This window comes from Clavelina lepadiformis, chromosome 5, assembly GCF_947623445.1.
Source record: "Clavelina lepadiformis chromosome 5, kaClaLepa1.1, whole genome shotgun sequence".
In the NCBI taxonomy this organism is placed as follows: Eukaryota; Metazoa; Chordata; class Ascidiacea; order Aplousobranchia; family Clavelinidae; genus Clavelina; species Clavelina lepadiformis.
Genome location: NC_135244.1, coordinates 12,993,151 through 13,225,471, shown reverse-complemented (window position 1 = coordinate 13,225,471; position 232,321 = coordinate 12,993,151). Strand labels below are relative to the sequence as shown.

The 232,321-nt window shown below is 36.0% G+C and overlaps 16 protein-coding genes and 1 long non-coding RNA gene across 32 annotated transcripts; 4 read left to right on the top strand and 13 right to left on the bottom strand.

Moving 5' to 3' along the window:
• Positions 1–15,063: 15,063 nt before the first annotated feature.
• LOC143459938 (uncharacterized) lies at positions 15,064–16,875 on the bottom strand. The gene is made up of 4 exons (XM_076957260.1): positions 16,781–16,875; positions 16,540–16,665; positions 16,283–16,369; positions 15,064–16,189 (listed from the first exon to the last, which is right to left on the bottom strand). The coding sequence occupies exons 1-4, from the start codon at positions 16,839–16,841 to the stop codon at positions 15,300–15,302; spliced, it is 1,164 nt and encodes a 387-aa protein (XP_076813375.1). The 5' UTR covers positions 16,842–16,875; the 3' UTR covers positions 15,064–15,299.
• Positions 16,876–16,882: 7 nt separating this feature from the next.
• LOC143459561 (SCAN domain-containing protein 3-like) lies at positions 16,883–17,333 on the bottom strand. The gene is made up of 2 exons (XM_076956773.1): positions 17,015–17,333; positions 16,883–16,965 (listed from the first exon to the last, which is right to left on the bottom strand). The coding sequence occupies exons 1-2, from the start codon at positions 17,331–17,333 to the stop codon at positions 16,883–16,885; spliced, it is 402 nt and encodes a 133-aa protein (XP_076812888.1).
• Positions 17,334–17,610: 277 nt separating this feature from the next.
• On the bottom strand, positions 17,611–18,837 carry LOC143459560 (SCAN domain-containing protein 3-like). Its single transcript, XM_076956771.1, has one exon. It carries the CDS (start codon positions 18,835–18,837, stop codon positions 17,611–17,613), a length of 1,227 nt encoding a protein of 408 aa, XP_076812886.1.
• A 3,381-nt stretch (positions 18,838–22,218) lies between these two features.
• LOC143459243 (Fanconi anemia group I protein-like) lies at positions 22,219–44,477 on the bottom strand. 3 transcript variants are annotated; one of them, XM_076956295.1, is made up of 29 exons: positions 44,206–44,345; positions 42,774–44,081; positions 42,538–42,662; positions 40,967–41,074; positions 40,671–40,822; positions 37,714–37,922; positions 37,489–37,631; positions 31,387–31,511; positions 29,256–29,349; positions 28,986–29,076; positions 28,495–28,683; positions 28,306–28,364; positions 27,925–28,067; positions 27,670–27,802; positions 27,384–27,586; positions 26,991–27,126; positions 26,750–26,881; positions 25,870–25,991; positions 25,630–25,787; positions 25,426–25,560; positions 25,149–25,296; positions 24,935–25,033; positions 24,658–24,848; positions 24,382–24,578; positions 24,117–24,261; positions 23,797–23,939; positions 23,490–23,705; positions 23,206–23,400; positions 22,219–22,759 (listed from the first exon to the last, which is right to left on the bottom strand). In XM_076956295.1, the coding sequence occupies exons 2-29, from the start codon at positions 42,784–42,786 to the stop codon at positions 22,673–22,675; spliced, it is 3,891 nt and encodes a 1,296-aa protein (XP_076812410.1). In that variant the 5' UTR covers positions 42,787–44,081; positions 44,206–44,345; the 3' UTR covers positions 22,219–22,672. The 3 variants fall into 3 exon arrangements, with proteins under 3 accessions (XP_076812410.1, XP_076812409.1, XP_076812411.1); XM_076956294.1 differs by lacking the exon at positions 42,774–44,081 and having other exon boundaries at positions 44,206–44,477; XM_076956296.1 differs by lacking the exons at positions 42,538–42,662; positions 42,774–44,081 and having other exon boundaries at positions 44,206–44,343.
• Positions 44,478–48,197: 3,720 nt separating this feature from the next.
• On the bottom strand, positions 48,198–63,663 carry LOC143459080 (alpha-adducin-like). 3 transcript variants are annotated; one of them, XM_076956044.1, is made up of 17 exons: positions 63,505–63,663; positions 61,492–61,629; positions 59,488–59,611; positions 57,254–57,280; positions 56,072–56,223; positions 55,659–55,745; positions 55,272–55,415; positions 55,040–55,183; positions 54,536–54,634; positions 54,200–54,376; positions 53,150–53,276; positions 52,394–52,542; positions 52,182–52,298; positions 51,892–51,969; positions 49,952–50,093; positions 49,699–49,827; positions 48,198–49,606 (listed from the first exon to the last, which is right to left on the bottom strand). In XM_076956044.1, the coding sequence occupies exons 1-17, from the start codon at positions 63,547–63,549 to the stop codon at positions 49,326–49,328; spliced, it is 2,160 nt and encodes a 719-aa protein (XP_076812159.1). In that variant the 5' UTR covers positions 63,550–63,663; the 3' UTR covers positions 48,198–49,325. The 3 variants fall into 3 exon arrangements, with proteins under 3 accessions (XP_076812159.1, XP_076812161.1, XP_076812160.1); XM_076956046.1 differs by having other exon boundaries at positions 48,198–49,576; XM_076956045.1 differs by lacking the exon at positions 57,254–57,280.
• A 4,457-nt stretch (positions 63,664–68,120) lies between these two features.
• Positions 68,121–74,961, bottom strand: LOC143460441 (cystinosin-like). Its single transcript, XM_076957938.1, has 9 exons — positions 73,336–74,961; positions 73,049–73,215; positions 70,899–70,993; positions 70,519–70,674; positions 70,325–70,424; positions 70,095–70,214; positions 69,824–69,994; positions 69,016–69,133; positions 68,121–68,730 (listed from the first exon to the last, which is right to left on the bottom strand). Exons 1-9 carry the CDS (start codon positions 73,415–73,417, stop codon positions 68,567–68,569), a joined length of 1,173 nt encoding a protein of 390 aa, XP_076814053.1. The 5' UTR covers positions 73,418–74,961; the 3' UTR covers positions 68,121–68,566.
• A 14,219-nt stretch (positions 74,962–89,180) lies between these two features.
• LOC143459410 (adhesion G protein-coupled receptor L3-like) lies at positions 89,181–103,460 on the top strand. The gene is made up of 22 exons (XM_076956559.1): positions 89,181–89,445; positions 90,851–90,960; positions 91,259–91,371; positions 92,420–92,529; positions 92,631–92,779; positions 92,889–93,005; positions 93,092–93,313; positions 93,394–93,796; positions 93,997–94,215; positions 94,890–95,012; positions 95,126–95,310; positions 96,459–96,636; positions 96,836–97,006; positions 97,395–97,579; positions 98,433–98,479; positions 98,590–98,820; positions 98,975–99,228; positions 99,325–99,547; positions 99,626–99,794; positions 100,965–101,129; positions 101,428–101,524; positions 101,705–103,460. The coding sequence occupies exons 1-22, from the start codon at positions 89,364–89,366 to the stop codon at positions 103,156–103,158; spliced, it is 5,007 nt and encodes a 1,668-aa protein (XP_076812674.1). The 5' UTR covers positions 89,181–89,363; the 3' UTR covers positions 103,159–103,460.
• Positions 103,461–103,507: 47 nt separating this feature from the next.
• On the bottom strand, positions 103,508–105,853 carry LOC143459413 (dynein light chain Tctex-type 5-B-like). Of its 4 annotated transcripts, none has more exons than XM_076956565.1 (4): positions 105,697–105,853; positions 104,412–104,633; positions 104,118–104,305; positions 103,508–103,980 (listed from the first exon to the last, which is right to left on the bottom strand). In XM_076956565.1, the coding sequence occupies exons 2-4, from the start codon at positions 104,616–104,618 to the stop codon at positions 103,761–103,763; spliced, it is 615 nt and encodes a 204-aa protein (XP_076812680.1). In that variant the 5' UTR covers positions 104,619–104,633; positions 105,697–105,853; the 3' UTR covers positions 103,508–103,760. The 4 variants fall into 4 exon arrangements, with proteins under 4 accessions (XP_076812680.1, XP_076812679.1, XP_076812677.1 ...); XM_076956564.1 differs by lacking the exon at positions 105,697–105,853 and adding an exon at positions 105,364–105,643; XM_076956562.1 differs by lacking the exon at positions 105,697–105,853 and adding an exon at positions 105,150–105,337.
• Positions 105,854–106,251: 398 nt separating this feature from the next.
• Positions 106,252–122,971, bottom strand: LOC143459411 (major vault protein-like). The gene is made up of 18 exons (XM_076956560.1): positions 122,829–122,971; positions 121,221–121,353; positions 119,414–119,609; positions 119,116–119,236; positions 118,856–118,987; positions 118,028–118,122; positions 116,475–116,600; positions 114,947–115,111; positions 112,611–112,708; positions 112,365–112,488; positions 112,112–112,247; positions 108,993–109,089; positions 108,495–108,692; positions 108,215–108,362; positions 107,819–108,030; positions 107,435–107,678; positions 107,122–107,310; positions 106,252–107,043 (listed from the first exon to the last, which is right to left on the bottom strand). Exons 1-18 carry the CDS (start codon positions 122,845–122,847, stop codon positions 106,864–106,866), a joined length of 2,613 nt encoding a protein of 870 aa, XP_076812675.1. The 5' UTR covers positions 122,848–122,971; the 3' UTR covers positions 106,252–106,863.
• On the bottom strand, positions 122,905–126,294 carry LOC143459412 (18S rRNA (guanine-N(7))-methyltransferase-like). Its single transcript, XM_076956561.1, has 2 exons — positions 123,972–126,294; positions 122,905–123,680 (listed from the first exon to the last, which is right to left on the bottom strand). The coding sequence occupies exons 1-2, from the start codon at positions 124,452–124,454 to the stop codon at positions 123,327–123,329; spliced, it is 837 nt and encodes a 278-aa protein (XP_076812676.1). The 5' UTR covers positions 124,455–126,294; the 3' UTR covers positions 122,905–123,326.
• Positions 126,295–133,593: 7,299 nt separating this feature from the next.
• On the bottom strand, positions 133,594–137,923 carry LOC143459742 (insulin-like growth factor-binding protein 5). Its single transcript, XM_076957000.1, has 6 exons — positions 136,201–137,923; positions 135,987–136,121; positions 135,710–135,834; positions 135,462–135,583; positions 135,162–135,269; positions 133,594–135,072 (listed from the first exon to the last, which is right to left on the bottom strand). The coding sequence occupies exons 1-6, from the start codon at positions 136,269–136,271 to the stop codon at positions 134,962–134,964; spliced, it is 672 nt and encodes a 223-aa protein (XP_076813115.1). The 5' UTR covers positions 136,272–137,923; the 3' UTR covers positions 133,594–134,961.
• A 6,281-nt stretch (positions 137,924–144,204) lies between these two features.
• LOC143460630 (triacylglycerol hydrolase DDHD2-like) lies at positions 144,205–156,441 on the top strand. Of its 2 annotated transcripts, none has more exons than XM_076958219.1 (18): positions 144,205–144,396; positions 144,488–144,607; positions 145,036–145,614; positions 145,703–145,890; positions 148,175–148,282; positions 148,414–148,522; positions 149,103–149,192; positions 151,570–151,711; positions 151,777–151,985; positions 152,083–152,342; positions 152,788–152,973; positions 153,160–153,310; positions 154,228–154,316; positions 154,526–154,628; positions 154,841–154,971; positions 155,081–155,159; positions 155,499–155,643; positions 156,018–156,441. In XM_076958219.1, exons 1-18 carry the CDS (start codon positions 144,279–144,281, stop codon positions 156,157–156,159), a joined length of 2,949 nt encoding a protein of 982 aa, XP_076814334.1. In that variant the 5' UTR covers positions 144,205–144,278; the 3' UTR covers positions 156,160–156,441. The 2 variants fall into 2 exon arrangements, with proteins under 2 accessions (XP_076814334.1, XP_076814333.1); XM_076958218.1 differs by having other exon boundaries at positions 148,402–148,522.
• Positions 156,442–156,551: 110 nt separating this feature from the next.
• Positions 156,552–162,238, bottom strand: LOC143460632 (serine/arginine-rich splicing factor 11-like). The gene is made up of 9 exons (XM_076958221.1): positions 162,083–162,238; positions 161,067–161,197; positions 159,727–159,788; positions 158,809–158,880; positions 158,185–158,363; positions 157,784–157,926; positions 157,542–157,677; positions 157,352–157,453; positions 156,552–157,193 (listed from the first exon to the last, which is right to left on the bottom strand). The coding sequence occupies exons 1-9, from the start codon at positions 162,199–162,201 to the stop codon at positions 157,034–157,036; spliced, it is 1,104 nt and encodes a 367-aa protein (XP_076814336.1). The 5' UTR covers positions 162,202–162,238; the 3' UTR covers positions 156,552–157,033.
• LOC143460631 (protein Red-like) lies at positions 162,232–166,346 on the bottom strand. The gene is made up of 2 exons (XM_076958220.1): positions 166,177–166,346; positions 162,232–166,108 (listed from the first exon to the last, which is right to left on the bottom strand). Exon 2 carries the CDS (start codon positions 164,243–164,245, stop codon positions 162,653–162,655), a length of 1,593 nt encoding a protein of 530 aa, XP_076814335.1. The 5' UTR covers positions 164,246–166,108; positions 166,177–166,346; the 3' UTR covers positions 162,232–162,652.
• Positions 166,347–177,213: 10,867 nt separating this feature from the next.
• On the top strand, positions 177,214–194,985 carry LOC143458647 (calcyphosin-like protein). 8 transcript variants are annotated; one of them, XM_076955486.1, is made up of 6 exons: positions 178,750–181,800; positions 182,864–182,987; positions 183,217–183,425; positions 186,394–186,571; positions 186,762–186,971; positions 193,114–194,985. In XM_076955486.1, exons 3-6 carry the CDS (start codon positions 183,289–183,291, stop codon positions 193,213–193,215), a joined length of 627 nt encoding a protein of 208 aa, XP_076811601.1. In that variant the 5' UTR covers positions 178,750–181,800; positions 182,864–182,987; positions 183,217–183,288; the 3' UTR covers positions 193,216–194,985. The 8 variants fall into 8 exon arrangements, with proteins under 8 accessions (XP_076811599.1, XP_076811600.1, XP_076811603.1 ...); XM_076955484.1 differs by lacking the exon at positions 178,750–181,800 and adding an exon at positions 177,214–177,652 and having other exon boundaries at positions 182,864–183,425; XM_076955485.1 differs by lacking the exon at positions 178,750–181,800 and adding an exon at positions 178,656–178,670 and having other exon boundaries at positions 182,864–183,425.
• A 5,727-nt stretch (positions 194,986–200,712) lies between these two features.
• LOC143459127 (cytosolic carboxypeptidase 6-like) lies at positions 200,713–215,239 on the bottom strand. Its single transcript, XM_076956110.1, has 12 exons — positions 214,614–215,239; positions 212,434–212,556; positions 207,809–207,933; positions 205,054–205,148; positions 204,748–204,970; positions 204,227–204,356; positions 203,617–203,731; positions 203,287–203,398; positions 202,951–203,153; positions 202,561–202,673; positions 202,378–202,477; positions 200,713–200,991 (listed from the first exon to the last, which is right to left on the bottom strand). Exons 1-12 carry the CDS (start codon positions 214,639–214,641, stop codon positions 200,856–200,858), a joined length of 1,503 nt encoding a protein of 500 aa, XP_076812225.1. The 5' UTR covers positions 214,642–215,239; the 3' UTR covers positions 200,713–200,855.
• Positions 215,240–222,286: 7,047 nt separating this feature from the next.
• On the top strand, positions 222,287–224,508 carry LOC143460435 (uncharacterized). Its single transcript, XR_013117880.1, has 5 exons — positions 222,287–222,497; positions 222,613–222,682; positions 223,691–224,090; positions 224,213–224,304; positions 224,393–224,508. It is a non-coding gene; the product is annotated as an uncharacterized LOC143460435 (long non-coding RNA).
• The last annotated feature ends 7,813 nt before the right edge of the window (positions 224,509–232,321 follow it).

The following is a 232,321-nucleotide window of genomic DNA, read 5'->3' as shown; positions in this document are numbered from 1 at the left end:
GTATTACATATGTCTATAACTTCGCGTCTGTGACTGAGGTTCTGAGGCTCTGAGGGAGTCTCACACAAAAGTTCAAGCTTATAAAACGTGCTGCGATGTGGCGGAAATATATGACAAAAAAGGCATGAACATTTCAAAGCGTGTGAACGTGAAAATCGGTGTGTTTGCAATGCAAATTAAATTTGGTTAAGTTGGAAACAGTTACTTGGAAGCGACCTGGTAACGTACTAAATAAGGAGCTTTCACACGAAGTTATTCGTAGCAAGTTTTCAAATATACCAACGGTAGTTTGCAGTGTTCTGAAAAGGCAAGTTTTAAACTCCATTTACTAGCTGGAAAACTCTTTCATAAGAATGATGTGGCGGGACTGAAAGTTTAAAAACTCCAATTGTTCTGGAAAACACATTTCTACGAAAGACGTAAGGATTTTACAAAAGCGAGCCAAGCCGCCACAGACCGACGGTTCCCCAAATGGCCCAATGATTCTGAAGTAGCATCAAAGTGCTCGGAGATATTTGCTACTCTTATTTTGTCACTCGAGGAATTTGAAAAGTAGCCTTCATGAATAGGACGCAAAGTAGGATTGTAGGCCTGAGTCTTACTTTGCCTAACATATGCTGCTGTAACTGGTGAGTACGAAGAAGTAAGGAAGCTGTTGATACTGTGGCGTTTAGTGCCACACAGTCATGCCACATGGCATTACCCCTTTAACTTTTAGCACTTTTCGGCGCATTCATCGCATATAACCATGATTGGGCCTGCTATAAATGCTTATGCTGGCAGGATGTCATAGAAGGCATTATGTTTGAAGAGTTGGAATAAACGTTTTAACTTGAGTTTTATGCTATTGTTTTTCTGCAAGTTGTGTTGGCAGAAAAAGACACGTTGCCTTCATGGAAGTCAGGTGAAGCGGAGTTTTTTGACGTAGACACGTAATATACTAATAATTTAATAAGAGCTTGCTGCAAAACAAACCTTTGGGAGCAACCACAAAATGGCAGAGGCCCGGATTAAATCTATTAAAGGTCCTTCATTAAATCAGCATGACACCGGTGCTCTAGTTAAATTCTGCTTAAATAATGCATGTTTTCTCTGTCCTCATTGGATATCTTTACAAGATAGACAACATGGACGTTATAAAGAAAATCATGAGAAGACTTCTGCACTCGTGGATATTGCAGTGGAGACAACAAGTCGAAATCTTAAATGAAATTTGTGAAGTTATCAGCTAAAAGTATTTGTCAGACTATGTGCGGAGAAGGACTAGAAAATTTACCAATTTCGAATATGAAGGATCAGAGTAGAGACCTCAAACTATCCCAGACGGTGACCACGGCATTGTACTGTGCTAACTAAGCTTATTGTTGGGGTTGTGAACTGTTGTTAGTTATTATATTGCTTGATTGATTATTATATTATATATAATTATTGCTTGATCGATTATCAAATTATATATAATTATTGCTTGATCGATTGTTTGCTAATCTGACTCCATTGATAGTACGTTCATTAACCCCTGGTAGCCAGTTAAGCATCACAGTGCCAAAACCAAACTGTCAATGTCTTAATTATTTATTATTGGTTGTCAACGAAACGGTTAATGTTTCCAGAGCACAGAATAAAGCTGCATTCAAGTACATACAAACAGATACAAAGCTGCATTGCAAGTTGAAATATATTTCTGTTTCAACCGTGATTTATTACAGGTGGAATTATTTCAGGCAAATTATTCTAGTCAGGTCAAATAATTGGAAAATACAACTTGAGTTATCATAACACTTGCGTTACTCTGTTACCTTTTAGGACGATAACACTGATGTTTAAGACTCGAACCTAAGTTTCTAATTGACTGGTTATCACATTGTGATAGCCAAAGCTCATACACAACAGACTCAGTATTACAAATCTAATTGTTTACTTGTAAGGATTGTAAAACTTTTTAGCTTAGCCACCAAGCTACATCAACATTTGTAGCAAAAAAACACGAGCGCTACATGCAAGGCTACCTCGCCCATTCACCATATTTGTTCTTATTAAGGTCGTTCTAGATATTGGTGTGTGGATGAACAGTGAAATTCGACTTGTTCTTAGTTTTAACCTCTTTATTTTACAGGTGCAATCCGTTTATATATCTGTATTGAGTGGTCGACTTAGGTCTCTGGCAACCCATCAACTACCAGAAGAACCAGCTCACAATTAAGACGAAACAGTTACACATTTATTAAGTAATTATCAAAGTCAATATAAGATATGACTTTATCACTTTCCAGAGAAATATATAATTCTGCAAAAATCTTACTGATTGATCCGAAATTTAATAACACTTAATGCTGAAGTTAATGGATTCATAAATAATATTGTAGTCTGATTCGTCAAACAAAAAGATTCTTATACAATTTTCTGATTTAAAGCATGTCTGCTTATACATATGAACAGCATCCATTCTTTTTCATGGATTTGAAATAGCTTACTTATATGTTCGCTAGCAAGCGAATTTTAAAAGCTATTATATCATAAGCTGGTTCCGAGCCCGGGTGTGTAAACGCACATACTGCATATGGAGAAAACATGACGTCATAAAAAACTGCAAAGAAACACCGAATTGGAATGACTAAAATGAGCGACCTATAACCTAGCACATGTAACGCACAATTTACAGTTCCAAAACATATTTCTCCAACACCGGGAACGGTACATGCTCAAGGTTTCCATTGTTATTGATACAAAGTGATATCGGTACACTTGTGAACCTTGGTATCTTTGCAAAATTTCTATTTTTCTCTCTCTATTAGCCCACCCCCTTTAGGTCTCGTTTATCTTCGTTTTTTCTCTTTTCTTTTCACGAGTTGTTTACGTTTCTTGACGGTCAACAACGATTCTCGCTCCAACATTAAACAATACAATCGTAAGACAATAGACTCATGCCTAGATTTGTTATCTCGAAAGTACGGCTGTAGATAACTTGTGACCTGTCCTTCTAAAAGAAAAAAATAAACGCTGCAAAACACAGCTGATATACATTAGTTTCTTACGTTTGGCTATAGTCTATTCTTGCGTCAAGGTCTATATGTGTAGAGGTGAGGTGTTATGGTGTAGAAAATCTTGCCATAATTCCATTTTTGACACAATTTACATTTAGCAATAGACTATTATTGCGTCAAGGCCTATGTATGTAGAAGTGAAGTGTTATGGTGTAGAAAATCTTGCCAAAAGGCCATTTTTGACACAATTTACATTTAGCGAAGTTCCCGCATAATGTGAATGTACGAAATGATTTCATGACTGAGCGAGTAGAAAAAACCCTAGTCGAAAAGTCCGATATTTTTGGGTAATTGTGACAGTTTGGAATAAAACTTTGAATAAAATGCAAGAAATTACTAAAATAATATGACTTTGATTTTTATCGTGTTAGTTTGATTTTAGTTAGTGGCTTCAACAAGATAATTTACTGAATAATTCAGCTGCTAAAGGGACGCAATCTGGTATTGCGGATTACTTTCAACCGGTAAAAAATTACTGTTTTTCCGCCGTTTGTCTCCTTGATCAACAGGCGCTGTATCAGTTTTCTTCTGTGCACTGGACGGTTTTGCATTTCTGATTTTGCATCCGTTGATTTGAAATCCTTTGGCAAATGGATTATTATCTACCTTGGGCTTTGTTATCTGCAAAATAAGTAATATTTAAATACGTTGTGTTAAAGATAGGCTTAAATGTAAAGAAGAAAATACATTTACCACTTTTGCATCAAAAAATGTATTGTGCCAGTATTTACCAGATAATGACTAGTTTTATAGTACCTCTTTATTCTGATAAACGGTCTAGGACAAACTCGGTCTGTGGATAATTGAAAATTGCCTTATAGGTTGAAGGTGGATAGTGCTGACGTCATAACTACGCACCACATTAACGCGAGGCTTGTAGCGATTCATGGAGTTCAGGAAAAATTAAAATGTGTCAAACTATCCGGTTAAATTAATTGAATAAACTTGCTTACCGAGACAACTATATAGTTCAGATTGAATCATGTCATTCGACAAGACCAAGAAAGTATTTCTTTGTACCTATCCATCGGCTGAATTTTGTACGAATTCGTAAGTTTTACTTTGTGAAATGAAACAATTTCGTTCATCCAGTGTTGGCAGGCAAGGAAGGACGCAAATAAAATCTTTGTGGAATTTTAGGTTCACCTCGACCTGCTACTTCCCCAGACTCCATTCTAAAAAACATAAAAACACTCAGGTGAAGAAGTTTGTCTAGAATTTGAGGTTTAAGCCTTTGTAGAAGAAATATAATTATAAGCAAGAAATTTAGGTCCAAATCTCACCTGAAACTTTTATCTGTTATGGTCAACCCTGACGACGTCCATGAGGATACAATACTTTGCGTTTGAATCCATTCCAGAAAATTTTACTCGATAGCCCGGAAATATGCGTCTAGAAAATAAATCGATAACATATAATTTTATTATTAGTAACTATCGCAACATTAGCAGAAAAACTACTCCAGATATTAAATCATCATGAAATAAAGTAACTAAAAAGACAAATAATTTGCTCTTGCCTTTTGATCGAAACTTACCTGCAATGTTTTGATACAATCATTTCAGTTAGCGCCGCTAAAAATTTTTTCCATAGTGGTAAGTGGTGAAGTTTGGGTCCAAGGGTCAAGAGGTGTCACATTAGCCTGTGCATTTAGTGATGAGTAAGAGATGCCTTGAGCGGAAGATGACGCTGCAACTACGAAACAAAATTCCTAGTCAAAAACTTTTAAACAATCCCTTATACGGTACTAGCTGTTTGTTTTGATTTGAATCTTAGTTGTAATATTTCGCTCACCTTCACAACCCTGACGTGCGTTTTGTTTATTCCAAGAACATGCGGGCGCTTGTTGTTGACAAAACTCCGGTCCAACGTGACCCGAATCACTGCCCATAGGGTTATGTCAATCTTGGTCGTACAAGATGGACAAGAATGACTTTAAACTGCTGGTCATTGGTAATACGTTCGACATTTTCTCACTCAGAAATGATTTCGAAAGTTACAGGAATTCTCTGACTACACTCAATCATGAACAAACCTGAATTTTGGTTTAAGGTTGCACGTCAATTTTTTTATATGCGGTTTTCGTGTTCAGCTGCCAACTGTGAAGTTATAATGATTCATAATGTGGCAATTGTTTCTTGATAAGAAAACGGTGCCCTACCAAGATCGGTCACTTTACATCTCGAAACCAAAGGATTCGATCGTTACCTTGTATCACGCTAAGCATAGTTAAACGCAGATAAAGGGTCACTCAAACAAAGGTTGGACCATATCAAAAACTTTTTGATAAAAACTTAAAAGCGGTTTTTACATTTGTTCTTTTATAAAGCATGTGTACGTTACAATTTTTTTTATAAAGAAGAATGACCGCAGTAGAAGTATCTTAGAACCTTTTCCTTTGTAGTCGTTTTGATTTACAACAGCCGATAGCATCGAAAACATTATCAAAAGAAATTTTAGCTTTGTAGAAACTGACCAAAGATTTAAAATAAACTTGGGTCAAACAATGTCATCTTCATACTCTCCATAATTTGGTAAGTTTGAAAGCAATATGCTGTAGTAGAAAATGCTTTTATTTCGAAGTACACAAAATGGATCACTCTCTTTATCTCAAAGTCGGAATAATCTAAACTAACATAATAACAATCGAAGTCAAATATTTCTAGTATTTCTTAAATTTTATGTAACGTTTTTTTCCAAGCTTTCAAAATTACCCTAAAATATCGGACTTTTTGAAGTGAGGTTTTGGTACATACAGTCATGAGATCACTCCGTAGGCTACATTCACATTATGCGGGAACTTTGCTTATATTGTAAAATGTGTAAAGGCAAGATTTTTTACACCATAACACATAACCTCTACATACGTAGGTCTTGAGGCAAGATTAGACTAGGGACGGACTGATAGGGGGTGCAAAATAGATGAAGTCCTTTGTGCATATACTATTCCCGGCGTTAGAGAAATATTTTTTGGAAATGTAAATTTTTGTTACATGTGCTAAGCTATAGTTAATTCTCCTCATAGTTGACAGGTTACAAGAAATACGAGTGGACCACTCAGCACAGGATTAAAAACGGATTGCATTTCAAAATTGAAGAGCTTAAAATAAGAGCAAATCAAGTTTCACTGTTATGGCTGGCATATTTTATGGTTAGTAGAATTGTTTAAACTAGACCCTTGCCATCATAGATTTAGTCGCTGTTTGTTACAGATCAAGGCTAACCAAAACGACATTTACCTTATCCAATTGCCATTTGAAGGAACTTTAAGTTCAAACGCAAACTACAGTTGGTTCAGTTAACTTGACCATTAAAGCAACCTTTCATTTTCGGTAGACTTTGTTAAATCATTGGATTGAGACCTTCCAAGCTGAAAACGCTATCTGAACTTATCATAGTTGTTTGGTCGCTACTTGCTCAATCATACTACAAAGAAGTCGTAAAAGTGTGAACTGTATAAATAGGTAACTTGGCGACAAAGTCGAGTCATTCCAACTTGTAAGTCGTCACACTTGTACGGTGGTTATTGTTAAGAAATTCTTGTTGCGAAATATCAAGTAATCGAATATCATCTTTCTTCTACAAGAACTTCGGTCATCAAGTACATGGCTCATCCATCGAAGTTTAACGATCTTCGAATTTACTGGGATCAAGTCCTACAACACCCAAGTTTCGCGTCTAATGCATTTCACCAGGATTCATCAGGATGGTTCACCCAGGCGAATCCTGAAGCGGATCTATACGGAAGAGTAGTCAGAAAAGCATCTGAAAACGTCATCCCTCCAGCTGATGGTAATATAAAAGTTGATCTTCATGACTGGGAGCTGTGGAATAAATTTTCAGCTGCAGGAACAGAAATGATCGTCTCAAAAGGAGGAAGGTAAGCTGATAATTTAACACGATTTCACATTTAGAACATTAAAAGCGATAAAATGCATAAACGTAAGTTGAGTTTGGTTATTAATATCATGAGCGTTAAACGTGAAGAGAAATTTTACAGTTACAAGATACTAATTGTTCTTTATCTTTTCAACAGGAGAATGTTCCCTGGGTTTCGCGTTCGGGTTTCTGGAATGGACCCAAACGCACAATACTGTGTTTTAATGGAAATGTCCAGACTTGATGAGCACAGATACAAATTTCAGGTACGAAACGTTTTTGTCTGTCCGTTTCCAGTTTCGTATTATATTTCGATATTAATTATAACGTTTTCTGTAGAATGGCCAATGGAGCACTGCCGGTCAGGGCGAACCACATGTTCCTGAAAAATGTTTTCTGCATCTAAACTCACCAGCAAGTGGACAGTTTTGGATGAATGAAATTGTCTCTTTTCATAAAGTGAAGCTGTCAAACTACTGCGGAAATCCAGATAAGGGAAAGGTAAGGTCGAATACCCAACGTAGATGATCGTGAGTTGTGCTGCAGCAACAAGCCTGACTGCATTCTATTTCATACATATCAGTTTTAAACCTCCTTATCTGGTCCACAATTAATATTGAAAACAATATCTTTTTTTCGGTGACCAACCTCATTCTTTTCTTATTTGCAGTTTTTTGTGAATTCCCTTCATCGTTATCAGCCACGTATTCACATTGTACGGACTGATGACGTCAGCAATGTTCACCTTCAACCGAAGATCAGTTTCAGTTTTCAGCAAACTGAGTTCAAAACTGTAACAGTTTATCAAAATCAAGAAGTAAGTTTTTCTACAATCATTAATCTGTAACAAATATATAAAATTGTTTAAGGTGAATTGTAGTGTTAGTTATGTCTATTGATGGAAAATTATTGTAGTCAATACACGACTCATGTTCTATTTATTTACTATTAGGTAACAAAGCTTAAGGTGCAGAATAATCCATTTGCAAGAGGATTTCGTCCTGACGGTGGAAAAACAAAAAATGCAATAAGCGCTTCCAGCACATCATTACATGAGGCCAAAAGACAGAAACAGTCCACACAACAGCGAAAAGAAGAAACGGTTGAAAGTCACCAAATTCCGCGAAAAGATCCTCGTATTACTAGCTCTGCTCTGCCAAAAAATTTTGAACCACAATACCAAGCGTTCCATGCAGCGCCTCCAACTCCAATAAATAGGTTTAACTTTTCACAATTAAAATCCTCGACTGCAACATCTATGGAATTGAATCAACCAACACCTTGCTATAACTCACGACGGGAAACATTGAGTTTAGCTGCCCTTCAAACAAACAATTTCAGTGCACCGGTCGCCTCACTTGAAGGATGCAATTTAGCGGCTCCATCGCAAGATGATTCCACTCAAGCAGCAAATGAGAACAGTACATATCAGTCTAACGGCACCTCTTTTGTTGATTCATCAAATTACGTAGCACCTGCTCATGGCCCTGTGATCCAAACTGACTTTGTGCAAGCTAACGATGGCTGCACTGACTTTGTGCAAGCTAAAATGGATTACCCACCATTTACAGCACCGGCACAGTTTCCATGCTACAATCCTTCATTGCCTTATCATGACGAAGGTTGCTATTTAGCACCAACTCGAGGTAAGTTCAGAAATGCACAAGACTGTGCTTTTGATGCTGGATATTTCAAGCAAAATTATGACGAAGCAAACGATGACTGTTCCAACGTAAATTACCTTTCCTTTGCCTGAGATTTGCTGATTATATTATATGTATGGTTCAATGCTCGTATTGTAACCTACATTATCTTTATGATAAAGATTTTTGCTTGTTATTATTATTTATTATATAAACTTATATCAAAAAATCTGGGAACGCTGCTACCGCACTGTGCAACAAGCAGTGATTGAAATCATCATGAAATATTCTAGAATCTAGAGTGAATTTAGAGAGAATGAATTTAATTTTACAAGCTCACATATTTTCGTGATAAATTTCTATGTTCAAATTAGTAAATCTGTTATCGTTCGTTTTCTTTCGAAACTCCACTGTCTTCTTATTCTAACGTGCTAATTTGCTGTTAATTTTTTGAAGTGCAATTTGTAAAAGTATAAGGTATTATGTTGAATATATTAAATTGTGCAGACATTTTTGTTATTGTGTGTTATTTCTTATTTGCCATTGATTACGAGCTCAATTATAGACACAGACATCGTGGCACATTTGCTAACTATTTTGGAAGCGTTATTTCATGACGTAAACGCCAAACAAATTGCCAAATATTGTTTCTCATTATTGTATTATCCATTAATTACGACATAAAATGAATAATTGTATGGTTTGAGTGGTTCCTGAAAAGTATTTCCAAAACGACCTTCCGATTTCATTTATTGTTCAATAGGCCTATTATCAAATAGTGGAACTGAAATTTGAAACCTTGCAGAAGACTTCAAAAACAAGAACGTTTAGCAAGGGAACAATCCAGAACTAAATTTTGGTTTCGTGAACACGTCTCTAAACTTCGTAAAAGACAGTGAAAGGCATTGTGTACGACAATAACATTCTTAGAAATTTATGCAAAGCTTTTTTCACATACATAATGCACTGAAGGAATGGTTTTTCCCCACATTCATAAAAAATCTTATTAACGGTCTATAGTCTATACTCTATACCAGGGACGGGCAACTTCTTCGGTCGGCGGGCCTGATATGAGAAAATGAAGTACTTGGCGGGCCGGATTCCTGAATAGATTGAAACCCAGCTTTATCTTATTAATGTTCATGGTCGAAAATGTTTGCTCATAAATGTATGTAGACCCGAACAGAACAAGTACATTTATGGCCATCTTTCTCAGGTTGGCAAACTTGGACTTATTCAGTGACGCAATACAGGGATTGCGGCAGAATGTGGCCGCAGGCCACATTATCATGTAAGACCGGAAACTGTCTGCGGGCCGCTCAAAATCCCGTCGCGGGCCGGATCCGGCCCGCGGGCCGTATGTTGCCCACCCCTGCTCTATACGAAGCGTTGACAGTAAATCTGGGACATGTTGAATCATAATAATTGCACTAAACAATGGAGTATAGGGTACTTTATATAATAAATTACTGAACACTTCTCACGATAATTGTTTATTAAATCGCTTGCGTATAAGACAAGGTTCATTGATCACTATCGGCCATCAAATGAGAAATTAGAATCTGAGATTTTGGCCGTCAGCAAGATACGCAACATATGCGTAAACTTAAACATAAACTTGTGGCTTAGATGTGCCACAAGTGTGACTCAAAATTTTTTTCCGCCAGTGAGCATTGAACCATACACAAACTGGAGAATTTAAAAAACGGAACGTAGTTTACATTGAAAAGATCATCGTTTGTTTCTTTATAACTTTGTTGTAAAAATCCAGCCGTTTCGAATTTATTCCTGAGTTGGTGTCAGACTTTGGCGCTGAATTTACCCATCGGCGTTAGAAGGCAACGAAGCAGTGTAGCTTATAGCCTGTCCTGGTGCTGAAAATGGTGTCTAAGTGAACCCATCGTTGGCTTGCACAAAGTCAGTTTGGATCACAGACCCACTAGCAGGTGCTTGGTGATCAATGAAGCAACAAAAGAGTTACCAGAGTTACCATTACACTGATCTGCGCTGCACTCAGATGCTGCTTCGGTAGAATCATGTTTTGGTGGTATCACTAAATTCCGTACTTTAAAGTTAGGCGACTTGTGCACTGAAATTGTTTGAAGATGAGTGTGCTTCAGGAAGGTAACTGCTCGGGGCAGTTAAACTCAATGCTTCGGCTTGCAGTGGCTTAGTTTGCTTTTTCTGATAACATTGTGCAAACTGGGCACATTATTTCTTGCAATGCTTTTCCAGCTGTTTGACATTTAGGAATAGGCTTTTTTGGAAAATGCTTATTTCAGATCCCTCACGTAACTGCCGTATGCATCTGACCTCGGTTGTTAACCACGTCGCAGATTTCAACTCCCTATCTACATACTATAAAAGCTCGCGCTTTTATCAGGGATCTGATACAAAAAGATAGGCAGAGATCGCTGACCGAATCTTTATCGGATTTGGTGAAAATGAACTCTTGTAAAACTTGCAGAACGTCAGTTTACAAGATGTGACTTGCTTAATGGTCTTCCCTTAAAACGTGTTCATTATTTAAATGAAACGCCTTCACTTGTAAGTATATTCATTGCAACCTGTTGCTAACTGACAGCCACAGTGTTAGAGTATTCTAATCGCACGCAACAATAGAGTCAGATAATTCAACAGGTAAATTGAGTAAAGATACCCGAATAAGACAATAGGTAGGGTTGCCAACTTGCCATACGTCAGGATTTTTCCTGACGTGTCAGGGAATTTAGTGTTCAAATCTGCGTCAGGGAGAAATCCTAAAATGTGCTTAAAAGTCCGAAATTTTTTGAAATTGTCTTTTAGTCCAATTTTTACCAGGTTGCCACCTTTTTTCAAACTTTTTCTAGGTCGCGAACATTCTCAGCTTGTCAAAACTGTCTGCTTTAAATCTGTCTGCAACTCGTTTATGACGTAAGTTGTTTACTACCTTTTAAGATGAACAGCATTAGGGTTTGGCTTATTCTAGTCGTTGAAGTCGTTTATGGAATGTCGTATCAGTGACGAAGAATTTACTGCACTGCCGGCACATAAGAAATGGTGCAGATATTTTCAAAAGTCTAAAAACGCTGAATGTCACTCAGAGTTACTCAGGGTTTCCCAGTTTTTCTTTGCTGTGGCGCCATACAACGCAAATGTTGAGCGAGTGTTTTCACTGATGCAGAGTCAGTGGACAAAAGAAAGAAATAAGATGACCATTGAAACAATGAAAGGAATTTTAACACTTCAGTACAACTTCAAAAGCATGTCTTGTGGGGAGTTTTATGTGTTTTTGGGTGGTCGGACGATTCAACCTAAGGACGATTCAACCCACGGACCATTCAACCTAGGACGATTCAATCCGCAGACGATTCAACCCAGGACCATTCAACCCACCGACCTTTCACGTACTTATGGCTTAGGTTATCACCAAGTTACTTTGCAGCAAATTTTAAGCTTAATATTGGACAGTCTAGAGCAGGGGTTCTTAAACTTTTAGAGACGCGCCACACTTAGACGATGCCAAAAAAATCGCGCCCCACCATATTGCAAAATCAAAAAATATTACACAGGACAACAATTTATTTGCATATAGTCATTAAACTTTCATCAATGGGAGGGATGTATTGCTTTATGGAAACCAAACATTTGACAACCGACAGCAATTGACTTTGCAGCTTGGTTGTAAAAACACGTTTCGTCATAACTTACAGAAAGTTTGTTATTTCTTGGGCCTCCTTATGAAGCTGAGTTTTGTGAATGAAATTTGAGCTTCGATTTCAGACACGTGCTTCATAAAAAATTGCGTAACAGCTTATGTAGTGACTAGACTAGACCAAGACACATATCGTAAAGCAATTGTATTCTAACTGTAGTACATTCACGTAGGCTCACATCACGATTTACAAAATAATTATTGTTAGTTTCTTTTTTAAGTTTTAAGCGGAAACGTGCTCTTTTCGTTATGTTTCAAAACAAGTCTACACAAAACATATAAATAATGTGATTACGATATTGGGACGATCAACTTTGAAAACATTAAAGAAAAATTGTATTGAGGGGAAAATTTTATAAGGTATTTAAGACAATTGCTGCCATGAAAGTGGAATCACCAGCATACAGAAGTCTCCCAAAAATCGCTCCTAAAAATTACAATGATTTTGCGGCTGTTGGTGATATTTTCGGTCGATATACCATTCCGGTAGCGCAGTCACGACTGATTAACACGAATTGAATTGATGGATCTCCTTTAATCATTTTGGTTACGATAGTTTGTTGTTAACCTAGTCGCGAAGTTCAGGGAAGGTGTGATCAAAAAATTCAAAGCCTTTTTCCGTTTTCATGTGGTGGAATCCTGGTCGCAGTCAACCGATCTCCATGACACAACTCGAAAAGTTTTGTTCAACTTTTGAATTACCAACCTCTTTAGCCATTTACTACAACCAATTGTATTAAATAAAACGAAAGGCATAAAGAATGCCATATATAAAGGATATGGTAAATGTAAGACTCCAGTTCAAATCACATGATGTACTGCAGTGGTCGGCAACCACCGGGCCCCGGCCCGGTAGCGGTCCATTATAGAAGATCGTTACCGGGCCACATTACTTTTTCATGTCTGTAGTGCAATAAGGTTGTCGCATTTTGTCACCAAAAATGTATTGGAAATCCGCGATTATAGGACTATCCGACTATAGGACATCATAATGATCGTATTTGGTGCATCATAATGTGTAACGGCTGCCACAATAGTTTGAGGTTCGAAGAGGTTGCGTGTATTCAGAGTTGTGTTTTTTTGAAGACCATTCCCTGAAAAAATGTCAAATTTTAACAGGTCCGCTGTGCACAAAAGGTTGCCGACCCCTGAATTTTATTGAATCCGTATCGAGACACTGGGCGTCCTTGCAAACTTAACGGCGAATGGCTTGTTATACGCAACCGCCAAAATATTGATCGATCACAATTGTGCATTCTAGCCCAAAGCCAGGAATGTAATCTTTTCACTCTCGTCTGACATACACCGTACATAAAATTGCTTCCATATGTAACAGAAACAGTCTTGTTCGTTCTATTTCAAGTATGCGTAAAAAGCGATTTCAAAAGCATTTTGCTCAAAATAATTGCATCTAAACTTGATATACAAGGGTGAATTGTGAATGAGATCGAGCCAGAGAAAGCATGAATGTGAAAAAAGCTTGTTCAATCTATTGGATTTTTGTTGAAAATTCGAGGTTTTCCAAATTAGTAAGAAATGAAAGATTTCCTTTCAACTCGGTTTCAACAAAAATACATCGATTGCATAGATGTCTTTGTGTTATTTTGGGCGCGAACTCGAGTCGTACAATCCAAATGTGAGAGTCTTAAGGAGGCGTCAAACCCCTAAAATTAAAATCGTTATCAATTTGTTGTACACCTACGTAATGCTTTAAAAAACCTATTTAGACCAAAAAAAGGCAGCACGTTGGTGTTGTTTTCTAGCCTGGGGAATTACCCTAGCAGTTGGCGCGCATCAATGTTCCAGGTCGCATGCAGAATTAGGCTAAAAATTAGCATGAAAGTAGCTGAAATTGGGTTTTTAGACCAAAAATTATAGTGTTTCTTTTGCGCTTCTGTAAAAAAAAGTTTGAATCATGTTTTTTGATGGCATTTTATGGAATGGTAGTTCAAAGCATAATAAATTGACATGCAAATTTCAGAGAACCCCATGGAGAATTTTTCAAGTAATCAGTCCTTTAGTAAATTCACTGTATAATAAACAAACAAAGATTTTATGGCATTTTTTGGTGTTTGACGCCTCCTTAAGAGAAGTCGATGAAGAATACGTTGACCCAAACGTGTTAGGTTACAATACTCTGACGTTGCATTGAAAAAATTATTATCAAAGAAAACATTATTAAAGCAACGGAGATTTATCAAACCAAACAGATGATTTGTTTCAAAATCGGTTTTTCAAGCCATTACAAGATAGACTGACCAGTTTTTTGTTGAATTCAAAAAATTCTTGGTAGAAACAAAATAAAATTTTCTGAAAGATTTAACGATCAGATTTTAACATAAGAAAGGTGCCGGTAATGAGTAAATGACACTACCAATCTTACCAGATATAAAGCTGCAACGTGTGCGAGTATTACGTCGAGAAATGCAACCCTTCTTGCCTGAAACAAGCCTGATCACAATTTCGATGTAAGGTCTTGAGTTTAGTTAAAAACTCCTGACTGATTTAGCTACATTTGCGATTGATTCAAGCTATGACGTTGTAGGTCTGTGTGTTATCAACTATGTTTAATGTCAAACATAAAATAATTCGCAAGCAATAATGGGATAAATAGAGTGACCTTGTTTGGGTTCGGCAACCCATCTAAAGTATTTACCAACTGATGTGATGTCAAAGAATTTTTTTTATTGTTTTAAAGAAAAACTTTATAAATATATCAAGCAAATGGTAATCCAGCTTGACTATTGGGAACCGATGCAACACAATTGCCCGCTTGCAAGGCCTAAAGATGCTGAGCAGTATTCAAGGACAAATAGTACAGCAGGTATGAACGAATATGCTGAGTCACTAATTGTAGTAAAAGCCGCTTACTTTCATCATTTCAAAGGGAATCAGATTTACTCCCAGGGCCCATCTAATTATAAACTATATAGGCTATAGTTTGAAACAGCACATGATAATTCAGCATAAAAAGTTTAATCACGAAAGACGATGAAACAACGTAGAGTGCAATCATAAACTAAGTTTGGTGATAGACTTGCTTCACATGTCCGCGATCGGATGAACTTTGCCTCTATTTTTAAGAAGTGTCATCCTTAAACGATCAAATATAGATTTCGTTTTTCTTTTCTTAGTTTCTATGTCTTCCATATTAATGGAAACAGATTTGGGACCATCCCCATGTATGTGCTGGCTTAATTCATTTGTCCCATGGTTGGGCGAGACCGGTTTAAGACTGGTCACTGGAAGACGGATCAGGTCCTTCACCTGGGTGTAGCCAGTCACCTCGGTCAGTGGCGAATTGGTGGATCCGCCAGCAATATCCAAGAGCGTCGAGTCACTCTCTTGCCGATGTGCGTTGGGAGTGTCCACACCACTCATTGTCTCGGTACGTTCTTCCTCCCAAACGTCAACGTATACAGCGGTGCTTGCTTGCAGTGGTTGCAAACAACCGCCACTTATATAGGCAATATCCGTAAGGGATTTAGAACGCGACGAGGAATGAGCGAACTCTCCCAACAAAGATTGCCGAGAAAGATCGTCGACACTTTTTGCCAATCTTAGATTGACGTTTGGGATGAAAGGGCCGAAATCTGCAGGCTCTGAACCCTTTACCCCAATCGGATGCTCAGCAACCGACGGCGAGACATGTAGCGAACTTATCGACGGAGCTACTGTCGGCAAAAGGTCAGAAGCCGCAACAGACATTGCGTCCTCCACCAAGTCAGAAACGGAGGCATTATCATCGTACAAATAATTAGAAAAGCTAGATAATGCCTCCGTAATTGCCACGTTCGACAACTGATGCGAGGCCACTGCTACACCCTTGTCTGCCGGAGGTGAACTAGTGTCCAGTCGCCCAGAAGCGATGGAAGGGCTTCTGGGAGGTGGAGAAGCAGTTTGTGTCTCCTCCACCAGCTGGACATCTGGACCTGAAATCAACACATTTGCAAATGGTAGATTTTATGTGAAATTACGCTCAAACATTTTATATTTGAATAGTTTCAATTCAATATGTAGCCTACCCGATGTTTCGAGGGATTGAATAGATGTGGTTTCATCCCTCACCCGCTTCCAAATCATGTACTCGTATGAGGACATGCCGATGCAGTCTAAAATATAACACAACTTGCCATCTACTAACGTACAGCACAAATTTTAAAAAGTCTATTTCAGATGTGAGGTACTATTTGGTTGCAATTGTAGCTACTAAATGTATCATTTAGTTCGCGACTGTCACATCTACTACACGTAATAAAAAAACTTCATTTAAAACACTTACACAGGTGTATGTGACTACATAGCAAGTGTCCCCATAGGAGCAGGCCGACCAACATGAGGACCAGCTTTATTCCTAACACGACTTCAAACACCAACCATGGGACTGCCGAGTTTTTCCACCAAACATCTACAGAAAAGGGAAAATGTTGGAAAACATTTCTCTATTCCTGGGTGAATGTGCTGATGAACTATCCAGATTACATGCGTTGCATGAATAAAAATGAAACTGTTTTAACACCTACTCTGATTCAGGTGTTCGAAGCTGATGGCGTTCACAAACACAAAACTTGAGAAAACGCCCATCGCACTAAGGCCGCACAGCGCACAAACGAATTGCCAAAATTTTACGCTACCTGAATGTTGTCCCTGGATGATGTCTTTTGAGGATTTATCTCAGGAATAAAATTAAAACTTACAAAAGAACGCTCTTAAAAAATAACCAAACAAATCGTTGTTCATTGTTAGTGAGAATTAACCGTGAGCCTCATGTTGAGAAGTTAATAAAGAAAATCGAGGATAAAAGCGTGTGAGTTTTGCTCGAAGGTCTCCGCGCTTACAAATGTCGAGTGTTCCTCTTTTTTTCATCAGAATGTCTGTAACGACACTAAAAGCACATTCAACTAAATACGTAGTTGGAAATGGCAGAAGTGTTTGCTCTGCCACCATAGCTAATTTGGCATACTTTGTACAGACTTGCGAATCCAACCACATCAGCTTGTTTTTGGATGCATAGATTGGTTTTATGCTGTCATCGTTTTGCAGGTGTAGTAGCTCGTCAGCCAGATCGCAGTCCATTGCCAAACCTTCCTCACTTGCACAGTTAAAGAGAAAGGAATGAGTAATCCATGAAGGAAACTTCATCAGTTTTAGATCTGAAAATCTGGAGTTCAACTCAACAACCAGATTTGAAAGATGTTCCAAAATTATTCGAAGGGTAGTATCCGTTGATAACACAGCTGCCAAGATGTGTGAATCCAGAAAAGTTTTTTATTGAAATTTGGGCAATAAAATATTTCAGCTTGTCAATGAAACCAAAAATTATGGTTTTGCAGTCAATGAGTGTCTTTTCTTTTCACTGTAGCTCCTTGTTCAAAGCATTCAGTTTTCCAAAAATATCTGCTAGATATGAGATCAAGGTTTTGGATTCACTTGATTTTAAAAATTGAAATTCTTCTCGGCCACCAACAAATTCCAATACCGTGTCATACAGGTTTAGAAACCGCTCCAAACAGTGCCCTTTTGATAACCATCGTACGCGAGTGTGGAGAAGTAGCCTAATGTGGTCTTCCTCCATGTCCACACACAGCTGTTTGAACAGTCTTTCATTTGTAGGACGGGATTTAATCCAGTTGATTACACTAATAACTTTTTTCAGTAGTTGGTCCAGTTCACAACTGATGGCTGCAGCTGCCAAATTCTCTCTATGAATAATACAGTGCACTGCCATCATGCTTGGATTGTCGTCTTTCAAAAGCTTGAGTACTCCTTGATGTCTTCCCATCATTGCTGGAGCACCATCAGCAGCAGTGGAAATAAGATTTTTAATCGGAATACCATTTTCAGTAAAATACTCTTGGACTACAGCATAAATATCTCGCGCTGTGGTAGTTGTTTTCAAAGACTTGCAAAAAAGCATTTCTTCGGCAAAATTTGAACCATGTTTGAACCTGGTATAACCCAGAAGTAAGGCTTCACTATCTCGAACGGTCGATTCATCGAGAGCCAACGAAAATTTTGTATTGCGAAGAATATCATTTAATTGCGACTGAACATCAATCGCAATTTTGTCAATGCGGCGGCGAACAGTGTCGTTACTTAATGGCAAAGCGGCAAGTTGAGAGCCTGGTGTTCCACTGTCAAGCATTGTTCGGTGGTATATTTCACAGGCTGGTTTGAGCAACTCTTCGCCATCGATGTGCGGTCGAGATTTCTTTGTCAGAAGAAAACTAAGTTCGTAGCTAGCCTGCACCCCACACATATTTAAGTTAGTTTGCACCTTAAACATGGATGTAAGTGACATTTGCCTATTCTTCTGCCTATGTTCGTTAAGACGTTGGAAATATTCAAGAGGTTTCCCTGCATGCTCTGAGTGAACATTTTTGAGATGATCTTTCAGTTTTTGGTTTCTCATCGAATCATTACAAAGAGATTTACAGCACAACAAGCAGTACGGTTTTGTTTCGTCAGTAGAATCTGGAACAAATCCTAGCTTTAGATAGCTTCCAGAGTATACACGAGTCCTCTTTCTCTCGCTGTTATTCGATGAAAACACGTTATCTGAAATTATCTTTCTTGGCATTTCGAGCTTAAAATACTCTACAGTCTACGTATATATTTGAGTATTGCTTTCGCACTACTGAAAAGTAAAAGTGAAGTATCTGTAATAACTAAGTACTTAACATTAGGACAGCAATTATTACTCGTTACTGTTGAGTTTTGTTAAAAATTACTGTCCATTAGAAAAAATTAGCTAGCAGTCTATTTCTTCCCCTTTTTGAATGCTGCAGCCATTAGCTAAGCAATTTAATATGTAACTAATCTAATAAACCTCCTAATCTAATCTATCTAATCTACTGTATCTTACTTACTAGCTAGTTCTAAACTAAGAAAGCTAAGCAATTTAATATGTAACTAATCTAATAAACCTCCTAATCCTAATCTAATCTATCTAATCTACTGTACCTTACTTACTAGCTAGTTCTATACGTACCTTACTAACAATAAAGAGAAAACAATAGCCATTATGAACCAAACAGACACGTTTATAACGTCAGTCACTGCAGGTAAGGAGCTTGTCCTCACGCACTATTGCAGACATCTATCTAAACAACCTCTTCGAGCGGATTTTTCTGTTACAAATAAAATTAAAAAATTAAGTTTTTTTTCATCTTCAGTTTTTCCTCCCCAATTCCCCCCTCGTGCAAATTTCCTCCCTGGAACTCAAAATTCCTCCTTTAGTGAGCCAAGTGGCCCGGTTTGAGAAGCACTGGTCTAGAGTCTAAAGTTAGGCCATCCTGAATAGGCCTGTACGTCGTGGTTAACGGTTATGATATCATTGCAATCGTACCGTATTTTGTTCAGGTACAAACTTCAAACTAATCACAACGAAATAAGCAGAATTATAGCACACAGAATCCCTCTCTCTGCTATAGGAAAGGCTATTCGTTTATTTTCAAAATAATAAATTGACTGGAGACAAGCAACTTATACTACTGTACTTTCAAAATGTTCGCGATCTCCCGATTCAAACTTTTTTGCGGGAAATCTTCATTCCCATCAACAAACAGTTCTTTCTAAGGTTTGACTTTTAATCGACGTGTAGGCTTTATTTATTTTTCGCTAAACAGGCCAACTGGTTACAACACGATACATAAACTTGTTTTTATTTCAACACAAGATGTGTATTGGTATAGTAGTAAAAACGGCATCCGTGCCTGATAACGAACTGCGTAGCTCGTAGTAGTAAATCCTCCGGTGGTTGAATCGTCCGTGGGTTGAATCGTCCGTGGATTGAATGGTCCTTGGTTGAATCGTCCTAGGTTGAATGGTGCTTGGTTGAATCGTCCTAGGTTGAATGGTCCTTGGTTGAATCGTCCGTGGGTTGAATCGACCTAGAACCGTGTTTTTGAAGTCCAACAAGAGCTTGTTGAAAAAAAGAAAATCTACGGAAAAGAACGATTGGTATGAGGGAGAGTAGAGTATTGTTTTTAAACTGCTATACGTTCATTTCTTGTAATTACTTTGGAGCGTATTTTGTAAAATTCTGTGCTAATTTTCGTTTTCATAAATGTTACTGTTTAAAAGAAAACTTGCATTCGTGTATTGCAGTGCAACATTTCTTTGCTGTTTTTGTATTGTTTCGTGTTTATCACAAAAAAGCAATTGCGGCAATGTACTTTGGTAATATTCTAAAGTTAGTCAATGCAACTGAGGTAAATTTGTCAGGGATTGCACATTATCAAATATGGTAACCCTACAATAGAAGCACTTCAAACTCTTGAGTGATAGCAAGTTGTTGAGAGATGGTAGTTGAAATATTTTATTTCCATGCTGGATGGTTTAGTCATGGATTTGCATGTTGAAAAACTTAACCCATTTATGGCAGCTTGAAGCACTGCATAGGACGCTTGGTATTTTGATTCAGCATTTTTAGCAAAGCAACACCATCGATACGAGAACCTTTTGGTTTGCCTTTCTTTCAACCTGCTCTTCTGGTATGGACTGGGCAGATATCTTGGCTCCGTGTAATAATGTGCTCAAAGATTTGTTTCATTATTGCTTCTTCCACCGTCGGAACGAAATCGTCTTGGGAATTGATTGTTGTCAAACTTAAGCTTTCTTACCCTCAAGACAAAGATTTAAGCACGTTGTGTTAAAGGTAGGCTTATATGCATAAAGAATAGGCCTAATACATATATTCATCATTTTCTCATCACACAAAGTCATTGTGTCAATATATAGAACCAGGTTATGGTTAGTACCTCCGTATTCTGGTAAACAGTCACTGTGATAAAGACGGTCTGCGGAAAACCGAAAGTTGACATGGATTGTAGATGGAGAGTGTTGACGTCATTACTACGCACCACATGGAATGCGAGGCTGATAGTAGCGCAAGAAATGGGAAACTAAAATAGGCTATGTCAAACTATCCGGTCAAATTTTTTGGAAAAGTCTGGTTATCGATATAGGGTTCAGGTTAAATAATTTCATTCGGCACATAGCTAGAAAGTATTTCGTTAAATCTTTCCTTCGGTGGAATTTATGCATGAATTGGTCAGTTTCACTTTGTAAAAAGAAAGAATTCCCTATATCCAGTTTTGGCCACTACCAGGCGATGTAGCCTAAAATGCAAATAAAATCTTTGACGAATTTGCGGTTAACTTTGACCCGCAATTTCCAAGACTCCGTTCTAGTGTAATTGGTTGGCTTTTATTGAGATCATTGCACAAACAATACAACACACGGAACATATAAAACAAGGTTCATGAACTAACATAAATGTTGCAAACGCATAGCATGCTGCAACTAAAACATAACCATGATTAGCTTTGGTAGACAAACACATAGGCCTACTTCATACAACAGCAAGTAAGATAAAGTCTCCAAATGCAGAAGCAGCATTGGCAACAACATTAGCCTGATGGTTCCCGAATGTCCCCATGCTGCTGAAGTAGCATCAAAGTGCTCGGAGATATTTTCTACTCTTATTTCGTCACTCGAAGAATTTGAAAAGTAGCCTTCATGACTACGACGCAAAGTAGGATTGTAGGCCTGAGTCGTACTTTGCCTTTCATATGTTGCTACAACGTTGAAATAAAACTGCATGCTTGAGATGAAAATGTAGTAGTAATTTTATCTTCCAAAAGTGAATGTACGACTTAGTGAGTGAATGTATATTATTTCATTAGTTCTCAGCAAAAAAACAAGCATTTTAACGATTTATCATTCACTCTGTATCTCTCTCCCGTTGCAACTTCACAGTCTTTTTTACGCTATACTGGCATCGTATTCAACATTAACGATGGGATTTTATTGAAATTCTCCGTAGTTACAGTAGCTTCATTTCCTTATATGAAAACGAGTGATTCTGTTTTTTTTTTTCAAAAAGCAAAACTACTGTTTGATACTTCAGACATTTCTGAACAATACTTCACTTTTTATTGTGCCCAAACCTCAGAAATTACGGTATACTCTTATTTACTAGAGCCGTACAAAACAAAATAAGCAAAACCATGAGTAATATAAGTTTCGAATTTCGAGCGATGACATTCATTGGAAACGCACATGTTAGACTAGCAACATCAGGGACCGGTTTGCTTGCTTTGAGGAACGCTCACGGTGAATTTATCATAGTTGGTGTTTGTTGGACGATTCCAATGCTCTCAGTAACGAGGAACCCAACTATACCATAGTAGCCTAGTACGTTGCCAACATAATTTCAGTCGACTTAAACAATGCCAATGTGCCTCCGATTTAAAAAAAATTATGATTGACTACAAACGATAACAGTTATATATCACCACCGCTCTTTGCTGACTAAAATAATTAACAACACTAAAAATACTGTATATTGGCAAGAAGAAAATTTAAACATTAATAAAACGATACAAAAGATACAAATTTGAACATGAATATCAAGTCTGTAAACGTGGCCTTTTATTTGGTTGTTCATTTTCCTGATTATCTTCCTCCTCATCACTTCGATTATCTCCGTCTTTATCCTGCATGCGTAACAACATACTGCATCATACCAATTTTGGTCATAAATCTAACATGAATAGCACTAATAAAGCCCTTTCCAAAATAATCGACATCATTCAAAGTGAAGGCGTAGTTTTGAATGCTAATTCCAAACAGCACCATGTAAGAAGTGGACGATACAAACGCTTATTACAACTATGTGAACAGGTAGCTAGTGGTACCCACAGAGCATTCAAACACAATGAGAACTTCAGCCGAATAAAGTTGGTCAATCAGCAGGATCAATAGAAAGTTAATGAAAAGTACCCATAAAAATGAAAAAATTATTAATAAGCATAGTTTGCATCTTTACATAACTGTAGCAGAAGAAGTGATACAGTTTCTAAAGAGCTACTATGCTGAACGTCATCACCAAAGCAAGATTATTATAAACTTAAACACAAGGTTGAATAGCATGTCATGGTACCTTTGAGGCTTCTTGTTCTAACAAATTGACTCGCAGCACGTCGCTGCGTATTCTGAAATCGCGTGATGTAGGCAAGTGATGTGACTTCATGAAATCAAGTTTCGACTTTCTCCCCAGGAGTATCAGGTTGTGCTCATGTTGCTCTATGGTGTACACAAGCCGAGCGATGCCCTTGCTCTCACGCAAAACCTTAGCCTGATGACGAATTGACATATCAATATTAAATAAACACCGAACTCAACCCAACCAGCAATTTCAATTTGGATTAGAAGTTTGCGTAATACCTTTCCAGCATTAGACATATTTTTAACAACTTCTTTTGTTGCTTTTTTCGTACGAGCAGCTTGTGCTTTTGGGGCTTGCAAACGTTCAGTTTGTACGTTTTCAGCATGCATTATAAAGCCGTATATTGGACGCATTAATTCCGAGCCAATGAAATGATTTAACTTTTCAAACTTGGACGGAATGTGTCCAATTCCTTGTCCATACAACCACAGGTACTAAACCAACAGTTAATGCACCACATGAGGAAGAAACTTGTTTACCAAGGTAATACAATAGTTTGTCAACAAAGTTTAAATAAAACCTTACATATTTTGAGAAATTTGTCAACAAAGCAAAGAACGAAGTACATCCTCGTATGATATTTTCGATGCTTGTGGTATTGCCTGCAGCAGTGAGAGCTAGTTCAATTAAACCTGATGCAAGTTCGCTCAATCGACTGCAAATTGCACCTGTGCATGAAAATACCAATGACAATTTAACCACAAGCGAAAGATTAAGTAGAGTTTATCATAATAACAAACAAAAAAACTTTTGTAAACAATTATAGTGAGCAAATAATATTTTAAAGTCGAAGCGTACAGTTGTGTTTTAAGGAGAAATGGCTTTTTTTGTAATTTCTTACTCACCTTCCGATTTTCTCCGCTTTTCATAAATAACATCAGATTCCTCATTCTGGTTGGCTCTCTTTGAAAACATCATTGTTCCTTTCAAGTGTTGCACCAGCCATTCACAATCAGTAACTATATTTTCCATATGCTTTACAACAATGGGCTACAACAAACAAGGTTAAATATAAATAAAGCATTTTAATTGATTTTGTTGACACTATTCTATAGTATTAAATATTACAGAGTTGTATATTACAAAAGCGCTTGGCATAAGATGCCTTACTATCAAATGTTGTGCACTTTCGTTGGATACAATACGGTAGGAGGCCGATGGATGGGTTTCTTCAAAATTTTCAATAGATCCCACTGTCAATCGGATGTCTGTAGAAAAGTCCTGGAAAGGCTCTTCAGAGTGTGAGGATATAACGCATGAAGTATGGAGGTAGGACTGGACCAGATGCTTTGTGGATAAAGTGTCCTCTAGAAAATATCAGGATCTTGACAACCATGATGTAGCAAAAATGTTTTGTATTTCTAAATTTTTAACAAAAGAAATTACCAAGTTTGTGTTCCATACAAAATTTGGACCACCATTCAGTGCACTGCTTGACAGCATCAGAGTCAGATAGAAGTATAGCAGACTCAACCAACGTCTCCAAGGTAGAAATAAGTTGTGATAAAACTTTTTTCTCTACAGCTGTTAATGAAGAATCACTCTTTGTGATAAATGAAATGATCACACGCTGTAATCTGCAAAAATGGGAAATATGATTAATGATTTTCATATCTTTAAATGTAGAGCAACACAATAAATTAAACAATTGTATTTAACGTACTGTTTAAGAACTTTGGAAACACATTCCTTTTGTGTTGAACTTTCATCTGTTTCTTCTCCAGACATAGTAGCGATGAATTTCCTGAGGCTTTTGCTAGACCTACAGAAAATAGGGAAATTGTTTCCTGACAACATATCCTCTAACTCTAAACTAAATAAAACACTCCTAAAACATCAAACATAGTTATTTTATAATTGCGGCTAGATTATTTTACCATTGATTGTGGTATTTTACTCCAAGATGAACACATTCCAAACAGGATAAAGTGATAGGCGATCTGTCAGGGTTATTTTTTTCCAGCATAAATTTGTGGAGACAAGCATGTAATGCTCGCTCTATATGCAGTGTCCTATCATTTTCATCTACGGAATAAAAAGTATTGCCTTATATTACCTATGTTGGTTATTAAGAAAATTATTCTGTTATGTTAATATGTTTATGTGTTATAATTATGTTGGTTATTGTGAACAACTAAACTGCCACATACAAACCTGAAAACCCCGGAAAGAAGCCATGATTATTAGCAAATGATAGAACGGAATGAAGCAAAAACATGACATGCTTCATAAAGTTATCATTTGACAGCAAAACGTTCCGTGCTGGATCATCATTTTCACAAAACAATGCTGAAATATCAAAACGCTCGAAATTAATTATAAAAATTTTCTGGTAACTAACAACTAACCTGTACTTACCATGAACCAAATTTGCTAAAAACATGAGCGAAGTTGTGTTAAGCATCATCTCTAACAAAGATTTTTCATTGCTTGAAGTTAACTTATTGCCCTGGAGTAAATCTTGAACCTTTTTATAAGATTGGAAAAGGCACAATATCTGCTGAGCATTCTCATCCCTAAAATAATGATATAAAGAGCTTCTTAAAACAAGGAATAACCTTTAACAAAAGATGTCAAACATGTTGATAAAATACCCACGATAAATTGTTATGCAAGAATTGATATTCTATTAGAACTTCATATAAAGCCATTACAACTCCGATTGTGAGAGGATTTCTTGTAACGGACCTTGAAGATGATAAGGGAGTTGAACTTTGATCCTACATTTTACAAAAAAGTTATCTACAGTAGTGTGATTAATTATTTTAACAAACATGAAATGTGAGATACTAAAAGCCTGTAGACCGATAATTACCAAGTTCTCAGTGCTTGTCAACCTTGGTTGAAATAGTGCAACATTTTGAATTTGCTCAAAAAGCATTTATACCCCTATCTTTTCTCACCTTAAATACTAACCATGTAAATGTTGCTTACCCAATTTCATGGTATAGCAGTGTTTCTAAACGGGATAGATAGATGTTATTCTGATGATGACATGGTTTTGCCTAAAACTATCATACTTTGTGCCATATACCGCTCATTCTGCTGCAGCAGACAAGCATGGTGTAAACAAATTCTATTTGACAAAGATGTACCATATCAGAATAAAATATTTTCTCTTAATGACGATAAAACAGACCATCGCCCAGGAAAAAGTTGGAAAGCACTGAATAATGACATAAACGCAAGTTCAGTAATTTTACAGGACTCATGTGGCCAAAAGCGATTAGTAGATTCTCTCGTATTTCAAAACCTTTGTCAAAACTGTTTTTTTATTGAGAAATTGGTGGGTATGCAAATTTTGTGAGCTAACTTAATAAATAATTAATCATTATACAAATTATATGAACGGTGAAACTGTCAAAAAGTGGCATGTGATGAATACCGTACACCTGTAACGTACAACCCATAATGTTTATGCAACCCCTAAAAACGCTGGTGCACCAATCCAGCTACTGTAAGTGCTAGGCTAACTTACAAATTGAAAGTCCTGCAAATCACATTTGCACATCCGTGCAGTGAGTGACTTAAAAATCTTGTGAATGTGGTTAATAACAAAAGTCTCAAGAATTTCATCACCGTTGCCATCAAGAGTAGTATTGTGAGTAACCTTAGAAAAACAAAAAAATATCAATATGACAAGAGAGCCCAGTATGATGCTTTATACTCGGTACAAAGAACATTAATAGTACAAACCAAAAGTCTATCAATTAACTTACATAATGCAAACAATACTGTAGGGATGCAAGCATAATAGGTAGAGGATCTTGTATGGAAAGATTTTCAGCATTTCCGACAAAACAACTGGTTAAGTCTAATGGGGGAATAATATCAGAGTCTTCTTGATAGCACTTTCTGCAAAAAAGTGTTTCAAAGCAACTTTATTAAAATCCAGTAGGTATTTAGAACTTCTGTGAAAAACCATCAAGCACCAAATCATACTAATTATAACATATAATGTTTATTCCAAAACTGCTCTAGCTAAGATCTGTTTACATGAAACCAGCAGGCTTCATCACCGGATCTAAGGTTTCACAACAATCCAATAACTAACAATTTGAAAAGATTTTGATGATACAAAGTAGTGTATAAGTTTGTGCAACAAAGTTCACTTTAAATGGGCAAGCATCCCCTCTATGATCATGTTTGCAAGTCGTGGATTTTTACAGATTACTTCGTATGTTCCAAGATACAATTCACTTCTGACAGAAGACTGCTGTGAGAGACACCTTCTAAGTGCTTGCAATATCTCAGTACACAACATTTCGTTGTTATTCCCTGCACATGATGGTCTGTGTACATCAGCTTCAACATGCTGCAGCCAAACAAAAGCAGAGTTATTTTATTACTATAATAGGGTAATTATATAGTTTGAATGTTTCATGCAACAGTACTTGCCAGACTTGCAGTAGAAAATATTGATTGTGAAGACTGACTGGAAACTTGGCTAAGGGTTGTTGAAGTTGATAAAGGGAAATGTTTCAACATCAAAAGAAAGCCATAAAGTGCAGACAATCGTGAATTAAGATGTCTACAAATATGATTAAAAGTTTATATTTAAAAATTTAACAAATAAACTTCAACTGTGATGTCATACATCACTACCAAGCACAGAAACGAAGGCAATGTTGTTATAAATTATAAAACAATTACCTTGAGGACAACGACTTTCGAAGCACTAAAATGAGGCTATTTCTCAAAGCAGGATTTATTTTCAAAATTGGAGGAAGAGCAGACAAAAGTTTTTGAACATTGTAGGGATGTAGCATGGCAAGATCTTCGAACAAATATTTTACCTGAATGCAAATCAAAAGTATTTTAGCAACAGTCGTTCTTGCAGTTATTTAATAACCACTTCATATGTTTGATTCTAGAAGAAACAATCATCACAGAAAAACAAAGTTAAGTTATCAGTGAGATAATTCTTTTATTTGCTTCATAAAGTTCATGTTTTAAACACAAAACAAAATAGGTAGTTATGTAAGCTTTGCCATAAAAACTCTATTTCAGTGAGTTACATTCCTTCATTTTTACCTGGCTTATACACTGTAGCACAGCTTGTGGAAAACACTTAACAATGGCTTTCAACAAACCTAAAGACCAAACTGAAACTTCAGGATAACCGAAAGAATTTGGTGAAAACTTAAAGTCATGGTAAACAAATAAACCTTAATCTATTAACTTAACATTAACAGACAAAGAAGCATGAATACACAAACATACGAATATAATGATAAGAAGGAACATTCAGATTGATTTGAATTCTGTTGAGCAATTGAGATATGATTTCATTGCGAGATACTTCATTTTTTTTAAATGTCACAGAAAGTATTGTTATCCCAGCATTGCAAGCATCTTGGTTGGGACAGTCAATTTTCTTCATCATCCTCTTAATTGTTTTCACTCCAGGTGCTATTTGAAAAAAAAAATTAGTTTAGACAGAGCATGTAAATACATTACTCAGGAGAAACGAATGGCCTCTTTACATGCGAACAAGAAAGGAATAACTGCAAAGCAAAAGTTCTTGTCCATTTTTAACCTTGGCCAGTGACATTCAGGTTTATTATAGTAATATTTCTATTAACATCTTTTTTAATATTTCTTTTTATTTTACATATGTCTTTTGTATACTTTTATCTTTGCATACGAAAAAGCACAATACAACTAATGCAAAATTTTATTTTTGGTTAATGAAAAATTCCTAGTTTCCTTACCTTGCTTAGGACCAAAGTGTTCCATTAGATTAAAACATAGGTTCACTAGGCCCTGTAAAATGTGATCCCAGCACTGTTGACAATTTTTTACCTGTTTTGTTTTTACAAAATAAATAAACTTCAGACAATCGATGCGCTGCACACATCGAATAAAAGTGCATGGTACACTGGGCAACCACCACATTTTATTAGACTACAATGTAATAAATTATTTGCGTACTAAAAATTTTCGTCAAACAAATGCAAGCATTACTAAGAACATTTACTTACAACAGTCTGCAGAATCTGGTTGATGTCTGGTGGGTTACATGAATGGTCTTTCAAAAACTTGCAGCCCTTGATTTTATGCGAATCTTGAAAACATCTAAGAAGAATTCCGAACAAACACAATCAGTTTAAAATGTCATGAAAATGCAAACAATTTAAAACAGGTATAAAGATTGCAGTCTTGAAATTTCTATTTTTGTTTTTCTTCATAAATAAAAAAATTCCTATGCCAGTATTTTTGGTTACTTGCTACAGTAGATGCTGCTAAAAATTTTCCTTGGTGCCAGCCAATTTTGCATTTAATAGGCGGCATAGCATTTTCAACCAGCCCACCTAAACCAGCAGTAAAATAACGAGGAAGGTAAAAATTCCATAATTTATCATTATTCAAGACAGAAAGATTGCAGCAACATAATTGGTTAACGGGGAAATGCCTTTCTTAGATGATCATCTATTTTGGTTTTCACGGCCACAATCCACGTAATACCCACCACTGCGGCAATGACTAAATTTTTGACCCAAAAACCAACATTTTATAGCTAAGCGATAAAACAAGATAAAGCTGAGCAAAAACGTGATATTTTGATAGTTAGTTACTTGAGAATAAGCCTTTTTTATAGTATATTTTAGTACACAAAAATTTAAAATGGAATTACAAAGTGGAGACTGGTATTTTATAACATAATTTAAATCGAAAAATTTCGTACCAAGATAAAATGGATTTAGAAGTTTCCTCAGTTTCCATGTACATACAAATAAGCAAACGAGAAAGTGAGTAACTAAATAGACGATTTTTTAAAAACTCGTGTCATTTAATTAAACACGCAACTTAAACACGCATGGTAGTCCATTCCAAACAAAAGGGCCTGGATAAGTAAAGAATGCTTATGTAAAACAAAAGTCTCAACTGTCATTAAAGTGCTTTGAAGCTTGAACCATTTTTTGGAGATGCAAAAAGTGCCGCAAGCAGGTCAGCCACTTTTTCATGCTGAAGTGTGAAGTGACAACAAAAGATTTTGTTAGGAAACACAAACTATTAATAGTGCTTTTGGGATGAAAAACAATACATATATGGTAAAATGATTTTTATGCATACTAATAAAGGCCTAAATCAATACCTAAAATGTATGGATATTTTAGGTGTCGCTTTGACTACAAATTATTGTTCCGCCATATTGGCTCAGCCTTACTCTACAAATTGCAGTAACCTTTTGCACTTTTTCTACATTTAATATTATGTTTTAAGACATGCTTCATATCACAATCACCTAAATAACTATTGTCAAATATGCACCCAACTACTCTTGGCATGAGAAAAAGTAGGCCAGTATCTGGCCGAATACTTGGCCTCAGATCTTGTAATACTTGTCCCCGTGACGCGACAGTTAATCTAAAGACAATTAATCGAACGACAGTTTATCGAACGACAATTAATCGAACGACAGCTGATCGAACCGACAGTTGATCAAACCGACAGTTGATCGAATCGACTGTTAAAAGAACGACAATTTATTAAGGGGTCACTTCCCAATAGAAAGACAATTTTGAGCCGGCAACCCAGTGATTGTTGCGTGTTCGCACTCAATGCGTCATATTAAAAAAAGTAAGAAATTTTCCGGTCCAATGCGCATGTGACGTCGATGCGGAGTAATTTGTTGTTGTTTTGGCGACAGCTGGTTCCAGGTCTAGGCTAAGTTGTAAGTTTTGTGTGGGTTTGAATTTTTGGTATTTTGGAGTTTTTGTCCAAAAATTTTAAGCTAAAAACTTGTTGTAAAGTTTAGGCAGTTGTTATAGAAAACTGAGTACATGGATTTTGTCCAAATTAGGACTGTAGGCAGTCATAACCTAGATCTTGATGCAAGCCAAAATTCAGGTAGTAGATGTAGTTTTGCGTTGGTAGCTTCTTAATATCTCTGTATAGGCTATATACGTTTGCATACATGTTTGCAAAAATTTAATGTAACTAATACACCAAGATTAAGAATTGCAAACTAGCTTCTACTGTCAGAATATCTATCAGTGAGACAATAAAATATACTAAACTACAGTAATAAAATAAAGAAAAAACACCACAGCACAAATTCTTGAACAAATAAACAGCACCTTCAAAGTGGGGAATGAAATATTCTACTACCTGTAAATCAAAAGACGAAGAATGCTATGTGCTTCTTCACTAAACCTGTTATCTTGAGCAACCACCAAGCCAAGTGCAACAAAAAATGGTGTTATGACTTTGGGCGAAAGACTTTGCTTGGCATCCTACAAAGTAAAAATTACGGAAAGCTTTCAATGTCAAATGGTCACAAAAAGAGATAAATAACAACATAGATATTGACGTTGGAAAATCCATTTCACAAAACATTCAATTATTAGCAGGGTTAAATGTAAAATGAAGTACAGTAACGTCTCATATTGACTTACTACAGTGTCTAAAGTTATCTGAAGTTTGTTAAATTGGTGGAAAAAATGATGAAAATATGACTGTACATAATAATACATATAATAATAAGTACATTTTTCCTTCTAAGATATACGCTTTTCATAAAAAGATTAAAATTTGTTTGATCTAAAAGCAAGATTACAGTGAGATAATGGCATTAAATGTAACTCTGGTAATCTTGAAATGGTATAGCCATCTAAACCAGGTACCGGTATCCTAGAACTCACTTAGGCCAGCATACTAGAATCATAAAATACTGAAACACTTCTGAAATAATCTTACTAGTCAAATTGCTTTTACCTCACAAAGTTTAGTAATAATGTATTCTTGATTCTAATGTTAATTAAGTCTCTGCAATCTTTTAACTAAATATGCGGGACAATCTCAACACGGCTTCTTAAGGAGGCGTATGGGTTCTAGATGTGATTACTTAGTATAATGTATTTGATGAAAATTCTGTATTTTTGTTTAGTTTAGCTTCATCTAGGATCCAATAGTCTGCTTGGATGCCAGGATGAACTGTTGTAAAAGATAACCCAGACTGGAAAGTTTGTTGTTTTGGTGAGAAATGAACTGTGTAAAAATGATACACTAGCAATTATACGTGCAAATAACTTTAAGCCCCCAAGCACTTAGCAAACTTTCCAATCGGGCAGATAGATAGACCAATAATACTGTAGCACAATGAGAGCAGATCAATTTTCATTGTACACAGTGGTACACGTTGTAAAAATCATAGTTACAACGACTGTTGCAGTACTGCAACATAGAATAATGGGTAAGTGTAAGACAGTTGATTATTTTCTGTGTGACAGGGAGGAATGGGTAGGGTGCTTTGAGAGTACACAAAAAAGTTCTCGGCGTTCATGTTGTATCATACATGGTGTTTGTGCAAGAAAGTTTGGTGAGGTCAGAATTCGAATAATAAGATACTCACCACAAAAGTTGTGTGTCGAACCTTCTCACTTGAGCCAAGATCAGTCAAGCAAGAGAGTAGAAGTTGTAATGGGCAGAACTCGTACAGTAATTGTGTTTGTTAGCCATACAGATTTAAAACTTCAGTACATTAGTCAAAAATATCACTGCTTAATACACCAGCATCTTCATACCTTTATAGTTCTTGATGTTCGAGTTGCTGGCATAAATTTCTGGCTGGTTTTCCTTCGTATACGACAACAGCCGTTTTCTTGCTGATCTATGTTGCCTTATATGATATGAACTCCATCGCTTATGTTCACTGCTCTATCTTTTGCCAGATTCTGTAGTGTTCTTACCCATTGTCATGGCTCGGCTCAGGAAATTCTGATACTGCCATAAATGCAAACACAAGACCTTCATTCCTTTAAAATATGGCTCTAGACGCTCTGCCCGTTGCAGAACTTCAGTAATTTTTTCCTTTAGGTATCACCTGTCTCAAGAAAAAATTTAGCAATTCGACTTTATTGGTGGTTTTATTATGTACCATTGTAACAATGTTGTTCTTGGAGATAAATTGTTAATGATAGCTTTCCACAACTGTTTATCATTGCTGTTTAGACGCAACAAAGTTGAAGGCTGAAAGCATGCCGGCTTGTATGTCACCTTTGGACTGTTACAGACCAAACTCAAGTGGCTTTGGGTGTGATCACCATGCAAGCACAAGAGACAGGTTTCAGTAACAACGTTCATTTGTCAGAATAAGTTTTCTGCAATGTTTGGATATTTTTTGAGTGCAGCACAAAACTCTTTTTGGAGTATAAGATTTGATTCACGTGCAAGAGAAGTCGCATTTCTATCTCATTGCTTAGAGCTGGTTTCATGGCAGAACCTTTTGACACTTAGTGCAAGTTTCTTCATGGCTTTGGAAAGTACTTTGAACCGGTGAGTTGTGCAGTCATCTTTTTTTAATGGATGAGTTTGACCACTCCCTTCCTTGCCAATGTCTTCTTTATTTCCAATAGGCGCAAGTTCTGGGATGTACACTTTACTGGGATGCTCATGGTGTTTGCAATATTTCCACTCCTTTGTTTGATTTGCCACAAAGGATGCCCTTCGGCAAGGAGTCATATTCCCAGCCACTGCACCGGTTAATTGAGATGCAAGTTGTCCAGGTTTGTTGATGATCGATGCTGAGGTGTTGTATTGACTTTCTGCTTGCAGTGAATTAAGTACAGAAGGCTTTTCTCCCACATGCTTTTTTCGGCTTTGTAGCCCTTCCTCTATTCCAGACATTGACATTTCATTGTAGTATTCGTAAACGCTCACTGTTTCTTTGGAGAGATTTGTTAAAGATAATGTGCATGGGCTGGGCAAATCCATAAAATTGAGAATCACCTGCATGATTCTTACACTATTACCCAGCACAGCCGTCGTAACCTAAAGGTTTAGTGCTTTTCTCCTTGGGTTTGTTGTGTTTTGCTTGTAGAGCTTGTATGATGACGATACGTATGATTCCTGCTTGAAAGCAGACATCACTGGTGAGACGCAGCAACTGACTCACGGTGATGCCTCAATTTCCTTGAAAACCATTATCGCATCCGATGCAGGCCATTTTGGAATCAGTGGCACTAATTCTGTGCGTTGGATGCAGAAGTTAAATTTTTTCAATTCCACCACTAGTCAGGTCAGTCATTTCTTTCATTTCAACATCTATTGGTTTGAAAATACCATTTAATAAATCAACTCAGTAAGTTTGATTTATTTCAAATTCAAACTATTGAAAGCTTATGGAAAATATTTGCAGATATTTTACTTTTATTATCCATACTTCATCTATGCTAAACTTTGCAAGAGGTGGAGTAAACAACTGAGCCACAATAAACATAACTACTGTCCTATTAAACCCAGAAATATTGCATGCAAGGATGGTTCTAGTCTTAAAATATGTATACTGTAGAGCGGGGTTGTTCAAATGGCGGATCGCGATCCGGATCCGGATCTTTTCAACTTTTTGTGTGGATCTTCAAATGTAGCCTTGAAAAAAAAACTTTTTACAGTATTTTCATGTGGATACTAATTGTCAGTGTTGAAATTAATTTTTTGAATTTATTATAGCATAATTTTGCTCCCTCTCAGCATTGAAGCGTATTGTTTTCGTTTACTCATTTACGCACCACTAACTCGACTAACTAACTATTCTCTTGTCTTCTCTTCGCGCGGTCAGCTGGTTTTCTGCACAGCGGGGGGCCGCGGCGAAACAAGAAAAACTTCTAGAAATGTATCACTTGTAGAAATACTTAATTTACACTAAATGTTCTTTCTTTAATTTTACAATTATGATATATACAGGAAGCCAGATGTTTTTGCGACTAACATGTAAAAATCCGATCAGTTTACGACGTATAGTTTTCAAGTAATTAACGATTGAAAATGTGTGTGCAGGGTCGGCCACAACCTAGTTAAAATAGTAAAGTCGCGAGCCCGGTTAGGATAGGGTTAACACGTGGCTGTCAATACGCAGACATTGTTTGTTGGTCGATACGCAGACATTTGTTCAATTAGAAACACAAAGGCAAGAAAGCATTGAATATTGAACAGAAAAAAAAGTTTGAGGCTGCCATTCTGTTCCCTTTCTCGCATCATTAGAGGTATTATTAACATGGCCAGTAAGAAGCGCAGAATTGATTCAGAAAACAGACAATTCAATAGTGAATGGACTGAAGAGTACTTGTTTGTGCTCAACCCAGGCAATAAACCCAAATGTTTGTTGTGTGACTGCACTCTAAGCATGATAAAGAGTCAAAACATCAAACGACATTTCTTTACTCATCATAAACATTTTAATAAGAAATACAAGCCTGGCTCATGGGCCAGAAAACAGAAAGTTGCTTGTTTAGATGAGTCTGCCAGCTCACAGAGACAATGTCTCTCAACATTTGTGTCTGAGCAATCAAAAGCCACAGAAGCAACACTCAGCATCAATCACATTCTGGGCAAGCGGATGATGACATACAGTCATGCTGAAGTCGTTAAAGAATGCATTGTTGAAGCAGTAAAAATCATGCATCCAAGTAAGAAAGAAGTGATCACTAGCATGACAACTCTTCCGCTCTCCAGATTGACATGTACACGGAGATGCACTGATATCGCTGAGGATTTGCATGACCAGGTGTTGATTGAAGTCAAGGAGACTTTTGACTTTTACAAAGTTATTATTATGTTGTAGGGTACATTTTCATGAATAAAGCACCATAAAAATTAAAGCATGTCCAATATATTTACTATTCGTATTTAGTGGATCATCATGTTGTCAGGTTTGGTTGTGGTGGATCATGGCAGAAATCATTTGAACACCCCTGCTGTAGAGTTTGGAGTATTTTGGTTGTTGTAATCTGTGTTTGCACAGAGGTCTGAGGTTTGCACTGCTTGATTGGTTTCGTGGTGCTTCCATGCAAAACCTGTTCAAGTCAGGTGTTTTCATGTTATTATTAATAGAACTTGTGGATTGAATGAATGGATGGCTTGAACATAGCATTCACTTTCATCCAAAGGTCAACTTCTTTGGTGTTCCGGCCATACCTAGCTCATATAGCTGAGTGCAAACTATTTCTGGTGTTGCACATCAAATGATAAGGATAAATTTAATAAATGTAGGTTGCAGAACATGGGCAATTTTTTATTTGTTTTTATCTGCTGATTGTTATGTAGCAAAATGCTTTGTATTAGGGCATGTTAGTTAGTTTATCTATTAATTCATTCATTCATTCATTCATTTATTATTTGTGTGCAGGACAAGGAATCGTGAGCATAACTGAAACCAACCAAGGTTCATCTAACAACTACCAAGTCTCAATATCAGCAAAGCAAAATAAACCATAGTCAACATGGGGCTAGTTGTAAAGGCTTCCTCAATTGTTTTCACTCACGAATCACGTTTTTCAGTAATCAATTTTTGCTTTGGTACTGCAATAAATGCATTTGATGACAGAACTATGATTTCTATCTGCTGGTAAATGGGTTAAATCGGAAATTTTTGGCATGCTACATTAGAGTATTGCAAGAGATAATTTCATTGTGATGTAAAAATGTCTGTCGCTTTGGAATTTTTGGCTTTTTACTCATGTGGTAGGTCAAATTAATGAGTTATGTTTTTGAAAAAAGCATTGCCAGGGTGCTATTAGGTTTCTATATAAGATTTCTCTGATTCTGTTAAGCTCTCAGCATGGTTGGTGTTGTTTTTTAGCCTGGAAATTCCCCTAGCAGTTGGCGTGTTTCAAAGTTCCAGGTCAAATGCATAAGTTAGTTAAAAAAGGGCATGAAAAAGAGGAAAATGTGTGTTCTTAGACTAATAAATACACTTTTGGCTTTGGGCCTACATAACGTAAACTAGAGATAGTGATTTTCGTCATATTTTAGTAGAAGTTGGTATCAGGCAAGCCTAGTTGACACGCAAACATTCAGGATCCCCATGGTGCAGTTTTCAAGTAATTGCATTTTACTACATAAAAAATAAACAAAGAAATTTACCCTTTTTTGAAATTCATACACCTCCTTAAATGTTAAACGCTCGAGTCCAGTGGAGAGTTTTAAGGTCAAGAGGCATTAAAGTACATAACACAGAACAACCTTTTTAATGTTTTTAGTCTATAAGAATCCATCAATGAAATTAATTCAGTGCTTGTGTTTACAGTGAAAGATTTTTCAATTAATTTTGAAATAACCATACAGACACTTGGAGTTCAAGTTATTGGTAAGTGTTTACAAATTACATGCATTGTAATAGATTTCTTGCAACTGGTTAAATCACTTTTGAATTATTCAAAATTCTAACTATGCAAATCAGGTTAACAAGCTTTACTGTATTTGAATTTTACTAACTTTCATAATCTTCAAAAACCCTTTTCCAATTAACTGATTCTGTCGAATAGCATTTCCAAAATAAATGAGAACAGTGCCTTCCATGCTTTTTAATTCAAGATGGTTAATAACCTTGTTGAGTCCAGAGTCCATTTCAATTGGGTCTTTAAAAAGTATTTATGTTGTTTTATTGCTGAAAAGTTTAAACAAAGGATGAGATTACAATCACTTGAACTGCTTTGATACCTGTGTGTGATCCTGTATTTGCTTGTAATTCTAAAGCATTAAAGTGGCTTAAAATTCCCCAAAGTACTGTTTGAAATTTGTTGTAAGCGCTAGCAAAACCTACAAGCTGAAATATAAAAGGAGGAATATCCTGGGCGTTGATGCCGTTAAGTTCTTCGAGCAATTTTGCAGTGACTATATCTGCCTCAGATGGATTAAGATAAATTTCCCTGCAAAATAATATCAAATACAAAAAACAGTAGGTAGTAAGAGGTAGTAACAGTTAGTAGTAAGAGGTTGGGATAACCAAGAATTTGATGGGGTTCATTCTAGGGATGGGCCTGAACTTGAAAAAATACAATCTGGCAAGATTTTGAACTCTTTTTGGAGTCTGGTTTGTACTAAATTATGAAATAAAGTCTGCAAAATCTGGCAATATTTCTTGATCTTTCACAGAATTAAGAAGATGATTTTGAGGTTAAACAATTTTTTCTTTCTTGGATAAAATCATTCATCTTAATTATAAGGCAGCGTACCAATTGTTTGCTACGCTTTTTTCACGCGTCGCGTGTACCAGATCGGACAGATTTTTTTGGCCATTAGATTAATTATTTGCAAATAGGAGATGAATTTTGTACAGATATTGTAAAACTTAGACATTTGTCACGCTGAAACAAAGCTTGTAACAGGAAGCACGAAGGAATTATCTGAAGAAATCTTCTTCTTTGCCCCCTCAATTACTTATGTGTAGAGAGGGCAAGTTCCAAGTTGGTAAAATTGATGATGAAAGCAACTGTAATGTTCTATTTTTTTAGTTGACAAACAACTTGTTTGCTTACACAAGACCTTCTCTTGCCTGTTCTGAGTTACGACACTTTTAATCGGACTAACGACCTCCTCCTAAATAGGATCACTATTTTTTACATCAATTCCTCGATGAGAAGGTGGTTAATGTTTTCAGTATGAAGCATCAATTTATTCAATGTAGGCAAAAAACAGTATGGCATCACTCGGCAGAAGAAAAAACTTGGTTGAAATGGACAATGACACAGTAATTGCCTACACTAGCTTCATGGTCAAGCTCATACAACAAGTTTTCCAGGAAACAAACGTTTAACACTTTTCTAACGCCACAAACCAAACAAAGACCTACACCCATTTCACACATACATGCATAAAATGCATTACCGAAATCTAATTGTCTTGCAAGATTGACTCCACACATGACTGACAGTGACAAGTGACAGTTACTACATTAAAACAAATTACTTTAAAAGGTTACCACTTGGTGTAATACAATATTCCCAATCAGCCACATGTTTTATGTGCAATGTAAACAGCTGATGGTAATTTCATCTTAAAAAAACTGCTAAACTCGCCGAATTTTCTAAAAAAATTCTAGATATGGCCGACAAGCAACTGGCCCATCCCTTGTTTCTTCTAAATGAAATATTATTAAACCTGTATCTACAGGTGGGCACTTTTTTGCGTGAATGTCAAATGGTGTACCGACACTTAATCACGCGACGCATAATCACTAGGACATTTAATCACGCGACACATAATCACTAGGACATTTAATCACGCGACTTGGATACTTATACACGCGACATTTAATCACGCGACACATAATCACTTGGATGCGACAGCACTTGGACAGCGCCTTTGTCTATAGCAGGGTTCGGCAACGTTTTGCTAGTCACAGGCCAAATGTCGACTGTACAACTCTTTGGCGGGCCGGAATTTTCATTAATACTATAATTCACACTCACTTCAGTATATTACGCTACATTGCTGCAATCTCAATCATACCAATCACAAAAAGAACAAAATATATGTATTCACACTTGAATAAGGTCCATTTGAAATTTTTCGGGAATGGTATTGGCATCCACATCAAACAGAGTACTGAATAGCCTGAATTTATTTTGTAGAGAACGAATGTCGGAAAAGCGTGAGGAAAATTCAGTAATTCAAGCTCGGAATGCGTTTTGCTCGATTTTGAGACTGCCGCAGTAAGTGCTTTCCGCACTGCATTTCCTACAGCAAATGTTAGGAGTTGTTATTTTCACCTAACGCAAAGCGTCCTGCGCAAAGTTAATGAAATTGGCATGAAATGTGACTACGAGTCTAATGACGAATTAAGAACAGCTGTTCGGTGTTTACCAGCCTTAGCCATGGTCCCTTCCTCTGACGTAGTCGAGTCATTTCTGATCTTAGCTGATAGCATGCCCGATCACGAGAAGATGCCTGAGCTGCTTTCGTATTTCGAACACACATATATCAGAGGCAGACGACGTCCGGGACGTGGTGAAAATTACGGCTCAGCCATCTTTCCAATCGAAAGTTGGAATCATTACGAAGCCGGGGCAGGTTGCATTGCAAGAACCACAAATGCAGTCGAAGGTTGGCATTTTGGTCCCCAAGTGCTTTTTCAATGCCACCACCCGACATTGTGGACTTTCATACAGGGAATTGAAAAAGACATTCAAATGCAACGTGCAACGTTTCTGCAAAGGAATTCCTGGTACTCAACCTTCTATTCCAATGCGGTACAAGGCACTGAAACTGCGCGTGCAAAACACAGTTGACCGTTATCTGTCAAGCGAGATTTTAGTTTATCTTCGTGCAGTTGCTTACATTTCCTATGCATGACATTGTTACCTAGTGTGTACGGTAGCCTTATCTGCGCAAGCAATGTTTAATCATTTTAACAATTTCTTTTCAGGTTTATATTTGTTTTTTCGTGTGTAGACATGCAATTTTCGATACTGTAAATGTGTGATTAAATGTCGCGTGATTAAATGTCCTAGTGATTATGTGTCGCGTGATTAAGTGTCGCGTGATTAAATGTCCTAGTGATTATGTGTCGGTGATTAAGCGTCGCGTGATTAAGTGTCGCGTGATTAAGTGTCACCAAACCTGTCAAATACCTTGACATATGTCAAAAAGCAACATATTCACATTTAAGAACAAACCTGAACATGCTTGTCAAGTGGATGACAGAACCACAAGGCCAGCGAAATGAACACAAGTCTTTTGTAAGTTGTTGTTTGAATTCAGCTCCACTCATGCTGCCATCAAACTTGTAGTGCTTGACACTTCCACATTGTTGCACAGTAACCAGTATCTAATAATAAAAACATTTAGTTACAAACGCACATATAAAGTCAGATTGTGTGGTACAAATTGCACAACACAAACATAATTGATTACTTATGTTTAGTATAAATGTAGTGTACCATTTTGGAGTATCATAAATAAGTCATCGAACCTTTTGAAATACAGCAAGTAGTTTTCCATCACCAATATCATCATTTTGAACCATATTTATAACAATGAAACATAACTCAACCAGATCAATCAAAGAAATGTCATTGATCTAGAAAAGATTATTATTTTAAGTAAAATAATAATACCTATATTAAGGGTGTCTAACTCAAAGGAAGTTTTCCTTAACGCCAAATTAAGGTTTAAGTTTGTGTGAAAAGTTTTCCACATGCAGTACAGTAATCTAGCCCAGGGTTTCTCAAACTGTGCCGGCAGAGGGTCTCCGATGTGCCGCATCATATTACCATTTGCCATAACTTACTCGTGTGAATCGGCATTTTCTTCACTGACGCTGATCAAGAACAAACAAAGACCAGAACTTAATGCTCTCGAACAAGAACTAACTTTTATTAGAGGATAGGTAGGAAAATGGGTAAAATGGCAACAGTTCAAAAAACAGAAAAAAATGTGCAACAGCAGCACTGACATAACCACCAACAAAAACTGCTGCAATTTCTCAATTAATGAACTAACATTTTATTGATTGCGGCGGTTAAAACACTTTTAACACTGCAAAACAGTTCCCTTTCAATTTTTAGAAATCGGTTTGATGTTTACTGTAATGATAAGTGTAATATTTATTAGCCAAACTCTTGTCTATTAACAAGGACACATTGTCATGCCATGTTGCCATTAAAATGTAACAATCCGACTGCTGACAAAATAATAACTACATTTATAATAATCAATGAAATTCTTGCTTTTGGGATCGTCACTAAGCCCTTTTGATACCTGTATTAGATCCGCACGTTAGTTTGGCCGTATGTAATTTCATGGTTATTGTTTGCGTACACATCTGGTATTTATATTGAATTACGAGTAAAATTTATGCGTGCAATTTGATTTAATTAGATTTACTAAAACTGAAGAAAGTCTTTACATGACTTTAGTATTGCCCTGTCACACCACATCATACAGTTTTTACTACGTTCTCGAAACAACCAATAAAACAATTTGAGATCTGGGTAAAAGATCAGAAATGCATGAAAATGTCTTGATAATGACTATGGTATATATCAATTTCCAACAGCAATAGTTCATTCTGTTTCATTTTTCATCAACTCTCTGTCAAATTGCAAGACAAGGTTTTGAAAATTTGGGTCGACTTAATTTTTTTAGCAACATTCCTGATCTATCTTGCCAAAAAAAAAAAAAAAAAACAATTATAAATTACAGATATATATATATTGAATAAATTAAATATATATCACTAATGATTATAATTAAATAAAAAACAAGACATAGTCTGGCACTCTAAAGGTTAACTTCATTTATATTTTTCTACACGAACTTTCGAACATCAACTAATTATTATAAAATTGATTTATTATTATTATATTTATTTATATATTATTGTGCTAGTTGTCAGAAATAGCCCTTATTCCTACGGAATCCTCGTGCAGATCTGATGATATTATAACGTTATCAGTGCTTTATTTCCTGTTTTTAACAATAATAATTATAAGCAAAACCTATAAAACTACCAACAATGCATTGAATTTCTAAAATGTATACCTCATTGTTTAATATGCAAATAACTTCAGTAATAAAACTTTTGTTGAAACCCAGGATTTGCAAGAGAAGAAAGCACTCTTTATACACATCTACCACATTAATCGTGTCAGGAAGTCCTTTTTGACCTAAATAAAATATTTGCACAAAAATACAATATAGCCTATATGACATCAGTACAATGTTATAAAATTGCCAACATATAATATGTAACACAAAAGAAAACTACAACAACAGACCAGAAGGGATCATGAGTTCATACACAGCTTTTCAGAGTGACAACGGACAAGGTCACTTTGTTATGTCAGTCTAGGGATAGCAAAAGTAGAATCCTAATGGTTTCTAGAGTAGAGATAGCAAATGTAGAATTTCGAATCTAAAGATTTCATATCTAGTGAGTTGCAACAATATCAACAAAACGCAATTCAATGTAACTATAACAATCCTAAGTCCTAAATAACCCAGCATTCAGCAGCAGATTTGTTTAACTTCGTTCTTTGAAAAACCCAAAAGTACTGTAGACCTATAAGCCCACTAAAGCAACAGTCAGCTTATATGCTGTACCAATTTCTATCGTGCAAAATTGTTACATACTACCGTACTTGGAATGAATGAATATAAGTCTGGCGATTTGCGCAAGAAATTTAGCGACGGTCTGCGTAATTAAAGTTTACACATTTTTGACATCAACTCTGTTATTAGAATGGTAGCCGAGGCTCGAGCGATGAGAATCATCACCGAGTTTAATTTGTGGAAAGATTTCCTCAGTCTGAGAATAAAGTTTGTGATATCATATCATACTACTCTGTCGGGCAACTTTTTAATGTCATTCACTTATCCGTAGTTAGGCTTAGCCTAGTTAAAGGCTTCTTTGTCGATTTCATGGGTTTGTGCAATGCTCCCTATACAAGCGAATGGAGTATTACATAGCTAATATAGTTAAAAATACCAAACATTTTTTTTTCAATCTTATCCACCTCGCAACGGTGCGACTAAGCATATGTAGGCTATAGCCTACAGGTTACTCCAGATCAAACAATTCCATGCGCCAGTAACATTGCTCTCTAAGATTTCATTAGTGATGTGAGTACAAAAAAGAAACATCGATAGCTGGAACTTGGCAGTAAAGTTAAACATAGGCCTATACATTTAAAAATATGGAAGAAACAACTTAAAGTAAATTTTTTTCAAGACAGTACAAAGTTAATGGTCGAATCGTGCAAAACCAATGAAAAAATACTTTAACAAATTTTATTACACTCAATTCACCCACTCATAACATCCACTTGATAGCGGATACAAGAAAAGCGCACATTCTTGCTTCCACAATTGCACCAAACTACTCTTCAATAAAATATAAAGCAATGAGATAAGCCATTACCTAGTTATGTAATATCAACATGCCCCGTTACTACGCTATGGCAACATTTTGTCACACCCTTTTTAATTACACGGGAAATTTACAAAGCTCAGTAACCAATATGATCTCATGGAAGAGAAAATTGAAAACACCAAAAAGAAACCATGCCACCACCAATTTGTCCAACCTGTGGAAAGTTGCGGTTAAAGTAAAAACATATACGATAATTTAACAAATTTTGTAATTATACTACAATATAAAATATCATACCATGCCATACCAACTGCCAATTAACCAAAAAAGGTACTGACCTAAAAACAAAGCTTTCAACAGGTTTATCCCATCTTCATTTACATTGGCAGGAACCCATGTACTTAAAAGCTGTTTAAGGGATTCTTTAGATAACTTTGACATTGCTTTTTCCAAACTTTCATTATCCTTGCTTTGATAAAAACGCAGTAAATCACTTGGATTTGTTTGCATGTTTCTACCAGCAGTAAACCAACCTATATAATTAATCCACTATTTTAAAGTAGTTAGGCAAGCCTAAATATCTGAATATCCGATAGGTTAATATGGAAGCAATTAAGCTACTAGTGTAAATCCGTATAAGGCTATTGGCTACATGATAACAGTAAATAGTATATACTGCCATGGCCCATGGCCATATAGGCCATGCACCGATAAGTTTAAAATGTAAAAACAGATTGACTATTTCATGTTAAGTAGGTCGCGCAGCCTATATAGAAAGGGAATTTTATTTCGTAGTTATTTCATAGTTACACCAGGTAAGCCATAGGCGGCTAGGTTGGGAGAATAAGCTAGGTAGGCAAAAGGTCGATTTAAACTGTTTACTGCTTAATTTCAGTTAGATTTAGAATACAGGGGAGATTGAGGTTAGCTTTAGGTTACTAGGCTTTTACAATAGGTAAAAAACACATGAAAGCAGAAATTGCAAAATGTTTGATAATTTAGGCTTATACTTTTGCAACAAGCGAACTTGAGAAGTTGATGCTCTGAATCCATGTTGCAATGTTACAGTTTTGTGAAACATTAAAGTACCAGTTATTGCAGGCGATTCAGTGATAAACTTATGCCAAGTTAAAGCACAATGGAAGACAACATTCAATTATTCCAACACAATCAGACCAAAACGACGTTGTCAGCGGAGCAACGTGCACTTGACAAATAGACTGAGTAGATCGTACTCCAACCCTAAAAGATGCAAGTGCGACACGCGTTCGGTTGGTGTTGGTTGATTAAATTTCGCACTTTAGCGAATGAGGCTTCTAGTGGATTTGGGAAAAGATGACATAATTATTTGGATACAACTGTCTCGCATGTCTGTATCTAGACTAGAAAATTAATGTATTCGTTCATGAATGATGATCTGTTCCTTTTGTTGAATTGGACATTGGCTTCACAATTTCATATGGAGGCAACTTGCTTTATGACGTAATCATTATCATGTAGAACTTTTACCGTGATGTGGTTATGACGTCATCGTATGATATACAACGCAAAATACAGTACGATTGTGACGATTACGTCACGAGTCACGAGTTGTTTTTGAGATGTTTGGAATTTAATTTGGGATCTTGGAATTCAGTGTTTACCAGACTTGAGTTTTCCTTAATGACGTCAGATAATTTCCTCGCTTGAACTGGTGTGTCACATATAAATACTGATGTAATGTTTTCAATCTTTCCTTTTCGTGTGATCGATTTCACTGGTTACTACAGCGCTATGTAACATTCAGTAAGCTTTGCCCGAAGGCAAAAGCCTTTGTGTTATAATAAATAAAAATGGGAACTTTATAAGTTAGTAATTTGTATAGACAGAATCAAGCAACTAACAGCATAGTCACGCAAATTTGAGAAATGAGAACTCATCCATCGAAGCAGAAGTAAAACAAGTTATCAACCATCTATCGTCCTCGCTCATATTCAAACAAATACCGCCAGCATATGCGGTCTTTATGACAGATATGTTCGTTGTGTAATACTTCACACGAGTAGTGCACAAGCGAATTATTAAATGTCATACGATGAAGATCACAATCGTTGTCTCGACGCCAAAACTATGCAAAGATATCAGATATCAACTATCAAGTGTACAGTATTTGATAACATTTATTCACCCCAAAGAAGACATGTGCAGGAACAGAAATATGAATCAAATGTTGCTGGAAAAATGTTCAAAAAAACCTTAAAAAATATTTAAGCTAAGTAGGCCTATCTGCCGCTAATACCTTAACTGCAATCTAAAGTATCTGACTGCAGCGAGTCTGCGTCTCAAGAGTGGGTCCGCAAATAGTGGGTCGCGACCCAACGCGAGACCTTCCAGTCTGGGTCGCGAAATACTTTAACTTATTTAGTATTTATTGTTTTCAACACAAAGCCCATAGTTCTCATTAGGTAGAATAAATGCATTCATTTATTTACTGTTTTATGTGCTAAGTTTCACACAATTCTGTGCAAGAAAATAACTACTGTCAATAGTAGTCTTAACATCGATATTTAATTACATAGTGTTTTCCACAAAATTATATGCTCACAAAATGCTTAGGTAGCGAGAATTAAGAACTATTTTTTAAGGGTTACGCCAAAAAGTATTTTCGGACTCCCACTTTCCCCTTAGCTTTTAGAAACACAGTTAAAGTTGATTTGTGACCAACGCAGGTAGATTAGTCGGCTAGAACTTTTATCTTGCTCCTCCTCTCGATAATTTCAGATAAAAGTTTTTCCCTCATCTGTGAAGATACATGACCATTTATTTCAAGGGCAATAGTTTTACTGTGTAATACACGTCCCATGTCTATGGAAATAGCTTGCTGAAGGTCAATCAAACTTTCAAAGTCTGTGAAAGGTTTGTTATTTTTTGACACATAATACCCTATTCTGAAAACTTGAGCAGTGGATTGAAAGGCAGTTTGTTCAGTTTGTGCATTCAAATTAATCAATACGCCTTTCTTCGCCGTTAAGTAGAGTGATAGCTTATTTATGTGCTTGGGAGTTTTTGTGTTCGTAGATCTTTTTGAGCAGTGATGAGAGCTGAATCTCTCTTGTGCTACCATAAGAAGTGACACTGCCCATTGAGTAGAAATATTGACACCACGGGTTGTTCATACTCCCAAATTATTTACTTCACGACACGGAGTACATCCTATTTTTCCATTTATAGCGTACATCCAACTGTTTTTGCGTGTAAATTCCTCGTATTGTTGATCGTTCCATATTAATGGATAAACAGTTAAACTAGTTTTTTGAACTAAAATGGAATCACCTTGATCTTGATACGTTGATTGGTGGTCACTGATTGTGCTATTTTTTGGCGCTAACATCGCTCACCTCACCGTTTTTTGAACTTGCTTTATCTGCTCTTAGACTCAATGTTTCTTTGTTGTTCTCTTTTCCTTTCCGATACTAATTCATTTTTCTTAGCGTTTTATTAACCTTTTCTTATTTATAATCTTAAAGATTAAGTTTTTTATCTTTGATTTAGTCAAACCTAAAAATAAATATTATTTTTCTACCGATACGCCGTATCGGCTTACTTTCACCACTGAGCCTAAGTGGACTTCGTTGTACTCGCTTTGTTGCAGGCCTGTCCTCTATGTTTTTTTATACTCCAGTTTAGCGTGCATGCAATTTATGAACATGTTGTTATGAGCTTTTCCGCCAGCCAAAATACCATACTTACGCTAAATTGTGCATGCGTTCGCAATTCGCGTATACGCTAAATAAAGCGCATTCTGACACATATGGCTAACCATAGTCTTCTGAATGTTCGACATCATTATTAACGTAGATATAGTCTGCAGGCTTTTAAGCGGCCTATTTAAAACATGTTTAAGATAAGAAGTAAATAGGACTATATTAAGAGATTTTACCGACAAACAATAACGCTGGTCCACAGCATTAAAAGGGATTTGAGGTTTAAAGTTCACCAGGGTAGCAAATGGTTGGCGAAATTAACTCACACTATGGTTATTTTTTAATCAAACATAAAGGAACCCTATTTGTTAAAGTCATTGTGCTACTGTTTTTGCGGCATAAGTATGGACTACGTATAATAAACTGCGTTGTGTTTCTTTAGATTGCTTTTTACAGTAATGATGATTAACTAGTTTTCACACAAAATTATTTTTTTAAATTGTGAAAACGCCCACAGGGTTGTGCTTGTGCTCAGGTTAAGAAACACCAGTGGGCACCATCGACCCGATAAATTTTTTCTCAAAAATAGAAACTTTAACCTTACCAATTTCAGCTATTTCATACCGACCATTATAAAGAAACATACCTTTCAACAAGAAGCAGCTTTATTATAGGATGCAAAACTACATAGGCAGGCTTTGGTACAACTACAAAAATACTCCACCAATTCGTCGAAAAATATCGGTGAGCCAAGGCTTTCAGAATTAATTTTCAGTGAAAAATTAGAAAACAGATATAACAAATATTACGATTAGTACGTGTGCTGCGTGATAATAGTGCAGACGATTTTCAGGTGCGCCAGGTAAGATAGTAAGGTGTAGGTTCGTGTTTGACAAACATGTCTAGCATACTTGAAATAAAATGAAGACACTGTACAGTTGAGATAAAAATTATCGCTTGAAGAGAGCGCAGCTTAACACCAGCAAAAGAACGGGTACAAAAACTTAAATCTATCAACCAAACATAATAGTGACTAAATGCATCACAATTAGTACTTCTGAATTACGAAATAACAATGAAGTAATTACAAGGATGAGTTACACAAAAGTAAATTTCGACACACGCGTCTAAATACAATGAAGCTAACGACAACGCAGTCTGAACTATGATTACATATTCAGGAGCAGCTGGCCACAATGGAAAATCGGGTAAAAACTCAGTAACAATTGCATTGCAGTGAATTCAGTTCAAACCGTTTTGCAGAGAATAAGAGTAACACCAGGCATAATCACAAGTTATTTTTTTAAAACTGAAACTATGAACATACACAATAATATCCCGTTAAAATCAACATGACCTGTATCACTGTCATTAAAAATAACACGTTAACCACATATAGTGGAGCAAAAATATCACATTATTGTTTCAGCAACAGTGTCATACACTAAGTGAAGGTACGGCCAAATGTACATAACTTTCTAGGCAAAACGAAACTCTAAAATGAAATTACAGGATTTGTAATTTCACATTCGACTATCTGCCTTCAATTACTAAGAAATTAAGTTCATTGCTTTGTTAGCATCGAAACTGCCTTCAAACTACGTTATAATGCAAAAATTAGCATGTTTTCAAATGAAACAGTTATATTTGCAAGAAACTACCATTACCGTCAATACAAATAAAACTTAGCTGCATGTATCAATGAAATCACAGAATCCATAAGCACAAGTGAAGCAGTGTAAATGTAGTGCATAAGTAACTACTATGGCTCGCAGTTAATTTTTCTTCTTTTTCAGAAAGCTCAGTGGACGCCTCTTTTTCTTCTCAGATTTCTTTCCTCCAGGAGAATCTGTCTCCCGTCTCCTAACTTCTTCTTCGTCAGGGCTTTGGTGAGCATCATCACTGCTCCTTGCGTTGTTGCTTGAGTTGAAATTTGCTGACTTTTCCGGGATAACAATATTCTGAGTTTCGTCACTGTCCAACTTCGGTTTTTGAGTTGTAACGTTCTTTGCTTCTGCCGTAGCACCTTTTGTGTTTTTGTCAGCGTGATGTGCGTCTACAAGAGTCATGATATAATAACATGCAACTACACAATCTAAATTGAACAGCTTGTAACGCAATGCAGAAAACTTTAGAAAAGTAACAAACCTTCTACTTTCAGGATTGCTGCAAGAGCAGGTTCAGAAGCATTGAGTTTTGTGGTTGATTCAACCTGCGCACACTTTTCTTCTGTCACTTCAGCATCACCCTGGCTGTGATCCTTCTTGACATGACTTTCTATGGTATGAGGCGAAACAACAAATGAATCAAATATACCGCAACAAAAAAAATAATCACAAAATAACAGAATTCGCACAAACAAACATAAATTGTAATTATGTATATTAAAAATTCATGATACCTCCACACACTTCCTTTTCATATTTTTTTAGGCCATTGCTTGACATTTCATTAAATGGATTGGGTGGGCCCATTGGGGACACAATTTCCACTTCCTGGCCTTTCTGAATAATGGCTTTGCTTGATGAAACAACTTGATTACTCTGTGAAGACAAAGAGGTTGATAATTATGAATAACTGAACTTAAAGCTTAACAAAAGCAAGCAATGGTATTTAACCCAATCAAATGAGTAACAATCACTATGCAGCCATAAATATAAGAGCTCATCAATGCTTAAGTTGACTTGCTCATTGTAGCCCTCAATTACATGCATGAAAAGAAAAATAAATCTCAAATAAGTGCTAGAACTTAAAAAAAAACATTATGTTAAAGCAGGAGTGGCCAACATTTCTTTGATTTGGATCGACTAGAAAATTTCCTGATAACTTGCGATCGACCACTGACACCAGCCGGCACTGAAGTCAAAGAACAAAAGTCATAATGCAAATTTTTGTGACTGTTTTAGTGCAGATGGATTTATATTTACAACAAATTACCATAGTAAGCGGTATTTTGATATTTCAGAGTTAATTTTGTACTTGAAAATAAAACACAATGTCAGCAATATACTCTTTTCTCAAGTATGTACACTACAGACACAGACAAGCAGTTTTAGTGTGGTCCACTCACTATGAAACAATGTAGGCTACTGTATTTTGACTCCACTGACCTATTTACCTACCCGTTGTGTCCGTTAAATCAACATTTTTACCAACATTAAACTATTCAGCATTGCATCACAACTATTAACCTTTTAACTTAAGTAAGCCTTTAACAAAACACGGTAAAAACAGTAAGCTAATAACTTTACTCCAAAATAGCACCATAATCAACTAATCTTTGCTGTGAATTTACAGCCACATTATCTTTTACCATGCAGCTGTAAAACTCTGGATAAAATGTATATGATGCAATAGTTCTTTCTAATAGACTGAATTATTGCATCATACACATTTTATTCTATCATCAAAGAACTTGAAAAGAAGAAAAAAGGAACATTGGAAGTATACAACACAACTCATTTTTGACCTTTGAGATCCAGGTTTGCATCGCCTCGATGCGACCCATTTTTTGACCTATTGCGACTCATGCTTTGGGAATCACTGCCATAGGCCTACAAGAATAACTTTTTGACGGAAAAAATTTTTTAGAAATATTTTTAAGTCAACACAAAATCAAATGCCATCAACTTGTTGGCCATCCCTGTGTTACACACATTTATATATACCACACATTTATATGTTGTAAGGTGTGTTTTCTTGGGCACAAACTAAAATCTAAGTTGTACGTGTGGTGAAACCTCTAAAAAAATGAACCTCCGTATGAAAACCGTTTGGTAAAGTGTTCTGTCAAAAGCTTCCAAACCCCCGACGGCACGACAACCTTATCCTGACATGCCACATTTAACATAGTAATAAGGGGTTCAGTGCTAATGAGCTTATTACAAGCTGATCAAGTAGAAAGATACATGCGATAGAAACCATGCAATCAACTATAATACCATTCTAGCCAACAAGCCGCTTTGCATTTACAGTATTGATAGCATATGAATAAAATGTGCCTGTGAACCTAAAACCTGAATTTCATGTTAACAAAGATTTTGGTTTTCTACAAGCCACACAAAACTTTTTGGATAGCAATGGAATCAAAGAAATGAAAAATGAGGATCACATCAAATTATAAGAAACAATGTCCACTTCTATGCAATTTTCTTTACCATGAAAAATATCACAAGTGGAACGAACAACTTCTAAACTGCAATGGTTGAATATACCTGAAAGAATTTTATCAGTAACAGCTAACAAACAAAAACACACGTAACTTAGTTCACAAGTGGTTAAGAACCATTTTAACCCAAAACCACTGGCCTGGCATAACAAAGATTAACTCTAAAAACTTACAGATTGACTTCTGTCTGGTGAAACATTGTAAAGCAATTGTGACTGCGGCCCAGCTCTGTTCTTGCCTTGGCCACGAATCTAAATAAAACAATCCGTAACTCGTCCATGATAAGAGTAAGTGCACATAAAGACATACAACAACATACAGATATACAACATAGATACAGTAGTAATTAAAAATTTATACTTGTATATACTTAATAATAAGCACTATGATGTTCTGTCAAGAGTAACAGTAATAAAATAATCACTAATCAATTGTCACAATAATAAGTAGGATTGATGCTTACACTTCGTCTTAATGCTAGAACTTCCCGTGGGTCAGTGTTAGTAGGAACAAATTGGTTAGGGCCCGCAATACGAACTGAAGTGGTTTGGGGTGCACCGGGGTCTTCACTTTTCTTCCACTGAAACACATTTGTGTTAATATCTCATCCTACTTTAACCTATAAAAACCAGTGAAATCTTAGCTTATTAGTGAACCAAGAAAATTCCATTTTACCTTTGCTTTCACTCGTGGGCTAGCATCACCATTCTGCGATGAAGCTCCTGAAACTGGTTCCTCATCAACAGCTTGAACAACACGAGTGTATTGGTTAGGTGAGTTCACCCAGTGCGCCTTTGTCGTGGGTTTAAGAGAATCATGGGCATCTGGAATAAATCAGTTTGAGTTGAACGTATCTTCAAACTTATCTATAAAAAAGGTACTTGAAAGTACAGTTTGTGTGTAATATAGTGTAGCATTAGCATAGCAAATTGTGTGCAATCAGTCAAAGAAAGATAGAGTATCAGTTTTATTGGCAAACAAACTATTCAAGTGTATGGTTGAAGCTACACCCATTATGGTGATATTATGAAGTGCATGGCCATTGGACATATGCGATTATGTCTATAAGATAAAGAAATTTTGAAAATAAAAGGGTGCATTTTTCTAGGAGAACCTATCCTTTCATAATATAGTTTGAGGTATTAATTAAATTTGTGATCATGAGCACATTTATTTGAAGTCTGTTCCACAAAGAATCTCTTTTGTAATGACAGGAGATGCTAAAAAGTGACAAGTGACCTATACTAACATAAAAACCACAATGAAGCAAGTGTGCCACAAAATTTAGAGAAAATTTAATTTGTGTCATAACTTCAAAATTATGTAGATTCATTTTCTTTAGTACATTGAATATTAACTAATCATGATAAAATAGCTGTGGACATACAGAGAATGGTGATGCAAGTAAGTCAGCTATAGTTATGAACAAACCTTCCAGGTCTTCAGGTAGTACAGCTGTATGGCCCACAGCAGTTGCAGGTACTTCAACACCACTCTTAGGCTTTGGCTTCTGCTTCATTAGAATGGGATTGCGATACACATACCCAGAGCGATAACCCTTATTGCACAAAATAATACGTGATAAAAAAGTATATATCAAGCAAAAGGAGAATGATAAATAAAACATTCCAAAAAATCTGCATGTACTAGTAAGTAAGCAAAAATAAGGTAATATTGCACTTCATTTAAGCTGTTTCTTGCTAACTCATAGCTTAAGGTAAGTATATTTGATTACAGTTGTCTGTCAAACTTATCCACGATGATGAAAATTGTTTTTCATATTTTACTGTAGCCCAAAAAAACTATAAACACTATTTATAATATACAATGTTATACATATACATGAATGAGATGATACACAACAATTGTTTTAAATAAATTTCTAAACCTTTCAATCAAACATTTCTTGGAGAAATATACCTGTATAATGAAACGTTTTACACAAAGTGTTACACTGCAGTTAACATAACAAGTTTACAACCTTCATTAGAAACCACAAATAGCCTCCAACAGACTTTGGTAGACAAAAGTAATATGGTTCAAAATTCAATTTAATGCTGCCTGGCACCAACATTTTCATTCCATAGTTTTTTTAATAGTTAAAGAAATGGTTTACATACAACATATTGACCATGCCCCCCAACTTTATGAGCACTCCGCAAATAACGGACCCCATGCTCAAATACCTGTTCTTACAAAAATACTCTACATCAATTAGTTTTGGCAAAATATTTTTTCTTGAGCCAGTTTACAATTTTACAACAGTTATTACATCTAAAACTGCCATATTATTTTTGACAGACTATAAAAGTTTGCTTCAATCATAAATAATTTAGTTAAATATCTATATTTTATACCTTTCTGATTGAGGGAAAAAAACTGAAAAAACTAAGATATGACTGAGAACAAAATGCTGCACGGTGAACATGACAAGCTCCACAAACGCAAAAGTAAATTACAAATGATATATGACAATCATACCATGTCATCTAACATGCGAACTAAAGCTTCAAACATCATTTCACCAGGACCCCATTTAATTGAACTTTCAACGCCAGCAGTAACATCTTTTCTGCCAACCTCCTCTGTGCGAGACTTAAGCAAAGATCGATTCAAATGGATTAGCTTGTCAGGTTTCACACAAGACATTGCTTTCATCTTTAAATAAAAGTATAGCAATGTAAAAAAACATAAGCAACAACCATTTCCACTAAATGTACAGATTAAACGTTAGCAATAAAATAAAAAGCAACAACAACCATTATCCATTAAATGTAAAAATTAACTATTCAGCAATAAAACAAAAAGCAAATTTACCTGAATACTGCATGCCATCATGGTAAAATAGAGGTAGTGGAATGCTTCTTCTACGGTTTCTCCACAAGCAACCAGTCCATGGTTTTGAAGAATCATTACCTATAACATATGATAAACGGCCTCCTTAGTCCTTAATAATTTACAACCAATGCCTATGTACTTTGAAGAAAATTACCAATTAATGTGTACTTAAGCTGCATTATTACTTTTATTTACCAAATGATTGTACACCAAATTGACATTGAGAAAGCATTTTTAACAACAAATCAAACTCATAGATACATTGCAAAGACCATAATTTAACACACTATGGTAATATAACAATGCAATAAATATGAAGTAGATAAGTAACCATTCCATTAAGTGTGATCTATTGCAAGATCTTGTGGTTGTTGAAGAAACATTTTTATTCAGGCAAAATCAATTAAATAATCAAGGGATGAAGTATCTAAAATGAGCAAAAGGGAAGTGGAAGCCTAATCAGGCAAGGCAATTCATTAGAACCTTGTTGGTAGGCCCAAGATGTTTCTGAATAGCTTTCTTCTCCTTCTGGTCAACAAGGATACCATGGTAATTATGATACGAAACATCTCCAACAATAAGCGCTTCTTGTGATATTGGCAACAGGCCACCTTCCATGCAAGATATCTGTTTGACAAGAATACGATAAAGTGTTACATGTTTTCTGAAAAATGCATGTCCCAAACTTTTTTCCAAAATTTCAAATTTTACGTACAGCTATAGCATCAGTTGTATGCACATGAATAACACAATGCACATCAGGTCGAGCAGCATGAATAGCAGAGTGAAGAGTATAACCTGACAAGTTAAAGCCAAGAGTTGTTGAACCAGAGTCTACAACCTCTCCCTGCATGTTGACCTATGTGAAAGGAAATAGTTATTTCCTATTTCAAGGAATATTGTTTTATTTTCATCCCTATACATTGACTTTCAATAATAGTAAAAATGTTTGCTGGTTTGCAACTTTAGGAAAATGATAAGCATAAAGATTATATATTGAATATATGTGAAAAGCATGACCAAATACTTAAAATGCATAGGGAATTTAATGATTTTACTTGGAAAGTCATTAAAAATCATATTACATTAAGCACATTCTCACTTTCAACAATTTTGACGCTGACACCTCATGGTAAAGTAAACCAAAGGGGTGGATGAGGAAATGTTCTTGTTCTTGATTCACTCGGACCTATTTACAAAGTTAATGATTGATTTAGAGCAGATAGGTAACAGCATAAATTAAGGGTAAACACATTAGTTTTAAGTGGATTTCAATCGGGCAGTTAACAATTTAACTGTATAATATTACACTTACACACATATTACATGTTATAGCTCCGTAAACTAAATTTGATAAAATAAGCATCATTGATATAATTTATGTCAAACCAAAGTAACTTCTTTTAATATGCTTTTAGAAAAAAGAATTTCTTCACCACTAAAGCTAAATGGTTGGTAAAGTACAAAGTTTGCTATCAAGATAAATTCAGTCAGTTGTCGTAGCATAAATCATACAGTAATGTGGTTGTATATAGTGGATGACCAGCCAAAAAGGTCAACAATGCGATAGAGGGCAGCTAGTTTGCAACGAAGCAACTTCTCTCCTTTAGAGCACATGGATGTGTCTGCACCAGTAAGATCATTGATAGGTGATACACAGCCTATGCCTGTAAAAGCAAAATATGCTTTATTGTATTGCACAAACAAATTTCTCACCAATGCAAGTGACCTATGTTGACGCCAACTGTAGCTATGCCCAAATATGTATACGTATCCAGTACATGAATTATATATGTATATGTGATATGTCACATTCAAATACTATGCATACTGCAAGCATATACTCAAGAATTATGTTATAATAATACCGTATCTGTGAAATTATATCATATTAATCAAATTGAAATACAGAACTTTTAAAAACAAAATCTAATTTGGATTTAATTTTGAAGTTACATAACAAATTTCTACCCTCCAAGTTGTAAAGATAATTCATGTGTTAGGCTATGATTTACTGTCCAAACAAATTACTTCATGTAACTTGATAGTGTAAAAGAATAAAATTACAGCTCTAACATAATAAATTTCCATAAACATGAAACAATTTCCTATATGAAACACGCATTGTGCAAACCTTTGCAAAAATTCATACCGCATATATATCAAAGTTTACTGCCAGTTCAATCAGCCATTTACTAATAGCAATAAGACTGTTCATGTTTATATTGCAAACAACCATCTTTAAAGTTGATTAAGAAATTTATCTATATTATATATGTGCAGATTTTAAATAAATAAAAGTAATTCAATACTAATTCAAAACAAAGCTTTCATTGCAATTAATAAGGCTCATATACTTATAATAATGCAGACAGAAAACATACAAACTAAAGGTGCATTTTAAGACTTGAAATTCTCATAGCAACTGAGTGAATATCAAGCCTATGACTATTTTAGCACAAGTCAATGTTTATGGATGATGGGGCAGATGGGCATACATGCATCCACACACCATGAAAAAACTGCAATCAAAATGCCGTTTACCAACATGATCAAGCAAGTTTGTGATGTTTTATTAGTGTGTACTTTGCAGAAACCTACATTGAGATGATACCAAAATCAAAATTATAACGTTAATTACAACATGCATGGCAACAAATTTATGATAATAATTTGTGCCAGAGTTATAGATATCACCTGTTTTCATGGGATGTAAAGCATTTCCTGGTAACATATCATACTACTATTAAAATCAAAAACAAAATACTAGTGTAACCAGCATTAAATTCAATAAAAACAACATAACTATTTATAATATATTATAAAATAATGAATGTATATAATATATACAGTAAGTAAAACAAAGCTCCATCAGGCAAGACCAGAAGGGAAAAATTTCACAAAATATCAACTAGGAAATAAGTCAAGAATTTAAATTTAAATTAAATTTATGTTGCACCAATGGACTAAACATAAGCTAAAGTACAGAATTCTTGAAACATTTTGACTAATTATATTATTAGACTGCTTTTCAATAAACCCAAAAATTAAAAAATTTTAATAAAATTTTTTATTGTATTTTCATATCGTATTTTCCTTTAAGGCAGTGGTTCCCAAACTTTTTCAGCTTGTGGCACACTAGAAAAATTAGAAAACGCTCGCGGCACACTTACAAGAGAAGAAATGTTGCTTTAAAAAATTACCCTACTCTATCGACAATGCCATAATTGGTTTCATCGTCACATGTGCTTATTTCTCAGCTATTGAAGCAGCTAGAAAGCTTTTAAGTCGCATATGCTTGTCTGCATGCCTTATTTTAAATATTTATACAGTTCTTTTCCAAAATTCCAAAAAGATTCGCGGCACACCTGAGAATCTGTGGCGGCACACAGTTTGGGAATCACTGCTTTAAGGCATTGAAATTCCATGCAATTTTGTATGAGTATAATAGGTTTTAACATGTCTTGTCATACCTCAACTTGAAATGCCGCTGTTGTTATTTGACAAAATTTAAAATTATTCAACAAAAAAGTAGTAGCAATCACATGTCTTGTAGTGTCACAAAATTGTATGTTTTTTAGCACCACTGACAAAATAAATGATTCTAATAAAATAAATTTTACCAGTTTCTTTTATATATGGTGGCATTTATTTTTGAGTTTTTTGTTTGTTTCTGACATGAACTTATGGAGTAGTTGTCAGGATAATTTTGTCTTATAGTGTCACACAAGCATAATTGTCTTGTAGCGTCACGCAATAAATTCAGTAAGTTAAAAAGGTGCAGGTTGTAAAAAGGCAATTGTTACATAAAAAATGGAACTATGTACTTGATAATTGGCAATTACTGCTTGTGGTTACTATATTACTTTTGAAAAATAATACAGATAGCATTCTGTTTTTAAAGAGTTGGTAGAACTAACCTGCTAAAAATGATATGCAGCAGAAAGCAAAAAGAAATCAAGAAAAAAGCCAAAAGTTGCAAACATAGAAAAATATAGGGTGGAAATAAGGAAATACAGAGAAAAGGCAGAAAAAAGGGAAGAAAGATTTACACCAAAACAGCTTAAAACCATGCAGGATAAAGGGAGAGAAACACAAAAATTACAAAAAAGAAAACAGCGTGAAAATGCAAAGCAAAATTAGCAAAGGCAACCTTATCAGAAAGCATGTTTGGTTCTGCTTCTACAAGAGGTAAGGCTATGGAAAAAGTTGGAAAGTATGAAAAGTTGAAAAAAGTAGGAAAGTATGGAAAGGTGGGCATGGTAAAGGGCTGTAGATGGAGGAACGGTGAAGAGAACTGTTTACAATTGAGTTCAGACTCGTAGAAGATTTGTCAATGATATGAAATCCTTTGAATAAGCTTTTGCACTTAGCTCATCAGCTATTACACTTCTCTCAATTGCAGAGTCCCAGATAAAAACAGAAGTCACAGTTATATCTCAGTCACTTGAAGTATCACCACCATTAGCAAATGTTACAAAACTTCATTGCATTTTTTTTGAAAAAAGTATTGTTATACGGAAAAATATCATTGATTTGTATAAAAATGAATGTGCAACACTTCAAGTTTTAGGTACTACCGACACTAAATTGGCAGAGTGGGTTGCTGTCATGTATGACAATGAAATGAAGCCACCTATATCTGTATAGCTGTGCTATTGTGGCGGTGATAGCGGACTGGAATCTTTCCACGATCTGTGGTGGAGAATCAAATGCATTTTTTACACCAGCACATTTTGTTAAATGTAAATTTTCAATGCACGTGCATAGTTTATAGTTCAGCGTTTTTTTTTTTTAATGAACTATGTTGATGCAATATTAACGCTAGTGTAACTAATTTGGTGACTAGCGCATATTCTGATTCCACTGTAGGTTTTATACATACATCTATGAGTCATGTTACAGTACTACTTAAATACATTAGCATTTACCTGCATATCCAGCTTGACCAAATGGAGAAATCACATTTGCGATTGCATTGGCAAAAACATGATTTCCTGCTTTATCAGATCTCAGTAAATCCGTCACCACTGTCTCAAGCTCTTCTTTAAAATCCTTTACAAAACAAAATGCAGAAGTGAAAACAGAAAAGTTTTGTTGTGATATTATGGTTATACACTTAACCAAACTGTAATAGTAATGACAGACGATCATGTATTACATTCAGATCTTCCCACAACAAAAATAACAAGGTTAGAAAGAAAACACTGGCGATAAAGTGGTGTGCTTTTCCAACGTGATCTCACAAAATCAGCAGCCTGAAGGCTTAGGATCACTTTTTTGAAAATCAAAATGGGATGGCTCGTGGCCTAAATCCTATCCAAAAAATGCACTTTTCTTTAGCTAGGTATCATTATTATATTATGTTGGCATTTAAATGTATCAAACCAATTGAACTAGGTTAATTCATTTAGGTACATTAAATAGGTTTGTGGTAAACGATGGATATCATTGTTGCGAGGCATCCTCAGGAAAAGCTTAGGGAACTCACTGAGAAGCAAACTGATAGACAGACACTTAACAGGCAACAGGAAAAAAGCGAACTTAGAAAAACGCGTTATGAGTCTGAGATTCTCTGACTTCTGCCAAAGTTCCGTATACTTCTCCACTTGGGCTGTATGTAGATCAACGTTACCAATGAAACGAAAAACATAGATAAAATTTGTACTTAACTGAAGTAAAACGAATTGAATTAATCGGTTCACAAGAGGCACACGTTTATATTATAGGCCTACACAAAATTAGGCAATTAGCAGTATGTACAAATGGCACAACCATGTTGCCTTAACCACCACAGGTTAAAGCAATTTGCCACTTCTGTGGGTGAAGTAAAACTAAGCAAAGAAATAAGCAGTTTGTACAACAAGAGTAGCCCTACATATAATTACGACAATGGAGACACCTTGAGTAAGAAAGACTTCTAAACATATTTGGCAATTATCATAGAAGTGCCAAAAATTACTTTTGAGTTAAACAAAAACTACATTGTTTGAGGGGAAATGATTTATAATAGGTTTCATTTTTGAAGAAAGAACTGAAAACAGAGCATAAGCAACATTGAGAAAAAAATAAAACTCTACCATGTTTTTATGATGACATTTCATACAAATCACTCACATAAAAACGTAATGCTGGACACTATATACTTAAACAACCAATGCAAGTTATTAGTGCTTTATGATACTCAATGAAGTCATGCTTTCATTAACAATGCTTTCTTATCCGTGGCTGCTCTTATGAAAATGCATAATCACAACATTCATTATAACACATTTTTTAATATTATATAAATGAGATTGGAAGCACAGTGTTGGGACTTGGAAAGTAATTTACTTGTAAAAAAAAGCCAAAACAACAAAAACTTTAGTACCACATTGATCTTAGGCATACAATTTTAAACACAGTTCAAAGGAGGAATGTTTTACCATGTTTGATTTATTTTAAGTGTGAAAATTGACGACATGCACCTGAAATACTATAATAGTAATTAAAATGTTTAGACAATTTTCATGCTATCAATAGAAGCATACTAAAATACGAAAGCAGTGAAACCGCAGATTTTCCACTAACTTTGATAAATCACTTTCAATTCTTTTTGCACATTGATTGGCATTTTGTTGTTTGTAATTTCAAATATATGTTTATGAAAATAACGTCTTACAAAAAGGATTTTGATAATCTGTTGCATTCATTACAAACAATTTCATGTTACCGGCCCGATGGTGAAAAAGATTGAGAACCACTGGACTACTCAACAAACAAAATGTAGCCAACAGTACAGTAACAAGCTTTACATGCCTTTAACAATTTCAATTAGAGAAGCTGGATGTACAGCAGATTTTGAAGTTAGAGACTAGTATCTCCACGCAATGTTCAGGCAAGTAGCTATACTTACGGTGCATCATACCACATATTTGATGATCAATGCAACTTACTGGGCTTCTTAGAATGCTTGAGACTCTTTTTGATTGTCCTAAAGAACTCACATCCTTTTCAATGTTAACAGGACGCCTCGCTGGATGTAAGCCAAGTTCTACTTCCACGTCACTCTCACTTTTTCTTAAACTACACATCTGTAAGTACAGTAGTACTACCTATTACTATAAAAAGACATTGTTTTCCACTATTTGAACATCATTTAAATTTATGCATATTTCACGTTTGTTAGCGCTACTAAAACATTCTATGTGATAGTGAATACATTTAAAAGAATTGTGGAAAAACAAATGCTCAAAAAGCATTTAATTTTACTAATTATATAATCTTTTTTCTTTGGTAATACCTTATGAAACTAAAGACACAACAGCTTTATATCGCAAGTGGTTGATATTAGTGCTGACAATGTTGATCGAAGTTAGTAGTCGAAAAAGAGAAATAACTTTTGCATGTGTACCTACCACCACCACCTATCAATTAATTGTAGGTGGTAAGTCAAATACATTGCCCTGGCGTGTGTAGAACTATAATTAACTGGATTACCATGTGGTAAAATGCGACTTCTTGCATTGCACATATTTACTTTGCTTTTAATGATGTATTAATTTGGCCTAGTTTCAAATTGTTATGTTGCACAATGACGTCGAACAAGTCAGATACACTTTTACTTGTTTGGGTCACAAGTGCGTAGTTTTCCATTACCGTTGTGCATTGCATTTTGTCTTCTTTCCTTAGTTCTTTTGCAAACATTTCAATCGATGGTTAAAGATTTTCAACAACTCGCCTATAAATTTCGTTGCATTGAAGATAATGACCTGAGCACTGTTTATCGTATATATTGGATTTGAGTTACTTCAGGTCAGGTTCACCTATAATCTCTTTACAGGCGGTTTGGTGTGCTTTGACGCTTGAAACTTAAGAGAAGATTTTAGAAACCTAATTTTGGATTTTTTTTTCACATGTGACAGTCAATGCTTTTGTTTACTTTGTAGTAAATCTTGAAGATTGAATCATAAAACCTTCTTCATAAAATGTTTAGCGAAAACACAAAAACAGTACAAAAAAGCAATGTTATGTGCAAATTTTGCGAAGTGGTTCTAAAAAACACAATTGACACAACCATCTGACTGGCCTCAACGAAGAGGGTGATCCATTGCTCACCGGCCAAAAATTATGTGTACTTGCACTTGTACTTGCAGTACTTGCAGTGTAGTGTTGCGTAATCCTCACGGGAAAGCAGTTAACTAATGGTAGGTTTGTGGTAAAATTGGTGCACTGCCTTTACCTACACTTTATGTTGTCCTGTAGCAAAGAGTATAATTTTTATTCTTCTGAGCAACCGCCGTCGCCACCATGTAGCAGTGGTTATGGGGTGGCGTGGCCACTCTGTAACCATTTAAGTCAGCACCTATGATGATGTATTGCCCGAAATTGTAACAGTTCACCACCGCCACTGAACAGGAGCAAATGTCATTAATGTTTTTCCTAACAGGATTACAACTGTATCGCCAGTGGTTGTCAAACCAGAGGCGTAACTCGGATTTTCAGCGCACAGGGACAGAGTACATTTTTGCGTCTTCACTTGTCAAAATAAATGGGAAAAATGAACGCAGAAGGTGTGAACTATAGGGAAGTCTGCTTGATTGATTATATCTTTCCCAATAACATTTTCACACCACGTTAGCATTCAAATGGCACAATTGTATTAAGATGTCACAATTGTTACTTATCAAACGATGGGTTAACTGAAAGGGAAAACTCTTTAAAAGGTTTTTGCTTACTTGCTCCTGGGACAAGTTAGGTGTTAAAAATTTTAATTTACTTGGCTGCAGAAAGTATCACATGCCCGTTTCATTCCAATATTGAATCTGCAATACTAGCCTATGAGAAAGCTGTATGGCCTAATTCTACGCAGTAACGGGAATGGTAGAGTAACATTCTTTGGTTGCCATTTTTTTATAAGGTACTGTTACCGTCTAATATATAAATTATGCAAAAGCAAGGCTACTTACCTTTGTTTTACTATTTGAATCAGCATCTGTTGGTAAAGATTTCATTTATTTACTCATAATCCACTTAAATACAAAAACTGTTCACAGAGAACGTTTATAATGAAAAGTCTTCATACAGAGCTGCGCACAATATAAAGCGAATGAAAACTTGTTTTTTCCTGTCTGTTTCGTTTAAAGAAATACCATGATGAATTCTTTATCCTATCCAGTTCACTCAATACACCGTAAGGAATAAAGCAAGGTAATTCCTAGTGCTTACACAATGTACAGGCTCGATTGGGGACTTGGGGTTGCACTAAATGCCGAATGAGTAGTGAATTATACCGAGTGGGACCACATGACAACCGCATGGGGACCAAACAGTCCTGGATTCATGGTGGAGTGACCTGGGGCCCAGCATTGGTGAGGAATCTTTAATTTGTAAAATTATAATTTATGCGCATGCGTGCCAAGTTTAGCTTCATACACTCCAACACCTTTTCGTAGGTCTAATTAGATAAGCCAGCCATTGTTATTGTTCGATAAACAATTGCACAATTACCCTATACTTAAAATATTAAAATACCGATGACTACTGAGAATAGTATGATACGTCAGCAAGTAAAACTGTATTGTTAGCATGCATGCGTATTTGGGGTTGCGTTGACAGGAGCCAAAAAGATTTAAAAATTGGTTTTAAAATTCGAGCTTGACTACCCCGCCCTAAATGCGCCAAGTGTTTTTGCGCTTCAAATATCGCTTTAAAATGCCTTGAACGAAATGTATTTTCATATGTATGTGTAGTGGCGGAAATCTGTGTACATATTGCGGGGGACCACAACAAAAGTACAAAAATAAAAAAAGTGATAAAAAATTATTTTTCTTCTGGTGAACTAACACCAACGGTTTACTATTCATATTGAATTAGTTTTACTCCGTATACCGATTTCAATTATATTATGTCGTGGTCTTGTTTCTCATCATGCTCACGATTAAATTGCGATCTCACCAACGAATAACCCTGCTCATTGATAGATCATAATTTACATCTATTAATTATTTTCCCAAGTTTTTTGCTTTTTCACATAACATTGGGCCACTGATCACAAGACCTCCACCTTTAGCTTGCTTAAACCATTTGTAATGAAATGGTTGTTTGTAGTACCTTAACCTGTAAGTGCGACCAAATCACTACAATGTTTGTCTGTTAAATTGTTTAATGTCCTCGATGTAAATGAGCCTCAAGGTCGTTGTTTCGCTTTTCTTAATCTTAGAATTAATTGTTCACCTCGACAACTTTATATTCTGATTATATTGAAGCTTCTTACAACGAATACATTTAGATAGAACATTGGTACAGCAACAGCATAAACACGAACATGTTGCGGCGTCGATCGTAATAGCAAGAAGAATGAATAACTCACGTAATATAGGCATGCACAATTGTTATGTCACGCTTCATGAAAGCGGTTTCCGTAAACAAGTATTCTATGCGGCATTCGATTTGCAAGCAATTTTATAATATCATCACATAACCTCCCCCCAGAAAATTGCTTAAAAATGCAATTTTAAAGCAATTTTATGATCAACATAGTGTATATCGGCGTTAGCCTCGGGTATTTTTCAACCTTCCGAAAACAACCGCTATGTTTAAAGCATAACAAAATAACACAAAGAAATATTTCTCTACGGCATGACTTAACCGTTTAGAGAGTATGGCAATTAAGCCACCATCAATTAAGCGTAATCTGTACAATAACGCTATTATAAACGTAATATCACATTGTCAGAGATTCCTACCACAGGTACTTTTAAACCCTTGAGAGGCACGACAAATTGACAGCGTTACAAATGGACAATATCCTAGGCATAAGACTCAAGTTATGCTTTATAGGCTTGACCAAAAACATACAGCAAATAAACAACACGCTACGATATATATATAGAATAAACAAAAAATCATTACTGAATGTCCAAATACCGATCAAGTTTCTTCACTGGCCTGCCACGTCTAGTGGATGGTTCAGCGTGCTTTGTTTGTCGGTCATTTTTGCATCCAAAGGTGGTTCTAGTCTAGGCGATTCTTCGTCACCGTCATTGAGGTTGATATGACCGAAAATCATGTTGTCGAGATGTCCGTCGGCTGGATCCAATGAGTGTGGCATAGGTTGTAGATAAGACATATCTTCGAAACTTGTAGTCTGAGATCACTAGACTTTTCTCAACCTCAAGTTTAATTGTTCATAGGTTCTTCGATAAAAGAAAAGCGTAGTTCTCACCGAACTCGTTGGCACCATAAACAGTTGTAATGAAAAGGTTGTTTATCGCTGCTTAACCTGTAAGGGCGACCACTTCAATTACAATGTTTGTCCGTAGAAATGTTTAATGTCCTCGATGTAAATGAGCCTCAAGGTCGTTGTTTCGCTTTTCTTAATCTTAGAATTAATTGTTCACCTCGACAACTTTATATTCTGATTATATTGAAGCTTCTTACAACGAATACATTTAGATAGAACATTGGTACAGCAACAGCATAAACACGAACATGTTGCGGCGTCGATCGTAATAGCAAGAAGAATGAATAACTCACGTAATATAGGCATGCACAATTGTTATGTCACGCTTCATGAAAGCGGTTTCCGTAAACAAGTATTCTATGCGGCATTCGATTTGCAAGCAATTTTATAATATCATCACACATTTAAAAAAACATCTTCTACATCTTCATGAGTACTCTTTCTTGCCCTTTTACGCGATGGGTTTACGATGTGCAGTCAAAAGTTTTTCTTTGGACTTTAAAATTGGTGATAGTTGTGACTTTTTGGCAAATGCGATATGAGATGTTTTCTTGTCAAGTTCGCCAATGACAAGAATTTTGTCAGATAACGATAAATCTTTCCCCTTGCTTGCTCCTGCTTCAGTCATTTTGAAATCACTGTGTTTTGCAAACTGTGTACAGTATTGTACTGTAACGTTTAACGGCAACCTTTTGCTAATCACGGGCCAAATGTCGAGTGTACAACTCTTTGGCGGGTCGGAATTTTCATTAATACAGTACTATAATTCAAACTCACTTCAGTATATTACGCTACATTGTTGCAATCTCAATCATACCAATCACAAAAAGAGCAAAATATATGTATTCACACTTCAACAACACAGCATTATAAAAAAGTTTAGGTTAAAGCTCGTGTGCATCTCTATTTGTATCTATAACGACTAGTCTAGTCTACTCTACAGACAATCTCGTACTTAGTACGAGATAGGCTACTAGTCTACCGCCTTCGCACCAGTTTTATGGCGTAACAATACCACAATTTTTTCAAACAGTGCTAACACTGCAGTTTGAAACTCAATAAGAAAGGGCGGGCCGTATTCTTGTGATATCTAATTAATATGTCTCCGGCCGGACGATTTCGCATGACGGGCCGGATCCGGCCCGCGGGCCGTAGGTTGCCGACCCTTGGTTTAAATGAAACCAAAACATTGCGAATGTTAGTGGCTGCGTAATGACCGCCACCTGTTAATGCTTTTAATGGGCATTGTCTGTTTTATTGTTCCGTAACAAAGCTTTCGCATTGCGTGTGCGCTCCCAGTGCATGTTGTTTTCAATTTTACCTTTCAAAAACTTTTCAATAATTATTCGGTTATAACAAAGAGATTTAAACACTGTGTTTAAATCTCTTTGGTTATAATGAATAAGTTACCTTTGAATTAAGCGGCTTATGCAATAAACCATTTGTATTATCTTCACAAATGATTGACTATGGTTTGGCATTTGTGCTCTTCATGCGATTATCCAAAATGCAATTAATCATATTCGACATACCAAGTAAGTTGAACAACATCCATTCGAATTTTGTTTTGTGGTATAGGTTTATGACATCATTATCCATTGATTGTCAACAGTGGTCTCGTACACCATTTTGCGTGCCAAAAAAAGTTAAGTTTTTCTTTCTCTCTTCCATGTCTACAAACATTTTGCGAAAATGTTGCGTAATACCAAAACAATCTGCCATATCCTCGTTCGCAAATACTTTGCAATTATTTTTGGAAACTCTTTGTAATACACATATTTATGAAAAAGTTGCATAATGACGCCCCAGATGTTTCTTACATTATTATTGCGGATATATTGCAAAACTCAATTTCTTTGCCCTACGCGCCTCTTTGGGAGGGTAGTTAACCAGGGAAGTTTAGATCATGCTTTTGAAAAACTTCGTCTCATCCCATCAACGCAATCCTAAAGTAACTGTGCAAGCGTTTAGTGGTGGAACGTGTCTTCCTTTTAAGCGATGAAAAAATGGTACGCTTATGCGAAAGTGACTATTTCGGTATTTTGCATAGCAGGACCTAAAAACCCATGATTTCTTTCTTTCTTTTATTATAAAATGAAATTACTGTAATCGAAAAATCCTGCATGGGGCTCCCTAAAATTTTGCATGGCACTTTAGTACCTCTAACTCTTGCAATACAACGTCAAACTTATGACTTCAAATTGAAATCAAAAAGTCATATTTCATCCTAACCCAAGAATGCGACCAGAAAAAAATAGTGACAGCCAAAACTTAAACCAACAAAAATCAGTTTGACACGTGAGTCTGCATACGGAAATGCGAACTGTCACACCAGAAAGGCACAGTGTGCTTTTTGTTTATCTGACAATATTTAATGTTACAGATGATTATGAATACACATAAAATATTTAAAAAAAAGCTTAATTGCACTTTTTAACATTACAGTAATACGTTACGTTTAAATCAACAGTTTATAAAAAGCAATATTTATGCAAATGATATATTCCTCAAAACATTGAAAATGACAAAAAATTGTTAATGAATCTCAAAACATTAACTGTATAATACAGTAAATCGCCAACGAGCATGGAAGCGAAGAATGAATACTTATGAATTTATTTGACTTTTCTCAGTTTTAAATTTTATTCAAAATCAGTTATACAAACAAAACAACTGAAATGATGCACAAAACATAACAAATCCAGTCAAAATTAACCATAATGAATAGCTGTTGCAAAAAAGTTTCTAAATATGACTAATGGCGAAGTGACCATGAAAAGTGGTTATTACTCCTCAGCTTCATTGGATTCAGATAGCAATCCTACATAATCTTGCTTCCTGCTATGTCGATACAAAATATAATGCTGGATGATAAATAGTACATCAAACAAAACTGAGAAAAGACCAAGACCAAACTTTGTTGGATCTCCAAAGATCAAGTCCCACTCATCTAGAGGAAAAAGTAAGCATAACTTTAAAAACATCGTACATTGAGATAATTTATTAATTGCTTTTTGACATTACTTTCAATTAGTGAAAACTATTTTTGCATAAGTTGTTCATGATACTCTTTTGCGGCTACAAATATGCCTACAGATTTCAATTCACTCGTTATATCCCAAGTTGAATGTTTGTAAAGTATCTGAAGCTGAAGTTAGTGCAGTTGATCTATAGAGTGTGGAGGTAATGAGCTTTCACAGTACTAAAGCACTAAACTAAACTTGCTTGACAGTACCATTATTGTACGACTGAAGGATCATTTGTAAAATGCTTAAACTTCCACCGGTAAAATCCAGCAGCACATTGCCAATACTCCAGCCAACCGTGCTTTTGCGCTTATAGTTCATGTAGAGCTGAAACAAAAAAACTATGTTTTCAATTATTTGCCACTGTGATGTTTTGCATATTGTATTGTTTTGTATTTTGTAACTAACATCAAAGCTTGATTTTAATAACGGCATTAGTGTTGGTTTCCAAATTTTGTTATTTTAGTTTGTGCAGTGATTTTTTGTGCGAAGCTGTATTTCAACTTCGTATTTAGCTTTGCTGAACTGTTTTCAGCTGCCATACAACGTGAAAAGATAACTGACATTGTGTTTCATGAAAAAGTAGAAAAACAATTTTGTATTATAAAATAATTAGCTACAGAACAATTTTTGTATAACATAAAAGAGACCAATACTTTAAAATTTAATTCCACAACGACCACGTTGGATTTTGGTGTGAAATTCTCATTTAAATCTAAAAAACTAATGTTTTCTTGTATCCTAAATAGTACCAACGCATACTGTAGTACTACTGACTAGTAATGTGTTGTTTGTGATAAGCGACAGTCATATGGACTAAAATTCATAACTTGAACATGAGTATCAAAGCCTTGACATATGAAGTTAAAAGCGTAAAAACTAACTGCTAAAACTTAAAACTAACTGCAGCTACGAGAGAGCTGCTTTGTCCTGCAATAAGAATCCTATTCTATTCTTTAAAATATAATGTAGAGTTGTAGACTGTGACAAAAATGCTTAAAACGCCCAGTAACCCACCTGAGGTATGTATTTAATCAAAGTGACTCCAAGTTTAACATATGACAAAATCATTAGAAATTCCAACCAAGAAATTTTTTGTCCAACAGCAACAAATAGCAGGACAAATACTGCAAGTCCTGTGGCAGAAAGCAGTCCCATTGCAAAACGAGAAACTCTTTGACCACCATGCTGGAGATAAACAGAGAACAATAAATGGTATGTTTACCAAGCAGAAATGTATCTTTTTATAGTAATTTTTCACATTTACTATTATTTGCAAAGTACTTACTTGGTAAATGAAACATTGCACAATAGTAATTGCAGTCAGAATTACAGCATGGATTGTAAAAAACACATCATTGGGCTGCACTGGGTTAACACCTTCTGGAAACTGCTTTAAATATTGTTTCTGTAAAGTCCATTTGGGAAAAATAAAAAAGGTAACCATTGAGCAAACACTTTTGAAGAAATGCATAATAACCGTACAGAAGAAAACATGTCAAGTGTTCGATAACTTACTTTAACAACAGGTATCCAAAAAAGCCCAATATTGTAAAGACAATATGCAATGAATCCCGTAACATTATAAGCCAAAAAGTCAAAGTTTAGTCCAATAACGCTATAAAAACAAGAAATAAAAATATACTGTATTTGTTCTTCTGCCATCTTTGTGCCAAAAACCAAATGATAGAACTACGCAAAAGCAAACAAACCTTTTACGTTGAAAGTTCAAAACAACTTGTGGGTAAAATGAGACAGACCAAGCAACAAAATACACCCATCCAATGACAGTGTTAATAGTAGTAAGTGTGTAACTTCGTACAACATATCCACGGATAGTGTTTGTTAGATTTTCTTTGTCAGGAAGTCTAACACAAAAAGAAGAACTTTGGTTATGGAAATACTTTAATTACTATATAAACATAAAATGGTTAAACTTAAAATTACTATAACACTAAAACTATATAGGCTACACTGTATGGGAACAAGTATTAAATATAATGACATCACCAGTTGCTGTAATTACCAAAAGCATATTTTACTGAAAAGCAAAGTAATAGCGTTTATCAATATTAGCACAAATGTTTCTTACATTAGTTGAGTTGATGTGACATTAATAACAATCTGGCCGACAACTGCACCTGTGACGGGTACATACTTTTTCGTAACATTTGTACCAAAGTCAATCTACCAAAAACAAATAACCAGCGTCAAGAAGAAAAAAGTCATGCATCATTCCATGTCAAGGGTTTTACAACCTCCAGTTTTACCTTTTGTCAAGTTGCTCAAACTCAACCAAAATGTTGTGCAGTGCATAACTGAGCCTTGCGTTAAAACATTTAGTTAAAATCTTCCGTATTTTAAGAAACAAGGATATTTTAAAACTTTCAGATACCCCTAAAATAGTAAGCTGCAAAATGTTGAAAAGTATAGAGCAAAGTGGGTGAGCAAACGTTTTCGGAAATTTCATGGAATCCCATGCTGAAGAGTCAGAGTCACACTTGCCACAAATGATTAATAGATGACTAGAGTATTAAGAATCTTCTGGAATTGTAGATGCCGATATTCAACAATTCAAAATTCTTCACTTTCAAACAGTCTTGCACGTAATTGACAATAATTAGGAAATTTAGGTAATTATGTAACGTAGATGCTGTTAGAAACGTTAAATTATATATTACGTTATTATGCAATTGCTACCTACTTTTTGTTATATGTTATGCCCACAAAACATTGAAAACTATATTTTATTGAAATGCATACAATATCTGCACTTGGCTCCTGGCCCACACTACCGTTTTTTTGAAACCGGGCAATAGCAGCATTCTGAAATAGCACACTACACTTTTTTGGATCCAACTCGATGCAATAGACACTGCCGTGATTAAATTCTTTTAATTTTAAACTAATTTAAACCTTTGTGGTCGGATAGTTTCCACTAGTTGCCATCGTTGGTCATATTAAAATAATGGTTCAGTTTGATATGTATCTATTTATGATGTATCTGCGATTGCTTATATTTGTTTACTCATTATCATCTGATTTGATACTTTTTTTGTGAATAAAATCATAAAAATTCAAATTTTTGATGAAAAAGGGTATTTTGGTGAAAAATTTTATTACATCATTATTGCACAAGAAAATGATATTAGTCAGGTAGATTTGAACAAAATTATGACATGATTGTTGTTTAGGTACATATGCAATTTTTTGCTGAAAATGATAGTATAGGGCAGAGGTTGGAAACCTATGGCTCGCGAGCCAGATGTGGCTCTTTTGATGATGGCATCTGGTTTCCAGATAAATCTAAGCTGGCATTTCTTAGCACAATTATTACGAATAATATGTTTTCTGTAATTGTAAGTCGCATTAGCAGTAAGAAGCATGTTATTAAAGAGTAATTCAGACATTTACCGTTGTCTAAAATTGTTGGTTTTACTTAAAAACGCACATGTTAGTTGCATTAAGTGTTGAAAAATATTATATGGCTCTCACGGAAATACAATCAAAAATATGTAGCTTACATGGCTCCCTTAGCCAAAAAAGTTCCCGGCCCCTGGTATAGGGTGTCTACTTCAAGAATCTGACGGGTGCCACCTTGGCAACATGGGCAATGTTTTTTATTGTCATAAACCATGCCCCTTTTTCACATACCTCTTAATTATGACTTATCTAATCTATATTAATATAAAAATATCATGTGTGGTATCAATTTAAAGGTTACGCCAAACAGAATGTGTATATATAGTTTAAATAGATAGAACATAAGTAGAGGTCATTTACTATAGGGAATTTAACAGGAATTTGAATAAAACGTGTAACATATCCAAGCAATAAGAGGTTTACGGATGGTATTGACTGCACGTCTGAAACCTCTTATTTTGGCTGGTAACACGACAGTGCCAGTTTCCATAGATGGGAAATTTCGCACCAATTAAGAACCGCTGGTGTAAAGTATAAAATTTTTTGCAACAAAATGTTTGCATAACTATAAACCAGTTATTTGAAATGTCATAGCAAAATTTGCTTTTAATGTTTAAAATGTAAGTGACCTCAAATAAAACTCAAAAAGGCTTTTTGCAGCTGACAAAATCTAGATTAATAAATTTCAGTACACACCCATTTAATTTTAGCAACAAAAAGATCTTAACTCATTTTTAAATATAAAAGTTAAGTCTATAACTCTATATACCTTGCACTGTACTCTTAAGATGTAAAATTGCTTCACTATAACATAAGTACCTGGTGTGGATAACTAAGAGGATCAGGTCCACTAGATGGATGCTTATATGATGTGTTCAAGTAAAGACTGACAGGCTCTGCCAAAGCTTCGTTCAAAAAGAAAGTGATGTTTTTTGTTTCTCCTTTTAGAAGCTTCACACTTTCATCCCAAGATAAAACAAAAGGCACTGAAATGCAACATTTTGTAACAGCAAAGGTAATACTCAACTAAACTTGTTGTTTCGTTGTTGCTTATTCGTATTTTTATGTCAACTACCAAAAAAATATCCTACTTACATATAACTTACTTGAAGTTTGAGCAAGGATGTTGGTGATATTGCAGAAAATTGCAACCAGTAAGTATAACACATAAAATAACTTAGCTACCATTGTTATAAGAGTATATTCAAACCATATATGAAATTAAATTTATACTCTAATTTACCTCTACTACCTAGAATCATTATGGGACAAACCAATCATTTAGAACTTATATATTTCCATTTTTAAAAAGGCTTGCCTAACTATAAACTTGTAACTAAACGCGGTTACAAAGCTTGTGGCCCAAAATTAATGGGGTTGTAAGCAAAGTTGGGGTAATCATAATCGATTGTCAATCAATAAAATTTTATCAGTAATCAAATTTTATAAGTACAAATTCAGGAATCGCCAATAATAATCACAAATCAATCTTACTGGAAATTACAGCAGTTTTCGAGAACAAATCAAAACTAATCAAACTGTCGGTTTCAAGGAGGGATATAATAAGAGAAAAGCAATTTAACAAAGTCTAAAAGAAACAGCTTGACGGTATGATATAAAATGTTAATGAGGACTAGCAAATCGAGTATAAAAGTCTTTTATATTCTTTGAGTAAATTAAATGCGTACATGAAGCAAAAAGCACAAATTTGCGGAGCAAAGACAAATTAAAGTTTTAAAAAGAAACACCACTAATTGCCGTCATTTTTCGGTACTGTCATTTCCTATATCAATATTTTCCATGTCGTTGTTTACCAGTGTTGCCGTTTTCGGTTCCACCATTTTCTGTTCTATTGTATTTTATTGTGCCAAATCATCGGGTGATAGCGTGCACTCAAGCCTCAACTCTTTGTTTACAAACAACTGGCTTTTTCTTTGTTTATTTGTTTCAAAACAGTGTGACAATCAAAAAGTTTGGTGTGCATGTTAATAAATCTCATGTGTGTTTGAGGCGCCACATCTTCCATTATGGTTACCTAATCAGTTGATTATATGTTCATTTTTTGGGTCTAGTAGGACAGAGTAGTCATAGTAGAAAGTGTGGCCCCTGGACGCACGAGATTTATTAACTTGTATGCTAAATAGTTTACTTGATACGCCAAGTTCTAATAAGTTAAGAAAAGCTCGTCGAAAACTGCCCTATTTTCCAGTTGGGTAAAGTCGTAATGACTAGAGTCACTTTTTTAAAGATGTCTGGAGTTCCTTTCAAGAAAATTAAGACTTAACTTGAGAATATAATTAAAATGACTCGACTTGACTCCAGTCGGTTCATTTAAATTATATTTCAGTATTGAGGTATGGCATAACAGCCGAATCTTCATCCTCGGACTGAGCAAAGTCTTTGCACGACTTAAAACTGGGTTAACTGAAGATAATTCTTCATCGATCGAGTCCCAGTTACGGATTACCCAGCTAGCCTTAGTGAAAATTCCGATTGCCACACATTTTTTGTTTTGGTTTTTTGATTTTTTATAGTACCGGTAGGTTTATAGCCTAATGTACTATCGCACAATTTAGACCTTTGACTAGGTCAACTGAACAGTAGTTTCTTATACTTTCTTCCGAACACATTACAGTGCAACAAAAAATGAATTTAGTTGTCTACAAACACCGAAACACACTGTTTCTTGTCAACAAAAACAATACTTTTGCTTTCTGATGCCTTGGTTTCGGATGTGGATCAATTGACTCAAGCTTTTATGTTATTAGCCAAGTCAATTGTCTTACCATAGAAAACTAATGACAATAGTTGTTAGTAGGATGATTCTTTATTGACCTAAAAAACTTAAAAAATTGACATTATTAGCCTTATTCAACACAATATATAAAAGAACAAAAAAAACAGAAAATTCACTTTAATTAACTACTTAAATTATAATGCTGACACATATGTATAGCATTTTACATCAATGCGTCATAAAGTTATGATATTGATAGTCAAAGTCCTATGTTCTGTCACCTGTTTTTATCTTCTTTTCAGAAAAACTGAAAAGTAAAATTTTTAAGAATATATTATGCAAAAAAATGTGCATCACCCGTGCAAAAACACAAATCGAGCTAAAATCAGAAAAATTGACTTTATAGACTTTGAATCGCCCTAGTTATTATAGGCTAGCCTATAATAACTGAATCTGAATCCTAGCAAGATCATAGAACCAATAACAACAAAAGGGCAACGCGACAGCACGACCGTGCGTCAAATGCAAAGCAAAGCAACATGCGTGATCAAGGCACCCAAACCAGATGATCAAGCAAGATTTGCACAGCAGTGAAGGAATTTAAATTATAATATCATCATAAGTTCTCCACGAGCGCGATGGAAAATGCAGTGATTAAACCAAAAATTTTGTCTGCTCACAAATATAACTTGGTGTTCCCACTTTTTTATTTACTAATATTAACAGGAATTTACTCACATTAACAATGGTATCCTTTTTGCTCGCTCCAATTGATCAAAAAAGTGGCAATTTAGAGCTAATTACGCTAACTTGTAGCCTACTCCTAAGAGCCGAGCAAAATCCAAACGTGACACAATAAAAATGCAGTGATTCAGCAAAATATTTTAATCATCTTTGGTAAGAAATTTAATTTCATTTACCCACTTTCTTATTTGCTAATGTTAAGAGGAATTTTCTCATCTTCACAATGGTATTCTTTTTGCTCGTTCCAATTAATCAAAAATGGTAGTAAAACTAGTAATTTTAAGCTGATTAACGTTAAGCAACTCCGAAAAACGATCAGCTGATCCAAGCATGATGCGATAGAAATGCATTGATTTGACCAAAAATTTTAATCGGTTCTGATGAGAAATCTAACTCGGTATTCTCAATTTTTTATTTGCTAACATTAACAGGAACTTACTCACCTTTACAATAGTATCCTTTTTGCTCGACCCAATTGATCGAAAAGGATAGGCCTAGTAATTTTGAGTTAATTAAGGTGTACTCTTAAGAGTTGAGTCTTAAAAGTTAGCCTACTCCTAAGAATCGAGCAAAATTCAAGCGCGACACGATAGAAAAACAGTGACTTCCCAAAAAGTTACCCGATTCCGCTGACAGATTTTCAATTTCCTAAATTTTATGATTTTTGCAATTGTCAGAAGCGGGGTAGCCTACTCATTAAACAGATTGTGATAATATTATAAATTAATATAAGATTGTGTAAGACATAGAATTCTCATCTATCGAATCAGCGAAGCATAACACTGGGTGACGTAATCGATTGCTTCCTGGTTATTGATGTGCATTTTGAGTTATTCATTCTTTTTCTTGCTATTACGAACAACGCCGCAACATGGACGTCTTTATGCTGTAGTTGCTGTACCAATGCTTTATCTAGATGTATTCGTTCAAAGAAGCTTCAATATAATCAGAATATACAGTTGTCAAAGTGAACAATTAATTCTAAGATTAAGAAAAGCAGAACAACGACCTTGAGATTATGAGACTCAAGGTTATTTATCTTCGCATGCCCAGCCCCAGCTACTCTAAATACAGCGCGCTGAATGTTTATCCGCTGTGTTCCAAAGCGTCATTGTTACCTTTCGTTGATTAAAGTAACATCGTTGGTATAAGTTGTCAATTCTCCCCACTAAAGTGCCAATCTTTAATAACAGTCCACGTAATGCACCTGTACGCACGGCGAAATAGCCACTTTCAAAAATTTAATGCCCAACCAACGTGAAATGTACCTTGCATAATTACTAAAGGTATCGGCAAAACATGTGCGCTCTGTCCAAGGTCACCACAATGTATTTTGGGGAGAGGACAGCCGTGCTGTTGATGCTAGCTTTGAGCTAATAATTTGCTTTCTTGTAGCTAAGGTGAAAGACTGCCCAGACTTAGTTTCGTTGAGCTTCAATCTCCCTTTTTGGAAGTAAACAGCTATAATAGTCTTCCCCTGGTAAAGGGTGTTAGCCTCCACTGCTACAAATTTTCTTGCCTAGTAAACCATTGCTACGTTTCCCGCGTAGGTGAAGTTGGACGATATCGTGTTCGGTATATCTTGGGTGTAGACTTTACAAAAATATTTCCATTACCAATCCTTGCGGAGTCGTGTAGCATATTGCTAAGCTTGACTTGTGGTAAAGGAAAAGTTCCGGTGTTAAACATACATAGGGTTACCATAGTAGAAAAGGCCAATTTTGCCACAATCACTACCTAAAAGTTACGAAATACAAAGGTAGGTTTAGTCACCATAAAGCGAACAGGAAAATTGATTCCACAAAAAATAAACTAGCATAGTCGAATGACTGGAAAAATAAAAAAGCCAATTCAAATAATTACAAAATAATGAAAATCACTATGTCACAAAACAAAGTTAGCTGAAAAATTACACTAGATTAGCGCTAGGGCGAGGTCTTTTAGCCGATAGGCCTAGAAGTCCGTAAAAAGTTGAAACTTTCATTTTCACAACACGAGTTTATTATTTCAAGTTAAACATAACTTAATAGATGCAAAAATTCCGGACATTAGAGTAATTTTTAGAATTATGCCCTGACACAGATTTCAACACCGAAATGTCCGGGAAAATCCGTACGTATGACAACCCTAGACATACACCATAATCATACGGACCATGTGCCTGTCTGGCATAAGATAAAGAAGCGGGCAGGCATGGCGCCACCACGCGGTGACATTGGCGTGACTACTTGGTTACTTCACTTGGTTCATTCACTTCGTTTTAAACGTTGTGTTTGCGCTAATTACTCGACTCTACCGTTAATTGTATAATATTTTATCGATCTTGCATGTTTGCGTGTTTTTCCTCATTTTTCAGTAGTAATAATCTACCCAATGCCGCGGTGCCATAATATATCGCAGGCGGATGTAAGGTGAAAAGTAGAACACTGGACGTTTGCCTAGCCTGTCCTTGAAACTGTCCTTGATGTCTTGCGTCATAAAAGTGATCTGGTCTTCAGTTAACTTCCTACCCTCCTGACTTGTACCCGACCCGCTCTAGTAGTAGTCGGGAATCGACAATGGATTTCACGCGGTCGTAGATCAGGCGCTCGAGGATCTTGAAGGAAACTCAAGGAAGAGGTATTGGACGATAGCTGTTTGGGTCCCGTAGCAGATTGTGAGGATCTCGGATAGCAAATAGGAATTGTCAAATAGCTTTTTGTCAGGTTTTAGGGAGTATATAGTGTTGCAAGCAAGCACTTCCGGTAGGCATTGTTTGGGTCCGGGCTTTGTCTGGCCTTGCTTGCTGGAAGGCAACGGCAAACTCATCTGGGAAGAAATTGTTCAAGGTGTTTTCACCGTCAGGTATTTTACCCTCCATAGGTCAGACACTTCCTTTGCAAAAAGTCCAGTCGACTTGTGGTGCCTTTATCCTGCATCCGGTTTTTAACCAGTTGGTTGATATTAGCACTTGTAAGGAGGGAACACGTATGAGGAAAGTGAACTTAGCGGCCAGTATGGCTGTTTCACAATGCCTTGCAGCTGGAGTGTGGAAAGTCGATGACATTCACAAGTTTCATCCACCATTTTAGGATGGCATTTTAGGTCCATTTTAGCTTTTTAGCAGTGAATTATTCCGAAAGAGTGGATGTTGCGTTGATAGGAGTTGTGCCTGGATAGGCACTACAAAAAAGCGGCAAAAGTTCTTACTTCCAGAACTCCAGTATGGCGAGTAGTTATAACAATGGCCGCTTCCTCACGGAACGTTTTTTTGACAGTGTAGGGCAATTAAATAGTTTTCTTACGCCTCCAGTCTGTATTTGTGAAATCAGATAACAGTATAGTACTAATACGGACTCGTTAGCAATAATGTTAAAGTGCTTGGAACTGATGTCGCGAGTTCGCAAACAGTGATATGTGAAGGCCGATGCTAGGATAGCCTGAACTTCCCAACCACACATCTGTTCGGTAATTGGCTGCCAGCATCAATGTTTGCAAACGCTAAGCCCGAATTTTCATCTTATTCCCTAGCGTCTGGAGAAGAAGGCTTCATCATTTGCGCTGAAGTGAAGAGCCAGGTTGTCGTTAGTTGCTTAGAAAATCTGACGTTTTCCGTGGTTGATGATGGTGTAGTTGTATCTCCGGTGGCAGATGAAGTCATCAGTATATGAACTGGGTGAGAAAAACAGGGAAGCGACGATGATGACATCCAAGATGGCGGGTGCTTGTGTACATTGATGATGTCATAATTGTCTGCATTTACATACACTCATGCTCAATCTCTGCGGCCGGCAGAGATTGTCTGACGAAAGACCGTCTTAAGCTCTCATGAGAAACGTGGTAAGGCCATGGCCCATGTCATTCTGCTTAGTGTGGACTGTGGACCAGAAAGCGAGAAGTTGAGAAGTGGTAGCTATCTAGCTTGTCTGCCGAGTTTCTTAGATGAGGATGACAAGGCCCCGATATCTGTGGGCGAAATGCATAATGACATTGAGCTTGCTCGAAGTCATGCCCTTGCTGTATTGTTGTTCGAAGGTACCGACCGAACTTGTTGTTTAGAGCGGTTTATTAGGCACTTGCTGCTGGTCGTCCTGGGCAGGAGCTCTGATTATAATATTTAACAGTCCCTGTTGGTATGAGGACATTGTTCTTGTTGATTTTTTGACATATGCCATACTCACACCTAAAAACAAGTTCTAGAATATACGCAGACGTTTGGATCCTATAGTGTACTTCAGACCTATTTGAAATTATCGATGCACTTGCTGTTTGTGGCATAGCTATAGGAAGTATAGAGTGAAAAATGTTATGCGTTTTATGCCAAACGCTGGTTGTGACAATAATATTCACTTCCCATCAAGTTTGTCCTTGAGCAAGTATACACAAACGAGACGGGTGGGGGATCTAATAAAGTGCGGCATACTAGCAAAACAGTGTGATTCGGCTTTTGATTGCTCGTGAAAGAGTGGAGAGGTGTTGCGAAATATGTACAATTCGTGTGTCGATTGGTAAGATATTGACCCAATTAAGCCAAACCCAACGTGAGTATATAAGTCTATCATAGAAGACCCCAACTTACAATCGATGAAATAATTTGTGCTTAACGAACAACCTATAGGCGCCTTAAGTATACTTACAGGTAAGAGGTAGTTTCTGCCGTACATCTGTTGGTCGTTTAGACTTGGAGAACAGATTATATTTTCCCACGGCATACGAGTATTATTGTTAACTATATTCATAGCTTTTTTCAGTACATGAGTAATTCATTGGTTAATGCTAATTAGCTTTATGAACCAAAAGTGTGAGGAAATGCACAAAAATATCTCGGCCTTTTGGTTTTGAAAGAAAATGCAAAATTTTATGCATTTCAAACCTTGTAAATTCAATTTTTTCCAGAGGATCATGTCAGCGGCCCCATCCTCAGGGCTACGTCCAGGCCCAGGCTAGGTGGCCAACCTCCTAAACCTAAAGCATCCAATCACTGTGGAGCGGGAGTTTTGAACGTGTTCACAAAACTATTTACAAAGAAATTGCAAAACTTCAAAGGCTGTCCAATTTAGCAAAGTTTAAAGAGAATCAATCTCTTCTCATATACAACCATTGTAACAATTACTAGACAAAAGTGCAAACCAATACCTGTACGGTATATACTGGGTTGGCTAAGTGGACACAAACACGTTAACAAAGGGTAAAATGGTGGCTTGGGATCGTTGATTGCCAAAGTAGACGAGAACGTTTTAGTCTTTGAAGGCTGGCGGCTGCAGTGTAATCGCAGACTGGGTTTAGGTTATAGGTTGTAACTATATAATCTATAGATTACTATATATATTGGGAAGTGTTGCACATGCAAGCATGAGATTCATAAAATTGCACGCCGAACTTTGTTATCCCTAGTAGAATATTTGTAATCTTTCCGTCCAATTTAGCAAACATTCCATCTCAACCAATTACTTCACTTTTGCTAACACGTGAACACCCGCGATTAGGCGTTTTTTGGCCATCGCAATACCTTACACATAACGGTTTTCACTTTTGACCAGTATGACATGCCATGTCGAGGCAAGTTAACGTGGATGAAAGAATAGCTTAAACGCTGCTAAGCAATTTCAACGCTTTTTTATTCACATAAAGTGTTGGGTTAAGCGTCCTTTTCATATTGAAAAAATCCCACAGATTGGCTTCCGCATTCGGTGACCGCATAAATTTGTTTTGCTTTGTTCTTTTGAATCTGAAGTTTATGATGTAAACACATTGTAGTTTACATGAAACACACGGCTATTGTATAATGACTATGTTTTTGTGATAGCTTTTATTCAGAATCTTTCCACGAAATTGTGTACAAATTGTGGAATTTAGAACTTGATACGTTTGAAAAAACAAGCGCCTTTTCTCTTATCTATAGCCGATTAAAGAGATTTGTGAATGCCTACAGTTTGTATATTGTGAGACAACTGGGAAAGATTAATTAGATGAACTGAGTTTATTTTGAATTGAATCACTAGCTTACCATCAGCGGCGGATCAAAAGATTTTTTTGGGGGGAATTTCTGCACATTTTGTTAAATTTCAAACTTAATAAATGTTTTGTAAAAAATGTTTTAATACTTTTCTAGGACAAAATCAGCTTACGATTGTGGAAATTGATTACTCAGCTATGGTCTTTATTTATTTCGATTTAGACCAGACATTTGTTCTCATTATTTATGATAAATGGTTTACATCACATCAACCTGCTTTTATAAAATAATCAATCTTTATTTTTAGCAGCACAGAGATTAACTTTAGTAGTCAGGTTGTTTTGCTAGAGAATAACAGATATTTCATAGCAGCAGTGAGCTTAAATGCTGTATGAATGACGGAAACTAACTTCTAATGGCTGGACTATTTCTTTCAATACAGTCCAAACGCATCAGGGGATTCTGCCCATTTTCACAGTTGACACCAAGACTGCCTTTGCGGTTTGATTGGCAATCACCAAGCAGCAGCATCTGGCTCAAAGCGGCAATTAGATATCCTTTCTTGAGCTAGAGCTAGCTCTCGGAGGAAGCATTAACGAAAACGTAATTGAGATTGATGTCTTACATTATACGCATACTCAGAAATATGTGTATAGGAATATAAAAGTTTTTTAAGGTTAAGTAACAGTTTAAAGGAAACCACACTGAACCCAGTACAGTTAAAATTGGTTTTTGCAGAATTTTGAATTGTTTCATCTAAAACGTAATATCTCCACACATTGTAGATCTTTAAAGTTATAGTATGTATGATTAAGCTCTACCAATATATTTCGTAAATGTTTGCAATGCATTATTTGGTTAACTTCAGTACAGCGATTTGCTTTTACGATGTTTCCCACTGCCCTCAATCTTGGTGTTTGTTATTAGATCATCACACTAACGAAGTGCCCATGAGATTTCAGCATAGGCTCGAATTCAGGAAGGGCACAAAAGGACGTGTGGCACTGATGGGACATTACGTGTACATACCATGGGACCTGATGAGAAATTCAATTAGAGTGAGCCGTTAATTGAATCCTCAATTTAATGTGAAGGGCGCTTGGTGTTGAATCGATAAACGAGATTTGTTACATATTTATTATAGATTGTATCAAAAAAGGCGTTTTCCCTATTCTACTTATTCACCAATGTGAGTACCACTTGAGTCAGGTGGCTGGTCTGTAACTAACCAGTTCGACGTTAAGTGTTTAATTAAATAAAGAGTAATGGGCGAGTAAACACTCTTAGCATACGTCAATGATTTGTCGTAATGTCAGTCTCTTACGTGTTAAAGATATTCTTAATTTTTCGTAATCAGCTTTTACCTAATAGCTAATTCGTGCTGTACATTTCCTGGCCAGGAATACTGATGTTATTATAGTTTCTGAGAAGTATAAAATCTACGTTGAAAAAGAGAATTATTTAAAAGAGAAGCAAAACGTCTCTACCCAAAATTATAAATAAACAAGTCTTAAATCATTGCTTGACCTTTTGACCCAAATTAAACTTAACTTTTGTGTCATACTGAGTTTTGGATTAAAGGCGAAGCAGGAGACGAATATGGTGTGACAGAGGTTTGGGATTAAGGTACACATTTACAAAACAAACCACAGCTCTTAGGACGAGAAAACCCGATTAGTTTTAGTATCAAACACGTCATTTGCTTTACGCATTCGAAATTTATAAGTTTATACAAGGCTCTTGCCTTGGGCCGACTATCAGGTGAGCGATTGCCTCATGTTCTTCAGAAATTCTCGAAAATAAACCCATCAAGTGAGCGCTTGAATCCTTGATTAGTGTAAACAGTTGTACATGTCTTGAGTGTAGCCTCTGAAACGTGCTAATGAAATGTAAAACTTCCGCGTACCTTATCTTCTTGCCTCGGGCAGCACACCTCGTTATCAGCGTTAATTAGATGGTGAATCGCCGACACATCAAGCCACAGCGTTGTTTATGATGGATTAATTTTTCTTTTGTGTTTCTTTTCAAACCTTGTACGATAAGATGAACTATTTGAAGTTAATTAAATATGGGAAGAACGAAGTTCAAAGTGCTGTATGAGCCTTGTGTTGTGGAATCTATAAGCATAACCTAGTCTATAGAGCAGATTAGAAAGTAATAACAATGTCCAGGGATTACGACTTAGTCAGGGATAAACAAATGGTGTCAGGGTGAAGTAAATGGAAAGAATGGTGAGTAAATCGGATATTGTAAAATTGAGCTGGAATTATTTTTGATTAATATGCTTAATTAAACGTATAAACTCCCGACTGAGACCGTTTACAGGCTGTGGTACGTCCAGTTGAAAGTAAGTTTCGTGTTTGCGCCGGATAATGAAGACGTAAAGAGATTGATTTATTTCTATCCTATTACGTCGCTGTTAGTTTTGTTAATTTTGGTTAAAATGCTAACTTAGCTCTAGTTGAGCCGTTGCGAAGGGAACGGCTTTGTTACACGACGAACTCTGTCCACAAACATTTACTCCGAGGAGCGGCACGCCTCAGTAGAGTTTGTTATTTTAGCAGGCACTCTAGCTTGTTTCAGGGTTCGGTCTGTGCGCCATAGATATGCTTCCCTTCAAACTCAGTCCAAACATACCGATGTTTATCATAACAGGCAAAGAACGATGCACTTGAATAGGCGAGACGTTAATAGTTGCGTGTGTGCGCGGCGAATGAATTTAGAATCATTTGACAATGAAGTATCGATGAAAATTCCTTTTCTACTCATTATTCTTTTGTTGATGATAGAATTGTAAAGAAAAATACCTCCTATTATAATCACCGCTGTTTCTGCAGAATAAGGCAATGGTGAACGATTCTCAATGTTTTCCTTAAAATAGCAACCACAGAATTCTTTCAAATTAGTTTGGAAACAATTCTCAACTGTCCGAATGTGTTACCCAAATGAAGGCGAACGGAAGTTGGTTATGTACGGCTGCGCAATTCTTCTTCATTTGACGATTAACGATTTTATAAGGTCGCTATAAAAAGTGTTGTTTGCTGTTTTGTCTGCATGGTTCAATCTGTTTGCTATTGCGGTAGCATGATGCCCCTCTGAAACAAAAGTATGAAAACTTATTCAGGTTGTGTGTCAAAAGTTGCGTTTTTATGTTGATACTGTAGCATGTGACCAAAACGCTGTTGATTATGGGCTGTTATTAGTTCGGAAGTAACTCGGGAACTCCCGCAGGAGTTTGTTGAATAAAACTGAATTCATTTTTACAAATGCGTTAAAGTAACTCGATAAAGCTACATCAATATTGAACCAAGTTGAATTAATGATGCTCTTATAGAACTATTTTCTTTTAACTATTAACCTGTGAAACAAAAGCGCAAATCTACTTCAATCGATAACGATTTGTTTCCTTCTTGCCCGGTCCATTACCCTAACGTGCCTTGAGCGAGTTCATGCGTTGCGGAAGGTAGGACCTTTGGGGTACAATTTGTTTCGTAATAATGCCCGCGTTTAGGCCCTACACCATTCACCAAAAAAAGAAAAAGCGGCGTGCTCTAATAATGCTCCGCAAAATCCTTTCATTTTTTTATCCAAGCAGCGAGTACGGTATGTCACTGTTAAGCTTTGGTTTAGGTAAGTGTGACAATATTGAGCGCTTGAAAGGAAAAGTCGGTTTGTGGGTAGAGAAAGCAATCCATCATCGAATAGGCTAAGTTCGACAACTCCATTAAGAATATTTCTCAGTGCATCGCGTCTTTTCCAGCAAATTGATTTCTTTATTTCAGAAATCACAGATTATACGTTTTACCAAACGATATGGCTTGAGCAAACTGAAGGAAAATCATTTAAGAGAATGACGTATAATAGCTATAGAGTAGACAAAGAATTGCTTATTAAATGATTGTGCGTTATCAAAAACGAATTATTTTATAATTGCGAATGTGGTATAAAAACGAATGACAGCCTCGTTCAATTTTCACGCTTAAAATTGATATTTCTTAGCGATGTGATCGCCGACCACTCGCGCTCCAAAGTTTGCTTATTTGTCAAAAACCTGGTCATTCATCATCAGTTGGCACAATCGTTTCCAAAATCGACTGAGACGGCAGGTTTAAGTGTTTGCCTTGCCCCTGCGAGAATTACTTTTTCACGCGGTATGAAATTTTTATTAACGTCAGCAACGTTTATGGTTTTGTGTCGTCGGTTGAAAACTTGGACATCTGGTAATTTAGATGTATAAATATTTCATGGAAATACACCAAAAGCTTCATGGTTGGTCAGCGAGATTGCAGGAGAAGACACATGATTTGTTGATGCTATGCTTTGGGCCACAGCAGACTTAATAACTTGATTTACTCGTCTTCATAGCCTCCTCGTTTTTTGCGTTCAACTACGATCTTAAACATCTCACATTAATTGTAAATCGGGGTTTTGATACTTTGTCTACACTAGTCTGCGTTCACGTACATAGAATAGAAATATCCTTTCAAACCAGGAAAGTGAAAATGAGCTAAACAATATTACAGTATAATTGGATCAAATGTAAATGGTCCAGATGCAATAATGCTGTCAAAATTGATTATTTTATACTACCATTTCTGTCTTTTTAACTGTGTTTGTTGTTTCAAAAAATTGTTTATCGTTTGCAGACTTTTTTGCTCAATAACTGAAAATTGATCACAGTCGGAAAGATCAAGCTAAATTTCTTGTCATAAAGGTCTTGTCTTGTCTTGAACCAATTTTCGTACAGTTAAAATTAGAGCAAGACGTCGTTTGTTTTCCGAAAAACAAATGCTTTGTTTTATAAGTAAAGACTTCATTTGATATGGTCTCGTTCTCTATTTGCGTAAACCAAGAACAAACATAGCCGAACGAGAGTGATGCATAAACTTTTCACCACTCAAGCGCAGTTTGAAAGTATAATTTAACTTGTTTGTACCCATTTTTGATGTGAAACATTAGTAGAACACCTTTCCCGAAAAACTCATGAAACCTTGACTTAAAAACGCCGAAGAAAATTTAAGAAACATTCCAACATTGTGTTTGTTACAATCCAGACCGTTTTTTCTATTGAGTCTTGTAAAATTTTGCATGGGGCTGCGTTTCTATCACCGTGCTATATCATAAGCTTAATTGTGCCATAATCTTACGACGTTATTGTCAGTTCAATAGGTAGCTAATTATAGGCTATAATTTTGGCGAATTTAAGGTATGAAGAATTCAGAAACACCCTATAAAATTTTTTGCCATATTAATTGGGCCAAAAGCTCTGAAACACTTGGCTGATATACTAGAAACTCCCTCCCACCAGCTGCTTTTTATAATTAAGTTCAGTGCATTTGTATTATAGTTGTACGTGTTTCAACAAATTACAAGTGTACACCATTACCCTTGGTGATTTGCTATCTTGTTGTTTTGCATGTGCAGTGTTAGATTAATTGGAATTGAATGTTTACAATAACAAACTGATTGCTTGAGCACGGATACAGTAACATAAAATTTCGATAAGTTATGAAATGTGGGAGAGTGACCATTTCCTCTGTTTATTGCTACCAAAACCATAATTAGCTCTGTTTGAAAAAAGAACAGAAACAAAAGAGCGGCCTCGAGAGTCGAGACGACGTTTTGTTATACGCACATGGCGCCTTTTTCACTACATTGGGTAGTTGGTGGCCGCAGCGAGAAACACTCATTACGCAGTTTGGTCGGCTCGATAGAAGGTTTAGAGTGTTTAGACTTTAGATATACTGTTGCGTTCACAAGGTCCGTAGTGCAGGTCAATAAAACTTAGTGTTAAGGCTAGGCTGATTATTGGTACTTTTAAGATTAATTATGACAATTTAATACTTGGTCTTTCTGTTGGCGTTTTTGTTGCTTAGACTTAGAAAACTGTTACTGTTACTGAAAACTTAGAAAGTCGAGTCGAAAATTTTCATGTCGAAATTCAACTTGCGTTTCATTATATGAACACTTAAAGATTTCAAATGCTAGTTAGCCGGGAAAGATGAGGAGTGGCTTGGAAACTTCGGAAGTACTTAACATGTCTACCAACTAAAAATCTTATAAGTGCTTTCATTACTTGGTGGCTAGACAATTGCCGTGTAATTATAAAACGTAGTTGGGCTTCTTAATTGTTCCGACACCAAACTGCTTCAAACTTCTCAAGGGTTCTTAATAAAATAGTTGCGACTTACAATTACTGTAGCTAACCTGACCATAACAGTAATGTTGTATAGTCAGGATCCTACTAACCCAATACTTATGCTTCTAGGCGGTAAATTGTTTTGTCAGTACAATTATTTGCGTAAGCCATATTCCAGCCTTATCATTTTCGTAGTAATGTCTTGTACCGCACTAAAGCGAGTTATCCCATAGTTAGCCGCCTTCAAAACTTTCCCGTAGTTTTAGCGGCTCTTCTATAGCTGCGGATAAAGAAAATCTGGTATCAGTATACGCGTAACTTACTCGCGCATATAATTGGGTTGATCGTTCGCCTGCGCCGCCTTTCTACTAGCTCGAAATGTATAAACACTCGTAGTGCTAAATTTGGGTTCATGAAACAGTTTAATAGGATTTATTTTCAATCATTCGCAAGCACAACATAATCAATGCGGATGCCTACATGAGCTTGTAAAGCGCCCTTGTACGAGAAATTGGACTGCACACGGAGCAAGAATATTGCTGTGATCGGATCTATGTCAAGTTACGAGAGATTACGTAGATCGGCCAATAAGCAAAAGAAATATTACAGTCACACTTAACCCAAAAATGCCTTTTCATAATCTTGGTTTAAGTGCACATACGGTATGTTAACGTCATATTTGCGGAGTAAAGTCGAAAGGATAATAGTTATATGATATATGTTTAAGTGGTTATCATATTCTGTATAATGAGATTTTCCAATAACTCTTTACCAAGACTTTCATTAGGTATTGTATAAATATGGAATTCGTATTCACTCCGTAAAGTAAATACGGCAAGAATATTTTCAGTCAAAACATAATTCGTGTGCTACTGTACATAGGACAGTTACCTTTCTATGCTACAACGCGTTCGCACCGTTTTCCTTTGATTTTGGGCGAGATTGACTAAGTTTAATTGCATAAGTTCCACAGTGCATACTGTAATTTTATTTTGTTTAAAGTGTACAGAAGACCACTCGAGATTAGAGGTTGTGCTTTGATGTTTAAACTCTTGTTTAAACTACAAGACAAACTACGCAATAGATTGTCCCATGTGAGAACTAACACATGGTGCTTAGCAATACTTGTTGTTCTGCAATTCAGAAACAGTGCATTAAACCAAATTCAGATTCAGATCAAATTCAATGCATTTAACCAGATTCTGTTACACATACTGCCATAGATCAAGCCTGATTTTTGTCGATTCAGTAAATTGTGTTTAAATTTTCAGTTTACTTCTGTTATTTTATTATAATTCGTTGCGTATATACACGAGTAACATATTGCTGAGTGATAGAATGAAGGAAACCATTGTTTAGACTTTAGAACATTGTCCTGTTGGAAGTAATTTAAGCTTTGTTTCTTTTTGCAGAAGTACAAAAAGTTGTAGGGTGTTTCTAGATTTGAAATTCTCAACGGATATGCGATTAATTTCATAAAAGTACCCTGCTAAAATTAGTGTGCCACAAACCGCATATTTGTTATCTTTCCTTTAAGTGGATTAACAGGAATCAATAGAGGGGAGTTAAATCCACTACAATGTATATTCTCAGGCTGGGAAGGATTGCTATCTGTGCAGGCTGCTGCCTTATCTTGCTCCTATTAACCAGCAATGTCGAAGGTAATGGAATTGTTAAATTCATATCATACTTGTTTTCTTTTAGCGAGTTTTATGAACTTTTTTTTAACAGTTTCACTTTTCATTTTTAGTAAACTTACTGTTAAACTAGTTCAATCACTTAAGTTCTTTCGTTGTGATAACGAAATGTAAATATATCCGCATTAACGTCTTTATTCCTGACCTGAAGTTGTTAACAATTCGTGACTAAGGGTGACTTACCTACGCATAATTTATGCGATAAAGCCACGTCGATCGCTATGACAATATTATTTGAAAGATAGTTTATCCAAGACAAATAATCTTTTGTTTCTACGCTTATTAGAAAAACTTTTTGATTGCTGAAGTCTTGCTGCGTTCTTGTGAAACGATACAATGGTTAAGTCTGTTATGTAGAACGCCCGATTTTAAAGGCTGGGTTCAAGGTTTTTTGGGATTAGCTTTTTGAAGTTAATGAGAGTTTATTAGAAAGCGATAGCAACTATCATGAATCAATGAAGTACTATTTGTTTATTCGATTGATAGTTCTGTAACAGAGGGCGTCGTCTTCTGCAATCTCACTTCGGCAAATAATCTTATCTTCCACTCTCTGTTTCAAACATTATACTAATTAAACTAACACTCCTGATTTTTGTTTACCATGCAAACCGTTGTTTCGTATGTGGAAATTTTGTAAACCGGTCAGATTATTCGTGACACTTCAGTAGGCTTCAGCCATAGTGAAAAGTGAAAACCAGACACACAACTATGCCAATGTATAACATTTCAGCATTTCAACAGTGTAGTCTAAAGAGCACACAGCGTTCTAATCGATTTAATCACAGATGTGATTCTTGTTCAAAGTTGATTACATTTCGGGAGTGACAAATTCACCTTTCCTTATTAATTAGTCTTCTTCCTTCACTGTAATAACCGTTTTGTCCCAGTGGAAAACCGTTTTTGGGATTTGGTGTCTTTTGCCGACTATTTTAAGGAATGTTATAATTATAATGCAAACTTACTGCGCATTGCTTCATGACTCAATTACTTGTTGACTCCTTCGTACGTTTAAAAAAAAAAACAATCGAAGTAGAATGCTTAGCAGAAATGATATTTATACTTACTCCCTTTTATAAAAATAAAGCCTAATAAATTTCGTATTTTTCTGATTACTGATCCTTTGCAAATTAGACAAACGTGCTGTGGTTATTGACAAGTCATTTGTTGAGATAGGCTATTACCGTCCGTTGATGAAAGCAATGGAGCACAATTAGTACTCCAAACAATTTTCGTTTTTGTTCACCTTACACTTAACCAAAGGTGTTCCTCAATACAAGTAGGCCTAATGCAATAGGAATCATCACTGACATACGCCTTTTTTAAACTTTTTTGGCGATATAAAATTCTTACCCTTTGTCTTTATCATTAGGTCGACTGAATTTTGGTTTGCCTGGTGGAAAGAGATTTCCTGTATCTAACGAACTAGCATGTGAAGGATACCCTATTGTACTAAGATGTCCAGGAACAGATGTTATTGAGGTAGCCTAAGTTTGTGCGTAATCATTTGATATATGACATCTTTCCATGTAGTTTGTCATCATTTATGTTGAAAATTTACATTTTTTATCAATAGTGCAGTTGGATTAGCGACAATTCCTGTTAGACGATGTACGTTTGGCGCTAGAGCAGACCATAATTATGTATGGTTTTATTTTCGAGCGTCATTAACGACTAGCCTGTATTTTTTCCTTCAGCTCGAATATGGAAATGGTCACCTATTGTATAAGACCAATCCTCATGTTTATTAATATTTTATGCGTTATTAACCGAATTATAGGTGGTCACAGCGGAATACGGTCGTCAAAACGCAGAGACGTGCGCCACTTCTTCAAAATGGATGAAAAACACGGCGTGCTTTTTGCCGGAGGCTTCTGATATTATGTCGACAAAGTAAGTCTGTCTTTGTGAAAGATGTCTACTTAAACTGTTTAATCCTTTATTGCTCTCGATAAATAGGACGGTTTCCGCGTCATTTTAATACGTTTATGTTGGTAAAATGCAATGTGCAGTGAATCAACGCTTCAATACTTCCGCAGTTCATCACCGCGACGTTTTGTTCATAAGAAAATTAAAATCGAAACTTGAGCGTTAATGAAAATTCCAATATACTCCCGAAATTTCAGACTATATCTTTGCCTTTTGTGTGTTTGTTATTAATAACGTGCGACCATGCGTTTCGTACCACGCATTGCAATGCAACTAAAAGTATAGGTCAGCAAGACAAAAACACGCATAGACTAAAGGAAATTGATTAATATAAACGTCTTTGTGAACAATGCTTATTTTTGTTGGCATTCTTTGAATTACCTTTGTTTGCGTAACATGACCTTGCATCAAGCAAGTTTCCCAGCATATTTTCAAAATCCTCGAAAAATCGGTGCGCTGTGTTGACTTCAGTCGCATCTCGCATTACTCTTTGAAGCATTACAGCCATAAATCAAGCCGCGTCTTGTAATCTTCTGATTAATCTCTGTACCTCCAAATCCTGTATCTTCATACGTTTCAAGATGATAAAGTATTTTCTTAAACTGTTAAATTTTTATAGCATGTTCTCGCAATTTTTTTTAAATGAAAACAAGGACAGTGTGTTGTACAGAAGTACAGAGTACTTGCCACCTGGTATGTCATATAACGCGCCATAAACCTAATTTGGATGAAATTTTATGCTCCAATGCGTGTGAAGGATCGTAGGTAATAGCCCTGCTACCCATACTTTTCGTGCACTTAGGCTATTATCATGTACCATAAAAAACGCGTGTTGCAAAATTTTTAAAACTAGTGGAACCCATTGCACTAGTGCACAGGTAAAATTGTTCCATTAAACGTTATCTTATCAGAAAAATCTTTGTTTTGCTAAAGGTTATCTGCACGCTTGTCAGAACTGGATACATGGCGTCTGCAGATTTCTAGAATGTTAATATTATGTACCTTTTCACAGGTGCAACAACAAAACTCAATGTATTTTGACTGTCTCCGATCAAAATTTTCCTGACCCTTGCTCTGGAACACACAAATATCTTCAAGTGACATTTCGATGTGTCAAGTATAGTAAGAACATTTCTGTAATACTTTGGACTTGTTACGAATTGATATTTTGCTACTTGCCAAGAACAAACGTAAAGTTAATGCCTTGGTATCTGTGCTCATAGTGTTTGGATGTCCTGGCACCCTGACTGGTATCGGAAGCAATAGGACATTTTCGGTTCCTATGGAGCCAAGACCTGGATCATGGAGCAAAGATTCCGTTTACAATCCAAACCACATTTATTTTGTTCCGAGTTCCCAGCTGACTGTACAGGTAAACTAGTGTTTGAGTTTTTTGTATTTTAATTTTGTAGTTTAATTGAACTTTTAGAATTTTGTTTTCACTGCAGTAAATACCAACATTATACTGCTTTTTAAATTAGGAATACGAAAACACTGACGATTTTCTTGCTGGGGAATCAATCAAGATTTACAATTTACCAGCTCCTATTTCCGGAACCAATTACGTTATATATGATGGAAACATGTATTACGTTAAGGTACTAATTTTATATACCTTGCTGTGTTCCACGTTTTACTATCATTTATTTAATTATTTGCCCTATTTTCGTCAATCAATGCACAGGCGCAAAGTCGTCAGATTTTGAAGTTCAACTTTCGCTCTCAAATTCGAATGCGTGAAGGTTCTATCCCTCTACAAAACAGGCTAAGTAGAAACAGACGTACCAGTTCCAATACCATACGCTTGGCTGTTGATGAAGATGGCTTGTGGGTTATATATACTGACACATATATTTCTGGGAGACTGATAATCAGTAAAATGAACAAAAATACTTTACAAATCGAGGTACGTACTTTCTGGATTACTTCTGCATTTTTTGTAATTATTTCAGAGAATATGGCTTTAACTTTTACAAACATTTGCAGAGAACCTGGAAAACGTCTTATCCACATAACTCAGCAGTGCACACTTTTGTTATATGCGGTGTTGTGTACGTTGTCGGTTCACGCTCCGGTAGTATTGAATATATGTACAATACTAACCTCAATTCTGGGAATGGCCGATCTGTATCTATTGGGTTTGATAGCAATCGACCCTACTCACCCTCCGATCCAATAGGATTACGGGGTCGACGAAGTGCTAGGTTGGCTCCGAGGAGAATGTTTTCGTATCCAGCCGCTCTACGCTCAAATTCACGCAACTTTGTAAGCTACAATATTACGTCGTTAATGTACAATCCAAGGGAGAGACTTTTGTATGCATGGGAAGCTAACACGGCCACAGCAGTTTTTTACAACCTTCATTTCGGATTACCAGACCCAGTAGAAGGTTGGTAGATATTATTTTTTGCAAAGATGCCTTCACTGCCTATACGCTATGAAAATGGGTAATCATAAACTTATTGTATATTTGCGTTTTTACATGTCATAAGGGTGCGAGACGTGTTGCTGTGATATGCTAACTGTTCGGTTATCAAGTAGCTACTCAAATTTCAAATTTACAAGATTTGTTTAATTTATGCCCAACAGGTGAAAAGCCAACGACAACGACCACTACACCGCCCACTACAACCAGTTTGACTCATACTTCGCGTGAAACAGAACCTCCCTCCCCCACATTGTTTCCAGACACATCAGAAGTCGTCCCTTCAGTGCCGAGTTGTCCAGCAATAACAAGGGATGGGATTAACTGCCTTGAAACCAGAGGCGACACTTCTTGTCGCGCCCATTGTCCCAACCGTAGTGAAGGTATGTAAATGCATCCAATTTATACTTTTCAAATCTGGTTCGAGTAAGTGGTCGATTTCATTGATGGTTTATGATATCAAGTGCATTCTTTCAATTGGCTAGACTGCTAATATACCAGTAGTAAAAGCGTTAGCGCCGCATATTGGTTATGAGGTTGGGCAAACGCCTTGCCAAACACAATATTGCGTTTATTTTCACTTCACTTGTTTTAAGACTTGTGTGGTTTTTGTTTTTTCATTAATAGACATATATAAGCAAGTGATTGGTTTCAGACGTTTATCTAGGCCTGCGTATAAGCTAGACCCCATATTACTAACCTCGCATTTACGTCACGAGACGCCATGTATATTGTTGTAACAGTGAAGTCGGTCGGAAATTTTTTGTTGAGACTTGCGGATAGTTGTGATAAGCCACTATTATTACGCTGCAATTCATACATGGGCAGACGGGTTTGATCAAAGCAAGATTGATGCGGTGATAAAAGTGGGTTCACTTTAAATTCAATTTGGTTGACAACAATGCGTCTGTAGCTGGAGGTAAAAGACATCGGGGGAGGGCCTGTAATTACGTTTTCCAAAACCCATCTGCCAAGTGGCGTTTATCGTTCGCAAGTGGGGCGTATGATTTTATTTCCGTCTTAAAAACACTAAACGTTCTTAAATTATAACCTTCAGTATTTGTCGAATGGCGGTGCGAGTACGACAAAGCTACACGGCAAGCACAGTGGGATATGAATGGGCCCGACATGTCACAATGCCTTTCATGGATCAGTGAGATCGAAACGAGTTTAAAAAATGGTAAGTAAGTCCTGTGTATGCATGTAATTTCTTACCAGAGAGAATCGATGGTCTACTTTTGGTCAAAACAACCTCTGCTCTATTTACTTAATACCGGTCGTATTTATACATAGGTGAAGCTGACCCGTTGACTGCTTCAAACAGTTTGTCACGCGGGTTATCGACGATAACTCAAGATGACAAGTTAATTACATCTGACGACATAACAAGAACGGCTCAAATCATGAAAGAAATAACCTCAGTGCTGCTCGAAAGTTCTTTATCTCCGACGGAAACACAAAGTTATCAATTTGTAGATGTAAGTTGATCATCGTATTCCTGATAATAAAATAGAATAGCCATGTATAAGGCTTAGGCCATACCGGTGAAATCAAATTTCAAATTAATTTTATCAAATTGCCTAACATGGTGGGTATTTTTCGTCTGACTTTATCTGACTTTTCACGGGTTTATGTAACAAGTTATTTGGCATTGCAGCGACGTTATATTTAAAACTTTTTTACCTAAAAATTGATTCATTTCGGGAGAACATCCCGCCGATGCGTCAAAGGAAACCTCTTACGACAGCAGTTCGCTAGTTCAAAATCTATCTTTTTCGTTATGTCACGTGTATTCAGTTATTGATCAGGCTCGTGTGAATAAAATAATCTCGAATAGACCGCCCGCCCGTACATATATTCTCTTTCTGGGCAACGCAAAGAGACGTAAAACAAACAAAATCCTCGTCAGAGCAAAGAATGCCGAACATCAAGGCAGTTTCTGACTCATTTCCATCGCTTTGCGTCACCGAAGAAAAGATGGAGCAAAAATAAACAGTGAGATGACTTCTTTCGTCGCCCGTATGCCTGAACGCTAATATGGCTTGGTGTCTTGCTTGCGCGGTATATAGTCATGTATATAAGACTTGATGAAAGTTTCAAGTACGTTCGATGCCCAAAGTTTTTGGCCAGATCCGATTTCTTTCCTTGCACTTATACTCAAAGCCTATTGAGAAACGGCAGTATTATGCGATTATTTTGTGTAACATCTATTTAAATCAGGTTTGTATAATACGTTTCTTAACCATCGGTAGCGAATTTAAATTTGGTGGTGAATGATAATAGCGAAAAGATAACGTTCTATTGGCCAACTGAGCTCGGGAAAATTGGAAGGGCGCATAAAGCAATTTTTTCTCAGCAAATCGTTTTACCGGCATCGACTCGACCTTTGTTGGAAATGCGGAAAGTGACGTTTATCAGCACATTTGCGTTGGAGATTGGTCAGATAAATTATTCCGTAACCCACAAAATTGAACAGCCTTAAGCATAAACGAGACTTCAATCTTAAAATACTACGCCCTGCTACATGAGTATTGAAATATGTTTGATTTAGTATTTCCTTCACAAGTTGAAGTTTGAATAATAACAAAATAATATTTGACAATTGTTTTTCTCGTACGATTTAAAGGATGTTTCAACTTCGGCTAGTTTTCTGTTGGATAAAAGAATGAAAGCAGCTTGGGATGAAATGAGTGATGATAACAGATACAGCAATGTTGATGCTATTATGTCCAGTGTTGAGAATGCTGGCCAGGTTATGTCACAATATCTAGCAGGAGACCTGTCAAGTCAGTCGAAAGTAAAAGGTTGGTCGACAACAACGTCTGTAGGCTACAAACATTTTGTAGCTTGCATCCTTACGATAAACTTTAGCTTTTATATCTTGATTTTGTGATTTTAATTTTTTTCGAATTGTAAAGAGTAGTAAAATTTACATATGAAACAAATTGATACCAGTATTTTCTTTACTATATAACGTACTAGTATGCACTAATTGCTGTGCAGATTCTACTACCGTGGCCAAACCAGAACTATTGCTTCGTGTTGATATCGTACAAACACCACGTGCTGAGACTGTTGTATTTCCACGAAATTCCAATAACCCAGCTTCTGAATGGTCAAATGTCGAAGATAAAATCATCATACCACGAGAAACTATTAGAAAAGAACAACACGGTGCAGAATTTACTTTGTATTCAAAAGATATAATTTGACTAATTTAATATATGATCCGTTTGATCCATAAAGTGATTAAATATTAAAGATCACTGATCACTGATCAGAGAATAATTTTCTTAAAATTGAACTAAGATAATTTTTTTATTTTTAAACATTTTTAATCATTATTTTGGGTTTGCTAACATATGCAATATTTACAATCTTTCTGATATTTTTGATCCGCAATAAATTGCAGCTTCCATTCATTGCAACTACTGCGATGAAACCTTCGCATGAGCAATTATGAATTATGTAGACTGTTTACTGTTATACTATCTTTTATGTCGTTGTACATGCTGCAGCAACGATATCAGTAGGTATACTAAACATTGTTTTCTTTTTGTAGATGTTACTTCTTTAATATTTGCATTATATAACAACTTGGGAACATTCGCTAAAGCTAACGTGGAAGGTCTTGAACCGGCTGAAGATTGGAAAGTTGACTCTCGAGTGATATCTGCATCTTTGGTGAAATCCGAGGAAAATGCACTTCGTAATCCTTCTATACGTTTTGTGTTAAAAAATTTACAGGTGAATTTTTCACTGGTTCTTTTGATTCAAAGAAGGCTGTGATGTAAATTGTTTTTTCTTGATTGATTTTTTTATATTTGATCGACTTGAGTTGCGTTTGAAGTTATCCGCTTTTAAATAATTCATTGGCATGTCTTAAATAATATTTATACAATTAAATCGTTTTTTTCTTGATATAAGCTAATACGGATACAGACATAACAAAATCTTTCTGTTTCGATGAACATGAAAGTAACAGGGTTTCCAAATAATAACTAAGTGTTTAGACAACGATCGATTATATTGGATATTATCACTTTCAATTAAAATGGACAACATTTCTTTGCCATACAACATATATTTTGTAAAGATTAATACTGGTTTGTTTGGCCAGGAGTTGTTTTAGATTAAACCAAGCTGAATTACAAATTAACAATTTTAAAATCGCCACTCTGAAATTAGACGATATCTTGAACCAGTTTAGTTTGAACACTCAGACAGGAAATACGACTCGCCCTGAGATACCAAACAAACATTCTGGGTCAGTGAACTTATAGTCGGTGGAATACCAACATTGCTTGCGTGTACTAAACGGCCAATAGCAGAAGTCTTTAATTGGCCATTGTAACATATATGGTAACCATCTATGTCATGTGACTGGATAGAAAGTCTGAGGATTACTAATGTAAGAATGACATTACCTACAATCCACTAGTGAACGTCACATTTTATGTGCATAATAATGCTACTTTACAGGTCAAATTATACGTTTGCTTCAACATTTAACATTAACTTCTAATTACAAGTAGATTTATGGTTGCTCACTGACTTGACTCGTAATCATCTAATTTTGAAACATTGTATTGTTGCGTAGGTGTCTGAAGCCCAGAGAAAATGTGTCTACTGGAGCTACTCACAGAGGTAAGATGATGAAATAATTATAATCTTTATTCCACAAGTTGTTCTTCTGCAAAGCAGTAGTTAAAAATTTTTATATTATGTATCTTGTTGAATCACATTTCAATTGGTAGCTTAAAGATCGGAAGCTGGCGGACAGATGGCTGTGAGGTTGTTACTACAAATTCGACCTACACAGAATGTTCCTGTAATCATTTGACGAGTTTTGCTGTACTGGTAAATGTGGCTGCAACTCCTTTACCTTCTCCAACCCACGAACTTGCTTTGAGTATTGTAAGCAGCATTGGGGTATCCGTGTCCTTAGTATGCCTTGCCATTTGCATTTACACATTTTCTGCTTTCAGGTGCGTTTGCTTCTATTTTGTTTTATTTTCTATAAATTATCAAACGTTATGTAAAAAAATATCATAACCCAAATTTTGTTTATTTTGCAATGCACAGTGAAACATCAGAAAACCTAAATATACAAATATATTAACTATGTCATGTTTTGCGTAGAAACCTCCAAAATGATCGCAACACAATTCACAAACACTTGTGCCTGAGTTTGTTTGTTGCCGAGGCTGTATTTTTAATTGGTATCAACCAAACCTTCAACCGTGTGCCGTGTGCCGTAATAGCTGGCATCTTGCATTACACATTCTTAGCAGCATTTATGTGGATGGCTTTGGAAGGATTTCAGCTTTACGTAATGCTTGTCGAAATATTTGAAGGACGATCGAGATGGAAGTGGTATTATCTCATTGGTTACGGTGAGTTTTTTGTAAATATTCCGAACTAGTGCGCTACAATGCTTCTTCATGTAAGTCTTGCTGCGGTCAACTGAGAATATTTTTTGCTGTTATCAGGTGTACCAGCCGTTATTGTTGGAGTCTCAGCTGCGGTTGACAGTAATGGCTATGGTAGTACTCAGGCTTGCTGGCTCAAAGTTGATTCTGGTTTCATTTGGAGTTTTGTTGGACCCGTGTGCGCAGTAATTTTGTGCAACCTCGTCTTTCTTTCGATTACTATTTTCAAAATGTACCGTCACACCATCTCGTATACAGACGCATCAAAAGTCAACAGCGTTAAGTGAGTTAACTTGTTGTTGGTCGTTAAAAGATTATTGTGTAAATGATAAAATTGTAAAATGTTGTTGGTATACAACAGGGCTGCTGTTCGTGGTGCGTCTGTTCTTTTATGCCTTCTTGGTATAACCTGGGCGTTTGGAATATTGTGGGTGTGGGAACAAGCACCTATTATGGCTTACTTATTCTGCGTTTTTAACGCTTTCCAAGGGCTATTTATATTTGTCTTCCACTGCTTGCTCCAGAAGAAGGTAAGCTACTTTGGGGATATTTCAACTATTTATCAGGAGTATAGTTAGATACGCTGTGCAGCTTTTGTTGATAAAAACGTGGCAGCAACGGCACGGCCTTTTTACTGCGTCATTTGCAATGTAAATAAAGCATGACTGCCAGAGGGCCGTCACTTAGCGCGTCTTCGAAGCAAGTTGGGTAAAATAAGGCGTATAAAATTTCCGTTGATCGTATAGAATGTGGCAATGAAGCGTATTAACTTATGTTTATCTGTATAGGTATAAGTATATTTTTGGCATATACGTTAATACTCAGAAACAACGTTTACAATTCAATGAAACTTTCTGTAGTCATTGAACTAATATGACATGTTCTAGTGATGATACAGTATGATGTCATTTTCAATAATCTTCGCGTTACGGTAAAAACATCTTAAGCCAGTGTCTGGTTTCATTCATCGTGATGAATAGTGTAGACGCTAAAAGGAGAAACCCTCCATTTGCAAAAGCGTATATCCTTTGACTTCGGATGTTCCTCACAAGATAATCTGATATCTCACTTGACAAGTAAACTTTAGAATTTGACACAAATATTTTCACCTTAAAAGTACCGGTGTTTTGCTGCTAATGGCGATCGTATAAGCTGCCTTAATCTTCAAATTGTTAGAAAAACTGTCCATTGGTTTACGCTTGGATAAATATATGCGTGTAACATGTCTTCATATGTCGGAGTTTGTACTCGTTCACAGGGGGGGAATTTCAATTTTGAATTGGACATTAGGAAAACGAACCTGTCATACAACTGGTTTGCGTAACCTTGGATTGATATATAATGTAATACATTAAATTGATAGGATCGCGAATGACAATATTCAAACCTTGAAGAACCATTACGCACACATGTGTCATTATTTGTATTTTTAGATTTTCTTTTGTGAGCAGATTTTGTGTACCTTAAGTCCGTCATTATAATAAATATTTAATTAATGATGAATTTAAATTGAATTTTTCGACATGGCCTTTCAACATGTGTCCCGATTATAACTACAGCGATCTGCTGTTTAAGACAGGGCGCTAACGGTTTATTGTTATCTATTTCAGTCTAGCGTATCGCAACGGCGGTTATTTTGTTGGATATTTAAACCAAATTCCACAATTGTCTTAACTGTGATTTTTAATAAAACTTTTCAGGTCAGAAGTGAATACAGTCGGTGTATTGATCGAACCTGGTGCTGTCGCAAGAGGTCGCCAGAGTCTTACGTTAGCAATAGTATGTCGTTTTCAAAGCAATACACACCAGCTCGCTATTCTTCAGCAACTACTCACAACTCGACGGCGACCACGCAGGCAACAAGTGTAAGTGTTTGTAACATACTATGAGATTATTATAATGTTAGCCATGGTAATGATATATTCCAACGTTTCACTGAAGAAAATTTTTTTACTGCACTTGCGTAACGCGTCACCAATGTGAAAAAAGAAAAGAATTACTGTACTTTCATCCTGAATTCTGAAAAGCATGTTAAAGTTTTAACGAGTAATTTGCATTTATTGCTTCCTAAATTTTATTGTTGCATTGCATCATTAGTATTTTTACACGTCATCGACTACATCTGTTTCATTGGTTACAATATTAATTCAATAATCTGTTTAGTCGCAAGGGCAACTACAGCGTATGTGGAATGAAACATTAGTTGGTACCCACCCAAATGAAGGTTCCATGCTTAATTCTCACAACATGCCGGCAAGAGGTAAGATAGAAAAACATGTCTTTTGCAGGCAACGTTTACTCAGCGTTTTTGTTTTTTGATACTGTAATGTCCGACACACACGGTAGCTTAAATTTAGAGGTTACTAAGTTATTCATTAAATGAATATTCTTAAATTTAAATTTTGTTGATAGCTGACACAATTCTTGTTCTATTTAACAGAAAAATCTTGCACCGTTCCTAACCAAAGGCGAGCAATTACACAACAACATTCTTCGTCATCGACTCAGTTACGTAGGATGAGCGACGACCGAATGTTAGACGCAAAAAATGAATCAAACCAAAGTCGAAGTCATGAAGACGAAATGTTTGTGACCGCAAAGGCACCTTGCCTACCTCACGATGCCTTGGTTGGACAGGTAGGAGAAGACGCATACGACCACTTACAACGTCACTGTCATCCTAACGAATTGTACGGTCACGAACGCACTCGCCCATGTACACACGATGGCGAGTGTGCTCATATTCAACACTCAAATACTTGCCGTGCAGACCCATACAAGAGTCAACCGCGGCTTCAAGCCCACTCTAAAACGATGAATCACATTAAAGCGCTACAAAGTCGGGACCTTTGTTATGACAAAGAAGACGTTAATCTACAACGACGTCCGGAGTTTCAAAGAGCTAGCACTTTATCTAACACTACTTCGGTTGCGTCTGCATTGGATTGGGAAAAAGGTTACCCCATAGCAGCTTCGCGAAGATTTTCGCAACCCACAAGATCTAATGAAAGTACTTGCTCACATTGCGAAGACCCGCACCCAGAAACTAGACGACTACTAACATCTAATACTTCTACACCTTCACCGACACAGTATGACAAACATTCGGTAAAACTTCTTCGGCCCATAGCACACCATTCACAACGGCGTTCTATCACCAGCTCCGAGTCGGACGATCCTATTGTAAATGACTTTAGTGCTAGTAGTAGTGCTGGATCATCGTGTGGCAACCCGGCTTCTCTTACTCGAACAATCGGAGGCAGACAATCGTTAATTTCAAGTACCATCATTGAAAATCAGGATAATCACATAAATTACGAAACGAGACCCTATCATCCCGAGGGCTGGAGTGGCCATTACAGAGACGAAAATGACTTGGAAGTACAGCGACTTACCGATCCCGTGCCATCTAATTGTAAAACGCAATATAAGCAGAGTGAGCCATGCAGCACTGACAGTCAGCGAGATTCAGCCTTCTACCAAAGCACACCTGATTTAGATTCGAGTCCAGCAATGCATTGTATTTCAAAGTCGCGCGATGGTAGCCCAGATATCACCACCAATGTTACTCACCGCCATGGCCTTAAAGCTTCGGATAAACACCGTTATGTGATGACACCTGTAGCAGCATCCCAAGAAAGAGGCACGGTCAAAGATGGAATGTCCGATGGCGTACGTGCCAGTGAAGGCACGAGGCGTACTAGTGTAATGTCCGAAGACTCGCTTTGTCCTGATCGTAACAATTTTAATGCCGCCAGCGATTCGTATTATGATGGAAGGCGCGAATCCGGTGAAATACTGAGAACAAATATACCGCATGGAGCTGAATATAGCCAGGATTATGAATCCAGGGCAATACTAGACTCTACCGGTCGAATGATGACTTGTTTGTAGGGTACGCAATTTGAATTTGCGGTGATGGTTGGTGACATTTTGTTGATGTCTGATAAAATCAGACGTATTTCTACCCTAGTTTTGTTCCGTTTTTGTTTTTCACGTTTAGTCGAATTTTTTCACATATCGCTGGAGATAAGGTACAAACGTTATTTATTATTATTATCGGCATTATTTTCGACAATTATATGCTCTTTTATTTGATACTGTTGCAATTGTTTTTACAAACTTGTATGTTTGCCGATATTAAGTGTTTTCAAACCGTACAAGCGGACACGTTCAATACAGTGCACTGAAGCTGATGTAGTTCTTGTCATTCATTACGGATTAGGCTATGATAACAAGCACATCGACATTAAAATTTATTGTTTATTAGAAAGAATTATATACTGTTGTTATGCTAGTGCAATAATCTGACATATACGTTTGAACAGCGTTAAATACGAAGGCGAGAGAAATAACTGTCATCCTGTAAAAACGTGGTAAAAAGATGCATAGCCATGTGTATATATTTTATACTACAGACTAAGCTTATACAAAAGATTTGCGTAAATCCAATAGTTATCACGTAAAACTCTTTCACATGGTTAAAAAGAACCAAATCATTCGTGATAAACGGCGAAAACTGTTACAACACAAAATATGGAGGAATTCTGATAGGAGCATGTGATATAACTATCATTAGTGGAATCCCAGGCACACATGCTGGAAACGCAGAGCCCTTGTCCCGTTTTTTGGCCAAGGCTTACGTAACAAACGCATTTGTATCTTGGTGGCCACGGTATTGATTTCAATCGAGTTTTGATCTGGTCGGCAATCTCACTAGAAAATATAAAAAATGAATGGATTTTATAAATGCGTTATTAAATATTGTTCAAAAATATCAAGAAGGTGTTATATTATTATTAGGCATATGGCATTATGAAATGAACAAAAAATATTTCAATTCATCATGGCACCCAGAAAGGCTTTTAACATTTGCGCTTTCATAAGCAACTTCTGTTAAGCGTTGCTGCAAATATTCATCGATTATGGCCTTGCATCTTGTGTCTGATGGTTTCCTTTCGGGATCCATCTTGTAAGTTGGCTCAACTTCAAAAGCAGTTTCACGGTTTACGGTACTTCCAGATAGAGATTTGTTATCCCACTGACAAGCCAAAAAGTAATTAAGCAAAAAGTTACTAGTTTTTGAAATACAGCTTATAAGCATGCATATTAATAATAATAAGCAGATTTTAATTGTCTAAATTTACCCAACAGAACGAACGCTTCTCAAATTGCTTGCTTTGAACTCGCAGCTTCAAATTGCGTGTAAATTGCCTCCATATCATAATATCCTTTAAACTCATTCTTCCTCCATCAGAAAGTGAAGGGATATGTGACCTGAGTTCTTTCCCGCTTCCCGAACTGTTTAACAGTGACGTGCTAGTTGACATTGAAGCTGTTCTTCGTGACGACATGACGATGTAGTAAACCTTTTATATCACAGTAAAGATGATTAATTTTATATCATACTACTAGGACACTAGTATTAGTAACAGTATGAATTGTAAACTCAGTTATTTACGAAATGAATAATTTTAGTTTGTATCAATCGTGCATTCATAAATAATGCAACCCACCTGTTTGCTTTAGAATTTAACTGTAAACGTAATATCTGTATATTACAAGTAACTATTTACTGCACTTGCTCAAAGTTTTTTCTTTGTAATAGAGCCAATTTACTGTATGTTGTGTTTGCTTAAATCTGCTTTAATAAATTTATTCGTAAGTTACCTCAAGAAACATTAGCAAGAGCCCGACAAATTTTATAAAGTCTAATCGCAAATTCCCTACCAATGCGTAAAACATGGCTTGTCTTCCGTTGGTTAATGCAGAGTCGGCAATATTAAAGGGTAAAGTTAAACAATATTTCATTGTCTTTGCTTTCTTTCGTATTTTCCACTCTCGTTGAAGATTTACACAACACTCCTTCAAAATAAGCACTATACCTTTTGCCTCTTTGTCATGTGGTATTTGCCTTGCATATACATGGAATTGAGCACAAAACCTTTATTTACATTGGGATTAAATAAAGGAAAAAACCTAATATGGCACACAATAACTCCGTTTGACAAGTATCTAAGATATAGCATAGCCACTGAAACGATATTGCATTGACTTAGTAAATGAAGCCAGATATCAGGCTTCTTGTGCTAAATGTACCTTTGCAACAGCTGTCCATGATGTTACTGTAAACTAGTATTGGTACCCTTCTTCAAACAACATTGTTTTACTACAAATTGCTCATCATCTTCATCTAACAAGTGAAAACGTTTTGTAATGCGAAAAGATAACAGTAACTTCTATATAAAATCTCTATTGAGCAAAAGCATCTGCGCGGTTTGTGCGATTCTTACAATAATATTTACACAGCGTACAAAACTCTTGAACATTGTATAACCAAGTGCTTTTTTATTGGAAACTTTCAAAACACGTCGACTGGTAGGCAATTGAATATTTCTAACCACTTTTCAAATGCTATCAATTTGTATTTACCTTGGCTTCAGAGAAAAAAACACAGTGAGAAAAACATAACTCTCTTTCTGTGAATTTTTTTTTTTCGTAAATGTATTTCCTTTGTTCCGTAACAGAAAAATAATGCCGTATAAGTTTCCTTTATGTCGTTACCTACAACAATATAAACTCACATCATCCACCAAAACGGAAAAATCAACTGATTTGTAAATTCACCAGGCTTGTACAGGCATGACTAGGGTTTGTTTGTTGAAACACGGTCGATAAAATAGTCAGAAATCACAGACGATCGAAAAAAATCTAGGGGAGTGTATATGACAAACAGCTGGCCAATGTGTATAAGCCCCAACAATGTACATGGTTGGTACAACACTTGGCATTGAATTAAAATTTTGCATTAGAAATTGCAACTTAAGCTATGCTTTTCTTTGTCGGTTTTATTGTATGTTTGTTAACTGTTTAAGCTTTTTGTTGTTATTCAGTATCTGTAACATCTTGAATACTAGGCTTATTTCTTATCCTGGTACAGTATACCACGTTTTATTACGTTATGATTGCAGCCATATACAACTACACTTAAGTACAATGATTTTATTCCACTCAAACACAGCAAAATCGTTCCTGTATCATCTGATTTATAACAATTCGTTTTCACATTGGATGCATGGTTATCCAATTAACCCCTACTTTTGATTGGCTACAAATATTGATTTCTACGACAATACTTGCTAAGTCAGCTAATCTAGTAAATGTGAAGATTAGAGACGCTTGAAATCAATTTCGGACGAAGCAAACGTGTAAAACGTACAATGACACACTTGAAATACATTTAGGCTCATTCAATTACACAAACTGTTGCATAACAGAACCGTAATGGAAAAAGAACTTAACTTCTCATGGGTTTACAAAATAGAAAGATTTACAGATTCATAAAGTAACTACGTAAATTCTAGGTATATTTTTGTCGATTACAATAATGTAGAAGGAAGGCTTATAACAAACATAGCTACACAACTACTTAGAGTTACGTTGTGAATTATAAGTGCATGTACGACAAGATTTGATAAAATGACCACAGGACACTGGATGCATTATATTATCCATAATCCTAAGTGTACAATAACGTCGATTACATAATATACTACACATAACTATCATTGCCAAGAAACTACAAGACCATATTCAATGTCACTCATTATCCTCCTCCCTAGTTTTGGCATCTCCACTGCCACTTGCAGCGCCTTTGACTGCCTTAACGGCAAAAGGATTTCCACCAATCAAACCATTGGCTGCATTGAACAAATTTATTGGAGAATTGCCATCGGTAAAGATTGTTGACTGAATTCCTAGACTGCGCAACAAGTTGATCTAAACAAACACATTGCATCGTTAAGGAACAGCATCCCTTGAAGATGAATCGGTTTAAAATGTTGTCAACAAACTTACCTGATGTTCTGGACCAGCAACAGCAATAGCACGGACGGTATCTGCGCCAACTGCGGAAATGATGTTTTGCGTTTTTTCTGTCTCTATTCTGGCCAAATCACGATCCTTGTTAATTCCAAGATCATTTTGCTCTTTGATATATTTCAGTTCAGCTTCTCTTGCTTTTCCCAAGCGGTCCAACTCAGACGCCTGCATGAAAAGCACATTTTAATCGAAAATATAAATGCAATTAATCAAAGCGTTATTCAAGAAAAAGTAATGGTTTCCAAAAAGGTTTAGAAGAAACTGTTCAAAATTCTGTCAAATAATTCACCGCTTCGATCTCTTGGGCCTGCGCCTTCAGTTTTGCTTGTTCAACTGCAGCTTCACCTTCAATACGCGCTGCTTCTGCACGAGACTGAGCTTCAGCCTTAGCTTGTCCGGTGCTTTCTATAGCAGCGCTTTGTGATTGCAGTTCAAGCAAGTCACGGCGGGAGCGCTCGGCTTCTGCTTCATCGGCAATCTTTTGCCTTTCCAAACGCCCACGCGCTTCTTGCTCAGCTCTTTCTGCTTCGTGCCTAAGCAAGGAGAAAAATCAAAAACATTATTATCAATTACTTAAAATCTACTTGTGTCTCCAATCTAAAGTCTACTAATCTCTAAAAGTTATTGAAACAAACAAATGTTTCACACGTGGTAAAGTCGGAGTTAGAGTTACCTTGCAGTTGCTTCCTGCGAATTGGTTGTAATTTCGATTGCAAGCTGAACTGATTTCACCAGGGCATCGCGGGTTCGCTGGTCCACCGGTTCAACAGACTGAATATCAATTGATGTGACTGCAAGACGATTTTGCGGGAATTCAAAGCGATTCCGAACCTTTCCATTGTCATCAATACCAAAAACAGACGAACGAATAATTCGGGATGAGTTCTACAGTTAGAAAACAACACAAAAACTTGGGTCAATAGTTACATGCTAGAGCGCAAATGATGAATTGTAGTGATAAACTAAACTGGAGTGTAACATTCTGCTTCCAATGCAACGTTTCCTAACAACATATCCGTGTGGCTTATCGTAACTGTTTCAAGCACTGGTCACAATTCATGATATCTACCTTGTGGAAATCATCAAAGCTTACAGAGGCTACTGCACCCCTGACCCGAGAAGCAATAGCCTTGCACATATCACCAACAAAGTCAGGAACACTGAAAAGTTTAGCTGCTTCTGCTTGGTTGTCTTCAGCTTTGCTAGTGTCAAAATGCCTGAAGAAATAAACTTACAGGTAGTACTGTATGTGTCAAAATAATAATAATAAAAATAATGCTGGCACATTAAATTAAACAACATGCAAACCATGACCACTGACAAAATAAAACAATCATACTAACGCTCACCAGTTGTAAGCAAGCTGCAGGGAAAGTCTAGCATGGTCTGCAGTTTCAATGGTGATCACATCTGTGCAAAAGTCTGGTCCAAGAAGCAATGCAAGCGATCGAATAACACCGGGACGTTTGGGTTTTCCACCAGACAATGAGAGTTGAGTGAATTGTTCATCTGGATCCAGCATAACCAGATGAGGACCAAAAACTACCCTGAAAAAAGATAAAAATTGAAGATTTACTTGTATGCATCGATGCATATATCTCTCAAATATTTTGTAGTAAACTATCAAACATTTCCAAAGCAAATTTTTAATGTTTAATTCAGTAAACAAGAAACTGTAACAGGTAAGGAGAAATTTTGAATTTCTTAATCAGAGAACATGTTTTATTTCTGTGGTTTGATTTCTTTGTGCAGTACAGTGTCACAGTCATTACCATATATGTGCAATGTACGTTTTTACTGTAAAGATTCCACAACAATTCAAGATTTTGCTGTGCAAAGATAGCTACCTGGCTTTCTTTTGCTTGTAATCATAGATTTGAACACACGCATTATGTGGTACTCTGTACGTTACAACCATTGTCTTGTTTCTAGCAATGTTAGTATCTGTAAAAATTGATGATTCAAATATAATTAAATTGATAAGCTTTTCTCAAATAAAAACTGGTAAATGTTATCATGTATGTACAAAATTACACGCAAAGTTTATGCACAATACAGTAGCATAAACGTTTAAAAGAAGATTCACAGTACTTCACTGAGATCTAGTAAGACCAACTAAAATGGAAAAATGCTTCCAATTAACATAATACACTTAAAATATAAAAATGTTTACTGTAATCCGCATCAAATTTCATAGTTAGGGCGGTTCATGGTCAATGAAATTATCTGTTTCGGTCAATTTTTGTGTTCGCATTAGTTAAGGCACATTTTGTGGCTTATTAATTTCTATAATTTAACTTTGCTGTTCTTTTAGTCTTGGAAACATCATGAAAACAAGGTTTTATACTGCAACCCATTGGACAGGGCAGTATGCATCAATGCCACCCACATTATTTTAGCTATTAGTTATCAAATCTCTAAGATGCATTAGTGGTTTGCTTTGTTGCACAATTCATGTTCACATCACATTTTAAGTATAGAAATTCAAGTGGCTTTGTGTTTTTTTTTCTGAATTTTTAGTTCTAGTTCTACCTTTTGTTAAAAAAAGTCATTTTTTGTAAGAAAAACTTTAAAGTTTTATTGGTTAATAAAGAATCGCCCTGGACATTAGTTACTTTTAGTTTACATCTGGATAAAATAATGGATAAATAACGTTTTGAGACACAATATATAAATATTAAGTGATGACACATGCAAAAGCTCTTCTTCACAGGACACCTGATGTGTGCAATGTATTAAGACAAAAAGACAGACATAATATGTTCATTACGTGTATGCAATGCGAAGTGTATAAGAATCTTTAATTGCATATTAATACATAGAAATAAATGCTTATAGCAATCCATTAAATATTTTCATTTCAAAACCGAGCTAGTATGTTGTACAACCATGCAATATTCAAAGAAAAATCAAGTTTTCTTTCTGAAACGTTAAATTATTGTAAACATGGTAAAAAACTTAAAGAAAACTATCAATGACGTGCATTTTACCAAAACTATTGTTAATCATGGCAAACTAACATGTATGAAGCAAATTCTACATTTTCTAAGCAAATATTTACAAACCCGGCAATAATCAACTTTTAGTGTTAAACTTGTTTAATGTTCATATAGAAATACTTCACGAGCTACCACTTAACTTTCAGTGTGTGGCGACTAGTAAATTTTGAGCTTTGTTGTACTTGTTGCTCATTCATTATTGAATTCATTGCTTGAAAGGCAATACCAACAACGGGGATAAATGAGTTATCAACTGTGTAAACATGCCAAAGAAAAAAATAAGTCTGGAATCTATTAATGAAGTGCCCAGGAAAGTTCCAAGTAATCAAACGTTTTGATGCATTTAAGGTGCTTTCACCATAACAATTTTTTACTTTACGAGTCCCCAAATACCAGCTTGAACAGTACATGTATAAATACATGCCTAGCTAAAACAGGAGTATCTTTACATGCCATCAAATACAATAATTGATACCAATAAAAAATACCAAGATAATGTGCCAAATAAAAATATAAATCCCAATATTATTCACAAATTTCCACTACTTTTTTATTGTCATGAATTTGAAATGTGAATGCAGATTCAAGCCTAATCTTTTATTTTGTAGGTGAGCAAACAAAACTTTGAAATATCAAGTTGACTGCTTAACTATAATGATGGTGAAATTTTTGTGATTTGATATACAACCAAGGCTAATTGGTATCTTTTATTCATCAATGAATTGATAACCTTTGTCATGGTTTAGTTTTTCATCAGCCTACGACTACAGGTATTTTAATTAAGCTCATGAGTAGGCAAAGTGGGCAGGTTTGAATTTGCACAATATAAAAATATATTATTCATGTTCTTATGAATCAAACTCTTTTTCAGTTTGGCACATCTCTGCAAGATACACACTACATATAGGCTTGCCACAAGTCCCGGTTTAGCCGGGACAGTCCCGGTTTTAAGGCCCGGTCCCGTCGTCCCGACCGGTTAACCAGTTTGTCCCGGAATTTTCAATTTGAGATTGGCAAAAAAGTTTGAAAAAATGCTTCAGAAATAGGGAGGAATAGATGCAAGGGTGTTTTTTTACAAAAGTTCCAGATTTTTACGAGAAATGTGAATCATATCTGAATGGTTATAGCGATGCTCATGAAAATGTGATACCTCATCTTTGGATGAAGTTGAGTGAAGACTTACCCTGGCCACTTGTATGTGGGTCTGCGGAAAATATCAACAAAATGTCTCAGAAGAAAATGATCAACATCGACTTCCTTTTCGATGAGCACGTTTTGGTAAAGAAATACATGTCTGAGAGTGAGAGGAAAGAATCGTGGCAAAATGCAACGACATCTCTTGAACAAAAGTGGATCTAATTGTTCCAAACTTTTATCAACAAAAACATAACCATTCCAAACTTTCAAAAACTTGTCGAGTTTGTGCTTTGTTTGCCTGGGACATCAGCACCGGTTGAGCGAGGTTTTTCAATTATGAACAAGATGTGGTCTGATGACAGAGGCCAAATGCTAGAACAGAATGTCAAAGCTCTCCTCACTTGCAAAATTAATGTTGATTTGACATGTAGTGAATTTTATGAAAAGATAAAATCGAACACTTTCTTTTGAAAAAGGTGCTTAGCACAGAAAAATATCATTAGGCCTGATTCATTTGCTCATAAATATTATTAAGTTCTTTTGTTTTCGTTGGTGAAATAGGCCTACATATATTGGTAATTTGCCCATATTAATTAATTAGTTGCATTAATTTTTTTTGTATAAGGCCTACATTAAGTTCATTTGCAGTTTTTAATATGCGTCCCGGATTTGCATTTCTAAAAAATGGCAAGCCTAACTACATAGCTTGTATTGACTTGTAGACATCTTAGTCAAAATAATTAGCAAATCATCTTAATCAAATAAGTTAGTCATAGATTACAGTGCATCCATTTACTGTAGATATATCAAACACTAGTTTGCTTATATACCAGTAATTCTTGTGTTGCGATCAGCAGAAGGATCTCTTCCTGAAGTTAAAAGTGTTTCCACAGTTGGTGGCAAATTTTTTTCCCATAATTCTTCATCATGAGTTAGCATGTATGTTTTGCCACAAACACTACGAACCTGTCAAAAAATAATACAAAACTGGTATCTTGTTTGAAACACTGTAGAAAATTTTAAAAAGTTTAATAAAAACTACAGTTGTTCCACCATACTGTATCCATTAACAAGCTGCCTCACCTTTCCTGTTTTCATATCTCGGACGTAGATTCCTTCACTTTCATCAAGAGCTATAGCCTTCCGTTTAGCGTGCACAATAACTTCCACTGGAGGCACATACTCACATGGACCTCGAATCATCCATCTGAAAAGTCATGAAACAGGTAAGCAATTTGATAGCAGTTAGATAACATCAACGATTTCCACTGAAATACACAGTAAAATACAGCACTCTTTGTGACTAAAACTTTAGTATGGACGTCTTACTTATCGCCGGGTTTCCTTTCAATTTCATTCTCTGCATCAAAGCAAGCTTCCACAGCTTTGAGGATCAAACCTTCATCTTCTCCCAATATATATACATCCTTGCAAGTAAAAATATAACATAAGTATGGTTACGGTGCTAATAATAGAAATTATTAATGTGTCAGGATGTTATAAATTAACTCTTGCATAAATAAACTTGTGCATTTGCGTTATATATCGATAACTAAAGTGTTTTTGACTGTGTAGTCTAGCATCGTGGAATCAGGCTAATACTACAGCCATTTTCCCCCTTTTCTTATACTCGTATTTGGCCCCTTTTTATATCTCAAACCTTTGGTTTCATTTCAGTGCGTGTAACATGACCCAGGTAGGACTGCAGAAGTTGTTCACATTAGTGTGTTTTTGTAAACCGTTATGTTAGATAGCAGTATTACGCTAGCCAGTTGTGTTGTGCAAGCCTGCATGGAAGTAATTCCAATAGCAACTATAAGTAACGTAATAATTTTTGTCTTTCACACTTTCTGTGGTCAGATCTTACTTATAAACACTTATTTACGTTCACATTCTCAGAAGTTTATTAACTTGCACTTTTTCTCCCTTTTGTTCACATTGTTGTGAGTGTGGTTTTGCACACAAATGTGTGTGCTGTATATTGCTCTTTGTGCATCTATGACATAAATTGATTTTGTATAAGGGCCAGCATACTTTACACACCCGCGCTACTATTGGTATTATTGCTCTCTCTCTCTCTCTCTTTTGCATCATATGCAACTCTATATCTATTTTTTCTTTATGTGGATTATTATCTAAATAGCCACTGTTGTAAAATCAAAGTCCAGTACTCTCTTCTGTGTTGTAAATATGATTTTTAAGAACACAAACAGAAATACTTTGGTTTAAAAAAAGTGACTTATTCACACCCTGGCAAAGAAGAAAAAGAAATGGATTTTCAAGGTTGCTTGCTCCAAGATCCAACCGGGCATCAGATATGTTCATCTCTTCCTGGCACTTACATCACTGTCGATGTATGCATATTCACACAAACTGATCAAACCATCTGGCTGGATATGAGTGACGAAGCTGACCATCTTCTACTTCCTCTCACAACCGACCTGTGTAAAAGATTCTTACTGTGTGCTCTCCACAATCCACCTAAACGATACTCCGGTCTCATGGATGGAATTCATTTTAGTAGGGTTTTTCTTCTTCCGTCCAGGCACACAGGTCGGTTCCATCTTGACTTTCAAATTAAGCAATAACAATAAAATTTGGATCTGAAACTTCTCATCATTGGCTATTAAACAGCAACCGATCACTGGATCAGCTAAGTTGAATAAAATATAACCTTTCACCTTTGCCTTATAGCCTTCGTGTTTCCCTACCACACGCCTTTCCACGTTGGTTTTTAATAGGTCCTTCGTTTTCCTTAACTTTTTACATCACACTTTGCAGTTTGTACCTCGCTCGTTTATTACTCCTGTTGGAGCAGATCACAGCTTTTCAGTTTGCTATAGCTTGAGTTACAGTACTTGAGTATTTATCAGTTTTGGCTTCTACAGTTTTTATTTATATCTGGTTATGATTATGTGTATTCTTTTCTATACCACACACTAATGATGCCCGCTTCAGGTGAAATATATTTCTACTTTTAAAATCTGCAAGTTGATTCTGGTTTTGGTTTAATATTTTACTTCAAATTAAGTAACAACTTTTTTCCTTGCAGTTTAAACAACATTTGAGAGAGCCCATAGCCCAATGGTTAAGGCACTTTAGAGATTTCGAAAAAAGTTCCCTCTCTATCACCCAGAGTGACATAACAAGGGAAAGCATGACGACTCCCATGACTTCTCATTCCTTCATGCTTGGAATAAAGTATGGGGCTGCCCTTAACAAAATTATGTTTTGTATAATCTGGAAATTGAACTCTGCTGTCCATCTTTATTGTTAACTGTATTCTCTTTTATATGCCGAAACAAACAGTAATTGTATTGTGTCAATTTATCAAGGCAAAACCCTTGTTTTAGTCATCAAAGGCATTATAAAAGACATAGTATTTTACTAACATTTTACTTCATAAATACAAGCATTACATGAATTACCATGACTGACAGATTTGTAGAATAGATATGAAAATTCTAGCATGCAGGCTACCAAATCAAACTACCTAGCCTACCAAGCAGTAAAACAGCAAAATTATTGAAATATTACAGGTCATCATATAGAAATCTAAAGACAAGATACTTAACCTATAACATGTATATTTCATATAATATTACTTTAGCAGCAGCTATCATATGTAAACTTGATAGTCAATATAAATGTTGAACATATTAAACCTGTATTCCACGTTCCAGCTTCTCACCAGGCCTAATGAAAAAAGAGCTTTCTCCTTTAACCAATTTTCGTTTACCCAGCTGGTTCTTTCCATTTGTTCCAACGGGATTGAGTATGACACAATATTGTCTACTTGTGAGAGTTATGACATCAACAACCCCTTTAACCTTAAATATTTACAAAGCATGATTAAAACTCATTGTATTAAGTACAAGCAGTTATTGTTGATCGTTTCTGCAAAACATTTTAAGATATATTTGCCAAGCAACCGAATTAAGTCTGTGTTTTACCATCGGTCAAAGAATTTGAGCAGTGGCAAGAAAACAAATGAAAGAACTTTCATAAAAAAAATAGTTTAAGTCACTACTTCCTAAGAGAATGTCACATTTTGCCCATCAGTTCGATCACATTCAAAGGTTTTCGATTCCCGGATTTTCACAGAACCGCAAAAATATAACTCGATCCCGGGAAAAAAAAGGGATTTTTTTAATTACATATAATGATAGAAAAAGCTAATAAATGGCAAAATCAACAAAATGGAAATACATCTAAGCTTGTTTAATTCATTTTTCATTTCATGTCTGCGCAGAAAACTCATAACATTAACAGATTTGTTGTTGAGACGTGAACAAATTTTCGTGGTGAACAGTCCTGCAGCAGACAAAGCTCGTTCTGCCTCAACTGATGTTGAGTAAACCCTTGCAAAGGTGCTCCAAACTGCTTGGCCTTTTTCTGGTGGCTTCTAGCAGTTTCATCCCCTGCTTGATTACTGCTTGGCTTTCATCATCACATGGCAATAAGTTGGACTGGATGTGTATGGAATTTTCAATATGAATGTGAAGGCTTCAAAAAGGTTGTCATTAATAGGATTGTTCTTAACCAACTTGCTTTGTCGTTCTTTATATAATCTGAGATTTCTTTGATCTTTCGTTTACTCCAGCTCTTGTTAGCAGCAAGCAAATTTAATCCAAAGACTATTGAATCGTCATATCGCTCACACAGCCAATTGCACATTCTGTTGACTGCAAAGATTGATATTGACGTCCATTTGCAATACATTTTTGTATTTTTGACATAACGTTGGTAACATGGGAAACAGGGAATTTTCGCGAGTAAAACCGGAAAACGGGAAGTTAAAAAGGTTGCTAAATCTCAGGAATTCCCAAAACCGGGATCTCGGTTTTCAAGCCCTAGATCACATACACCATGACTAATCATTTGATAGACTATCTTCAAAACCATTAGAAGAAATTGTCACAGAAACAATATAAATACTATATATTCTATTTGTGATTAACAGAAAGTCAGGGTATTCTATTTTGCTACAAGGTGTAATTTGAAGCTGTACAAGTTTGACTGAGTATGAAGCATTTGATCATATAACATTAAATGAGTGCATCTCGATAAACAGAAATTGGTGAAAAAAGGTGATTAAATCATGGATTATGTATTAATTCTGTACATACCCCAAAAAATTGCATGTGTAAAATTATCTCGAGCAATAATCTGAAAATAATACAGTCACTACACCTCTTCATGAACATCAGGAATATGGCAATCAGTATCATCCATGGTGATCAACCACTCCTCACCATTTTTTCGTTTCACGTTAAGGAAGTCAGTAAAAGTACGAGTGGCTTGCATATGCAAAGCTACCTGAAGTTCAAATATAAAGGATGTTAAAAATAGGCTCAACTGCTGTCTTATTGTACTAAAATGCAAATGGTAACATTAATAATAGTTATTTCAAAGACAACACCTTCAAAATATTTGCACAATAGCAAAAACGAATATAATAATTGAGTTGTACTCAATACCAGTTTTGTATTGCAGCGGACACTGTAGGCTATGGCTTGCATCAGGGGTTCTTGATCAGGGTTAATTTTTACTTACTATGAGGATAAATTTAATAACAAATTTAACAAAAATTAAGCTTGCATTTTTAAAACTCTTACATTTAACAAAGCCCAACACATTAACCAAAACGAAATTATTTTGAAAAACTAATACCATCACTTTCATAAATTTATATTTTATTTGTCTATTCAACAGCTTCTGCTTCATATTTCATTACCCCAGTAGTGTGCTTAAAAAAAACAAACAAAAGTGGGGTAAAGTCTATTTTTAAGCAGTTAAGTAAACTAAAACAAGACGGAATAGAACCCCTAGCTTATAGTTACACTTATCGTGTTTTAAGATTTTTGGTGCAGATTTTATACGTAAGCAACTTCTCATTATTTTGACAACTCAGTTGTCGTGTTGCGTGTACTTTACCTGTTGCAATATGATTTAGTTAAACCACTTCCCCTAACGAGTAGGATACTAGGAAATGTATGCAGCGCTCCAAGTAAAAACTGTATGCTACAGTACGCCTTTGCATTTATATATGACCATTGTATTATCAGCAGCACATAAAAACATATATCAGTGATATGGAAAATTATAGATTCCATTACTATACTGACATTATTATTAATAAATCTTAATGTTGCAAGCTTTTTATGGTTGCTAAAAAAAAGTTGCAAATCCTAATACAGTCACTAGCCAAGCCAAGCCAAGCATTGCAAACTGAGATAAAAACTGATGCATTATGAGCATACATTAATATTCCAGTTCAATGAGTGGGCAGAAGCTGATACACAAAATCTTTCCTAAACATTTTTTGGCCTAGTTCTTATTTTACTACATGCATTTTAGGAAGTTGTTAATATTGAAATTAGTGAAATCTATGTATCTGTTTACATATCTCATAATTTTGTAAATTTTGTGTATTGTATCATACAGTTGTTTGCTCTAAACCAGGGATGTCCAACCTTTTATTATAGTGGGCCGCATTGTCACTTGAAATAATTCATTGGGCCGCAGAACCTATTAAATTTCAAGAAAAATGGGTACATAAAGAGCTGACTGGTACATTTTAATTAGGCTAAGATTCAAAGTTCAAAATACTACTTGGAGTGAAAATGACTAGCGGGCCGCACAAAAATCTCAGGTGGGCCGCACTGTGGTCCGCGGGCCGCAGGTTGGACATCCCTGCTCTAAGCAATGTGGTTTGGTATGTTGTAATGTGCAATGGACTTTACCTTTTCAGTTAATACAACAGCATTTACAACTTCTATCACCTCCTCATAAACACCAGGAAGATAAGCACCAACTTTCTTAATTAGCCATTCTTCACCTGTGTCATAAATTTAGATTTAGTAAAACGTGTAAGCACATTAAACACAAATTGAAATTTGTAAAAAATCATTTAGCGAAAATGAAAAGGATTGTTGCTTAGTAGGTTGTTATCAATGAATAATTAATATAACTAAAACTGTGTAATAAGCTCAGTGCTTTTGTAAATTTCTATCTATAATAATGGTATCAAACGGTTTACAGCACTTCTAGCAAATTGTTTCAAATTTATATCTTATAAAAAGAGGACTAGAGGAAGCCAGCAATGTACTGATATCATATCTCAGTATTAGAATAAGCAGATTTAGAAATCAAACTACAAGAAATGTTTGTATTTCTGATCTTGGTGTTGTCGTTTTTCAAATGTGGCGAAGTTTCACACTGAATATGAAATGACACACCACTGAAAGAGCCAAGTCAAATGAATGAGGTTCAGCTAACCGTAACTCAGAACAATAAACAGTGTCTTTGTTACATATTTGTAAAGATTTTATAAAAGAGAGAATGATTTTGCTAAAAACCAATACATAAATTCATATCCGGATGTGTATAATTAGGTTGTTTTGACATATACATGAAATAGTATTACAAAAAATGATGGAGGGTGTTAGTATCATCAAAATGCTGTTTGTTGACCATTGCATTTTACTTTATTAATGAAAAACAAACAAATCAATAGCAAAACTTTGCTCCCTCTAAAATTTATTTGATTGGCACCTTTGTAAGTGGCAAACCTGTAACTCTGGCATTGTTATCTCGATCGTTAGTTTCTTTTCTAGCTCTCAGCTTAATAGCTTGATTCTTCTTGATCACAGTGGCTCGAATAGTTTCTTCAATAGATACTTCTTTTCGAGGAATGTAGGTACCTTTTAAATAAAATCTATAGTTTGTCAGATGAAAAACTAAAATGTCTTACTTAAACACATCAAAATTTTAAAATAGATACAACCAGCATTCCAGAAATATGTTGGAAAATTATAACTTTCCCACTAACCAGGTCCTTCAAAAAGCCATTCATCACCAGCAACTCGTCGAGTTTCACCATCAGTAAAATCAAAATTAGCCTTTAGTCTCAGAGCAGTGTTGGCAGGTACAACACGAAGCGGAGAAACAGCCTATCATTAAATTATTGCTGTTTATAACATCACTAGTGTTTATTATAGATCTAAGTTTAAAACTTGAAGTTTGCAAACAGTGCTCTTTAAACACATCTCAGAGGCTAGATGAAAACAATTTTTACAGAACACCTTTACCTAAAATTTTAACACTAAAGAATACTTCAAACAAAAAACCTGTTTCAAAATCTCTCCAGGGTAAAGTGGGAAAGGATCTCGGGCTAAACGAATTTCACGATCAGCATGGTTTAGCTTTGCCTGGCCAGTTAAATCAAGCTCTACATCACCATCAGCATTGCGAACCACAGGATTTTCAATGATGCAATAAGTTCGTGGAGGAATTGTTATCATTCGCTCAGGACCAAAAATAACTCTACAAAAAATTATGTCTGGTTGGGGAATATCCTTACAGTATAATAAAATATTTTGCAGAAAAAATTACCGCTATGCTGCCTATAATGAACAAGTTGTTTGAGCATTACTAAAACAATCCGCGACTTGCTCAAGAGGTAGTAAGGGCAGACGTGAATTAAAATTAAGTCAGATTATCGGAAAGACTTGACTTATTTTTGTTGTTTAAAAGTTTCAAATTATATTAACATGGATATTTCGATTGACTTGACCTTAGTCACAACTGTCATACTTAGGTAAAATTAGGATTTATGCATATGTATAATTTTGCTATTAGTATCAAACTATATAAAAAATATACCATAAATAATGGCTTTGCTGTGCCTGACATACAGTAGTTTAAAACTTCATAAATATGGTTGACTAAATTTGGAAAAGTAATTAAAATGACTCGACTTGAATTTGTGCTGTAAGTGGCTTTACTTGTTGCGATACAACCATTGTTTTTTAAAGGTATTTTTGTGAACAGTCTCTCAACGTTTATACTTCTGCAAGTGCAGCAGAAAATTAGTAGTTATGGTCACAACCATTCTTGCTTCCATCTCTGGATAAGAGAATAATAGAAAATAAACAAATGGGCCAGCAAACAAAAATGTAAAATGTAGCATGCTGTGCCAGTTTTTACCCCATGTAATTCTCTGTGATTATAGTAGGTGCTTTGAATGCAAATTATTAATTTGCCATGTTTACAAAATCCCCCTCCTATGCCCAGCAATTGTACAAACCACATCGCAAAACCTGGAAAGTGCGGCAGATTTGTTTTGAATATATGGTCCAAAAGTTTCTGGAAGAATGCGACAAATAAATGTGTGTATAAGAAAACTGTTAACAATTGCTTCAACTTTGCACACTTCTCATTGATACAGCTGTATCCACTAAGTTAAAACGCTGTTTATCAGACATCAAGAACTTCCAAAAACTCATAGAGTAGCTGATCATACGCAATCATTGTAATGCCCTTAAGCAAGCACCGATAATTAATGTTTGCATCCAATGGGGGCTTTTATGATGTACGGTAGCTAGAAATCAATGAGTTAAATGTCAGTTACCAGTGTAAAAATACTTTTCGTAAAAAAAAAAACAGGTAAGCTCTAACAGAATAACGTTTGGAAGTACTGTAACATTTCCTTAGTTTAAGACTTCTAAATCAATGAAGAATGTTTCGTATATCCAGAGCTGGGCAATCACTCCACAAAGAGTGATGTTCACGCTCCTTGATGAAACAAAAAGCGGCACTCGTGTTATTGCTCTTTGATAAAATAGGAGCACACTTGTTTTGCCGCTTCTGCTCTTTTTAACAGTTAAGGATATTTTCACTCTGTCACAATGACAACATAAAGCAAATTACCAGTGCTAGTAAAATGTCTAATGATCGTTGTAATAAGTATAATTAATTAAAAGTTAAAATTAATTAAATTCAAAAAGTGCTGTGCAAAAAAGTAACTTTAAAATAGCACGCTAATGGTTTAATTCCAAATTTGAAGAAAGAACTTCGCTCACAAGATTACTGTCAAAAAAGAAGTGTGCTCACTGCTCATGCCCAGCTCTGCATACATCTATTTATATACTGTACCTTTCATTGTCTTGTCTGATGTAAGTTTTTGGACCAATTTCAAGCTTAGTCACATTAGTATTCTGATCTAGCACATGTATGTAGAAATATGGTGGAATGCGATATATAGCATCATCTCCACCGTGAGCTTGAGCTAATTATAAGAGATTGGCAAATGTAAACACATATAACTTATATATACATACAGTCGGCATGTATATTGTATATGTAGGTAGATGTAATATATCTCTGATAAAACCACAAGGTATTTAGCTAAATAAAATAGGGTTTTATGCATTAGGTAATATCTTGGTGTTGCTGTTTTATTCAGTGCGACAATATACAGTTATTAATGCAACCATTGGCGCCAGCTTAGCAAAATAACTGGATGTTCAGAATGACCTCATGTTACATCATCACGTTCCGCTATGACATCACATAAGTCGTTTACCTAATGCCCAAAACAGAGCATGACAACTTGTGGAGTTAAGTAATTGCGAAATTCACTTTTAATACCGGTAACGCCTTTAAAAGACATAAAAACGTAATCGTATGAGTGTTACACATTACTATGATTTGAGTGATGAAAAGTGTAAATGTTACATCAGAGAAAACTTAAAAAATTTCGAGGATAAAAGTTATACTGTTTTGTTTAGAAAATTAGTACAATACCATTTTTTTCAATATGAATACGGCCATTTAACTAAAGCAAAGTATTTATGCATTAACACTATTAAAACGTTCAATGTTGACAACTAAATTATGTTCAATGTAATTGAAACATTTTCATGAGGACACCAGACACAATGGACCCCTCCTGTGAGAACGTATCAAGTGAACACACCCTTTGCAAAATAAACTTAATTGTGGCTTTACAAAATAAAATCCTTTCCCTATAGATTCAAATTTCAACAAAATAATACATTTTATTACTTAGATTTGTCTTATACCATTACCTTGTCAAAATGAAAAGAAATAAACGATAGATACGAAATAAGATGCCAACTGTAAGTGTCTGGATTTAATTTGGTGCTTTCTTTCGGAGTGCCTTGTGCAGAGAACATAACTCTCAACAACGAGTTTGAAGAGAAAACCTAGCTCATGAAGAAAGAAGCAAGGAGAACAAGCCACGCAAAATGTGCTGCAAGTTGCAGGGTTCAGAATAAGGACAAGTAGTATGTTATAAAGTGGGTCTGCCATTTCAAGGTGTATGTAGACGCAATTGTAGTATTTCATGGCATAGTTTTTAACCCACAACTAAAAGTGTCAATTAATGCACAATGCATTGCAGACTTTGCAAGTAAAAAAAACATGAATAGTTATGTTTAAACAAGTCTTAATATTGTAAATAAGTTAGACGTTATGGGTACAAATCAATATCCAGATAATAAGCTTTGTGCTTACATTGACACGTTATGATACCAGTCAGATGATGTTAAAAATTCAATTTAGAGAAACTTTTAGCGTTTTAACGAGTCTTAAGATTTCAAAAAACGCAACACCTTGCAAAACTTTGGGCATGCCGCACACTCCCTAATTTGGCGCCCATGGTTGGAATACTAATATCTAAAAACATATAGCAGTACCTATCACATATGTTTATATACATGAACCACCTAAAAAACTTACACGGCCTTGTCTTACTCATTTCTTCTGATGTCCAATAGAAAACTTTAATACAACAAATTGCAGAAAACGACTAAACCTTAATTGGTGAAAAACATATCAAAAACTGGTCAAAAGAACTAAATATTATTAGCAGCACCATATTTGCTCTCATAGTTTAGAATTATGCAAATACAAGCATTAATAAATTGCATTGTGCAAGTATAACAAACACAAGGGCAAAAATCAAAATTTAAAGAATGACTCTGAAATGCAGATTAACTCATAATTGCATGTGAAAGCAGAGCCCACTATGAAGCTTCTAAGCTTAATTTATATGACGAGTAGAAGTTTTCTCCAAGAGTACGTTAGACTTAAACATACTGTAACATGCTTAGATGCAACACAATTACCACTAGAAAAAAAGGTTGCAAAGGAAACAATAACCGAAAAACATTCAATGGCCACATATCATGTTTATTGTCTCACAATAACTTTAAAAATCAATTAACACATTTCTTATTAAAAATGTGGTTTTCGTTTTCGACCAGAGTATTTTGTACTAGACCTAACATTTTTCCCTTGGCGTCTACGTCGTTCCTTTTTTTCCTCAATCCAGTCTCTTGACTTTTTAATGCTCTTCTGCCTTTTATGAATTCTACTATTTCTTTGTGTAAACATAACACTCTGATTTTGTGATACATCCGTTCCACGTGCTTTGGGCATAGAAATATTAGTTACTCCACAAAACAAACAAAGAAATATCTTTTTGGCTTTAGTGCTATTTGGGTAGTCAACAACCACTCCACCACCAAATCCAGCTCTGATTGCTTGGGATGTAAGCATTTCAAGCTGCTGAGGATTCTCTGGATAAACCTAGAACAAAAATATTGGCAATTATAAGGAAATGTGTGAGCGTTACAGCATCTTCGACTACATGACATCAAACACGCATGAAAAAAGAATAAATTTTGCATGCTCGCAATGCAAGCAAGGTTGAAACAGTAGGAATCACAGCAACCAGCAACTTAATTTATAAGCATAGAAACAAATTCCAAATATGTTTGAATTCTTTTGCATGAAATGAACTAACTTTTAAAACTGGACTTTTTGCATTAAGATAGTTTTAAAAGCAAAAAAGGTAACATAGTTATTATTCAGGCCTACCTGAAAAATTGCTCTACTGCCATGTTTCATTGAAGCATAAAGAGTCTCGAAGAAATGATAGACTCTTTTTACTGGATTATGACATTTTTTATCTGCATTACACAACCATTGTAATGCAGATATGCTTATAGCTCCATCAAATGTTCCTGGACGAAAGCATATGCCTTCTCCCATGTCACCTAAAATAGTATCTCCTTCAACATCTCTTTCCCTTGCTATATCCAACATTGAACGACTAATATCAATTCCAATCCAAGAGTGTCCAAGATCTGTTAAACATTCTCCACTAAGACCTGATCCACAACCAAGATCCAAAAGTAAGCTAGGTTTGTCTGGCGGAAGATTGAGCAATTCAATTGCTCTTTCAGTCATCTCCGTTTGAATTTCAATCATTCTGGTATTCGTAGTATATTTCTGTGCTTCTTCATCATTATAAAAAATATGTGCAGGGCCATAGTGTTCAGGTCGTTTTTTGGTGGCCATTACCACACGTTATGGATATTCCTTCAGCCTTGTGAATAATGATAGTTCATATAACTTTTAAGATACTTTTTAAAAACACAATAAATTAACACAGCTTAAACTAATCCATTCAATGAATGGCGAAAAGTATACAACATGACATAGGTCTACAGATTCACACATTACTTATCCATAGCGTAGTACAGTAATAGAAACTGACTAAACTAACTTCCAGACTCAATAATTGTATTTACACAATAAGTTGCAGAGCCTAGAGCAGTGGTTCTCAACCGCCAGTCCGTGTAATGTTTTTACCAGTCTGTAAAATATCTTACTTTCTGCCTAGCTAGTTTTAATATGGAATCATAAGCATTGCAAAGTTGTTACTCCCTGTAAAACTCATTTTACGCCTGGCCGATTCAAAGCAAACGCAACAACAGACTTTGGTTAACAAAAAGATTACACATATCTGTTCTAATCACTACGAGTTTTTGTTGCCGGTCTGTGAACATTGTTTAAAACGTTGTAGAAAGGTTGGGAACCACTGGCCTAGAGCACTTGGTGCACTTTCGTTTCCCAAAACTAGGCTATGCGAATTTAAAATTTTTCCACTCGCTCAAAGGTGGTTGAGCTACTGCACAATCAGCGTCTGGTCATCATTACTGGGATTTTGATGCCTGGGATGATGTTGCTTTCGGTGTGGGTTACAAGACAACTCACAGATGCGCACGAAGAGGCCCGTTTTGAAGGTTGTTCGGAGCTTCTTGAGTGTCACAGAGGTGATTAAACTTTCCTCAAGCGTATAGTGGCTGGGGGTGAGACATTATCACTATGAGTCTGAGTCAAAAAGAGCATTCATGGAATAGCGTTACCCTTCCTCCCCATTCCCCAAGAACAAAGAAGTTCAAAAGTCCGCATTCAGTTGGCAAAGTCTTGGACTCCTGGTGACTGTATTTTTGGACGTTGATGAAGTTATACTGGTGGACTTTATGCCAAAGGGAACCACCATTAACTCAGAGGCTTACATTAACACTTTAAACAAGTTGAAAGCAAGATTGAAAAGAGTTCGTCTTAACCGGTAGATTTCCAAGGTCTTGCTGCGACACGACAATGCCAGGCCTCACACCAGATTCAAAACTAGTAAAGTCATGAGTTGAACAACCATCAACGTACCCCATAATCATCCAATCTGGCACCATCTGACTATCATCGTTTTGGTCCTTTAAAAGAGGGAGTTAGTGGCCAGCACTTTTCTGATGACAAAGATTCAAACAAGTTATAAAAAATCTGGTTGAAAGGGCAGCCTGCACAATTTTACGAGGCTGGCATACATGCCCTTATTCATTGATAGGCAGTCGGTGTCGAGAAAAAGAGAGATTACATTAAAGAGTATTTTTAAAATCCCTAATTTTAGAACTCTACATCTATGAGTGTATTGTGTTTTTATCGCAATAAATAAAGCTATATGTGATATGGACTCATTACTTTGTGACTGACCCTCGTATATAGATGCACTTTCATAAAATGGTAATTCGAGTCTTAACGATTCTGGTGGCCATGCTAATCTTCCATCATTGTAACACCACTCCCTACAAGGAAATACGGAAGTATTTTTCCGTGAGGGCGTGCACTGAAACCTAAATCCTTTGGCTTTTATTATATGGTTGTTGAAACAACCAACTTTTATTTATTATAAATCGGCAAAGTTTAGCGTGCATGTTAATGGATGTCGTGCGCGCAGGTAAAGCAAAAGGTTATGGTTCTTACGTTGCTATTTGAATCTGACTCCTGACTCTAAAATGCTGCTGTTACAATAGTATGTTACCTTCGCACATACATTAAATCAGTCATCACCTCATAAGTCATAAGCTCAACACATCGAATCAAAGCAGAAACCAAAAACAATAGCAGAAAAAGGCGAACGAAAATGAAAAAACAAAATATTACGACTTTACAAAATGCGTGGAGCAGCCTAAGGGCGCCAACCAGTGACAAACAAAACTGTACTTAATTGCCGCTACATAATATCTTTCCTTCCCTGGTAAGAATGAAAGAGGGCGGTAAGCGACTAAGAACAACACGGAGCGATGCAATCGAATAACGAATTGCGTTTTCATAACAATAAAGAAAGTACAATTAACACACAAAATTTACATATACACCTACTACAGCTGAGCATTACACACAACAAAGATGTGAAGTTACAAAGGTTGTACGTAGTATGCCTATATGCGATGCAATGTGAAAATGGGACGGTTTCAATATCTATCACAAATCATCAGATGTAAAAGTTTTGTACAAATGATAATATGGTCTGGTCATAAATTGTACGATAGTATATTTGGATAACATCTCAGTACCACTGTCTTAAAGAATTGTGCATAAACAAATAAATGTTTTATTTAATATTTAAGTGTAGTGACGTCAGCAGCGGGTAGGATGTCACCTTCCCGAAAACAGCCACTATGTGTAAACTATAGCCAATGAATCACAAAGATACATTTTTCCTCAGCGGGGGGGGGGGGGGAGGGGGGTGAGGGGTAACCGTCAGATAGCATGCCAATTAAGACCATCAAAGTAAGCAAAATTGGCATAATAACGCTACTTGACGTAACACCATACTGTGGGAGATATTTACCAAAGGTCATAATAAACCCGTGACAGGCACAAAAAATGAAAGTGAGACAAGTGGGCAATAAGAGACTTTGTACAAAATGGGTTAAATTCCCGCAATAGTATAATGAATGATGGAGTGTATAGGCTAGACATACACTTAAATTATCCTTGATAGGGCTCACGACAAAACATACAGTAAAATAAAAAATAATACGCTATTCGATATGGCATAGAGAATAAATAAACACATACACAAAATCATCACAAAGTGTTCAAATACTGCGCAGGTTTCTTGACTGGCCTGCCACATCTCGTGTACAGCTCAAGGTGCGCTGTTTCGCGGTCATTCTCGCATCCAAAGTCCAAGTGATTCTTCATCACTGTCGTTGGGGTCGATATGACTGAAAAAGACGCTTTTGGAATGTCTGTTAGATGGATACAATGCATCTTTATTGACAACTTGTTGCAAATCGGCAAGTATGTCGACAAAACACGGCTTCAAACCATCAATGCTGATCGAGAAGCTGTCATGGTGGTTGAGATAATCCGGAATAAAATGTTTTTTGAAACTCGAAACAATCTTAAATAGCCTGGGGATGGTCTGTCCAAAGGTTTGCTGGTTGCATCGCGTCTGACAAAAACATGAAAGCAGGTGAGTAAACTCGTGTCCACGTAAACTTTCCTATTCGTGGGGGAACGAAGAGCATTGTATTTCAATGTCGTCATAAACAGAAACAGTTCCGGAACAAAATTTGTATTGGCCGGCGGCATCTGGTCACGTAGTCTGAAAAACTGCGCTGGGAGATATAAGGTGGTCCTTAGAGATACTCTCCCGCTGAACCGTTGATGTCTTCTTTCCAGGTCGTTCGAATACGCAACAAAATCCTACCGAGCTTGTAGTACCAGTCTTTTCTAGCCGCATGACACTTTGAGAGCGCTCTTCATTGTTCGATGCTGCCTTTCAATTTTTCCGTTGCAGCTGTACGAATAGATTTGCTTGTGTTTCGCACCTATGAACGAGCAGAGTTCAGATTAAAGCACAGACATTCATTCCACGCCTTTGTCAGAAAAAATTTCCAGAGGACAACCGAAACGACCTATGAAATTTAAAATGAAAGCAGAATTAACTGTTTTAGATGATTTGTTAGGTAAAGAAATGACTTCCGTCCATCTACTGAAGCTACAAATTAAGGTTAAGAGATGCGTGCACCCGTTTGAATTTGTTAGTGGACCAACCAGGTCCAAGTGAATTATTTCAAAGCGTTCCGAGTGTGGACGAAATTTCATCAGGGGTGCCACAGTGTCGCGTTGCACCTTCGATTGCCCACAATAAACCCTGCACTAATCCTTAACGTCTTTTTTTGTTCCTGTCCAAACATAACGATCAGCAATTTATTTTAAAGTGCCGCGTGCACTAGGGGTGGATAAATTGTGATTTATATGAAAACCCTGTCTTCTAAAGTGAATGGGAACAACATGGGACGAAACCTTTCTTGGACACGGCGCCGAGCAGCGAAAGGCCGGAGTCTGACATTATACGTTTTTCTACAGTCAGTGTGAATTTTGGGTCGTTAATTACCGCTTGAAAATTAGCTTCATGTTGAGAAATGGCCGTCTTGGTATAATCAATTCCATCTAAGGATGTGTAGAGGGCGTGTACATCAATGTGAAAGAGAAAACGACAACCAGGTTTTCTGAGCCAGAGAAATAATGTATATCAATAGGGAATTTTGAAATGCAAGAGAAATACCGTTTTTTTTGTTTTTTTTATGCCGGATTTTTTATGTTTAAAACAATCGTAATTTATTTAGTTACAGTACAATGCTTCACATTGCTAAATTCTTCAAATGACGCCTAATTGAACATACGTTAAACTCCTATGACTTACACTTATGATTTCAGTTGACTATTGTGCAAGGAAAGCAACAGCAGCATGATGTCAAGCAACTTGGTTAATCAAAAATATAAAAAGATCCGTTTACTAAGTCATAATGAAGGCAACAAACTGACACTTTTTGCAATTTTTTTGACTGAATACTACCTAACCAGGATTTTTTTTCAAAAATATTTTACCAGAATGTTCATGTAACAGTGTTCTTTCATTCAAGATCAACTTGTTTATGGACTTGCCCCATACTTTAACGTCTTTTCTGATTTCTGTCAAAACATAACGATCAGCAATGAATTTTAAAATACCACGTACACCAGGGTGGGATAAATCGTGATTTATGTGAAAAACCTGATCGTTCTCTCTAAAAAACCTTCTAAACTGCCTGGGGACAATGGGACGAAAACCTTTCTTAGACATGGTGCCAAGCAGCGAAAGGCCAGAGTCTGACATTAGACGTTTCACTAGATTCAGTGTTAATTTTGGGTTGTTAATTAGTCGATTGAAAATCAGCTTCATGCTGAGAATTGGTCATCTTGGTATAATCAATATAATCTTGGTATATAATTCCATCTGAGGGTGTGTAGAGGGCGTGCACGTCAATGTCAGAGTGAAAATTGGCGGCCATGCTTTCTGAGCCAGGTAAATAGAGTATACTACTATCTCGGAAATATAAGACAAACATCGTTCTTGCAGAGGTGAGGCTTCGGTTGTGCGAGTCTTGATTGCGCCAACAATCGGCTTGCGGTCAACCAATAATGAAAACCACATCCTTTGACGAAATAGCGAAACTGTTTCACAGCGAGATAACATGCGCACAACTCTTTGTCAAATACACTGTATTTGGTTTGTCAGTCCATAGGTTAGCGCGACTTGGTCAGAACGACGGAAGTTTCACGGGTTTGGTTTCCGGAGAGTGACTGCGTGGGATAGACTGAACGTTTAGTACAGCGGTTCTTAACCTTTTTGGTATTGCACATTCCTAGAGCAATGGTTCTCCGCTTCAATCCCTCCCCCCTAGCCCCTACACTTACAAATAAATACAAACAGCAATGTTGCAATTGCATTTTATTTATTGATCACGAATCAGTGAGACACTTGACAGTGTTTCTTAACAACTAGCTCTTTAATGCAAGGTTTAACCCCAGAAAGCGCACACCGTAAGTCTCCTTCAACTTCCAGCTTGTTTCTGTACTTAGTCTTAATGAAGAATAGATATGTAGTAAAGCACGTTAGGGCTCGCACCATCGTGAAAAGTTACGTACGGCCGTACGCCCCCTGATTAAGAAACCCTGGTCTAGTAGAAACGGGTTCGTTGTTGCAAATGGGACAGAGCGACGCTATATTGGACGATTAGTTAAATTACGCGGCAAATCAACCAGGGAATCACCGCCAAAAGTCAAATAAAATATTATCAAGATTATCAGTACGAGGTGGCTCAGACGCGCCAAAAGCCAAATCTTAAGTAACATTGAGGTTGGCCGGGGCAGGTGGCGAAGGAGTAACCAACCCTGCGTGACCCTGACCATGACGTAAAGTTGATAAGTTACCTTGCATAGCTTGCAAAAAGTCATCTTCGAAAACTTATATATGGCGAAAGGTTATGACTTATGACTGTTACGTTGCTCTATGGCCCAATGTTTCAAGCATTACTGTCTCCAATCACGAACATGACATCATCAATGACTTTGTATATCTGGGCTCTACCATCTCCGACACCCTCTCTCTAAACACCGAACTCAACAAGCGGATGGGGAAGGCCTCAATCACCACGGCCAGACTGTCTAAGAGAGTCTTGACAAAAAAACAAGCTTTCAGAACACACGAAGTATAAATTGCATGCATATCTGAGCACTCTTTTATTTAGAAGCGACTCTTGGACCACGGTGCAAGGCGCGAACGTCAACTCAACGTCTTCCACTTACGCTGTTTACACCGTGGCATCAAGTGCATAAACATCAAAGTGGCAGGATAAAACGCCTAATACGAGAGTGTTAATAATTATTGTTAACTCAACAATTTACAATATTGATGAGACTGCATTGTTTATAGTTCCATTCAACCCAACCTAAGAAATACTCATGGCAAGAAGCTAGTGTAGTGCGGTCCATTCAAGTTGGAGAGCGAGGGACACAACTACCACAATCGTTCCTTCCATCAGTGCTTTAGGAGATTGTTTACCATTATTTGTCATTCTCAAGTCAAGAGCAAATATCCGTCTGATGAAGTGAAAGTAACAATGTCAAAAAAAATTTACAATTGATTCAATAAAGGATGGTTGCATTGATTTTCGAAGAGTGGATTACATTGATTGATTGATCGATAGGTGTTCCAATAGCGAATGACTGAAAAATCATTGCTACAAATATTAAAAAATGTATAGTTGCTATAACGTTCATTTTTCGCTACGCTTTGACAATTTTCATAGTGAATTGTAATTATTTATAAACTGGCGTATTAATTAAGAAATTTGTGTTATCTTCTAGCTGGGAAATAGTGTCATTTAGAATATTCGCAATTATTAGCTGCATCAGTTTGGTGTAAGGTAGAGCACTTGAAATATATCAAATACTTTTCCCAGTTTAAGTATATGACGCATGTATTTAAATACTTTTTAAGTGGTTGCGGTGTGGTACAGTAGCATTTAAACCAAAAAAATACCAGAAATGTCGACGTTTGCTTATTAGCATTTCTCTGCTGACATAATTTTGATGTCAGATTATTATTATCATTGGTTAGAATTAATATCTTACTATGACGCATTGCATCGGTGTCGATTGTTAATTGGTTATAACATATATAAAGTATGTCATACGTTTTATCGACTAAAAATGAAAAATGGGCTTTGAAACATTTGTTATTTTGCTGTTTTGTTTGGAAAACATCTGAAAAGTATTCTGCAATGAATTTCTTTTAATACGTATAATAAGTGTGGCTACAATTGCAATATAAGGACTTTGGACATTTATATAAAAACTGTGATGGGGGCGAAGAAAATAATAAACGATAGAAAAAAGTAACGGAGTCAAATAAAGAATAAATAGACAAGCGGAGTCTGAAAGGTCCAAAGCCCTTGACTTTAGGTGATTCCAATAAGTAAATATAGCCCCATCATTCTCTGTAACCAGGGTTGCCATCGGTATGGACTAAAAAATAAGGACGACTTATAGAAAACGAAAGAAAAATATTACCTTAAACAGTGCACAACAGGAGAAGGCAATCAATGTTCTTAAAAAAAACGAGACACTATTTGCATGTTCTTAATTTTTGTATCTCTTTGGTACAAAATGATATACTAAAGGGGTCAAAATGACCAAAGTAGGAACCTCTGTTCTAAAAATAAGACAAAAATAAGCAAGCAAGTGAAAATAAGCTCGTTTGTTAGAAATAAGCACATTAGTATTTTGTTAGACATTTTACTTGAAAATAAGCACAAATCTTAGAAATAAGCACGGAATGGTAACCCTGGCTATAAGCCAAATTTACGTTTTAAGTTGTTCATTGAATATCAATTCGGTTAGAAAATTCTCAAAAACTTTTTGTTATTTACTACAATTGAGACAAAATGTTGTCATTATTAAGGCCATTTTTATATGACCTTAAAAAATCAATAATATGACTTTATTTTTTGGAAAATATGACTTTATATGACTTAATGTGAAAATCGTGTATTTTTACATGCGAACAACGTCACTCACGGAACTAAAGAGTAAAACATACGCAACATAACAGTAATACACATCCATTTTTATTTTAAACCACTGTTGTAGTACAGTTTCATGTAGTGTGGAATGTTAGAGTCTTTGAAGTTACGATTTGGACGTAAAAATGACTTTAGTAAGGAAAATGAGCGCTCCACAGACGCTGATGTGGGTTGACACTTCTGCAGTTTTGCATAAAGCGCTGGTGAAATGTCTTGTCTTTGTAGCTCCATAATTTGTTTCACATTGTTTTTGTTCAATCGCTTCTTAATGTAATTTTTGAGCTCAAGCGGATCTTTTCCGAAATCAAGGGCATTTAGATCAGCATGGGCCTCTTTGATGGTGTACGTACAACTTTCCATTTTGAGTATTAAGTTTGAAATATTGTTGTAATGGAGGCATATTTCTGTTAACTGACTAGTCAACTTTGGATCGTTGACTGAATTTTTGACGCTCTTTACAATAACTCCTTCACCTTCCCATGCATTGACTATTTCTTTCACTTGTGGAAGTCTCTCGGCATAATATTGAGCAGCATTCAACCAGCTACCCCAACGAGTAACTATAGGCTGTGGTGGTATGCTACATGATATGACAAAATATGACAAAAATATGACTATATAACTTAAAAAGCTCATTTATGACCTAACCAGGAAAATATGACTTTATATGACTTCATAACTTTCTTAATATACCTCATAAGGATGCGGTTTTTGCGTTAAAATTGATTTCACGACTTACTGATGCATAGAAAAAAATATGACTTTAATGACTTTAAATGGCCTTAGTCATTATGCTGTATTTACTTTAACAATAAAAGTTTTTATTTGGCCACATAAAACGTTTAATTGGGTGACATACGCCAGCTCGTTGAAGATTTAGTAGTAGTGTAACCAAGATTTTCCTTAGCCATAAAACTTCCTGTTTTTACGGCTAGTCAATTAGCTCCTTTTGCTTTTCTAACTTTTATTAGCATTTCTTTGATAAAAACAACCATGTTTCTTCTATTAAATCCAAACGTAGACTGAATCAACACTTGGTCACCAAACCGTCGTACCATCCACCATCATCAATTAACGAAATAAGGATTCTCGGGTAGCGTGATTTGCTTCGGGGAAGAGTTGTAGGGAACAAAGAAAAACGTGTACGTGTATCTACAACTACAATTTTCTAAAAACACTAAAAAAGGTCACAAGTGCCACAAAGGTAAAGTATTACTACACAATAACAAACTACACCGCAAACTAGTGCCTTAAAATTTGGATTATATAACATTAAAATGCAGTGCTTCTTAAAACAAGTGTGTAAAGATATTCTCGTGACAGTAGCGCCATTATAAGCTAATGCAATTCTAATTCTATGGTAATTAAACACTCGTTTAGCGGCAAAATATTTCATTCAAACAGTAAATAAACATATATTTAAAGCTTTGTCGTGCAAGTATAATAATGTAGCTCAGCAGGGTGTAGGGATGGGACGATTGGCAAACGTTGTGAGACGTAGACAATTGGAAATTTAGTCATAGTACGCGAGACGCCGTTTATGACAGTGTCGATATGGTGGAGTGTGTGCTGTGATACTCGTCAGTTGCGGTGGACTAAATCAAGGGTAGAGCAGCTGTACGAAGAGTAGCAGCCCCAGTTCGACACAACCAATCGTTGTATCAAGGCGGCCCAGAATGTAAATTTTTTGCGTAATTAGGGGTACACAAAGTGTTTGCGAAACGTGAAGGATCTGCCCGTTTTGTTTGCATGTGCATATGTACAAGGTTTTGTTTATATTGTAAAGAGAGGTTTATTAAATTTCGTTTTTTCAGTAAAAATAACTTTATACAATTCTTTCCATACCTTTTTAGTACATTACTTTATATTGCATGCAAAACGTATAAGCTATATGTTTTTCGCGACAACACATGACGATAAAAGTTGTTATGTCTTAGTTGAAAAAAATCATTTTAAGCGTACACAACTAAAACAAGTTTAATTGGGTAAAGTCATAGAATAACCTAAACAAAGTTTTTTTCCGGCAATTTTTGGGGCGCAGTATCTATCACTTTCGACAGCAATAGAAATTCATAAAGCGCATTTAGAAGAAAATCAGTAAAAGTACTGCGCACAAAAAGTGTCATAAATACAAAACAAATATAGTATAAATGATATGAAGAAAGGGCGCTATAAGAATTCTCAAAGTTCAGTGTGGGTAAACCTTGGTGCGCTGCACGGTGATTTTAAAATGTTATCATAATGAGCAGGCTATAGGATAGTATTATGGCTTCTCGTGTTTATCTTTTGTCCGCGCTGCAATCCAACATAAAATGCGGAACTCATCGGTAGCAGAACAAGGGACCTTCGGTGTATGGAGTTTCAGGAATTGCATGCCCGTTTTTGTTTACGCACCAGCATTTGCCTCTTTGTAAACCTTTTGATGACATGCACTATAAAAGACACATAAATGTTTGAATATGTTTTTTTTTAAGCATAGTGTTGAAACAGTAAACAGCATTTTCTTCAAGAAATTGGTCACCTGTTTTGGGGCATAATTTCCCCGTTTATCGCAATGGGGCAACCACACCCGTGCTGGTAAAGTTCCACAGGAAGTCATAAGGGTTTCATAGTGTCTTGCACATGGTCCCTGTTTATGAAAGATTTCGATGAAATCGTTTTTGGAAGTTTTATTTTAGGGTATTATTTTAAACGACCATCTTACCCGCCACACCTCTTAAATTAATCGGCAAAAATTAACGTTTAGGAGAAGAAATAATCTAAACTTTTTCGCAAAGGATTATGTCGTCGACAAAAAGGTTTGGTTTTCTTAGAAACATACGTTGCCATTGATAGGAGCAAGGAGTCCATAATGAGGATGTCGTGGGTATCGTTTTCTTTTTCGTGTCCTCAGCTTCAAACGTCTAGATTTATGTAAAGATCGAGTGTGTTCTGGTGATAAACCTGTGATTAAAATCATTCCAATTAAAACTTGTTACACGTAAATTATAGTTATTAATTCATGGTTTAAGGTCATGTCCTACTGTAAATGAGCAATTTTATATTAATTATTTTCAGTTGGTCACTCACTTATCAATGTGTGTGGGGCATGTTGGCAAGTACCGTGGTTTTCAAGAATTTCAATTATTCCAAATCGTTTTTCTTTAGTTAAACATTTTAAACCGCTGGCACATGCGGGAAGATTGATACCACATCTAAAGAAATCCCGGAATTACATACTTTCTTTAATGATTAAATATCTCTTCAAACTTATAATTTTGTTCTATCTTACATGGTGATTAACCTACAACTTTGTAAAATATTTCAAAAACTGTTATGCTTCTGGTATTACGTATATACTTTCTACCTTTCTCCTTCAGTTAAAGCACAGACTAAGCAGCAACCGCATCCGGGCTCTTTGACTTTCTCCGTACAAACAGGTTCTGGTGGACATTCCAGCGCTACTCTTTGGGCAAGGCATGGCGGACACAAATTAACACACCTGCAGTATACCAAATATCCTTTGAAACACAGGAAGATGCACGAATAACTTTAAGCTTACCGAGTTAACGTATACTTACAAAGTGGCTTCGTGTGCAAAAATTGTTGGCCTAAAATGGAGGAGCATGAAAATCACAGCATAGAAATACATACTTAATCGTTGCAAATTCTACCAATAAAATTAAGACATATACTGTAGTTCGGTAAAAACATCTTTAAAAAGCTTATCGGGCTGGCAACACTTTTACGACGATCGTACTTATACAAAACAGCAAAAACACCCTTTACACTAAATTAGTCTAGCCTTGTCCCAATACGTTTGTAATAGGAAAGTAATCGTCAAAATGTTGGTATAGCCTTTAAAACGTATTGATAAAAGTCTTGAATTTCAAAGAAGTCCTTATCTACTGCGAGTTCAGAGAAATTTGACATGCTTCAATTTTCCACCTCATATTTGCAGTCCACAAATAGCCTATTGAATTTCTGATTTCTTTTAATATCTCAGTAGCTATTTAGAGGCTTGCAAAGTTGCAAACTGCATTGACCTCATTAACACATAAAAAATTAGTCTTATATATCACTGGTACTGTATGATTAGGTTTTCCCGGTTTTGAAGGAATAGTGCACCACTACCTTATTTCACAAATTGAGTGAGTAGTTTGTGTTTTTACACGTACCTGAGAGCATTTGGTTATGCTATATAGGCTACACCACAAGTTTAAGATTTGTGATCAATCGTACACCCTTACGCAACGAAAAGTATCTCATACAACCACACATGTTCACCAAACTGAACATTTCTCATGTATTTGACTCTACTCCTGCACAAATTTCGTGCTGTATTACTATCTTCGTTTTTATCATTCCTTCTTATTTTGGAACTAAGCGATAATGATTATGCTTTATTTGCTACATCGTTTTGTATGCTAATTCTAAGTGAGATATACTGTGTGTTTATTTACGTTTGCGGTTAATAGACTAGGGAATATTATATTATTGCGGTTAATAGACTATGGAATATTATATTATTGCGGTTAATAGAAGATTATATATACACAAGACAGTACTTGGGATGTGCCAAACACGAGCCCGAAGGCTCGGTACGAACGTCAACATTTTTGAGTGTTCTCATGAACCCTAGCTTCAAGCCTACCCTTGGTTTAACTCAAACGTTTACTTTTTCGACCAAAAAAAAGCAAAAAATTATAATTGCTCCAATATTTGCGACCGAAAATAATTTCTAATCTTGCTGTGCCCGTGGTAAGTCCAATAAATTAGTGCTTAATACGTCACGCATAGTGGCAGTATCACTGGCATGTTTCTGTTTTGTTTTTTTTTTCAACAAAAACGAAACCGCAAAGAAGCCTATACAAAATAGTTCATGGTCTTGAAAACTTTTAGCAAAATAGTTTCTGTTATTACGTCAATTATAACAAGTTCATATACCGTGGGCATATAGGGTTTGAATGTAGGCTATAGCCAACAATATCGATAAAAACTTTTTTCTTTTCAAAAATCGGTTCCTTTGTTTGTTTTATCATGAAGTCGACGGGTCAGGCTCGCAAGAGCTTTAAAGTTCAAAGTTTTCATTTTTGCACAACCCTGGTAGGCCTACGTAGTTGATACGGCAATAGGGACCAGGTGTGTAAGCACTAAGCAGTGAATACCTGATCAATAAAATAGATCGTGACTATATAACATACGAAATCTAAAACAATGCGGCTTGTCACGCGTCTATTTTGTGCGATTGGCACTATAACACAATTCAATAATTTTCGATACTTCTTCTGACACAGTAATACTTCTGAATGACGAGATGGTAAAACACTTACGTTAAGTATCTATAAAAGTCTTTTTTTCTTTCGTGTAGTGTGAAGATTGTCCGAAAGCTTTGCAGAATTTGAATAGTCATGGAACTTGATCATAGCCACGGAAATTCTTCTGATCAGTTTGCCGACCTGTTATTACGCAAGCCTAAGCTGATTATAGCAAGGCGTTTTCTATGCGAGCGGTTTTGTGCGCAATTTGGAAACAAAAAATGCGGTACAAGTCATATCAGACATGTATCTGAATGTACAACGCTTTCGTTATATAGAGTATGATTCAGAAAGCTAATCAAGAAATATAAGTGCAAGTGTACCAATCAGATCAAACAATTTTTTCTTATAACCAAATATTAGTTAAAAACCTAACGAGTATAATTATCCCTGGGCCCTCGGTACATACAAATAGTTTTTCCGTTACAAGATGCAAATCTTTTCAGATGGGGCCGCCAATCAAACTAATGATAAGTAATGATGATAGAAGCCGTTTTGCGTCTACCATAGAAATAACTTGAAATGGAAATGTGGCGTACACCGCCACTTTTCTGTTATTTAGTTATGTATTTTAAGATGTTTTTGTTCATTTGCAGTAATTATGATGTAACTGGTATGCACCTGGATCGTGTGCGTCGCGAATTCACGAAACAAAGTTTACACTGACTATATACACTCGTGGTAGCTACATATAGGCTGTACTTTTTGTGATTTATTCAGTTTAAAGCCGCCTGTGAGCTATAGGGTGGAGACGCCCTTCTGAAGGGTAATGTATATCGATTATACATCTGAGCTAAGTCACTTATGGCTATTACAGTGAGTTTGGCGGCATACTACTACTATAACCAAACCTCTCCGATTCGATACAAATATATCATTTTATTCCGCAAGTTTTAGAACTTGTTTTGTAGCGTACCTTGATGCGTTTTTTCTCACTACTATAAAAAGTGACTTAAAGTCATTGAGCGAACTTTGAGCCGTGTCTTGCTAAAAATATTTCAATAAGTGATGGCTGCTTCTTATTGGCTAAAATCAGGTAAAGCAAGATTTCACAACCTAGTCACAACAGACGAAACCAATTCTTGCAGCATCATTCCTGTGTGGTTTTAAAATAAGTTATATAATTGTATTAACCGAAGCATTTATTTGTTTGTTAATTTTCTCGGTCACAGTGTCGGTGATAGGTGTTTTGAGCCTCCCTGCCAAAGCCTGGACTTTGGGGCCCCCGTCTATTATTTAACAAATCATACAAAATAAAGTATTTAACACAAATATTAAAATTATTTCACCGACTGCCGGTTACCCAAAAAGCTACTTCGATAAACGGCTATAGCCGGTATTGGTATTTTCTTACATCGGTTATTAAAACGGCGGCTGGTGAAGTAGATATTAATTTCACCGACCGGCGTTTAGCAAAGTAGGAAAATATGAATACGGTAAATGGCAATTAGGCTAGTGAATGAATTGAAATGTATGCTAATTTTCAACTCAAAACAACGTACTAATTTTTTCAAAATGTAAATTATCCTAAAACTAATACCCTCTGGCCCAAACTCTAACTTCCGGTGATTAAATTACTAAGCTACGCTTCGAGTTGAAATAAACGTTATTTACCAACTAAAAATGACTATTTTTTAAATTAACTGTCTAAATTAGTTTAAAACTAATGCCTTCCAGCTCAAACTTTCACCTCGCATAACTAAATTATATCAAAAATAAATTTGGACAAAGAAAAGTGAAACAATAGCAAAATTTGAACCGGAGACCTCCAGCATACGAGCCCCATAGTTAACCACAACGCCAGCGTATTGCGCTTTCCTTTACCCTCATCCAAAACGGGAGCGATAAACACATCAATAAAAATCTGCCGGTTACCGTTTTGTAATTCAGTAACTTCGGTGAACGGACGTCGGTGAAATAATCACTTCGATATTTATATAAACGTAGATTTATTTTAACGTATATGTAATACTGTAAAAATCAACGGATATTGAAATAACAATAAGTCACACAAGATATAAAGAAAATTTGGATTATGACTGGTGGAAATTAGAGATGTTGCAGACAAGAAACCAGCTGTCCGCAAACCAAATTGTGCAGTGCGCATACCAAATTAACTTAGGCCTAACATCATGAACATAGCTGCATAGGAATAACAAGAGATTTGCAAGCAGAATAACAAAATAGCTGTGGTCAGCAAATTTCTAAGATGCTGACCACCTATGTCCTGTGGGGTGTCTTTCAGCCAGAATGCAGAGTTTGGCATAGGCGCACTCAGTATTGCTTTTCATGAGCTTCAGCACCGCACAAGGTGCGTTATTTTGCATTTAATGTCTTGGACAGCACTTCTGTGCAATCAATTTTCAATTGGTTATACTGAATAATCTAACGAACGGTGTAACAAACAAAATCTAGTGAAACTGTGTACATTCCTGTGAAATTGCGCACCAAGTGCAAACGTCCATTGCGTGTGAGCATTGTTTCCACCGCACTTGACATTTTTGGTTGTTTGACGACGAAATCACTGGTTCCTGAGGCCATGTATGCTCTTTATACGAGTGTGCTAATTGTCATAATTAGCCCGTATTCCTACGGAATTCTCGTGCTGATCTGATGATATTATAATGTTATTTGTGTTCTAGTTCGTGAGTTTATCAACAAGCGCTGTATATTTTGGCCGTGTTTAGTATACACGACCTGGTTTTGACTACTTCCTAATTACGCTGTTCATGCTACAGCGCATAACGCGTTAGTTCTGACGTTGTCAGTCTGTGACTTTACAGTCTACCGAATGGAGCTTTATTTTGTGCTCTGAAAACAGTAATCGTTTCGTTGAGAACCAATAATAAATGATTATTCAAGACATTAACAGTTTGGTTCTGGTACTGTAATGCTTAACTAGCTATCAGGGGTTAATGAACGCGCTATAAATGGAGTCAGATTAGCGAACAATCGATCAAGCAATAACTAACAACTGTTCACAACCCCAACAATACGTCTAATTAGCAGAAGACCATAGGCCATACTCGCATAAGTGTGTGGCGCGTTGTCGTAACTGCGTCTCACTTGACCTCCACTGTCATTGGCCCAGACAAATTTACAGCTCTCCCGTGACTCCTAAATCATTGCCATAGATAAATATGAATACTGAAAGAGAAAATGTGTAAGTTCAGTTTTGGTTGCTTACATGCATAAAATTAAGTCTTTAGTCAGATTTGGGGGGCCGGTTTTACCATGGGGCCCTACCCGGTCAGGGAGTTGTTCCTCCGACTCTGTTCGCTCACCTGTATACATGCAACCGTCTACATGCCTCAGCTGCAAAGAGAACACAAACAGCGCGGCTGTCTTTCAGATAAAGTAGACACTGCATGTTATGCCTTTATTTAAAACGTTAAACAAATCATTTACCGGTATAGAGAAATGTAAATTTGATACAATATAGGCCTACTTTTAAATGATAAGTTTGGAGTGTTTCTAAATAGGATATGCAACCCTTCTGAAAGCTTAGTATTGGGGTCAGGTTATAATTATAGATTAGATAAGAACTCAACAGAATGTATAATACCAATCGATACGTTAAGCTTAATATTTCTTACAAACTATAGATCACTAAGCGAATACCTACCTAGAACACTGCCTCTACAACCATTTGTCAGTTACTATGTTCTGCTTTCACCGTGGTGAAAGGCATTGTCGTAAAGGCTACAACAACTTTTGAGCATTTGTTTACTTTTAAGGTATGGCTTAATCACTACAGACATTCATTTAAAAATGTTAAAAACGACACCAATATCAAGCGTAACAAGTATACTTTGACGGTAACAATAAGGATGTGCAACAATGTACTCAGCTTATTTTGTTTGGCTGTCGAGATACAGGGATCAGGGAGGTGTGACAACTCCAGGTTTCAATAACAATTAGCTCAAGCTTAGATTCAAGGCCGGATTTAGGGGAAAGCCCGGACCCACCACTTTTTGGCGTGCTTCTTTTTGCCAAAAATGAGCAAAAAATACAGTGATGTATAATCCAAAAATGTTAATCAAAGTTAAAACTTTTTCTAATTTTTTTTATTTTGTTTTAATATGTAGAGGGTGCGATTATTCTTTTGTCCATCTCTTTCTACAATGGAAGGCAGGCTAAATTGCATCAGATGCAATATACAATTTGTGTCATTAGCTAATCCCGGAGCCATTGTATGTAATTAATTTCTCAGATATTATCTCAAAAAAATAAGCACAATTTTCAAAATCATGGAAATAAAGCAAAACTTTCAGTAACCTTACTGTTTTCTGTATTATCAAGTTTAGGTAAATTGTCTTTGTCTAAGCATTAGTGTATTTGCCCAATTCGCCACATCTTTAATATGTTACGACCACACTGCAGTTGTTTTTCTAAGATATCTATGAGTACGACATAATTTTATTAGAGATTAACAGATGATAATTCTGCCAATACACTACTGACTACAGCAGTACTAATGATGCACTGATCACAAATTTCCATTGTCATCTTAGTATTTCACTAGTAGAAAGACAGCCTGAAAGGTTGGTATGTTATCTTATTAAACTATCTATGTTCTATTGTTGTTAGATTTCTATGATTGTACCTGGAGGAAAGAATTCAGCGTTACGGAGCGTGGGAAACCCGGAAATATCAGAATTGTACTGTTTCCATGAATCATTAAAATTTTTGAACATTGGGACATTTGTGTGGGTATTTGGAAAATTGGTTACCTAATTTGGCAACCAAAATTGGTTTTAGCTATGAAAATAAGCATTTGGCAAAATCAGCAATCTGTGGTATCCAAAGTGGGAAGAATTTGGTAACCAGTGAATGGGAGGTAGGCTAAGTTCACTTCCACATAAGCTCACCTCATGACCTCCGTTTTTATATTATACGATATTGTATAAAATATAAAATGATAAGCTATACCTGTAGGCTATACGGTGACTATTTCATCCTAGTGAGGTTAGGGAGTCCATAGTTAGAGATGGGCGGTTAGGTTAGAAGAAAGGATGCAAAAAGTCGATTTAGGGCAATGGGTTTAGCCTATAGTTGATATTAGATTTAGACTAGCCTAGAAAGAAAGGCCTGAAAAAAGCAAAAATGAAGAAAATTGGCCTAGTTGAGAATGACTGTTTTAATTTTAACCTTTTCAGGCTTTCAGTGAGTCCTGATTTAGGTTAGGTGTTAGGTTATTAGGCGGCCTAACCGTTAACCTTTTAGTCACCGAATTTCGTTTTTCCCTTCTTCAAAACAAGAGTAATAAATTTATTTGGTTAAATCTACCGATAGGGGTCGACTACCAGGATAGCGGTTAAGCGATTATCCGAGACTATTTTAACTAAGCTATCTGATATCCGGATAAAGTTCTGTCGGTTAACCAGACAATAAATACACTACAAAAGTTGTATTTGACTTTGTGTTGAACTTAATTAAAAGCTTAATTCGCAGCTCTTTGTCCTCTATTCTCCAGAAGACGTTAAATGTTGAAAGAATTCATTTTAATAAGTCTAAGAATCAGAATTATAAGTTCGCCTCCAGGCATTAACACTTTAGTAGTATGTATTGCAAGGTTAGGATTGGGTGGTTTTCTAATGAGAACTGTTTCAAATCGATTTCATGCTTTTGAATTTACTAAATTAAAAAGTAAATTATAAAAAAACAAAACTATTAAACAAACTTTAAGAATTTGTGAAATTTTGGACATTTATATGGTTTTTACATTAAAAAAATCTATGTCCACATTTCGTCCAACAGACTGATTGTAGCAATTGTTTCACTACTGTAAAGCCATAAGAACAGTGGTTTCCAACCGCCGGTCCGTGTAATTTTTTTGCCGATCCGCAAAGTATCTTACTTTCTAACAAGCTAGTTTTAATACGAACTCATAAGCATTGCAAAGTTGTTACTCCCTGTAAAACTCATTTTACGCCTGGCCGATTCACAGCAGTAAAACTGGCGTATCTCGCCTTCATTGATAACACAAACGCAACTACAGACTTTGGTTAACAAAAAGATTACACATATCTGTTCTATTCACTACGATCTTTTGTTGCCAGTCCGTAAACATTTTTTAAAAATGTTTATCGTTCCCCCGGTGTAGAAAGGTCGGGAACCACTGCATTAGAATATAGTGTTTTCTGATACCCTGGTTATTGCAAGTTATCACACTGGAGGAATTAAATCATACCTTAGATTGACACACATGGCGTTCTACCACTTTCCTCAAATGCACCAAGTTTTGCCTACATCGCAATAATTTCACCATTGTTTGAATTAGGGATATAGGTAGACCAATAGTGTGGTGAGAACAATATTTTGGTAATTTAAAAAATATAATGGCCAATGACAAAGCACCTGGAAATCCTTTGTTTTCTCCTGCTAATACCATACAGTTCACTACAAATGCACTGTTAATGCCAGTACAAGAACAATCACCTGCAATATTTTCTTCAGGTATGTTCTAGATGATGCTCTAAAGTAAGGTATACAATTTTTCATTTGCATGTACATTAAACATCCACAGTAGCATGCACCATTTCTTTAGATACAAGTGCAGAAGATGAAGCTTCATTTCTGGGTGACAACGTGAATATTATTGGACAGCATCATGAAAATGTAGCCACTTTCACCATGTTTTCTCAGAAATCTGATTCATTATCGACTGGTAAGATAATAAAATGGTCCAAAAATCTAAATATCCGTTTGCCTTGTTTGATTTGGGTATAATCTTTGAAAGTTGTTTTTGAATTCAAGACTTTAAGCGTGTTATTCAATACAGTATATATATAAACTGTAAATGTTGGAAGTTAATTATATTAGTACCAAAAGTGATTAAATGACATGTTTTGATTCTGCCATTGGCATATTTATCCTTGGACTGACGAAAGTCTTTCCACTTTAAGCTCAGCGATATCATGCCAGTCCAAACCCAGTTTTAGTATACTCAAAGTTTCGAACTCAAAGATGTTGAGTTAATGCTTTCACTGTAGTTTATTTTATTACGGCATTTTAATGATAGAAAGTATTTGGACTTTAACTAAGTTTTGGGAAAACCATTGACAATAGCTATTGAGTTCATTCTAAAACTTTCAGATCCCTTTGCTTGTATTGCTCCTACATCATTGCCAAGGGATTCTGTAATGCAGTCTAAACCTTCGGTTCCGATAACAACTGGTCAACAAGAACCGCAGTTGTTTGTACCTTCAAGTCCAGGACTGTCGCCTCAGCTAGATAATCATTCATCTATCAATCCATCACAGTCATCCATTGTAGATGAAGTTGAGCCTCCTCATCCTCCTCCTGCTGCTCTAGATTCTGCACATGCAAATCCTTATTCTCGCCAAGCATTGGCTGGACACAGGCCAAGAGCCATGTTTCCAACTAATACTAGCATAGTACAGAATACGTTACCCATCAACTCCCCATCCACCATGCAACATGTTGGCCATGAAAGCATGATTTTTCCGCCGCCTCATACAATGGGACATCCACAACCAAAGCTGGTAAATGAAACAACATTTTCATCAAATTTGTCAATGCCAGTGCCAGGAAATACTGCTCCACCTGTAGTCCCCCATTGGTTTTATTCCAAGCAACTTACTGAAATCAACATTCTTTGGTGTCCATTTTCAAATGAAGACTCGCGTAGCTTGGAAAGCGCCTACCAAACAGGTGTCGCTTTGTTGCATTACTTATAGCTTACAGTGCATCTTATTTTGCCTTGAAACTTACACAAGCATTCAAATATGGTTATTTTTAGGAAGTGCTGCAACTGATACGATTATCACTGATGGCGGTCGGTATGATGTAAGTATAGCTCAAAGAGAACGCTGCAGTGTTTACTGGGAAGAACCACATTCAACTGTAAGGAGGTGCTCTTGGTTTTGTAAAGCAGACAATGAACACCTTTATTCACCATATGAGGAAGCAATTGCTGATAAACTTGAAGTAAGATTTCTTGCATGTGATATTGAGGTGTTGAATACTTTTTTTAGTGCAAGATGACACTAATGCACTATATATTGTCGATAGCAATTATCGATGTGTTTGATGTCTATGTATTGAACCTTTTAATTTGTGTTTATAGCCACTTATTAGAGTCACTAGGCACATTGTGACTCATCTACCCTTTTATTGTGGTTTCTTTAACTTTCTGTTTCAATCGGAACTTGAATGTTTTGAAGTAAAATGATTAAATATTATTATTATTATTATTATTATAGATAAAGGCTTATCAGTGTAAAATTGGCTATTTTTTTCTATTAACCTCAGCCACCTAACGCAGATGATGGCCTTTGGCAAAGCTATGTTGTAGTAATTGTAACACAACAATTTAGAATTATACTATAAAATGTACCACAATTTATTTGCTACTTTAAGTTATTTCCCTTTTATTTAGAGAACAATAGATTTTACAATGAAAGAAAACAAGTTATTTAATGCTTTTTGATGGGCACCTATTGCTTGCTTACGCACTAGAGAGTTTTTTTGATCCTTAAATTGCCTAAACATAGATACAACCAAATCAAACGAAACTGTGAAGTGTTTGAATGTGATTAAAAAAGTAAGTATGGGACAAAAATGAAATTAATCTTACTTGGTCACTTTCTCATACTACAAAATAAATACATAGTTGGAGTGGGACTGCCTTATGTCAATGAACAGTAACATAACATTGAGCGCTAGCATAAAAAATTTGACAGTATCGTATCATGCAAGAAAATAACATTTTACATTGAAACTTTCTGCTATCACTGTATTTGTTCCTTACTAGGCCCAACCTGATGTAAGCACACATGTGAGAAATGCTTTGGCATTGAGCGATGCCTTTTCATAACTTTTGCCCATAATGTACTGCGGTTCAAGATTAACAAATGTGTTTCAAACTAGAGAGCAGAAACAGTTGGTAATCCTGTAATTAGCATTTCGTATATGTACCCAAGAAGAATATATTGCGTTCGTTAGTTAGTGCATATAGAAAAAAATCTAGTGCAGATGAAGAACACTGTGAGGATGAACTGCAGATGAAATTCGTCTCTCTGATTTTCAGTTATTCTTAAGCAACACTGATTGGTTGTGAAAGTATGGCATTTTCATGCTTACCCTCACATCGGGCCATGGTCGAAACAAGCTCATCCGTAATGTATGTCGCGCAGTTATCACAAAGAAAATCCAGTTTTGTCAATACAACTTCTAAGAATAAGACCACTGTTGAAAGAGAAGGTTTTATTTTAGAGAAAGTATGGCAAAATGTTTAAGTGGCAAAGAAAAAACAACAGCAAAGTAACAGAACATGTTGATACCACGTCATTACAAGGCGACGGCTTATCTCGTTGCTTTATATTCAAGTGAAAAGTAGTCAGGTGCTGTTATGGACACAAGAATGTGCCCTTTTCTTGTATCCGCATAGAATCGGAAGTTATGAGGAGTGGATTAGGGTTAATGAATGAAATAAAAATTTTTGAAATACTTTTCATTGGTTTTGCGCGATCCGACCATTAACTTGGTATCCTCTTGAAAACAATTTTCTTTAAGATAATTTTTGCTTATTTTTAGTTGTATGTATTTAATTTAGCTTTGCTGCCAACTTCCAGCTCTCAATGTTTCTTTTTTATGCACACACTGCTAATAAAATCTTAGGGACTAATTTTATTGATGAACAAAGTCTTTATATTAACCTCAAGTTAAATCACAACATGGAAACCTTATACATGAAGGTCCATTTATCCTGATGGCAGCATATAAACTAGTAAACCACTGTTGTTTTTACCACAGTTACCGATATCGGACAAAGCTAGCACCAACAGCCAAGATTGAACTTTACTGTAGGTTAGCATTGACATTAAACAATACAAATACACCAATGGTAATTTGGTTTCTAAGGCTTATTTAACGCAAAATGTTCCCTGTTATAAAGTTAAGCTATGGTTGTACCTGTTACTCTTTTCATGTCTGTCACGGGAAACATTCTTTTCATATTTGATCCAAATACCTGAATCATCCCTATTGTTTCTTGTATTGTAATGTAATAAGAACCGCCATCCTCGTCATAATTAAGTGATGAATTGGCGTTTTTTGTCACTTATTTATAATGGCAATAACTTAACTTAACCACTACATATTAGTACAAGTCTTTTCACTAGTAAAACTATTGACAAGTACTTGCCACACACTTTAAACTTAACCACAATTGTGCTGTACTCTTGAATCATGTATTTTTGTAATGAAACAGAAAGAATATCAAAATATTGTGAAGAATGGTTTGTGGCATAAACGTATTGAACTCCCACATGGTGAAGCTGTAATAGTTCATAATCCTCAACTGATAGTTCATTTTCAGGTAATAAAACTGTTTTTATTGCAATGCAAATTTCATATTGTTGGTATATATTTATATGATTTAAAAAATTTAGATTAAAGCAATTACTTAAGTTTAACAAGTAATTTATATTAATTAAGTTTTTCATACAGCCTGTGCCCCATAAAGATGGTTTTGGCAGTACACATGAAAATCAGCCACAAACCAAAATAGTGAAACGAGGAATTTATTCTACTGACTTCGCAAAAGAAATCCCCGAAAGTAGGTTGTTATGTGCCTCTTTAAAAATAATAATGTAACATATACTTTGACTGCATATTTGCAATGTAATGTTGAAGTTCATAGGGATAATGTTGGAACTTGGATGGGACATATTAAATTACTTTCTGAAGTGTTAGAAGTGGGTAAAGCTGGCAGAAAACGTGTGTGGAAGGACCCTGGTTAAAAAGTTAACATGTCAGCCCATTTTCAAAGCATGCTTGCATCATGCTAATTATTGTTATTATGCTGTGAGCACCATATACACAATCTAAGTTAATGAACTTTGAGTTAGCATTTATTATGTGCATTTTAATGGACAACCTACTGGGGTTGGTGAAGTTACTTGGAGTTATCTAAAGTTGAAAGTTGAACAAAGTGAAGTTAACAAGCTTTAATTGTGTACTTTTTTGTGAAAAGTATGCTGAGATTTCTTTTTACAAAAACGCTTTATTGTACTGTATTATTTATTTTATTTTAATTCAATTAAATGGGCCTACTATGTATTTATTATTTTTGATGTGTATCAACCTTGCAGTAAAACTATTTTCTTAAATGTGTTTTTTGTCTCAAAATTTTCTAGGTGAAAGTGGTTTACCTGATCATATTATTTTTGTCTGCCATGGGGTTGGACCTGTGTGTGATCTTCGTTCACGCAGCATCGTTGAATGTGGTAGGTTTTTAAAATTTTATATAAATAAGTACAGACTAGCAATACAATCTTGACTTTTTGGAATTCTGTAATCTGAAGCTCACAATTTATTATGGAACAAATATCACGGAAAATATATTGGATTGTGTTTCTTTAGGCTGAATTAAGCAAGCTGTCTTCTCTGAACCTTGCTACCGAAAAAGTTGCTTAAAACAGATCTTACAATTAACCCTTAGAATTCTGCAGTTATTTTCAAGTATGAGTTATTTGTATGCAAACAGCACCATGGTGTCCGTTAAATACCATGTCCTTTAATCGGTTTAGGTACTGCAGAAATTCTGTACTTGTGATCTTATTGGGCATGAGTATGGTAGTGTGCATTAATGCAGCATTTTTTTTCATCAGTTGTTGATTGGGCTAGTTAGAAAACCTACATTGGTACATTTTTCCCCACCTAGAGTTACAATGTTTGTTTGCGGTGATATTTCTTGAACACAGTTAATATATTTATACTGCTGATAGTTATTTCAGGTATGCGTGAATTTGTGGTAGCAATCGAATTTGTATATCCCCAAATTGCAAAGCAAAACTCGTTTTTGTCAACAATGAAGCGAAGTAGTAGGCGACCTTTATTTTAGTTTTAAAAGAACGATTTGTTGCGATTTGTACTGCTTACATAGGTGGTGCATGACATCGAAAGCAATTACTAACACTGAAATCACTGATCTGCTTTGTGTCTTAATATTGAACAAATTTGTATATTTTTATTGATTTGTCCATAATGAAAATTTCACAAAGTGAATCCTTATGCGACTCCCCCTATACTGTTTGATTGGTGCTCATAGTCCAAAGGCCTTGTTTGTTGATCTTTAACATAATAGTCCTTTTATTGTTAGGCAACATATTTCACCTACCATACACATGGTCTAGACGTAAACCGTTTTCTTGGCTAATTTTTAGCTAAATGTAACGCTTATATTCAGAGCTGATCAGTCGGTAGTATAAAAGTAACGTCGGTAACGGTCCCAGTACTTTGCAAAAAAGGTACTTGTGTCAGGGAGAACCACTATTGGTACTGTTTCAAAGAAGTATTTTGGTTCTTTGATGGTACTCCATACTGGTACTTGTATTGCAAATCCTGCTGCATGTGCAATTTTGGCATTTGCCCTGAAGTTGTTAAAGCGAAAGTCACTGTATTCGAGAATATAGTAACATGAAAACATGATTTCTATCTGTCATGTTTTAGGTTTAACATCTGAAGGATTTTTCCCACAATATTATTGGAAGTATGGAATTAGCAGTTTGCTATTACCTATTTCATTTGTATTAAAAAGCAAATTTCTCCTTTACTTCAAAAAAAACTTAATCAAATACGTAACTACATAACAGTATTTGCTGAATGGTGTATTTTTGTACATAGTAACTACATTAGGCTAGTGTATTTTTAAAAACAGCTTGATGAGCAGTTCTAAATGGACGCATAAATAACGCAACACAGCAAGACACACACACCTACATACATGATAACGCCAAGATAGTGAAAGTTTATTGTATATCGTCATCATTTATGACAGATACAATTTGAAGATTTTTTTATAGTGTTTTCTACTGTATAGTGAAAGCTCTTTACTGTAATAGTAGAGATTAATCTGTCAATATACATAAGTATTTCAAATTTCGAAGCTTTGTTTTATCTGCCTGTTTTCCTGCAGCATAGTTGACAACTTTAGTTTGACTGTTGTGTGGACTTGGAAGGAACAAAAATTAAACTACTGAGACATGTTGAATCCAGTTTAGCTTAGCCAGGAAAATAGATCATCAGTTCTTTTCTAAGTCAATACATTTATAAGTAATATTATATTCGGGTTCGCTATTGTAAGTATTCGTGTTCACCCGAATGTTTCACACAGGTGATATTCGGCAAACCTACTCGGGTTTGGGTTCTGATTGACCAATCCCTAGATGCGAAAATAAATTGCGTCTTTTAACACATCCTCAACACTTAGAAGCTAATTTTACAAATTACAACCATGCAATTGAACTTTAATTTGGCTGTTGTTGTGCAGTCACTTGCAAAAGTTTCCTAAAAAAATTGCCAGTCTGACAGCTCTTACTAGTTACTACATCATGTTTTAATTGTTGTTGGATTACAAAGATAAAATTTTCAATGACATCACCCCAAACAAAGTCAAGCTAACAGCAGGGTAACAGGTGTGATAACTCTTATTTATAAGTTTTTTTTGGCGAACATAGAACAGAGATTAGTTTATGTCACCTGTACTTTTTTAACTTGACATAAATTTGGAAAATTTTAGTATTCTCTTTTCATAATTAAAGAGTGATTGTCAGTACTGGAAACATTGTACAGTAAGTTGACTGTGTTTTACTTTATTTAAAGTGGACGACTTTAGATCAATTCACTTAAAGCTGTTACAGTCCCACTTCAAAGATGCTGCGGAGTCTAAAAAGGCTAAAAGAATAGAATTCTTACCTGTGCACTGGCATCAAGCTCTTCATGGAGATGCTACGGGAGTTGACAGGTGTGGAATTTCGTTTAGTGTTGACGTTTTATGCTCAGTAGTCTTAAAGTTGATCTGTTTTTCAGGAACATTCGTCATTTGACACTACCTAGTATTTCAAGATTGCGCCATTTTACAAATGAAACATTATTGGATATATTGTTCTACTCTAGTCCGGTGTATTGTCAAACTATTGCAGAAACTGTTGGCAATGAGATAAATGCTTTATATGACAGATTTTTGACAAGAAATCCCACGTTTTCAGGACGTGTGTCATTGATTGGGCATAGTCTTGGTAAGCATATGATAGCCTACCATGGTTGTTATTGACAAGTCATGATTTGATTTTTCTGAAGGAAATGAAAGAATGATTTTTCGCAATTGCTTTTTAGGTTCATTGATATTGTTTGATTTGTTAAGTCACCAAACCACATCAGACAACAGCAAAAATATTCCACAAAATGAGTCTTTTGACACCTCCTTTTCTCAGTCCTCGTCTGACCTACCTAAGCAAAGTAACGGAGCCATAGAAATTTCACAAGCATCACATGATAAAGAGGAAGTCATTACTTTGGAAAGCTTACTGCAGAAGTTAAACCTTGAGAGCTTCCAACAAAACTTTGAGGCAGAACAGATTGACATGGATGCACTGGTTTGTGCCAATTATATTTTTTAAATATGTTTATTTCAATCAGTTTTATGAGTTTGCCCAACATTACTTGATGCTTCATGTTTTCACTATTTTTGAATTTGAAAAGGCTTGGGGACTCCCTAGGCAGTACTTTAGGCACAATCAAAGAATATGAACTTTTTTGTATTATGACATCTTTGAGATTGCACCCTCTTGTTGAACTATTGTTGGGGTACATTTTTCCAATTTGGTGATATCTTTGCTAAAGGTAATTTCTGATTGAAAGTGTGGGCCAATCAAACTGACACAAAGGGCTCTAGGTCTGCATTGGTAGGTCAATTAGGCATGCTAATCCCATATTTTAACCAAAAACGAGCGTAACTGGTCCGTAAACTATGTCAATTGAGGTTTCAATGTAATATAATACTCACTCATAATATTATTTGATCATGTATTTTACTTGCAGGTCATGTGCACTGAGAGTGATTTTAAAGATATTGGGTTGCCATTAGGGCCAAGGAAAAAACTATTGAGCTTCCTTAAACAAAAGCAAGAGAAGGAGAAAAATTATCAAGAGCAAGAACAAATACAGCAAAGTGTCTTTGCTGCACTGAAGGAAGATAATACACAAAGTATCCCTTCCAAAGCAGAGGTAAAACATTCCGTGAAACTTGTTATTCTTAGGTCATTGGCCATGGTCAATTCAAACCAAAACACTGTGATCTTGATCTTAAGAGTTGCCTAAGTGTGAGTGTTCTTTTCAGTTACCTGCATTTTATTGTGGTACCCATTTTTCATAAATGTGTTCAACCTTTTGCTTTACATATCATACATATAGGAGGAATTCGACGCTGGCAACTTCTTATCCTTTGCTACCAACGTGCATGTTGATTTCCAACAGTTTGACAGTGGAACGGGCCAACCAGCTGTATGCTATCCTAAGCTGGACTTCTCTCCTCAAGTTCTGTTCGCATTAGGATCACCTATAGGTTGTAATTTTGTAATTGTAAAACATAAATGAAACCATGCTAACCTATATACCAGTAGTGTGCCTGCACACTGGATGCGATTCACACGAAAAATATCATCTGACCTAACTTTAGCAGTCTGTGTTTCAATGAATACAATTTTCTCTGTACACTAAACATCATTGGGCACGTCAGCGCATTTACCAGCAATCGCACAGGAACAAACATGTTTGTTTTTTCACACCACAATATAATTCAAACAATGTAGTTGGTCATTTGTCATGCTTGGGATAGTAATTCTTAAGACAACATAGAACTGTACTAGATGAAGTTATATAAGTTGAAAGATGGCGTTACAGGCTTTTATTGAGTAACTAAGTTGCCAAACACATGGATTTCAGTTTGGTCCACGTAGTCTAAGTATATGATGATAAGGTAACAAATGCACAAGCTTGTAGCTAAACTGGAAAATGAAAGTTGGCTAGCTAATTGTGAGACTTGACATTTCGATTGCATTACAGTATCAGGTTTGTTGGCCAAATCCTTGTGTCGCTTAACGTAGTTATCATCACCTGTGAATACGATTAATTATTGATACATTCAACATGCAGACAACTGCGAATGTGTGTGGTTGACCATGCCATGCGACTGTGTTGCTGTTTGGTGACGCAATCGCATCCAGTGTGCAGAATCACAAAATCTACACCAGAATTTTTGGTTTAAAAACCCAATTTTAGCCTAATTCTGTACGTGACCTAGGACATTAAAGCACGCTGACTGCTAGGGTAATTCCCAGACTAGAAAATAACACCAACCATGCTGCCTTCTGATTGGTCTAAACAGGTTTTCTAAAGCCCTATGTAAGACTCCAACAAAATCACAGAGATCTTAGTTTTCCCTGTTTGACGGCCTCTTTATTTCCGGTTTTGTTTGAATAGGCATGTTCCTCACTGTTAGAGGTATTGCTGAACTTGGTGAAGACTTCTTTCTTCCAACCTGTCAAAACTTCATCAACGTTTTTCATCCTGTGAGTAATTTACGTCATTAACTTTAAGCTAAAGGCAAATACCAGTAGGTATTAAGAGAAATTGTTTACCAGTATTTCAAACCACTAATCTTTATCTTTGTTACATAATTTAATCAAGTTTTGACATTCACTTTGAGGTGTGTGTAGTAGATATTACACATCCTTATTAGGTATTATGCAAGCCCAAAAAAATTTATAATATATTGCAGTTTGATCCTGTAGCTTACAGAATAGAACCCCTCATTAATCCAGAATGCAACTTGAAACCAGTACAGGTTCCTCATTATAAGGGAAGAAAACGCCTGCATCTTGGTTAGTGAAAGGTTGAAACAATAAAATTGTTGGTTAGTTATGATTACTTATGATGTTAATTTCTGCACTGTGTCATCTCTGTTGTTATGTTCATGCAACTCAGCTCCTCACTAAAAATACAAACAAATAACCTGGTTAGAACCGTGTAATATGCCTCCTTGATTTTTAGTTATATCTTTAATGACTGATTAGTTTTAGTTTTTGATTTGCAGAACTAAAGGAGAGCCTGGGTCGAATGGGTCAGGAACTGAAACAAGGTATTATGAGGTCTGTGCGGTTAGCCATTGGTAGTATGCAAAAGTTTGCGCAGTCTCACTGGAGTCAAGCACAGCAAAACGCTGAAGTGAGTTTTTGAAATATCGTTATCGTGCAACAATACATGTGTTTCCAGTTTATTTAAGGTTACATGGACAGAAAGACAATTAATGCTCTTATTTGATGGTTATTTTCAGGTCGAGGAAGAGGTAAAAAGTATGACAGAGCAAATAATTAGTGAACAACAAAGTCATACTGTTGATGCCGATGAAACAGGTTCCATTCATGATAAAACTTTGTTGCAACTTCTAAGATGACTGCCTACAAATTATTACTTTAAAATTAAATTAAATTGTTAAAACCGATTTTTTAAACATATCTGTATATCATGTGACCCTTTTAAGTAAGATATCGATGGGGATGCATTTTTATCAATAAAAATTAATACAATAATATCAGTACCAGGGTAGGTTCAAAATGATCTAAATATATCCATGAAAGCAATTTACAATTATGCCTTTGGTGTTATTCTGATACTTTTGATTTTGGCCCGTGTTGATCATATTAATTTGGAGTTATGTGGGCGGCCATATCAATGATTCCGTTTTCATTCAGCGTCTGCAGCTTCCGATTCTATACTGGAAGATATGGGTTTTGGAAAGTTGAATGATGGTAAAAGAATTGACTATGTTCTTCAAGAGAGACCCTTGGAAAGTTTCAACGACTATTTATTTGCATTTCAAAGTCACTTGTGCTACTGGTAAGTTCTAGTATGTATCAGTAAGTGGACCAAATTTTTAACACACATTTCTGGAAATAAATCAAGCTCGTAGTGAATAGAACAGATATGTGTAATCTTTTTGTTAGCCAAAGTTTGTTCGTTGCATTTACGACTTTACTGTATCAACGAAGGCGAGATACGCCAGTTTTACAGGGAGTAACAAACTTTGCAATGCTTATGATTTCATATCAATACTTATGATTTCATATCAATACTAGCTAGGCAGCAAGCAAGATAGTTTGCGGACCGGCAAAAAAATTACGCGGACTGGCGGTTGGGAACCACTGTTGTATGCGACAATGATAAATAAATGAAGATATGTGAATGCTGACAACAGAAACTATTTTTTGTAGGAATAGCGAAGATACAGTTTTGCTGATGATGAAGGAAATCTATGGGGCAATTGGTGTTCTGTCAGACAACCAGTTGTCAAAACAAGCTTTGCGTGTAGCTCCAACCACTGGCGTTTCTTCTTCTTACAGTCAGAAATCATAAACACGATGCAATAGTTATTTGAGTTATATTGTTTCTATCATTATTTGTGCGGGCTTGCTAGAAGAGCAATTTTGTGGTGGCAATATGTATATAAGTTTCATTTTATGTTCTAATTATAGAATTTACATATATCGTATATTAATGAATTTTTAAATATGTTTGTGCCATAACTTCAAAAGGCTTGCATCTGTTACATAAAATTAATTCCAACAACTATGAAGTCTCAGTGATCGTTGATGAAATAACTGAAAAGAATAAATAAACCAGACTGGTTAATAGAAATTGTGTGGCTTGTACATTTATCGACCAACAGTACTCATGGGTCTGACTATTATAACCACTTGCAACCTGAACCTCATTAAATATACTTTCTATATTCAAACACTGAACAGTTCATGTGTTCACTTTGATGTATTAAAAACGTGCGTTTATCATTCGCCAAACAGCTGAAACACAATTCTAATTTCGAATACTTGTACACTGAAACCAACCACAGTGCGTGTTAATCCTTAGGGTCACGATCTGCCAAGCCCGTCATTTATCGCTGGACTAAAAATTGGAATTTAGTGGTTCTATAAATTTATGGTATGGTTATCTCAGACTTGCTTGTTCTGTGTTATGCCGAGAATCGGATACTAGATAGATACTAAGCACACTAGCAATTTTTCAAAAAAAGGTTCATTTGAAATGACAGTCCTCAAACACTAAAGCAGTGCAAAAGAGAAAAATTGTTAAGTAATGTCATGACTATATACAACATATCAACCAGTTTCGATTTTGGCTAGAACGAACTGGGTTGAAGCGTATTTTGTAAAATGAGCCAGCCGGCAGTACACAATGAAGATTGCTTTTCCAACTTTGTTGTCTGCGGCAGTTAGGTACTAGCTTCTACCACGCCGTTTCCATTTTGAGAGGGTTTCTTGTTCTCACTTTTCTCCTCTACACTTTCATTATCCGATGTATTCTTGCTGCGTTCTCTATGTTTACTGCTGCGTTTATGATCTTTTTCACGTTTGCGATCTTTTCGGTGACCCCTGATAACCAATATAAGCAGAATGAAAACATGAAGTACAAAATCGCTAATTAAATGAATGAACTCATACAGATTCTTGGATTGTATAATTATAAGACACGTGGAACCTATGGCTATTGTTCCACACAATCTCCAACTAAACTAAGCATGATGATTCACTTTTTGTTTGGCGAACGTGAGCTGGATCTTCGACGTGGTGAACGCGATCTTGATTTTCTGCGTCGTCTGTCCCTACTTCGACTTCTACTCCGCCGGCTTCTTCTGCAAATGCACAAGACAAAGCAAGTGACGATATGGCAACCATTGTTCTCCCAGAAACATATAAGTAGTTTTAGAAGTTATGAGCTACCTTCGATCTTTAGATCTGGATCGACGAGATCTTCCGTGGGATCTGGAACGTGATCTACGACGGCGTGATCTATCCCTACTGCGTGATCGATGGCGCCGATGCCTTGAGCGAGATCGACTGCGAGACCTTTTTCGGGCTACAATAGTAATTCAAGTCAAATTTGCAATCAAAACCGTAAACTTCCTTACGTTTTCGTGGAACTATAATAAAAACAATTATTAAGTTTAATTCATAAAACATACTTGATTTACGATCAGGTTCCAAAGCTTTTGAAATTAAAGACTGTGCTTCACGAACTCGTCGCATAGCCTCATCTATTTCACGTGACGTTGCATCCTGATTTTTACCAGGAGGTTTTACGATGGCATTGTTTGAGTGATTTATCCTGTGTATGCCAAAGTGGTTATATAGTTAAGTTTACGGGCATTGAAATAGAAAATATATTTACTACAAGCTTAGCATGATGCTAGTGTTGAATGAATTGTTGTTTATTAGAAAACATAACTAATTAAATGTAAATTGATGATTATAATGTTACTTTCATATGATTAGTTATGTTAGAAAATTGCTAAAAAAGTTAAATTAAAAAGTAATTTTCTTACTTTTAATGATAAGAAACTTAAAGTAAAGTAATTTGCCTTACTTTAATGGACGTTCTCCAAAAAGAACACCATTTAGTTGTATGGCCTTTTGCACATTCTCCACATCTGCAAACTCTACAAATGCAAATCGAGTTGGCTGAGTTTCATCACCAGCCATTCGAACAAACTTCACTTCACCACAAGTGGAGAAAAAAGACATAAGTTGTTCCGCGGTAGCAGTCTGAAGGTTCAAAAGGTTACATAACAAGCACATACAACAAAATGAAAAATAAATATTTTGACTTTTGATGATTAATTCAATCAAGGCCAAGTAATTTGTTTACACTACTGTTATCCCGTAAACTATTAAAGTACCAACCCAAACTTAAATGCTTAACTTTTGGCTGCAACGCATTACCATCTCCCTACAATTACGATATGGTTTCAGGCCTGTGCCTTTTTGCTTACAGGAAATATACAAGTTGTGACTTTGATAGTGTTAAAAGACATAACAAAGCTGGAGTGAAATGATGTTCCTAAGGAAATGATCAGACTGAAAATCAATATATTTACAGTAAGTGAATTATACAAAAAGTTAATAATACCCTACAGAAACTTTGGAAATATTGTATAACAAACATGTTGCATGCTTGACAAATCGCGATAAAAAGAAATAAGACTACTACCTTTGAATCAAGATTTCCAACATAAATTGTCCGTCTTATTTCGTCTAGCTTGGCTGGATCCATGCTTCCACCCTAAAGTAATTTTAACAATAATAACAGAGACACAGACCAAATTTTATGATACACTGTAACCAAAAGATTAAGGTTATGAAAACTAAGATTTTCTCATAAAAGTAACAAATAAAAAATAACTTAAAATTGGAAACCATATGCTAAACAAAGGAAGCTCATGTGATAAATAAATAGTAATTATTAGTTGTTACAGTTAATCAGTAAAACATTGGGTGATGACCAGTTACGTAACAAGGCTGCCTAAGCTACACAACGACTGCTTAAAAGTTCCAAATTTTTCTACCTGTTACATGCAATCTAGTTCCAGATAGAAACTTTAAAGTCTGGACCACAATCACTTGCTTTTCAACCGCAATGTGGATTATCATGTTTATTTACCTCATAAAATTTATTTATGAGTGCTTGTTGAAAATAAAAATCGGTTGTGTAAACATCAGTTTGCGGCAATATTAAATATGGTGTCTTTTCATCATGCTTGCTTCAGGTATAGTTATAGCATATGACATGACTTCATTAGTGAACGTTCAAACTTGGGGACAAGTTGGCCAACTCTGCTTTCTATCAAATCCAAGCAAAGCAACCAACTACATGATAAGGTGGTCAAATTTGACAGTATACATGGAAAATAGATACATACGTTTTCTATTGTTGTGGATCTTTTGATTGTAAGTTAAATTATTGTTTTAATTTTTACCATATTAGGATGGTGGGTGACATATGTATCAAAAATGAAATCAATTTGACAATAGAAACAGTTTTGCAGTAATATATAGTACTGTATTCCTAATTCAGCAATATGTTCACCCCATACCTAATTTTAACATGTTATGAATAAATAACACTCACACTGCCTGCTGCATTCGCTGGAGCAATAAATTGCATTGCCACCGATTCATCAGGTATGATTCCTACAAAAAACAAATCATTTACTGAGAAGTAAAACACAAAGCTAAAACATTATATGTATAAATAAATAAACCATATAGTTGAATAAAGAGCCATAATATAAACATCACTACATACTAAGCTTTACCATATTTGCGCAATGTGCTGATAAAGAACAGCCAAACTAAACCAAGGCAAGTATACACACAATGTAACAAAATCAAATAGCCTATCATCACATCGGGCTAGATCAACATGGTATGACATAGCACATTGAAGATTTTTTCACTATATATCATAAACAAATATCACATCAACTTGTAATCTGTTATTATTATTATCCTAAACCTAAGTTGTGACAGTTTTAGATCATAAATTATTACTAAATATTAAGGAAAATACTTTTTATGATATACATGTTGGTTCGTAATTAACATGTACATAATTATTAACTTTGTAAATATATTAATTATTATAATTATTAACATTAACATAATTAATATGTTGATTGATTAAAACCAGTCTGTTGAAAAGTCCCGCTCCAAGATGTCACAAAGTGAATGTTTATAAGTTTACTAATTAAATTTAGTACTAAATGAGTTTTTTTTAAATGGGTTCCAAAAGCACATTCTATCCTTATCTGCAAAAAAAATAACAAAATGGTCTTTGGACCTAATTATAAGGGGAAAGCATGATGATTTGATGACACTTCATGGTGTATAACATCAGCAGTTCCACTATGTTCAGATAAGTTTACAGTTAGAGCATGGAAGCAACTTTCAGCTGAACAATAATGCACAAAAACATATACAAAATGTAAGAAATACAAGTCAGGGTCACATTAGTTATCTAAGTATGTAAGAACCGTTAAAAAGAAATAGATTTATTAAATGGTAATATATATATACATATGCCAATAGTTATACTCAAGTATTGCTGTCATAAATTGGAATATTACTTGGCTTGTATATTGTATAATAAACTTTAAGCTACCAGGATTGAAAAATGCAGTCACTTTATTAATAGTGTCACTAATATTTTAAATAAGACATCAGTAGGCTAGCTCATTAATAGGTTAAGCTGTGACTATTTACAGAAAATAACCTTTAGTTGTGCTGAACAATCACAGTGAATCCCTTGTTGCAGTGACACCAATAGTCAATGATGAACAATACAAAACAAACAAGAAACATAATACAGTATTACTTATTGCATACTTAAAAGTATTGTTTGTTTAAAGAGACAGTAATTACATATATTTCTTATTATAATTTTGGCATAAATTGTTAAGTATGCTATACCTTCCGTGTATGGAACACAAATTAGAGGACGATCAATGAAAACTGTATTTGTCAAGTGTTGTGCAACTCCAACAGATCCCCCTTCATTATATTTAATAAAGCACACCTTTGTTCCAGGATTAGCAGGATCACTAAAAACAACAGTAAAAAGTTGTGCTGAAATATTACTTATTGTTTAATGCAAACTATGCCCAACCTGTGAGGCGCATCCAGGGCCCCAGACAAATTAATGTGGCCCGCATGCGATATTGTTTACGTTATTACGTGCATAAAAATTTATTATAAATGCAATGAAATACAATGCAGCTCGTGGTACAGACAACATGTCAGGGCCAAAGAATAAATTGGTTGGTTCTTTTGTTATAATTTTGTTCATGTTAGCCAAGTAGGGGGGCATTCTAAGTTACACAAAACTTATATCTTGTATATATACACATATAGAACAACCAAAATTTCAAAATAAATAGTGAGCAGCCAGTAAAAAAAATTTTGCTATCCCATTCAGATTTATGACTAAACTTATACCATAGTTTTCCAATGGTTACAGTGGGATAAGTAATAAACGATATATGCATTTAAGATTACAATGTTTAAATTTTAGCGTAATTTTGTTAAGTGCGCCCCTTCACAGCTTTGGTTTGGCGTCACTCTCTCCTAAAAGATGGAACACCAAGTTGGTTTCATATATTGTACAAAATACGGCGGGTAAAACAAAAATTCAACACTTACAATAAACATTATAGAAGTAGTAATGATAAGCTTAGAATACTGGAGTCAGCGGAAGTGTTAAAAAAGATTTCGTTAATGCTTCTGCTTGCTTCAGTCAATAATAATCAAAAGATTATTTAACAATTATTATACCATATAACTATAATAATAAATCATTCTCTCCACAATATCAAAACTTTATCCACTGTTCAAGATATGACCAATATAATCTCTCATGATACTGGCATATATACAGTACATGAAAATGTTAAACATACCACAAAATACTTATGTGAGCTCCAACTTACGGATTATTTGGATATAAAGCAAACTCATCAATGCTTCCAAGAAAGCTAAATAGTGTGTGAACTTGCTCTTTAGTTGCTGTAGGAGCTACGTTTGTAACTTGAACCACATAAGAATCCATTTTATTCACTAATCCTAAGCTGCACAAAAGTCTACCAAAAACGACAAATTGAAATGGTCAAAGAATAGTAAAACACAGATTAAATTTTTACATGCATGCTGTATACATGTGCAGTGTTGAAATAAAATACTACTATATGTCATCATTTTGTCAAAGAAAATAACATATATTTGGCAGCAAATGTATGCGACTCAAGATTGAATTTAACTTCAAATTATTTCGTGAGTAGTAAAATTAATCATAGTATGTTTTCACCAAGGCATGACATAATTCTTAAAGTGAAAACTAAGCAAGCAAGCAAATAAACAAAAGGTTACATAACATATTCATCAAATACCATGTACAGTATATACAAACTGAGCATTGTCAACTCCCTTATTATTACTCCCTTATTAACCTAAAATCAATCTATTACTTAGAATATATCAATAATAATTGATTTTCCAAATGTTTAATATTTTGGTTTTTTGTAATTATCACCATCATTTTTTGATGACCCTTTCCTCTTGGTTATAATTTGTTGAATTTGTTGCAACTCTCTGTTCAGTTTCTGCTTTTCATTCTGTTCGCGAGTGCGCCGAGTTTTGCGGCCTCCAGACATTTTAATGCCATACTGAAAAGCTGCTTTAGGCATTGCCTCTCGTTTAGACATATAAGAACTATATTCTTCTTGTGTATCAAAATCCCATCGTCCAACTGGGCCTTTTTTGTTTCCGATGTCCATTTTGGAATAATCTGCCTCTTCATCACTATCCTCACCCATACCAGATATGTTAAACTGAGTGGATGGATAGCATTCCGCATAGCTGTCTGGAGCATTGACGTTTCCTCCAAGCAGTGGATTACCTGCTGATTTTTTAACCTTCGCCTCTGCTTCAGTTTTAAGAACTTTTTCTTTTGTAGACTGTTGTTCATGAATGTTTTGCACAAGTTGTTTAACAGATGCATTAGCACTTACATTCAATAATGCCAATCTCTCATCTTCCTTTTTCAATTCTGACTTTTCAAAGTATGGACCAACACCATGTTTGCTGTGTTTTTTAGATGCTTTACTTGGCGGAACATATTCTCCAACGTCATCAAATATATTCATGTCGGCTTCAGCTGGCTTGTGGATTTCACTTTTTGATTTTTTTTCCTTCTTCTTTTTGTGCTTATCTTTTGAACCATGACGTAAGTAAGCAAGTATTTGGGTTAATTTGTTAATGACAATGTCATTTGTAGACAGTGTTGTATGTGTTTCTAAAGTAGGGCAATCCATTTTGCTTCTCATTAACGTCGTAGGCAAGTCAGAATCAGCATACTCATCCTCAAGCTCAAAAACATATGCCATACGACCAGGTAAAAAAGTCTCATTTCTAATGGGAATTTTTTGTTGAAATAAAATTCTATAAACATTTTTTGCCATTTTATTGTTCATTGAATCAACTACATTATCACATTGAGTAGGCTCAGATTTTTGATCTTTTTCCAGTATATCGTCAAGAATTTCTTCATTTTCACGTTCTTTGGTTGAAATTTCAGCTCTCACTTTTTGCAGAAGAGCAAAATCTAACCCTTTCACAAGATGGGTATGAGCCATATCTCCACCCAAGAATTTTGACTCCTGAATTACTTGACGCCTTTTTTCAGCAGATGTCCTATCCATTTCAGATGTAGGACCAACTGCCCTATAGTCAGCTGTGGTGCTTATTAATTCTACATCCGTATAGTCTCCTTTACCTTCTCGTCTTTCTTTTGAGCGATCTCGATATTTTTTAGCTAGTTCAGCTTGTCTTTCCATTTCCTGCTTTTTAAGTTTAGCATAAAAGCTTTTTTTCTTTCGCCTTTGTTCAGCAGCTGAGTCATTGGTAGAGGTATATTCACGTGGCACAGCAAAACCCCTTTGAGTTTTTTCGTTCGGTTTAGCATCTAGTTGGCGTGGGGTTGAAAGTAATTTACGAAAGTCAGCATTTGTTAAAGGTTCATTCACCAGTGTAGAGGATTCATCTTCTATCTCCGGAGGCAAAGGATTAGAATATAATTCTGCAGCCATTGTCTTCATGCACAAACCAACTTATAAAAAAATAATAATTTGAGTTGCCAACAATCTATTAAAAATAAAAATGTTTCTTGCTATTGTCATAAAAGTTAAAAAGTTCTAGCAAAATAGGTCATTCTAAGACATGTACCAAAAAGTATAAAACGGAAGGAAGGCAAATGAATTGGCTCACACCTTGTTTGAAGTTATACATATAACCAGCCATATTGATGTGCGATACGACAGCGTGGAACGCATCTCAGAGAATTTCGGGTGCGCGTGTGGTCTTAGCATCAGCCCCATTATTAAACACTTTGAATTTTTGAGTATAATATACTTATTTTGGAGGCCTGTTGCGTATCGTATACAACAGATATAGAAATATCCACTTTCAGTGTCGTGACCAGAACCCAGTTGCCACCCATTTTCGAAGGCTCCGCGACCAATGCTTGGGTCACGACCCAGGGGTTAAGAACCACTGCTTTATGGTATTGCAACATTTACCACAACACAAAGAATCATCATTGCACAACTTGGCGATGATTCCTCACCACCTTAGCCCAAGTTATCAAACTTGCCTTCAATGCATTTTGACATATATTTTTGATGTCCTACTTTTGCTCTCTTCCGTTAAAAAAACACTATAGGTCATACTGCAAACGTTTTATGATTATGTGATTATGAGTATGAAGATAAAATAGATTTTATTATGGTATTGTGATAATGAGAAGACAACTTTAGAAGTTGGCCTATTTTATACAAAGTGTAAAAGTTCACACCACGAAAAAAACATAATAAAAACCTGCAAACGGTCTACTTATTGACCACCCTTTCTACAGCAATTCGCTAATGATGGTGAATGAACAAATTTATGCATTGACCCTTGAAGAGAAAAAGGTTAACATTTGCATGAAGGATTGTTGTGATACTAGTGTTCAAATCCTGTAATGTTTCTTTTATTTTTAAATCTTGGAAAAGTTGAATAGTGAGTTGACCAGTGAGAATATGATAGTCTCAGAAATAATTTAAACACGAAAAACTAGGTTAGATGCATGTGATGTCGATGCAGTGCCTTTAGGTAAGGCATTACAACACTTGATCCGGATCACTCAAACTAAAAACATTTCTATAATTGACATTTTTCAAAAAATTAAGAAACTTGAAATCATCCAGCGCCTATAAATCAATGCATAATTTCAAACCGATATAAACACTTGATTGAAACAAGTATGATGGTACAACGTTTTTGTTGATGACAGCAAAATCAGAAAATAGTTTTGATGTGTTTTAGCAGAGATCACTTCTATCGGAAAGCACCCGCTTTCATGACCGTTTGAAAAAAGCGAATAATATTGAGTGGGTGAGATGAGTAATTTTTACATCTTGCAAACAGTCAAACCCGAATATTCAGAAAAAATTTTAAAATGCATTTTCATTTGGTGTTCAATTTGTAGCCTTGTCTTTATTAAATGAGGCCGCTGCTTGATTGACACGTGAAAGAATCCATCTTCTCACAGCACAATAACCAATACATGGTAACATTAAACAAGAGCAAATTGATTGTGACTGATAGTGATATAATCGTCCTAAATGCCTTTCTGTGATCATGTTATCAAAGCAAGCACAATAACATACTTAAGTTTCAGTAAAAATGGCAAATAACCCCAAACCAAAAGCATTCAATTCTTGAGTTAAAAAGTTTGAAAGTGTAAAAACTAGGAAATACATGACACCAAAAATGAAGAAAAGTGTGGAAACATTGGAGTGTTGCAAGTTCTGCGCAAAGCACGGCCATATTGTCAAACTCATTTTGCGAAAGGAGCATGCGAGCAACTGTTGAAGCTGATCTAATCAGGACAAACTTTGTCAAAAGTGCCATGTAGACACCTGGAAAGTAATATAAGATTGTCCAGGGATGGGAACAGTACTTGTATTAAGTCATTGTCACTACTCACTGGTATTGTTTACTTCATCATTTTGTCGTTCTATTGAAAACATGCCCTTGATGTGGTGACATTGAGTGGAAAATAGTCTAACTGTCTTTCCTATTGATCGTTGCTGGTCCAATGGTAAAACAGCCTTATGGTTTTGGCAACCATCCAATGCAACAACGTGCACAACGTGCACAACTGCACATATACTTAATTAGAACTCCTGCATATTATGACCCAGTGCCCAGTCCGCTATAAAATTACAATAACAAACATAGTTGCGTATAGCTAAATAGATATTAAGTTTAATAGACCTAGTTAACCTTTTTTAATGCAGTAGCCTGTAGACAATCGGTTACAATTCGGCCATTACAACTAGCGTATACTCCAAGTGGTATTCATATTTCTTTTCATTCAATTGGCATCACAGATTGCAATTTTCATACCATGCAACATGTGGAAATCGGTGCAAGTGCAACCATTTAGTTGTCTTTTTCAATTTCCTTATTCCGAAGCAACTATACTCTGAGGCATAAAAGGCATTTCCTTCTGTTTGACTGTGATTACAAATAAGTCTATTGTGCTTGCTGCACAACCCGTTGCATCGCATGCAGTCCAGGAATGATGGGATGAGCACATGTTTCAGTTTACACAAACATAAAAAGGAATACACGAACATGTTACTGAGATAGAAAGAAAAATGCTTATTTAAGAAAGGTAAACCGAATCCTATCACCTGGTTCAAATTGACATTTTGGATTCGGATAGTTCAGCATCCGAATTCTCCAGATTCAGTATTCTGAATCGCCTACCCCTTATTATTTTAATTTTGCTACTGCTGAAGATCGTGTAACTTTTAAGTCTAGTGCTCATTAAAGTTTAATTTTTGAATTTTCACCATCAGGAGGTTAAATTCAAAATAACAACATCACCTTAGTGATAAAAAAGCAACAGCTAATAAAACATATGGTGTATGCTTAATAATGTTGACAAGAACGCTGGCTAAATAACTTAAAATTCTGCTTTTTGCCGACTTTGATCTTTGACAGGGGGGTGTTTCCAGGCCGATTAAAAGTTGGGGATTTTCCAAACTAAAAACAACTTTGCTTTCAACTGACGTTCTTAAATTAATAGATTTAGTATACTAACATTCTCTTAGTCCTACTCGGTGTGAAAAACTATGTGCTGTTCTGTCAACTCTTCATTTTGTTCGCATCTAATTCAGATGTATGGTAAGTTGGTTTCCATTTAAACGTTGTGCAAAAGCTATATTAAACACTTTGTACATGATGAGGTTGTATCATTGTTCTAAATAATCAAAACTAGGCGGACAATTGGACAGAGTGCAAGGTAAAAACGCAAGCACATTCCCACGGTTACGCTCTTTTTAACGAGAGGTTAATCAAAATAGGTGCAAAATAAATCATGGACATCACAAATGTGGCAATACTTAAAGTACACTCCTTTGTTTGTTGGTCAAATTTGTTTTATTGTCCGGTTGACATCATGCCAATTGGGAACGTCCGCTGTTATTGTCTCAGGATTTAGTCTATTCAGGTCGAAATGACATTACAACAAAGGCATTTTTCTCGCAATTTAGACAGTGTGGCTTGCCCTTTTTAGGATAAAAGATATGTAAGCTACGTGTTTTGATATTTCGGACATAAAATTTTCGACAAATAAAATCAGCCTACTCCAGAGGAACGCTATGGATTCATTAAAATATGGATAACATAAAAATTAACTCAGTTTCATTAAAATTTGCGATTGCACTGTCGCGAGTTTAAAAATAAGCTGTATTGTGATGCCACTTTCGTACAATGTTTTCATTACTTGTTCATGATGAAAAAGTTATTTGAAGATACAGCCAAGCAGAAATATCAAGCTGCAACTATGGCATTAGAAATATTCGTTTATTCAAAGCTATATTTCACAGTTTATCTTAACTTAAATGTTATATATAATATAGCAAATTAAACCATACCTAAATTTACTTTTTAATATAAGTTTAACTTTGACAATTAAATCCTAAATAACCAAAAATCAACTTTTTGCAATCAACAATGACACGCAATATAGTACATATTGCGTGTCACCATTTATGATTCATGTTCGTTTGGTTATTTCATATTTTATTTATTTTTATTTTTCATCTATCCGATAAGAGTATCGTGTTTAATCTTTTATGTGTGAAACCGTTTGCGGCCCAGGTGAAAACCGTTCACGGATCGGTTGGGGACCGCTGTTTTAGAATACGAGGAGTACCATTTCAACAACCATGCTAAACCAAGATGGAACAACACGTACATCAATTGAACATCAATGTGAAAATTTGTGCTTTATTAGCAGCAAGTTTTAAAAATATGTTTAAAATACTGTAGGAGCACCTAACTCAATGAATAGTTTCAAAAACCTTTCAATTTAATTTTACAGCTCAAGCAGTTCAAACGATCCAAGTGAACCTGTATATTATGGATGCACCGTGTAAAAGCTTCTGTAAAATCCCTAGCTTTATTATCAGTAGGCTATACTTAGAGAAATCAAGACTTTACTCGCTGGGTTATCTGTAGCGACTTGTGTAGGGCTACTGCTCTGAAAGCATATGCCACGCATTCATGTATAAATTCAAAACTCCTTTACCCTTCTGAGAAGTGACTTGGAATTAGTTAAAATCTTCTTTAAGCGTAATTACTTGGTGGCAGCCACGTCCAATTGTCAAGGCTGCAAGGCCAACTCTATCCGTTCTCATTTGAATCCCTTCAGATACTCGGTCGAAACAGCTTCTTGTCTCCACTCAAAAGCCTGGCAGCATCTGATGCCTCTGCTAGGCCTACTTGTTTTTCTGTTCATTATTTTTCTAAGGGAGGTATTAGGCCAACTCAACGGAGTAGGCCTATATCGTATAACATTGCTTATTTTTCGTCACTTAATGCGCGGAGGGAAAATTGCAACACCAATCATTATAGCCTAGCACACTAAAGAACGAAAGATATAAAACACGTTTATATCGTTCCAAGAACAGAGCAAATGTTGTCTGACGAATTCCTTTTAGTGCAAAGGTTTCGGGCAAAGCTTTAAAATTAATAAATATGTGATGTCTATAAAACAAAAATTAACCTATCAGGAAAGAGGGAAACCAGCTTCAATGAGCATCAAATTCATTTTTTGCATTACCACATTGGTGCAAATGTCGCACACTGCTGGTTAAACATCCGGTACTACTTAAAAACTATAGCTGCCACTAGTTTATTTCACCGGAAGAAATGTTGGGTTAGAAGCTATTTTTATAGTTTGAAATGGGACCGAATTAAACCGAATGGTCACCACGTGAAACCAATTTAGACCAAATGGGTCAGAATGGGGATCGAATGGAACCAAATGAGACAGAATGGAGACCAAATGAAAGCAAATGAGACCGACAGTCTTGGAAATGTGAGTTTGTTTCATGAACCACCTCGTTTCGTAAGCAAGTTTTGATGCATTTTGGCCATAAAAATGATATTACTGTGGGAATGGCGATGTTGATTGTTGATGTTGATTTTTTGATTGGTTGGCCTAAATCGAAAGGCTTTAGTCTTTCTTTTAAAACTGTTGACTATTTTATCTTTGACTCCGTTGCATGTGCTATCTCTGATTGTTTCTTTAAATTAGCACAACATTCATAAAGTCTAATTTGTTATAGGCTATTTTTCAAAATATAGTCGTAGTCACACCTGAAACAATTTCATATCCATTTCTCATCCGGATAGAGTTATCACTTGAATTGAATGATGAATAAGCGAGAAGGGAAAAAGAGAGCGGTTTAAACCAAGCCTAAGCTTTTATATCGCTATATGAGCCAATCAGCGAAAGACATTTTACTTGCATCCTGATACGTATAGATCAGGGGCGGGCAACTTCTTCGGTCGGCGGGCCGGATTCCTGAATCGATACATTAATCGTGCATTTATCCACCTATACAAATCGTATTTAATGTAAACTTTAACCCTGTTTTCACTAGGTGTGGCTTCTCCTGCACACAGTCACAGCAAAACGTGGCGTACAGTTGCATTGTTTACTGTAGAAACTTGAAATTTGGTGACTTTTCCTAAAAAATGTTCAGCTATCTCTCCATGTTTGTTTTATCATGTAAGACCGGAAACTGTCTGCGGGCCGCTCAAAATCCCGTTGCGGGCCGGGTCCGGCCCCCGGGCCGTATGTTGCCCGCCCCTGGTATAGATAGTATTTTTACAATAATAATTAAAATGAAACATATTCTATGTCACTGAGGTTCTTTACCACAAGTACCATCAAACTTCATACACTCTAAAATGTGATGTAACTTATAAACACTTATATAATGGGTAAAATATGTCGCTTTCGGAGTTCAGTGGTTGCATGACATGATTAACCAAGGATAATAAAGCTTTCTAAATGTTACATTTCATCCAACTGGAGAACACACAATCGCTTCTTAAAATGCCAATTATATAACTTATTACAATCCACTATTACAATCGCCATATTACATAGACTTTGGACCTTGTTCTGCAACATGCTAACATCTAATGCTTAAGACGTGCTTTATAGATAAAACAATATGTTACAATGATAATTGATAACTAACTTAATAAAAAAAACTTTAAAACAAAGGAATAACTTGTTTGATGTCTTCTGATTGGCCAACAACTATATTTTGCAATATAGTCTTAACATCTTTCTTTGTTGTTAATTTGTTTGTGTGCCATGTAATTGTCGTTATATTCGTTTCTCTATTATATTCTCACCTTCATAAATAAAAGCGTGTACAGACATCGGTCCATAGACGAACGAATTTAGGTACTATGTCCATCGACTGGGAGCGATGAGCACCTTGCCGGCGTTTCCAGGGTTTTTCTTTCGGCTTAAACTGGCAGTTGGTGTGTGTCGGAAGTTCTGAATTGTATCCGTGAATAAAAATGGCGAAGAAAAATGCAGGATTATAACCGTTTTGATAGCTAGCATAAACGAAAGCAATGCTCACGGGAATGTAGTAAACGAAAAAGTTATTATAATCTCCGAGAGATTAAAAGTTGCAAGATATTAAATGGAATAGTGTGTTATGACGATAGAAGATTACCAAGGTAACAAAACCTAAATTGGAAGTTTAAAAATAAATGATTTATCACATAAAACAGAGCAGTTCATTCTGTCTTCCAGTTTTTCCAAAATACCAAATTCATCAGCTTTGCACCATACTTTTCTCATGAGTTTTTCTTCTACATGTTCCACAGAACACAATACTAATTTCATCAAGAGAAAAATCGATTGAGGACAGATCTACTAGATTTTCTGGATGTTTTCTCCTGAATATCTGGAATGGTTTATCCAAAATATAGTGGAATTTATTTCAAAACTTATGATTACATCATGCAATATAGGGGAGTAGAGTTCGCTTAATAAATCTACCTATAGGCCTAAGAACCAGTTGGGTTTTAACTTCTTAATCGGTAGGTTTATTAACCAACACATCAAAAAAATGCTAAAAAAGGTTGGAATTGCAAACAAATCTGCATAGTTTAAATAGTGGTGTGTCTTGGGACGACGAAAACAAAGCAGCATTGTGGCTTAATAGTTAAATAAATATTAACTCTGCTACTCGTCCCGCAGGGAGCAAAACGCAATTTTAAAAAGAGTGACATCAAAAGATGACTTTAATCCCATTTAGGTGAGCGTTTAAAAAGGATTCGATACCGACTCGCCAATCCAACTTCCTCGTTTTTGGCGAAAAGAAAAAAGCACGTCGGATTTGAAACGCTTTTGCTGCAATCCGATAAAATGTTTGGTTTTTTGAGTCGGATTGAAGTAATAACCTGGTCTAGTGACCATTACAACAAATGCTTATCTTTGACTTACATTTACAACAAAGCTTTATTAATAAAAATTTGGTTAGGTTCTAAATATAAAGCGACGCGGAAAGCAGTTACTCGCCTCACACAGTTTCAGTCCGATCCGAAACTGACCACGGAAATCGAACGCTTTGTTGAATCGCGCGCAGGAGGCATGGCGTCATTTCAAGTCGGCTTGAAAGTCAATCTGTCTCAGCCATGCAAATAGGCTTTGTGACTCATTCGGTAAATTTAACCTTACGGCTTCAAATCAACTTTCTGGCTCGGTCTTATACTTTTGGGCCTGGTTCGGGTTAAAAATATAACACCAGATTAGTGATTATAGAACTCTGCTTCAGTCTTTTCCATGGGTGGGGATTGCAGCCACAAGGCACTTAGCTTTATAAAATTATGCATTTCCCTGCAGTTGTAATGCTTTTAACGAGCTCGTGGGAATTTTTACTTTTACAGCCTTACGCTTTAGATCGATAAATACTTTTTACTAGAATAGTTTTGAACAGCAATACTTCTATACTTGTAGTAAAGTAGATTTTTTTCGGGAGTAACAATACTTCTACTTAAATAAATATGTGGTTATTTTGACCACCACTGCTTAGGCCTCGTGCAAGTTGCAATTCGTTTTAAAACTACCGCATAGATAAAAACCGATACAAGAAGATATGCTTAGTTGAAATTTTGTTCAAACAAATTTTCCAGCCAACGTGTTAAAACGTAAAAATAATTGCTTCCTGAAGTGCCACCGTTTGATTGACCAGGCAAATGAAGATACTTATTCCATAATGAAGATAGGCTACTTGGCAAAACTATTGGAACGCAGATACAGCCGTTTTCAACTCGACAATAAAAGTTAGACCACATAATGAAAAACAAATTTCAAAATTTGTGTAATATACATGGCCTCGTTGACCGCTTCTGATTAATTAAATTATTATTGAAAGGTAACACGAGAGATTATACGTAGCAGGACAGCTAAAGAAATCGATAGATTCTAGTTCTCCGCTATAGCCGCCAATCTACAGAAATAAAATAGGCCTATGACTTTTCTGCTCATCAAAAAGTGAACGATCCGTTTGAATATAACAGCCCCACCACCAAGGGGAAAGAGACTGTGAATAAATACTGTAATGTTCATCTTTCTGAAAAAACTGAAACTTAAATAGCCATTGCGGACAACGTTAAAACGTCTCCTGTATTAATACACTAACGTATAACGTACACATTATAAAAAGAAATTTTAAATAAAATGGTCAAAAAATAGAAAAGATCGAGTCAAAATAGACTCCAAAGAATTTTTTTGCATAATATAAAAGGAAACAAAGGCAAACGTTTATAAACATCACTTGCTAGTAGTACATAACATGGTGTTAGTAACACATTTTAGGTCATACGACTTTATAAGGTCAAATGAGTTCATTGGGTCCGGGGTTCCACAACAGTTTATAGTTTTAAGGTCACATGGCTTTATAAAGTTAAGTGAGTTCACAAATTAGGTCACGTAACTTTGTTGAAGGGGGTTATTATGATACTTAAAAAGAGTTAGGAATCTCATAAACCTGTGGGGATCATGTAGAAATTGCAATTAGTTATATATATTGGCATGCATAAGTTTTGATTTCTCTCCAGGCAGATAATAATGTGCAAAGCTTGTAGCGGGCTGACGTAGATTGAAGTGTTTCAAGTAGCGTTGTATTGATCGTATAATAGTTGTACGTAGCAAAAGGTATTGTTCTAGCAAATGGTAGTCATAAAAGCAGTTCCAATTGACCTGTGGTGTAGTTAAGTGTGTCAAGTGGTTTTCTGTACTGGTCTAAATCGATTGAATTCCTTGTGATAAAAAGCTTAGAATAACATGGACATGTACACGTATGATAGCGAAGTTAATTTGGAAGCGCTGATTGGTCAATACTTTAGTATAAAAACAAATGTTGGAATTAAATCGCTCTCTTCGCTTCTCTCTTCTCAGACTCGGAGAAATTCTTTCTTTCTGAGTTATTCCTGTAAATTGAAGTAATTGCTAAGATATTGGGAATTGGAATCATGGTGTAAATATTCTAATTCGGACAAGTTATTCGGACAATATATCAATTTGAACTTACGAAGTTGGTGTTGATTTAAGAAGCAGAATAGAGACAGTAAACGCAACGGAGTCAAAGACAATCATAGGAGTCAGACAATAAAACTGCCCCAGATAGCACGTAGTTGTCGGTCCGACAACTACAACGAGCTATTCTCGCTATAGCGATTGTAGCTCCTCTGCCGCTAATGGGTAGCAAGCTAGACACGGTGTTTTTACGCTGTCCAAAAGATCTTTGTCGGGCCGACGGAGGTCCATTAGTGATGTTAGATGATGCCATAAAACCGTTTAGAACAAAATAATGATTAAACATACATAACTTAGTTTTATTTAATATTTTTAAAATATAAATGTTATTATTTAATGAGGTTCGTAACAGTCGGAAAGGTTTTATCACTAAATGTTGGTAACAAACTAACAATTATAATAATTATAGTAATTCCTATAGTAATAACACCCCTGGCTTTTTTTATTCAGATATTTTGAATATAATACGTATTATACTTCTTTGTTTATTCTGAGTTTTTGTTTAACAATTAAATAAACATTTATTTCTAAGTTATCAAATCGATATCATTTTAATGTTTTTTTCTGCTTTGAGGCTATGGTCGTCAGCAAGTTTGATTGTCGCCGTCTAGTTTGAACAATGAGATAGGATATAGTACGATACAATAGTTTGGATTGAGGATGTAACATTTAAAAGATATGAAGGCAGGCAAAAATTGTTTTCTGGTGGATTTTAAACCATAGTTCGGTTTATTATATAGTATTGCTGCTGATAAGTGGTTAGAGATTTGATACAAATCCAAATGTTATATGTACCAATTGTAGTTGGATTAGATCTTATCATAAAACATACACATGCACGAGACTCGTTGATTGGTTAATGTGCGTCTGTCTGCACGCTAGGCTACGTAAAGAGTTTGGTATAGGCTAATGGCCTTAGTCACGTAGCTTAGTACGTGTGTTTTTCGACTAGGCCTACTGCTGCGTCATTTGCTTTATTTACTATTAGGCCTATCTGTCGATGATGTTTACTCCAGTATTTTGTTTTTATGTCATTATACTTTAGATGCTGCCAAGAAATCGGGTATTAAGGAAGCAGAGAGTATCTGCGAGATCAAGAAATGGTTAAAAAATGCTAGTGATAGGGAAGGGGGACGGCTAAAAAGAATGAAGAACAAAATGGGTAAGCTGTGTGGCATGCGTGTGTGATGTTCATATCATGTATTGCAGAACGTTTTACTTTGCATTTTTAATTTTGTAGATAGTAAAGAAACATTATGCAATATAGTTCATTACAAAAATGTTTTAGATAAAGAGCGGAAAGATGAAGCCACGCACAGACAATTGTATTTCATGAATTTCGACTCATCTTCTACAAGTGATGATAGCGGATGATGATAGTGATTATAATAAAATATTGTGTTTGCTGGTAGAACTTTCAAATTTGAAAAAATAAACTTTTTGCTGAACTGCATAAAAACCCTGTGTGTTAGTGATTGTTGGTAGGCCCAAAGTCGGCTCGTAGGAGATCGTAGCTAACTCGCCGACCGAGGTCCGACAAAGATTTTGTTGCTCCCTACCCGACCTAGGCCCGCTGGACAAAACGAAGTTGGCCCTTCAGCGATTATCGTTTGTGGGCCGCCAAAAGCAAGCTAGCGGCTCGACGTCGGCCCTCGAGCGACGTGCTATCTGGGTGAAAGACTGGGTTTGGCTTAGGCCATCCCTAGACCATTACACCACCACCAAATCCCATAAACCATAGACTCTAGAATGGCCATACGGGTCCTATACATACGGTGAAACAGTCACGTTGTTTAAATATAAGTTATTTTCAATTCTAAACAAACAAAAAGTATGTCTGAATGATATTTATTAATGCAACAAGCATTCATGTCTACGGCCTACGTTTGGCCAAGGTGGACCTTGGTAATGATTTCTGGTCGTATTTTGGCCAGCTTCTTCTGAGTTAACTGTTGAAAAAAATTAGGTGTGTTCGTGAGACAGAAATATGTTCCTTTTACATACCTCGAAGACATAGCCTTTATAGCAAAAATACGTTGTAAAATCAGTTTGAAATATGACTTGCTCGAAGGTAAATATTATGCAATTACTAAGATTTGCAACCAAATACGGGCATCGTAATGTAATTAAAGCAGTCACTGTGACGGTTACGTCACACAGGATTCCGTCGCACTACAACGCTTCATCAAACGCTCGTAAGGGGAAGTTGGTTGGAACCCACCTTAGGCTACTATTAATTTGTCCACGAATTTTGTCCCCATATAACCACCGTCATTCTGGCAGAATCCTAGCAAGATCATAGTAAACCCAAAGCAACAAAAGAGCAAGGCGACGCGGCACGGCCGTGCACTAACGAGTAGCAAAGCAGCATGCTTGACTTAATCATCCATATCAGAAGTGGTGAAGCATGAACAACAGCGAAGTAATGTAAAATATAAGGCATAAAATCGGTAAACAATATAAAAAATGATCAACTATGATATGATGAACCAATCAGGTACGCGAACAACACTCCATCCACCCTCAGCGTGACAGGAAATGCAGGGATTTGATTAAAATTTCATCGATTCTGCTGAGAAATCTAACTTGGTGTTCCCACTTTTTTATTTGCTAATAGTAACAGAAATTTACTCACATTTACGATGGTATCCAATTTTCTCTCTCCAATTGGCCAGAATTAGTAGTAATTTGGACTAATTAAGTTGTATCTCAAAATGATGATCCAAGCACGATGCGATAAAAATGCAGTGATTCGACCCAAAATTTCAATCAATTCTGCTGAAAAATTTAACTCCGTGTTCCCACTTTTTTATTTGCTAATATTAACAGAAATTTACTCACTATTTTACATTATTTCGTTGTAGTTCATGCTTCACCACCTCTGGTATGGATGCTTAAATCACGCATGTTGCTTTGCTATGCGTTTACGTGCATCTCTGACGCATCGCGTTGTCCTTTTGTTGTGTTGGGTTCAATGATCTTGCTAGGGTTCTACCAAAATTCTATTCTTAGATGTCTATGACTTACTGCATATAGCAACCGTTGCGGTTTCCTTGAAAACAATTTAAACCAAGGTCCAGAATTGCCATAAGTTTGAATTAGGTAGCTTGGCGTCTTTGGTAGCCAAATTTTAGAATTATGGTACTTTTTCCTTGTTAGGTTTACGTAATAGAAACAAGGTAATTTTAGTTTTTTATTGGCCCCTGCCAGTAGGATAATGCTATCTGCAAATCGTTAAGGTTGCCACTAATTTCGCCAGAAAAAATCGTGCGTTCAAGCTAGTTTTTGCAGTCTTAACCTAACTTGAATCTTATAACACAGTAACCTAAGCCTAACCTAAATCTACATTCTCGGGTGTGCTCCTTCCATAATCTGCAGTCTGGCTACTGCACTAATGGTGACTAGCATTGGCTGGACTGCAGAGTAGGGCAATTTTCGCTGAGATCTTGGAGTGCAGTTAAGCATTTCGGTGTGTAAGGAAGCAGCCGGTGTACACTGTGACTCATGGCCCAAGAAAAATAAGTTACATAAGGTGAACGTTGTCTTAGTTTATAGTCTATGCTTTTATGTCTGACTTGTTACACTCAGACCTCATTAATCCAAAGTACCGGAATCCCGCAATTCGACACAAAACTGCAGGGAAAGGATTTCTTCCCATGCATTTTATCCCTTTAATTCAGAAACCCTGCTGGCCGACACCGACACAACAGATATACTAATTTAATAGAAAAAAATCTGACAAACCGAATGATGAAGTGGAGCGAAAAAGATTGATTGTGACTGCAAGTTTTTGTGCGTTTGTTGTAAATGACGAAAACAATAGCCAATTGTCTATACGCAATGAAAGTAGCAGTCTCACTCCTAGAACTTCTCTAATAGGCTCGAATGTCAAATCATTAGGCCTACAGTCACAGTACAGCAGTAGGGTCTGACATTCACCATGAAAAAGTTTGCCCCATTTTTGATTATCGAGATTTCGATTATCGAGATGCCTGTCTAAACCGAGATTTTTTGACGACAGAGAGTGGTTCGAATTAACGAGATCTGACTGTACAATACTGTACTTTGCTGTTTTCAACTTTGCAACTAGCAATTTTCAGAAAGTTTTGAATTTTATTCATTTTTAACATTTTTCTCTTGTACCCCAACCTGTACTATATTATTATGGCCTTTGGGAGTGTCCTTTTCCTGCCTTGTAAACTAATGGCATAAGCATATGAAAAAAGGAAATAGGTGAAGCTGACCATTTTTGGTTTATTGTGTATATTGTGTTTTCTATGCCATAACTCATGATCAAAAAGATTTCACAGTAGAAACCCCAGGTTTCGTGTTTATCTTTTCGTTCGTTTGTCTTGTTGTCTTTCAAGCAGTGTTATTAAAACTCATGCAATGAATTTATTGCATGACAATAGCGGTAACAATGAAACTGTACTCATTATTGTTACGCAATGGTAACAAATGAAGTTTGAAAACTAACCAACCATTACCTTTTATTTCATAATGCAAACTGTAAATGCGACTCTTGAAAATTTGCGGTCAAGTCAGATCAGGTGACTTGTTATAAATTTTGATTCCATTTTATTGTCTCTTACTACCGTTTTCATGTTAATTTTATATTTGCAATAAAATCATATGACATATATATCCTACATTTCAAAATTAAGTAGTACAAATGTTTCTTAAATTAGAGGAATCCTCAATTTATATAAAGACCTCTCCTGGATTGTAGAAAGTTAGGTGCCTATGGCGATATGCATTTTAAGATATAAACGATCTTTAAGAACTGAATCCAAAACTATTCGGTACTTATTTTTGGAACTGGTATTATTCTGATTACAACTATTGACCACAGAGATTTCGGTTTATTTGCTATAATCTTTTAGATTTCTTTCTAGTAAAATAAAAACAAGATATAAGTTGGCACTCTGCTGGTTATGTTTAATTTTGATTCTTATACATGATCTTTCGCAAGCATAAGCTTGCTTCTTCAGGTATACTAAGAGATTAAAATATTACTAAGGTTCTTTTTCTGCAATCTAGATAGTTCAATTGTTTTTGTTGATGTCAACACTATGATTAAACAAATTTATGAAAGCTAGCTTTCACGTTTTGTATAACGTCTACAATACAACTTTGTTTCTGAAAATAAATCGTTAAGAAGTGTTAAAGTCTTTCTTGATTGCCTTTTCAATTATGATCTACGTGTTTATTGCTCTAAATGCAAACTTTTTCAATAGCACATAAACACCCTTCTAAAGGGAAACAGACTTTTATACTATACACCAGGGGTGGCCAAACTGCGGCTCTTTGAGCCTTTGATTGCGGCTCTTTAATGAATTAGCATTGTTGAATTAGACATGCATTTTCCCGGTCTAGACGAGTTGTTTGATCAGATTATGAAACAATGCGTCCTATCACACGTAGTAACAATGGACTCATTGTTAGTAATAATCAAATTACACTCCAAAAAGTACATTATTGTACAGAAGTGTGCTAACTTGTACACTGTAGTTAAGTAAACTGTCAAATTGAAGCTGTACGTCAGGGCTGACCTAGTTTTAAGTCTTGGTTACGGTTATACCAATAATTGCAAAAAGAGTTGGTGAAGCCCAGGTGGAGACTCATAGTATCACCACGCAGCACTAATGTTTATCAATAGCTACACTTCGTTGTAAGTGAATAAATTCGTGTTTTTTATTGTTTTCTGTTGTGGCTCTTTTAAAACTGGAATTTGTTATATGCGGCTCGAGCATGAAGCAGGTCTGGCCACCCCTGCTATACACTATATAGACTATACACATATTGTGTACTATACTTTTCCATAGAACACTTCTATAGGAAACATTTAAAACCTCCAGGTTATAATGTAGTTAATCTTTACCTTTAAATGTGAAAATCCTCAACTCATTGTGTTTTCAATTCAAATTCAAGATATTTGCATTTTAATATTTTATGCATTTATTGTTATTTTTGATTTAAACAAACTTTGTTTCAAATTAATATGATCAGAATGTTTTGAAAATCTTCCTTAAATAGCTTCCGGATATATTTTGTATATTGTGCAAGTGTTTTGAACCAGAGAAATGACAAATTAACCAGAAATGTTGCAGATATATCTTCTCAATTTCCAACATTGCTCTTACTTTATCAGTGGTATTACACTTGCAGTATGCACTAAGGCAGGTTGCAAATCGTTGTTCTAGACCAGGATGGTCCAAGTCTGCCAGCATCTGGGGCCACAATATTATTTTGAGCGTTGTTCGCGGGCCACACATAGTAGGCTACATCAGTGCTAAGAAAACGTAAGTTTATTTTACACGAAAACCATTAAACCATAGTCAAACAATTCAAACAACTTTCCTGTTTATTGATCACTTAAAGATTAATACATACTTTCAAAATACGCAGAGAGGATTGTGTGACAATTACTTTATTCGGGTTTCATGCGTTTATGACGCAACACTCCACGTTGATCAACGAAAACCCAAAACTTTTCACTGTGATACTGCAACCTACTGACGAGTAGCAGTAGCCTACTAATGTACTGGTACTTGAAAAGAAAAAGTTTAGTAATCAGTTTTACTAATCACTGAATTAAATGAAGTTCTGCGGGCCACATATAATGATGTTGCGGGCCACATGTGGCCCGCGGGCCTGGGTTTGGACCACCCTGTTCTAGACAAACCCACTGCTTTTAACTCCTCCACCCATGGTTAGCTAAAATTCCTGTAGAAACTTAGTAGCTAAAATTTCTCGGCTTTATGAGACTCTTGCTATCCATTCTTTTCTATTATAATGCTAAGCAGTCGCGGGACTATCCAACAGACACCGAAAGCAGCAGTGTTTAGTGAATTCTCCTTACATTCTCATTAGAATGCCAATGACTTAAAAGTTTTCCCAAATATTTCTTATAATCACCATACTGAGTGGCATTTATTTCTGTACTTTTATTAGTTTCCTTTAAATGTACAGAATGTGCAACTGAAAGAGTATTTTTTATTACCATTGCGGAGAAGAACACCTTTGAGATTTCTTTTGGAGGAGTACAGAAAAATACGCCACTTGCTATGTGTTTCTTTCCCAACTTTTGAACTTATGGCTGTAACAGAGTGGTCCATCCACTGTGAGTATTGCTGAGCGCTAATAGACCCATATTGCGCTTTCTGTAATGGCTAACCGCCACATCTTTCTCGAACAAGTTTTTTTTCTTTTTAATCTTGATGTTAGCAATTTTGTCTTTTGCTTGAGCAGGGTTTGGCCTGTTGTAAGATCATTTAAGCATCCATGGGTAAAAAGAATAGGTTTCAAGCTTTCTTTTTGTTCAAGCGCTCAGACCAGAAATACTTCATCACCAACCTCATCAACTTCATCAGTAGCAGTATCAAGTCCATCTTGAAGGGAAAGTGGTACAGGCATTTGATGCGTGATGTGGAACAAGTCTTTGTGCTGATTCTAGATTTGAGATAATTTTGCTTCCATGTTTGAGGAAAAACCTTTTACATTTATAAGACAAAATTAATGATCTTGAAAGTGGTCTTTAGGTTTCCTCCATATCATAGGAACAGCAAAAATTATTGCTGGTGTTTGTTTGTGTAGCCAATTACTAAAGCCGCTTGAACAAGAAGTACATATTTGATGCGGAGCCCACTGCTTGTCTTCATCTTCCAACAGACAACTGCAGTACGGTTTGTATAGCTTTCTTGGATCTGCACTGATGCCTCGTCATTGAGTTGTAATTGTAAAACTAACGAAAATGTAACAAAACAAGTCTGGAGTATTTTTGCACTTTCTTGGTATGATGGTGATGAAACCAATGTATATACACTATGCAGAAATCAAATTAATGCACGTATATAGCTCTGATAAAATAGATCGTTATTTCCGCGTTTTAATCAAACAACGCAACAAACAACTAAAACTACCGAAAATTAAAGTCCTATAGCATATCACATATGGCCTTAACTACTAAATAATTGACTTATTTAGCAAATACTTGCTTCTTATCAAATATTTCTTTCTTTATCAGTTCAGCCACAGACCGAATGCCTTCTGAAATATCAAAGCGGAATTACAATGTATAGCAAAATCTGCAATGCCCAAGTTATTGTAGGTCCAATTTTAAAACAGAAGAATAAGAATATTTGAAATACCTGATGTGCCGGAAAAAATTGATGACATTTTTAAAATAAGCAACAGAAATGCTTTCGGGAACACGTAAAGCCCTCTCTGGTTATAATTTGCTGTTGGCCAGTGTAATTTGATGCTGTTACAGCGACTCGTTTGCCGCTGTATTTTTTAAGTTTAAAAAAAGTTACGTTTACGTTCCATATTACTATATCCATATCCATATACTTGATTGTTCAATTGAGCTGTGAGTAATGTTCCCTCTAATTTTTCACGAGTCTGAGCAAACACACTAACTCCCTGAGCGGTCCCCTGGTCCACTGTGAGCAACATCAGACGTGCGCAGTGCGCACTGTGGCCATTATTATGCGTTTATTTTATTTTCAATTCAGGTTGGATTTTTTTCTTGTGCGCAGCACAGATTTTTTGTGCGCGGAGACTGTGACAGCAGTGCGCATTTGCGCACGCGCGCAGCTTAGAGGGAACATTGGCTGTGAGTTGGTGCGCATCTCGTTGGTGTATTGAGCAATTGGTACACTGCAAAATGCATATAAAGTGATAGGCTGTAGCCTATGCTATATATATACTTTGTATTTAAAACAATATTTTTTGTGTTTAGATTTCTGTTTACAAAGGATTTGCTCGGTTATTTATTTCCCACCTCTACTTGCGAAATTTCCCACCACTTAAAAACTGCCACTATAAATAGTTTATTACGTCTCTACCAACGAACTTGGATTAAGGTCGATTTGCCTGTTTTCAGTGTGTATAACAATTAGCTGTTCCATTCATCGCTGTGTTCATGATAAACATTTTGTTAAAAAATTTTAAAATTAGTCAATGCTTTACTATTACTGAAATTCACATTTTGTAAAGCCAATCCTGATATGTAAATATTTTCTAATATTTAGATTTGTAATATTAAATATTATTAAATTATTTTCTTTATTTAAACTTGTTTTATTTTGGAAGGTTTCAGTTGAGGAAGATAACATAGTTGTGTTGTTTACCAGTTTTGCAACCAATAGTTGAATATTAATCAGTATGGCCGGTACGGCACGTCATGATCGAGAAATGGCTATGAAAGCTCAAAAGCAGTTGAGCACTACAAAAAACCCTATTGAACGTCTAAGGTTGCAATGTTTAAGCAGGGGTTCTAGTGGGATTAAAGGCTTGGGAAGGTATGATTGAGTTGATTATACTTATCTTATAAATCTATATTAAAATTTAAATATACATACTTGCCATTTGTTGGGGAAAAACATGAGTAGTATTACATTTAAACCCACTTACAAATAATGTTGTAAGTACCAGCCAATAAATAAATAAAAACAAACAGATTGACAAGAGAAAGGAATAAAAGTTTTGCGTGTTGTCCAACATGACAAAGCAAATGCTTTTTGTTATTTACATTCACATATGTTTAATTTGATAAACTAAAAAAATAGATACATGATAATAAACGTAATTAAACTTAGGAGCAATGACTAGTGAGCAAAATATTGGAGTCCATTTGTCATTTCCAGAATAAATACCAAAAATTGAAATATTTTTCATCTGGTTTTGTCCATGTTGATATGAATTGTGATGTCACAATAAAATCAATGTTCGTGAAAGCTTGCTTAATTGATTCAAGCATCGATGCAGCTTTAGAAGCAATTATGTAACACTATATTTCTTCTCTTGCTCATCACATAGTAGCATTTTAGGCTTCAATAACCTTTACACAGCAGTCATTAACATAGAAATACAAAATATATGGCATCTAAATTTTTGAATTATATGCAACTTGTCAAAAATGTCATATATTTGAGGCAAGCTGGTTACCTCACTTAAACTGACCCATCATTGGTAAAGTTATCAGTGTTTTTATGTTATTTAGGGGAAATGATAAGTTAAAAATATGTAAAGGGATGAATGTATCAAAAACTTGGGAACCACTGATCTAGCGCCCTTTGTTGTAATGCTACAAGGGGACCCACCTACGCAGTCGACAGTGAGCTTCACATATTCATCTTCGTTTTCTATGACTCTTTATACTGGATACTTTTTCTTGGCCTCTGTGCTTGGTCAAAGTCACGCTTCACTGATTCTAAACTTTTTTCTCCTTTTTGGTCCTTTTGTTTTGATGTCTGTTTTTTCACTGCAATTAGGCCTATTTTTGGTATTTTATGACATTTTATTCTTACCTAGTAGCTGTTTAGTAGACAGGTCGCAGTTTACTGGTTTTTAAATTAAATTCCAATAACCATGTAAGAGATTAGTAAATCTTATTTTCTATGTAAGTAGTATAATGTGATAGGTTAGTATTTGCGGGTTAGCATGATACTCTCGACTATGGTAGTAGCCTAGATCAGTGGTTCCCAACACGTTTTTAAGGCGACCCATTTTTTGAAAAAATTCAGATTTATAAAAACTTGCGACCCAAGTAAATTGTCGTAAGATTTTAAAAGTTACACAAGATTGTGTTGCAAACACACAGCACTTCAAAAGCAGCAATTATTTTGTAAGTTAGTTTGTAAGTTTTAGTAATGCTGAGAAGGTGGTGAAAGTGAAGTAGAGGGACTGCAGATTGCTGTAAATCATTAAGGACGGATAATTTGAAGTGGGAGGAAATGTTCTGCCAATTTGCACGTCTATAATTTTGTCCTGAAAATTAAAAGGGTGTAAAAAAGCCTATTATAAATGTAATGGGTAATTTGTTTTTTTTAAAAAAAAGGTTAGCATAAATACCAATATTGAGGTCATTATAACCGCTTTTGTCCAGTGGGTTTTGAAAATTTGCTAACGTTAGGTTTGTATGGGTTTTTTTGGTTATAAAACTTATAAAACGATTGACAAGTTTATTTAGTTTATGTCTAACTTGGATGGGAAGTGGACGGGTCTGTGCTTGATAGGAAGTTAAGGATAAAGTTTTCATTTGAGGGGAACATTTTTTTCTTCAAAGGTATTATAAAATTTGGAAATGTGTTTTATTTTTTTCTTGAAAGTTTTTAACGGGACAGCCCATACGTCGTCAATGTTGTTGTGGCCAATGAATGTTCCTAAAAGTTGCAGAAAAGAAGTTGTCCAGTTAATTTGGACATGTGCTGACGTCAAACGTAAGTTTTTTTAGGCATTCAAGTATAGTCCAGATGCGAGGGTAAATTTTTCCAGAGTGCAAATTGTTTCATTAATCGAAAGCTGATCTTTTAGTAAAAAGGTTGTATCATCGGCGTAGCAAACCGTTTAATTTATTTTTTGCCTGTACTGTTAATTCCACAGATTAGGGTATTTTGATTTACGTGGGAAATAAGTGGTTGCAATGCACTGTAATGAGGAATTAGTAGAGGCTAAGCGTGTTACTTTGTCTAACTCCTTTGTTTAATTCTATCTTGTTTGTCATGAAGCTGTTGACTAAAACTTTCAATGTTGCATCAGTGTTAATATCTTGAACCGAATTCAAAATGTGTGGGAAAATTCATTTTCATGAGCACATGGTAGAACCATTTATGGTCAATAGAATCGAAAGCTTTTTTAAAATTTGTTGCTAATAAAATGGTAAGGTTGGTTGTTCCTTCTGCTTTTACGAAGTAGATCTCTGGTAGTAGTAGTCTCTGATAGTAAATTTTTAGTGTTAAAATCGCCAAACTGTGATTGTTTACTTAAACTGCCTTACATCGAGTCTACATGTTGCTGATTAAGTTGTGTAAACTAGTTTGATTTTTGATATTCTCCAGAAAAACACATTTCTTGACTTTTGAACATGACATCAAGTTTCACTTGAACTTTGCTCAAACTGCATGTCATCCGCTGGGCTGCATGTTGGTAAACCTTGGCTAAATTATTATTACCCAGATGAAATAGAATGAAAAACATCCTGAACAAGACTAAGTTAGACATTAAATAAAACAGATTTATGTACATTGAAATATGGTGTCAGGATTAATTAACGAAGAATCCTCACCATGTTTTACATTAACCCAGAAATGAAGTTGATTTAGTACATCCTGTTAATGAAACCATATCAGTTTTGATTGTTTTGTTTCATATATCTCAAATTACAGATTAATTTACGTTCTAATGTAAGTACTACAAACGAGTGCTACATACCTAGATTACTTCATGGTATGTTTGTGTCATCTTTTACTACCATTTTTTCAATTGTAGAACCTTCAAAATCATGGATGATGATGGCAATAAAACAATTGATTTTAAGGAATTCAAAAAAGGTTTAAGAGACTATGGAGTTGATTTGGACCCAAGTGAGGTACAGGAAATGTTCAGTGCCTTTGATAAGGATGGATCAGGAAATATTGACTTTGATGAGTTCCTGGTAAATCTGAGGGTATGTATTTTTATGTATAATCTTGTATGCATTATGGTATAAATTACCGTATTAATGCAGCATACATTCTTCTTTCTCGCTACTTATATGCCAAATTTTGTCATGGTTGTTGGTTGCTTTTGACATTATGAATAGATGGCTTTTTGTGACTTTTTAAAGATATTGTTTCATTTCATGCGTTCATATCTAGCCACCACTCTCAAAAGCACGAAAAAACTTAATACAAAAAGCATTTCGGAAACTTGACAAGACTGGTGATGGGGTGATTACTGTAGAAGATCTACGTGGCGTGTACAATGCTAAGCATCATCCAAAATTCCAAAATGGAGAATGGACAGAAGATGATGTCTTTCGAAAATTTCTTGAGAGCTTTGATACCCCAGGACAAGCTGATGGGGAGGTAACCAGTGCTAAGCGCTCAAGTCCAGAGTTCTAATTAATTATTACTCCATAGCAATAATGCCCTTGGATTGCGTTAAGCTTGTGCTTGTGCAATGTTTTTGGTGGACAGCGCTAAATTTGGGAAAAACTGCAATTTCCTAAAACATACATAGAAAGGGTACAGTTGACGGTATTTAATTTGGTCTCTAATATGGCTATTTTTTGTATTATACAATGAATGCATAGTACAAGTAGGTAGGTAATGAAAACATCCAGAAAAGCAACCCTAAGGCCTGGCAAATAATTTAATCTTTAATATACAATAAAAACATTTCAAATTAAAAACAAACACATATAGTCAACAAACACTGTAACTTAACATTACTGTATCCAACTAAGAATTGTTCATTGTGTGAAATTATCATCTACAGGTGTTGAAGTTGTTTCAGTTTTGTTTCTGATTATACTCAAATATAGGGTCGGACTTAAACAAACCCAAACTCGTGAATATAACCTGCTTGGAAGATTCGGGCAAAGATGAACGTCCAAGAATGACAAACTTGAATACGTTATTATTTGTAAACCTATCAACTTTGGTGGCTAAGCTAAAAAAGGTTTAGATTCCTCGCAATCAAGATCATTTATTGATGTTGATGCAAATAGATTTTGGATTCGCATGTGTCAACCTGTATGATATTCGGGTTTGCATGAACCCAAATAAAATTCCTCAAGGCACATCCTTACATAGCATTATCTTTTTTTGTTATGTCACGCTCTCTTCAGAAAATACATTATGTTTAGACTTATTATAAAAACTGTATAGTAGCAAAATGCCTAACCAATGTAAATTATCTTATTAGACAGATTTTTAGAAAGTTCCAAAATGAATTTACTACCAATCCTGGGGATGATTTAAGACACAATTTTTGTGAAGCTTTAATTAAGTACAATAAAAAAACTTTGTACAAAGTCATCAAAATAAAAAGCAACATCAAGCTGGATTAAAGAGACAGATTAAAGTGCATTGAATGCAGAACAAACATTCATCAAGCAAGTGCAACCACATGAATGTATTGATAAGATAATCTCAACATTTTTGACTCTTCACGAGCTGAATCATGCTGCAATAAAACCTGACTCTGTGATAACATCTGAAAATGCTACCCCAGCAAGCGTTGCCAACCGAGCCTCGCAAAAAGGAAGTGAAAAAGTGCTTGATGAAAAGAGGTATTTTTGGTCATAGATAAAGCTGATGTTGCTTAGAAAATGTATGTTGAAGTACATGTGAGAAGCTTGAAGACTCCAATAGAAACCTTCTTCGTTAACTGAGTTTTCCTTGACGAAAGTGTTAACAACAGTGTCATAATTGATACTATTGTTGATGATGATACCTTGCGCGTAATCGGAACACTGAATAAAAACTTTGTAGCATTTTGACAGATGCTGCTTGATGCATGAATCTTGCTGGCAAGACACTAAAGTAATTTTATCTCTTTTTTTAATGCATGCTACCTACATATTACCATTGTACTCTGTTGTTGTATGCTTATTTAAACATCGATACAGATTTAATAACTGCAAAAGTGACAACAATTTAAAACAAATGCTGCATTAAAGATTTTTGTGACACTGGCTTGCTGTCGTCTTCGGAACATGTGTTTCCCAGATGGGTAACTTGTTTACAGCAGCTTCCCACTACACTGACCGGACAACTATTTGACTTAAGGCCAACTTGTTTTTGGACTTGCCTCTCACTGTTTTAAGCAACTGTTGCAACTGTTTGCCAATTGAGATCAGGAAACAATAATAAACTTCTCAAGCTCAAACATTCCTCAAGCTACAGGTGTGTTTCTACACAAAGCTTAGCCCACATCAGCTGCAGTGGAAATCCAGTTTATTTTCTATGTGGAAAAAACTGTTGATCAAAGATCAAAAGTGTTTGCTGATCAGCCGCATGATCAAATATAACTGGTGAAAGTTTGGAACATTTTCTACAGCAGGGGTTGGCAACCTTTCTCTAGCCGCTGGCCAAAACCAAACTCTGCAAGATATCAACTATACTAATTTTCCACTAACAATTCCGTTTCCTTCCCTTTTTATGATTCTATTAAAGTTCGCGAATTTAAGTCATTTTTATGAAATTATCACCTTACTTAGCTATAGATTAATCCTAACAAAAGTAGTAACAATTCATAACGAAAACACAAAATACATTTATTGACAGTATAAAATTAATGTGATATTTGGTGTTGCTTCATGCTAGAAAGTTTTGTAAGCTCAGGCGATAGGTTGGATGAGGCAAGAAGCATAACATCTTGCAAGTGGTTATCAGTAAGCTGTGTTCTAAGCTTGCTCTTGGTGAGTTTCATTGACGAAAGTAGTTGTTCACACGTGTAAGTGCTACCAAGCATTGATGCCGTCTTTTTGGCATGATTGATCAAGTTGGGATATTGTTCGATATTTGTATAAGATATTTCTTATAAAAGTCATGCAATGATAATGGTGTGAAATTTTGACTTTAAGTTGTTACTGCATTGCAGCTCGACTAGTTTCATTTGATACTTCTCTTGTACTGCATCCACTTGTACATCAAATGGATTACTGAATAATTTGATATCATTTTTGAGAGAACGAACATCAACTAAGCAGGATGAAAATTCAGTTTTTAAATGTCGTATCAAAGAAATAAATAAAGTACTGCTTGTAGGTTTGCTCTCTCGCAGTGTAGCAAAGTGAGCATAATTTGCATTTTCCAGCTAACTTTTCCCAGAGTCGTAGTTTTGTCTCAAATGTGCGTATCTCCACATCTCGTGTATCATTTGATGCTTCCCCTGATGCTGCAAGTCCAACTTATTCAAATGCAATGTTAAATCAACCAGAAATGCCAAATTAGAAACCCTTTCTGGATCGCAAAATTTTTCAGCTTTCATGTTTTTATTTTCAAGGAAGGTTGCTATTTCTTCTCTCAGTGTGTACACTCTTTGTAGAATATCGCCTCGACTGAGCCAGCGGATTTTGCAGAAATAAAGCAAGTCACCATACTGATTCTCTGCTTAGTAGTTGGCGAAATTGATGATGGTTCAATCCTCGAGACAGAATGAAGTTTACAGACTTCACTATTACGTCCTTCAAGCTTGGCACTTTTACGCACAAGGCCTGCTGGTGAATGAGACAGTATAATTCCAAAATGTTGATATTAATTCCTTGGCTTTCTATGTGTTTTTGAAGCCAATACACGACACCTTTATTTTTCCCAACCATTGACGGTGCTCCATCAGTTGCTATTGACACCAGTTTTGAGAGATTCAGATTCATGACTTCAAGACATTGAAGTAATGCCTTCATAATATTGCTTCCTGCAGTAGTACCCTTGATAGGATCCAATTGAACAAAGTCCTCAACAACATGAAATTCTTCGTTTATTCCACACACAAATACTGCTAGCAAATCTGTCATGTCTGTGCTCTTATCTATTGCTATTGAGAAAAACTGTAAATCTTCAAAGCAGTCTTTCTGGCTAGATTTCACATTCTCAGACAGCTCTTCTATTGTCGGGTTACGGTTGTTGCTGAAAGACTGACATCTGAAAATAGCTTTTTTTCTCCGGACAAATGGTTTCAACAACAGCCATCATACATTTTTTTGCAAATTCCCTATCAGTAAATGGTCTCTTGTCTTCTGCTATTAATTTTGCTACCTTGTAGTTAGCAAGAGTAATATTTTTTGATTTAATGGTTTGTTTTTGGAATACCAAACTCTGCTGATTCAAGCTATTTCTAAGTTGGTTCAGTCTGTCTTTCCTTGTTTGACCTGTGAACAATGGAAAAATTGCCATGCTTTGTGTCATAATGGCGCTTTATATTGAATTTCTTGTTTACAGCATCAGAAACTTTGTAAATCAAACATGTGGGTCTACCAAAATGGTTAGTGAAAAAGTACTTGTTCTCCCATACTTCATTAAAACCTCGGCACTCAGCATCAACTTTTCTTCGTTTTGCCAACATTGTAAGATTGCTAAAAATTTGAATAAATATTGTACATATATGCTTAATTACTACAAATAACTCAACTCCTGTAACTACAGTAAATACTAAACACAGACATCAAAGGTGAAACTGCCAAGTACCTTGATGCTACCTTCTGCAAGCTAAAGCTTTTGAACAACAGAACAGGGTTGCTTGTATTCACAAACGTGTAGTGTGAGTGATGCAAAGACAAAGCATTGTGATAAAACAAAAATATTTATTCATGCATATGCATACGTGGATAATTGCTTTGATTACGCTAAATGTTTTATTGTGCAACAACGCAGTGAGTTTTCTGCATACGTGCTTTTGTTATGCTAACACACGTACGTTATGCATACATCGTTTGCGCACAGATGAAGATCGGCATGGTGGGTCATAGCTATTTTCCCACCCATGAAGTATGATTTCTCATATCATAGTTTCTCATATGTAAGGAGGAGGCAATGTAAGATATTGCAAGGAGGGCAGATTCATAAAATAATAGTACTCAGTAGGCCATATAAATACTACAATGGTAGTATAAAAATGATAACAAAGAAAATGTTTTATATAACTTATCTATAAAACCAATTGCATCCACATGGCTTAATGATACCAAGAGGTTTGAAGACATGGCATATGATTTGTGCCTGCACTAAAAGTGGCCATCCGTTTCAATACTCTAGCTCCAGTGTCTGTAAAAAATTGTTTAGAAATTTTACACTTTTTTACCAACATTTGTTCATCGCAGTAAGGTTTTCTGTCATCATTATCGATTATTGTAAACTTTTGTTGGCCATCACTTTAGTTTTGTAGGTTTTTTTTTCATTCTCCCTTGATGATATTTTTACTTTCATTTTTGCTGTTGTTTGTACTAGTCTTTTTCATTTTTTTTTCTTTCTGGTCATGAAACATTCTTGGAAAGCTGCTTCAAGACTTAGTGCCCCTTCGCCATGGATCAACTCCAATTGGTGTAGGGTAGGTATGCAGCTCCACTGATGCTGATATCCTACATTTTCCAACAAGAGCTTGTTCACATGTCAGGTGCATAGACACTTAACTTACCATCTTCATACTGCCACATCTTGTTTTATGACAAAATAGTGGTTGAAGTTTCGGGTCTGTTCAGTGTTACTAAGAACTTTTCTATGTTTGTTTTATTTATTTTCAAAAGCTGGGCAATTAAAGTCTGTCACCCCAATCCCCATTATTTGTTATTTTTTTAGCCCAAAACCCTCTTTCATTGTGGCAGTTACATTGAGTTCTTAGCCGCATTGCTGAATAACTATATTAAAATATAATTCCAAATATACTATCTAATAATAATCTATAAATACAGTAACTTTAATCAAGTCCACAAAGGACTCTACCTGTGGTAGTACCATAACATAGGTCTGCTCTGTTCTCATGATCTAAGACAGCAATTTTCAATTTATTTTTCAAATACAAGCTGCACAATGAATAAATTGTTTTACACTTGGTTAAGTTTAACACTAAGTATAAGTCAAAAATGATTGGTTTTATGCAATTTTAAATAAGTTTTGCAATATATGAGCACACTAATGTAACAACCTGCTTGCCGCTGCAATTCTGAAAAATACCACAAATGCAAATTCTATACCACTCTCTGTTATATTATCCCAATCAGTACAATCCTTATGTGAAATTGGTTTGTTTCGATCAATTGCCACTGGCCAGAGTGTTCCCAATAACTGTATACTGCTTAATTGAAGAGTATTGTCATTACTGGGCATACACAACAATGAAAACCTCTAACAGGGCCCCATGATGCCTATGGGTGCGACATTGATGATTTAAGAGTTTGATAGTGATAAATATATATGTACAGTAAATATCTTGTACGAAATTCTATCCACATGAATTGGTGTTGTGTTTTTATTTTGAAATTTGTTATTACTAGTATTAATTTCATTGTAAGAATTATTATTAGCTTCAATATCTGTGCAAAGGGCAGTTACCAGTACAGCAACAAACATCAATTTTCTGAAGTTTGTTGTTTTTAATGTGTGTTTTGACACACTAATTTTTGAGTTTATTTAATTTTGGTATGTAATATAATCTATAAGCTAGGGCATAATCAATTTTAAAGCTATTAAAATTTGGCATTTTTAAAACTTAGTCTTAATTTTTTAGGTCACATATGATGAATTTTATAATTACTATGTTGGAGTAAGCGCTTCTATAGATCAGGATGTGTACTTTGATGTAATGATGAGGAAAGCTTGGAAACTGTGATAATAGAGTACTTCAAGCTTCAATCAACACAAAGGTCTTTCTGTATTGTAGTTTTCAGAATCAAGACTGCATTTTTATTTACTTATAGTTTTGTATATTTGTCTTTTTTGATTATGCGTAGAATGGTTCATATAGTTCTCTGTTTCTTGTCTCGTATTCATTTTGACATGAATAGCAATTAATTATTATTTTCTGTTTTGTGTCTTTCCATGATGATTCAGGTTCGTTTGTGTATCATATATTTCAGAGGTGGGCAGTACTATAGTACTGAATTATTGTACCGCGGTAATTTTTCACTACTGAAACCAGTACTGTTGGCACTTTTGAAAAAATGTACCAAATTCCTTTTTTCAAGAAGTTTTAGTCGGTCCCAGTACTTGGTACCTTTAAGGTAATTAAGGCAAAGGTTTTGAGAAGTATATATTTCTAAAGTTCATTTGAATTAAACCCTAATGCCTACTTTCAACATTGGCTGTTTTTTCATAAATGTCTAGAGTTTACATATGTTGTGACCTAGAGCAGGGGTGTCCAAACTATAGCCCGAGAGCCAGCTGCTGTCCACCACCTCTTTTTTAGTGGCCCATCATCATCGTGTTCACGCGTAACTTTAAATGAAGAAATATGAAACTAACATTTGAGAGTCCAAAACCAACAAATTTTATTTCAATATGGCTTGTGACCTTCAATACTGTATGTGACGTATTTTTGCATAGCTACTCCCATTACGAACGATAAAAAATTGTCGTCCTTTATTGATGTCCGCCCATATTCGGAGTAAAATCATCAGAACAATTCTATTAGTTTTTGTGTTATGTAGTGCTGGGTAGACTTAGGGTTTGTGGTACTGTGGCGGCAAGCGCCATGCTTCAGACATTTTCCTGTTAACTTTTCGTTTTCCTCCTTAATTAACAGTTTTGCGTTAATTGCTTTTTTATGTACGGTTCCGTTTCTAATTTGGTTGACTACCGAGTACCTAACTTAACATTACGTTTGTAAGTTCGTAAATAAAGTTTAATCAGTTTTTCATTTGTTAGCTGTTCTGCTGAGCATTTGCAATGCCGAGATGAACTTTTAACCTTAAACAATATATGGAGGCATAAATAGCTTACGTTATTTTGGGCATCTTCAACACGTACAAACGCAGACGGCCACAGTACATATTAGAGTAGGCAAGCGAGTCGTTACATTTTGTGACTTGGAGAGATGTTTTCTAGACCTAGGCCTACTGTTTACCATTTTCGGTTACAAAGTGGATTTTACCGCCAACGCTAATTGTGAATGTTCTTCTCGACTTTCATTACGTTGTAGGCATAGCAGCGGTATTCACAGATAGTTAGTGCCGCTCACTCGTTAACTTTTAGTGCTCCCAGTGAAAGAAGTTTGGGCACCGCCGACTTAAGGTATCATGTAACTTGGCCATATTAAGGGCAAAAATTGCATTATTAGCAGGATCAATCGTATAAAAAGTACAGAGTACCGACTAACTACCAAAGTCCTGTTTTGAAAAGGTGCCGAATACCGTTACCCTCAGTACATTCTTTTTCAAGTCCCGGCACCTTTATCTTTAATCTACCGACTGCCCACCTCTGCACATATATAGAGAGCATTTTTATAGCAGCTGGTCTTTCTTCAGTTTTATGCAGTACACGTCAACCCCTTTATTAACATCGATATAATTCATATATGTATAGTTTAGTTATGCATTGCTTGATGAATTTTGCCATTTAACATTTTTGATGCAAAGTTTGTAAATGAACATTGTTTTATTTATGTACGTGTTTGAGGCCAGATAATGTTTGTTTTGCACATAGAGGAGTTCCGCAAGTGTTGAGGTGTTTCAGGGATTCGATTCAATTTATTTAACATATGGGTTGACTACGGGGGCGTAGCAAGGCCATCGCACCACCCAAATTTTTCAAAAAATTAACCATGGTAAGTCAGTGGACAATATAAACGTTTGTAGGCTACGTTTTTGTTTTGTAAGTTTCCTGGAATCATGCGTATAAAAACAACATTTTGACGAACATCATGGCGCTTTCATATAAATTATTGTCTATAGAATTTTGCTTAATATTTTCTCAGAGGGAAACGACTGATTTAAGAGACGTAGGAGGACAAATTTTATAAAGCCCTGTATTCTGCTTGAGAATGTTGGTAATAGGTCAATATTTGCAGCGACTGGAACACTTAAGCGTGCGTTTATTGAAGAGGTGCACCTGTTTGGAAAATGCCAGGGCATACATTTGAAATCAGAAAGTCACTTTGTTGCAGAAAGATGTTTGCTTTAGTTCGAAGGCCACTCCCATGCTTCCGTTAAAATACATGCACTCTCTCGACGTGTAACATTGAAACATTACTTCCGTACGAGAACAAAACCGAAAATCGTCTCTAAAAATTTGACCTTGGAATGTATAAAAATGCGCTCGGGCGCCTGTGTCATCTAGTTTAATGAGAATCTGAATTATGTTAACGCTAGAGGTCATTCAGGAGTGAGATTAATTCAAGTATGCAATGGCTGCAAGTTATCATTGTGCGATACATACGAAACTGTACCGAAAAGCACTTCTTCACATGCAATTTTGCTGAAATTCGGTTGGGAAAGAGGAAGGATTCGGTAAATTCGAGAAGCGGGGAACATTGGGTATAAACTTGCTGAAAATATACCCAATGCTCTTTCTTTAACGACTACGCTACCGACCCGATATGAGCAGATTTTTTTTTTCATAACTGTTAAATTACGAGTTATATTTGCAGTACACAGGATTGCAAACAGCGTAGTCCTAGTGACGATTTTTATTCCAAGCAGAAATAACGAAAAACTACACACAATAGTTAAAGAAGATTTTTTGCATTGTTTTTGCTAGCCTCTGATGTGTAAATGTGTATGTATTCAATCCCAGAGAATGGAATTCTCATGACTGCATTACCACGGAGACCCCATCAGGCATAAGGGAGATCACCCAGAAAACAACTTGCACAAATATCAAAAGACCCGACATGAAAACTATAGCTATGATCTTAAATTAGAGACAAACTGTAAAGGAAAAAAGGTTGGTATTTCCGTTATAGGCTTTACGATTCCATTACGGAATCTTGAAAAAAGTGCAACAATCGAATCTGTCATTAACCTTCATTTCATGATCTCAAATATCTGGTTGCCATGGCATGCGTCATATGCTTTCGACACAGGTTTTAGTAATTAACTTAACAAAACCGACACAAAAAGAACTGCTATGAAAAGGTAATGCTTAGTGAACATCTGTAGTTACTGCAATATGGCTTTACGAATAAGCGCTCTAGGGCATGTTTCCAACGCCCGTATATAACTTTTAGAGTTTAGACCTTGAAGCAGGTGTTGGTGAGTCACGTCTTGCTGTTTTTGCGTTACACATTTGCATTTTATTTTGCTGGTAGGGTCGGTTTACAACCGGGAGTTTCCTTTACTTCACTGAAAATACCAAATGAAGTGGCATCACAGCGAAACATGCGCCTGATATCATGTTTTCATTTGCTTAAGCAATGCTATTGAAATAGGAGTATTTTCCTTTTCCTGTACGCAGTAGTAGAAATAGTGGGTGATCATAGTAACAACAAGTCCACAATATATATTGACTCTGATAAATCGTGATATTTGTAGGTTGGTATCATTTCATGTACAGTAGGCTTTGTGTACTTGTATTTTATTTGTGTATTTTATTGTATATATGAATTCGATGGAATAAGTTTACTCTAACTTCCTAATACCTACCGTAAAAAGGCAAATTAAAAAAATAGCACTTTGATAGTAGTTAACATAGAAAAGTATCGTAAGTAGATGAACGTTGCGTAAACGTGAATTTTGAGTACAAAAAATTACCCTCGTGGGGTTCTGTTACATTCAAACATGTTAGCTTTCAGCGGGAATATTGAAATGCCACAACATGGCCGGCGGGCAAAGTATAACGTGACAGCGATAAGCCTAAAGCTGGCTGTGCCAGGCTGTCATATAGGCGAAAACGAAAAAAATTCAGATCAGGCATAAAAAAGCATCCGCCTGTAATGAACTCTGTGTTCGCATTGTAAAATTCATTGGTACCGTACTTGTGGTAACTGACGAAAACTTATTTTTTGTCAGTAAAAATAACAGTTTGAAGGACATGGAATATGACCGAAAGCGGAAGACTATGAAACTGTGCTTAAACTATTTAATACTTTTGCTATTGGTACTTGTGTTAAAAGCACAGTATAACGAAGCGAGAAGGAAAGGGGGTATGGTCAAGCTCCATTTCAGGGAATTAATATGTCGAAGATGCTGGAAGCGCTTATATCGGCCTTGTCAATATTCTATGGGCCTTTCGAAACGAAGCCGTAAGTGTCTTTAGTTTTTTCCTAGGAAAATTGTAAATTAAGTCTAAGTCGCAACTTTTAGTTTGTTAGAAGAAATCTGCAAATGTCATTTCTGACATTACCGGTTTCAAGAAAATGTGTTGGCTGTCGTGAAATGTATAGTAGACTGTAATCAGATTATAATGAGCATGAGTTGAAATATTAAAGGTAGGCTTAATAACAGTATTTCAATCGCCTTTTTTGGCTCCAGTCACTTAATAAGACGACAGAACGTCGCGCACATGAATGTCGTTGTAGGTTCACGTTTGTGTATAACTGTTCTTATAGTTTTACATCGCAAACAAATCATTTCCAACGTTACAATGACACTAGTCACTAGTAAAAATTATAAAGAAAAAACCCTAGTGTTAAATTTGTTTTTTGTTAACAAAGTTAGCTTCCAGTCTATAGAAAAGGTAGGAAATCTGTTACTCTTGTAAAGTCGTGTTAACATTACAAAATTCTTGTGTCTGATTAGTCAAAAAATCATTACATAAGCTGCGAACCAAGTAGCGTGAAGCGTACTGAAACGAACTAACGTGTTTTATTATCAATACGGTGCTCACTTACAGTTATTAATCTACAAGCTACGGCCTATGAAAAACACGTATGTGAAATTTTTATTTGCTGATCATGAAGTCCAGGCTGCTTTTATTTATCGTGACTGAGGTAAAGTTATTCAGGGGTTCACGACATTATCAATCAGATAAAATCTATTCGCAAATCACGAGGGTGTTTCCCTGGGAGCTAATTACACCTTTTTCTGCCGGTGATTTAGGTCCTAGAACTTTAGCCGACACTCTATACTCTATAGTCTATACCAATGGAGAACGTATATCATTTGATTTAGTTGTAATATTGGAAGTAATAATGGACGTCAATCTGTAAAAAATTTATTAGTGTGGGACAGCAATGAAGAACATAAAACTATTCCGTCTGTTCACCATTATCTTATCAACTTTGTTTAATCAACGTGACAATGAACAGCATCGATTTTAGGTTCTAGTGAACAAAATTAATGACCAGTGTTAAAAGGTGGAAGTATAGTTTATTTTTACTATGTATGCTATAACTATAATATCCGTTTTCCTTTCAGTACCTGATGCGGAGAATTTTGCTAAAAATAACCAGTCGGAACTAAAAACCCAAGTATCGTTACGGAGAAAACGAAGAGGCATTCGACGAATGCAAAGATTTCGAATCAGAATTAACTGCAGGAATTGCCGGACAAACTGCTTCAATTAGAAGTTTGAGTTGCAAAGAGTCATATTTCAGGCATTGGTGCCATTTGTCTTTTTAGGACCGCGTCTTCATCAATTACCGTCTTTGTGCTTACTTTCTAATAAAAACGCGTTTGTTTATTTTGATTTATGGTGAATCGATTTTGTACACCACTTGACAAGTTATGGAAATTAATTGCTCCAGATGCACTTTGTGAAGATCTTAAGCATTGCATTGTGAATATCTTAAGTTATTTAGAAGTAATGTTGCAGTTTTTCATTATTAATCGACATCACACAAATCTGTCTTGTGTACTTTGTTTTTCACTTCACATATAAGGTTTACTAAAATAAAATATGTCTTTTAAATACCGAAATGCTTCATAACTTTCAATAGATTTTAAATTACAACAACAACTCGCTAAAACTGTATATTTTGTAAATATATACCTCTGAAGAATTTCCACAAAAAATGATTAAATTTCACACAACATAAAATTTTAGGCGTGGAAATTTAATTGCTATTATTCTAGTGTTTGGTTGTTCGCTAAGACTATACTGTGCTTTGAAGCATCAGGGCAATATGTGTCCTCAAACGTTAAGTTTGTAACAACTTAGCTTACTTAAAACTCCATGTTTTCTTTTTAGTAACATCGAAAATGCCACTTTAAGGTGTCTTATTAAAAATTGTATCGTAACTTCTAATAAATTGAATACAGGCCAAAAGTCATATTTAATTTTGTGCTCAGCTCAATGTTTTCTATGAAAGCGGCTAATCACAATTTGCAAGCAGCCAGACTTATTAACTTAAATCGCGTGTTTACAAAACATTTTTGAGTTAACGCCTAGAAGCCAAGGGCTATTTTTCACATAGACTCAAAATCAGTGTTTGCGTTTTACTACAATGTTACAATCACTATGTTTCACACGTGAGGCAGTAAGCCATGAGCTCATTTTATTTTCTGCCTGAAGCGGGTCTTCGCGTGCTAAATAAGCTGTTCACGTAGATTTTCAGGGTATGCCAGTTTTGCAGTTGTAAGCGTACTGAAAGCTTGTCCGTTTGGACATCAGTAAAAAAATCGTTCTTCCGAAACGCCTAACGCCTTCGTTTGGGATATCATTACTGAAATCATTCGTTTTTACTGTGGTCGATTAACCAACGTGGCGTTCAAGGTTGAGGAAATCGTGTTCCAATCAGATGGGTTAGACGTTAAACAAACGACTACGTCTTTAATGGAGGAATAGCGAAGTTGGTTGAAGCGAGTGGGAAACGATGGTTTGCGCAGCAGGCCAAACGTGAAGTCCAATTTAAATTAAAGTTGATAAGACAGAAGGCCGTGCCAAGAAGGCCTTCGTAAGGAAAGGGAAGCTGAAGAGCAGAACGCGAGCTCCTGACAAGAAGAGAAAAAGATTGAAGCACAAGGACAAACAGTGAGTTGCATTAAAGAAAATGATCCAGCCGTCCACTTGCACGAGAAGTGTCCTGAATTACCTGCCTTTATCAATTGCTTGCCGGTGTAGCGCAATGGCGGAAACACACACCTACCTGAGACCGTTGCTTTCTGGAAGTCTGCTCGAGGTTTTCGGAAAAGGGTGCTCTTTACTACGATTAACGCTGCTGCGACGATACAACTTCACCCAGCGCGGTTAGCTAGGGTATGAACCACCATTTCGGCCAAGGAGGAGAGGCAACGATAATGGAAGGCAATACGGTGGAACGCCGGCCAGATGACCACCGATACCAGTCCAGAAACAGGTTACTCCTAACCAGCAAATGGAAGGTTCATCGTCTTAACGTTCTACCTAGTACTAATCAACCTGTGACGTAGAATTGCCACAAGCTATACTTAAAAGAAATAATTCCTAACGTCAAGACAGGCAATAACTGAGAAATAATACAAGAATACCAAAAATGAATATATGCTTTTAATGAAACCATTCGTGTACATAACAATAGCTCTTTTTCGGGTCACACAGTGATAGTTATGAACAACTGCAAAAGAAATGCAGCGTTCGGAAAGGCTGATCAGGGTCTACACAGAATATCTAAAGCTATCATGTAAAATAATCCACTTGTCGAAGTTTCGGAACCGGTGATAGGATAGTATTCCTGGAACCACCGTTGCTTGAGGAAGAACTTCCAGATACGCGAGTCGGTTTTTTCTTCGACAGCAGATTCTTTTCTTTAGATCTGAATGAAGGATTTCCTTGTATATTTATAAATTTGTTGAAGTGCATAAAAGGCAGGCTATATATATAATAATAACCTATCCGTATAGTATTCTTGATATGTAATGGCAGATGACGGACATTATCGTATATTCTTATACACTGTAAATCAACGCAAATGAAACCGACATACGAAGTCAACCACAAGCTAAGTTTGAGCAAGAATGTTCAAAAGCCTCATGTAGCACCTTCGATAACATATTAAAAAATTGACATGAATTAATTACATCCATTCTTCTAAGTTGAAGGGAGAAAATTGCAAAACTGTACGGTTGGGACAAACAAACATTAGCGTAATTTCTCTATTACTCACGACATCATTCAATACCAAAATATGGGCTGCATAAACAAATCTTGGGTTGCTTAACATCACACAATGGTGGAGGTTTACTGCTAAAAATCGAAATAGCAAACTCAATAAACATATCCGTCCCTTTCAATTATGATTTTTCAGGTGTTTGCATTAGCGAGTCTTCAATAAAACTGTGGCGGCTGGCACCATCGGACAACTTTATTTGACAAAATTTTTTACATTCCTTAGTTAATTTCACGTTGATTGCTTTGCTTTATATACACTCAGCTCTACATTTCTTTCTCAGGTTACCGGTTCAATACAGTTTTATTCTGTTAAGTGCTGGCCGAATCGATTTTTTCGGGAGTGCTACCATGAAAGACATGCAACCTCGTAAGGAGTCAAGGTGAGTTTCACTCTCACTTTAGGTTCTGACTACTGTCAAGAAAGCTCTCCCAGCCGTCTGCAAGTCGGCTTTCATGAAAAAGAACTGTTTGTCTGAAAAGTGTCCAGGGAGCCTATAATCGGTAGGGATAGCCATAAATTCGATAGCATAATTAATGGGCATCATATTTCTATTTGCAAGAGTTCAAAAAGCATGAGCATGATTTTTAGTCGTTTGTAAGTTCAACTTATTGTCATATGATTTGATTTCCTAAACGATTGCGCCTGCTTAGTACATTATTGCAAAGGAAAATAAACAAAACCGTAGGATAAGCAGCAGTACAGACTCCGCTTATTCATCTGTGATTATTCGTAAAAAATATTGTTTTCTTTTATAAGCAAAAGCCTCATAACAGAACTACAATGACCTACATAATATGAAATCAAATGAAGGCTTTGTACCCTCCAGTTTGTCGGTCCTAATATTTTAATGGAAGATTATATTTTCACATATTAATGCAGTCGTGTTTTTTTACAATATTACTATGCATAGTTAATTAAGTAGATATAACTTCAGCTTTTCCCAATTTATTTTAAACAACCCAATCGGTTTTAACATTACCACTATAATGGCAGTTCCTAGTAAACTGTTATCCTACCATAAAAACACACCTGGCTGGATTAGAAGATCCTGTAGGTTTTGGAGCAAGCTGTGATCCAAGTTTGTAATAATCCATAAAGGTTTTGGCTAGATTTCGACCAACTCTCATATCTGCAAATTTTGTAAAAAAAACTCTTTAAACCTGTCAGAGGTCTGCTTTGTACAGGATCAAAAACACAGTTCAAACAACATACACGTTTCCTCAGTGTAAGGTATAGGATTCGGTGACAGCCCATTAAAAAAATTGTAAAAGGAAACTTCAAGGGTATAGCAGTATGAACTTTCATCTAGAATTCCACCCAGAAATCTAACAAAATAACATTTTACTGGCAAAATTTTTTACTAAAAGTTTGTTTACACTCAGTTAGTTTACACTTAGTACAGAAACACTTACTTCAAGTTTAAATCAATTAATATGCTGACTTGTAAACTAAGCGTTTCTGAAAAAGGCTGCTAGTACACATGAAAAATCCCTTAAATAGTTAAGGTAAAGAATCTAAAGATACTTTAAGTTTAAGAAGCATTGTACAATGCCAAAAAACACCACAAAATAAATCAATAACCTGGCTTTGTAGTAGTCTTACCTTCGCCCTGTGCCAGCCTTCACAACATCCCGATTAAAAGCAGTGTTTGCAAAACTAAAATCCTCTGCATTGCTGCACATCAATCTTGGAAATACTGCTTGCCTTTGAAACCTATCCTCATCATCGTATATGTTTCCATACATAAAGCAATTGCTTAGGGTAGAATGTGCATGTACGTCAATGTAGAAATCTATGTCCATATTCTACATATAATGCAGAGTTCAATTTGCCATAATACGGTAATACACTGGCAATAAAATAATTCAATCATGGCATTATCCAGGATACTGTCAATCTTTAGTCAAGTGCATTTTGTTTACAAATGATCTTTTGTACCATGTTAGAATGTAAATTCATGAGGTACTGTTTACTAGCATGGAGTGTAGGATGAGCCCAGGGAGATGGATCTTGCCAATGGCGATTTAGATCGAATCCCATTAAAGAGCACCTGCAGTATGTTTTATTGACAAAATTAATTACTTAAATTAAAAGACATAGAAATGGTGCTGAATTGCCATATATTGTTAACTTTTGTTTAGAAAGAAATCATAGTCTGCTACAAGAAAAGTAAAATTATGCAACCATAATGCAATAACATCAAACAATTAAACCAGAACTTTTTCAACAACTTTGCTGATGAAAATGTAGTGCTAATCCATTTCTAACCTGTAGTTCCCCAAATACACGCCATCAGGGTTAAGCATAGGAACGACTTTAAAAATTATGTTGTCTCGTAAAACACATGCCATAGGATGATTACTTAATAGGAAGTCGATAAACCCTACAAAGTATGTCTTATTTATAAACATAAAAATCAAAACTTTATCATGCCATTTAGCTATTACAAACATTTGTTAAAGTTATTGAGGCATGCAAAGTGAAATTTTGCTTCTAAAAAATTTAACAAATGATGAATTTGCAACAACGTCTTATTCTTTCATCACTTCACATGTGGACGTGACTTGGAGCAACCTAAGTAAACATGTAGCATACTGCATTCTGAATAGCAGTGTGGTTTGCATTTAATGTGCTTCAGTTTTTGTATGTAGCGAGATACAAATGGTCGCTTCTAACAAAAGTTATTTTTATAGGAACATGTGCCAATACCATATATTGACTTTCTTTGCAAAATTCATTCCAAGTATTACAAACTTTGCAACTCTACCACAATAGAAATGTGCAGTAAATTATAGTAAAAGCAAGGTATAAAGAGAATATGAGTACAGATATGAGTAATAAGATGAGTACTTTAAGTATGGTACTTTGCATGGGATACCTTGAACTATATGTGAAGAAGGTGATTCCCCAGGATGAACCCTTCCAGTAAGAAAAACTACATTATGTTTTGCATCTTCTTTCAAATTTTCAGGTGATGTTATGGTTAAAAGATCAAGCCTTCTTTGTTGCTACAAAACAGAGTACAATGAAAGTCACCTATACAGAGTGTTCCAAAACAAAATGGGTGGAAGTTGCCAATCACAACAATACCCTAGATCGGGGGTGTTCAAATGGCGGATCTCGATCCGGATTTTTCAACTTTTTGTCTGGATCTTCCAATGTAGTCTTGAAACAATGTTGCAGCTATAGCACACTTCACTTTGGACTTTTACAAAGTTATAAATATGTTGTAGGCCCTACAATGTAGGGTACATTTACATAAATAAAGCACCATTAAAATTAAAGCATGTCCAATATGTTTACTATTCGTATTTAGTGGATCACCACGTTGTCAGGTTTGGTTGTGGTGGATCATGGCAGAAATCATTTGAACACCCCTGCCCTAGATTCACATCTTACCACGGTCAGTGTAAGAAGGTGTCGATCTAAATAAGGTAACTGCTTCTTTTCCAATCTATCCAAATATCCTTGAAGCCTTGTATATGTGTAAGGGTATGAATATGCAAAATGATACACTTCATTCTCATCAGCTCGATCAAAACAAAATGCAAAAGACATGACATAATTCTTTCTGTGATCTGGGCATCTATAGTAGTAGACAGTTTTTGATGGGATTCGCTGCCTGCAGCATTAAATAATGATTATTCTGAGTGTACACTACCTTTTTATTTATTTAGCGATAAAATTTTTTTATCTTTTGTTTACCATTTGGGACGACTAGTTGATTTCACAACCGGAGACATTCCTTCTCTGTACAAGCTTTTTGTTTTACTGAAGTTGACAACGTTGAAAATAACTCGCTGTAAAATTCACAATATAATGCACTGAATGAATTTTTAAAATAAAGTTTAACCAGACCTTTTAAGTGTAACTGCATAAAAATAATTTTTTCTTGTTTTGAAGGTTCTTTTTACCAGCAACAACTTTTTTAACCTTTTCAGTGTTTTACTTTCTATACAGAACAAGATATTTTACGTTTTCCCAGTTTTAGTTCATGTAAGTCTTTTATTTATTGGGTAATGTATGATTACTACATACCAGTAATACAGGCGTCGTACGTTGTAGATTATTTATATTTAAACATTATATGGCTAATGAAATTATTTCGAATCGCTGGAATTATTATTGCACAGGTTTTTCATGTTACTTTGAGTTGGGTTATTGCTTGCTTTCTGCTCAGAAACTGATGATGCCTTTTACAGCAAAACATAAGATTCTCTGAAAAAAAATTCTGTCTGAATTAAAAACTTTTCTTTGCTAGACACAAAACTACCAACCTTTGTATTATTATTGGTTTATATTGATTAAATTAAATGCCAAAACTTCAATTTTCCGCAAGAGCTTACAATTAGATAATATAAAATAGATATGGAAAGAGTGATAGCATCGGAAGGTTGCGATATATTTATTTGCAGAAATTTAAAATTTTGTAAATCCAATAAGACTTTCTGCTACTTAGCTCATTTCATTCAATTTGACAAATGACAATTCATTTTGTTTACTTATATTTAACACCCATTCATTTTATCTCAAAAGCTACCATACTCTACTCCCTCCCTCTCTCTCACTTTTTTCTCTTCTCTGGTTTTGTTTTTTAATATTGCAATGAGAAGATATTATTACATAATCAAAAGATCTTATTGGGCCACAGACAAGAAACTTTGAAAATTTCTTACCAAAATGATTGTTGTTGCACATGTGGATTCACTCAATTCTTTTAATTTATTCAATTTATAATAATGAGTTAATCACATTTCTATACTATCAGTATTTACAAAGCATCTCTTCAACTTTTACCAGTCCACAAGAATGACAAAGTTGAAAAACAACTATTAACTCCAATACCATTCAAAGTATTTCAAACTCGATTTGAAAATTAGCATCATTTAATTGTCACTGTAACTGCTCGAATATTCAATTTTAAACCCAACCTGTATAAATGACAGGTTTTTGCCTCTTTTAACAGCTTTCAAGTGTTAGTTAGACGGCTAATTTATGCCATTGTGTGTTTTGACATAGTACACCAATGAATCACTTTCATGTGAAATAAATATTCATCACTCTATAGTGCAAACTATTTGTCAAGGTGAGATAAGTTGATAACCTTGAGGCAACACAATATGGTATGTGAGATAATTATGTACCTTTGGTTGGTTATCAAAACTTACTCAACAAACTAATAGTAAGCAAGTGTTATGATGACCGTTTCTATACCAGTGTTGTTAACATATACAACAATATCTAGCAGCATTGGTAAAAACATGATAACTATAAATAAACTAAGTTGATAAAGATATCCTTGCTTAAATAATATATACTGTAAGAACTGCTTACAGTATCTTCAATCTTACTATTTTCAACTCCCTTATGTTTATTGTGAGCTCACGTTGTCCTAAAACCTTTTCTGAAGAAAATATGTACCCAAAAACACAACAAGAGCTTTTTACCTTCACTGGGGCAACATAGTTTAATAGGAGTGATTGAAACAAATGGATTATGTTGAGTTTTCATATTTTTTACAATTTAAACCATAGGTAATAAAGGTACAATTCAAGAGCCTCCCATTTTCCTCATAATTTTTATCTACTGTCTCAATTAACACTGGTACCGAATTCTTCTTGAACTGTTTTAGGTGTCTTTTAAAGGTTCTTTTTAATTATTCTGTGGTCAGCCTCCTTTCCTTTCCCATCTAGTACCCAGGTCACTTCTATTTTTACATGATCATTTTTACAGTAAGTAATCGCAAGATGTGTCCTGCTATCATAGGCCGAAGATTGTAACTATTTCGTGAAATGGTCTGGACTTTGTCCTTTACAAGATTTTTTCATTTGTTACATGGTTTCTGTAGCTCAATTACAACATACTAAAAAGCCATCGCTGATGGAAAATATCCAACTTCTTGTACAATTTTAACATCTAATTACTTCTCGAGGATAAAAGAGTTGCTAATGTAGACCAGATGTTGTTTAAGTGGATATGAATAACATTTTTTTAAAGTTTGACTTTGACAACATTAATTTATATTAGGGCAACTTTTAAACACAAACTGGTAATTTTCTGCTGTAGTTGCAGTGAGCCATAAGTTTTGAGATACCGTTTCAGTCCTCAATAACACATCAAAACACTGCACAGGGTGATAATAGTAAGTAGGCACATGTGAGCAAAACATACATGCCTTCTTTTGAAGACACATGCTGCAGCATTACGGTGGCACTTTGTTACGAGGTACAGTTGTGAATATGTTAGTTTTTTAACAAAGTTCCACAGTAATACATATTCTAAAGCAAGTCAGTTAAAACAAGTTTGCAGTGAGCTAGTTAGGGCAATAAAGTTTTGAAAAATATAAAAACTTTGCCTTAAATCTTATGTGCAATTAAATTTCTGACCAACTACTGTAATTTACACACATTCAAAATAGAGTATACTAAATATACTGTCGAAACTCAGAAGTATAAATAACCTGATCCGGACGAACATTTTCTACAGTAAAGTGAAACCACACCCGAAACCTTGGGTTGCAAGTATCAGGTCGAATAAATAAATCATATTCATGTTCTGTGATGTAATCCACACGACCCAGATTACCTACACAGTAATGAAATAACATTAGGCTTAAATTGAGTAAAAGCAATATGTACAGTAAACATAATACTGGCATGAATTTGAGACAGGTATCATAGCTAATAGAATTACAGTAAAATTTTTATACAGTAAGTGTTACCCGACCTCAGAAGTCCAACAACCTCAGGCCAGGTTAGTACTTGGAACATACAACAGAAAAGCAAAAGAGAATACATCACAAAATTTTTGGCAATTTTTACCATTTTTCGCTATTTCTGAACCAAAATTTGAAAATATTTCAAAAACTAAAGTGAATTGGGAAAAAGCAACCATATTTTCGGATTCAGCGCCCTAAACATACCCCAAAATCGATAAAACATCTCCGGCATAAAAACTCTGTTGACCAGTAAAATTGGTTCCCATCCAGGGGTGTGAGCAAACCTTTAACGGGTGTGAAACTTAGGAAAAACTCAACTAGTGGGATTCTCAAGCATTTAACTTTTAATCGAAAACTGCATTTTTTGCTCTCAGGCCCCTTTATTTTGTCAAGCACAATTTCTTGAAAACTTCGGTAGACAGGATGGTTTAACGATGGCACCTTGTCGATAAGTGCCCATGTAACGATCCATTCTTTACCAAAAACAGGCGCTGGCTTTGGACCAAGGTTAGCACAGACACTGGATCTGGGTACATTTGACAACGATGTGGATGGATGTGCAGAAACAGAGCGAGAAGTTGATGAAGAAGAAGTGGCTATAGGTCTGAGAGGTGTCTGTTTTTTTTTTGGCGCAGTAGCTTGACATGGACAAGCAGGTTTCTTTGGTGTTGACATAGCAAGAGCGATTTCTTCCCAATTTTCTTCTGGTTTGTAGTCTTTCACCCAGGCATCATATCTTTTCTTAAGAAGTGGGTCAAATCAGTGTTTGAGAAGTTTGAAAGGATCCAATGGAAATATTCCAGTAGCCAGAAACCCAGCTTTGACGACTTTGTCCTCCAAATGTTAAGCATAATCTCCCACTCTCTTTTAAGTGGCCCAAAGCAAGCTACAAATTATCAGTGATGTGAGGCAGCAAGCTCACTAGAGCAATATCTTCTGCTATTGCTTTTTGTATCATTTCTATTGAGTTAAATAGCCACAGAAAATAAGTAGTGGTCTGTCTTTCACCAGGCAAGAACACTTGATAAACCATTCATAAAATATTTCTGTGGTCATCCAACCATTTTTACTGATGCCATAAAATGTGTCAGGCAAAGCATTTGTTCTAAAGATTCTTTCTGGCAAAAGTGTCCTATTGCAATGCAAACTGCTAGCGTTGTCACGATCTGCAGCACATGTCACTTTGTAAGCCGTTTACCCACGAATGCTCACTACCGTGACGCGACACTTAATCGAAAGACAGTTTATCGAACGACAGCTGATCGAACGACAAGTAATCGAACCGACAGTTGATCGAATCGACTGTTGCTTCTCCCGCACACAGTCATAGCAAAACGTGGCATACAGTTGCATTGTTTGCTGTAGAAAATTGAAATTTGGTGACTTTTCATAAAAAATGTTCAGCTATCTGTCCATGTTTGTTTGATAAAGTTGGATTTTGTAATTTTTGAGATATTGTGATATTTATATAATTTTGCTCTCTCTCCGCATTGAAGCATATTACTCATTTACGCACCAATAACTTGACTAACTATTCTCTTTCGTTCTCTTCTCGCGGTCAGCTGGTTTTCCGCACAGCGGGGGCGTGGCGTAACAATACCACAATTTTTTCAAACAGTGTTAACACTGCAGTTTGAAACTCAATAAGAAACGGCGGTCCGTATTCTTGTGATAACTTATTAATATGTTTCGGGCCGGACGATTTCGCATGGCGGGCCGGCCGCCATGCGAAATCGTCAACTTTATGATACAAATATAAAATAGAGATATAAGATATAAATCGTCAACTTTATGATATATACATCACAATTCATTAATGCACACCATTACAAAGACCGCACATCACAATGGCTTATTGTCTCAATGTTTGAGAAACACGCAATTAAGATCCGAGGCTTAAAATGACACTGAGGCTTAAGATGTTACACCTATAATATAATTCATCAGTGTGATATCATAAATCTTGCTTGAAGCTATTGTCAAAGTTTGTCGTTCGATCAACTGTCGGTTCGATTAACTGTCGTTCGATAAACTGTCGTTCGATTATCTGTCGGTTCGATTAATTGTCGTTCGATAAAGTGTCGTTCGATAAAGTGTCATAGTACCGCTCACTACTATGCATTTTTGTGGATCAATTCAAAAATCACTCTCATCACAGTTCCACTTTGCTCTGGTCCGAAATTCTTCTCTTCTTTTATTTTATTGACGCATTCTTAAAAATGAAAAATTATAACAGGATTTGCTGTAGCTGACTTTCGCACTGCACCAGTCAGGTTTGCCTTCTTCAGCTAGATTTTTTTTATAAACAAGTTTATCCAGTGCCTAGCAAATCATATATGAATTGGCTGAGTATATTGCAGTCACGTACATGCTTTCTAACAACTAACTCCAAGCTAACTCATTTTCAAATTTCTGACTGAGAGCAGTTTTTTGAATTCTGCTAATAATAGGCTGGTCTTCTTTAATTCGTTTTTCACTTTTGCATAAAACTATTTCATTCATGTTTTATTTAGCTGCAATACTTTGGAAACTCCCTTTACCTTGCAGAAATTCGTCAAAAATATTTTTTATGTCCTCATCGGTTCACGGTGTTAAGCTTTTTTTAACGGGACCCTTCAGCATTTTTCAGTTTAAACATTCACCACCAAATGCTGAAATTGGTAGGCTAGATTAAGTGTCTCTCCAAATCTCGATTAAGCCATAATGATACTCCAATGACTATCCTTTTTCTGTGGTCACCATGAATATGATACCATCTTTTGCATTTCAATCGGGAGAGCTTCTATTACTCACCCTACAATACACCATACATTTAAGTGACAATGATAAGGTTGAGTGATTTTAAGTTATAAGGCAGTAAACGTTATAATGCCAGCAGTAGAATTGTAGTGCCCTTTAGCGACAAGTACAATGCAGCTTTTTATCCACATTTGGAAAGTAGAGACCTATTTTTCATGGCTTAAATCAGTGGTTCCCAACCTTTTTTGCTGCTCGTACCCCTTTGTCAGGTCAAAGCATTCTTCGTACATCACAAAAAAATTCGGATGGAATTTTTCATATATATATTGAAAAATTCCAACATTTTCATATATATATTGTTCTGTGGCCCAAGGATCTTCGTACCCCTTGATGTTCAATCTCGTACCCCCAAAGTGTACAAGTACCCCTGGTTGGGAACCGCTGGCTTAAATGGTAAAAGGCTTTGCCATCCTATTTCCTTGTTTAGTGAATCCGCTTTACTAGGTTTTTGCAGTGGACATGGGTGGAAATAAACTGGTTTATGAAACATATTTAACATATAAAACAACGTTTTACATCTTAAAACACACCAAAGAAAAAAATAAAATATTCACATAAAAAGTCGTCTTAATCATGTGACCTATGTTTTTTAATGTACAAACCACAAAATGCATACCAAATTCAAACGCACATTATCGTTTCTAACTCTGCGGAAAATTTAAAAATGTTTTACATGTGATCGGAGAGTAAAACCTTCCATTAGTAAGTGATATAAAAACTTTTTCCAATTTACTTGCGTGGAAAGTGTCACAACAAAAATCAGACATCCATTGAGAAATATTTTGTCGGACTAAAATCAATAACCTGGCAAAATATATTCAGATAAGGTCAGACCACATGCAATGAGCTTATCTTTAGCATGTGGTTAGATGAAAGATAGGTCAACTAAAGGACATAAAAGGCATTAATTTTTTTGTTTGTGTTTATAATGACCAGTGTGCAATTTTTGAGGACAAATCTGTTTGCACCCGTTTTAGGACATTTGACCATCCTTCAATTTTAATGACATTAATTCTAATTTACATTGGGGCAGTTTTTATTGACAGAAAATTTTTATGCTACAGAGTTTTGTCTTGTAAGTCTGATAGACTTTCACGGTACATCACAAGGATTTAAGTCTTCCATTACCAATATGCATAACAATCTGTTGTGTTTTTTTTCTTGAAATCTTTAGTGATACGATGTGACACTGCAATGCAAGTATCAATGGATATGTTTTGCGCAGGAATAAAGTTAGCTGCATCCTCACAATCGTGCTAATATTAAAACAATTGTTCTAAAGGAAGGTTGTAATATCAAAAAGTACATCATAACATTCTACCTTAATCTTTTCATAAAGGGTGACAGTCAAATGGTGTTGCAATTTAACAATGTAGTTGCAATGACTTTCTCAGTATTCACAACAGACCAAATGTAAATTATTTTAATTCAGCTATGAATGCTAGAATGTAAATAATGGAAGCTGAACGCTGGCAAAAACCAAAACAGTAAGTAGGTGTATATGCCCAAAGACTGATTGCATACATCAAAAAACAGAATTACACAAGATCATGGATTCATTCACCTACCACTTTCAAAGCAAGCATCAAATATAAGATGACCCTTTTTTATTTTTCCAGAATATCCAAGGGGAAATACCATTAACTTGTTCACATTTCCAACAACTGCATCATCCACACCATCAGAGCTACCTGTAAAACAAGCAAGTACAATCAAATAGGCTAAAAGCTGTCCTGCAATAATATGATTTTTATTCCAGCAACTATGTGCTAACATAAGATAGATATTGCCCAAAACACATTATAAAAAAAGTTTGAAGTTTTATCTTAATAGTAGCTTTCAAAAGCCATTTAACTAATTAAAAAATCTGTGAGCCAGTAGCAGATTTAGGAGGACTATTGAACATTTCACCAGCGCTTTATGCAAAACTGCAGAAGTGTCAACCCACATCAGCGTCTGTGGAGCGCTCATTTTCCTTACTAAAGTCATTTTTACGTCCAAATCGTAACTTCAAAGACTCTAACATTCCATACTACATGAAACTGTACTACAACACTGGTTTAAAATAAAAATGGATGTGTATTACTGTTATGTTGCGTATGTTTTACTCTTTAGTTCCGTGAGTGACGTTGTTCGCATGTAAAAATACACGATTTTCACATAAAGTCATATTTTCCAAAAAATAAAGTCATATTATTGATTTTCTAAGGTCATATAAAAATGGCCCTAGTTATTACAGATACAGTTTATCAGAAACGGTCCTTTATTGTAGGAACTGTACAGGTTCCGAATATTACACACAATCACAAACTTAGTAATCACCATTTAAAACAGCTCTAAAGAATTGCAATTAACACAACTAACATGGTACGTTCGTACAATTCTGTATCTCTCCGTCTGAGCGGTTACTCGCGTAGAAGTTTGAGCTTATAACAGCGTGGAGCGGTGTGAGCGGAAATATCCGACATAAAATACACGAGCATTTCAGAACGTGTGAACGATAAAAATAAAGCGTTGGCATTGGAGATTACATTAAGTTAAAACTAGGGCGTTTTGAAATCACCTGGTAACGTACTAAACGGCGTTTTCACATGAAATTATTTAGAGAAAGTTTCCAAATATTAAACGACAATTGCAGTGTTATCAATAAACAAGACTTCAATAAATAACTGGCGAACACTTTCCCAAGAATGATATAATGGTATTAAAAATGCCACCCAGGCCACTACAGCTTGCAACCTTTCCATGCAGGGCGTGTAAGTGTCCCACAATTTCTGTTAGGTCAAGGGCACACTATGTAGCCTATGCCTAAGAATTTATGAAAATAATTTTATTTATACAGTCGAATCCGCTTAATTCGGACACCGGATAACCCGGACAACCGCTTTATTCGGCCAAAATGCTCGGGAACGGAACAAAAGTAAAAATTGAACGTAAAAAACTCCTGTTAATTCGGACAATTCTCCGCTTAATTCGGACACAGGTTCGCAATTCCATCGTTAGGTTATGATACAATAAACAGTACTTCGTTCGTTTTAAGACAAGATTCAATTGCATTATGAGTGATTATGGTGAAACAATGACGATCCATGCAGTAACAATCGACAATGAACCCATATAACGCCGTGCCAGCTTCATTGTCGCTTTTACTTCGGTACAATTGCGTCCATCTTGTAGGAAAAAATTGTACAGAAAAGTTTAGCAGAGAAAGTGAAATTGCTCACTAAAGTAAACAAAGACGTTTTATGCGATCGGTGCCAGTTACTGCAGTATAGCGCAGCTGCAATTCATTTATTACGCAACAGTACAGTATTTTAAATGCGTCGTTTGCCTTTACGCATGACCATGAAACGAACAATTGATTTTCCGCTTAATTCGGACAAAGCTGTTTCTCCGCTTAATTCGGCCAAAAGTGAGCGGAACCAAAGTGTCCGAATTAAGCGGAGTCGACTGTATATTGGAACGTTTTACTTTAACTTACTTTACGTTTACCCTGGCAACCTTGTAAAGTGCACTTCGACTAGCACATGCTGAAGCGAGGGTGCTCGTTATATTTATTCTTAAGTTTACAATACGCATTTGAAATAAACGTTTTTCTGGTGTTCTGATTTTGAGTGCTTACTGGGAACAATAGCACTTTTAGTTAATGAACTTTCCGTTTACGTTGTGCGCCATAGGAGCAAGTAACATTTACCTGTATGCTGTATTGGTATCGAATATAACACTTATAGCATAAACACAAGCTCACCTGACCCCAATCTTTTCTGTTCTCCCATTACAGATAGTATTTTCTTGTTTTAATGTATACCAGTATTGGCCTACTTGCATACCACACCATACCAAATTCCATGAAATAATATCTACGAATGGTAAATATGAAAACCGAAATTAAAATGACATGTATTGTTAAATGTTGCTTAAATTGACCCTTTCCGAGTTACCGAGCTGCCATTTTTTTGGGCGGCAACATTTTTTCAATTGCTTGTACTTAATGGGAATTGTTGACCCACATTGACTACCGGTACTGTAACTGTACCATGAAACCACTGCAAAATAAGCACAAGTCAACACATTTAATAATATTTTTTCTTTATCGCCTAGAGCAGTGGTCGGCAAACTGTGGGTCGCAGCCTAAATGTGGGCCTTCATGCAAAATACAATGGGCCGCATATTGATTACTGTACCCAAGTAGCCTAAATGTTGACTGAGTGATAGTTTCAGAGCTTTTTTCTATTAGCTTGGAGCGCAAGCAATCCACTTCTTGATGTTTTTTCCATCTTAAGTAAAGGTTAACTAGGCTATACTAATAACGGTAAACAACTGGAAAACACAACCATTAACCCCCTCTCACTCAGATAGCGTTAATCGTTACCGTACGTCATATTAAGAATGCAAGCCTATTTTGATTTATAATGCTAATCCTTCAACGACCGTCATTCTGGCAGAATCCTAGCTTCCAAAATGACAGCAGGGTTTCTGTTTATTTTTTTATAAACAATGTACAGTATACTAAATAATTATTCTTAAGCGCTAATGGTAAACTGCCTAATGGTTTTAATGTGGTATGCCTAGTCGTGACTTGTCTGTTTTTAACATCGCCTGTAAATATTTTTGGTTACGGTATTTCGATGTCAGCAGTCAAACGTTATTATTAATATTAATGAGAAAACTCTTTGATTTAGCATTATGAATTGCATGGCCTAGGTAAAATTGTTGAAATGCTGATGGGCTAAAATGTCAGGTTTTTCTGAAAAGAAAAGAATACTGAAAATCTCACAGAAATACATCTACCGCACCACAACAAGCATGCAACATAAATACTGCTAAACACAGTTCCAACCAAATACTAATTACTGCGAAAACTCAGTTTGGCAAGCTTTGTTTATAAACAGTGGTTATTACACGTTGAAGGCAAGTCAAATAGTTTCAACAATCTACACACTGCAATTTTGTTCAAAAGGCACAATAACTTTCCCATAGGTAATAGTAGTATGTTACATAATTTCAGGTAAAAGTCTAGTTAGTTCACAATTGCATCTATCACAATTTGGCAGTACCTACTTCAGTTAATGTACATCGTCTTCACAATTGCTATTAACTTTACATAGTAACACTTACACAGATACAGCATTATATACAATTACACACTGTTCAAGAACATATATAATCACGGTATTTCACAGGCTTGTTAATAGTACGACTTGGTCTACTTCGTACAACTCTCGGACTGTTATTTAACTTTTCCTCGGGTAATTTCTCACCCAGTACATCATTTTCACTAACAGGTATATCACCCTTTTCAGACACATTATTATCACGATGATAGTGTTTCAGGAAAGAGGAATTGCGTGTTATTTCAACTCCTTCTTGATTTTGTACTGTTATTTCTCCTTTGTTATCACTGACCACTTTGTGTGGGTTTGGGTCGTATGTTGTTGACATCTTGTTGCTTTTCTGACCCTTTACTAGTACTTCGTCACCCACTTTAAATTCGGGATTAACTGCTTTTCTCTTTTGGTCAGTGTACATTTTCCCTTTGATTTTGTTCTCCCAGTCAGCATCACGAATCTCCTCATCCAAAAGATCTGGATCAGGTCGTAGCTCTGGTAACTTTGTCTTCATCTCTCGTCCAAACATCATGTAGTACGGAGTGGCTCCTGTTGTAACCTGTGGCGTTGACCGGTAAGCTGTCAAAAACTTGTTGATCTCTAACTTCCAGTCCTTTTTCTCCAGTTGTGCAATGCGGATTGATTTCATCAGTGTGTGGTTCTGTCGTTCCACCTCTCCGTTTGCTTGAGGCCACAACGGTGTAGTCTTCACATGATTGATTCCATACTATTTTAGAAAAGTCTCAAATTCTTCTGAAACAAATTGTGGTCCATTGTCGGTCCGCAATGAAAATGGATACCCAAATCTCGCAAACATTGGTATCATAGCTTCAATTATCTTTGAACTTGTAATTGTTTTCATCACCGCAATTTCATAATACCTACTGTAGTAGTCGACGACAAGTTCGACAACTAGAATATTCTCTCCACTAGGCAATGGTCCTAGTATATCAGCGGCACAATCTTGCCAAGGTCCACTTGGAGGCAAGGTTCTAGCAATAGGTTCTGGTTTGCTTACTCTGCTTGTCACTCGGCATCCATGACACTTCTTACACAGCTCTTCTGCTTCTTTATCAATCTTTGGCCACCAAACTTTTGTGCGAAGTCTGTTTTTGGTTTTCACGATTCCTTGATGTCCTTCATGAGCCAAATTTAACACTTGTTTTCGTAACGCTCTCGGTATTACGATTCGTGTTCCTCTCAATAACAGTTGTCCACAAATACACAATTCATCTTTCACATGCAAGTAACTTGTGTTAGTGCATTTGGACCAATCTCCTACTCTGACGTTTCTTCTCATTTCAGCAAGTTCCGCATCATTGGCAGACTCTTCTTCTATTTCTTAAGGTGTCAAAGCATTCGGTGTACTATTGATCACCACTGATCTCACAAAATCATACGAGTCTCCTTTATCTCTGCATATCCTTGAGTTCAACCTTGACAAAGCATCTGCAATGTTTGTCTTCCCTGGCCTGTACACGACGTTGAAATCATATCCTTGAAGTCTCAGCACCCATCTTTCCACCCGTGCTGAAGTCTTGGACTTCCTGGAGAATATGTACTCCAATGGCTTATGATCAGTTTCCAGTTCAAACTCTTTTCCAAAAATGTACAAGTTAAATCGTTCGCAAGCCCATACTAAAGCTAAGGCTTCTTTCTCAGTTTGACTGTATCGACGTTCCACGTCTGACAAACTCCTGGATGCATACGATATGATTCTCCATTCACCATCTTGCTCTTGGGTTAACACTGATCCTAAACCCACTGGCGATGCATCTGCTATCACTCTCGTCTTGCAATTATTCCTGAAGTATGCCAAAGTTTCAGCTTTTGTCATCAGCTTCTTGAGCTTCTCGAAAGCATCATGTTGTTTCCTGCCCCATATGAACTTTGTGTCTTTCTTTGTCACGTCATAGATCGGCCTAGCAATTGATGCTAAGTCTGGAATGAATCTGGCAGAAAATTGTACAAGTCCCATGAATGATCTCGCTTCTGTTGCAGTCTTCGGCGGCTCTGCATTTTGAATGGCAGCTACTTTCTCTTCACTAGGGCTGACTCCTTTCTTGCTTAGATCATGCCCAAAAAAAGTTAACCTCGGTAGCCTGAATTCACACTTCTTTTGATTCAGCGTCAAACCAGCTTCTTCAAGCTTGTCAAGAACAGCAGAGAGTCTTCTATCATGCTCTTCTCTGTTCTGTCCGTGAACAATTACATCATCTGCAATATTTGCTACTCCGATACAGTTCTCTTCTGGTACTTCTCCGGCGCAGAGTTCAAACCAAACATCAGTCTTTTGTATTGGTACAAACCTTGATGTGTCACAAATGTGGTAACATGTCTTGAATCTTCATCAAGCAATATCTGGTGAAACCCCCATTTAAAATGTAATTTACTGAACACAGTACTTCCGTTGAGTTCCAGCAACAACTCTTCCACAGTTGGAATTGGATGGCGTTCTCGAACGATGGCTTCATTTGCTCTACGCATATCTACACATATCCTTATATCACCATCTGGCTTTGGTATAACCACTAAAGGTGAAATCCATGTAGTCGGACCTTCTGGCACAGCTTCTATTATGTCAGCTTGGAGCAACTCATCCAGCTTTTCCTCTACCTTGTCTCTCAGTTGAAAAGGTACTCTTCTCACTGGCTGCGCAACTGGTCTTACTGATTCATCAATGTGCAAATTGAGTTTGTAGTCCTTTAGTAAACCAATTCCAGTAAACAACTTTTTGTGTTGCCTCACTATATCTTTATCCACATTGCTGACAACTTGTGGAAGTGGGCCAACATGGAGCAGACCTAATTCTTCTGCTGATTTTTTTCCGTCACAACTCACAACAACAAATTCTGCCTCACATTTCTTACCTGAGGCATCCGATGTGGCAACAGCTTCAAATGTTCCTCTTATTGGCAGTGGCTTGTCATTCCCATAGCCAAACAGCTTCTTCTTGATTATTTTCACCTTTGACTTCTTCAACCATTTCCATGTATCACTGCTTAACAGATTGCATGATGATCCGGAGTCAACTAGGATATCCATTTTAACTCCCCCAACAGATAAAGTCACAAATCCCTTTTGTCTACTTGACTTTATGCTAAATGTTCGATGGATTTCTTCTTCTTCTTCCACAGCATGTGTCCTTGGTCTATCTCTTCCTGGCCCTCTGGCTCTGCCATGCCCAGGCGACCGCTGACCAATTGGCCCAGATCGACATTTCATCCCGAAGTGTCCTACCTTTCCACACTTGTTGCAAGTTTTACCTTTAGCCGGGCATTGAGCATCACCTTTAAAATGACCTTTTCGACCACAAGCAAAGCATTCCTTTCCTTCCTTGTTTGAAGATCTCATTTGGTTTCTCCTCGATCCTGTCACTGCATTGACCTGAACCGAGTCTGGAGTGCTTGACATAATTTTAGTCCGGGCAATCACTGCTTCGTGGGCTTTGGCTATCCGTTGGCACGTTGCCTTAATCTACAAACATATTGATCAACTGTTTCGTTACTGTTACACGAAATCGTCCTCATGTTTCTGGCAACAACTTCCGCATCACCGTTCCTGTGAGGATTAGCAAGGATTCCATTTTGCTGTCCAGACTGCTGTTGACCGTTTTCTTCAGCCATTCCAAGGCTAGGCTATTTTCACTACGTGCAGTACTTAGCTAACACACGACTTATTCATCTAGTAAACTCGACCTTCCTAAGCAGATCGCGATCATTTACTTTATCCTCGTCGCCAAATGTCGTGTTTTGTATTACTTTTGTATTCCATTCGTATTCTATATCATAATCAGCACGCTAGTCAGAAACACGATTCTATATAACTGAATTAACCCGGATGTAAACATAGACATCATAAGACAATACAATAAAGATAACACTTCAATACACTACATTTGCTCTCTACGTTTTTGGTCCAGACATCTAGCTTGCGAATGAATGCTTGCAGCTTTGAAATAAAAATTGTAATATTGCTGTTTGTTCCTTGGAACGAAAGATTTATGAGGATGAGAGCCTGGAAAATATCCGACAAGTAGGCCAGCCGTGAGATAAACTCATCGTTCTCCAAATCATCTTTAAATTCGTGGTTTTTCTCTTTGAAAAACGTCAATAGTTCACCCCTAAGTTCAAAGACCCTCCTTGTCACATTCCCGCGGGAAAGCCAGCGGACCTCTGTGTGGAAAAGGAGACACTTGTGATCAGAACCGACATCTTCACAGAGCCTTGCAAAAAGTCGAGTATTCAGAACTGACGTTTTTATGAAGTTCACAATTTTGATGATTTTGTTCAAGCATGACATTAAAGCAGAAGGGAGCACTTTTGTGCAAAGTGCAAATCTATGGATAAAGCAGTGGACGAAGGTCGCCTTTGCTGCTACATCTTTCACATATGCTTGAAATCCTGATTTTCGCCCCAGCATCGCTGGAGCACCATCTGTCCTGCATCCAACTAACTTACTCCAATCTAGCTCATTCTCTTTAAAGAAATCGGCCAAAACATTGAACACATCTTTCCCTTTTGTTGTAGTAGCCAGCTCCTGACTCAACATTAACTCTGTTTTCACTGTGTTATTTTGTATAAAGCGAACATAAACTAACAATTGGCTACACTTGGCGACATCTGTCGACTCATCGAGTTGAATGGCAAACCCGAATTTTGAATCTTTTACTCCAGCAATTACTTGTTCAGCAATATCACCAGACATTTCTTGAATGCGGCGTTTTACAGTATCATTAGAAAGGGACACGCTATCGAATTTCGCCGCTGCCTCGCGTCCAATCAGGTTCCTAACTAATGCCTTTGCTGCCGGCAAAATAAGGGACTCTGCGATCGTGTGAGCCTTCATGTTCTGAGCAACCAGGAGGGAGACTTCATATGATGCTTTTTACTATCCCTACCTTCTTTTGATAAAACTGGCCAGTCTGGTCTAGGCGGTGTCTTTTTGCATTCACCCCAAGTCGCTCAAAATAACTTTGGTCTCTGTTCTTTTTTTCTGCATGGTTCGATTCAAGGTGTCGTTTTAACAAGCTAGGCTTCATGGATGCATTAGAAAGGGTTTTCATGCATAGCACACACTGTGGCAAACATTCTCCTCCGTGCTCGATAGCAATGAAACCATACTTAATATATTCTGCATTATACTTTCGATTCGACATGGCTAAAAATTATCCTGCTAATTTACTGATAAAGTTACTTTAATCCTCCCTCGAGCTCAACTGATTTGACAGGCACACAGGAAACGGAACTGTTTTGTTTGTTGTGTATTTGTGACGTATTAATACGAATGTGAAATTGTTACCGAAGAATTCAAAAACAGTCGCTCACGTAACCTTCGTAGCTCAATTCATTGCCTCTCTCATGTGAATGCAATGCAGAAGTCTGGAAGTGAAGCTTCTTTGTAGACCATAGTCCATAGCCCATTAGCTATAGCTTGATAACAGGTTGCATGTAGTTGAAAAAACAAAATCACAATAGGTTGCACTTGCACTGTCTCAATAATCAAGTCAGCAACTGTATGGTGAACAGTCTACAAACCTAAGCAAAAGCATAGATGTAGTAATTTGACTGATTTCCAATATAAATTTGCATGTAATTGTATTATATGTACTCAGTAAACGCATTTACCTGCCCAAGATGTTGAAATAGCCTACTTATCAAGTGTTTTTTAGCTCTGAATTCTTAACATGTTATATAGCCTAGGCCTATTTAGTGTAAATAGTAAGCATTTGTCAAATTGCAAATATGTTTTAGGGTTGACAAAATACTGAGTTTATGACAGAGAAATAGGAAGTTTTGTTTAAGTACTTCTTGGTGTAAACATCCTTTTCTCTAGATAAGTTAAAATTGTTTGAAAGTTAATCAATACGGTAAGTATTGCAGTTACTGTTTTAAAAGTCAACTCAGCCCTTTAAAACATACAAGAAGAGGATTTATCATTTTAATGTGGTTAAGCTCCAATCTGTCGGTATTGAAGGCATGTTCATATTGTTGTGCAAGTCTCACATGTTTTGTGATTTCATTTGTGCTTTTACCATATTTAAGTTTTCTCACATTAATTATTATCACTCCAATTAATTATTATCACTCCAATTAATTATTATCACTGAAATTGAACATACCAATATATCTATTTGTGTAAATCATAATTTGCTGTTGATGGAATTTCCAACCACGCCCCTGAGGCAACCCTTTCATGGTCGTTAGGTTTTTTCATCAGGACATTCCCCAATAGGCATATTACACCTCGATAATAGGTAATGCTCGTTTAACAAAACCATTGGTTACACTAAGACTAAGAAGTAGTATTTATAGTGAAGCATAAATACTAAACTGGCACAACAATTGCTGTGCACTTTAAATACAAACAAATAAGCGAACATAAAAGAATGTGGAGCCAACCAGATACACCATCATTAGAATAACATCTAAGAATGCACAAACATGGGACTGGCAGAGGCTGCACATGCCATGGAAAAATCCAGTTAACTGGCGGCATCGCTGTGCTACATCTGGCAAGAAGAAGTACATATAAATTTCTTTATATATACAAAGACATCCCAGTGCTGGTATGCACTTATACTATCGTACATCTTCTGAACTGTATGTGATTGTGAACAGCTCTTAATTTCATCAACAGACGTTTTGATTGGGGAATTCAACTTCTTGGAAGCACTATTGTAGTCCAAGTGATAGAGGTGCAGAGTGAGGTAAATTATGGCTTCTATTTCTAACACCCATACAAGGTAAACGTTACAGCTACACTGATACTTATCAAAATACAGTGGTACCTCGTTAATCCGTACCCCGAACAACTGGAATCCCCGCTATCCAACACAAAACTGCCGGGAACGGATTTCTTCCTATGCATTTTACCCCTTTAATCCGGAAACCCCGCTGTCCGACTCCGACACAAAAGTTTTGGAACAAATGTGCTAAATCAATAGCAATAAAATTCGATAAACCGGATTATTAACAGTTAAGCGAAAATGATTCACGATTGTCCTAATACACTATGTACACTGGGTAGTTAGTTGACGAAACAATAGCCGATTACCTACGCATAATAACGTTGCGGTCTTTATTGATTCAAAAGTACTGTACAGCATTGCGCTTTGTAAAAAATTTTAGCCGCACATCTTTTTAGTCATAGCATACTATGAAATACTGTAGAGTATTTTAGAAACGAAAAATTAAATTGTTCATCAACCGTAACAAAGAACTCTTCCGCGGTCGCAAAAAAATACGTACATTACATCGGTTGAGTGCGGCAATCTATTGAAGACATACTACTGCAACTCAATCGTGCTATCAGCTTTTGATGTCGCATTGCGCAAAGATTGGAAACAGGTCTAAGAAAGTGCAAGACTGCTGGTCCCGCCGGAATGCTTCGCCATGCAAGAGCGGTTGTCAAACCGATTTGCGGCCGAATGTTCGTCACTTGGAGAGCATTCGTCTTTAATACGGTGGTTCTGGGGTTCGACACTGGGTCGAATCATACAAAAAATTTAATTTTGTTTTAGTTGCTGTCCAGCCAGAAAGTCTGTACTTAGAATTGGAGTAAGGTGCATAGGCTACTGCGTTTTGTACACGGTGCTGCATTTGCAAGATTGATTGATTTTTTACTTTCCGATAATCCGGATACCCCGCTAAACCGACATTTTTTGACGAAACGAAGTGGTCCGGATTAACGAGGTCCCACTGTACTTTATTTAAAGGTTGCCCACAGTGATATGGGAAATAAAAGAGTTGTCTACCCATCGCTTCCTCACTTGTTGTACACACAGTTTGCTGCGAACAAACTCCAGGAGATTTGATGCAAGATTGCTAGTGAGATATTTCTCCGTGTACTTAACTTCGTAAAGTCGTAAATCTTTAATTTTGTCATTGAACACTGTAAAAAGAGATAGTGGCGATAAGCAAACATCTTTGACTTTGCATTTTCTACAGAAAACTGTATAAAGTCAATAAGTGATTGAGCAATATTGTCCAGAACGGCCGTCGACAAATCCTTCCAGTGTTTACCAGCCTCACCTTCCAAGTTGTACTGTGGCTGAATTTCCTGAAATTCCTCATGCTCATTTGTTGTGATTATCTCCATGTCAAGGATACATTTCGGTAGTTTTCGCCATTTAATAATTTATGTATTATGCTGAGACTTGTTTTCTTTCGTGAAAGCAGTTTTCTTATTGACGTCGTGTTTTGGAATGTTGGCTGATTTTTTCGTAAAAAATATATAGCTACAGCGATCGATCTTGGAACGAACACCATCATATTCTACTATCCCTACTTCCCCACCATCACACTGGACTACTCTTTTCTCACGCACGATGTAGGTAATATAGTGCCGTTTTTCCTCACCAAACTCAAGGTGACAAATCCCTGCCTGAAGTTTATATCTTATTTTTCCTTCTCTACAGGGTATAATTAACTCACGATTGGCAACCACAATCTTTTCTGACAGTGACTTTGAATCACGTCTTCTCAATCCGATCACAAACAGTTGTGACGTGGAAATGAACCTTCCTTGAACATTAGGATTCCCAGGACATGAGGAACATTCTTTGGAAGTTAAGCATGTGAAGTGTTCGGCGATATAGAGAATTAATATCGAGCCGTGTCTTACCTCACCTCTTACCTGGCAGCAAAAGATTTCTGTTGTTTCTGTTACACTTGTTTTTGCCCTGTTTTCTGTTACGTTTCTCCCTTGCTGCCGATTGCGCGTTTCCGTGGTTAATTAAGCACCTGTGTCTTTTTATCGACGTGTGTCCGACAAGTAGTTGCACTGACAGTTTTGTATTGGAGCTCATGAAATGAGCTGTGTGAACGAAAACTTGACCTAACTGCTTTTAAAATAAAACATGTGCCTGTAATTCTAAGAGTGAGAACAACAAAACGTAACACTGGCGAGCACGGCACGACCTCTTAGAAGCACAGAAGATTTTATCAAGTTTCACTGAAGTTGAATTTTTTTACTCTCCGCCTCGTTACCAGCGTGGCAATAGTTTTTCGTCTTTTCTCAAAGAATTCGAATCCTTCTGCGACAGCGTTAAAGCATCGGAGATGCGGCGAAGAAAAATGCATTTCTGCAAAGCTTGAGACATGAGATTCTCCATGACCGATGATCGTAAAGAACTCTACGAGCTTAGTTATGACGAACTCATTGAAAAAGCAAAAGACACGGTTTCAGGACTATCTTCACAAAAGCATGCCATGCAACAACTCTTTCATCGAACTCAAGGTTTTGACGAATCCGTAAGAAACTTTCTTGAATCTATAGCTCAATTGGGAAAAATGGCTTATCCAAACGACGAACAGCATGAAATGCGCAGCAGTGTGCTGTACAACCTACTTGTTCGAGGACTGAGAGATCGTCAACAAGCCTCTCAAATCTTACGCGATAACTTTAAAAATGCACAACCGGATTTTTACGCCACAGCAAAGAACATTATTGAAAACGCAGAACGGACGCATCATGAACCACGTATAATGACGTCAGAAGTAGCAGCGGTTACAGGAGATCACCAGGATGTATCACAATTAAAAAGAACTGTCGAAAAACTTCAGGACGAAATTTTCCAGCTGCGAAAAGAAATGAAGACAGCAAGAAAACCTCGGGAAGAGAGAAGAAGACTTCAGTGTTTTAACTGTGGGGAATATGGTCACATTGTTGGACGTTGTCACAGGCAACGTGCAAGAAACTTTCGACGTGCTTCTAACATACACGGAACTCACAGCAATCCACCACGGGAAATCTACCAGGTTCAAACTATGGATCAGGACTTGCATAGAGAACAAGTTTTCCAACGATGAGTTGTCGGCACTGCACGATGAGTTATGTTTGGACAAATTGGAACTGTCAGAAGTTGAACGCCAAAAGCTTTTTTCCGTAATCTCTTCCTATCGTGATGTATTTTCGCTGCACCCGTACGATATTGGACAAACAGAACTGGTCGAACACTCAATCGAAACTGGAGACTCGCTCCCTATACGCCAGCACGCAAGACGCTTGTCTGAACCCCAAAAGCAAAAGAAGCATCTGGATGTTTAACCGAAAACACTATTAAGGCGCAGCAAAAAGATCCAGTGTTGAAAAGACTGTTTCAGTGGATGAGCCAGGAACGCCGACCATCATTAAAAAAAATCGAGAATTCTCTGGAAGAAGTTTATGCTCAGTTGCTGGTGCCCTCAACAATGAAGAATGATGTGTTGAAGTCTGTTCACGATATAAATCACGGAGGTGGACATATGGGCGTTAAAAGGACGTTTGCCGGGTTAAAGGAGCTTTTTTTCTGGCCATTTTGCCACAAAGATGTCGAAACATACTGCAAAGAGTGTTGCTTGTGCGATTTGAGAAAAGTACCAAGGCGGATTGTTCTTGCCCCATCAGTTCCATCAGAGAAGAATACACCTATGTACACAGTTGAAATCGACGTATTAAGCGGTCTACCCGAAACACGAAACGGCAACCGTTATATTCTTGTCGTATGTGACACCTACACAAAATACATGCAGTGTTGGCCAATGAAAAAAATTTAATAAATACGGCATTAAGAAAAAGACACAACTAAACACAATACAACTAAATTTAATGAGATTTTTGTTTTTCTTTATCTTTGACCAGTTGATCGATGCGTGGCATAACTTTGCTAATAGCACATCTGAAGTCATGACCAGGGGCACTTAGTCGGTTTCGATTTATTGATTTGATGTTCATAAGCAGCGTGGTCCAACTGCAGGCCCGCGAACTGATAGTAAGCTTTGATTCAATCTGGCAACATAAGTTCAATTTTTGTTTATTTGTTATTGTAATTGACAAAAACTTTGTGAATGATCCTTTGTAAGGCGTAACAATACCACTTTGTCCAAAACGTTCTCTTGGGTTTTACAGTAGTTACACGCCCTATTGTCCTAGCCCAGCGTGGTCCAACTACAGGTCCGCGAGCTTTCACAGTATTGATTTAATTTATTTCAATTAGAACAAGTATAGCATTTGGATAAAAAATGTCAAAAATTTAATTCAAAGTTGAACACAGCAGGGCCTATACTGTTTCAACCTACTGTATAAGCCTATAAGGTCTCGTCGGTACAACTGGGCTTCTTAAACGCTGATATGTAGCCTACCTAGTGTTCTGGACGTTATTGTTTCCTTTAAATATTCCACAGTTTTAAATTGGAACCCTAATACTGGCTATTGCGCAACACTCAGAAATTTGGTATAATCCAATAATTGCGACAGCATCATCCATTTGTGTGTTACGTCATAATAGTGGGCATTATAGATGTGAATGAGCAAAGTGGCCTGCAAGTTGTCACGTTTTTGTAAAGTGGCTCGTAAGTCAAAAGTAGTTGGACCACGCTGCACGCACAAAGCTACAGAATGAGTACTTGTAAAAAAAGAAAGGTCATTTCTAAATAAATGGGAAGAAGATTACTTATTCGCAGAAAATTCAGGGAAACCACTCTGTCTGATATGAAAAAAACAGTTTCAGCTGCTAAAGAGTAGCCTACAGCCCTAAAACATCAAGCGTCATTATGAGGTTTTTCACAAAGATAAGTTTAAAAAATATGGAGGTAATGAAAGAAAGAACGTATTGCAAAATCTCAAGAACAAACAGGAGAAACAAGTGGCAGCGATGTATACTTTTGTGAGCCGCCAAAAAACAAGCCTTGAAGCTTCATATGAAGTTGCACTCATCCTCACAAAAGAAAGGAAGTCATTTCGAGAAGGTGAATTGGTTAAGAAATGTGCGATCAAAATGGCAGAGGTGTGTGGCGAAAAAAAAGTTGCTGAAAAGTTTAAAACCGTGTCTTTGTCGCATCAGACAGTGACAAGGAGAGTGACCAGTTTAAGTCGACACGTTTCTTGAAAGTTGGAAATCTTAATGGGAAAATGCAGATATTTTTCAATTGCTTTAGATAAGAGTACGGATGTGAGCGATATTAGCTCGAATAGTAGACGAGGATTTTCTTGTTCACGAAGAATTGCTTGAAATTCATCCATTAAGTGGTGGGACTAAAGGTTCTGACATATATGCAGCTCTTGACTCTGTTGTTTCTGAGTATGGAGGTTTTAAACAATGCTCTTGTATTGCAACGGATGGGGCAAAGGCCATGGTGGGAAACAAAACTGGTCTTGTCGGATTGCTGAAACAAAATGGAGTTGATTGCATAAAGCTGCATTGCATAATTCAAGAAGCACTTTGCGGAAAAGTTTTGAAAATGATGGACGTCATGCAAAGCGTTGTGAAGATGGTTAATCTAATAAGGGGTGATAATAAAGCTCAACGGCATCGAAGATTCATGTCATTCTTGGACGAAGTCGATGCTGAATTCATCGACCTTCCTCAATACACAAGTATCAGATGGTTGAGCGCTGGCAAAGTCTTAAAACATTTCTTTGGCCTGCGCAAAGAAATTCTTTCTTTTTTTGAAAATCGCATCGAAAACATATATGCGTTTCAAGCGCAGCTTCAAAGCAATGAATTTCTTAGCGGCTTGGCTTTTTTAACTGATATAACAAATCACTTGAATGTGCTAAATTTGAGTTTGCAGGGGAAAGGGCAGAGCATTTCAAATTTAGTGGGACATGTAGAATGTACATGTTCATGTATCCGCTCGAAATTGGGCTTGTTTAAGGACTGTTTGGAAAGAAACGATTTGACTCATTTTTCCTGTTGGTCTGTCATCAAAAAAGAAACCCAAGTGCCGATTTTACTCAATTCGAAAATGCTATAGATTTGCTGATCGATGACTTTTGCAAGCTCAAGATTCCTCTTTCGCTATTCAACAATCCCATGAACGTGAGAATTAGTACACGGCCACCAGAGCTTCAACTCGAAATATGTGAACTTCAGAACGATCAGTTTTTGCTTTCAAAGAAAATGGAAAATCCTGAAAGCTTTGGGAAGTTTGTCTCAAAGGAGAGGTTTAAAAGATGATGCTATGAAGCTGTACTCTATGTTTGGAAGTACTGTACATACATTTGTGAATGTACGTTTTCAGCAATGAACAATATTAAAACAAAAAATCGATATCAACTTGGAAAAGAGGTTCTTCAGGCTTGCCTTCACATGGCCACAACTACGATTCCCGTGGATACCAACGCTATTGTCGAGGAAGAACCTAGACCGCAGATGTCACATTGATCAGCATTTAATTATTTTGATAGCTACTTTTGAACTATTCTAATTTCAGTTGTAATATCAATGTCACATTGTTCTACAGTACTAATTTCACATTGCTTCAGTTTAATTAAAAACATTGGCCCGCAAGATAAAAAAATTTTCTGATTTCCACGCTGTTCTGCTCGCATTCCCAAGTAGAAGAAAAAATCAGAAGTTTATTGCAGAACATTCTTTGCGTTGTTTTTTTTGCTGTCTGATCCTCCTGCATGCTATCAGTTCCTCTTGTTTCCCTGTACCGACAGGTAGGTCGGCTGGGTCCACTGAGAAAGGATCTGTGATGCATGGGCAGCTTCTGGTATATGGAAAGTAATGCTGCAATTCAGCAGTTAGCAGCGAGAGGTGCTGGGTAATTTCTCTGGAAGAGTCATCACTGATTTCCATTTCAAGGGCTGACAAAAATTTATACATACCATAGCGCTTGTTTTCCACATTTTTCCTCCATAATTCCAGCTTTCGGATAAAAGCTCCCAGTTTTAAAACAAACTGTGCAGTTTATGTTTATCCCTTGAAATGACAGATTTTATAGGATTGAAAGCTTTAAATATATCTGAAAAATAAGCCAATCTTGCAATGAAATCCTCGTCCTCCAGATCGTTTTGAAATTCATGGTCTTCCTGTTGGAAAAATAAAAGTAATTCATTACTAGATAGACCTACGATGCGCTTCATCACCAAGAACCCTCATACAAACCTAACGTTAGAAACCCTACACAACCCTTTAGGCCAGTGATTCCCAAACTGTGTGCCGCCACCGATTCTCAGGTGTGCCGCGAATCTTTTTGGAATTTTGGAAAAGAACTTATAAATATTTAAAATAAGGCATGCAGACAAGCATATGCGACTTAAAAGCTTTCTAGCTGCTTCAATAGCTGAGAAATAAGCACATGTGACGATGAAACCAATTATAGCATTGTTGATAGAGTAGGGTAATTTTTTAAAGCAACATTTCTTCTCTTGTAAGTGTGCCGCGAGCGTTTTCTAATTTTTCTAGTGTGCCACAAGCTGAAAAAGTTTGGGAACCACTGCTTTAGGCAAAGGCGGGTATAATGTAGGCCTACCATATTTTCAGCACCCAAAAAGAGGACATTTTTTTGCCGGCAAAAAAAACGAAAGTAGGATTGTTACGTTTGAGTTAGATGATGTTTTACATTTCCTTGGTAGTTGCAGGAAAAGTTACAAAAACAACAAATCAAATTTATTTTTCAGATTCAACCCATGAATACTATGCGGTTCCCTTAACTTTTGCCAATAAAGAATGATCATTTTTAACGAGATCGTGAAATTGTTTACACGAAATATCATTGAAATTATATACAACCGTCAAGATGCTCGAAACTGATCCAACTAATAAGCTGTCTCTTTCTTTGCTACATCGTTCTGCATCAAAGAAAAAATGCGTTTAATATTGTTGATCGTCAATTGGTTGAAACGTGTAGCTTCTTTTGCCATTCAAGAAGCCCATTTCGTCTTTGAAGTGAGAGGTTTCTTTTACTTTACCAACTTTATTTTCTAGGATATTGATAATAATCTGATTGTCGAATAATGGCTGTATCTGCTCTATGGTTACCTTTACCGAGTCTTCAACATATAACTTGAAGTTTTTGATGTCTGGTTACTGTTGTCTATATTCGTGGATGCTGTTTCTTAAGATGTTTACTGCCTGTCTGGTGTTGCATGTGATATCTACGATTCCATTCCTTCTCTGGACTATGCCAATGAGATACTGTGCGGTTGGGAAGGATATCTCATCTAAGAATTCGTAGATAAGCTTCCTAGTTGAAACTGGATAAATAACTGGGTGTCTCTTAGAAGTGGGGTGTTTTTTTCTTTGACTATATCAGCAAAGCTAGTACCTTGAAGAGATTTAGCGAGTTTTTGCTGCCATGCAGCCTTTCTGGGGGGTGTTGTGCTAACCATAATGGTAGCTGACTTTTAGTTTTAACAATAGCAGCAGGTAGAGCTCAAAGGTTCCTTTCAATAACTGCTGATATTTTTAGTAAATATTTAGCTTCAATAGTTCTCTCTGTGTAGTCTAGCTTTTCTCAAAATTTTAGCACTTAGAATTGACCTTTTCCGTGTTTTTGTTTTATTCGCATCACACTCTTTTAAACGAAAATAGTACGCGCGAATAAATATTTGTAGAAATCACGAAAACTTGTTATCACAGTAATAAACAATCAAATGGCGGAACAAAGCAACTGCGTTCACTTCAATTTTTGCTATTAGTCATTGCGGCAAATGTCATGCGTAAATTTACTTGCAGGTAACAAGAAACAATGGCGATAGTCAATTTAAGACAATCAATAATTCAACATTTATATGCACAGTATAACTTCCCCGCGTTTGCGATGTTTGGTTTGTAGTTTAAATCATATTACACACTATGTTTGGGTGGTCTCGTCGTATTGCGGTTATTCTAAAGTTACAGGCCTTGTTTACATCCTTCATTAGTTTATCCAGTGCAAAGGCTTTGTTATCGATGACGCATGTCAACCTTGCTTTCCATATTTGATGTTTGGTCGTCGCGATGAGGGTAGTGAGCAGTTTATCTTTATTTGGGTGTAGATCGTCATTGTACAGTAGCTCGCACAAGTTTTCTACTGTTTCGTTTTGCAGGAGTTTTTCTGCGTCTTTGGTGGTTTTTCCCATTGTTTTTGGGTTTGCGGGCATTTGAAAAAATATGGTAAGCAGCGTCCGGTCCTACTTTGTAAAAGGGATAGCTGTTTTTTGAGGAGGGCGTGTAGTTTCCCGTTTCGTTGCGGAATGGCAAAAGGTTCCAGGCACATTTACAATTGAATGTGCGTAGATAGCTTGGGATTATTTTCAGGTGCGTTCTTTCCCATTTTTTACCAAGATCGCTTATCGCTTTTAACTTCTTTGTCTGTATGATGCGTTCATACGTTTTTTTGATTTTCTTTTCGATTAAGTCATTTCGTTTCAGGTTGTATTTCTTTATGATTTGCACTATTGTTTCGTAGAACGGGGAACGAGTTTCAGTGTGCGGTATATTATTTGGTCTGACTACTTCCAAAACGTCCGCGATTGCATGGCCTATCTGGTATTCTATGTAGGTTGTATGGACGTTCAGCGGTTCATTTCGGACCCTCGCTTGGCAGTATTCGGCGTATATTTCAAAATTCGGGAAGTTGAGTCCGCCGTCTAA

Bases quoted from the DNA above. Each gene is read 5' to 3' on its own strand.
- LOC143459938 (XM_076957260.1), bottom strand. From the start codon at position 16,841: ATGGGCGTTTTCTCAAGTTTTGTGTTTGTGAACGCCATCAGCTTCGAA. The intron at 16,666-16,780 runs GTAGGTGTTAAA...CCTTTTCTGTAG, and splicing joins CTTCGAACACCTGAATCAGA to ATGTTTGGTGGAAAAACTCG. The intron at 16,370-16,539 runs GTAAGTGTTTTA...GTTATATTTTAG, and splicing joins ATGTAGTCACATACACCTGT to ACTGCATCGGCATGTCCTCA.
- LOC143459561 (XM_076956773.1), bottom strand. From the start codon at position 17,333: ATGGACTGCGATCTGGCTGACGAGCTACTACACCTGCAAAACGATGAC. The intron at 16,966-17,014 runs GTTAATTCTCAC...TTATTTTTTAAG, and splicing joins TTCTCAACATGAGGCTCACG to AGCGTTCTTTTGTAAGTTTT.
- LOC143459560 (XM_076956771.1), bottom strand. From the start codon at position 18,837: ATGCCAAGAAAGATAATTTCAGATAACGTGTTTTCATCGAATAACAGC.
- LOC143459243 (XM_076956294.1), bottom strand. From the start codon at position 44,377: ATGCAAACAAATCCAAGTGATTTACTGCGTTTTTATCAAAGCAAGGAT. The intron at 37,923-40,670 runs GTTTGTTCTTAA...ATTATTTTGCAG, and splicing joins CACTTGACAAGCATGTTCAG to GGAAATTTATCTTAATCCAT. The intron at 24,262-24,381 runs GTAAGGCATCTT...TGTTTGTTGTAG, and splicing joins AAAGTGCACAACATTTGATA to CCCATTGTTGTAAAGCATAT.
- LOC143459080 (XM_076956044.1), bottom strand. From the start codon at position 63,549: ATGAAATCTTTACCAACAGATGCTGATTCAAATAGTAAAACAAAG. The intron at 54,635-55,039 runs GTTCTAATGAAT...CATATGTTATAG, and splicing joins ATCTTGGGCCTACCAACAAG to GTAATGATTCTTCAAAACCA. The intron at 52,543-53,149 runs GTTTGTTCATAA...GATTTATTCCAG, and splicing joins ACTACCTGAAGACCTGGAAG to ATGCCCATGATTCTCTTAAA.
- LOC143460441 (XM_076957938.1), bottom strand. From the start codon at position 73,417: ATGGTAGCTAAGTTATTTTATGTGTTATACTTACTGGTTGCAATTTTC. The intron at 70,675-70,898 runs GTAAGAAACATT...TTTTTGTGTTAG, and splicing joins GTCACATCAACTCAACTAAT to ACTTCCTGACAAAGAAAATC. The intron at 70,215-70,324 runs GTAAGTTATCGA...TGGACTTTACAG, and splicing joins TTTGGATACCTGTTGTTAAA to AAACAATATTTAAAGCAGTT.
- LOC143459410 (XM_076956559.1), top strand. From the start codon at position 89,364: ATGTATATTCTCAGGCTGGGAAGGATTGCTATCTGTGCAGGCTGCTGC. The intron at 92,530-92,630 runs GTAAGAACATTT...CTGTGCTCATAG, and splicing joins ATTTCGATGTGTCAAGTATA to TGTTTGGATGTCCTGGCACC. The intron at 92,780-92,888 runs GTAAACTAGTGT...TTTTTAAATTAG, and splicing joins GTTCCCAGCTGACTGTACAG to GAATACGAAAACACTGACGA.
- LOC143459413 (XM_076956562.1), bottom strand. From the start codon at position 105,293: ATGCTATATCTTAGATACTTGTCAAACGGAGTTATTGTGTGCCATATT. The intron at 104,306-104,411 runs GTAAATTTAGAC...TTGGCTTGTCAG, and splicing joins AGAAGCGTTCGTTCTGTTGG to TGGGATAACAAATCTCTATC. The intron at 103,981-104,117 runs GTGCCATGATGA...TATATTTTCTAG, and splicing joins AATGTTAAAAGCCTTTCTGG to TGAGATTGCCGACCAGATCA.
- LOC143459411 (XM_076956560.1), bottom strand. The intron at 118,988-119,115 runs GTTAGTGGGAAA...TTTATTTAAAAG, and splicing joins ATGGCTTTTTGAAGGACCTG to GTACCTACATTCCTCGAAAA. The intron at 112,709-114,946 runs GTTTAATATGTT...TTTACTTGCAAG, and splicing joins AGCTGGAACGTGGAATACAG to GATGTATATATATTGGGAGA.
- LOC143459412 (XM_076956561.1), bottom strand. From the start codon at position 124,454: ATGGCCACCAAAAAACGACCTGAACACTATGGCCCTGCACATATTTTT. The intron at 123,681-123,971 runs GTAGGCCTGAAT...TTTTTGTTCTAG, and splicing joins GCAGTAGAGCAATTTTTCAG to GTTTATCCAGAGAATCCTCA.
- LOC143459742 (XM_076957000.1), bottom strand. From the start codon at position 136,271: ATGTATTTCTATGCTGTGATTTTCATGCTCCTCCATTTTAGGCCAACA. The intron at 135,835-135,986 runs GTAGAAAGTATA...GGATTTCTTTAG, and splicing joins GCTTTAACTGAAGGAGAAAG to ATGTGGTATCAATCTTCCCG. The intron at 135,584-135,709 runs GTGAGTGACCAA...TTTTAATCACAG, and splicing joins TGCCCCACACACATTGATAA to GTTTATCACCAGAACACACT.
- LOC143460630 (XM_076958218.1), top strand. From the start codon at position 144,279: ATGGCCAATGACAAAGCACCTGGAAATCCTTTGTTTTCTCCTGCTAAT. The intron at 145,615-145,702 runs GTGTCGCTTTGT...GGTTATTTTTAG, and splicing joins GGAAAGCGCCTACCAAACAG to GAAGTGCTGCAACTGATACG. The intron at 154,972-155,080 runs GTGAGTTTTTGA...GGTTATTTTCAG, and splicing joins AAGCACAGCAAAACGCTGAA to GTCGAGGAAGAGGTAAAAAG.
- LOC143460632 (XM_076958221.1), bottom strand. From the start codon at position 162,201: ATGGATTCTTATGTGGTTCAAGTTACAAACGTAGCTCCTACAGCAACT. The intron at 158,881-159,726 runs GTGAGTGTTATT...AAATTACTTTAG, and splicing joins CAGCGAATGCAGCAGGCAGT to GGTGGAAGCATGGATCCAGC. The intron at 157,927-158,184 runs GTAAGGCAAATT...TGGCATACACAG, and splicing joins TTTGGAGAACGTCCATTAAA to GATAAATCACTCAAACAATG.
- LOC143460631 (XM_076958220.1), bottom strand. From the start codon at position 164,245: ATGAAGACAATGGCTGCAGAATTATATTCTAATCCTTTGCCTCCGGAG.
- LOC143458647 (XM_076955484.1), top strand. From the start codon at position 183,289: ATGGCCGGTACGGCACGTCATGATCGAGAAATGGCTATGAAAGCTCAA. The intron at 186,572-186,761 runs GTATGTATTTTT...GTTCATATCTAG, and splicing joins AGTTCCTGGTAAATCTGAGG to CCACCACTCTCAAAAGCACG. The intron at 186,972-193,113 runs GTAACCAGTGCT...TTAATTTTTTAG, and splicing joins CAGGACAAGCTGATGGGGAG to GTCACATATGATGAATTTTA.
- LOC143459127 (XM_076956110.1), bottom strand. From the start codon at position 214,641: ATGGGAGAACAGAAAAGATTGGGGTCAG. The intron at 203,399-203,616 runs GTTAGAAATGGA...AACATACTGCAG, and splicing joins GTGTATTTGGGGAACTACAG to GTGCTCTTTAATGGGATTCG. The intron at 203,154-203,286 runs GTACAAAAGATC...CATTATATGTAG, and splicing joins TGAATTTACATTCTAACATG to AATATGGACATAGATTTCTA.